Source organism: Oncorhynchus tshawytscha, linkage group LG01 (assembly GCF_018296145.1).
Source record: "Oncorhynchus tshawytscha isolate Ot180627B linkage group LG01, Otsh_v2.0, whole genome shotgun sequence".
In the NCBI taxonomy this organism is placed as follows: Eukaryota; Metazoa; Chordata; class Actinopteri; order Salmoniformes; family Salmonidae; genus Oncorhynchus; species Oncorhynchus tshawytscha.
The window spans coordinates 56359527-56647884 of NC_056429.1; the positions used below are offsets into that span (position 1 = coordinate 56359527).

Sequence of the window (288358 nt, forward strand, 5' to 3'; positions counted from 1 at the left end):
ATAATACATTTCACACCTCAGAATGGTGGGTCACCATGTAGGACAGTTTCCCTTTCCCAAAACAGTATATGGATGCCACTGCCCACTGAGTTGCCAGTAAAACATAAACAAGCATACAAGATCTGACAAACAGGATTTCATGATTGAGCGCCAATGCAATTGCCAAGGAGTAATTTTATGGGCAATCAAGGGTATATTTACTCTGATGTATCAATCAGCAGGAAGTGTTTTTCCCACTTCCTGGGGACAAGGCTCAGTGGAAAACATCCTGTATCTCACTGAGGTACAGGGTGTTTTATCTGCTCATGCAGGCAGATAAATTGCAAACACTGGGGGGGTCATTTTCTGTTCGCATTCGAACATTCCAAATTGGAAAACAAAACAAACACCTCTTGCACTTCGCTCAATATTTTATGTTTTATGTTTATGAGCTATTATAGACTATGGTGAAATCTTTCATATTCTATAATATCATTATAGTCACATGTATTATAGTTGTGCTCTGTATTGAAACTCACTACAGACCCATTTTAGTGTAAGCTATTTAACAGCTGAGGTATAATCAACAATAATATCCCTTTTGCCCACCCATACAAGCACAGGTAAAATTGGATCCATCATCTGTTATTTCAACTGTTCCATTAGAGCAATTAGCTCCATAATGAATTGTCTGATACCGATTCTCGCATGAATTACAATCACAAAGACCCCCGCGGTACAGAAATATAAATACGTATGATTATCTTACTGTGGAAATCTTTTTAAAATATTGAAAATGTTGGAATTCAATACTTACTGGTAATAAATGTAGCTTCTTACAAAGCAAATTCAATTTTACACTGCGTTATTACAAGCATAATCTAAAAAGCAGGAGACCAAAATAAATAGGAGACCAGACACTCAACAGATGCACATGGACTGTTTACCTGTACATATGAATACTACTTCTTGTGTTCTCATTACAAGTGTTATCAATCACTCTCAACCATTGTGTCCTTTAGCCTGTCAGTCTATTTGGTTCCATCAAAACACAGTAGTATCAGTTAACACTAGTCTGGTGATTGAAGTCAGAGGAACAGATGAGAAACTGAGGCTGGAATTCAAATCCGCCATAGATAATGTTATTGCAGTGTCTTTGTTTACCAACTAAGCTACTGCCCATGGACCAACCACTTCTTATTCTGTAAACTGGACGCATCTACAATAGTTAAAACCATTCAGTGATTTTATTTGTCTGTGGGGAAAAGAGCTATACTGCGTGAATACAGCAATAGAATACTGTATTACCATCCAGAAGGAATTTGTCTTGCTCAATCAAATTGCAGGTTCTATCGAATTCAGCCCTGAGTGGTGGATTTATTGTGCAGCGTCCTACACATTCTAATGCTCAAGACATTTAAGGCCAGGGTATTGATTGAAGTCCTTAATGTGGGTCCAGGCTGTAGTCAGCCCAGATCCTGTCACACAGGCCATGGGCCTCGAGAAAGAATCTGGGCTGACTACAGCCTAGACCCACATTAAGGACTTCAATCAATACCCTGGACCAGTGGTTCTCCAACCTCTCCCCGGGGAACACCAGACTCTTCACAATTTTGTGGTAACCCTGAACTACTGTAACTCACCAGATTCACATAGTCAAGGGCTTGATGATTAATGTACTATTTGAATCAGGTGTGCAAGCTGTGGAATAGTTAAATTACATTGAACAGCTGGGGGTCCCCGGTGAGAGGTTTGAGAACCCCTGCCCTAGACAGCCTGACATTTCCAGCATCTCCCAGCTAAGATAGATCCCTCAGATAGCTATTTCCAGCTCAGCCTCTTTTAGTCATATCTGCATTACTTCACACAATAGTTCTACTTAATCGGTTTCAGCCTTTAGCAGATCTTAGATGAGGGGACCTGGGCTAGGGGAAATGTTTGAAATGGGTTTGAAACAGTTGGGCTGCTGTCTGATTTTACAGACGTCCTTACGATTGCAGCTCACTCAAGAGGACAAGGTGAAAGCTTAGCAGACAACACAACCAATCCCATTTCTGTAATTTGTCTGGTACCCATCCCCCCGCCTCCGTGTTGATGGCGGAGTACATTGATTTAGTTTTATGGTACTTTTCCCTGACATTTTGCAATGTGGTGTAGAGAACAGTATGTTGAGACCTGAAATTAGTTCCTGGTTCGGGGGCCCCATGGCGGCTGGATCCCCAAAGCGACCGCTTATGTCGCATGCTTGGAGCCGGCCCTGGTTTTACCACATTAACAAAGCAACAAAACAAAACCTTTTCACTAAAGAACGTACAGCAAGAGTATTCACATGGGGGTTAACTTGACTTGTAGAAAAGTTTCATGTTGAGTACAGACCCTGGCATTTATTATAATTTATCATGTACTGTGGTTGTGATCAGATGAGTGGTGTAGAGGCATCACTGGAAAGTGTTGACCTCTGCTGGACACTCTCCTGTGGCTCCTTAATAACAGACCCCACATCTATACTGCCATTGGATGGCCTTGTACGGGAACCACGGGAACTGGCCCTAAGGACAGGTAAGAAAGGGCTGGTCTCGGAGGTGATGACGATGCTGGGAATCTGGCCAATCATTCCTCTCGTTACGATGGCTTCTGACGAATCACCAGCCTGTCGAAGTCAAACAAAAGGTGAGATGAGAAACAATGAACATAAAATGCCAAATGATAGATTTTTGCACCCAATTATCTATGCAACATGGCAATTTGGATTCCTGGTTTCATATTATTTTCCCTAAAAGATGGTCTTGTATCCTTCGAAGCAAATCTCAAAGATATCTTTTCCTTTGTCTCCAGCAAAGTCATGTTTTTGGGGTATGGGAGAAAAGAGACAAAAGATAGAGCTAGAAACACCATATTTTATGACAAACAATTTATATACAGTATGTCCTCTACTATTAGCAACTGTAATTTCCTTTCTAGGGTAAATTAGTTGAAATTAAATAAACAGAACAGAACGAACGGAACATTACTTTTGTGCCTGACGGCGGGGCGGGTATTAAAGGCGCTACATGGTCAACCCGGTATTTGCATTGGCCAAGCAGCATTTACGGTGATACAGCCTCTACAGAAGTCAGGGCATTCAGACTTATGGCGCTTCGCGGCGCAGCGCAGAGCTGTCGAGTAGAACTGTTGTCAAGGGAGTGAGTTCGTATTTATATAGTGCCACCCACCCCCACCTATAGTCAACCAATCATGTCAATGGAGCCCTCGGCATTGTTACAACATTTGTGAGGCGCACAGGGATACAGTACCGAGTTCAATATTGCCTCTGCATGCCTCCAGACTCCTCAATTGCGTCACACCTTCTATAAGGAGCGTCAGACCACAATCCAGATCAAGCATAAATTGGCTTTAACACAGCTTTGGGACGGAAGTAACAGCTGGCAAGAAGTGCACAATATCTGTCTTATCGCCATGTTTATGGTTTGTAATGCTCATTACTTTAAACAAATGTACTATTAGAAATAATTTCATGTTTGTGTCGATTTGAATAATTCATGCTGTAGGTTAGACATTTTAATTTAAAATAAACCATGAGTCAACATCGCCTTACAATATTAATTGGACTAAAATTAATCACATCATCTCACTTCAATGGGAATGTAGTAAGAGATGTTTTTCACCATTTTCAATTACTATTCATACTTAGTCCTACCAACTAGGTGCCCTCCAGCTGTCCTTGCCATGCGCATTACTCATGTCTTGATAGAATAAACGTTTTTATACTTTTCACAAACGGCAAACTCATCATGCTCATCACATTTCTATGGTTTGGCCACCAGAATCATAATGATATATATATATATATATAAAAAGTGTTACTTTCACCAGCCTTACTTTCATTCCGACTCTCCTCCACCTACAATCTGTATATGTAACAATGCTCTGGTTACTTAAAGGGATACTTTGGCAATGAAGCCCTTTATCTACTTCCCCAGAGTCAAATGAACACATAGATACTATTTGTATGTCTCTGCATCCAGTTTGAAGGAAGTTAGAGGTAGTTTGATGAGCCAATGCTAACTGGAAGCCAGTCATTGTGCTAACAGTATTTAGCAATTGCGTAACACTAGTTAGCAACTTCCTTTTTTAATGAAATGTAACCCGTATTTTACCAGGTAAGTTGATTGAGAACACATTCTCATTTACAGCAACGACCTGGGGAATAGTTACAGGGATGAATGAACCAATTGTAAGCTGGGGATGATTAGGTGACCATGATGGTAGGTAGGTCAGATTGGGAATTTAACCAGGACACCAGGGTTAACACCCCTAGTCTTACAATAAGTACCATGGGATTTTTAGTGACCACAGAAAGTCAGGACACCCGTTTTAACATCCCATCTGAAAAACAGCACCCTATACAGGGAAATATTCCCAATCACTGCCCTGGGGAATTGGGATATTATTATTATTAGTATTAGCATCCGGTCTCCCATCCAGGACCAACCCTGCTTAGCTTCATAAGCAAGCCAGCAGTGGGATGCAGGGTGGTATGCTTCTGGTAAAGCAGAAACCAAAAATGAGTTCATCTGACTCTGGGGAAGTAGGAAAAGGGCTTCATTGTCAAAATCCCGAAGTATCCCTGTCAGACAAGAAGGTTACAGAAACAACAGTAGGGAGGTTTGTTGGGGAGAATGGGTGGGCACATAACCCAAACTTCTAGCAATCCAAAGGTTGCATATTCGAATTGTGTCAGGGACAACTTAAGTATCTTAGCTAATTAACAACTTTAGCTAACCACAGCCATAACTATTTGCAACTACTTAGCATGTTAGCTAACCCTTACCCCTAACCTAGCTAACATTAGCCACAAATGCTAACGGCAACCAGACTGTATGACCACTAAGACGCATGATACTGTAAGACTACTTCTCCACCACCGGACCATTCGTAACATATCATCAAATTGGAGGAAGTACTGTAATATATCATCAGAAATGGAGGGACTCAAGAAAAGTAATATAATGTGAATGAGTGTGAGAAAGTATTGTTGTCTCTGCAGCTCAGAGTGAAAGTCTGTCTCACGTCATTACAATCTGCCACTGCCGTTCCTGCTCTGACATTATCAGCACTGACTACAAATTAAAGAGCAAGTGGCAATATTTCTCCCCCTGTAGGCCTAGCCTGCCATGAGGCATGTCACAGAACAGTTAATTATGTCTCTCATTGATAAGGATGGTTAATCTGCTGTGACATTTGAGATTAAACTGCAGTGATTTAATAAGGCCGTGTCATCCACATGCCTGCTGTCTGCTCATGGCCAAACCCTGCCAGACCTCACAGGAATGCATTAGCATCCGTCAACACTAAACACACTGAGGCTAGGGCGGAAATAAAAATGATGAATCGTCTTTGGCCAAAGAAGACACTATGGGAACCCATCACCTAGCTGGGCTAAAAAAACAGGGAAGACATGTAATGTTATATTGCAGACTCAGCCAAGGTTTAGTAGTGCTGCTTTTTTGTCTATTGGAGGTAGGTAATGGCCACACTGGTCGATACAAAACAAGCAGAATTGACTGACACTTTTGACTCATTATGAGTACTTACAGCTAGAGGCAAGCTGCAGTCCCTGTGGCCTATACCTGTCATGGAAATGTCATTCAGAGCTCTAGAAGATACACAATTCAGGACTTTGAGGTTGGTTCCTGCTATCATAATGAGTGACATATTGTAATTATGCTGTGAGTCACTTCAATGTTACACTCAATTAAATACCAGTCACATGTAAGTAAAGTGTTTCTAACACAATTTAGCCTTCATCAAATATTTTATCTTGAATGGGCGGATGGCGACCACAATAATCAGTCCATGTGACACAGTATTACGCATCTCCAAACATCAAATCAAATCAAATCAAATTTTATTTGTCACATACACATGGTTAGCAGATGTTAATGCGAGTGTAGCGAAATGCTTGTGCTTCTAGTTCCGACAATGCAGTAATAACCAACAAGTAATCTAACTAACAATTCCAAAACTACTGTCTTATACACAGTGTAAGGGGATAAAGAATATGTACATAAGGATATATCAATGAGTGATGGTACAGAGCAGCATAGGCAAGATACAGTAGATGGTATCGAGTACAGTATATACATATGAGATGAGTATGTAAACAGAGTGGCATTGTTAAAGTGGCTGCATCTATCAAGTCACACCACAGATCAAGTCACACCACAGATCACTTGTTACCAAGGCCCAAAGCTTTTAGTCCATCTAAAACACTCAGGTTTAACTCAACCATTAAATTAAGAGGCAAAGAGGATTTTCTAATTCAACCTGAAAGATGTCCCTAAAATGTCCCTAAAAACCAACTAATCCCTTTGAAAATGGCCTATGTGGCATCAATATGAGTCAGAAACATTTATTCTAGTGTAAATATGGACTACAAAGTGTACTGTAAAAAGGATCATTTTGGTCATAGACATTCTCGCCTAAAACAGAGTTTGGAACGAGTAAATGAAGGTTGGGTTTGGATTACAATTATGTCAACAAATCATGCCCCCTTTTGCCAAGCTCCACATGCAAATCGCCTCTTCACTTCCCTTCATTGAATTGGGCTCCGTTGATTCATCGCCCCCAACATGTTCAAAGGATCATGGCCATTTTAGACTGAAAAGCCCTACACCGAATGACCATGAAATGCAGGATTTTGATTATCATTATCATTATCATCGCTAGCATAGCTGAAGTTCACTAGCTAGCTGGCTAATGTTAGCCTAACTCAATACAACTCAGATTTTGCTTGGAAACATGATAACATTTCAAAATAATATTTTTTTGTCATGATTGTGATGTGGCCAGATTGACTTTAGATGCACTATAACTTTAGACAGCTAACTAAGATTGAGGGAACCACTGTATCTTAGCTAGCTAACATTAGTATTGCTAGCTATTTTTGACTAACTTTGCTAGTAACAGTAATGGCAAAGTTGTTTCCTACTAATTTGCCTACTTTAGCAATATCATTGTATTTCCATGTCACTAAGTTAGTGTAATTTAGACGAAACAGTCACATTAGCCACCGAGGTGCAACCCATGTGAAGGGCAGAAATAAATATTGGATGTAGCCATGTTGCCACTAGCTAGCTCTTTTCTGACTACAACAGTTGACTAACTAGCAGCAACAAACTCAAACCAACCCAGGGCCATAGCAAGATATGTCACAGTTGGTTGCATAGTGAAACGGCTTCACCGGCCTCAATCTAATCCAACGGAGCCAGTCAGTCTACATCTGGAAAGCATTAAATCAGCTTCCAAACAAGATTATGTTATTTCTCAAGTTGTCTTATAATTGAGGGAGGATGACAATTGTTGACCCTGTTTTTCTGTTGTGCAAAGTGCAGAGTTGGGTGCCAGACTGATCTCCTGGTCCTGAACATTTTCTACCAGAAGGAGACCTACCAGAAGGAGTAAGGTGGGTATCATAACATGTCCGTCAATGTGATTGCAACGGTTTACCGACCTCCGAAAATCATTTCATTCACTGTTTCACTCGCTATTTTCACAACTTGTCAGACAAGACCTCAGAATAAAAGTGTGTCATGCGACACAAGTACCCTTGTGACACCTCCTCTGTTGTCTCGTTCGACTTATGAAAAGGACACGCCACTATGAGGCCTCTGATAGTGACTCCAACAAGGGCTGGTCATTTGTCTTGTGTAAAACGTTGTATTAAAAAATACCTGGCTTGATAAACTAGTAGGTTCATTCCCCAGCCAAGCAGATACAACTAGTAGAATACTTTTGGCTGTGAAATGTATTTGCAAAAAGCGTTGTCCTTTCTAAAGAACAAAATACAATTTACCACTTGGCTGTCTATTTTATCACCCTATCATAGGTACTCCCAGTCAACACCACCTTATACAATTGTCTTCTGCAGTTGTTCGAGAGATGTCCAGTTTGCAGCCGAACATGCAGCATAGAGAAGACCAGCAAGGGGGCACTCATTAGCATCATGCAGACACCCTCTCTGTGAGCGTTCCTATGAATGGAACAGTAGCCACATGTTGGCAAGTATCCAGCCAGCAACATTCACCTGTCAGCGGCAACAGCTTTCACATGGTCATCATTTGTACACATACAGATGGTAACCCACTTAATTTCTTTGATACATTTGATAACCCAATTGTGAAACATAATTTCATCTAAAAAGACACTATTCGTTGCTTATTTTTTAACTTTTTAGATGCATATAATGTCCAGGGCATAACCTAGTCTGGTGGAACCAGCCTGATTGTCTGAAGTGAAATAGAAAGGTAAACACAGTGATCAGGTTGGTTCCACCAGGTTATTCAAAACCACCTTTGATAATGTGATCAGTGCTCTGTATGTGTGTGTGTGTCATCTATCCCTAACTGCCATTGGTAATAGAACAGTGACTGTGTTCACAGATGCATGAGATGCAGCGAGACCTGGCACTGAACACATCCACAATGAGATGATCACAAATGTCCAGTAATAGCAACTCCCTTTTTTGTGCATCACTGCTGAACACTGCCTCAACTCTGCCTATTTCTACAGATTGGCTGGAGATGCTCAGTTGTTTGATGGGGAGACCATAATTGAATAGGTTTAATCTGTTTTTGCAATATGTTTGTGTGTCAGATATCACATATCCCTAACTGCCATTGGTAATAGAATAGTGACCGTGTATGTGTCAGTGGAGGCTGGTGACTTAAAAGAACAGGAGGATGGGAGACCCACGCTATAATCTAGGACCGCACGGAGACGACAAAGCATGTTTCAAAAATTGTGAAAGACTCATTATTTTAACCTAAAGCATTTAATAAAGACATTTATAGTACCATATTATGGGGAATAGGAATGAGAGGGCTACTTACATTTAGTTGGGAAGGGATCACAGCAGTGATTGTATGAGGGTATGAGGCATGAGTTGAGGTGTTCAGAGGTGTGATTTCAGTGCAGGACAGGGTTTGAGGTGACTAAAAGTATGTGTACACCTGCTTGTAAAACATCTCATTCCAAAATCATGTGCATTAATATGGAGTTGCTGCTATAACAGCCTGCACTCTTCTGGGAAGGCTTTCCACTAGATGTTGGAACATTGCTACGGGGACTTGCTTCCATTCAGCCATAAGAGCATTAGTGAGGTTGGGCACTTATGTTGGGTGATTAAGCCTGGCTCGCAGTCAGCGTTCCAATTCATCTCGAAGGTGTTCAATGGGTTTGAGGTCAGGGCTCTGTGCAGGCCAGTCAAGTTCTTCCATACAGACCTCGACAAACCGTCTAAAATGTCATTGTATGCTGTAGCATTAAGATTTCCCTTCATTGGAACGAAGGGGCCTAGCCCAAACCATGAAAAACAGCCCCAGACCACTATTCCTCTACCAAAACTTTACAGTTGGCACTATGCAATCGGGCAGTTAGCGTTCTCCTGGCATCCGCCAAACCCAGATTCGTCCGGCAGACTGCCAGATGGTAAAGCGTGATTCATCACTTAAGAGAACACGTTTCCACTGCTCCAGGGTCCAATAATACCCCTCTTGCCGATGCTTGACATTGCGCATTGTGATCTTAGGCTTGTGTGCGGCTGCTCGGCCATGGAAACCCATTTCATGACGCTCCCGTTATTGTGCTGACGTTGCTTCCAGAGGCAGTTTGAAACTTGGTAATGAGTGTTGCAACCAAGGACAGACGATTTTTACACGCTACGCACTTCAGCGCTTGGCAGTCCCATTCTGTTAGCTTGTGTGGCCTACCACCACGCGGCTGAGTCGTTGTTGCTCCTAGATGTTTCCACTCCCCCATAACAGCACTTACAGTTGACCGGAGAAGCTCTAGCATGGCTGTGTGCTCAATTTTATACACTCGTCAGCAACGGCTGTGGAAATAGCAGAGTCCACTAATTTGAAGAGGTATCCACATACTTTTGTGTATATAGTGATAGGCTACAAAAGCTATGGGACATTTATTTAAAAAATAAGTTTTATACTAGACCTAATAGCCTATTCGGGGAAAGAAGCAGGCTTGCTCTTGCCAATTGCTGAATGTAAAACAAGCCTACAGCAGCATAGAAAATGCATGTCGGGGAAAGTTGAGGAGAGAAAGTGCATTGTTGTGATAACGTTGTACCGATGCATTGCAAATAGTTGCACAGGACATACAGAGATGAGCACAGTGAAAAAGAAGACCCAAAGGAATTGACAAGCTTTAGAAAAATGGAAATCACTTATACCACTTAAGCAATGATGCAATGACATGCTGTGAAAGATGCAGGATAAATGGCAATTTTTGCTTTTGAATTGTTACATTTATATAAGAGTTACTATATTATTTTTCATTAAGCCTAGATGTACATGCATCCTACTGCATTGAAGTATTATTTGCAGTTGTCACTACGACAATGAACACTGAAAGCACTGAATGGTCACTCTGAACCAGTATCTGTGCGCTACATGCTGACTAGACGGGGGCCGCACATGTGTCCGTGTGCAGCATCCACACCAGTCGCAATCAGGACATGCAGGTTGTAATATCAAAACGAACTCTGAACCAACTATATTCATTTGGGGACAGGTCGAAACACATTAAACATTCATGAACATTTAGCTAGCTAGCTTGCTGTTGCTAGCTAATTTGTCCTGGGATATAAACATTGGGTTGTTCTTTTACCTGAAATGCACAAGGTCCTTTTTTTCTGTATCTTTGTAGAATTTTTACCCATTGAGTCAACACAAAATCATGTGTTCTCTACTCTGACAATTAATCTACAGATAAAGGGGAAACCTAGTTAGTTTCTAGTAATCTCTTCTTCTTCTGTGGACTTTATATGGCGGTTGGCAAGCACTACCAACTGGACTGGAGTGTGGACCTCAGTACATATTTCAATCACCCACGTGGGTATATGCTCCTAAAAACCAATGAGGAAATGGCAGAGATGGGACTTGCAGCACGTCATGCATCAAAAATAGAACCAAATTCTATTTTAGTGCCTGGCTACGCATACGCACACGAGCAGTTTGGATGAAATTATTGAATAACATGTATGTATACATTTATTTTGCAATGCTCGCACACGCAACGTGTTAGAGACCTCGTGAATTTCTTGTGGTACCTTCCTTATAGGCAGAGGCAAGTAGGATGCATTGATCAGTTGATTGACAGGTGCAGGACTCTAAAAGGATAAACGTTCCTCTAGTATGGATGCTCACCAATGTTATATAGTTATGTAGCCTATAGTTTATCATTATAGTTATTGTTACAGTTATTGGCTTGCTGGATGGCCTGGGCCTTAAAGAACTCTACCACAACACAAGTAACGTTATTATCATAACGGAACTAGCCTACTAGTAGGTCTGTCTAGCTAACGATAGTGAGCTTGAATTAAATAAATATAAAATGACACTTATACACTTGTTTACCTGACTTTTATACTTTATAAATGGACTCTTTCAAATAATTTAATCTGGAAAGTTTGCCACCAGCACACTGCAGTAGGGAAGTAAAGTGGAAGTCGAATCCATAATTTCAATTGTTTTGCTGTGCACATAGCACATACAGTAGGATCTGAGGGCCCATGCTGAATCTTTTTAGCCTCAAAAGGCGGAAGGGGCATTGTCGTGACCTCTTCACGACTGTGTTGATGTGTGTAGACCATGATAGCTCCTTAGTGATGTGGACAAAGAGGAACTTGAAGCTCTGGACCTGTTCCACAACAGCCCCGTCGGTGTGGATGGGGGCGTGCTCGGCCCTCCATTTCCTGAAGTCCACGATCAGCTCCTTTGCCTTCCTGATGATGTGGAAGAAGTTGTTGGTGTTTAATCTCAGGGTCCATATTTTAGTGATGAGCTTGGAAGGTACAATGGTGTTGAACAATGAACAGCATTCTCACATAAGTGTTTGTACAGGTGGGAAAGGGCAGTGTGGAGTGCAATAGAGATTGTGTCGTCTGTGGATCGGTTGGGGCGGTATGCGAAGTGGAGTGGGTCCAGAGTGTCTGGGATGATGGCGTTGATGTGAGCCATCACCAGCCTTTCAAAGCATTTCATGGCTACAGATGCGAGTGCTATGGGGTGATAGTCATTTAGACAGGTTACCTTGGTGTTTTTGGGCACAGGGACTATGGCGTTCTGCTTGAAACATGTAGGCATTACAGACGGTCAGAGAGAGGTTGAAAATGTCAGTGAAGACACTGGTCAGCGAGTACATATCCTGGTAATCCGTCTCGGCTCTGTGGCCTTGTTAATGTTAACCTGTTTAACTTTTTACTGCAATGGGCTAAATCAGGGTCACACAGAGTATTTCTTGGTCGTCTTAAACAAATCTATTTTGAAACAAACGAAAACACCTCAGACATATGGTTATGGGCTATAAAAAAAGAAGACACCTGTACCAGATATAGAGTTGAAATGTATTACATTTTGAGTTTACATCCCAATAATACACTTCATATACATCTCAGAAGACTGAAATATAACAAAACCGTTTCACATTGAAACACCGGATTTTCAGCAGCTTTTTTGAGAGAATGTTTATTAATTATGAAATATATTAATAATGTTTCACCCATGAGGCCACTAGGTAATTTGACTGCAGAAAATGGCTTCGGAGACTGTGATCACACAGTAGTCCGGAAAAGCTGGTGCTCTAATGCATTTCAGATAGAGCATAAACCAGCATTGGCCGACCCCTACCCCATTAGAAGTTCAAATCGGAGATAGAAAGTGTAGGCTCTATCGATGATAGAAATAATGACATTCTAATGCATGTTGTCGTGTGAATTTGGATGGGGGGGGGGTTATAGCCTATAGCCTATCAGTCTAATCAAAGTGTAGACAATAGAACATCACGTATTTGAGTGTTTGAGTGTATAATGTCGGCTGTGGCTTCGTTACCTTGTCATGGACACTGCATCCAATGGCAGTGTCTGCGATATGGTAACGCAAGGAGCTGCTTGTGACGGCTCTAACACGGCTCCACCTCCAGATCAACTGATATGTGGATGTCGGCTAGCACGGATCTGATAGAATCTAGTACCTTGGGGGGGTCAAACCTCTGAATACTGTAATACTGCAGCTCCAACCCAGATGAAAGGCTTTTCAGAGTGAGTGAACAAGGGCAAATGCACCAAAGGGGGACAGTTAATGAACAGTGAGATCGAATCTCTGTCAATAATTGTATCATCATTTTATAACAATATGTTGTAAAGACATTTCCTGGAGTGATTTTCAGTTGATCCGTTGTAACATCCTGTCTGTAATGAGGTGCCAGATTAGTTTAGGAGTCATGCGATTGGCTCACACAAATCCAGGGTTGCATTCCAAGCCAAAATAAGGTTTAATTAACCCCCTAAAATCTATTAACGGACCGGTGTGTCAATGTAAGAAACATTATAAAAGATCCCATCAAAATCCATCAGTTTAAGTTAGATAGCTGTTTTTTTGCATGGGCTGCGTCTCAATCCACCACATCCTCCTGTGTCGCCCTTCCGCAATCTGATGTGGAAAATGACAGAGCTACAGAGCTGTGTGTCAGCCCAGAAGACATCCCGAAAATCTGTATTCGCGCGAAAACATCTGTAGCATCTGAGCGGTTTGGCCTAATAATATGACCACTCCATTGAAAGGGGAGACTCTCACAAATATGGTGGTGTTCACCGTTTTGTTCTACGATCCCCACAAGCCCTACAGGACTCGTCTGAAGTCGGTAACGCTGATGTGCCAACTTTTGTCTGTAGCATCCAAAACATTTGGGCTACAAACTAAAGGTAACCCATACAAATGAATGGAAGTATGGAAATAGTTTTGTGCCAAAAAGAAAAAAGGGTTCAATATTTCGTGGGCTTTATTATATCTCCTAGATATAGGACATACACTTCAAAACTGTATTACTTACGATTTATTTTCTTTTTCTATTTTATGAATGTGTTATTTCACACTTTTCTATGGGCTATAGTAGTAAAGGCCAAATTCAATATTTTATAAAGGCCAACGGCTTAGCATTTAGATTTGTGGCAGATTAGAGAGAAATCCTTTCTGATGGAAATTTGGACTTAGTTCTTGCCTAGTCTTATTGCATTACAGTAAAGACAGATTGGTGAAGCTGTTTTCAAGTGTGTTACTGTTTGATTAGGTGTTTCTCAGGTAGAGGCACTGAATATTAGGTACCATTGGTGAGATTAACGTGTATTGATGTTAGGAGTAGAGCATGTGATAGAATTAAAAGTGTCTCAATAATAACTAAATAATAATACAGAATCATAATGTATACCAGTAAGTAATATGCTATTCATTAATCTAAATGTTGATAATATGATCTGTGTGCTCTATTGTCTGATATCTGATCTGAGTTTGATTGGTTATACCTAGGAATTCATATAGGGGCGCATGGGGCTTCCCAGGTCACTCATTACAAGTGACTTGAAGCCGAAGCTACATCTCTGTGTGATGTATTTCTATACTTCAGGATTATAACACATAAGTGCAAGTGAGGTGAGATTTTTTTTTAAAACTTGATGTTGACTCTTACTGACCTCTACTGTGTTAGACAACCATTCACACTGTTCTGCCTTTAGAGCCCAAAATATCCTCTGCGCATTCAGAACATTGTCAAACATGTGGAAGGGAACAGAGAGTAGGCTTGCCGCTTGACTTGACCTTGCCCTGATGTGTTAGTTACCTTCTCAAAAATGCCAGAGTCGTTGCTCTTCATCTTGGAGTTGAAGCTGGAGGAGCTGTAAGGCTTGAGGGCTGGTAGCTCGGTTGTGTCCTTGCTGATATCACAGGACACCTGGCGGCTAGCCGGCCTGGAGCCCATACTGGAGAGGTCAGCCTCAGTATCTGTCCAGCCCTGGGAGAAGGACCATTACATAACCGTCAGATAGACACCTGGACAGACAGACAAACAGACACATACATGTATCGGGACATATTTATCCGTACCGATTCGCTGTCGGAGGCGGAGGAGAGGTGGGACTTGACGGTGCTGGTGCGGCGTAAGCGATCGCTGATGTCGGAGGTCTGGCTGGTGACAGTAGAGCGTCTGGTGGACATGAAGCTGCTGTCGGTGGAGCGCAGGTCACGTCTATGTACACACAGCAACACACCCAGACATGGGATGTACTTGGCTATGGCCATCCTGAAGACAGAAGGGAGCGGGGAAAATAAGGAGATGTACCCACATGAAAAAATACTACAGTTTACTATCGAATACCACAGTACTTAGTATCCCTTGATCATGTGTAGTACTTTTATTATAGAATGTCAGTTTCCCAACCCTGGTCCGCAAGTACCCCCAACAGTTCACGTTTTTGTTGTAGCCCTTGACAAACACACCTCCTTAAGCTCATTGAGTGCTTGATGAGTAATTGACAAGTTGAATCAGGTGTCCTTGTCCATGGTTGCAATAAAAACAAATGTGCTGTTGGGGGTACTCGACGACCGGGGTTTGGAAACACTCCTGTAGAATACTACAGTAAATACTACTGTATTATCCACACAAAAAACACTGTAGTAAATACTACAGTAATGGCCGCAAAAACAGTACACTTTTTAAACTATAGTAAATACTGCAATATTGCATTTGCAAATATCACAATTTATGCCACCCATAAGTGAGAAACTTACATGCCAATATGAGGTATTGTAAGTAGACACAGTATGTACATGAAGGTAAAGTGACTAGGCATCAGGATTAGGGCTGTTGCGGTGACCATATTACTGCCACACCTGCAGTCATGAGTCATGACCGCAGTACAATTCCACGTGACCGATGAGTCACTGTAATATCCTCTTATGCACTCTGGACATGCTTTTTTAGTGCCCAACTTGCTGACTACCATCAGGTCCTAATAGGCTGGAACTCAGTTTTCTATTGTCCCTCTAACCACTCTGACATCAATGCAAATGCCGTCGAAAATCACATCAAACACACATCAACAAAACAGTAGGCCTACAGTACTTTTAAAACTCACCTCACTGAAGGCTAATCAATTTGAAGAAAGAACTTCAACAGCAGGTTGAAACTGAGTGTAAAACATATTGTTTCAAAGCCTAACAACGAAATGGACAGTGCTTTCTAAGATGATGATTCATTCAAAACAACCATATGCATATTAGAGCTTATGCACATGATCAGGATAGATATTAATAAGAGTAAAATAAAGGACAGAGTAGCAGCAGCAGCAGCAAATGATGAGTGTAAAAATGTGTGTGTAATATGAGTGTTTGTCTTGTGTCAGTCTGAGTGTGTGTGTTATGTGTGTGTGGGCATATGTAGCGTATGTGTGTGGGTTTTGTGTGGGAGTGTCAATGTAGTGTGTGTGAGTGTGTATATGGTTTGTATATATAGTCTAGTGAGTGTGCGTAGGGTCAGTGACTAGCCAGGGGCCTGATGTATCATGTCAGAGGAAATTATGACTAACACTGAAAACCTCTGGACATTCAGTACTTCAGTGGCCTTCCATTCTAACCCCCTCTCACCGGCTGTGTATTCATGTTACCTGATGAAATTGCTATACAATATAATCTTGTTGACATCTGATGCACAGTCAAATGTCATCAAAAAAAATCAACACAGCAAAGCTCTCCCTCTCTGCCATGCCCAAATTTTATTGCTGCTGATGATATCTGGAAATTTGCATGTACACCCTGGCCTGTCTACTGTTGCTAGACCCAATTCTGATTTGTTCTCAGATCTCGGGCTTCACAGATTTCTGCCCTCGGAAAACCTTGGGTTTTCTTCAAGTTAACACTAGAAGCTTATTACCTGAAATGGATCAATTGAAAGTCTGGGTTCACAGCTCCAATCCAGATGTGTTGGTCATTACTGAGACATGATTAAGAATGAGTGTTCTAAAACACTGATTTGAATATTTCTGGTTATAACCTTCTTCTGCAAGACAGATCTTCCAAAGGTGGTGGAGTGGCAATCTTTACCAAGGAACACCTTCAGTGCTCGGTTGTCTCCACCAAGTCTGTCCCCAAACAATCTGATTTGCTGGTTTTAAGCATTCATCTTTCAAATAGCTCTTTGTTGACTGTTGCTGGGTTTTCAAATCAAATCAAATTGTATTGGTCACATACACGTGATTAGCAGATGGTATTGCTCTGAGCTCATCAACTTTGTTATCCAAAGACTGAACATTAGCAAATAATATACACGGAAGCGGTGGGTGGTGTGCACACCTACTAAGAATCAGCTTGATTCCCTTTGTCGAAGATGCTTGGACCTTCTTTTTTTATACTTTCAGTGGTTTTGTTAACTAGTATGCCCCCATAAAGAAAATTAGAATTAAAAACAGGTTCAGATTTTTGTTCAACACAATTTGGCGAAAGGCTCAGCACACAAATACTTAGGCTGACTGGCAAATGGGAAATAAGTTCAGGCAAATAGGAAATAAGTGCACTCAGGCTATCCGGAAGGCCAAAGTCAGTTGCTGTACTTTAAGGAGCAGTTCTCTCTCTGTGGGTCTAACCCCAAAAAGTTCTGGAAAATGGTGAAAGACCTAGAGAATTAACCCTCCTCTTCACAGCTGCCCATGTCCCTTAATGTTGATGATGTGGTTGTTACTGACAAGGAGCGTATGTCCCTTAATGTTGATGATGTGGTTGTTACTGACAAGGAGCACATGTCCCTTAATGTTGATGATGTGGTTGTTACTGACAAGGAGCGTATGGCTGAGCTCTTTAATCGTCACTTCAAGTCAGGATTCCTATTTGACTCAGCCATGCCTCCTTGCCCGTCCAACACTTCCTCTTCTCCCATTCCTTCTAATGCCCTGATGCACAGCTTCTCCCTGCAGGCAGTCACTGAGTCTGAGGTGCTAAAAGAGCTCCATAAACCTGACCCAAAAAACATATGGGTTAGATGGTTTAGAACTTTTATTCTTTAAGGTTGTAGCCCCTACCATTGCTGAGCCTCTCTCTCACATTTTTTACCTGTCTCTCCTATCTGGGGAGGCTCCCAGTGCTTGGAAGGCAGCCACGGTGGGTCCTTTATTTAAAGGGGGAGATCAAGCTGATCGTAACAGTTATAGGCCAATTTCTATCTTGCCTTGTTTATCAAAAGTGTTGGAAAAATGTGTCAATTATCAACGGACTGGCTCAGCCACTGCCTGTCACCAAGGGAGTACCCCAAGGCTAGATCCTAGGCCCCACACTCTTCTCAATTTACATCAACAACATAGCTCAGACAGTAGGAAGCTCTCAACAAAGCTTTTTTAGTGTCCAACAAATTTTCTTTGCCCTTAACCTTGTTCTGAACACCTACAAAACAAAGGTTACGTGATTCAGTAAGAAGAATACCCACTACCAGTGTAATTACTACCTCTGAGGGTTCAGAGCTTGAGGTAGTCACCTCACACAAGTACTTGGGAGTATGGCTAAATGGTACACTGTCCTTCCGTCAGCATATATCCAAGCTGCAGGCTAAGGTTACATCTAGACTTGGTTTCCTCTATCATACCTCCTTCACCCCAGCTGCCAAACTAACCCTGATTCAGATTACTTATCCTACCCATGCTACATTACGGAGATGTAATTTATAGATTGGCAGGTAAGGGTGCTTTCGAGTGGCTAGATGTTCTTTACCATTCGGCCATCAGATTATCCACCAATGCTCCTTATAGGATACATCTCTGCACTCTATACTAAACTGGCCATCTCTGAATACCCGACGCAAGACCCACTGGTTGATGCTTATTTATAAAACCTTCTTAGGCCTCATGCCCCCCTATCTGAGATACCTACTACAACCCTCATCCTCCATTATACAACACCCGTTCAGCCAGTCGCATTCTGTTAAATGTCCCCAAAGTACACATGTCCCTGGGTCATTCCTCTTTTCAGTTCGCTGCAGCTAGTGACTGGAACGAGCTGCAAAAAAACACTCAAACTGGACAGTTTTATCTCCATCTCTACATTCAAAGACTCAATCATAGACCCTTTTACTGACACTTGTGGCTGCACCTCGTGATTATTGTCGTCTCTACCTTTTTGCCCTTGTGCTGTTATCTGTGCCTAACAATGTTTGTACCATGTTTGTGCTGCTACCATGTTGTGCTGCTGCCATGTTGTGTTGCTTCCGTATTGTTGTCATGTTGTGTTGCTACCATGCTGTGTTGTCATGGGTTGCTGCCATGCTCTGTTGTTGTCTTAGGACTCTCTTTATGTAGTGTTGTGGTGTTGCTCTTGTCGTGATGTGTGTTTTGTCCTACATTTTTATTTGTAATCCCCCGTCCCTGCAGGAGGCCTTTCGCCTCTTGGTAGGCAGTCATTGTATGTAAGAATTTGTTCTTAATTGACTTGCCTAGTAAATCAAAGTTTAATAAAAATACTGCATGTTCACTACCAGTCAGAAATGGGGCGGCAGGGTAGCCTAGTGGTTAGAGTGTTGGACTAGTAAACAAAAACGCAAGTTCAAATGCAAGTTAACCCACTATTCCTAGGCCGTCATTGAAAATAAGAATTTGTTCTTAACTGACTTGCCTAGTTAAATAAAGGTAAAAAATAAAATAAAATAAAAAAGCCTTAGAACACCTACTCATTAAAGGGTTTTTCTTAATTTTTTGTTATTTTCTACATTGTAGAATAATAGTGAAGACATCAAAACCATGAAATAACACATATGGAATCATGTAGTAACCAAAAAAGTGTTAACCTCTTGATCCTACTTGAGACGCAGACGTCCCAACTAGAGCTCTGGAAATGCAAATGTGCTACGCTAAACGCTAATAGTATTAGTTAAAACGCAAACGTTCATTAAAATACACATGCTTGGTATTGAAATAAAGCTACACTCGTTGTGAATCCAGGCACCGAGTCAGATTTTTAAAATGCTTTTCGGCGAAAGCATGAGAAGCTATTATCTGATAGCATGTAACACCCCAAAAGACCCGTAGGGGATGTAAACAAAAGAATTAGCATAGTCGGCGCTACACAAACCGCACAATAAAATATAAAACATTCATTACCTTTGACCATCTTCTTTCTTGGCACTCCTTGATGTCCCATAATCAATACTGGGTCTTTTTTTGGATTAAATCGGTCCATATATAGCCTAGATATCGATCTATGAAGACTGTGTGATAAACGGAAAAAAATAGCGTTTCATAACGTAACGTCATTTTTTAAAAGTTAAAAAGTCGACAATAAACTTTCACAAAACACTTCGAAATACCTTTCTAATGCAACTTTAGGTATTACTACACGTTAATAAGCTATAAAAATCATCAGGAGGCGATGTAAATTCGATAGCTGGTCGTGTGGAAAAAATGTCCGGAAAAACACAGAGACGATGCATCAAGTTGGTGGTCGGAGGGAATCGGTTCCCTTTGGTCGAATCTACCAAGAATCAAATCAGAATCAAATGAGAAGACTCTATACATCCTGTGGAAGCTGTAGGTACTGCAACCTCGGCCTCATTTAATACGGTTCACCTTTAACAATGGGTTTTAGAAACGTCTGAGTGTTTTCTATCCACACATACTAATCATATGCATATACTATATTCCTGGCATGAGTAGCAGGACGCCAAAATGTTGCGCGATTTTTAACAGAATTTTCGAAAAAGTAGGGGGGAGGCTTAAGAGGTTTTAAACAACTCAAAATATATTGTATATTTGAGATTCTTTAAATAGCCACCCTTTGCCTTGATGACAGCTTTGGACACTCTTGGCATTCTCTCAACCAGCTTCACCCTGAATGCTTTTCCAACCGTCTTTAAGGAGTTCCCACATATGCTGAGCACTTGTTGGCTGCTTTTCCTTCACTCCGCTGTCCAACTCATCCTAAACCATCTCAATTTTGTTGAGGTCTGGATATTGTGTAGGCCAGGTCATCTGATGCAGCACTCCATCACTCCCCTTCTTAGTAAAATAGCCCTTACACAGCCTGGAGGTGTATTGGGTCATTGTCTTGTTGAAAAACAAATGATAGTCCCACTAAGCTCAAACCAGATGGGATGGTGTATCGCTGCAGAATGCTGTGGTTGCCATGCTGGTTAAGTGTGCCTGAATTCTAAATAAATCACTGACAGTGTCACCAGCAAAGCACTTCTACACAATAACACCTCCTCCTCCATGCCTTACGGTGGGGAAATACACATGCAGAGATCATCCGGTTACCCAAACCTCATCTCACAAAGACATGGCGGTTGGAACCAAAAATCTCCAATTTGGACTCCAGACCAAAAGACACATTTCCACCGGTCTAATGTCCATTGCTCGTGTTTCTTGGCCACTAGCAAGTCTCTTTTTCTTATTGGTGTCCTTTAGTAGTGGTTTCTTTGCAGCAATTCAACAATGAAGGCCTGATTCACACAGTCTCCTCTGAACAGTTGATGTTGAGATGTGTCTGTTACTTGAACTCTGTGAAGCATTTCTTTGGGCTGCAATTTCTGAAGCTGGTAGCTCTAATGAACTGAGTCTTCCATTACTATGGCGGTCCTCATGAGAGCCAGTTTCATCATCACGCTTGATGGATTTTGCGACTGCACTTGAAGAAACTTTCAAAGCTCTTGAAATATTCCGTATTGACTGACCTTCATGTCTTAAAGTAATGATGGACATTCGTTTCTCTTTGCTTATTTGAACTGTTCTTGCCATAATGTGGATTTAGTATTTTACCAAATAGGGCTATCTTCTGTATGCCCCCCTACCTTGTCACAACACAACTGATTGGCTCAAATGCATTAAAGGAGGAAAGAAATTCCACAAATTAACAAGTCACACCTGTTAATTGAAATGCATTCCAGGTGACTACCTCATAAAGCTGGTTGAGAGAATGCCAGCTGTCATCAACGCAAAGGAAAGGCTATTTGAAGAATCTCAAATCTATTGATTGATTTGTTTAAGACTTTTTTTCATATGATTCCATATGTGTTATTTCATCGTTTCGATGTCTTCACTATTATTCTACAATGTAGAAAATTGTAAAAAAGAAGGAACCCCTTTGAATGAGTAGGTTTTCTAAACCTTTTGACCAGTAGTGTACATCCAACACATAAGCAATAATTTACCTTGAGCTGTGAACCTTAATTACTAAAAACCAAAAAGTACACAGTGGTAAAGAATCTAGGTCCCCTATATATTCATTTAGAATCCTTCCTGTGTGGTGAGAATATTATAATGATGTCCAGTTGAGTTAATATCCAGGTTTTTGAGTGATTGTAGAGTGGAGAGTTTAGTCTGATCGCTAGCTAACAGAGGCTATACCCTTTCTGTCTCTCAGATTTGATAGATTCTCATGGGATGGAATGGTTCACTGGGGTAGTATCACATTAGTGTAATAAAAAACAAAAAAATAGCTCTGACTTTTGTTGCTCAACGGAATTCCCAAATGGGGTTCGGCTGCGTAAGAAGATTTGACTCATAATGCAACAATAGAAAGAATAGAAACCAATAGGTTTGATCTTTAATCTTTGCGACAGCAAGACTGCAGTACCTGTACTTGGGGTGGGTGATGGCATAGATGATGGGGTTGTGAATGGCTGAAGCCTTGGCGATCACAGCAGGAACTGAGTTCATGTATGGGGTCAGAAAATCTGCATACCTACAGGAGACATGGAGAAGACAGGAAGAGAAGGCTGGTAAGCTGTGAGGCAGAATAATACAATATATAAAGTACCTGAATGGTCAAGGTTTGAAAATGTCGCTGCGGCATTGTAGTATTTGTATAGAAAGAAGTGATTTTATAAGGGTGTATACAGATTTAATTTTCTACAGCATGAAAACACTCCTGCAGCAATAGGAAATTATTCATTATAATCCACATAATAATTTACAACACATTTTTAGAGGTTACTACATTTTTCATAATGGAAAATCAAGTCAGAAATTTCAAAGTGGAAATACTTCAGAAGCCTTTTTAAACCTCAAATACACTACAAGTTGTACATTTCCTGTGTCTTTGCACTGTGACAGGGGAGCTCACGGACATACAGACACTATACAGATGTAAGATCTTAATTTCATCACCATGTTGCAGGAGAACTTTCCTGCAACACATTACATTTTTACCCTGAAGTGCATTTGAGGTTTAAAAAAGCTTCTGAAGTTTGTAATTTCCTCTTTGATATTTCTGACTTGAATTTCCCTTACGAAAAATGTAGTAATCCCTACAAAAATGTTTATGAATTATAATCCACATAATAATTCACATTTCCTATTGCTGCAGGATTGTTTTCATGCTGTGTAAAACTGCCTCAAATTCAGATCCTACGTCTCGGTGGAGCAAGAGCTCTGGTCGGCCAATATTCAAGATGACCCCATCCTAGGGTTGGATTTCCTCAGTCAAGTGGGAGCATGTCTAGATGTTGGAATGCTTAAACCCCAGATGAAAGACCCCGTTATGGGACTGCAGAGCAGTGGAAAGAGGCAACGGCAGCCGCAGGTGACTCGGCAGGAATTTGTGGCAGACAGCCCCACAAAGATCCTTCCCCAGATGAGAAGGAGCAGCTAAAGAGGTTGTGTGTGCCCCAGCAGGTGACCAGTTGCACGATGGACGTACCTTCGGAAGCTACCCAACAAGCTGTGCAGGAACTATGGAAGAGGTGTTCGGAAGTGCTGGAGTCTGAGCAGGGCGATAAGGTGGAAGCACTGCTTGCATAGTTGGTGGATGTCTTTGCACCACGAGACAAAGAATGCCAGAGAACCAGTCTAGTCCACCACTCTATCGATACTGGCAACAATCCGTTTGCGGCCCCATCACGTGCCACTGGCGAAAAGAGAGATAGCGAAGCAGAAGATCCGGGAGATGGCTGAGACAGGGTTCATCAAGCCATCCAACAGCCCTTGGGCAGCCCCTGTAGTTCTTGTCATTGAAGAAGGACGGCTCATGGTGCTTCTGTGCAGACTACAGGCAGCTGAACCATGTGACCAGGAAGGATTCCTATCCCCTCCCGGCCCCTGAAGCCAGGCCGAAGACCACCTTCTCAATTGGACAAGGACTGTGGCAGTTCACCGTGATGCCCTTCGGGCTCTGCAACGCTCCACCAACCTTCGAGCGTCTTACGGAGCAAGTGCCGGTCACAATCCCCTGCAACAGGTGTGTGGTCTACCTGAATAACCTCCTTGTGCATGCCGTATGGATCTCTGGCAAATCTGAGTGAGGAACTACTTTCCATTCAGCACGCAATATTCAAGCTCCACCCCAAGAAGTGTTATCGGGGCAGACTGAGTTGCAACTGATCCAGCCAAGTTGGTGGCAGTTCAGCACTGGCCGAACCATTAGGATCTCTCTGAATTAAGAAGCTGTGTTGGCCTAGCTTCTTACTACCAGAGGTTCATCAAGGACTTTGCAACAGTAGCCAGCCCTCTACACCGCATTACAAACAAGGATCAGCGGTTCGACTGGCATGATGACTGCGTGGCAGTATTCGTAAACTGCGTCAGGCCCTTTTCAATTCTCCAGTTCTGGCATACCCCAAACCCCAGCACCCATTTATTGTGGACACAGATGCCCGCAATGTGGGCATTGGGGCCATTCTTTTGCTGGCCGGATGGGGAACGGGTGGTGGCCTTCTACAGTCAAAGCCTCAACCATACTGAGCGCAACAACTGTGTCACACGGCGAGAGTTGTTGGCTGTGGTCAATGCACCATAATTTCCAATCCTACCTCTACGGGACCCAGTTCCTCCTCTGTACGGACCATGCCTCACTCACCTGGCTCTTCAACTTCTGAGAACCACAGGCGAGGTGGCTCACTGGTTAGAAGAGGCACAGGAGTATGACTACCAGATGCAGCACCGGGCTGGTCGTATCCACACAAACACTAATGCGTTGTCTCGCCGGTCATGTGAAGAGCAAGACTGCAAGCACTGCCCACACTTGGAACAAAGGAGGGTTTCCTGCCCGCAGCGGTGGCAATTCAAGAAGCAGACTGAAGCTCAGCACCCTTGGAGGGCTGGAATGACCAAGACCTGAAGAGGGAGCAGGAAGGTGTCCAGGTGTCCAGGTGTTAGCAACTGTCCAGGGCTGGTTGGTGCTCAGCCAGCAGCCTGCCTGGAACAGAGTCTTACCCCTGTCGCCCGAAACCATGGCCTACTACTCCCAGTGGGACAACATTGCCATTCACAAAGGGGTGTTGTTTTCGAAGATGAATGGAACAAACACACAACACAACTCTGTGGTGTGGCAGTTGCTGGTGCCTTATTCCATGTGTGCCCATGACCTCAGAGCTGTTCACTGGATTGGTGTGGGGAGGCTACTTCGGGTACACAAAGACCCTCTAACTCCTCCAAAGGAAAGTCTACTGGGCTGGCTGCCGCCAAGACACGGAACAGTATGTGCATGTCTATGACACCTGTATGCGCATATGCCCTGTTGCAGCAAAATCAGGTGGGGGGCCCCCATGGGGCAGGTTGGTGTGGAATCCTGGGTCCTTTTCCCGTGGCAGAGGCAGGCAATCGATACGTACTTGTGTCCGTTGACTATTTTACCAAGTGGCCAGAGGCCTACGCGCCCCCCGACCAGGGCACCACAACCACTGCCAACAAGCTGGTGGAGGAGATGTTCTGCCAGTATGGAGTACCGCAAGAACTCCACAGTGATCTGGGATGGCATTTTGAAGCTAAGGTGTTGGCGATATGGACTTTGGTGATACAGCTGGCCACTCTCACCTTCAATGACCAGAAAGACTGGGACCGACATCTGCCATTGGTCTTGTGGGCCTATCATTCAGCAGTGCAGGTGTTCACTGGATGCACCCCAGCAGTTCTGATGTTTGACTGAAAACTACGAACTCCAGTAGATTAGCCCTTTGGAAGACCCCCTTGAGTACCTCCACCACCTTCAGCAGCGCCTGGAAACAGCCCACGACTTTGCACGGCATCGCTTGACAGAAGCAGGGGTAAAGCAGAAGAAGGTATACAACACCCTCTGTCGAGGTCAGCCTTTCCAGACTGCCCAAAAAGTGTGGGTATACAGCCCCCGGCGCAAGCGTGGTCTGAGCCCAAAACAAATGAGTCACTGGGAAGGCCCATGCATGGTTCCGGAGCGACTTTCTGACATGGTGTATCGCAGCCAGCTTTGAACTCATGGACGAGTGATGGTCCTCTATCAGGATCGTCTGGCGCCTTACCAACCTCATACACCTCATGAAGTGGAAAGAGACGGTGAGATGTCGGTTACTCCTCACAGCCCTGGACCATTGGACAACGCAGCGGTTTCCTCACATGAGGGGCAAGGTCAGAATGGGACACCCCTTCGGCCACCAGGGTGCTGCTGCCGCAGGCTCCCGTCTCAAGGTCAGGATGGCAACCCCACGGCAATCACAACGCAGCCACTGAAGACCCTTTGTCCAGGTTTCAGGACTTTGTGTTGGATTTCGGGGTTGTCAGGGATGACTAACCCTTAGGAGGGGGAAATGTAGCGGCAGCAGCCTATTAGACTGCAGCTAGCGACAGTAACGAGCTGCAAAAAACACTCAAACTGGACAGTTTTCTCTCCATCTCGTCATTCAAAGACCAATCATTGACACACTTACTCTTACTGACGTGATGTATTGTTGTTTCTATCTTCTTGCCCTTTGTGCTGTTGTCTGTGCCCAATCATGTCTGTACCATGTTTTGTGCTGCTATAATGTTGTGCTGCTGCCATGTCGTGTTGCTACCGTGTTGTTGTCATGTTCTGTTGCTACCATGTTGTGTTGTTATGTGTTGCTGCCATGCTGTGATGTTGTCTTGAGTCTCACTTTATGTAGTGTTGCGGTGTCTCTCTTGTCGTGATGTGTGTTTTGTCCTACATTTTATTTTAAATGATCCCAGCCCCTGTCCCCAAAAGAGGCCTTTTGGTAGGCCATCATTATAAATAGGAATTTGTTATTAACTGACTTGCCTAGTTAATTTAAAAAAAAGAGGATCTGGAGGTGTGGCTTGTTGGAGGCGTGGCCTTGGGTTAGCTCTCTTTGGACAAACCGTGGGTGAAAGTGTCATTCTAGTTAATTGATTATGTTGTACTCTCTTACTAAGCACTAAGCTTTTATGCTGTCAGTTCTGTAGATGCAATATGACTGATATACAGTGGGGCAAAAAAGTATTTAGTCAGCCACCAATTGTGCAAGTTCTCCCACTTAAAAAGATGAGAGAGGCCTGTAAAATCACATTGTAGGATTTTTAATGAATTTATTTGCAAATTATGGTGGAAAATAAGTATTTGGTCAATAACATAAGTTTAAGGTTTTCACACACTGTTGCTGGTATTTTGGCCCATTCCTCCATGCAGATCTCCTCTAGAGCAGTGATGTTTTGGGGCTGTTGCTGGGCAACACAGACTTTCAACTCCCTCCAAAGATGTTCTATGGGGTTGAGATCTGGAGACTGGCTAGGCCACTCCAGGACCTTGAAATGCTTCTTACGAAGCCACTCCTTCGTTGCCCGGGCGGTGTGTTTGGGATCATTGTCATGCTGAAAGACCCAGCCACGTTTCATCTTCAATGCCCTTGCTGATGGTAGGCTTTGTTACTTTGGTCCCAGCTCTCTGCAGGTCATTCACTAGGTCCCCTGTGTGATTCTGGGATTTTTGCTCACCGTTCTTGTGATCATTTTGACCCCACGGGGTGAGAACTTGCGTGGAGCCCCAGATCGAGGGAGATTATCAGTGGTCTTGTATGTCTTCCATTTCCTAATAATTGCGCCCACCGTTGATTTCTTCAAACCAAGCTGCTTACCTATTGCAGATTCAGTCTTCCCAGCCTGGTGCAGGTCTACAATTTTGTTTCTGGTGTCCTTTGACTGCTCTTTGGTCTTGGCCATAGTGGAGTTTGGAATGTGACAGTATGAGGTTCTGGACAGGTGTCTTTTAGACTGATAACAAGGTCAAACAGGTGCCATTAATACAGGTAACGAGTGGAGGACAGAGGAGCCTCTTAAAGACGAAGTTACAGGTCTGTGAGAGCCAGAGATATTGCTTGTTTGTAGGTGACCAAATAGTTATTTCCCACCATCATTTGCAAATAAAATACATAAAAAATCCTACAATGTGATTTTCTGGATTTTTTTTTCTAATTTTGTCTGTCATAGTTGAAGTGATGAAACCTATGATGAAAATTACAGGCCTCTCTCATCTTTTTAAGTGGGAGAACTTGCACAATTGGTGGCTGACTAAATACTTTTTTGCCCCACTGTAAGTGCATGTGATACCAAATAGCTTTCTAGATTTCCATTAAGACAGTCCCTGTTTTGTTAAAATACAGTACCTCTCAAAAGCACTCACCCTGCAAATGCAGTCAGGGCCACAACAGAGTATGGGGACCAAGAGATTACATAGAGGAGGATGACTATCAGAGCAATCTTAGCCATCTTCCACTCATTCTTCAGCCGACGGAAACTCTTAATTGAGTCTCTGGTGCTCCCATTGCAATTGATCTTGGTTACAGCCCTATGAGACAACCACACACACATAAAAATAAATGTGAAATGTGAGAAATTGGAAATGTTTCAGAGAATCCAATTTCAGTAACTTACAACACACTTTCTTAATTCAATTTAATTTAATTGGACACACGTTCAGTGTTATCTCTAGAGCAGCTCTCTTGTATCCAATCCACTTACCTGTTAGTTGTACGTATGGCTCTGAAGATGAAGAAGTAGCAGTACATGATGACGATGAGGGGGATGAAGAAGACAAAGGTGAAGAGCAGCATGGTGTAGGCACGCACTGATGGGGTAAAGGTCACATAGTCCCATGAACAGGAGGTCAACAGGCCCTCTGGAACATAGGCGCCTGGGGGAGGTAAAGGGGGGCGGGGGGTAAGGGAGAAAGGGGTAGAGAAAGGAGGAAAAGAGAGATGGAAGAGGATGGTAAAGGGAGAGGATGGGGAAGAAGTGCGAAAGTGGTAGAGAAAGGAGGAAAAGAGAGATGGGACATAGAAAGGGGGAAAAGGGCAGAAAATAAGTTGTGGGATACGACATTGTCAAAACCTTTCTTCTTCAATACAACTTCTAAGTCGTCTACAAGTTGTCCTTCAAGCGTCATCTATTGAAGCCCTGCTATGGTAAAACTGTCAGAGTGCCAGGGAAAGTTAAGGATACTTACATCAATTGGAAGACGCAGGAACAACAAAGCTTGCATCAAGGAAGCACTTCTGGTGATCTAAACGCTCTGTACGATCAAAGCCTCAAAGTGAATAATGGTGCAGTTTTGTTTAGCGGAGCAATGTCTGGGGTGGCATGCTTACACGCAGACTCCAGCCACAGACGGCTGCAGGGTGTAGGCAGGCCATGATCTGCTACCTCTCTCCCCAAATCACCTCCACCCTCCACACTGTCTGAGTTAGTGTGTCGCTCTTAAGGCCCTTTCCAGCATGTCACCCATTAGCGTGCTAGACAGAATAGTGTTGTCAATTTGGAGCTCCTGGATCAATTTGTTATTTGCCAGAGATTTGCACAGTCATGGGGTGTGAGTCATTCTGAGTACAGTATACTGTAAGGCCAGGCCAATGTGAGGCTTATGAGGGGCCCATTCCAGCCAGTTCGCCCGCTATTTTCATTCTCTTTCTTCTCACTGAGAGATCTCAGGCAGCTCAGCATATCTGATCCAATGCCCAAATCCTCATGCTTAAACTAAGCTACTGCAGACTGGAGTTCAAAGAGAGAACACAGAGCCAGGGGTAGCACTCTCTCCTGCTGTCTTTCTCTCTCTCCTGCTGTCTTTCTCGCTCTCCTGCAGTTCTTTCTCTCTCTCCTGCTGTCTTTCTCTCTCTCCTGCGGTTCTTTCTCTCTCTCCTGCTGTCTTTCTCTCTCTCCTGCGGTTCTTTCTCTCTCTCCTGCTGTCTTTCTCTCTCTCATGCGGTTCTCTCTCTCTCCTGCTGTCTTTCTCTCTCTCGCCATCTTTCTCTCTCTCCTGCTGTCTTTCTCTTTCTCCTGCTGTCTTTCTCTTTCTCCTGCTGTCTTTCTCTCTCTCTCGCCATCTTTCTCTCTCCTGCTGTCTTTCTCTCTCTCCTGCTGTCTTTCTCTTTCTCCTGCTGTCTTTCTCTTTCTCCTGCTGTCTTTCTCTCTCTCGCCATCTTTCTCTCTCTCCTGCTGTCTTTCTCTTTCGCCTGCTGTCTTTCTCTCTCTCCTGCTGTCTTTCTCTCTCTCTCTTTCTCTCTCTCGCCGTCTTTCTCTCTCTCGCCGTCTTTCTCTCTCTCGCCATCTTTCTCTCTCTCCTGCTGTCTTTCTCTCTCTACTACCGTCATTCTCTTTCTCTCTGTCCTGCGGCCTTTCTCTCTCTGCTGCTGTCTTTCTCTCTCTCTCTTATGCTGTCTTTCTCTCTCTCTTATGCTGTCTTTCTCTCTCTCCTGATGTCTTTCTCTCTCTGCTGCAGTCTTTCTCTCTCTCCGGCAGTCTTTCTCTCTCTCCTGCCGTCTTTCTCTCTCTCTTTCTCTGCCGTCTTTGTCTTTGTCTCCTGCTGTCTTTCTCTCTCTCATGCGGTTCTCTCTCTCTCCTGCTGTCTTTCTCTCTCCTGCCGTCTTTCTCTCTCTCCTCCGTCTTTCTCTCTCTCCTGCCGACTTTCTCTCTCTCCTGCCGTCTTTCTCTCTCTGCTGCCGTCTTTCTCTCTCTGCTGCCGTCTTTCTCGCTCTCCTGCTGTCTTTCTCGCTCTCCTGCGGTCTCTCTCTCTCTCCTGCTGTCTTTCTCTCTCCTGCCGTCTTTCTCTCTCTCCTGCCGTCTTTCTCTCTCTGCTGCCGTCTTTCTCTCTCTCCTGGCGTCTTTCTCTCTCTCCTGCCGTCTCTCTCTCTCCTGCCGTCTTTCTCTCTCTCCTGCCGTCTTTCTCTCTCTCCTGCCGTCTCTCTCTCTCCTGCGGTCTTTCTCTCTCTCTTTGTCTTTCTCTGTCTCTTACTGTCTCTCTCTCTTGCTGTCTTTCTCTCTCTTGCTGTCTTTCTCCCTCTCCTGCTGTCTTTCTCTCTCTGCTGCTGTCTTTCTCTCTCTGCTGCTGTCTTTCTCTCTCTGCTGCTGTCTTTCTCTCTCTGCTGCTTTCTCTCTCTGCTGTCTTTCTCTCTCTCTGCTGCTGTCTTTCTCTCTCTGCTGCTGTCTTTCTCTCTCTCTTTCTCTCTCTCCTGCTGATGTCTTTCTCTCTCTCTTCTGCTGTCTTTCTCTCTCTCCTGCTGTCTTTCTCTCTCTCTGCCGTTTTCTCTCTCTCCTGCCAGTCTTTCTCTCTCTCCTGCCGTCTTTCTCTCTCTCCTGCCGTCTTTCTCTCTCTCCTGCTTTCTCTCTCTGTCTTTCTCTCTCTCCTTTCCGTCTTTCTCTCTCTGCTGCTGTCTTTTCTCCTTCTCTGCTGTCTGTCTTTCTCTCTCTCTGCTGCTGTCTTTCTCTCTCTGCTGATGTCTTTCTCTCTCTCCTGCTGTCTTTCTCTCTCTCCTGTCTTTCTCTCTCTCTGCTGTCTTTCTCTCTCTCCTGCTGTCTTTCTCTCTCTCCTGCTGTCTTTCTCTCTCTCCTGCTGTCTTTCTCTCTCTGCTGCTATTTTCTCTCTCTCTGCTGCTGTCTCTCTCTCTCTCTCTGCTGTCTTTCTCTCTCTCTCTCTCCTGCTCTCTTTCTCTCTCTCCTGCTGTCTTTCTCTTTCTTTCTCTGCTGTCTTTCTCTCTCTCTTGCTGTCGTTTTCTCTCTCTCTTGCTTTCTCTCTCTACTCCATCATTCTCTTTCTCTCTGTCTTTCTCTCTCCTGCCGTCTTTCTCTCTCTCCTGCCGTCTTTCTCTCTCTCCTGCCGTCTTTCTCTCTCTGCTGCCGTCTTTCTCTCTCTGCTCTTTGCTCTCTCTCCTGCTGTCTTTCTCTCTCCTGCTCTCCTGCTGTCTTTCTCTCTCTCTGAGCCGTCTTTCTCTCTCTCTCTGCCGTCTTTCTCTCTCTCCTGCCGTCTTTCTCTCTCTCTCTCCTGCGTCTTTCTCTCTCTCCTGCCGTCTTTCTCTCTCTCCTGCCGTCTTTCTCTCTCTGCCTTTCTCTCTCTCCTCTTTCTCTCTCTCCTGTCTTTCTCTCTCCTGGTCTTTCTCTCTCTCCTGCCGTCTTTCTCTCTCTCCTGTCTTTCTCTCTCTCCTGTCTTTCTCTCTCTCCTGCCGTCTTTCTCTCTCTCCTGCCGTCTTTCTCTCTCTCCTCTTTCCGTCTTTCTCTCTCTCCTGCCGTCTTTCTCTCTCTCCTGCTGCCTCTCTCTCCTGTCTCTCTCTCTCTGCTGCTTCTTTCTCTCTCTTGCCGTCTTTCTCTGCTCTCTTCTCTCTCTGCTGCTGTCTTTCTCTCTCTGCTGTCTTTCTCCTCTCCTGTCTTTCTCTCTCTGCTGCTGTCTTTCTCTCTCTCCTGCTGTCTTCTCTTTCTCTCTCTGCTATCTTTTGCTGTCTCTTTCTCTGCTGCTGTCTCTCTCTCTTTTCTCTCTCTCCTGCTGTCTTTCTCTGCTGCTGTCTCTCTCTCTCTCTCTCCTGCTCTTTCTCTCTCTGTCTTTCTCTCTCTCCTGCTGTCTTTCTCTTTCTGCTGCTGTCTTTCTCTTCTCTCTGCTCTTTCTGTCTTTCTCTCTCTCTGCCGTCTTTCTCTCTCCTGCCGTCTTTCTCTCTCTCCTGCCGTCTTTCTCTCTCTCTCTGCTGCCGTCTTTCTCTCTCTGCTGCCGTCTTTCTCTCTCCTGCTGTCTTTCTCGCTCTCCTGTCTTTCTTTCTCTCTCCTGCTGCTGTCTTTCTCTCTCTCTCTTTCTCTCTCTGCTGTCTTTCTCTCTCTCTTTTCTCTCTCCCTGCCGTCTTTCTTCTCTCCTGCCGTCTTTCTCTCTCTCCTCTTTCTCTCTCTCATGCCGTCTTTCTCTCTCTCTTTCTCTCTCTGCTGTCTTTCTCTCTCCTCTCTGCCTGGTCTTTCTCTCTCTCCTGCTGTCTTTCTCTCTCTCTGCTGTCTTTCTCTCTCTCTTGCTGTTTTTCTCTCTCTGCTGCTGTCTGTCTCTCTCTCCTGCTGTTTTTCTCTCTCCCCTGTTGTCTTTCTTTCTTTCCTACTGTCTTTCTCTCTCTCCTGCGGTCATACTCTCTCTCCTGCTGTCTTTCTCTCTCTCCTGCCGTCTTTCTCTCTCTGCTACCGTCTTTCTCTCTCTGCTGCCGTCTTTATCTCTCTGCTGCAGTCTTTCTCTCTCTCCTGCTGTCTTTCTCTCTCTCTTTGTCTTTCTCTGTCTCTTACTGTCTCTCTCTCTTGCTGTCTTTCTCTCTCTTGCTGTCTTTCTCTCTCTTGCTGTCTTTCTCCCTCTCCTGCTGTCTTTCTCTCTCTGCTGCTGTCTTTCTCTCTCTGCTGCTGTTTTTCTCTCTCTGCTGCTGTCTTTCTCTCTCTGCTGCTGTCTTTCTCTCTCTGCTTTTCTTTCTGTCTTTCTCTCTCTGCTGTCTGTCTTTCTCTCTCTGCTGCTGTCTTTCTCTCTCTCTGCTGTCTTTCTCTCTGCTGCTGTCTCCTCTCCTGCTGTCTTTCTCTCTCTCCTGTCTTTCTCTCTCTCCTGCTGTCTTTCTCTCTCTCTCCTGCCTCTCCTGTCTTTCTCTGTCTCCTCTCTCTGCTGTCTTTCTCTCTCTTTCTCTGCTCTCTTTCTCTCTCTCCTGCTGTCTTTCTCTCTCTGCTGCTGTTTTCTCTCTGCTGCTGTCTTTCTCTCTCTCTCTCTCCTGCTGTCTTTCTCTCTCTCTCTGCTCTCTTTCTCTCTCTCCTGCTGTCTTTCTCTTTCTCCTGCTGTCTTTCTCTCTCTCTTGCTGTCGTTCTCTCTCTCCTGCCGTTTTTCTCTCTCTCCTGCTGTCTTTCTCTCTCTCCTGCCGTCTTTCTCTCTCTCCTGCCGTCTTTCTCTCTCTCCTGCCGTCTTTCTCTCTCTCCTCCTGCCGTCTTTCTCTCTCTCTGCCGTCTTTCTCTCTCTCCTGCCTTTCTCTCTCTCCTGTCTTTCTCTCTCTCCTGCCGCCTCTCTCTCTCCTGCCGTCTTTCTCTCTCTCTCCTGCGGTATTTCTCTCTCTTGCTGTCTTTCTCTGCTGCTCTTCTTCTCTCTCTGCTGCTGTCTTTCTCTCTCTGCTGATGTCTTTCTTTCTCTGCTGCTGTCTTTCTCTCTCTCTTGCTGTTTTTCTCCCTCTGCTGCTGTCTGTCTCTCTCTCCTGCTGTTTTTCTCTCTCCCCTGTTATCTTTCTCTCTTTCCTACTGTCTTTCTCGCTCTGCTGCTATCTTTCTCTCTCTCCTGCCGTTTTTCTCACTCTGCTGCTGTCTTTCTCTCTCTGCTGCTGTCTTTCTCTCTCTCTCTCTCTTGCTGTCTTTCTCTCTCTCTCTTGCTGTCTTTCTCTCTCTCTCTCTTGCTGTCTTTCTCTCTCTCTCTTGCTGTCTTTCTCTCGCATATATAGCACATGGGGATGTATGAAACGTACTCCTCATCCTGAAATGTTCCCACTTGCGCCAGCGAACAGCTAGCTTTTCACATGGTGCCCACTGGTAAGACGCTTCAGGAGGGTGGTCACTTGTTCTAGCAAGGCAGAGGTTGTGAGTTTGCGCCAGGTATGGGCCGTATCATCCTTTACACACATACTGACACAATCACGACTCTTCCATACAGTGTATACAGCCCTGGCATCCTACAACCTCATCCCAAGCTTGGCTCATGACCCAGGATTATTCTCCCTCTCCCTCTCCCTCTCCCTCCGTTTGTGGACTTACTCCAGCCAAAGAAAGGGGGCAGGCTCCATCCCAACGAGTAGACCCAGGCAGCCATGAGGACGAGCTGGGCTCGTTTCTTGGACAGCACCCCGATGGAGGCCAGTGGACGTGTAATCACAAAGTAGCGGTCCACTGCTATCACCATCAGAGTGATCATAGAGCAGATCCCAAATAGAGCCCCACAGAACGCATATAGCTCACAGCCTAGAGGACACAGAGACAGCACAGTTAATTACTGAGGTACGAGAGAGTCAGAGTACAGTTAATGACTGAGAGAAAAATAGAAAGGGTGGGTGAAAGAGGGTGAAAGAGAAACAGCATGTCGGTTGGTGTGTTGTAATGCCCCCTGTGGGTGATAGTCCACTCCATAGCCTGGATAATGATCCAGAACCAGGTCAAACAGAAGGACTGCCTGCAGAGACAGTGGGAGCTGCAGGGGGTAATACTGACCTTATCTCAGATTCACACCCAACACCCACCCTGCTGTGACACCCACCCACCTCCACTTTGCACAGAGCTGAACATATACCGCAAACAAAGCCCCAATGTCTCACAGAATATAGACATTGTGCAACATACTGTATATATGTATAGAACTATAGACCACCCCACAGCTGTATTAATACAAATCATACACGCCATAGGTCATGCCTTCCCTTACCTTGTGCTGTATGGCAGTAGCTTAGGCTGTTGTTACACACCTTCCCTGGGGTTATGCCTTGTGCTGTATGGCAGTAGCTTAGGCTGTTGTTACACACCTTCCCTGGGGTTATACCTTGTGCTGTATGGCAGTAGCTTAGGCTGTTGTTACACACCTTCCCTGGGGTTATACCTTGTGCTGTATGGCAGTAGCTTAGGCTGTTGTTACACACCTTCCCTGGGGTTATACCTTGTGCTGTATGGCAGTAGCTTAGGCTGTTGTTACACACCTTCCCTGGGGTTATGCCTTGTGCTGTATGGCAGTAGCTTAGGCTGTTGTTACTCACCTTCACTGGTGAGTTATGCCAGGGAAGATATAGACGGCTGAATTTACTGGGCTGTATAGGGTTTAACAATGGCAGAAGTGGGAACACATGATAAGTACAGCTCTGGTTCTGGCTTTACCAGGGTGATTTTGCAACTATGGGAACTTTTCGCATGTCTTATTTTGGAGAAAAAAATGTTTTTCTTGAAAAATACTTTTATCAACATAAATACTTTTGTCTTTTTATCAGGAACCATAAATGTGGTATTGGCTGTGAAAATGTTATTCAATAATACATGTAATTGACTCCCTTTCCCCCAATACACCTTCTGCAGGTGTCATTACCATCATATAATAAAACATTCCATTTTAGTTTGAAACTTAATCACAAACACAATGGGATTTGGGATAATTTGGTTTGTCTGCCTATAGGATTTGGTAATACAACATTTGGAAATAATTATTTGAATTCCTTATTGCATGAATATTCAATTTCTTGTTGAACAATGCAATTACCTGTTGAAAATGGTATGTATGTCAACATTTTAAGTAGTTATATGGAGAACAAGTAAGTGCTTTACACCTGAAGAAGACACAAGTGTGATATCTAGACCGTCATTGTAAATAATAATTTGTTCTTAACGGACTTGCCTAATAAAATAAAAATTCAACATAAAAATGAAAAATAAAATAATTGAATGTAATGGAAACAAATATGCAATTATTGTGGTGGTAATGACTGTGTGGCGGTAATGACTAGGTAATGGTAAAATGCATTACTTGTTAATAATAACTGGGTAAAAAAATCACAACATTTCCTTAAAATTAACCTTACAAATAGCAGTATTGGGTGATTTGGAATGCCATAGTGTCACGCCCCGACCTTAGAATTCTTTGTTTTCTTTTTTATTTTGGTTAGGTCAGGGTGTGACATGGGTGATTATATGTTTTTTGTCCTGTCTAGGGTTTTTGTATGTTTATGGGGTTGTCACCAGTCTAGGGGTTTTGTATGTCTATAGCGGCCAAGATTGGTAACCATAGAGTATTTTGTGGGTGATTATCTATGTCTATGTGTTAGTTGCCTGTGTCAGCACTATATTTAGCTTCACATTCGTTTTTGTAGTTTGTTCAAGTGTTTCTTCGTCTTCATTAAAATAAGATGTATTCATCTCACGCTGCGCTTTGGTCTCCTCCATTCAACGAACGTGACACATAGTCAGTCAATACATGATATAATAATACTGGTAGGAAAAGTTTTCATCTTTAGCTCACAATCTGTGGATACTATACGATTAGAAAGGTTCAAAACGTATGTAAAACATCACAGCACAATTGAAATATATATGGCACATGGAAACCAAACGAGGGTGGTCTATGGTGATAGCAGGGATGGGCTGAGAGTGGCTGAGGGTTGGGATTAAAGAGTTTATGTTTGGTAAAGTATTATTGTTATGTGATTGCTTTATATAAAAATACCATGTATGTCAAATGTGTATGTAAAATGCGTGTATATGTAGCAGGAAAGCTGTAAAAAATAAAATAAAACAGAAGATATTGGGTGAATGGGTTAAAAAAAATATATACAGTGCCTTGCGAAAGTATTCGGCCCCCTTGAACTTTGCGACCTTTTGCCACATTTCAGGCTTCAAACATAAAGATATAAAACTGTATTTTTTTGTGAAGAATCAACAACAAGTGGGACACAATCATGAAGTGGAACGACATTTATTGGATATTTCAAACTTTTTTAACAAATCAAAAACTGAAAAATTGGGTGTGCAAAATTATTCAGCCCCCTTAAGTTAATACTTTGTAGCGCCACCTTTTGCTGCGATTACAGCTGTAAGTCGCTTGGGGTATGTCTCTATCAGTTTTGCACATCGAGAGACTGACATTTTTTACCATTCCTCCTTGCAAAACAGCTCGAGCTCAGTGAGGTTGGATGGAGAGCATTTGTGAACAGCAGTTTTCAGTTCTTTCCACAGATTCTCGATTGGATTCAGGTCTGGACTTTGACTTGGCAATTCTAACACCTGGATATGTTTATTTTTGAACCATTCCATTGTAGATTTTGCTTTATGTTTTGGATCATTGTCTTGTTGGAAGACAAATCTCCATCCCAGTCTCAGGTCTTTTGCAGACTCCATCAGGTTTTCTTCCAGAATGGTCCTGTATTTGGCTCCATCCATCTTCCCATCAATTTTAACCATCTTCCCTGTCCCTGCTGAAGAAAAGCAGGCCCAAACCATGATGCTGCCACCACCATGTTTGACAGTGGGGATGGTGTGTTCAGGGTGATGAGCTGTGTTGCTTCTACGCCAAACATAACGTTTTGCATTGTTGCCAAAAAGTTCAATTTTGGTTTCATCTGACCAGAGCACCTTCTTCCACATGTTTGGTGTGTCTCCCAGGTGGCTTGTGGCAAACTTTAAACAACACTTTTTATGGATATCTTTAAGAAATGGCTTTCTTCTTGCCACTCTTCCATAAAGGCCAGATTTGTGCAATATACGACTGATTGTTGTCCTATGGACAGAGTCTCCCACCTCAGCTGTAGATCTCTGCAGTTCATCCAGAGTGATCATGGGCCTCTTGGCTGCATCTCTGATCAGTCTTCTCCTTGTATGAGCTGAAAGTTTAGAGGGACGGCCAGGTCTTGGTAGATTGACAGTGGTCTGATACTCCTTCCATTTCAATATTATCACTTGCACAGTGCTCCTTGGGATGTTTAAAGCTTGGGAAATCTTTTTGTATCCAAATCCGGCTTTAAACTTCTTCACAACAGTATCTCGGACCTGCCTGGTGTGTTCCTTGTTCTTCATGATGCTCTCTGCGCTTTTAATGGACCTGTGAGACTATCACAGTGCAGGTGCATTTATACGGAGACTTGATTACACACAGGTGGATTGTATTTATCATCATTAGTCATTTAGGTCAACATTGGATCATTCAGAGATCCTCACTGAACTTCTGGAGAGAGTTTGCTGCTGTCACGCCCTGGTCTAAGTATTTTGTGTTTTTCTTCATGTATTGGGTCAGGCCAGGGTGTGGCATGGGGTTTTTGTATTGTGGTGTGTTTTGTCTTGGGGTTTTGGTGTGTATGTATTGGGATTGTAGCTAGTGGTGTTATCTAGCAAGGTCTATGGCTGTCTGGAGTGGTTCTCAATCAGAGGCAGGTGTTTATCGTTGTCTCTGATTGGGAACCATATTTAGGCAGCCATATTCTTTGAGTTTGTCGTGGGTGATTGTCCTTAGTGTCCTTGTTCCTGTCTATGTGTTAGGTTACACAAGTATAGGCTGTTTCGGTTTTCGTTACGTTTATTGTTTTTGTAGTGTTTGTTATTTGATTCGTGTTTTACGTTCGTTATTAAATATGGATCGCAATCTACACGCTGCAGTTTGGTCCGACTCTCCTTCACACCTAGAAAACCGTAACAGCTGCACTGAAAGTAAAGGGGCTGAATAATTTTGCATGCCCAATTTTTCAGTTTTTGATTTGTTAAAAAAGTTTGAAATATCCAATAAATGTCGTTCCACTTCATGATTGTGTCCCACTTGTCGTTGATTCTTCACAAAAAAATACAGTTTTATATCTTTATGTTTGAAGCCTGAAATGTGGCAAAAGGTCGCAAAGTTCAAGGGGGCCGAATACTTTCGCAAGGCACTGTATATATAATAACTGGGTAGACATGTATGATTGATTTCTACCAAGACAGTGAAATATTAAGTGATAAGCAGTATTGAGCAGGGGTATACCCTTCTTATGCAATGGTTCTACAAAATGTTGTTACTTGTGATGGTAATGACAGTGATGGTGATGATAATTTGTTACTTTTTTGGATTTAACTGCAAGGCCAAAAGGTTTATTTAGTTAATATGATCAGTTATCATTTGATAAACTCCACAATCACAACAGAATGAGATGTATTTTTTCAAATAGAGAACAATATAGGTGAGTTATGCTGTTACGGTAATGACACAGTTTTTGTGTCTTGATGTGTAAAGTGTTGAAAAAGCACTATAATTGATCACTTTGATTGGTGTGATGGTAATTACGCAATACTGTGAGACAACGGTACTTCATAGAAAATAATATATTTAATGTTAGATCAGATCCCATCCAATATGCCCCTTTTTGTTACGTTACAGCCTTATTCTAGAAGTTTTTTTCTCCCTCATCAATCATAATTTTGCTATGAGACTCAGGTGCATCCTGTTTCCATTGATCATCCTTGAGATGTTTCTACAACTTGATGGAGTCCACCTGTGGTAAATTCAATTGATTGGACATGATTTGGAAAGACACACACCTGTCTATATAAGGTCCCGCAGTTGACAGTGCATGTCAGAGCAAAAACCAAGCCATGAGGTCGATGGAAATGGCCGTAGAGCTCCGAGACAGGATTGTGTCGAAGCACAGATCTGGGGAAGGTTACCAAAACATTTCTGCAGCATTGAAGTTCCCGAAGAACACAGTGTCCTCCATCATTCTTAAATGGAAGTAGTTTGGAACCATCAAGACTCTTCCTAGAGCTGGCTGCCTGGCCAAACGGACCAATCGGGGGAGAAGGGCCTTGGTCAGGGATGTGAACAAGAACCTGATGGTCACTCTGACAGAGCTATAGAGTTCCTCTGTGGAGATGGGATAAACTTCCAGAAGGACAACCATCTCTGCAGCACTTCACCAATCAGGCCTTTATGGTAGAGTGGCGGAAGCCGCTCCTCAGTAAAAGGCACATGACAGCCCGCTTGAAGTTTGCCAAAAGGCACCTAAAGGATTCTCAGACCATGAGAAACAAGATTCTCTGGTCAGGGAGAGGGGAAAATGAATGGACAACAATCCTTGATGACAACCTGCTCCATAGCGCTCAGCACCTCAGACTGGGGCGAAGGTTCACATTCCAACAGGACAATGACTCTAAGCACACATCCAAGACAACTAAGGAGTGGCTTCGGGACAAGTCTTGACTGGCACCAGCCAGAGCCCGGACTTGAACCTGATCGAACATCTCTGGAGAGACCTGAAAAAGCTGTGCAGCGACGCTCCCCATCTAACCTGACAGAGCTTGAGAGGATCTGCAGACAAGAATGGGAGAAACTCCCCAAATACAGGTGTGCCAAGCTTGTAGCGTCATACCCAAGAAGACTCGAGGCTGTAATCACTACCAAAGAGTCTTCAACAAAGTACTGAGTAAACAGTCTGAATTTTGCAAAAATGTCTAAACCTGTTTTTGCTTTGTCATTATTGTCACACCCTGATCTGTTTCACCTGTCTTCGTGCTTTTCTTCACCCCCCTCCAGGTGTCGCCCATCTTCCCAATTATCCCCTGGGTACTTATGCCTGTGTACTGTTTGTCTGTTTCCAGTTCATCTTGTTTGTCAAGTCAACCAGTGTTTTCACAGCTCCTGCTTTTCCACAGTCTCTCTTTTTCTCGCCCTACTGGTTTTGACCTTTGCCTGTCCTGACTCTGAGCCCGCCTGCCTGACCACTCTGTCTGACCTGAGCCTGCCTTCCTGTACCTTTTGTCCCACTACTCTCGATTATTGACCCTTGCCTGCCTTGACCTGTCGTTTGCCTGCCCCTGTTGCTGTTATAAACATTGTTATTTCAACACAGTCTGCATGTGGGTCTTACCTGAAACGTGATAATTATGGGGTGTGTAGATTGAGTGGGAAAAAACAATTGAATCCCTTTTATAATAAGGCTGTAACAAAATGTGGACATTTTTCAATCTCTTACCAGATTGATCAACCACACATTTAATTACAGGCAGCGATATTAACTGCATTTTTGGATCCTTATATGGATAGGCTTCCTGTTCGCCCCACCCCTTCACTGAATTCCTCCACTGTGTTGCATTATTTAATTGGAACAATGAAACGTGTTGATGTTTGGAGATTACAACACCCTACGGGAATAAGGATGATTATTTCTTCTCACATGTGCATAAATCATGAACAGACTCTAAAGTCACCTCTAACAAGTAACGTTACCATAATATCATTTATGATCACAGTTCCGTTTCATTATAAAAAATGGATTTTGGCAGAACAAAGCCTCAATTCAGTTTGTGATTTAATGAACAATTTCACCAACAAACAGCCAATTTAATTACAGACTATATGTCCCAGAATGACAGTGCTGATGTATCCTACTCCACTTTGTGAGAGGCATTTAATGCGTGGGCATATAATATCATGAGGCTACCATGAAAAAATGTAGGCAGAGAAGATTATTAGAAAGCGAGGAACTGCTCCCGGTGCTTGATAGAGTTTATATGGAAGCGCCCTTATCTTCCAAGTTGAATTACTTAATAAAACTCCAATATGAATACAATAATATTCTCTCTAATCAATTAAACACAACGCAATTAAAGATGAGACAAAAACACTTGACGGTGACAAGCCGGATAAACTACTGGCGTGCCAGCTGAGAGGTATTCGGGCCAAATCTAGTACAGGAGCTGTTACTACGGACCCAAAATAAATAAATGCATGTTTCACAAAGTTTTATCAAGACCTCTACACGTAAGACTACTGTAGATACCACGCAAATGTCTGATTTCCTCCGTTCCCTACCTAAATTACTCGCTGCTGCTCAACGGGAATGAAATGCAGAGAGAACTTTAGAAGAGGTTGTCTCCACAGTAGTTCCTTCCCTAAAGGTGAAGTGCATGGCTTTGATGGATTTGGTTTAAGAGTTTTACAAAGCACATTCAGAAAAGGTTACTCTTATGTTGAGGTTATTTAAATACTCTATTGAAACTCGCAGACTCCCATAGTCTTTATTCTCTGCCAATACAGTGCCTTGCAAAAGTATTCATCCCCCTTGGCGTTTTTCCTATTTTGTGGCATTACAACCTGTAATTTAAATGGATTTTTATTTGGATTTCATGTAATGGACATATACAAAATAGTCAAAATTGGTGAAGTGAAATAAAAATAAAAATAAACTTGTTTACATTTTTTAAATTTAAATTCAACAGAAAAGTGGTGCATGCATACAGTATGTATTCACCCCCTTTGCTATGAAGCCCCTAAATAAGATCTGGTGCAACCAATTACCTTCAGAAGTCACATAATTAGTTAAATAAAGTCCACCTGTGTGAAATCTAAGTGTCACAGATCTGTCACATGATCTCAGTATATATACACCTGTTCTGAAAGGCCCCATTGTCACGCCTTGGTCTTAGTATTTTGTGTTGTCTTTAATTATTTGTTCAGGCCAGGGTGTGACATGGGTTTATTGTGTTGTTGTATTGGGGTTTTTGTAGGCATTGGGATTGTGGCTGATTAGGGGTGTGTCTAGCATAGGCTTGGTTGCCTGAGGCGGTTCTCAATCAGAGTCAGGTGATTCTCGTTGTCTCTGATTGGGAACCATATTTAGGTAGCCTGGGTTTCACTGTGTGTTTGTGGGTGATTGTTCCTGTCTCTGTGTAGTGTTCCCCAGATAGGCTGTAATTAGGTTTTCACGTTTCGTTTGTTGTTTTTGTATTTATTTAGTTATTTCATGTATTGCTATTTTTTAATTAAAGAACATGAGTAACCACCACGCTGCATTTCGGTCCGACTCTCCTTCAACAGACAAACGCCGTTACAGAATCACCCACCACACCCGGACCAAGTGGCGTGGTAACAGGCAGCGACAGCAGAATCAGCGAAAGGAGGAATGGACATGGGAAGACGTTTTGGATGGCAAAGGTTGTTACACTTGGGAGGAGATACTGGCTGGAAGAGATCGCCTCCCATGGGAACAGGTGGAGGCACTTAGGAGAGCAGAGGCAGCCGGAGATAAGAGCCGACGATACGAGGGAACACGGTTGGCAAGGAAGCCCGAAAAGCAGCCCCAAAATTTATTGGGGGGCTCAGGGAGAGAGTGGCAGAGTCAGGAGTCAGACCTGAGCTAACTCTCCCTGTTAATCGTGAGGAGCAGCGATCAAAGGACTTCTGGACTTGGGAAGAGATATTGGACGGAAAAGGACCATGGGCACAGCCTGGTGAATATCGACGCCCCAAAGAAGAACTGGAGGCGGCGAGAGCGGAGAGGCGCTGGTATTAAGAGGCAGCACGGCGACGCGGATGGAAGCCTGAGAGTCACCTCCAAAAATGTATTGGGGGGGCTCACAGGGAGTATGGCGATGCCAGGTAGGAGACCTGCGCAAACTCCCTGTGCTTACCGGGGGGCTAGAAAGACCGGGCAGGCACCGTGTTATGCTATGGAGCACACGGTGTCTCCAGTGCGGGTGCATAGCCCGGTGCGGTACATACCAGCTCTTCGTATTGGCCGGGCTAGAGTGGGCATCGAGCCAGGTAAAGTTGGGCAGGCTCGGTGCTCAAGAGCTCCAGTGCGCCTGCACGGTCCGGTCTATCCAGAGCCACCTCCACACACCAGTCCTCCGGTGGCAGCTCCCCGCACCAGGCTTCCTGTGCATGTCCTCTACCCAGTGCCAGCACCACGCACCAGGCCTTCAGTGCGCCTGTTCAGCGCAGCCAGAGCCTTCCTCCTCTACAGTGCTGCCGGAGCCTCCCGCCTGTTCAGCGCAGCCAGAGCCTTCCTCCTCTACAGCGCTGCCGGAGCCTCCCGCCTGTTCAGCGCTGCCAGAGCCTTTCTCCTCTCCAGCGCTGCCGGAGTCTCCCGCCTGTCTAGCGCTATCAGAGCCTTTCTCCTTTCTAGCGCTGCAGGAGCCTCCCGCCTGTTCAGCGCAGCCAGAGCCTTTCTCCTCTACAGCGCTGCCGGAGCCTCCCGCCTGTTCAGCACAGCCAGAGCCTTCCTCCTCTACAGCGCTGCCGGAGCCTCCCGCCTGTTCAGCGCAGCCAGATCCTTCCTCCTTTACAGCGCTGTTGGAGTCTCCTGCCTGTTCAGCGCAGCCAGAGCTGCCAGCCTGCATGGAGCAGCCAGAGCTGCCAGTCTGCATGGAGCAGCCAGAGCTGCCAGTCTGCATGGAGCAGCCAGAGCTGCCAGTCAGCCAGACTCTTCCAGATCTGCCAGTCAACCAGACTCTTCCAGATCTGCCAGTCAACCAGACTCTTCCAGATCTGCCAGTCAACCAGACTCTTCCAGATCTGCCAGTCAACCAGACTCTTCCAGATCTGCCAGTCAACCAGACTCTTCCAGATCTGCCAGTCAACCAGACTCTTCCAGATCTGCCAGTCAACCAGACTCTTCCAGATCCGCCAGCCAGCCAGGATCTGCCGGAGCAAACTACCTGCCTGAGCTTCCTCTCAGTCCCGAGCTGCCCCTCAGTCCCGAGCTGCCCCTCAGTCCCGAGCTGCCCCTCAGTCCCGAGCTTCCCTTCCCTCAGTCCCGAGCTTCCCTCAGTCCCGAGCTTCTACCTCAGTCCCGAGCTGCCCCTCAGTCCAGTGGGGTCCTTGGTGAGGGTTATTAGGCCTAGGTCGGCGGCGAGGGTCGCCAATCAAAGGACGCGTTACAGGGGGACTAAGACTTGGTTGGAGTGGGGTCCACGTCCCCGAGCCGGAGCCGCCACCATGGACAGACGCCCACCCGGACCCTCCCTATGGTTTTGAGGTGCGTCCGGGAGTCCGCACCTTGGGGGGTTCTGTCACGCCTTGGTCTTAGTATTTTGTGTTTTCTTTAATTATTTGTTCAGGCCAGGGTGTGACATGGGTTTATTGTGTTGTTGTATTGGGGTTTTTGTAGGCATTGGGATTGTGGCTGATTAGGGGTGTGTCTAGCATAGGCTTGGTTGCCTGAGGCGGTTCTCAATCAGAGTCAGGTGATTCTCGTTGTCTCTGATTGGGAACCATATTTAGGTAGCCTGGGTTTCACTGTGTGTTTGTGGGTGATTGTTCCTGTCTCTGTGTAGTGTTCCCCAGATAGGCTGTAATTAGGTTTTCACGTTTCGTTTGTTGTTTTTGTATTTATTTAGTTATTTCATGTATTGCTATTTTTTAATTAAAGAACATGAGTAACCACCACGCTGCATTTCGGTCCGACTCTCCTTCAACAGACAAACGCCGTTACAGAATCACCCACCACACCCGGACCAAGTGGCGTGGTAACAGGCAGCGACAGCAGAATCAGCGAAAGGAGGAATGGACATGGGAAGACGTTTTGGATGGCAAGGTTGTTACACTTGGGAGGAGATACTGGCTGGAAGAGATCGCCTCCCATGGGAACAGGTGGAGGCACTTAGGAGAGCAGAGGCAGCCGGAGATAAGAGCCGACGATACGAGGGAACACGGTTGGCAAGGAAGCCCGAAAAGCAGCCCCAAAATTTATTGGGGGGCTCAGGGAGAGAGTGGCAGAGTCAGGAGTCAGACCTGAGCTAACTCTCCCTGTTAATCGTGAGGAGCAGCGATCAAAGGACTTCTGGACTTGGGAAGAGATATTGGACGGAAAAGGACCATGGGCACAGCCTGGTGAATATCGACGCCCCAAAGAAGAACTGGAGGCGGCGAGAGCGGAGAGGCGCTGGTATTAAGAGGCAGCACGGCGACGCGGATGGAAGCCTGAGAGTCACCTCCAAAAATGTATTGGGGGGGCTCACAGGGAGTATGGCGATGCCAGGTAGGAGACCTGCGCAAACTCCCTGTGCTTACCGGGGGGCTAGAAAGACCGGGCAGGCACCGTGTTATGCTATGGAGCACACGGTGTCTCCAGTGCGGGTGCATAGCCCGGTGCGGTACATACCAGCTCTTCGTATTGGCCGGGCTAGAGTGGGCATCGAGCCAGGTAAAGTTGGGCAGGCTCGGTGCTCAAGAGCTCCAGTGCGCCTGCACGGTCCGGTCTATCCAGAGCCACCTCCACACACCAGTCCTCCGGTGGCAGCTCCCCGCACCAGGCTTCCTGTGCATGTCCTCTACCCAGTGCCAGCACCACGCACCAGGCCTTCAGTGCGCCTGTTCAGCGCAGCCAGAGCCTTCCTCCTCTACAGTGCTGCCGGAGCCTCCCGCCTGTTCAGCGCAGCCAGAGCCTTCCTCCTCTACAGCGCTGCCGGAGCCTCCCGCCTGTTCAGCGCTGCCAGAGCCTTTCTCCTCTCCAGCGCTGCCGGAGTCTCCCGCCTGTCTAGCGCTATCAGAGCCTTTCTCCTTTCTAGGGCTGCCGGAGCCTCCCGCCTGTTCAGCGCAGCCAGAGCCTTTCTCCTCTACAGCGCTGCCGGAGCCTCCCGCCTGTTCAGCACAGCCAGAGCCTTCCTCCTCTACAGCGCTGCCGGAGCCTCCCGCCTGTTCAGCGCAGCCAGAGCCTTCCTCCTTTACAGCGCTGTTGGAGTCTCCTGCCTGTTCAGCGCAGCCAGAGCTGCCAGCCTGCATGGAGCAGCCAGAGCTGCCAGTCTGCATGGAGCAGCCAGAGCTGCCAGTCAGCCAGACTCTTCCAGATCTGCCAGTCAGCCAGACTCTTCCAGATCTGCCAGTCAACCAGACTCTTCCAGATCTGCCAGTCAACCAGACTCTTCCAGATCTGCCAGTCAACCAGACTCTTCCAGATCTGCCAGTCAACCAGACTCTTCCAGATCTGCCAGTCAACCAGTCTCTTCCAGATCTGCCAGTCAACCAGACTCTTCCAGATCTGCCAGTCAACCAGACTCTTCCAGATCCGCCAGCCAGCCAGGATCTGCCGGAGCAAACTACCTGCCTGAGCTTCCTCTCAGTCCCGAGCTGCCCCTCAGTCCCGAGCTGCCCCTCAGTCCCGAGCTGCCCCTCAGTCCCGAGCTTCCCCTCAGTCCCGAGCTTCCCCTCAGTCCCGAGCTTCTACCTCAGTCCCGAGCTGCCCCTCAGTCCAGTGGGGTCCTTGGTGAGGGTTATTAGGCCTAGGTCGGCGGCGAGGGTCGCCAATCAAAGGACGCGTTACAGGGGACTAAGACTTGGTTGGAGTGGGGTCCACGTCCCGAGCCGGAGCCGCCACCATGGACAGACGCCCACCCGGACCCTCCCTATGGTTTTGAGGTGCGTCCGGGAGTCCGCACCTTGGGGGTTCTGTCACGCCTTGGTCTTAGTATTTTGTGTTTTCTTTAATTATTTGTTCAGGCCAGGGTGTGACATGGGTTTATTGTGTTGTTGTATTGGGGTTTTTGTAGGCATTGGGATTGTGGCTGATTAGGGGTGTGTCTAGCATAGGCTTGGCTGCCTGAGGCGGTTCTCAATCAGAGTCAGGTGATTCTCGTTGTCTCTGATTGGGAACCATATTTAGGTAGCCTGGGTTTCACTGTGTGTTTGTGGGTGATTGTTCCTGTCTCTGTGTAGTGTTCCCCAGATAGGCTGTAATTAGGTTTTCATGTTTCGTTTGTTGTTTTTGTATTTATTTAGTTATTTCATGTATTGCTATTTTTAATTAAAGAACATGAGTAACCACCACGCTGCATTTCGGTCCGACTCTCCTTCAACAGACAAACGCCGTTACAGAATCACCCACCACACCCGGACCAAGTGGCGTGGTAACAGGCAGCGACAGCAGAATCAGCGAAAGGAGGAATGGACATGGGAAGACGTTTTGGATGGCAAAGGTTGTTACACTTGGGAGGAGATACTGGCTGGAAGAGATCGCCTCCCATGGGAACAGGTGGAGGCACTTAGGAGAGCAGAGGCAGCCGGAGATAAGAGCCGACGATACGAGGGAACACGGTTGGCAAGGAAGCCCGAAAAGCAGCCCCAAAAATGTATTGGGGGCTCAGGGAGAGAGTGGCAGAGTCAGGAGTCAGACCTGAGCTAACTCTCCCTGTTAATCGTGAGGAGCAGCGATCAAAGGACTTCTGGACTTGGGAAGAGATATTGGACGGAAAGGACCATGGGCACAGCCTGGTGAATATCGACGCCCCAAAGAAGAACTGGAGGCGGCGAGAGCGGAGAGGCGCTGGTATTAAGAGGCAGCACGGCGACGCGGATGGAAGCCTGAGAGTCACCTCCAAAAATGTATTGGGGGGGCTCACAGGGAGTATGGCGATGCCAGGTAGGAGACCTGCGCAAACTCCCTGTGCTTACCGGGGGGCTAGAAAGACCGGGCAGGCACCGTGTTATGCTATGGAGCACACGGTGTCTCCAGTGCGGGTGCATAGCCCGGTGCGGTACATACCAGCTCTTCGTATTGGCCGGGCTAGAGTGGGCATCGAGCCAGGTAAAGTTGGGCAGGCTCGGTGCTCAAGAGCTCCAGTGCGCCTGCACGGTCCGGTCTATCCAGAGCCACCTCCACACACCAGTCCTCCGGTGGCAGCTCCCCGCACCAGGCTTCCTGTGCATGTCCTCTACCCAGTGCCAGCACCACGCACCAGGCCTTCAGTGCGCCTGTTCAGCGCAGCCAGAGCCTTCCTCCTCTACAGTGCTGCCGGAGCCTCCCGCCTGTTCAGCGCAGCCAGAGCCTTCCTCCTCTACAGCGCTGCCGGAGCCTCCCGCCTGTTCAGCGCTGCCAGAGCCTTTCTCCTCTCCAGCGCTGCCGGAGTCTCCCGCCTGTCTAGCGCTATCAGAGCCTTTCTCCTTTCTAGGGCTGCCGGAGCCTCCCGCCTGTTCAGCGCAGCCAGAGCCTTTCTCCTCTACAGCGCTGCCGGAGCCTCCCGCCTGTTCAGCACAGCCAGAGCCTTCCTCCTCTACAGCGCTGCCGGAGCCTCCCGCCTGTTCAGCGCAGCCAGATCCTTCCTCCTTTACAGCGCTGTTGGAGTCTCCTGCCTGTTCAGCGCAGCCAGAGCTGCCAGCCTGCATGGAGCAGCCTGAGCTGCCAGTCTGCATGGAGCAGCCAGAGCTGCCAGTCAGCATGGAGCAGCCAGATCTGCCAGTCAGCCAGACTCTTCCAGATCTGCCAGTCAGCCAGACTCTTCCAGATCTGCCAGTCAGCCAGACTCTTCCAGATCTGCCAGTCAACCAGACTCTTCCAGATCTGCCAGTCAACCAGACTCTTCCAGATCTGCCAGTCAACCAGACTCTTCCAGATCTGCCAGTCAACCAGACTCTTCCAGATCTGCCAGTCAACCAGACTCTTCCAGATCCGCCAGCCAGCCAGGATCTGCCGGAGCAAACTACCTGCCTGAGCTTCCTCTCAGTCCCGAGCTGCCCCTCAGTCCCGAGCTGCCCCTCAGTCCCGAGCTGCCCCTCAGTCCCGAGCTTCCCCTCAGTCCCGAGCTTCCCCTCAGTCCCGAGCTTCTACCTCAGTCCCGAGCTGCCCCTCAGTCCAGTGGGGTCCTTGGTGAGGGTTATTAGGCCTAGGTCGGCGGCGAGGGTCGCCAATCAAAGGACGCGTTACAGGGGGACTAAGACTTGGTTGGAGTGGGGTCCACGTCCCGAGCCGGAGCCGCCACCATGGACAGACGCCCACCCGGACCATCCCTATGGTTTTGAGGTGCGTCCGGGAGTCCGCACCTTGGGGGTTCTGTCACGCCTTGGTCTTAGTATTTTGTGTTTTCTTTAATTATTTGTTCAGGCCAGGGTGTGACATGGGTTTATTGTGTTGTTGTATTGGGGTTTTTGTAGGCATTGGGATTGTGGCTGATTAGGGGTGTGTCTAGCATAGGCTTGGTTGCCTGAGGCGGTTCTCAATCAGAGTCAGGTGATTCTCGTTGTCTCTGATTGGGAACCATATTTAGGTAGCCTGGGTTTCACTGTGTGTTTGTGGGTGATTGTTCCTGTCTCTGTGTAGTGTTCCCCAGATAGGCTGTAATTAGGTTTTCACGTTTCGTTTGTTGTTTTTGTATTTATTTAGTTATTTCATGTATTGCTATTTTTTAATTAAAGAACATGAGTAACCACCACGCTGCATTTCGGTCCGACTCTCCTTCAACAGACAAACGCCGTTACAGAATCACCCACCACACCCGGACCAAGTGGCGTGGTAACAGGCAGCGACAGCAGAATCAGCGAAAGGAGGAATGGACATGGGAAGACGTTTTGGATGGCAAAGGTTGTTACACTTGGGAGGAGATACTGGCTGGAAGAGATCGCCTCCCATGGGAACAGGTGGAGGCATTTAGGAGAGCAGAGGCAGCCGGAGATAAGAGCCGATGATACGAGGGAACACGGTTGGCAAGGAAGCCCGAAAAGCAGCCCCAAAAATGTATTGGGGGGGGGCTCAGGGAGAGAGTGGCAGAGTCAGGAGTCAGACCTGAGCTAACTCTCCCTGTTAATCGTGAGGAGCAGCGATCAAAGGACTTCTGGACTTGGGAAGAGATATTGGACGGAAAAGGACCATGGGCACAGCCTGGTGAATATCGACGCCCCAAAGAAGAACTGGAGGCGGCGAGAGCGGAGAGGCGCTGGTATTAAGAGGCAGCACGGCGACGCGGATGGAAGCCTGAGAGTCACCTCCAAAAATGTATTGGGGGCTCACAGGGAGTATGGCGATGCCAGGTAGGAGACCTGCGCAAACTCCCTGTGCTTACTGGGGGCTAGAAAGACCGGGCAGGCACCGTGTTATGCTATGGAGCACACGGTGTCTCCAGTGCGGGTGCATAGCCCGGTGCGGTACATACCAGCTCTTCGTATTGGCCGGGCTAGAGTGGGCATCGAGCCAGGTAAAGTTGGGCAGGCTCGGTGCTCAAGAGCTCCAGTGCGCCTGCACGGTCCGGTCTATCCAGAGCCACCTCCACACACCAGTCCTCCGGTGGCAGCTCCCCGCACCAGGCTTCCTGTGCATGTCCTCTACCCAGTGCCAGCACCACGCACCAGGCCTTCAGTGCGCCTGTTCAGCGCAGCCAGAGCCTTCCTCCTCTACAGTGCTGCCGGAGCCTCCCGCCTGTTCAGCGCAGCCAGAGCCTTCCTCCTCTACAGCGCTGCCGGAGCCTCCCGCCTGTTCAGCGCTGCCAGAGCCTTTCTCCTCTCCAGCGCTGCCGGAGTCTCCCGCCTGTCTAGCGCTATCAGAGCCTTTCTCCTTTCTAGCGCTGCCGGAGCCTCCCGCCTGTTCAGCGCAGCCAGAGCCTTTCTCCTCTACAGCGCTGCCGGAGCCTCCCGCCTGTTCAGCACAGCCAGAGCCTTCCTCCTCTACAGCGCTGCCGGAGCCTCCCGCCTGTTCAGCGCAGCCAGATCCTTCCTCCTTTACAGCGCTGTTGGAGTCTCCTGCCTGTTCAGCGCAGCCAGAGCTGCCAGCCTGCATGGAGCAGCCAGAGCTGCCAGTCTGCATGGAGCAGCCAGAGCTGCCAGTCTGCATGGAGCAGCCAGAGCTGCCAGTCAGCCAGACTCTTCCAGATCTGCCAGTCAGCCAGACTCTTCCAGATCTGCCAGTCAGCCAGACTCTTCCAGATCTGCCAGTCAGCCAGACTCTTCCAGATCTGCCAGTCAACCAGACTCTTCCAGATCTGCCAGTCAACCAGACTCTTCCAGATCTGCCAGTCAACCAGACTCTTCCAGATCTGCCAGTCAACCAGACTCTTCCAGATCCGCCAGCCAGCCAGGATCTGCCGGAGCAAACTACCTGCCTGAGCTTCCTCTCAGTGCTGAGTCCCGAGCTGCCCCTCAGTCCCGAGCTGCCCCTGCCCCTCAGTCCCGAGCTGCCCCTCAGTCCCGAGCTTCCCCTCAGTCCCGAGCTTCCCCTCAGTCCCGAGCTTCTACCTCAGTCCCGAGCTGCCCCTCAGTCCAGTGGGGTCCTTGGTGAGGGTTATTAGGCCTAGGTCGGCGGCGAGGGTCACCAATCAAAGGACGCGTTACAGGGGGACTAAGACTTGGTTGGAGTGGGGTCCACGTCCCGAGCCGGAGCCGCCACCATGGACAGACGCCCACCCGGACCATCCCTATGGTTTTGAGGTGCGTCCGGGAGTCCGCACCTTGGGGGGGGGGGTTCTGTCACGCCTTGGTCTTAGTATTTTGTGTTTTCTTTAATTATTTGTTCAGGCCAGGGTGTGACATGGGTTTATTGTGTTGTCGTATTGGGGTTTTTGTAGGCATTGGGATTGTGGCTGATTAGGGGTGTGTCTAGCATAGGCTTGGCTGCTTGAGGCGGTTCTCAATCAGAGTCAGGTGATTCTCGTTGTCTCTGATTGGGAACCATATTTAGGTAGCCTGGGTTTCACTGTGTGTTTGTGGGTGATTGTTCCTGTCTCTGTGTAGTGTTCACCAGATAGGCTGTAATTAGGTTTTCACGTTTCGTTTGTTGTTTTTGTATTTATTTAGTTATTTCATGTATCGCTATTTTTTCATTAAAGAACATGAGTAACCACCACGCTGCATTTCGGTCCGACTCTCCTTCAACAGACGAACGCCGTTACACCCATAGTCTGCACCACAACTAAGCAAGGGGCACCACCAAGCAAGTGGCACCATGAAGACCAATGAACTCTCCAAACTGGTCAGGGAAAATGTTGTGCAGAAGTACAGATCAGGGTTGGGTTATAAAAGAATATCCAAAACTTTGAACATCCCACAGAGCACCATTAAATCCATAATTAAAAATAGGAAAGGTTATGGCACCACAACAAACCAGCCAAGAGAGGGTCGCCCACCAAAACTCACAGACCAGGCAAGGAGGGCATTAATCAGAGAGGCAACAAAGAGACCAAAGATAAACCTGAAGGAGCTGCAAAGCTCCACAGCGGAGATTGGAGTATCTGTCCATAGGAGAGTATCTGCCCATTGCCGTACACTCCACAGAGCTGGGCTTTACGGCAGAGTGGCCAGAAAAAAGCCATTGCTTAAAGAAAGAAATAAGAAAACATGTGGGAGACTCCCCAAACATATGGAAGAAGGTACTCTGGTCAAAGACTAAAATGTAGCTTTTTGGCCATCTAGGAAAACGCTATGTCTGGCGCAAACCCAAAACCTCCCATTACCCCGAGATCACCATCCCCAGTGAAGCATGGGGGTGGCAGCATCATGCTGTGGGGATGTTTTTCATTGGCAGGGACTGGGAAACTGGTCAGAATTGAAGGAATGATGAATGGCGCTAAATACAGGCAAATTCTTGAGGGAAAACTGGTTCAGTCTTCCAGAGATTTGAGACTGGGATGGAGGTTCACCTTTTTGTGACAATTAGGTACTTTTTCCACCACTGTCTAGGTATACCATAAACTGGGAGAAAAGTAAATGAATGCCAATACTTTTCTATTATGGAAGAGAAAGGGCATTACTATTGCAGACCTTTACATCAATAATTATTTTGCCACATTCGCACAGTTGAGGGAAGTGTTCAACTCCCTGCATCTAATTTATTCTGATATCTTCAGATAAGAAATTACGCCCGCTTAAATATACCAAATTTTGAGGCAATCACACCTGCCCGCAAACTGTATATTTTCATGAACCACGCCCCCGACTCCAAGAGTTTTAGCTCCAGATTTGTAGATCACTTTACAGCATATTACTCTGTATCCACACAACATTTGAAGGAGACCGGGGAGGAACAGTTGACCTGATTGCCTTCGAGATATTAACTTCACAGACTACACTATTCATGTACCAAATTACACTCATTTTACCCCTCGGTCTTGCCGATATGCCCTAAGTGCAAGTCTGCCGAGGGTACCCTAGGTCACCTCTTCTGGTCATGCCCCAAACTGCACACACACTGGCAGGATATTTTGAAGTGCTACTCAGAAGTATACAGCTGTAACCTCATACCAGCATCGGACGCTGCTGTTTTAGGTAGGTCACATCTCCTAACGACTTTAACCCATTGGGAACAGAAGACTGTACAAAATGTGAGAGGAGGAGAGTGCATAGAGGATAGAAGGAATACAACGTGACTGCTAAGAAAGTGAACTGTGTTTATGTGGGATCAGGGGTGTATTCATTCCACCGATTCTGTTGAAAAGCGTTTCGTAAACGGAAGCAAACAAAACGGGGATAAAAATACTTGAATTTATCCAATAGAAACTCTCATTTGCAACTGTTGGACTAATGATTACACCCTAGATAAGCTAGATGCAGGCAAGACTGTGCAAGGCGGTTTTGAATGTGTCACTGTCTGTCCATGTGTCACTGTCTGTCATCTCAAATTTCTCTCGACCTTTGTGCACCTACGTTGTAAACTTTCATTCATAGGCTTGGTTGTAGCAACATCATGACGGGTATAGGGACAATTTGAGGATCATGTAGTCGCCTAAACCTGTCGATGTTACATTGAACTGGGTGAATGGAATATGAATTACAGTCGTCCAACATGCTGTGATAGAAATAAGGCCATGCTCATGAAAAAAATTGTCCTCCCTCATCATTTAAAAAAAAAGTTTATTTAATCCGATAGGCCAGTTGAGAACAAGTTCTCATTTACAACTGTGGCCTGGCCAAGATAAAGCAAAGCAGTGCGACAAAAACAACAATGCAGTGTTACACATAAACAAACATATAGTCAATAACACAATAGAAAAATCTATGTACAGTGAGTGCAAATGTAGAAGAGTAAGAAGGTAGGCAATAAATGGGCTATAGAGAAAAAATAATTACAATTTAGCATTAACACAGGAGTGATAGATGTGCAGATGATGATGTGCAAGTAGAGATACTGGGGTGCAATAGAGCAAGCGGGTAAGTAATAATATGGGGATGAGGCAGTTGGGTGTGCTATTTACAGATTGGCTGTGTACAGGTACAGTGATCGGTAAGCTGCTCTGACAGCTGATGCTTAAAGTTACAGAGGGAGATATAAGACTCCAGCTTCAGTGATTTTCGTTCCAGTCATTGGCAGCAGAGAACTGGAAGGAAAGACGGCTATGGTGTTGGCTATGGGGATGACCAGTGAAAAATACCTGCTGGAGCTCGTACTATGGGTGTGTGTTGCTATGGTGACCAGTGAGCTGAGATAAGGCAAGGCTTTACCTAGCAAGGACTTATAGATGACCTGGAGCCAGTGGGTTTGGCGATGAATATGTAGTGAGGGCCAGCCAACAAGAGCGTACAGGTCGCAGTGGTGGGTGGTATACTGTATGGGGCTTTGGTGACAAAACGTATGGCACTGTGATAGACTACATCCAGTTTGCTGAGAAGAGTGTTGGGGGCTATTTTGTAAATTACATTGCCGAAGTCAAGGATCGGTAGGATAGTCAGTTTTACAAGGGTATGTTTGGCAGCATGAGTGAAGGAGGCTTTGTTGTGAAATTGGAAGCCAATTCTAGATTTAATTTTGGATTGGAGAGTCTGGAAGGAGAGTTCACAGTCTAACCAGACACCTAGGTATTTGTAGTTGCCCCAATATTCTAGGTCAGAACCTTCCAGAGTAGTGATGCTAGTCGGGCGGCAGGGTGAGAGCAGCAATCGGTTGAAGAGCATGCATTTAGTTTTACTAGCATTTAAAAGCAGTTGGAGGCCACAGAAGGAGTGTTGTATGGCGTTGAAGCTCGTTTGGAGGATTGTTAACAGTGTCCAAAGAAGGGCCAGATGTATACAGAATGGTGTCGTCTGCGTAGAGGTAGATCAGAAAATAAACAGCAGCAAGAGCGACATTATTGATATATACAGAGAAAATAGTCGGCCCGAGAATTGAACCCTGTGGCATCCCCATAGAGACTGCCAGAGGTCCAGACAACAGGCCCTCCGATTTGACACACTGAACTATCTGAGAAGTAGTTGGGGAACCAGGTGAGGCAGTCATTTGAGAAGCCAAGGCTATTGAGTCTACCGATAAGAATGCGGTGATTGACAGAGTCGAAAGCCTTGGCCAGGTCAATGAAGGCGGCTGCACAGTACTGTCTTTTATCGATGGCGGTTATGATATTGTTTTGGACCTTGAGTGTGGCTGAGGTGCACCAATGACCAGCTCTGAAACCAGATTGCATAGTGGAGAAGGTACGGTGGGATTCGAAATTTTCAGTGATCGGTTTGTTAACTTGGCTTTCGAAGATTTTAGAACGGCAGGGCAGGATGGATATAGGTCTATAACAGTTTTGGTCTAGAGTGTCTCCCACTTTGAAGGGGGGGAATGACTGCAGCAGCTTTCCAATCTTTGGGAATCTCAGATGATACGAAAGAGAGGTTGAATAGGCTAGTAATAGGGGTTGCAACAATTTTGGCGGATAATTTTAGAAAGAGAGGGTCCAGAATCTCTAGCCCAGCTGATTTGTAGGGATCCAGATTTTGCAGCTCTTTCAGAACATCAGCTGTCTGGATTTTGTTGAAGAAGAAGTTGGGAGGGGCTTGGGAAGCTCCTGCAGGGGGTGCTGAGATGTTGGCCGGGGTAGAGGTAGCCAGGTGGAAGGCATGGCCAGCAGGAAAAAAATGCTTCTTGAAATGATTGATTATCGTAGATTTATCAGTGGTGACAGTGTTTCCTATCCTCAGTGCAGCGGGCAGCTGGGAGGAGGTGCTCTTATTCTCCATGGACTTGTCCCAAAACTCTTTGGAATTAGTGCTACAGGAAGCAAATTTCTGTTTGAAAAAGCTAGCCTTAGCTTTCCTAACTGACTGAGTATATTGGTTCCTGACTTCCCTGAAAAGTTGCGTAACGGCACTGACCACCACTGAAGGCAACACTTTTTAGCGTATCTTTCGCGTGATGATGGGCAACATGCAACCTGCAACCCACCTTGATCCAAAGTTATTATTTTCAATGCCGAGCATAATCCTTATACAGTGTGTCAAATATCAATGAAGCAAGGTGCCAATTCTTTGTGTTCTGTTTTTTCTTTCTGTTTTTCTTTTTCTGTCTTCTGTTGAGGGTTGGGGGTATTCTCGAAGTATTAGTTGCTGTCATTTATTGATTGATTTATTTGACCTTTATTTAACTAAGCAAGTCAGTTAAGAACAAATTCTTATTTTCAATGACGGCCTGGGAACAGTGTGTTAACTGCCTGTTCAGGGGCGGAACGACAGATTTGTACCTTGTCAGCTCGGGGGTTTGAACTTGCAACCGGTTACTAGTCCAACACTCTAACCACTAGGCTACCCTGCCGCTCATTATCTGTCTGTTTGTAAAACTGAAAATTCATCAATAAAATCTATATATAAAAAATAAACTCAGACATTTCGCTCAAATCACAGGGATGTCTGTTGGCACGGGACTAATATAATCAGAGGACATTGGAGTTTATGGACTAGACGAAATGTACACAATCATTACCAGGAGGAAAATTGGGGAGGGTCATGCTTTTTCAATTTCAGTCAGGGGGAGAGTTTCATCTTTTTTTGTTTAGTCCAGGGGAGGGTCATGTAATTTGTAAATGATTAATAAACCTAATGCAATGGTACAATTACCATACAATTGGTTTAATAAAATGTATCGAAAAACAAGCAATTTGTTGGTTGTTTTCAACAACAATAAATACATGTAAAATGTAATGATATCATAAAATCGCCAGGACACAACGCAAAAAGACACAATGCATTGCTGTTGAACCAGCCTTCATTATAGTAGGCCTAGGGTAAGGGTAGCCTATGGAGAGATTTGTGTTTTAAAGATGTGAAATGATGGGAAACAAGTCATTGTTACAGGAAAATAACTTCTAAATATGAGGTTTACCGGTATTCACAGAGGTTTTCATCTCTCATTTCATGATGGGCATGGACACGTAGCCTACATCATGGAGGGGGTTTTACGCACCTCCAAAGCATGGCTAAAATAATGAAGGCCTGCCTACAGTACGTAGATAAAAATGGAATGTCAGCTCACTGTTTCGCTCCTCTCAAATTTGATATTTTAATAAAGCTTTGGTGATTTAGATTTAGTTCCAAGCAGTCTCACGAGACAAACCCTTTATAAACGGTTTTGACTCTCATCTGATCACAAGCAAGCTGATATAAGACAGGTAAATTACCCATCCTTCCGCAACAGTTTGAAAATAGCAGAGCGCTGGCTTTAACAGGTTGAAATTGCAAACTAACGGGTGTTTGACACTAGTGCTATCTTAAGGTCAGGCAAAAATAGTGCCGTGATGTCATCTTGCTCAGTGTTTGAGAATTAGTTGCTTATTATATGCTGCCCCTTATCCCTGATTCTTTACTGGGTGTGCAATATCAAGAGTCCCTAGTGTGGTCCCAATCAAATGATCCATAGCCTATACTCTTAGCTATAGGCCTAGGCTATTTATTTACATTTTACCTTTACTTAACCAGGCAAGTCAGTTAAGAACAAATTCTTATTTTCAATGACGGCCTAGGAACAGTGGGTTAACTGCCTGTTCAGGGGCAGAATGACAGATTTGTACCTTGTCAGCTCGGGGGTTTGAACTTGCAACCTTCCAGTTCCAACGCTCTAACCACTAGGCTACCCTGCCGCCCCAAACACTATACGAAGAGCATGCTCGGAGAAGCACAGGGCTAAGTTGTATTTCTAAGAAAATGCACTTACACACTGCAATGGAAACACTATGCCAATCATGAGCCCTGGCGAAAAAATGCAATATCTGTGTGTACAGACCAGGCCTACTGATGTCCTGTTCAGCTTCAGAGGGATAGCGCAAAGATGAGAAGGAGGACTGGAGCTAGACTTGCTACTGTTATAATTGATTTGAATTAAAACAATATGTTTCGTTGCCCATAATGATATTTAGCAGAATAATTGACCTCGCAAGAAGCCATATTCAAGTCAATTACATAACTTACATTAGTTTTAAGCGGCAGCAACGGAGATGGACAGCGCATGGGTGCTGAAAGTAGGCTACTTCTAGAAGTACTAATTCATATAAACAGTCTTTGGGCCTCCCGAGTGGCACAGAGGTCTTAATCGCAGTGCTCGAGGTGTCAATACAGACCAGGGTTTGATCCCAGTCTGTGTCGCAGCCAGCCGCGACAGGGAGACCCATTAGGCGGTGCACAATTGGCTTAGCGTTGTCCAGGTTAGGGAAAGGTTTAGCCGACCAGGATGTCCTTGTCCCATCGCGCTCTAGCAACTCCTTGTGGCAGGCTGGGCACATGCATGCTGACTTCGGTCACCAGTTGTACAACGTTTCCTCTGACACATTGGTGCAGCTGGCTTCCAGGTTAAGTGAGCAGTGTGTCAAGAAGTAGTGCGGCTTGGCAGGGTTGTGTTCGGAGGATGCATGACTCACTCTCCCGAGTTTGTACGGGAGTTGCAGTGATGGGACAAGACTGTAACTACCAATTGGGGAGAAAAGGGGGAGGAAAAAAATCTTCATTTTACTTTGACTTTAGGCTACTAACAACAAGAGGGCTTTGTGTTGGAGTTTATTTCTTCCGATTCAAGAAATAAGAGGTAGGCGTATCTGTTTGACAGACACAATTCTAGTCTACTATCCATAGATTTTATCAGCCAATTCCTTCAGTCACCATGCACTCCTTAAATATCTATGTTAGTGAGTGAAGGGCTTGGTGTGTTAAGTTAAAACTAGGGCTAGAAACAAGATGTAGAATTCTGGGAAAAGACATGACTTTGATGCATATGGGATATCGTTGGTTTGCCTATGGAATTCAGAGGCTGCGCTACAACCTCCTATAGCCGAGAAGACCAAAAATAGACTTCGCTTGGAAAGTCATGTGTGATTCTGTTGCTATCAATTGACGTTCAACATTTCAACCATCTATTAAACAACATACTAACTCTAAATCAGTCAAGAGCAAGCAAAGTCGCTTAGAAAGGACCAAAAATGCGTTATTTAAGCTATATTATTATAATTTCATGGCTATAGCCTGCCATTTTAAGAAATCCATCGTGAAGCATTTGTGACACGCCAGAGGCTGGCAGGAGCACTCAGCATTTCAACAACACATCAATGACAGCACTTCAACAACATGCCTATACATTCTGCATTAAGGGTTTCTAAAATTCAATTAAAAAATATAATTGCTTAGAATTAAATAATAATTAAACAAAAAAATACCTTATTACGCTATACAGTCATTCTACAGTGCCTTTGAATTCACTTTTTTATTTTTTTTATTTTGACTTTTAGAAACTAGTTTGGCCAGTCTTTGGTTTGAGGATCATGCGGTGAGCTATGCATTCCTAGTTTGTTAATTTAGCCTACCAGATGCTCTTATAAGTTAGAAGATGATCGTTCCCGAATGAAAAAATATAGGCCTACCTGATGATTTGCAGCTGCTGTATTATGAAACAAATGGCTTTTTCTCAAATTATTTGATTATCAGATACTTCAGTTGTAACTGGTTCAGTTGCACAACATTTTTACAGTTTATAGACTGTACCAAACTTAGACTATCCTTTTTTTAACAATAGCCTGTATAGAAATCAAAACCTCTCTGGTGCTGCAGCATGCGCTCATTCATTGGCATGCCCTGTTGTGATATTAAAGGATTCTGCTTGTCTCCAGTCATGTAAAATAACGTAGAATTGCATGACATGCATTTATAAAAGGCATTCTCAGACCCCAAATAAGATGACAGATTCAATTCATGCAGTGCTTTTAATTATAATGGAGGTCTTTTCCCCCTTACCCTTGTCCGCAGTAGAATGTGAATCCACAACCTTCTGCCTACTTTGCCATGTAGGCTAATGCTTACAAAACGAAGAACAAAACTGCATATCTAAAGGCTCTGGTCTGTCCTAGGAGTGAGGGTAATGGGTTCGCTGCTATTTCATTTACATGTTTTAATTATTATTTTGGTTATAAGGGAGTGTCATGACGTTGGCCTCTTTGGGTATAGCAAGCCCATCCCCCTCTCCCCGCCTCCCCCTTTCCTCCTTCAACTAGGTTGCTGTGGTCAGAGAGACGTCATAATTCCTGAGAGGATCTCCTCATGGACACATAGTAGAGAGAGAGTAAACTTTCATAGAGGACAAAGGAAATCCTTCCACCTCACAGAACTTGAGGTACGAACAAATTTCATGTTCCGGAGAAAGTATAAAAGATCGGGGAAGAATCCAGCTACGAACTGGTCCGTTTGTCACAACTTGGGAAAGCTCATGGGAGACGGTGTGGCCACATTACCATAACGCTGTTTGTATAATAGCCTCAGATATTAGGTTTACATCTAATTGTTGTATACGATGAATGAGTGAGTATGATACTGTTTGTATAATTGTGTAATATGATTTTGGACTGTTTAATGAAGAAAAATACAATTCCCTTTTGATTTGAACTAAATCAGAGGACCGCCCCTGAGCCCAGTTAGGGTCAGACATCCTGGGACAGCTTTTTCTGCCATTCCAAATAAAAACCCCACTCGGGTTTTTGATCAGCAGACCAAGCTTACCTCAATTACGAGATGGCTAAAGGTTGCAGACCATGTTTTTCTACATTAGGAGGACAAAGGTTGTAGAACATTGCTGAATCTTTTAACCATACCACGTGGTTAAACTCTTAGACTATCGATACCGACAGAATAAGAACAAGTCTTTGATACTAATTACTAGTCTGCAGCTAGGAATTCGGTATCATTGAACGCGAAGAACGACAACCGCCGAAACATCCATTCGATAACGAATGTCACTTTGAACTATCCCCTCTAACCGAGACAGAGAGAGAGAGAGGGAGAGAGACAGACAATTCTACGAAAGACACAAACGTTTCACCAGCGATCAAGACGACACATTGAGCGTAAATATATATATTGATTGCAATTGTTCCCGAATGAGTGAGCGTTCATGTGTAAAGGATTAGCATTTCAATTGTTATAATTATCACTCTGTAGTGACTTCTTAGTCGACCCCCACATCCCCTTTTGTCTAACAAGCCGCCATGCCGGTTCAGCCCACTAGGGCACATTCTCATTTCATGTAACCACATTTACCTTGTTTGTTTGTTTGTTTATCCATTTCTGTGAATTACTTAGTTAGTAATAAATAAATGATTTAAGACAATTGATGTATGGATGACTCATAGTGAAGACTGGGTTCGTGCAGATAACCAACAATTTACGATGTTTGGAATGAGACTAACGTGAGGTAAAGTAAATAATTCATTAATTCGAAGACTAATTTGATCAGATAAAATATGTGAAAATTTATTTTAGGAAATGATAACTTTGTAATCTGAATATTTTTCCTTGGTGCCCCGACTTCCTAGTTAATTAGTTACGTGATTAATCAGTTGATCGCGTAATAACTAATTACAGAGAATCTTTGATAAAAACTATCAGTCTTCAGTTAATGATAGTAAAGACACGACAGGAGGGACACCCTTTTTCAAGCATTCAGGGAGTGTCGGGTAAAAATATATTTTACTGAAAGAGAGGGCCATCCATTTTCATTTCAGAGAGATCTGTTTTTCTCCAGGTATCCCCCATAATAAATAATGTACAGTCACTTAGTTGAAAAACAGTAGGTGGGATTATTACTCTCCTGCTATGCAAAAATGACCGACATGGCAGATTGGGATGGGATTTAAATTACAGATGTTGTGATTTGTGCACATAATTACATAAAAACCTATCTCCCCCAGTAAAATGAATCCCCTGCGAGTAGGGCTTTAGTGTTCATCCAAAGCTGTCTTTGATTGAAATGGATGCAGATAAAAAGCCTCAAGGTCTGCCTCATTGTTTGTATCTCTAGGCAACAACTCATTAACTAGGCTTCCATTCAACTTTGAAAGACAGGAAGCCGAGTTATCAAGTATTTGCAGAAAAAGGCATGCACATTGTAATGGGTTGGCCTGTTTCCATTAAACTGGCATGTTGCGGTTGAAAAGCTGTGCATCCTGAAGTAGTGCAAATAAAAAGCACTTTATCGCATAAGTTTCCATGAAGTTAATAATAAACAGAAGCTCAATGTGTTCCCATCACATTTTGTGGTCGCAAAAGAGTGTATGTTACATGTTGAGATAAGAGCAAGATCATTTTTATTTGATAATTGGCAGCCAAGCACCGATCATCATGTCACCAGCATACAAATAACGCCTTTGATGTGTATTGGACATTTGCATCAGGCTGGTCAACGTACACTTAACCACCATATGTGTGTTCATCACAACTTATTCCATCTGCCTAATAAACTCTTCATTGCTTTTTTCACGTTGTGGTGGGAGGACAACATATCATTGTGACTTTGACATGATGGTAATTATATCAATGTTTGCACGTAAAAGCATTTTCCACCGCAATTGTCACAATACATTTCACAGACAAAGAAATGATCCTCCCTTGTGTAGCGTATTTTGTGTTGTCGACATTAGGACGTTTTTACAAAAACATGTGCTGTTTCCATCAGGCCTGTCATGAGTTTTTTATGCTTCAGTTAATTCCTCTGCATAAAATGGTTGGAAGGAAACATGGTTTACGGTAAACAAAAAAAAAAACATTCTCCTCTTTCTCTCTTATCATAGACTTCTACCTCTTGCCATTCCCCAGCTATTCTGTTCAACTTAATTACCTTGGAATCAATTCCTTCATTCCACCTCCTTCCAGTCAATAATAAGAAAGAAGCTAGGTTTCCATCCAAGTGTGCGTCCACAATTTTCTGTTTTTTCTTTCAAGTAATGTATAGATTTTTTCAGTTTTTCTCAGAAAAGTCTGATTGGAAAATAATTGACCTCAGGTGAGTTAGAAGGTAGTGTGGGGTACCTTTCTCCCCAAAGATCCATCTTTTATGCATGGAGGTGGTGAAGAAGATGGGTGCCTGTGTGAGGCACATCAGAAGGTCAGTGATGGCCAGGTTAATGATAAACATGTTGGCCGGAGTCCTCAGTGACCTGCTCCTGTAGAACACAGCACATACAGCACAGGGAAAGGAAGGATACAGTATTCAGATTCAATTTGACACACACACACACACACACACACACACACACACACACACACACACACCACACACACACATAAACCCCAGCATAATGCTGTAACATTCCCACAAATGGTAGGTCAGTGTAATCAAAGTGTTATTGTACTGAAATTACATAGTTCCTCTCTGTCTGGTGAATAAGTTATTTTTAACAACTATTTATCTATGGAAAGAGCTTGTGCCATCAATTTGTCCAACATGTACCACTTACAGTATATCTGCAAATGATTGTGTGTGTGTGTGTGTGTGTGTGTGTGCATGCATCTGTGCGTGTCTATATACACAATGAGTCATCATGGTGGGAGAGAAATGGCATCTCCACACAAAGCATTGAAAGTGAAGCGCGTTACACACAACCCAGAACAATGTAATGTCAAGCCAAATAGTGTGTTTGGGATGAAGGTAAGACAACTACGAATGTGAAAACACTTGCAATTGCAGCTTGTGTGACAGGTTCTATAATTTTACACAATGCGGATCAACTGAGACACACTGTTAAACAACTGAGACGACAGAGCCACATATGACAGATGGAGGGATAGTGAGACAGTGAGACGGCAAAACCTCAGCATCAACTCCACATTCTCTTGCTGCAAGAAACTGCCACAGAATTTCTAATTGATCAAATTATAGGTGTGTGTGTGTGTGAGAGAGAGAGAGAGAGAGAGAGAGAGAGAGAGAGAGAGAGAGAGATGTATAGTTATGGTACAATGGGAAGCTCCTGTCCCTTACCTGCTGAAGGCATAGATAACCAGGAAGTTGCCCACCATGCCGGTGATGCCGATAGCCAGAATGACTACCCCTATAGTGTAATGGACATGGTCAGGTACATCCACAGTTGGGAAGGGGTGGCGAGAGGCTTCCTGCACCATCGCCATCTACAGGTAAAACAAAATAACGGTATTTAAACAGGAGAATGGTGGCATAACAAAACTGTGAGAAATGAACCATATCCACTTATTAATCATGTAGGAAGAGGAATGCATAGTATAACCCAAAAATGCTGGTAGGTTGTAAGTAAATCTATTTCTTAACAATGTTTTCAAATTACTGTACTGTACTGAAATATACACTACCGGTCAAAGGTTTAAGAACACCTACTCATTCATGGGTTTTCTTTATTTGTACTATTTTCAACATTGTAGAATAATAGTGAAGACATCAAAACTATGAAATAACACATATGGAATCTTGTAATAAACCAAAAAGTGTTAAACAGATTCTTCAAATAGCCACCCTTTGCCTTGATGACAGTTTTGCACACTCTTGGCATTCTCTCAACCAGCTTCACCTGGAATGCTTTTCCAACAGTCTTGAAGGAGTTCCCACATACGCTGAGCACTTGTCTGCTTTTCCTTCACTCTGCGGTCAGACTCATCCCAAACCATCTCAATTGGGTTGAGGTCGGGGAATTGTGGAGGCCACGTCATCTGATGAAGCACTCCATCACTCTCCTTCTTGGTAAAAAAGCTCTTACACGGCCTGGAGGTGTGTTGGGTCATTGTCCTGTTGAAAAACAAATGATAGTCCCACTAAGCCCAAACCAGATGGGATGGCGTATTGCTGCAGAATGCTGTGGTAGCCATGCTGGTTAAGTGTGCCTTGAATTCTAAATAAATCACTGACAGTGTCACCAGCAAAGCATCCCCACCCCATCACACCTGCTCCTCCATGCTTTTCGGTGGGAAAAACAAATGCAGAGATCCTCCATTCACCCACACAGCAAAGAAATCTCCAATTTGGACTCCAGACCAAAGGACAAATTTCCACCGGTCCAATGTCCATTGCTCTTGTTTCTTGGCCCAAGCAAGTCTCTTCTTATTGGTGTCCTTTAGTAGTGGTTTCTTGCAGCAATTCGACCATGAAGGCCTGATTCACTCAGCCTCCTCTGAACAATTGATGTTGAGATGTGTCTGTTACTTGAACTCTGAAGCATTTATTGGGCTGCAATTTCTGAGACTGGTAACTCTAATGAACTTATCCTCTGCAGCAGAAGTAACTCTGGGTCTTCCATTCCTGTGGTGGTCCTTATGAGAGCCTGTTTCATCATAGCGCTTGATGGTTTTGGCGACTGCACTTGAAACTTTCAAAGTTCTTGAAATGTTCCATATTGACTGACCTTCAAGTCTTAAAGTAATGATAGACTGTTGTTTCTTTGCTTATTTGAGATGTTGCCATAATATGGACTTGGTCTTTTACCAAATAGGGCTATCTTCTGTATACCACCCCTACCTTGTCACAATACAAATATCAGGAATCAAGGTAAGACCCAGATGCAGACTGTAGAAGTAACAATGTTTATTGTAGCAACAGAGGCAGGCAAAGACAGGTCAAGGCAGGCAGGGGTTGATAAACCACGGTAAGGCAAAGGTACCGGACGGCAGGCAGGCTCAGGCCAGACGGGCTAGTACAGGGTCCGGACAGGCAAAGGTCAAAAACCAGGAGGACGTGACAAGAGAGGCTGGGAACAGCTAGGCGCTGACAGGAAAACCTCTGGTAAGCTTGACCAAACAAGACGAACTAGCAAAAAACAGACAGAGAACACAGGTACAAATACACAGAGGATAATTGGGAAGATGGGCGACACCTGGAGGGGGGTGGAGACAAGCACAAGGACAGGTGAAACAGATCAGGGCGTGACAACAAATGATTGGCTCAAACGCATTAAGAAGGAAAGACATTCCATAAATGTACTTTTATAAAGGCACACCTGCTAATTGAAATGCATTCCAGGTGACTACCTCAGGAAGCTGGATGAGAGAATACCAAGAGTTTTGCAAAGCTGTCATCAAAGCAAAGGGTGGCTTTTTGAAGAATCTCAAATATAAGATATATTTTGATTTGTTTAAAACTTTTTTTTGGTTACTACATGATTCCATATGTGTTGTTTCATAGTTTTGATGTCTTAACTATTAATCTACAATGTAGAAAATAATAAAAATAAAGAAAAACCCTTGAATGAGTAGGTGTGACCAAACTTTTGGCTGGTGCTGTTTGTTGGCAAAAACCTCCAGAGAACTTATTTAGCATGTTTTGGCGTTCGAGTTAGGCGAACATTCCCTTAATATCAAACAGAACTTACCCAGAATGTAGTTACCATGTTCTCTGAATATCCAATATTAATGTTCTAGACACATTTCATGGGACGTTGCAACAACATTCATGTCCAGTTTTCTGAAGGGTTAGGGGAATATTCCATCAACATTCACAACAAACATACACAGAACATGGTTGCCATGTTCTCAGAATATAAGATATGAATGTTCTAGACACGTTTCATGGGAACATTACAAGAGCATTCATGTGTCAAGTTTTCTGAGGGTAAGGGACAGGTCGCAATCTACTGGGGGAGGGGTGGTTCAAAATAGGGGAGGGTTGACAAACCTTTTTATTGGGCACAGTGGAGGGTAGTGCATTTTATTCCTTGGTTTACTATATAATTTCTTCCATCCTTGCCAAATTTACTCATCTGCTTGCGTGCTCCTCCCCTATATCAAGGTGTTTTGGTACTTTCCGTGTGCTAACTTTTACTATACCACAGGTCAGTATAGTCTACCAGTCTAACGGTCCATCCTGCCCTCTGTCCACCATTCATAGTGACAATAGTGCAAGGTGGATCGTTTGTGCAGATCTGCAATAGGCTAATTAGCAATCATACCACACATAAAAGCATTACATGTTTTGTTGTTGCAATTTCCAATATGAATCCACAAGTACAAATAGGAATAGCTGATAGGTAGCGGAGAGGCCATGTGCGCATTAAATAACAGTAAAGACATGACACATGTCCCTATTGATCTTGTTTAAGGACAATACAATTATCCTACCTGGACTAGCCTACAACACCACAATGCAATGAATATATATGTATATGGGGTGGCAGGTAGCCTAGTGGTTAGAGCATTGCACTAGTACCCGGAAGGTTGCAAGCTCAAATCCCTGAGCTGACTAGGTAAAAATCTATCATTCTACCCCTGAACAAGGCAGTTAACCCACTGTTCCTAGGCTGTCATTGAAAATAAGAGTTTGTTCTTAACTGACTTGCCAAGTTAAGTAAAGATTATAAAAAATATCTCTCTGGGGCTAAGCTTCTCTTCCTTTATTTACGCTATATACTCTATACTATTGTTTTATATTAACATCATACATTGGACACCTAAGCCTATAGGCCTATGCATGCAATGCTCTGATCCGTGTAGTGCTCAAATCTCTGACAGCTGAATCTTGAGGTGGACAATTGTTGCTTTATGAAAGTTGCCTAAAACCACCCCCCCAAAAAATAGGCTATAAACGTTGACATAAGCTACACATGGAAACCCAAAGAACAGAGTTAACATTTTTAATATTCACAGTCACTTTGTCCTAAAGGAAACTCTGAAATGCACACATGGTTTCTATGCAGATTTTAGAATATTCACATGAAAATCTGTCACCAATTGGAAGGAAACCTAGCTATAGACACGCACAAGACTCTGGCAAGTGCGCTAGTCCAGTGTCACATTGATTATGCCGGTACATCATGGTTCCCACCACCAGTCCCAAACATCTAAAGAATAAGCTACAGACCAGCCAAGCAAGCTTGTAAGATTTGTACTCCCCCCTCATACTCATCTTGAGGTTGAGCATGTTTTTGTCTGTGTCTCTGTATCTATGTAATTGTATAGGGAAACTGAGCAAAAAAAGAAACGTCCTATCACTGTCAACTGTGTTTAATTTCAGAAAACGTGTAAATATTTGTTTGAACATAAGATTCAACAACCGATTGTCACGCCCTGGTCAAAGTATTTTGTGTTTATCTTTATGTATTTGGTCAGGCCAGGGTGTGGCATGGGGTTTTTGTAATTGTGGTGTGTTTGTCTTGGGGTTTTGGTGGTGGTATTGGGATTGTAGCTTAGTGGGTTATCTAGCAAAGTCTATGGCTGTCTGGAATGGTTCTCAATCAGAGGCAGGTGCTTATCGTTGTCTCTGATTGGGAACCATATTTAGGCAGTCATATTCTTTGAGTTTGTCGTGGGTGATTGTCCTTAGTGTCCTATGTGTACTCTCAGTTAGTTTGCACTAGATAGGCTGTTTCGGTTTTGATTACGTTTATTGTTTTGTGTAGTGTTCATGTTTCTTTATTTGATTAAACATGAATCTCAATCGACACGCTGCAGTTTGGTCCGACTCTCCTTCATCACCACTAGAAAACCGTAACAGAATCACCCACCACCAACGGACCAAGCAGCGTGTTAACAGGCAGCAGCAGCAGGAGCGGCAGCAGCTGCAGTGGGAGAGGCTGCACCACCTGGAGAGATGGACATGGGAGGAAGAACTGGACGGTAAAGGACCCTGGGCTCAGCCTGGAGAATATCGCCGCCCCAAGGAAGAACTGGAGGCGGCGAAAGCTGAGAGGCGCAGATATGAGGAGGCAGCACGGCGTAGCGGATGGAAGCCTGAGAATCAGCCCCAAAAATTTCTTGGGGGGGCTCAGGGAGAGTGTGGCAGAGTCAGGAGTCAGACCTGAGCCAACTCTCCCTGTTTATCGTGAGGAGCCAAGGAGGAGACCAGAACCAGAGCCGGTGTTGGAGGTGAGCGAAACAGAGACTGTGAAGGAGTTAATGGGGAAATTGGAGGAGAGAGAAATGAGGGAGTTGCTGTGTTGGTGCTTTTTGCATGGAATTCGCCCGACGGAACGTGTTGGGGATTTGATGGCACCTGGGTTAGCGCTCCATACTCGCCTGAGGTGCGTGTTAGTCGGCTGGTGAAGTTGGTGCCAGCCTCACGCACCAGGCCTCCTGTGCACATCCCTAGCCTTGCACGTCCTGTGCCAACACTGCTCTCAAGATCTCCAGTACGCCTTCACGGTCTAGCCCATCCTGTGCCACCTCCACACTCCAGTCCTCCGGTAGCAGCTCCCCGCACCAGGCTTCCTGTGCGTGTCCTCGATCCAGTACCACCAGTTCCAGCACCACGCACCAGGCCTTCAGTGTGCCTCGCCTGTTCAGCGCAGCCAGCGCTTTTCTCCTCTCCTGCGCTGCTGGAGTCTCCCGCCTGTTTAGCGCAGCCAGAGCCTTTCTCCTCTACAGCGCTGCCGGAGTCTCCCGCCTGTTCAGCGCAGCCAGAGCTGCCAGTCCGCATGGATGGAGCAGCCAGAGCTGTCAGTCTACATGGAGCAGCCAGAGCTGTCAGTCTGCATGGAGCAGCCAGAGCTGTCAGTCTGGAGCAGCATGGAGGAGCAGCCAGAGCTGTCAGTCTGCATGGAGCAGCCAGAGCTGTCAGTCTGCATGGAGCAGCCAGAGCTGTCTGCATGGAGCAGCCAGAGATCTCTGCATGGAGCAGCCAGAGCTGTCAGTCTGCATGGAGCAGCCAGAGCTGTCAGTCTGCATGGAGCAGCCAGAGCTGTCAGTCTGCATGGAGCAGCCAGTCTGCATGGAGCAGCCAGAGCTGTCAGTCTGCATGGAGCAGCCAGAGCTGCCAGTCTGCAAGGAGCTGCCAGTCTGTAAGGAGCAGCCAGTCTGCACGGAGCCGCCAGAGCTGTCAGTCTGTAAGAAGCCGCCAGAGCTGTCAGCCTACATGGAGCAGCCAGAGCTGTCAGTCTGCATGAAGCAGCCAGAGATGTCAGTCTGCATAGAGCAGCCAGTCTGCATAGAGCAGCCAGTCTGCAAGGAGCTGTCAGTCTGCAAGGAGCTGTCAGTCTGCAAGGAGCTGTCAGTCTGCAAGGAGCTGTCAGTCTGCACGGAGCTGTCAGTCTGCAAAGAGCTGTCAGTCTGCAAGGAGCTGCCAGGCTGCAAGGAGCAGCCAGTCAGCACGGAGCCGCCAGAGCTGTCAGTCTGTAAGAAGCCGCCAGAGCTGTCAGCCTATATGGAGCAGCTAGTGCCGCCAGTTTGCCCAGCGCCGCCAGTGCCCCCAGTCTGCCCAGCGTCACCAGTCTGCCCAGCGCCGCTGCCCAGCATCTGCCCAGCGTCGCCAGTCTGCCCAGCGTCGCCAGTCTGCCCAGCGTCGCCAGTCTGCCCAGCCAGTCTGCCCAGCCCAGGCTGCCCAGCCCGCCAGGCTGCCCAGCGCCGCCAGGCTGCCCAGCGCCGCCAGACTCTTCCAGATCTGCTGTCAACCAGACTCTTCCAGATCTGCCAGTCAACCAGACTCTTCCAGATCTGCCAGTCAACCAGACTCTTCCAGATCTGCCAGTCAACCAGACTCTTCCAGATCTGCCAGTCAACCAGACTCTTCCAGATCTGCCAGTCAACCAGACTCTTCCAGATCTGCCAGTCAACCAGACTCTTCCAGATCTGCCAGTCAGCCAGGATCTGCCAGAACTGCCAGTCAACCAGGATCTGCCAGTCGGCCAGGATCCGCCAGTCGGCCAGGATCCGCCAGAACTGCCAGTCGGCCAGGATCTGCCAGAACTGCCAGTCTGCCAGGACCCGCCAGTCTGCCAGGATCCGACAGAACTGCCAGTCAGCCAGGATCTGCCAGTCGGCCAGGATCTGCCAGTCGGCCAGGATCTGCCAGTCGGCCAGGATCCGCCAGTCTGCCAGGATCAGTTAGATCCGCCATTCAGCCAGGATCCGCCAGTCTGCCAGGATCCGCCAGTCAGCCAGGATCCGCCAGTCAGCCAGGATCCGCCAGTCAGCCAGGATCCGCCAGAAGTGCCAGTCTGCCAGGATCCGCCAGTCTGCCAGGATCCGCCAGTCTGCCAGGATCCACCAGTCAGCCAGGATCCGCCAGAACTGCCAGTCGGCCAGGATCCGCCAGTCTGCCAGGATCCGCCAGTCTGCCAGGATCAGTTAGATCCGCCATTCAGCCAGGATCCGCCAGTCTGCCAGGATCCACCAGTCAGCCAGGATCCGCCAGAACTGCCAGTCGGCCAGGATCTGCCAGTCAGCCAGGATCCGCCAGTCTGCCAGGATCAGTTAGATCCGCCATTCAGCCAGGATCCGCCAGTCAGCCAGGATCCACCAGTCAGCCAGGATCCGCCAGTCTGCCAGGATCCACCAGTCAGCCAGGATCCGCCAGTCTGCCAGGATCCACCAGTCAGCCAGGATCCGCCAGAAGTGCCAGTCAGCCAGGATCTGCCGGAACCAGCCAGCCAGGATCTGGTAGATCCATCAACCTGCCTGAGCTTCCTCTCACTCCTGAGCTTCCTCTCACTCCTGAGCTTCCTCTCACTCCTGAGCTTCCCCTCGGTCCCGAGCTTCCCCTCGGTCCCGAGCTTCCCCTCTGTCCCGAGCTTCCCCTCGGTCCCGAGCTACCTCAGTCCAGTGGGGCCCGTTGTTAGGTTTCCTAGGCCAAGGTTAGCGGCGAGGGTCGCCACTCAAGGGACACTAAGGAGGTGGACTAAGACAATTATGGAGTGGGGTCCACGTCCAGCACCAGAGCCGCCACCGCGGACTGATGCCCACCCAGACCCTCCCCTACAGGTTTAGGTTGTGCGTTCGGGAGTCCGCACCTTAGGGGGTTCTGTCACGCCCTGGTCAAAGTATTTTGTGTTTATCTTTATGTATTTGGTCAGGCCAGGGTGTGGCATGGGGTTTTTGTGTTGTGTGTGTTTGTCTTGGGGTTTTGGTGGTGGTATTGGGATTGTAGCTTAGTGGGTTATCTAGCAAAGTCTATGGCTGTCTGGAATGGTTCTCAATCAGAGGCAGGTGCTTATCGTTGTCTCTGATTGGGAACCATATTTAGGCAGTCATATTCTTTGAGTTTGTCGTGGGTGATTGTCCTTAGTGTCCTATGTGTACTCTCGGTTAGTTTGCACTTAGATAGGCTGTTTCGGTTTTGATTACGTTTATTGTTTTGTGTAGTGTTTGTGTTTCTTTATTTGATTAAACATGAATCTCAATCGACACGCTGCAGTTTGGTCCGACTCTCCTTCATCACCACTAGAAAACCGTAACACGATACATAAACTGAACAAGTTCCACAGACATGTGACTAACAAAAATTGAATAATGTGTCCCTGAACAAAGGGGGGGGGGGTCAAAATAAAAAGTAACAGTCAGTATCTGGTGTGGCCACCAGCTGCATTAAGTACTGCAGTCCATCTCCTCCTCATGGATTGCACAGATTTGCCAGTTCTTGCTGTGAGATGTTACCCCACTCTTCCACCAAGGCACCTGTAAGTTTCCAGACATTTCTGGGGGGAATGGCCCTAGCCCTCACCCTCCGATCCAACAGGTCCCAGAAGTGCTCAATGGGATTGAGATCCGGGCTCTTCGCTGGCCATGGCAGAACACTGACATTACTGTCTTGCAGGAAATCACACACAGAACGAGCAGAATGGCTGTTGGCATTGTCATGTTGGAGGGTCATGTCAGGATGAGCCTGCAGGAAGGGTACCACATGAGGGAGGAGGATGTCTTCCCTGTAACACAGCGTTGAAATTGCCTGCAATGACAACAAGCTCAGTCTGATGATGCTGTGACACACCGCCCCAGACCATGACGGATCCTCCACCTCCAAATCAATCCCGCTCCAGCCCTCGGTGTAATGCTCATTCCTTCGACAATAAACGCGAATCCGACCATCACCCCTGGTGAGATAAAACTGCGACTCGTCAGTGAAGAGCACTTTTTACCAGTCCTGTCTGGTCCAGCGACGGTGGGTTTGTGCCCATAGGCGACGTTGTTGCCGGTGATGTCTGGTGAGGACCTGCCTTACAACAGGCCAACAACAGGCCAACCGATCCTGTGCAGGTGTTGTTACACATGGTCTGCCACTGCGAGGCGATCAGCTGTCCGTCATGTCTCACTGTAGCGCTGTCTTAGGCGTCTCACAGTACGGACATTGCAATTTATTGCCCTGGCCATGACTGCAGTCCTCATGCCTCCTTGCAGCATACCCTAATGGACCTCAGGTTGGGACACACTAGACACCACTGGAGCCACTGCCCCTCCTGACCACAATGGGGACAGAGCCCCAACTGTCTCCGAAGGTGTCACTCGGCCACAGGGAGGTGTGTGGCCCCTACCTTCATGGGTTCAGGCTCTGACTCAGAACGGTCAACGAAGGAGAAAGAAAGGCGATGGGGCTACCGACACCCCCGAAGCAGGTTATCCAGATGGATGGCCATCGTGATGAGGGCATCCAAGGATAGGTTGTCGTCTCGGCACGCCAACTCCGTCTGGACCTCTTCGCACAATTCTGATTTGGGTGAGAAGCCCCGGCTCATTTAATCCGCTGGACGCTGCCACTGTCCGAAAGGTGAGCGCGTACTCCATCACGGTCGGGCCATCCTGCCGTAGTTGGAGTAGGCGCTCACATCCCTCTCTGCCCTCTGGTGAATGGTCGAAGAGGCCCTGAATAGAGCCATGAACCACTCATAGGAACCCAGCTCCTCTCCTCTCTCCCAGACGGCCGTGGCCCACAAAGATTTATAAATGTGACCGGGATTGCACAATAAAGTCAGGGACTTATTTCCATTTTGGTCCCTATTTTTTACATAAATAAACTCAGCAAAAAAAGAAACGGCCCTTTTTCAGGACCCTGTCGTTCAAAGATAATTCGTAAAAATCTAAATAACTTCACAGATCTTCATTGTAAAGGGTTTAAACACTGTTTCCCATGCTTGTTCAATGAACCATAAACAATTCATGAACATGCACTTGTGGAACGGTAGGCAATTAAGGTCACAGTTATGAAAGCTTAGGACACTAAAGGGGCCTTTGACTCTGAAAAGCACCAAAAGAAAGATGCCCAGGGTCCCTGCTCATCTGTGGGACTTCTTGTCTCAGGCTTCTTGTCCACGACGAAGAAACTAGTCGACGCAGGAAAAGTGAACGTGCGGATGAAACCTTGTTGGAGTGCCTCTTGGATGTAATCCTCCATGGCCTGGGTCTCAACTACCGACAGAGGGTAGATGCGTCTGCATGGAGGCGCAGACCCTGCCAGCAGGTCACTGGCACAGTCCCAGCGGCGATGAGGGGGAAGACAGGTGGTGCGGATCTTGGAGAATACCTCCCGCAGGTCCTGGTATACCTCCGGGATGTTAGGCTGAAGGGCAAGCACAGGACTCTCAACCGACGTGGAACCACAGGGGATGGGGAAGCAGGTCCTCCGGCATTTGGGTGACCAGTCTGTGATTCTCATCCTCGACCATGAACTGGTGGAATTATGGAGTTGAAGCCAAGAGAGGCCGAGGATGATCTTGTGATGAATGGGCTCCACAGTGAGGGTGAGTGGTTGGGTGATGTGTGTGATGGTTCCGGATACTAGTAGCCGATTATCAAGGGCTTGAACCGGGAAAGGAGAGGAGAGTGGGTATGAGATGATGATAAGAGAGGAGGCAAGGGTCTGGTCAATAAAGTTCCCCGCGGCACATGAATCCACTAACGCTGTAGACATAGTACATGAGCGACAGTCAACTAGTGTGATGGACACCAAAAAGAGTTTAGCAGAAAGTGATGGAAGATGGAATACTCACTCCTGCCCTATGAGGTGGAAGATCACATGACCGTCCCTCTGCTCTTGTGGAGCCCCTATTAGGAAGTTCCGGACACTGCTGGAACCGGTGCCCCCCTTGACCACAATACAGACAGAACCCCATCTGTCTCCGTCTGCATCATTCCGCCGCGGGGAGTCGGGAGACCCCTACCTCCATGGGTTCAGGCTCTGATCCAGAGTGTTCCCTGAGGGAGGGAGAGAAGTGATAAGTATCGACGCTCCCGTAGTAGGTTATCCAGACAGATGGCCATTGCAATGAGTGCGTCCAAAGAGAGGTTGTCATCTCGACAGGCCAATTCTGTCTGGAACCTCCTTGCGTAGACCTCTTCGGAATAGCGTGCAAAGCGCCAGCTCGTTCCATCCGCTGGATGCTGCTACTGTCCGGAAGGTGAGCGCGTCTGGCAGCCGTCTGGTCCCCCTGCAGTAATTGGAGTAAGCGCTCACCCCCCTCTCTGCCCTTTGGGGGATGATCGAAGATGCATTTGAACAGAGCCATGAACCCCTCATATGAAGCTAGCTCCTCCTCTCCCAGACGGCCATGGCCCATTCCAAAGCATACCCAGTCAGCAGAGAAATAACCTTGGTAACCTTGGATCTCTCATGTTGGGGGCTCCTCTCTGGTGCGTAAAGTAGAGGGAGCACTGAAATAGGAAGCCACGGCATATAGATGGGGTGCCGCCATATTTATCCGGGAGGGACAAACGGGCATCGCTGACCTGAGCGGGTTGCTGAATGGGCTGTTGTGCTGGCTTGCTGGCTCGACTGGTTGTAGTGTATCCTCCGCTAGTTGACGGCAACGCCTCCCGGATATGTTCAAGACATTGCGAAGAACCTCTCCCTAGCTGGTCCTGGTGTTGATGTAGAAGGTATCCCTGCTCATTGACCATCTGGGAGATATTTTGTTCTCCTGCTGCTTCCATGGTTTGAGTCAGTATTCTGTAACGAAGAGGCTGTGAGTTGAGAAGCAGGTGAAACGTTTAACAACAAACATGGAAGGAGACAACATAACAGTAGCATCTTTGCATGAACACAGGATCAATACTTACTAGGGAGGAACCTAAGGGAGTGCCAGATATAGGGGAGGTAATACGTGTGGTAATGGAGTCCTGGTGTGCCTCATGATGACGTACAGGTGCGTGTAATAATGGATCCCAGGACCGGTGGTTAGTATACAGGCGACGTCGAACGCCAGAGGGGAGGAGCGGGAGAAGGCATAACACTACATTAATGTGGATGCTATCATGATTACAGATAATCCTGAATGAATCGTGAATCATGATGAGTGACAAAGTTAGACGCACAAGTATCAATATCCGTAATCATGGTAGCATCCACATTAATGTAGAAGTGTTTAGAAACAGTATATTCTTATTTACAATACAGGTGATTCCAAAATGACACAATATATTATTTACCGTTAATTTCTATTGGGCACAAAATTTGTAGAGTCACAAGCTTGATGTAATCATTGCGTGCTAGGAATATGGGACTATGTACAAAAAGGGCTGTAATTTCTAAACGGTTCACTTGTTATGGATGAAAATACCCTCGAATTAAAGCTGACAATGTGCACTTCATCCTCATAGTCATTTTATAATTTCAAATCCAAAGTGCTGAAGTACAGAGCCAAAACAAAAAAATGCCATGTCCCAATACTTTTGGGGCTCGTTGTATGTAATTGGAAAACACTGTATGTTAAAAGCAGTGTTTCTGTGTGTCCCTAATCTTGTTAGAGACAAAGAGCTGTGAATGGATCAGTGGTTCACCAATCGGGGCCTTGATGGGCTCGGCAACAGTAACAAGGGGTGGTGTGTAAACACATTTTTGGGGGGAGAACGTTTCTTTAAGACCATCAGGCGACGTCCTAAAAACGTCTTTAGGGATGACCCTGGAACAAGCTTTGAACTAGACAAAAACCACCAGGGGACCATGACAGAACGTCCTATGTTTTAAATGTCATTGGACACATGAATGTTCTTGCATGGTTCCCATTAAAAAGTTTCTAGGACATTAATATCTTATATTCAGAGAACATGGCAACCACATTCTGGGCAAGTTCTATATGACATCAAGGGAATGGTCTCCTGAAAACAGTCCTTGCACATCACTGGAACATTCCTATAAAGATCTTAGGTAATGAACAAATGAGACTCTTAAGGAAACGTCTCTAAAGTTGTGGGAGTGTTTGTTGTTAGCTGGGTAGTGCATCCTGGTTTCGCTCTTGCCATTTTAATCAGTGGCTAATTTAGACTTGGGCAGTCAGTGACATTAATTCATCAACTAGGCTCCAGGGGAAAACAAAAACTAGCAGGACTGTGATTGTAGACCACTGGAGAGTTATACCCCCCGATTTAGACCATGACACTGTTTTCAACCTTTTCCTTTTCTCTACAAGGCTGAAAAAAGATAAAAGATAATAATAATTATTATTAAGTGATTATCCAGCCTTAAAGCACTAAGCAGACTAACTCTGCATATAATCATCTGGATTCGTTTTCCTTAACTGTGAATAATTACTGTCACATTCACTGGCCATCTGAGAAATGAACTTCTCTGAGCTTCAATACGAATGAAGAGCCGTTTGGATTCAAAAACTTGAATGACAGTTTCCTTATTCACTCTCACAAATTAAAATCAATACGCAAACATCACAGTTTTTTAATCCTTCTCCATCCGGAGGGTCTCCGGAATGGTTTTAAGAGAGCATTTGGTTGAGTTAGTAGCACAGGGTACGCAGGGTCAACTTCCTGCTCGACTGCTCTGAAGCCGCCGCGAGAGGACACACATCAACAGGGATAAATGTCCCCACCAACACAGGCGTGATGGAATAAATAAGACCAGGCGAAATCTCCCTGTCATTTCAAGTCTCAGTCACTTCAGACTGAGTGGAATGCACGCATATGTATGGTGGTCTCACACTACCCCACTCTCACAGAGTCTAACAGGGAGAAGGAGGAGATGGAAGAAGAGGAAGAGGACAATCGTTATGACGAGGAGGAGTAGGACAATTATGAGGACAACAATGATGATAATGGCCCACACACAAATACACCCGAACAAATAGTCCAAGGCCACTATCTCTGTAGACAAAGACCTTGAATTCCTTTGATAAATTCAGATGAACCACACCTGTCTGCGATGCATCCCCCAGGTGGCAGTGTTTGACAACCACTAGGAGAAGTGTTTGAACTGGGTTTAGATAAAAAGCCCCCAAACTTTGCCTGTCCACAGATCAAACAGGAAGAAGAGTCAGAGGTGCTACATCAGACAGTCAGACAGGGTGGTATAATGGAAAAGATATGTCCTGGACAGAATACCAGCATATGTCAGGGGTTATAAGGGAGATATGTCTGGGATATTGTGGGCTTCTCCAGCGAACTTACACAACTTGCAAAGAAAACAATGGGTTCCACATTGAACTCTCGGAGCCAATGTTAAGCTGAAGATCTCAACTTTTATGGCAGTCAATAATCTTACTTACTCTGTCATCATCACACCACTATTTTGATCCACTGACACCTTGGATATGTCCACTGGAATGATTTTACCAGGAGTGATTACTAGGGGTATTACAACTTGTTTTCTATTTTGACTATGCACTGTAAAAAACTAATAGCTGTTTCAACTAAATATTATTAAGCAATTGGTTTCACAGACTTTTTTTAGTTTATTCAACTTTTTGGTCAAAATGTTACCTGAAGTTAGAATGTTTAGTTCTCCCAAACATAGCTCCAAGATGAGAAAACTTGTGCAAAAATGATCTCAACTTAAAATGATGTGTTTGCTCAAATTGTCTCATATGTTCATTCAACATTTTTATTTTATTTGGGCATCTTACCTATAACTAGTTGCACAGTGAGTGCTTTTAACATACAATGTTTTCAACTTACATATTTGACACACATGATGAATGTTCATTTATACAGTAATTAATCTTCAACATCCTCCCCTAGGGATTTGAACTCCAAACCTGTAAGTTCACAACACATAAATCTTCCTGCTGCTCCACCATGTCTGTGCTGAAATTGAGTTAATCTGTATTGCCACACCTTGGACTTCAAAGTAAACCTCAACTCTTAACAGTACACTCAAGAAAAACAATGTTATTTATCATAGTGATTAAGGAGTAACATTAAAATAGAGTAATATGCCCCACTAACATTAGATAATTAGGTATCATAAACAAAAAATGCTTAAATAAGTAATTCAAATCAATTATGAGAGAATATTCAGATTAACTGATAACTGACATAGACATGGTGGCGTAGCAGGAATATCAGAATGCCATGCATCAAGAGGTAGAGTTAAAATCACAGGTGAGGACATGTTGAATAATAATTACTGTATAAATGAATATAAACAATGGGTTGAAAACATTGTATGTGAAAAACACTGTGTGTGTGTAACCAGTTGCACACATGAAAACCAGGTGTGTGGGAGAACAAGACAAAACAAATGGAAAATTAAAAATGGATCGGCGATGGCTAGAAGACCGGTGACGTCGACTGCCGAACACCGCCCGAACAAGGAGAGGAACTGACATCAGCAGAAGTCGTGAGAGTACCCCCCCTTGATGCATGGTACCAGCAGCGCACCGTCACCGGCCCCGGGGACGAACCGGAGGGTGAGGAGCAGGGCGATCCGGAGACGGTGAAACTCCCGCAGCATTGAAGGGTCCAACACGTCCTCCACCGGAACACGGCATCTCTCCTCCGTACCATACCTCTCCCAGTCCAGGAGGTACTGAAGGCCTCTCGCCCGACGCCTCGAATCCAGTATGGAACGAACGGAGCACGCCGGGGCCCCCTCGATGTCCAGAGGGGGTGGAGGAACCTCCCGCACCTCAGACTCATGGAGCGGGCCAGCATCCACCGGCCTGAGGAGAGACACATGGAACGAGGGGTTAATACGGTAATCGGGGGGAAGCTGTAACCTGTAACTTACCTCGTTCAGTCTCCTCAGGACTTTAAATGGCCCCACAAACCGCGGACCCAGCTTTCGGCAGGGCAGGCGGATGGGCAGGTTTTGGGTCGAGGGCCAGACCCGGTCCCCCGGTGCAAACACCGGGGCCTCAGTACAGTGACGGTCTGCGCCGGCTTTCTGGCGCAGCACGGCGCGCTGAAGATGAACATGGGCGGTGTCCAATGTTTCCTCCACTCGCCGGAACCAGTTGTCCACCGCAGGAGCCTCGGTCTGACTCTGATGCCAAGGAGACCGAACCGGCTGATACAGTACGCACTGGAAGGGGGAGAGGTTAGTGGAGGAGTGGCGGAGCGAGTTCTGGGCCATCTCTGCCCAGGGCACGAACACTGCCCACTCCCCCGGCCGGTCCTGGCAATAAGACCTCGAAAACATACCCACATCCTGGTTTACTCTCTCCACCTGCCCATTAATCTCGGGGTGAAAACCCGAGGTAAGGCTGATCGAGACCCCCAGACGTTCCATGAACGCCCTCCAGACCCTCAAAGTGAACTGAGGAACCAGAACAGACACTATGTCCTCAGGCACCCCGTAGTGCCGGAAGACGTGAGTAAACAAGGACTCCGCAGTCTGTAGGGCCGTAAGGAGACTGGGCAGAGGGAGGAGACGGCAGGACTTAGAGAAACGATCCACAACAGCCAGGATTGTGGTGTTTCCCTGTGATGGTGGGAGATCGGTCAGAAAATCGATCGACAGGTGTGACCATGGCCACTGTGGAACGGGTAAGGGGTGTAGCTTACCTCTGGGCAGGTGCCTAGGAGCCTTACACTGGGCGCACACAGAGAAGGAGGAAACATAAACCCTCGAGTCCTTAGCCAAAGTGGGCCACCAGTACTTCCCGCTCAGACAGCGCACCATCCGACCGATGCCTGGATGACCAGAGGAGGACCCAATAGATCAGCCGGTCTTGGACAGCAGATGGAACATACAGACGCCCAGCAGGACACTGGAGGGGAGCGGGCTCTGCACACAACGTCTGCTCAATGTCCGCGTCCAGCTCCCACACTACCGGCGCCACCAGGCAGGAGGCCCGGAAGTATGGGGGTGGGATCCATGAGCCGCTCCTCTGTATCATACAGCCGGGACAGTGCGTCTGCCTTCACGTTCTGGGAACCTGGTCTGTAAGAAAGGGTGAAAACACAACGGGTGAAAAACATGACACACCTTGCCTGGCGAGGGTTCAGTCTCCTCGCTGCCCGGATGTACTCCAGATTGCGGTGGTCAGTCCAGATGAGAAAAGGGTGTTTAGCCCCCTCAAGCCAATGTCTCCATGCCTTCAAAGCCTTGACGACAGCCAACAGCTCCCGGTCCCCCACATCATAGTTTTGCTCCGCCGGGCTGAGCTTCCTCGAGAAGAAGGCACAGGGGAGGAGCTTTGGTGGCGTACCCGAGCGCTGAGAGAGAGCACGGCTCCTATCCCAGCCTCGGACGCGTCCACCTCCACTATGAATGCCAAAGAGGGATCCGGATGGGCCAGCATGGGAGCCGAGGTAAACAGAGCCCTCAGGTGATCAAAGGCCCTGTCCCCCTCAGGAATCGGGAGTCGGGCTTCGGTAGAAGTCGTGACAGAGAGGTTGGCAGCCAATAAGATACTTAATTCCAAAAAATACATTTCAACAATACCTATAATTTTTTAATTCGACTCTTGCTTTCAAAAGCAGCTCAAACTTAGAACATGTAAGAATGAACTATAGCCATTGAATTCTACCATGCAAATATACTGTTTATTATAGGGAAATAATGCACGCTTTATAATGCCCATCAAGCCAATTATAAACAAGTATTCAACAATGCCATGGTATAAATAGGAAACATATATTTTTTAAATGCACATCTGGACAGCACTTTATTTCTCCATTTCCTTTTATTTCACTTAGCCGAGACAGTTTCCATCATTCATATTATTATTGTCACGCCTTGACCTTAGTTATCTTTGTTTTCTTTATTATTTTGGTTAGATCAGAGTGTGACATGGGTGGGTTTGTTAGTTTTATATTGTCTAGGGGGTTTTGTATATCTAGGGGTTTGTATGTCTATGGTGGCCTGAATTGGTTCCCAATCAGAGGCAGCTGGTTATCTTTGTCTCTGATTGGGGACCATATTTAGGTAGCCATTTTATCTAGGTTATTTGTGGGTTCTTATTCTATGTTTAGTTACCTGTCTGCACTACTCATATTTGCTTCACGGTTCATTTTGTTCAGTATTCTTTCTTTATTAAAGAAGAATGTACGCTTACCACGCTGCGCCTTGGTCTCCTCCATACAACGAATGTGACAATTATATGCGACAGATGACTCATGATATTAACTGTCTCTGGCTACACATTTCAAAAAAAAGTTTTTCTTTGGAAGACAACCTGATTTTGTTTTGTTCAGCCAGGAGGTTCAGTCAATGTGCGTATTCTTCCGCATGATCTCAAAGTGCGCTGGATCACAGGAAGGGCTGAACAAAAAAACATAAAAGCTTTGCCCTTTCAATGAACAAATAAGCAGTGATACATCAAGCGTGAAAAAAATAAACTTTGAAGAAAATACCCAACATGGTTTTTGAAAAGGCACCTGTTTAGATCTTTGCTTTCTGAGCTGTAAAATTCTCTCTGCCCATATTTAGGTGCATGCAGGTCAGCTATGAGACCATTAGGTACTAATAAACAGTGCAATACTGATCATAATCTGATGCTAATGGTTTGAAAAGAGATCGGAGCACTGGTCATTATCCCCAACACCGGGCTGCCATTTCCGAACATAAAGGTACAGCACTCTAATGACAGTAAGAAATCTCAAAAGCTTTTTAAACATTCTGGCTAATGAACATGCTTCAGATTGCTTGCTTACTACATATAGCCCAGGAGGAGGACTTCTGTCATAGTGCCACTAAAGACCAACTGAGATCTGTCTGGCTGACTAAAGAGTTCCTTCCTGGCACCACTATTCTGGAGAGGTTCATTAAAATGTTTTGTTGAGTTTGATCATATCTGAATAGTTTTGCTTATTAAAAAGCATCCCTCTATAAGGGGATGAAAATACTCCTGTTGTAAAGTTGAGATCCTCAGGGACTCTTTTCTCTTTTCATTAGAGAAGCAGCAGCCGTGGTTTCTTCCCACACGAGATCAGACTACACTGCTGCCTCACACACAGAGTAACGGGAGTTTTTGTTGTGTGATTGTGTGTGCCTGCGCGCGCACGCGTGTGTGTGTGTGTGTTTTTGTGTGTGTGTGTGTGCGTGCGTGCGTGTGTATCTGTGTGTGTGTGTGTGCGTGTGTGTGTGTGCGTGCTAAAGGCAGTCAACCCTTGAGTCTTACAAAATACATCAGGGTATACAGTATTTAGGTCATTGTGTCTCTATAGTTGAATCTTTTCTAACAGCATCAATTACATCATGGAATCATTCTCGTTTCATCCTTTAATACACCTGTACAGTCTAATTGTCAGTTCTAATGTACAATACTGTCATCAAGGCAAAGGGTGGCTACTTTGAAGAATCTAAAATCTAAAATATATTTTGATTTGTTTAACACTTTTTTTCTACAATGTCATAGTCATAATAAAAATAAAAAACTTGAATGAGTAGATGTGTCCAAACTCTCTTTCTGTCTAGCTTGTGGAGGATATAGTTGTGCTCTTGTGCTCTCTGACTTAATAATTGTCCCTGAGGGAAATAATAAAGCAATATCGATTTTAACTGATTCAGTGCTGACTCTAATGCTACGTTCAAAAACCTGCTGATGCCAACCATATCTGATTACCTTTTGCATGAATTGACAGCTTGAACGCTACTGAAGCCCTGCCATCCTCATACACGAGGTCAATTCATTTAATTCGGCATGAATTAGGAGCAGAGACAGTTCAGGTCTCCCTCTTTAGAATAGTAATTACAAGTTGTCGCTATCAGAGCCAGCGGTCAGTGCCGTGGTGGGTGGTAATGAGTGGGGGAGGCATGTGAGAGTCAGTGGGAGACTGTTTTCAAGGCCACCTATTCCAGAAAGGTAACAGATTGTTTAATAACGGTCCAATCTTCCCCCAACTCCTCCTCCTCCACTCGTGAATTCCAAGTCTTACTACAGTAGCCAGCTCCAAATCACGAGGGAGGTATGGGAACAATTCTCTATCACACCTCTCTTCTTGTTTTTCTGAAGGCCTAATTATTATCAACGTAAATCAAGTGAGTGATTTGTAATGACCAAGGCAAGGCAGTAATTGTTTTCTCTTTAGTTGAGTTTTGCCTCTTGCGTGATAAAACAGCGGCCCTAACCCATCAGACAGTCTAACCCAGTTCGTATTACGCAGCTATTAAACAGTTATTACATCATCGCACAGCGTGGTTAGGATTTCTATCAGCTTCATATGAAAGGCACCTTCAAAAAGCAATTTCTAAACACTGAGATACATACAGAAGGATGACCGTTGCTGTAGAGTCACGATGCATTTATGTGTGGACACGTTTGCCTATCTGCCTCACTGTCCAACCAGCATCTGAGCCTCTATCCTCTCTCCTCTTTCAGTGCTGTACAAACACACTCTGATAGAGATAAGACATACAGGTATACAGTTTAATTCGGAAGTTCACATACACTTAGGTTGGTGTCATTAAAACTCATTTTTCAACCACTCCACAAATTTCTTGTTAACAAACTATATTTTTGGCAAGTTGGTTAGGACATCTACTTTGTGCATGACACAAGTAATTTTTCCAACAATTGTTTACAGACAGATTATTTCACTTAAAATTCACTGTATAACATTTCCAGTGGGTCAGAAGTTCACATACACTAAATTGACTGTGCCTTTAAACAGCTTAGAAAATTCCAGAAAATGATGTCATGCCTTTAGAAGCTTCTGATAGGCTAATTGACATCATTTGAGTCAATTGGAGGTTTACCTGTGGATGTATTTCAAGGCCTACCTTCAAACCCAGTGCCTCTTTGCTTGACATCATCAGAAAAAAAGATAGACCTCCACAAGTCTGGTTCATCCTTGGGAGCTATTTACAAACACCTGAAGGTACCACGTTCGACAAACAATAGTATGTACCACGTTCGACAAACAATAGTATGCAAGTATAAACACCATGGGACCACGCAGCCATCATACCACTCAGGAAGGAGACACGTTCAGTCTCCTAGAGATGAACGTACTTTGGTGCAAAAAGTGCAAATCAATCCCAGAACAACAGCAAAGGACCCCGTGAAGATGCTGGAGGAAACATGTACAAAAGTATCTATATCCACAGTAAAACGAGTCCTATATCGCTCTGCAAGGAAGAAGCCACTGCTCCAAACCCGCCATAAAAAAGACAGACTACGGTTTGCAACTGCACATGGGGACAAAGATCGTACTTTTTGGAGAAATGTCTGATGAAACAGGAAATGTCTGGTCTGATGAAACAGAAATAGAACAGTTTGGCCATAATGACCATCATTATGTTTGGAGGAAAAAGGGGGAGACTTGCAAGCTGAAGAACACCATCCCAACCGTGAAGTACGGGAGTGGTAGCATCATGTTGTGAGGTGCTTTGCTGCGGGAGGGACTGGTGCACTTCACAAAATAGATGGCATCATGAGGGAAGGAAAATTATGTGCATATATTGAAGCAACATCTCAAGACATCAGTCAGGAAATTAAAGGTTGGTTGCAAATGGCTCTTCCAAATGGACAATGACCCCAAGCATAATTCCAGTTGTGGCAAAATGGCTTAAGGACAACAAAGTCAAGGTATTGGAGTGGCCATCACAAAGCCCTGACCTCAATCCTATAGAACATTTGTGGGCAGAACTGAAAAAGCGTGTGCAAGCAAGGAGGCCTACAAACCGGCCTCAGTTACACCAGCTCTGTCAGGAGGAATGGGCCAAAATTCACCCAACTTATTGTGGGAAGCTTGTGGAAGGCTATCAGAAACATTTGACACAAGTTAAACAATTTAAAGGCAAAGCTACCAAATGCTAATTGAGTGTATGTATACTTCTGACCCACTAGGAATGTGATGAAAGAAATGAAAGCTTAAATAAATAATTCTCTCTACTATTATTCTGACATTTCACAGTCTGACAGGCTAATCATCTGTTATCGGAGGAGGACACTTTGTGGACACAGTCTGTTAGGCTAATTATCTGTTATCGGAGGAGGACACTTTGTGGACACAGTCTGACAGGTTAATCATCTGTTATCGGAGGAGGACACTTTGTGGACACAGTCTGACAGGCTAATCATCTGTTATCGGAGGAGGACACTTTGTGGACACAGTCTGACAGGCTAATCATCTGTTATCGGAGGAGGACACTTTGTGGACACAGTCTGACAGGCTAATCATCTGTTATCGGAGGAGGGACACTTTGTGGACACAGTCTGACAGGCTAATCATCTGTTATCGGAGGAGGACACTTTGTGGACACAGTCTGACAGGCTAATCATCTGTTATCGGAGGAGGACACTTTGTGGACACAGTCTGACAGGCTAATCATCTGTTATCGGAGGAGGACACTTTGTGGACACAGTCTGACAGGCTAATCATCTGTTATCGGAGGTGGATACTTTGTGGACACAGTCTGACAGGCTAATCATCTGTTATCTGGAGGAGGACACTTTGTGGACACAGTCTGACAGGCTAATCATCTGTTATCGGAGGAGGACACTTTGTGGACACAGTCTGACAGGCTAATCATCTGTTATCGGAGGAGGATCACTTTGTGGACACAGTCTGACAGGCTAATCATCTGTTATCGGAGGAGGACACTTTGTGGACACAGTCTGACAGGCTAATCATCTGTTATCGGAGGTGGATACTTTGTGGACACAGTCTGTTAGGCTAATTATCTGTTATCGGAGGAGGACACTTTGTGGACACAGTCTGACAGGTTAATCATCTGTTATCGGAGGAGGACACTTTGTGGACACAGTCTGACAGGCTAATCATCTGTTATCGGAGGAGGACACTTTGTGGACACAGTCTGACAGGCTAATCATCTGTTATCGGAGGTGGATACTTTGTGGACACAGTGTCCGTATGTAGATCTCCACAATCCCATTTCTCGATGGACCTCCATGCTTCTAATCAGGGAGATTTGAATTGGAAAGCCACCATTTGAAGTGGTTGTGCGTGGTGTAGAAATAAGAATCTCAGTGAGCCAGAGCCTGACTAGCTTTGCTTGCCAGGCTTATAGTATAACAGGCTACAACATGGCTGTGGATGAGATGAACATGACTTTTGTGAACTTTTTTCCCTTTGTTTCTGAATTGATCTTTCACCTCCGATACATATTTAATGATTGATGGTTCAACTTGGGGTTTTCTGAATTGATCTCCCCCCCACCCCCACCCTCTGTCATGCTGAAGGCCTCTGGCTGGATTACCTGGGCGATTGGTTTTTCTGTCATGTGCGTGTACAGCTCAGTGGAGGATAATCGATTGAGACAGTTTGCCTGCATGTAAACACAACGCCCCCGGCATCAGAGTTATTGATGTGCTGGAGACAGTCACGGTGCCTCCTCTGTGGGAACATCTGTTGATATGGGGATTTAATTAAGGCCGTTTTCTGGACCGCTCCTCGCGTTATCATGGTCTTTCAAATGTAAAGGCTTAAATACCACACAACAACCGGGCGGGGTTTTGGGTCATGCTTAAATTAATTACTAAATGGAACAGATAACTGAGTATTTAGAGTGTGAAGAAGGCACGTGAGGCTGATATTAAGAGCCAATACCGGTATAGCGTTACAAGGACAATGTCGGCCGATAATATCGGTAAACCAATATATCGGTTGGGTATAGTAATCACCTGTCAACTCTTCAGATAGATATGATATTGGGGATTAAGCGAGGAGTTTTGGGGAAAGGCCACAGGACTACATGTCAAGTGGCGCAGCGGTCTAAGGCACTTCTTGGCTGTGATCGGGAGTCCCATAGGGCGGCTCGCAATTGTCCTAGCATCGTCCAGGTTTGGCCGGGTTATAAATAAGAATTTGTTCTTAACTGACTTGCCTAGTTAAATAAATATAAAACATATCTGAAGGTCAGTGACCATCAGCCATTAGCAGGAGGCAGTGTGCCACCTGCTGCTCCAGCTGTGTCATTACAGCACTGTAACACAAGCTGACTAAAAGGATTGGGTCATTGCATTCCAGAGGTTGGCCTTACACTGGCTTAGTTTCATCTCTGGAAGGCCTGTTTTATGAATCAACAACCCTAGTCACTCTGGTGTAAGTGGATTCAGATTTTTTTTATGTATGTTTTTATGAATCACACACACAATAGACAGTGCCACTAACCGATTTTCCAACAGCCTCTGGCAATCTCATTATGTCTGGCTACAGATGCAGAAGTGCCACGAGAAATCAGACATGTCAAGTGCCTATGGGACATACGGATACGCATTTCTGTCTATTAATATACATTTCATGTTTTTTTGTACTGCATAAATTGTCAACCTTCTGCAGTGCCTCGTTTCCTTCAGGAATGAAGATGGATGGGTGCATTTTCCCAAGTGCACGTCTAATCACAAACTGACAGTCCTGCTATTGTTCCACAATATCAATGAAGTGCTCTTTCTATGCAAAACCCAACAACGTATTGCAATGATCGAGCCACTCGGCGTCTGTCTGTGTATGCCCGTGGAGACTTCTGTCTCGAAAGTTGATGGCGGTGGTTTGAGAGCGTGTGGAAAAAACCCCAAATTAACAGACCAACAAACAATATCTGGAAATGCAGGGGTGTGCATTTTTTGAATTTTGTGAAGGGATTTGATGCAATTCTGTATGTTGAGCTAAGATAGGGATAGGGGAGGGAAAGCAGGAGGGAGCAGCTAAAATGAGTCAGCTATCACTGAACGAAAACATTCACATCAAAATCCAGCATGAAAGTAGAATAAAAATATTCAGGATTTTTTAAATGATTATTTTGAATTAGACTCCGTTTGTTTCAAACCTTTCTATACTGACAGGATGGTTCTGATTGAAGTTGTGCGGTCTAATTGTGATACTCAGACACCCCTTATCTGAATGCAATCCCTCACAGCTGTGTCAACTCATGGACAGGGACAGACACAGGGAAATGCCATCAGAATGTACAGAAAGACATCCTGATATTTAATCAAAGGTGGCAGGTGATATTTACCCACCAAAAGGCCTCTGCACCTCATTTACCCGTTGATTTTTAAAAAAGCTCAGCATTAGTATTTACACTGTGAGTAACATTCTTTAAGAACAATTTAGTAAGACAGACGAGAATGCAAGCTAGACAGTTACATTAAATACCTCACAAATAACTATGAAACACACAAACACAGAGACAGACAGACAGACAGACAGACGAGAGAGAGAGAGAGACAGGCAGAAAGAGAGAGAGCAAAAGCTAGGAACAGGGACATGGGCCATCAATAAAGGTTTTCAAATAGGTGACAAATCGATAGCCTTGGGGAGGCACTATACAGTACAGACAAAGAGTGAGGCTGAAGTATGCGAGTCCATTCTGAATCATTGCTGTAAGTTATTATTGATCGACAGTCTAACCAAACCATGAATGTTTGATGCACATGATCCTATTTGACTATAAGTGTAATGAACATCTTGCTTACTTTTCATTCTCTAGTCAGATCTGCTCTGTAGAACATAACACTTTAGTACAGTGTGAATGGATAAGCATGTTTTTTTTATGTCAAATCTGCACCCAGAGAAGAATGGTATTCATGCGTTTCATAACAGCTGTCAAGATAGCTTTTTTGCTGAGAGTAGATTTCTAGGCCTAATGTGCCTATCATGCAAAAAATGTCCATCTGAATTGTTGATCTACTTAGATAAATATTTCTGAACAAGACAATGCAATAACATTCAGAAATTATAGCTGCATCAGTCATTTAAATAAATGATTTGACTTGAGGAACATGTACAATCATAGCAAATTCTTACAACCATACTCAAAACAAACCACTCTACTCAAACCTATGTCCTGCATGAATGATCAGGCTACTTCGACTATTTATTCCATTTCCCTGGGACAGAATACACAGGTGAAACACTTACAGAGGTGACAGAAGGCAGATCCACCAGCCGGTACTCATTGACCACGGTGTCATTCCAGGAGGAAAGCGTCTCCACGTTGCGCGTGCAGTTTGGGTCCTGGAACCGACATGAGATGCCCTTCCGAACCGAGCGCAGGGTGCCGTTCATAGCTCCTCCTGTGCCCTCCAGGACGGACCGGTCACTCGACATGGGTTGTAGGTGGGAAAATAGAAAATAGCCCGGAGTACTGAGACAATCCGACAGCTGTTCGGTCCGTGTTCCAGCAATAGGCAAATACACTCAGGAAATTAGAACTTCTCGTTGACTCCACAGTGGGAATCTGTTTTGGGAAGTTATCAATTCCGGATGTGAATTTTGACTAACAGTTTACGTTGGTTATGGTCTTGATATTGGTAGTCGTTGAGACACAGTGGTATAAAACAGTTTGACAATCGCAGAAGAGGATGGAGCGGCATACGCGGTTGCGCGCGAGTCACGCAACCCTAATAGCACATTTTTGTACATGGATATATTTACGTAAGTGAGAAAGCCGCACATGCTCTCTCTTTTATCCATGTGCTCGCTCTGAGTTGCCACTCTCCACCCCTGAACTGTAATGATGGCACGCGTTCTCATAATGTAGGGCAATAGAGCACTCTGCACTAACATTAGTCATTATGTTGAAAGCTGCTTTTAAAGCTAGTGATCGGTGTGCCAGACCAGTTGGGAGAGTTAATAGGCTACACATTGGAGAGTACATGTACAAAAGCTGAAGAACATATTCACATCTAGGTACTTTTTTGCAGGTGCTGGACACTGGCGAACTCCTGAAAAATAAAAATGCAGCACACTGCTGTTCATGCTCCTAGGTGATTGTATTGATACATTCTGACCCTTTTGCCTTCACTGCCTGACGAATCAAATCAAAGTTTATTTGTCACGTGCGCTGAATACAACAACCTTACAGTGAAATGATTACTTACAGGCTCTAACCAATAGTGCGAAAATAAGGTATGTGGGTGTGTGTGTAGGTAAGTAAAGAAATAAAACAGTAAAAAGGCATTTGAAAATAACAGTAGCAAGGCTATATACAGACACCAGATAGTCAGGCTTATTGAGGTAGTATGTACATGTAGATATGGTTAAAGTGACTATGCATATATGATGAACAGAGAGTAGCAGTAGCTAAAAAGAAGGGTTACCGGGTGGTTGGACACAATGCAGATAGCTGGTTGGTCGGGTCAATTGTGGTAGAATGTACCTGAATGTATAGTTAAAGTGACTATGCATATATGATAAACAGAGAGTAGCAGCAGCATAAAAGAGGGGTTGGGGGGAGGCACACAATGCAAATAGTCTGGGTAACCATTTGGTTACCTGTTCAGGAGTCTTATGGCTTGTGGGTAAAAACTGTTGAGAAGCCTTTTTGTCCTAGACTTGGCACTCCGGTACTGCTTGCCATGCCGAAGACCTAAGGGCCAACACGTATCAATAAAATCACCTGGGAGCATGAACAGCAGAGTACAGAGAGTATTCACACCTGCAGTCTCTTCTCACTGCCTGGGGAGAAAATTGGTCCTCACCTGGCCTGATCCTCTGATAGCTGCAGACCAGGAAAGTGGCCAGAGGCACTGAAACACACATCCCGTGTCAACAACTGTACCTGTCACACTGCAACAGCTAGTTCTATCAGGTTTAAGTTAAGACCCAAGTACAGACTGTTGAAGTAACAATGTTTATTGCAACAGGAGCAGGTAAACGACAGGTCGGGGCAGGCAGGGGGTGGATAATCCAGAGTAGTAGCAAAGGCACAAGATGGCAGGTTCAGAGTCAGGACAGGCAAGGGTCAAAACCAGGAGGGCAAGAAAGAGACTGGGGAAAAGCAGGAGCTGAGAGAAAACTCTGATTCACTTGAACAAACAGGACGAACTGGCACAGTGTCACGCCCTGACCATAGAGAGCCCTCGGGGTTCTCTATGGTGTGTTAGGTCAGGGTGTGACTAGGGGGGGATCTAGTCAATATATTTCTATGTTTGGTTTGAGTGTGGTTCCCAATTAGAGGCAGCTGATTATCGTTGTCTCTAATTGGGGATCATACTTAAGGTGTCCCTGTTCCCACCTGCATTTGTGGGATATTGTTTGTGCTTATTGCACCAGGTAAGTCATGTTTCGTTGCTTGTTTATTCTTTTGTTGAGAAGTTTTCACTTAACTTCTTACGGTATAGGGGGCAGCATTTTCACTTTTGGATAAATAGCATGCTCAATTTCAACTTCCTGCTACTCATGCCAGGAATATAAGATATGCATATTATTAGTAGATTTGGATAGAAAACACTCTGAAGTTTCTAAAACTATTTGAATCATGTCTGTGAGTATAACAGAACATATGTAGCAGGCAAAACCCCGAGGACTAACCGTTAAGATTTTTTTTGTCTGTTCACTGAGTTTCAATTGGCAAATTATATTTCTTAGGAACCTGTTTTCAGTTCCTACCACTTCCATTGGATGTCACCAGTCTTTGGAATTTGGTTGAGGTTATTAATTTGTGTAATGAAGTAGGCCATCTAGGAACTGGGTAACACTGTTGAGAGTTGCACAAGACGTGAAAAGTAGCAGGGTTTGTTATCTTCCTGTATTGAACACAGATAGACCCGTCTTTAATTTGATCGATTATTAACATTTAAAAATACCTAAAGTTGTATTACAAAAGTAGTTTGAAATATTTTGGCAAAGTTTATAGGCAACTTTTGAAATATTTTGTAGTGACGTTGCGTTTTTTGGAAGCTGTTTATTTCTGGATCAAACGTGTCAAATAAATGGACATTTGGATATGTGTGGACGGAATTAATCAAACAAAAGGACCAATTGTGATATATATAGGACATATTGGAGGGCCAACCAAAGAAGCTCGTCAAAGGTAATGCATGTTTTATATTTTATTTCTGTGTTTTGTGTAGCGCCTGCAGGATTGAAATATGCTACCCTCTTTGTTTGGGCTATCATCAGATAATGGCTTCTTATGCTTTTGCCGAAAAGACTTTTAAAAATCTGAAATGTTGGCTGGATTCACAACGAGTGTAGCTTTAATTGAGTATCTTACATGTGTGATTTAAGGAAAGTTTGATTTTTATATCTTTAAAAAAAAAATTGCCGGCTGTATTTTCCGTTTTTTGCCCAAGTGGGACGCAACCGTCCCCTATACCATAAGAAGTTAATAAAATGATGTGGAACTCAAATCACGCTGCACCTTGGTCCGTCCATTTATCACGACCGTGACATAATATCCCACCAATCAAGAACCAAGCAGCGTGCTCAGGAGGATAAAGTGAGTTGGACCTGGGAGGAAATCCGGGGAGGATGCGAGACCCTTCCTTGGAGAGAATCGCAGAAAGATCAGGACGATCAGCGTCGGGGTCCGCGGCAACAGAAACCCCATGGGGTGGTCGACTGAGCAGCGGGGACTGCCAGAGCCCGTTTGGGGGTTGGTGGAGGAATTCAATGAAAGATACCGGAGAGTGATGGTAGGGAGGAGTATGCAACAGCGCAGGCATGCTGAAGAGCGTGACATCAATCCGGTGCTATCTCTGCCTGCTCCATGCACCAGGTCTCCAGTGCGCCTCCCCAGTCCAGTGCCATCTGTGCCAGTTGCTCGCATTCACCCTGAAGAGCCAGAGACCATCAGGGAGGAGATGGACACGTTGGGAGAGAGAGAGAGGAGAGAGATGTTGGTCAGGTGTGTTCTGCACGGCATTTGTGCTGAAGAGCGTGACATCAGTCCGGTGCCACCTGTGCTGGCTCTACGCACTAGGCCTCCAGTGCGCCTCCCCAGTCCGGTACGTCCTGTGCCGGCTCCATGCACCAGGCCTCCATTGCGCCTCCCCAGTCTAGTACGCCCTGTGCCGGCTCCACTGGAGGCCTGGTGCGTGGAGCTGGCACAGGTGACACCGGACTGATGACACGCTCTTCAGGGCAAGTGCGAGGAACCGGCACAGGACGTACTGGGCTGGGAAGGTGCACTGGAGGCCTGGTGCGTCCTATGCCTTCCTCTGACACCGCCTGGTGAAGAGGTCCTGGATAGCAGGCAGCTTCGACCCAGTGATGTACTGGGCCATACACACAACCCTCTGAAGTGCCTTGCGGTCGGAGGCCGAGCAATTGCTGTACCGGGCTGTGATGCAACCGGTCAGGATGCTCTCGATGTTGATACTTAAGTATATTTTAGCAATTACATTTACTTTGATACTTAATTCAGTATATTTAAAACCAAATAGTTTTAGACTTTTACTCAAGTAGTATTTTACTGGCTGACTTTCACTTTTACTTGAGCCATTTTCTATTATGGTATGTTTACTTTGACTGAAATATGACAATCGGGTACTATTCCACAACTGACATGCCTTTCATTTTCCATGTGGACCAATTTATCGACGAATTCTGAAATGTTATACAACGATTGTTCCATAACGTTGTATTTTTAGGAAATCATTTTTGTTCTCGTAGAATGTTTCATTTTCATCCGTATTGTTATAGTGTTCTTAACTCTGAAGTTGTTCATGTTCTTAGCTTTATCCTTTGAAAATAGACACGTAAAAATATTCTGGGGATGAGCATGCGCATCTTCAGTATGTACCCATTGCTCCTCTTTAATGCATTTAACTATATGCCACAAGTAAAAGCCCTGGGTAGCAAGGTGATACAATTCCAAGTCTGGAAGGTTAAAACCACCCTCAGACTAAGGAAGATGTAAAACTTTCCTTTTTATTCTATACATTTTATTTTCCCATATAAAGTCTGTTGTGACCGAGTATACTTTTTCAAAGAATATCTTCGGTGGGGTAATTGGTATTAACGAAGATACATTTTTAAAATGTTAGCATCCATGCCATTTAAGAGGTTTATTCTACCTGTGATATTTATGGGATGATTAGAAAATGCCATTCAAGACAGTCAAAAGCCTTTTTGTCATCAACAGCCATTATTGCTAAATCTTATTCTTGTTTTTTTGAGTATTGTATTAAACTGAAACATGTTCTTCTACTTGTTTGTAAGTGTTTATTTTTAACACACCTTGTTTGATTGATATGTATTAAGTCTGGTAAGACTACCATTCTATTACTCATAAGTTTTGTTATTATTTTATTGTTACAATTTAAGTTTTAAGATATCCTAATTCTGTTTATTTTGATATGCAAGACAAACAATTGACTACTTGTATTCCATATTTTAGCAATATCACAGCTTGCAATTTTGGATTACATGAGCGTATGGCCCACCCCCCATCCAGTCATGCATTATTCTGAACTACTTGAGTTAATTAACAGTCTATTGATGTGTTAAATCAAAGTAATAAAACACAAAAATCCCCACAAAATGTGTTGTTTAAGCTAGAGATATATATATTTTTTACATGTCTCAATCAACCACCTTACAGACATGGCTATGCTTTGTTATACCTCGGGTAGGGGTATCCCAAAAACTAAAGCACTTTTACGCAAACCAGATGGGATTGCGCATCACTGCATAATGCTGTGATAGTCATGCAGGTTAAGTGTGCCTTAAATTCCAAATAAATCACTGGCAGTGTCACCAGCAAAGCACACCACACCATCACACCTCCTCCTCCATGCTTCACGGTGGGAACCACTCATGAAGAAATCCTCCGTTCACCTACTCTGCGTCGCACAAAGACACGGCGATTGGAACCAAAAATCTTACATTTGGATTCATCAGACCAAAGGACAATGTCCATTGCTTGTGTTTCTTGGCCCAAGCAAGTCTCTTCTTATTATTGGTGTCCATTAGAAGTGGTTTCTTTGCAGGAATTTGATCATGAACGCCTGATTCACGCAGTCTCCTCTGAACTGTTGATGTTGAGATGTGTCTGTTACTTGAACTCTGTGAAGCATTTATTTGGGCTGCAATTTCTGAGGCTTGTAACTCTAATGAACTTATCCTCTGCAGCAGAGGTAACTCTGGGTCTTCCTTTCCTGTGGTGGGCCTCATGAGAGCCAGTTTCATCATAGCGCTTAATGGTTTTTGCAACTGCACTTGAAGAAACTTAAAAAGTTCCTGAAATGTTCTGGCTTTAGATGATTCTGATAGGCTAATTGACATCATTTGAGTCAATTGGAGGTGTACCTGTGGATGTATTTCAAGGCCTACCTTCAAACTCACTGCCTCTTTGCTTGACATCATGGGAAAATCAAAAGAAATCAGCCAGGACCTCATAAAAAAATAGTGGACCTCCACAAGTCTGGTTCATCCTTGGGAGCCATTTCCAAACGCCTGAAGGTACCATGTTCATCTGTACAAACAATAGTACGCAAGCATAAACACCATGGGATCATGCAGCCGTCATATCGCTTAGGAAGGAGACGTGTTTTGTCTCCTAGAGATGAATGTACTTTGGTGCAAATAGTGCAAATCAATCCCAGGACAACAGTAAAGGACCTTGTGAAGATGCTGGAGGAAACAGGTACAAAAGTATCTATATCCACAGTAAAACGAGTCCTATATCGACATAACCTGAAAGGCCGCTCAGCAAGGAAGAAGCCACTGCTCCAAACCCGCCATAAAAAAGCCAGACTACGGTTTGCAACTGCACATGGGGACAAAGATCGTACTTTTTGGAGAAATGTCCCCTGGTCTGATGAAACAAAAATATAACTGTTTGACCATCGTTATGTTTGGAGGAAAAAGGGGGATGGATGTTTGCAAGCTATAAGATCCAAGATGGCGTAGCAGTCAGACGTCTTGTCGTGTCGTGTCCCTTGTATATATAGTTGTTTTTTTTTAACATATTTTTCTTCGCATATCTTTTAAAACATTTTGCTAAACCTCAACTTCTAAATACTCTTCTGCAACCCGCCCCACCCAATGTAGCTATTTTTTCTAAAGTATTTATATTTACTTCGGATCCGGAACCCCTCTACTGAAGCTAGCCAGCTAACTACCAGCTATCAGTCAGCAAACCATTGCTAGCGGTCTTCAGCTAACCGGTTATCAGCTAACCTTTAGCTCGGAAAGCTCTCGCCAGTTCGAGAGTTACGCGACTCTAACCAGAGCATAACGGACCTATTATTATTTTTTATCCCCGGATTCCCACCGGATTCCCACCGCAAACGGAACATTTTCAGCTGGATCTTCACAACTAGCTAACTAGCTAACCGCAACCCCGGATGATTACTCCTGGCTAGCGTTTCCACCCACTTAGCTTGAAGCTAGCCCGGCCAGAGCTCCTGTGCTACCACCGAAGCATACTCCTGGGCTACAATATCCGGACCCACGACCGGTCTATCGATGTCACCGCATGAAGAGGCATAAACAGACTCACCCCATCGCGACGCCCCCCCAAAGTCTAACTTTCTAGCCCTTGCTATCTCCTTGCTTGCTAATTCGGCCTGCTAACTACTAGCTTGTTTAGCCCCGGTCCGCTAACTGCTACCTTGTTTAGCCCCGGTCCGCTAACAGCTACCTTGTTTAGCCCCGGCCTACTAACTGTTAGCTTGTTAGCACAGGCCTGCTAACCGTCTGAATCGCCGCGTCCCAAACACTCACTGGACCCATATTTACTTTCAATCTCTTTTCGATTTTTTATTTGTTTATACCTTCCGGTAACCTGCCTCACCCAATGTGATACGGAATCGCTATTATTTTTCATTTTTAGAACACACTCAAGAACCTCCGGAAGCTAACCAGCTAACCAGCTACAAGCTATTTAGTCATTGTTAGCCACTGCTAGCGGCTTTTACCTTTTACCTTCTGCACAGCCAGCCAGTTTTTTTTTAACCTGGATAATACTCGCCAGTCCAGCTTCCCTGCCCCATCCACCGCTGCCCCCTGGACACTGATCACTTGGCTACATAGCTGATGCATGCTGGACTGTCCATTAATCACGGTACTCCATTCTGCTTGTTTATGTTTTATCTGTCGGCCCCAGCCGCACTCAGGCTCTGTGTGTAGTTAATCCGACCCTCCCTGCCTAGTCAAGATAGAACTGCCAAAGGGGGAGGAGTTAGCCTGCAAAGTAATGTCATACTTTCCAGGTCCATACCCAAACAGTTCGAACTACTAATTTTGAAAATTACTCTCTCCAGAAATAAGGCTCTCACTGTTGCCGCCTGCTACCGACCCCCCTCAGCTCCCAGCTGTGCCCTGGACACCATTTGTGAATTGATCGCCCCCCATCTAGCTTCAGAGTTTGTTCTGTTAGGTGACCTAAACTGGGATATGTTTAACACCCCGGCAGTCCTACAATCTAAGCTAGATGCCCTCAATCTCACACAAATCATCAAGGAACCCACCAGGTACAACCCTAAATCTGTAAACAAGGGCACCCTCATAGACGTCATCCTGACCAACTGGCCCTCCAAATACACCTCCGCTGACTTCAACCAGGATCTCAGCGATCACTGCCTCATTGCCTGTATCCGCTATGGAGCCGCAGTCAAACGACCACCCCTCATCACTGTCAAACGCTCCCTAAAACACTTCTGTGAGCAGGCCTTTCTAATCGACCTGGCCCGGGTATCCTGGAAGGACATTGACCTCATCCCGTCAGTTGAGGATGCCTGGTCATTCTTTACAAGTAACTTCCTCACCATTTTAGATAAGCATGCTCCGTTCAAAAAATGCAGAACTAAGAACAGATATAGCCCTTGGTTCACTCCAGACCTGACTGCCCTCGACCAGCACAAAAACATCCTGTGGCGGACTGCAATAGCATCGAATAGTCCCAGCGATATGCAACTGTTCAGGGAAGTCAGGAACCAATACACGCAGTCAGTCAGGAAAGCTAAGGCCAGCTTCTTCAGGCAGAAGTTTGCATCCTGTAGCTCCAACTCCAAAAAGTTCTGGGACACTGTGAAGTCCATGGTGAACAAGAGCACCTCCTCCCAGCTGCCCACTGCACTGAGGCTAGGTAACACGATCACCACCGATAAACCCATGATTATCGAAAACTTCAACAAGTATTTCTCAACGGCTGGCCATGCCTTCCGCCTGGCTACTCCAACCTCGGCCAACAGCTCCGCCCCCCCGCAGCTACTCGCCCAAGCCTCTCCAGGTTCTCCTTTAACCAAATCCAGATAGCAGATGTTCTGAAAGAACTGCAAAACCTGGACCCGTACAAATCAGCTGGGCTTGACAATCTGGACCCTCTATTTCTGAAACTATCCGCCGCCATTGTCGCAACCCCTATTACCAGCCTGTTCAACCTCTCTTTCATATCGTCTGAGATCCCCAAGGATTGGAAAGCTGCCGCAGTCATCCCCCTCTTCAAACGGGGAGACACCCTGGAACCAAACTGTTACAGACCTATATCCATCCTGCCCTGCCTATCTAAGGTCTTCGAAAGCCAAGTCAACAAACAGGTCACTGACCATCTCGAATTCCACCGTACCTTCTCCGCTGTGCAATCTGGTTTCCGAGCCGGTCACGGGTGCACCTCAGCCACGCTCAAGGTACTAAATGATATCATAACCGCCATCGATAAAAGACAGTACTGTGCAGCCGTCTTCATCGACCTTGCCAAGGCTTTCGACTCTGTCAATCACCATATTCTTATCGGCAGACTCAGTAGCCTCGGTTTTTCGGATGACTGCCTTGCCTGGTTCACCAATTACTTTGCAGACAGAGTTCAGTGTGTCAAATCGGAGGGCATGCTGTCCGGTCCTCTGGCAGTCTCTATGGGGTGCCACAGGGTTCAATCCTCGGGCCGACTCTTTTCTCTGTATATATCAATGATGTTGCTCTTGCTGCGGGCGATTCCCTGATCCACCTCTACGCAGACGACACCATTCTATATACTTCCGGCCCGTCCTTGGACACTGTGCTATCTAACCTCCAAACGAGCTTCAATGCCATACAACACTCCTTCCGTGGCCTCCAACTGCTCTTAAACGCTAGTAAAACCAAATGCATGCTTTTCAACCGTTCCCTGCCTGCACCCGCACGCCTGACCAGCATCACCACCCTGGATGGTTCCGACCTTGAATATGTGGACATCTATAAGTACCTAGGTGTCTGGCTAGACTGTAAACTCTCCTTCCAGACTCATATCAAACATCTCCAATCGAAAATCAAATCAAGAGTTGGCTTTCTATTCCGCAACAAAGCCTCCTTCACTCACGCTGCCAAACTTACCCTAGTAAAACTGACTATTCTACCGATCCTCGACTTCGGCGATGTCATCTACAAAATTGCTTCCAACACTCTACTCAGCAAACTGGATGCAGTTTATCACAGTGCCATCCGTTTTGTCACTAAAGCACCTTATACCACCCACCACTGCGACTTGTATGTTTTAGTCGGCTGGCCCTCGCTACATATTCGTCGCCAGACCTACTGGCTCCAGGTCATCTACAAGTCCATGCTAGGTAAAGCTCCGCCTTATCTCAGTTCACTGGTCACGATGGCAACACCCATCCGTAGCACGCGCTCCAGCAGGTGTATCTCACTTATTATCCCTAAAGCCAAAACCTCATTTGGCCGCCTTTCGTTCCAGTTCTCTGCTGCCTGTGACTGGAACGAATTGCAAAAATCGCTGAAGTTGGAGACTTATCTCCCTCACCAACTTCAAACATCTGCTATCTGAGCAGCTAACCGATCGCTGCAGCTGTACATAGTCTATTGGTAAATAGCCCACCCATTTTTACCTACCTCATCCCCATACTGTTTTTATTTATTTACTTTTCTGCTCTTTTGCACACCAATATCTCTACCTGTACATGACCATCTGATCATTTATCACTCCAGTGTTAATCTGCAAAATTGTAATTATTCGCCTACCTCCTCATGCCTTTTGCACACAATGTATATAGACTCCCCTTTTTTTCTACTGTGTTATTGACTTGTTAATTGTTTACTCCATGTGTAACTCTGTGTTGTCTGTTTACACTGCTATGCTTTATCTTGGCCAGGTCGCAGTTGCAAATGAGAACTTGTTCTCAACTAGCCTACCTGGTTAAATAAAGGTGAAATAAAAAAACTAAACATTTAAAAAGCCGAAGGACACCATCCCAACCGTGAAGTACGGGGGTGGCAGCATCATGTTGTGAGGGTGCTTTGCTGCAGGAGGGACTGGTGCACTTCACAAAATAGATGGCATCATGAGGAAGGAATATAATGTGTATATATTGAAGCATCATCTGAAGACATCAGTCAGGAAGTTAAAGCTTGGTCGCAAATGGGTCTTCCAAATGGACAATGACCCCAAGCATACTTCCAAAATTGTGGCAAAATGGCTTAAGGACAACAAAATCAAGGTATTGGAGTGGCCATCACAAAGCCCTGACCTCATTCCTATAGAAAATGTGTGGGCTGTCACGTCCGTTGTTAGAAGGAGACCAAGGTGCAGCATGGTAGGCGCACATTTTCCTTTATTAAATGAACACCGAACAAAAACAACAAAATACCAAAAGAACCGTGAAGCTAAATAATAGTGCTGACATGCAACTATCAATAGACAAGATCCCAATATCACAATGGGGAAATGGCTACCTAAATATGATAAGATAAACAGCTGCCTCTGATTGGGAACCAGATCAGGCCACCATAGAAATACAATTCACCTAGATGACCCACCCAAGTCACTATCAAGCCCCAAACAACATAGAGAATTAACAGCTGACTATGGTCAGGGCTTGACATGGGCAGAACATGAACAAGTGTTTGTGAGCATGGAGGCTTATCCACCTGACTGTTCACCAGCTCTGTCAGGAGGAATGGGCCAAAATTCACCCAACTTATTGTGGGAAGCTTGTGAAAGGCTACACGAAACATTTGACCAAGTTAAACAATTTAAAGGCAATGCTACCAAATACTAATTGAGTAAACTTCTGACCCACTGGGAATGTGATGAAAGAAATAAAAGCTGAAATAAATCACTCTCTCTACTATTATTCTGACATTTCACATTCTTAAAATAATGTGGTGATCCTAACTGACCTAAAACAGGGAATGTTTTACTAGGATTAAATGTCAGGAATTGTGAAAAACTGAGCTTAAATGTATTTGGCTAAGGTGTATGTAAACTTCCAACTTCAACTCTATATATATATTCAACTATATACAACTAGCATTGAATGTTCATTTCTCTACCATAAACTGCCTCCAACGTCGTTTTAGAGAATTTGGCAGTGCACCCAACCAGCCTCACAACTGCAGACCACATGTTACCACGCCAGCCTGGCGCCTGGCTCTCCAGTGGGTGCGCCTGGCTGCTATGTCGGTGGGCCTATTGCACCCCTGCCTAGTCATGTGAAATCCGTAGATTAAAGCCTAATTTATTTATTTATGTCGACTGATTTCCCTATATGGACTGTAACTCAGTAAAATCTTTGAAAATGTTGCATGTTGCATTTACATTTTTGTTCAGTATAAAAAAAAACAAGACCAAACATGACTACACATTTTTAATTAAAGCCACTGAACAACTGCTGATTATCATGGATTGGTTATATTTACCTTTGAAGAGGAGTGTGCAGGCTTACAGTCCCTGGGGCCACAGGCAGGATGTGCTTACCATAAGATATTTCATTCTGTGATGTAACAGTGGTGTAATAGGGTGAGGTTAGAAAGAGGTGTAGCCACAATTATTGTCAGCACATGTCTTACCACATCAAATAATACGTGCTGTACATCACTAATGACAGCATCATAATCAAGCATTAATAACAGTATCATCATGCACTTTTAACAGAATCATCATCATCATGCACAAATAAAAGCATCATCATCATGCACTAATAACAGCATCATCATCATCATCATGCACTAATAACAGCATCATCATCATGCATTAATAACAGCAGCAGCCTCCAACCCTCAACTCGCAAACTGGATGTAGTCTATCACAGTGCCATCCGTTTTGTCACCAAAGCCCCATATACCACCCACCACTGCGACCTGTATGCTCTCATCAGTTGGCCCTCGCTACATATTCATCGCCAGGCCCACTGGCTCCAGGTCATCTATAAGTCTTTGCTAGGTAAAGCTCCGCTTTATCTCAGCTCACTGGTCACCATAACAACACCCACCCGTAGCACGCACTCCAGCAGGTATATGTCACTGGTCATCCCCAAAGCAAACACCTCGTTTGGCCACCTTTCCTTCCAGTTCTCTGCTGCCAGTGACCGGAACAAATTGCAAAAATCACTGAAGTTGGAGACTTATATCTCCCTCACTAACTTTAAGCATCAGCTATCTGAGCAGCTCACTGATTGCTGCCCATCCAACTACCTACCTCATCCCCATATTGTTTTTATCTACTTTTTTGCTCTTTTGCACACCAGTATTTCTACTTGCACATCATCATCTGCACATCTATCACTCCAGTATTAATTTGCTAAATTCTAATTACTTTGCTACTTTGGCCTATTTATTGCCTTACCTCCTTACTCCATTTGCAAACACTGAATATAGTTTTTTCTATTGTTATTGACTGTACATTTGTTTATCTCATGTGTAACTCTGTGATGTTGTTTTGTGGTCGCACTGCTTTGCTTTATCTTGGCCAGGTCGCAGTTGTAAATGAGAACTTGTTCTCAACTGGCCTACCTTGTCACGACTTCCGCCTTGTTCGGGCGGTGTTTGGCGGTCGACGTTCAAGCCATCACTGATCCATTTTTCATTTTCCGTTGGTTTTGTCTTGTCTTCCTTCACACCTGGTTCCAATCTCATCAATTACATGTTGTCTTTTCAACCCTTTGTTTCCTATCATGTCCTTGTCAGAGATTGTTTGTTTTTTATGTTTGTGTATTATGTATTGGTGCACGACGGGTTCTTGTACCCACTTTTATTTATTATGTAACTTTGGTTTTGGAGTTTTGTTAAGTCTATTGAACTACTCCATGTATACTAAGTTCGATTCTCCTGCGCCTGACTTCCCTGCCACCTACACACACGACATTACATACCTGGTTAAATAAAGATGATTTAAAAAAAGTAATAAAATAAAAATCATCATCATGCATTAATAACATAATCATCATCATCATCATCATGCACTAATAACAGCATCATCATCATGCACTAATAACAGCATCATCATCATGGACAAATAACAGCATCATCATCAGCATGCACTAATAACATCATCATCATCATGCACTAATAACAGCATTATCATGCACTAATAACATCATCATCATCATCATGCACTAATAACAGCATCATCATCATGCACAAATATAAGCATAATCATCATCAAGCACTAATAACAGCATCATCATCACCATGCACTAATAACAGCATCATCATCATCATCATCATGCATTAATAACAGCAGCAGCATCATCATGCACTAATAACAGCATCATCATCATCATGCACTAATGACAGCATCATCATCATCATGCACTAATAACAGCATCATCATCATCAAGCACTAATAACAGCATCATCATCATGCACTAATAACAGCACCATCATCATCATCATGCACTAATAACAGCATCATCATCATTATCACTATTTTCTCTGTATATATCAATGATGTCGCTCTTGCTGTGGGCGATTCCTTGATCCACCACTACGCAGACAACACCATTCTGTATACATCTGGCCCTTCTTTGGACACTGTGTTAACAAACCTCCAAACAAGCTTCAATGCCATACAACACTCCTTCCGTGGCCCCCAACTGCTCTTAAACGCTAGTAAAACTAAATGCATGCTCTTCAACCGATCGCTGCCCGCACCCGCCCACCCAACTCTCATCATTGGACGGTTCTGACTTAGAATATGTGCATGTCATCATGCACTAATAACATCATCATTATCATCATAATCATGCACTAATAACAGTGGCAGCATCATCAGCATGCACTAATAACAGCATCATCATCATGCACTAATAACAGCAGCAGCATCATCATCATCATGCCCTAATAACAGCATCATCATCAATTACTAATAACAGCAGCAGCATCATCATCATCATGCACTGATAACAGCATCATCATCATGCACTGATAACAGCATCATCATCATCATGCACTAATAACAGCGGCAGCATCATCAGCATGCACTAATAACATCATCATCATCATCATGCACTAATAACAGCATCATCATCAGCATGCACTAATAACAGCATCATCATCAAGTACTAATAACAGCAGCAGCATCATCATCATCATGCACTAATAACAGCATCATCATCAAGTACTAATAACAGCAGCAGCATCATCATCATCATGCACTGATAACAGCATCATCATCATGCACTGATAACAGCATCATCATCATGCACTAATAACAGCATCATCATCATGCACTAATAACAGCAGCATCATCATCATCATCATGCACTAATAACAGCGGCAGAATCATCAGCATGCACTAATAACATCATCATCATCATCATCATGCACTAATAACAGCATCATCATCAAGTACTAATAACAGCAGCAGCATCATCATCATCATGCACTAATAACAGCTTCATCATCATGGACAAATAACAGCATCATCATCAGCATGCACTAATAACATCATCATCATCATGCACTAATAACAGCATTATCATGCACTAATAACATCATCATCATCATCATGCACTAATAACAGCATCATCATCATGCACATATAAGCATAATCATCATCATGCACTAATAACAGCATCATCATCATCATGCACTAATAACAGCATCATCATCATCATCATGCATTAATAACAGCAGCAGCATCATCATGCACTAATAACAGCATCATCATCATCATCATCATGCACTAATAACAGCATCATCATCATCATCATGCACTAATAACAGCATCATCATCATCAAGCACTAATAACAGCATCATCATCATGCACTAATAACAGCATCATCATCATCATGCACTAATAACAGCATCATCATCATTATCACTATTTTCTCTGTATATATCAATGATGTCGCTCTTGCTGTGGGCATCCATCAACACCATTCTGTATACATCTGCACAATGTGTTAATAAACAGCATCATCATCATCCCCCATGCACTAATAACAGCATCATCTTCATCACCCGCCCACCCAACTCTCATCATTGGACGGTTCTGACTTAGAATATGTGCATGTCATCATGCACTAATAACATCATCATTATCATCATAATCATGCACTAATAACAGTGACAGCATCATCATCATGCACTAATAACAGCAGCAGCATCATCATCATCATGCACTAATAACAGCATCATCATCAAGTACTAATAACAGCAGCAGCATCATCATCATCATGCACTGATAACAGCATCATCATCATCATGCACTAATAACAGCGGCAGCATCATCAGCATGCACTAATAACATCATCATCATCATCATGCACCTAATAACAGCATCATCATCAAGTACTAATAACAGCAGCAGCATCATCATCATCATGCACTGATAACAGCATCATCATCATGCACTGATAACAGCATCATCATCATGCACTAATAACAGCAGCATCATCATCATCATCATGCACTAATAACAGCATCATCATCAGCATGCACTGATAACAGCATCATCATCATCATTATGCACTGATAACAGCATCATCATCATGCATTAATAACAGCATCATCATCATCATGCACTAATAGCAGCATCATCATCATCATCATGCACTAATAACAACATCATCATCATGCACTAATAACAGCATCATCATCATGCACTGATAACAGCATCATCATCATCATCATGCACTAATAACGGGATCATCATCATGCACCAATAACAGCATCATGATCATGCACTAATAACATCATAATCATCATCATGCACTAAAACAGCATCATCATCATGCACTAATAACAGCATCATCATCATCATGCACTAATAACATCATCATCATCATCATGCATTAATAACAGCATCATCATCATGCACTGATAACAGCATCATCATCATCATGCACTAATAACAACATCATCATCCACTAATAAGAGTATCATCATCATGCACTAATAACAGCAGCATCATCATGCACTAACAATAGCATCATCAGGTGGTACTGATCCTCCTTCTCAATGGGACCCCCTCCACCCCAGTGGACTCAGGGCTTCAGCATGACTGGCATCTGACACAAACACCACGAGGGAGGCTGACTGTATCCTGACCCACTTGCCCCAGAACTGTTGGTGCACAGCTCTATTGGCCAATAAGCCTCACTGGGAGAGGGGAACATACTGTATCCCTAGAGTAACCTGCTTTTACACATCTTCAAAAGCAAAATGGGAGAGATGAAAGGGGCGATTCGGCATTTGGAAAAGCAACAAAGTGGTCACCCCACTCCACCAGCTAAGAAATGGTTCTGGAGAAATAAAACCCCTCTCAAATTCATAGACAGAGCTGTGAAGATGGATGTACCAATGGAGGTACCAATCCTGATTTGACGACTGTTTTTGACTGGGTGTCACACCCTGACCTTAGTATTCTTTGTTTTCCTTGTTATTTTGGTTAGGTCAGGGTGTGACATGGGTGATGTATGTGTTTTTTGTCTTCTCTATGGGTTTTTGTATTTTTGGGGCTGTTTCCTTTCTAGGTATATTGTATGTCTATGGTTGCCTAGATTGGTTCTCAATTAGAGGCAGCTGTCTATCGTTGTCTCTGATTGGGAACCATATTTAGGCAGCCATATTCTGTAGGTACTTTGTGGGTGATTGTTTCCGTGTCTGTTTCACCACACGGTACTGTTTCGGTTATTCAAGGTCCGTTTAGTGTTTCGTGGTGTTTCGGGTTTATTCATTAAAAACAACTATGGACACTTACCACGCTGCATTTTGGTCCGATCCCTGCTACACCTCCTCTTCAGACAAAGAGGAGGAAATCAGCCGTGACACTGGGCTACTACAGATGACTGAAACATGGCTTAAGCCTGATGAATTTACTGTGTTAAATGAGGCCTCACCTCCTGGCTACACTAGTGATCATATCCCCCATGCATCCTGCAAAGGCGGAGGGGTTGCTAACATTTACGATAGCAAATTTCAATTTACAAAAAAAAAAAGACGTCTAGCCGACTAGAGCATACAAGTCGCAGTGGTGGGTGGTATAAGGTGCTTTAGTGACAAAACGGATGGCACTGTGATAAACTGCATCCAGTTTGCTGAGTAGAGTGTTGGAAGCAATTTTGTAGATGACAGCGCCGAAGTCGAGGATCGGTAGGATAGTCAGTTTTACTAGGGTAAGTTTGGCGGCGTGAGTGAAGGAGCCTTTGTTGCGGAATAGAAAGCCGACTCTTGATTTGATTTTCGATTGGAGATGTTTGATATGAGTCTGGAAGGAGAGTTTACAGTCTAGCCAGACACCTAGGTACTTATAGATGTCCACATATTCAAGGTCGGAACCATCCAGGGTGGTGATGCTGGTCAGGCGTGCGGGTGCAGGCAGTGAACGGTTGAAAAGCATGCATTTGGTTTTACTAGCGTTTAAGAGCAGTTGGAGGCCACGGAAGGAGTGTTGTATGGCATTGAAGCTCGCTTGGAGGTTAGATAGCACAGTGTCCAAGGACGGGCCGGAAGTATATAAAATGGTGTCGTCTGTGTAGAGGTGGATAAGGGAATCACCCGCAGCAAGAGCAACATCATTGATATATACAGAGAAAAGAGTCGGCCCGAGGATTGAACCCTGTGGCACCCCCATAGAGACTGCCAGAGGACCGGACAGCATGCCCTCCGATTTGACACACTGAACTCTGTCTGTAAAGTAATTGGTGAACCAGGCAAGGCAGTCATCCGAAAAACCGAGGCTACTGAGTCTGCCGATAAGAATATGGTGATTGACAGAGTCGAAAGCCTTGGCAAGGTCGATGAAGACGGCTGCACAGTACTGTCTTTTATCAATGGCGGTTATGATATCGTTTAGTACCTTGAGCGTGGCTGAGGTGCACCCGTGACCGGCTCGGAAACCAGATTGCACAGCGGAGAAGGTACGGTGGGATTCGAGATGGTCAGTGACCTGTTTGTTGACTTGGCTTTCGAAGACCTTAGATAGGCAGGGCAGGATGGATATAGGTCTGTAACAGTTTGGGTCCAGGGTGTCTCCCCCTTTGAAGAAGGGGATGACTGCGGCAGCTTTCCAATCCTTGGGGATCTCAGACGATATGAAAGAGAGGTTGAACAGGCTGGTAATAGGGGTTGCGACAATGGCGGCGGATAGTTTCAGAAATAGAGGGTCCAGATTGTCAAGCCCAGCTGATTTGTACGGGTCCAGGTTTTGCAGCTCTTTCAGAACATCTGCTATCTGGATTTGGGTAAAGGAGAACCTGGAGAGGCTTGGGCGAGTAGCTGCAGGGGGGGCGGAGCTGTTGGCCGAGGTTGGAGTAGCCAGGCGGAAGGCATGGCCAGCCGTTGAGAAATGCTTGTTGAAGTTTTCGATAATCATGGATTTATCGGTGGTGACCGTGTTACCTAGCCTCAGTGCAGTGGGCAGCTGGGAGGAGGTGCTCTTGTTCTCCAAGGACTTCACAGTGTCCCAGAACTTTTTGGAATTGGAGCTACAGGATGCAAACTTCTGCCTGAAGAAGCTGGCCTTAGCTTTGACTGACTGCACTGACTGCGTGTATTGGTTCCTGACTTCCCTGAACAGTTGCATATCGCGGGGACTATTCGATGCTATTGCAGTCCGCCACGGGATATTTTTGTGCTGGTCGAGGGCAGTCAGGTCTGGAGTGAACCAAGGGCTATATCTGTTCTTAGTTCTGCATTTTTTGAACGGAGCATGCTTATCTAAAATGGTGAGGAAGTTACTTGTAAAGAATGACCAGGCATCCTCAACTGACGGGGTGAGGTCAATGTCCTTCCAGGATACCCGGGCCAGGTCGATTAGAAAGGCCTGCTCACAGAAGTGTTTTAGGGAGCGTTTGACAGTGATGAGGGGTGGTCGTTTGACTGCGCCTCTGTAGCGGATACAGGCAATGAGGCAGTGATCGCTGAGATCCTGGTTGAAGACAGCGGAGGTGTATTTGGAGGGCCAGTTGGTCAGAATGACGTCTATGAGGGTGCCCTTGTTTACAGATTTAGGGTTGTACCTGGTGGGTTCCTTGATGATTTGTGTGAGATTGAGGGCATCTAGCTTAGATTGTAGGACTGCCGGAGTGTTAAGCATATCCCAGTTTAGGTCACCTAACAGAACAAACTCTGAAGCTAGATGGGGGGCGATCAATTCACAAATGGTGTCCAGGGCACAGCTGGGAGCTGAGGGGGGTCGGTAGCAGGCGGCAACAGTGAGAGACTTATTTCTGGAGAGAGTAATTTTCAAAATTAGTAGTTTGAACTGTTTGGGTATGGACCTGGAAAGTATGACATTACTTTGCAGGCTATCTCTGCAGTAAACTGCAACTCCTCCCCCTTTGGCCGTTCTATCTTGACGGAAAATGTTATAGTTGGGTATGGAAATCTCAGAACTTTTGGTGGCCTTCCTGAGCCAGGATTCAGACACAGCAAGGACATCAGGGTTAGCAGAGTGTGCTAAAGCAGTGAGTAAAACAAACTTAGGGCGGAGGCTTCTGATGTCGACATGCATGAAACCAAGGCTTTTTCGATCACAGAAGTCAACAAATGAGGGTGCCTGGGGACATGCAGGGCCTGGGTTTACCTCCATATCACCCGCGGAACAGAGGAGGAGTAGAATGAGGGTGCGGCTAAAGGCTATCAAAACTGGTCGCATAGAGCGTTGGGGACAGAGAATAAAAGGAGCAGATTTCTGGGCATGGTAGAATATATTCAGGGCATAATGCGCAGACAGGGTTATGGTGGGGTGCGGGTACAGCGGAGGTAAGCCCAGGCACTGGGTGATGATGAGAGAGGTTGTATCACTGGACATGCTGGTTGTAATGGGTGAGGTCACCGCATGTGTGGGAGGTGGGACAAAGGAGGTATCAGGGGTATGAAGAGTGGAACTAGGGGCTCCATTGTAAACTAAAACAATGATAACTAACCTGAACAACAGTATACAAGGCATATTGACATTTGAGAGAGACATACAGCGAGGCATACAGTAATCACAGGTGTTGAATTGGGAGAGCTAGCTAAAACAGTAGCTAAAACAGTAGGTAAGACAACAACAGCTCATCAGCTAGCACAACAACAGCAGGTAAAATGGCATTGACTAGGCAGGGAGGGTCGGATTAACTACACACAGAGCCTGAGTGCGGCTGGGGCCGACAGATAAAACATAAACAAGCAGAATGGAGTACCGTGATTAATGGACAGTCCAGCATGCATCAGCTATGTAGACAAGTGATCAGTGTCCAGGGGGCAGCGGTGGATGGGGCAGGGAAGCTGGACTGGCGAGTATTATCCAGGTTTAAAAATAAAAAAAACTGGCTGGCTGTGCAGAAGGTAAAAGGTAAAAGCCGCTAGCAGTGGCTAACAATGACTAAATAGCTTGTAGCTAGTTAGCTGGTTAGCTTCTGGACGTTCTTGAGCGTGTTCTAAAAATTAAAAATAATAGCGATTCCGTATCACATTGGGTGAGGCAGGTTACCGGAAGCTATAAACAAATAAAAAATCGAAAAGAGATTGAAAGTAAATATGGGTCCACTGAGCGTTTGGGACGCGGCGATTCAGAAGGTTAGCAGGCCTGTGCTAACAAGCTAACAGTTAGTAGGCCGGGGCTAAACAAGGTAGCAGTTAGCGGACCGGGGCTAAACAAGGTAGCAGTTAGCGGACCGGGGCTAAACAAGCTAGCAGTTAGCAGGCCGAATTAGCAAGCAAGGAGATAGCAAGGGTTAGAAAGTTAGACTTTGGGGGGGGGCGTCGCGATGGGGTGAGCCTGTTTATGCCTCTTCATGCGGTGACATCGATAGACCGGTCGTGGGTCCAGATATTGTAGCCCAGGAGTACGCTTCGGTGGTAGCACAGGAGCTCTGGCCGGGCTAGCTTCAAGCTAAGTGGGTGGAAACACTAGCCAGGAGTAATCATCCGGGGTTGCGGTTAGCTAGTTAGCTAGTTGTGAAGATCCAGCTGAAAATGTTTTGAGCTTCTAGTGATGAAATCTATGCAGCCTACTCAATCACTTTTTATAGCTACTGTTTACAGGCCTCCTAGGCCATATACAGCGTTCCTCACTGAGTTCCCTGAATTCCTATCGGACCTTGTAGTCATAGCAGATAATATTCTGCATACCACTGCTGGCTTGCTTCTGAAGCTAAGCAGGGTTGGTCCTGGTCAGTTCCTGGATGGGAGACCAGATGCTGCTGGAAGTGGTGTTGGAGGGCCAGTAGGAGGCACTCTTTCCTCTGGTCTAAAATAAATATCCAAATTCCCCAGGGCAGTGACACTGGAGTCATCATGTCAGGTAGTCCTGGGGCATGGTCCTAGGGCTCAGGTCCTCCAAGAGAGAGAAAAAAAGAGAGAATTAGAGAGAGCATATGTGGGGTGGCCAGTCCTCTTCTGGCTGTGCCGGGTGGAGATTATAACAGAACATGGCCAAGATGTTCAAATGTTCATAAATGATCAGCATGTTCGAATAATAAGAAGGCAGAACAGTTGAAAGATTCCTTGATGTCCTTCCAGACTCCCTATGCCTACCCAAGGAAACCAGAGGACAAAAATCAGTTAACCACCTAACCGAGGAACTCAATTTAACCTTACGCAATACCCTAGATGCAGTTGCACCCCTAAAAACTAAAAACATTTCTCATAAGAAACTAGCCCTCTGGTACACAGAAAATACCCGAGCTCTGAAGCAAGCTTCCAGAAAATTGGAACGGAAATGGCGCCACACCAAACTGGAAGTCTTCCAACTAGCTTGGAAAGACAGTACCGTGCAGTACCGAAGAGCCCTTACTGCTGCTCGGTCATCCTATTTTTCTAACTTAATTGAGGAAAATAAGAACAATCCAAAATTCCTTTTTGATACTGTCGCAAAGCTAACTAAAAAGCAGCATTTCCCAAGAGAGGATGACTTTCACTTTAGCAGTGATAAATTCATGAACTTCTTTGAGGAAAAGATTATGATTATTAGAAAGCAAATTACGGACTCCTCTTTAAATCTGCGTATTCCTTCAAAGCTCAGTTGTCCTGAGTCTGCACAACTCTGCCAGGACCTAGGATCAAGAGAGACGCTCAAGTGTTTTAGTACTATATCTCTTGACACAATGATGAAAATAATCATGGCCTCTAAACCTTCAAGCTGCATACTGGACCCTATTCCAACTAAACTACAGAAAGAGCTGCTTCCTGTGCTTGGCCCTCCTATGTTGAACATAATAAACGGCTCTCTATCCACCGGATGTGTACCAAAATCACTAAAAGTGGCAGTAATAAAGCCTCTCTTGAAAAAGCCAAACCTTGACCCAGAAAATATAAAAAACTATCGGCCTATATCGAATCTTCCATTCCTCTCAAACATTTTAGAAAAGGCTGTTGCGCAGCAACTCACTGCCTTCCTGAAGACAAACAATGTATACAAAATGCTTCAGTCTGGTTTTAGACCCCATCATAGCACTGAGATGGCACTTGTGAAGGTGGTAAATGACATTTTAATGGTATCGGACCGAGGCTCTGCATCTGTCCTCGTGCTCCTAGACCTTAGTGCTGCTTTTGATACCATCGATCACCACATTCTTTTGGAGAGATTGGAAACCCAAATTGGTCTACACGGACAAGTTCTGGCCTGGTTTAGATCTTATCTGTCGGAAAGATATCAGTTTGTCTCTGTGAATGGTTTGTCCTCTGACAAATCAACTGTAAATTTCGGTGTTCCTCAAGGTTCCGTTTTGGGACCACTATTGTTTTCACTATATATTTTGCCTCTTGGAGATGTTATTCGAAAACATAATGTTAACTTTCACTGCTATGCGGATGACACACAGCTGTACATTTCAATGAAACATGGTGAAGCCCCAAAATTGCCCTTGCTAGAAGCATGTGTTTCAGACATAAGGAAGTGGATGGCTGCAAACTTTCTACTTTTAAACTCGGACAAAACAGAGATGCTTGTTCTAGGTCCCAAGAAACAAAGAGATCTTCTGTTGAATCTGACAATTAATCTTAATGGTTGTATAGTCGTCTCAAATAAAACTGTGAAGGACCTCGGCGTTACTCTGGACCCTGATCTCTCTTTTGAAGAACATATCAAGACCATTTCAAGGACAGCTTTTTTCCATCTACCTAACATTGCAAAAATCAGAAACTTTCTGTCCAAAAATGATGCAGAAAAATTAATCCATGCTTTTGTCACTTCTAGGTTAGACTACTGCAATGCTCTACTTTCCGGCTACCCGGATAAAGCACTAAATAAACTTCAGTTAGTGCTAAATACGTCTGCTAGAATCCTGACTAGAACCAAAAAATGTGTCCATATTACTCCAGTGCTAGCCTTTCTACACTGGATTCCTGTCAAAGCAAGGGCTGATTTCAAGGTTTTACTGCTAACCTACAAAGCATTACATGGGCTTGCTCCTACCTATCTCTCTGATTTTGTCCTGCCGTACATACCTACACGTACGCTGCCGTCACAAGACGCAGGCCTCCTAATTGTCCCTAGAATTTCTAAGCAAACAGCTGGAGGCAGGGCTTTCTCCTATAGAGCTCCATTTTTATGGAACGGTCTGCCTACCCATGTCAGAGACGCAAACTCGGTCTCAACCTTAAAGTCTTTACTGAAGACTCATCTCTTCAGTGGGTCATATGATTGAGTGTAGTCTGGCCCAGGAGTGGGAAGGTGAACGGAAAGGCTCTGGAGCAACGAACCGCCCTTGCTGTCTCTGCCTGGCCGGTTTCCCTCTTTCCACTGGGATTCTCTGCCTCTAACCCTATTACAGGGGCTGAGTCACTGGCTTACTGGGGCTCTCTCATGCCGTCCCTGGAAGGGGTGCGTCACCTGAGTGGGTTGATTCACTGATGTGGTCATCCTGTCTGGGTTGGCGCCCCCCCTTGGGTTGTGCCATGGCGGAGATCTTTGTGGGCTATACTCAGCCTTGTCTCAGGATGGTAAGTTGGTGGTTGAAGATATCCCTCTAGTGGTGTGGGGGCTGTGCTTTGGCAAAGTGGGTGGGGTTATATCCTTCCTGTTTGGCCCTGTCCGGGGGTGTCCTCAGATGGGGCCACAGTGTCTCCTGACCCCTCCTGTCTCAGCCTCCAGTATTTATGCTGCAGTAGTTTATGTGTCGGGGGGCTAGGGTCAGTTTGTTATATCTGGAGTACTTCTCCTGTCCTATTCGGTGTCCTGTGTGAATTTAAGTGTGCGTTCTCTAATTCTCTCCTTCTCTCTTTCTTTCTCTCTCTCGGAGGACCTGAGCCCTAGGACCATGCCCCAGGACTACCTGACATGATGACTCCTTGCTGTCCCCAGTCCACCTGGCCGTGCTGCTGCTCCAGTTTCAACTGTTCTGCCTTATTATTATACGACCATGCTGGTCATTTATGAACATTTGAACATCTTGGCCATGTTCTGTTATAATCTCCACCCGGCACAGCCAGAAGAGGACTGGCCACCACACATAGCCTGGTTCCTCTCTAGGTTTCTTCCTAGGTTTTGGCCTTTCTAGGGAGTTTTTCCTAGCCACCGTGCTTCTACACCTGCATTGCTTGCTGTTTGGGGTTTTAGGCTGGGTTTCTGTACAGCACTTTGAGATATCAGCTGATGTACATAGGGCTATATAAATACATTTGATTTGACCTCTCTTTAACCTTTTTTATTTTACATGTGAACTTGCATTTATAGGGTTATTATTTACAATGAAAATAAACTTTATCATTGAGGGTCTTTCTTTCATCTAATACCCCTGCTTCATCTGCCACCTTGCCTCAACTTAGACAATGGCTGATTAGCTGTGGAGGAGAACTTCTCTTAAATAGGTATGAAGAACTGATTTCAAGGAAATAGTGTTACCCGTATAGACAAGGTAAAAGGACAGGGTCACCATGGAGTCGAGCAAGAGAAGAAGGCCCCAGAGTGCAATCTGCAATGGCTCCCAAACGCCCATGTGGACCAACCAGTATTTACCAGGTGACCCTGGCATTTCAGGAGAGAAATGGCCCCCTTCAAGAAGATTACAGTTCAGCCTGAGAACCAACCCTCTCTATCATCCAGCTGACCCTAAATGAGTTATTCAAGGACACGTGGAGTTTTTCCCGCCATAAAGTAGCTCAGTCACACTTCTATACGAGAGCATGGTGGAGCAAATTCTTAATGAGGGAGGTCCTCCTCGAGTATCTAAACACGTTTCTAGATGTCTAGCCACAAGCTTGAGGACTATGGTAGGACTACGGTATTATGAGGACTATGGTAGGACTACGGTATTATGAGGACTACGGCAGGAGCTTTAGTGCAGCAGATGTGCTCAAGACAATGCTGCTGATGAACCTGGAGGAAGGAGGAGAGCAGAGGTGTGAGGACAAGGAACTGCCAAAGCTCTCCGAGCCAAATGTTGCAGTCATGCAAAAACTGCCATTCACACATGGACTGTTATCCGAGGTACCAGTCAGCTAGCGCTCAGTTTTTCCTCCTATTGACCTTTTCCAAAATTCTCAAATTGGGGGTGCTTTAGGGGTTTTTACAAAGGGAGGAAGCAGGATGTTGTTGTACATTCCTTATCACCCTTACTGGCCACAAGCAGAAGCTGAAAATAATTTGAACACTGACTTATGGTCAGTGAGTGTCTGGGAAGAACTCTTGGGTTTAGTTGTAAACGTAACGTTTAGTTGTAACTGCCTTAAATTAAAATGTTTAGTGCAAGGGATTAGAGCAGCATAGCAAAGTCACAAATAAACAGACAATCTTCATACTGTGCTCCTGTTTGGAGCAATTTATAACAACTTTATTGCAAAAATACAAGTTCCATCTGCTAGCACAGCATTTACAAACAAAGTCCAAAAATGGAAATCTGTCAACCCTTCCTTTATACTACTAAGAAAACCCATCGTCTTAAAATTTAAGGTCGAAGGCTATCATTATCTGTACACACAGTTACACTGTTCGGCTTTTGCAGTCTCTGTTGATTAGCATGTTAAAAAAATAAAAATGGACACATCAGTTACCTTCTGTTCCACTGACAATCCACAAGGGGGAAGTGTTGCTTAATGTACACAAACGAAGGAGTCATTCCTTTTCATTAAAATGAGTCTCACTAAAGTGGCACTCTTTGGTTAAGTGTTTAACATTTCAGTTTCAGAGACTTGTTTGCCCTAAAGAAGAACACCACCACTCACACCTGATGGATTGCACAGCAGTTGTGCATCCTAAATTCTGCATTAACTATATGATTTTAGCAGTTTTTTTATTTTTATCTTAACACTCAAAACCTTTCTTCCATAAGCTCCATTCTGTTCATATTCCCTCAGTCATATCTACAGTGTAGAAAAATAAGTGTAAAAATATTCCAAAACAAATCAGCAATATCGTAGAGAGCAACAAAACATAATTTAGTAATTTCCTTCATTTCAGATTGTAGATAACCTTAAGTGTATTTTCTAAGGCTGTAGCTTTCTTTTCCTCACAAGTCAAAAAAAGCAACTTCACTCTAATTGGGACTAATGATCCGCAAGTTTACATCATCAGATCTAAAAGTCTGCCTCAAAAAACGAGGCAAAGTTGGCTTTTGTTGTATTCCAGAGCTATAAATCAGCATCTTAGTAATGTCTGGGTTGAGATTTGAATTAGGAACATGAAACTAACCATCTCCAGCCATCGTGCATCACAAAAATAAAAGATCAAGAAAAATGGCTCTAGCATCAAGATTCAACTCGTAAGATTTGTTAAAAGCCATTGAATTGACCGTTCCTATTGAATTGACCGTTCCTAGTTCCTATTTTGTTCTCTGTAAAATATAGATGTGTACACTGTCATTACGTTTTCTCTAAGAGCGTAAACCTCTGCACTGTACCTCCTTAGCACTCAGGATCCCCATCGAACTTACACAAGTACAAAAATAGGCTAACATTGAGAGTATCCCGTAACAACGGGAGAAATGGCAATAGAATTAAAACAGCAACCGATACAATTATCTTAACACTTCTGAAGTGCACTAAACGTGTGTTAAACGCAGTTAAGTAAATTCACTGCACTTAATCTCATATATACTTAATATATTGTACACTAAGCTCCGGGGTGACTCCCTCAGTCATAGATCTGCTGAACAACCATGCATAGCTGCAGGGCTGTGAAAAGCCTCAAGAGAAAAGTCTAGGGTCTTTAGCCCACACACAGGCCCATTCTGCAAGAGGGCTCTAGTCACCAGACAGTGCTAGCTAGTTGAGAGAATGTAAAGTACAGCAGGTCTATGGCAGAGTATATACAGGCTAGGCCTGTAGATTAGTTTGATCATCTAGACACTACTTACCCAGAGCGTGCTAAAAATTATAAATAGAGTAATACAGTAAGTAAATAGCATCAGTATCCATTGAGGAGAGGGTGTCGTCTCTTTCTGTGCAGACAGAGATGGGTTGGTGTGAGAAAGCAGCCTTATGACACATCCATTTCACTCTCACACCTGTTAAAGGAGTTTTCATGACTGACAATAAAACGTGTACAACTTCCAACTGTACCTCTCACTCCGCCTTGGCCCTCATCCCCACCATGTAACTCAACTTCCATCTTCATTCTCCCGTCTGTAACAGGCTTCCTCAAACAATGGGTTCATTTGTGACCCCTGGGAACATCAGTGTAACCCTAAACTCCAGCTGTGTTGGGTGCCGATGTGTTTATGGGGTGTCCTAACCTCCCAGAAGCACAGTGCCTTAATGGCCATGTACTCTTATAATCTCCACCGGCACAGCCAGAAGAGGATTGGCCACCCCTCAGAGCCTGGTTCCACTTAAGTTCTTCCTAGGTTCCTACCTCTCTAGGGAGTTTTTCTTTCCTTCTCACAACGTACTTCTACATCTGCATTGCTTGCTCTTTGGGGTATTAGGGTGGGTTTCTGTAGAAGCACTTTGTGACACTCTGCTGATGTAAAAGGGTTTTATAAATACACTTGATTGACTGATTGAGTGCCTCTTGCCATCCACCTCAGTGGACACTACACAGCCCTACTTCTACCCAGCCTGGACTCTGTGACCTTCCAATGCTGGATCACATCATTTTTAAATAACCTTAGATGACGAGCAGCCATAAAGACTAAATATAAACTCTATAGAAATATACCAGGTTAATGACCAGATATAGTGGTTGGACTGTCTGGTTAAAGAGGGTTGGGTTGGGATGGGGGCTGGGGTTATACTATAGACATCAATTGATGGGAAACTAAAGGGCCACAATCTGCTAGAACAATGTGTCCCAAGATTGCTGTGAGCCTCCTTAACTGCATTCTACAACAGCAGAGTCTGACATCTATAGCCCAATGGGGAACAGAGAGAGAAAGAGGGTGTGTGTGTGTTGGGAGTAAACTGGGTCCATTTGCAAGGTGACGGTGAGCTGGATCAGCTGGCAGGTCGGAAACGGGCCATGTAAACCCCACAGGACTGGCAGTAGTGACGGAATGGCTCGGTGGGCAGCTGTTGGCACAGGGAACAGAGCTGGGCACTACCGGGGCCACGGGACGATGCCATCATACGGGGGTGGTCATGCCTCTGGGTGGGCTGATGGAGGGGGTGGGCATGCCGCATTGGCATGGACAGCGGTACAATCCTGTAGTCGGGGGTCCTCCAGTCATCATCCGGGGGTATGTCCAGGCGGAGGGGCTGGTTGGAGGTCTCGCTGGAAAGCCGGTGGTGGACTGGGTGGTGTTGTGGTTGTAGACGGGAAGGTAGGGTTCCATTGGTCCTGCTGGATTGAGGAGGCTGCCTGTAGCCATTGATGGCGCCACTAGGGGGGGCAGAGCGGTGGGGGTGGGAGAGGGTGGCATAGCCCATGTCTGGGTGGCTGTAGTACCCAGGTCCCGGGTTGGGTCCTTCCCTGGGCCGGGGGAGAGAGGAGGACCAGGAAGGAGGTGTCCTGGGAGGTGCCCGCGGCAGCGTGCCGTAGCTCAGTGCAACACTGTGGTAGTTTTCACGGGAGAAAGCTTCACCCCGGTCAAACACAGCCAGAAACTGGTTTCCCTTCTGGTGATCTCCTGTGGGGGCAGAAAATCGTTAGAAGAGGACGACCACAGTAGAGGCACACCGAGAAACTCACTGGACAATCAAAGTTCTGCTAATGTGTTCTTATCCCCCGTCGCATTGTTTTGTGCCATATTCTACTGTTCTACCCCTACAAAACAAATATACTTCATTATTGCTAATGGCACATAAACCCAGTAGTATGACCAGACATACAGAGACATCGGGAGGTAGAACAGTCAAAGTGACTGTTATGTGATCCACTTCCCATGGCTGGTAGGGCCAGCATGGTACTGTGTTTAATGGTCTGATGACTGGAGGTGGTGGAGGTCAAGGAGGCTGATGGTTACCTGAGCGTCCCAGATAGGGCCCCGCGGAGGGGGGCCGTGCTGCCTGCTGAGGGGGGTGCTGGGGCAGTGCTGGGGGGCTGTAGTGGTGGTGGTTGTTGTGGAGGTATTGGTGTTGGGGTTCGGGTGGAGAGAGGTGGGTGGAGGAGGGAGGGGGTGCAGGGAGGACGTGCTAGGATGACGTGGGGGACTCGGGAATCCGCATGCTTTGGCATCCTGGTAACTGGGGGCTCCTTTTTATTTTGTAAAAGTCCAGGGAGAGAGAGAGAGAGAGAGAGAGAGAGAGAGTGAGAGAGAGAGAGTGAGAGAGTTTGAGAGTGAGAGAGAGAGTGTGAGAGAGAGAGTGTGAGAGAGTTTGAGAGTGAGAGAGTTTGAGAGTGAGAGAGAGAGTGTGAGAGAGAGAGTGTGAGAGAGAGAGAGTGTGAGAGAGAGTGAGTGTGAGAGAGAGTGAGTGTGAGAGAGAGAGTGTGAGAGAGAGAGAGTGTGAGAGATCCACCACAAGGTGAGAATACCCAGCAGTTGTGAGGCAGGAGGGAGATGGGGATAAGAGGAAGACAGATGAGTTAAAACAGGTTGACAAGGGACCGCTGACCCACACTTCAGTGAAAACAACAAAAAAACAATAGTCAGGAGTTCAATGGCAGTACAAACCTCACCATCTATTCATATAATGCAACAGTGCCATGTCTAGTGCTGTTTTTTGTTCTTCAGCCAAAGAATGTAAGCTGAACACAAGGTTAAAAGCTTATTGGATTAACTAAATTAACAAAATCACCTTCGAGCATTTTGCAGAGTGAAGATCACGCCACTAGGGGCTCTATCACAGCACAACATGGCAGTTGCATTATGTGAACACCAGATGGCGTTATGACATTATGAAACCATCACATTCACTGGGAGGGAGGTGTGATGATGATGATGAGGTACATTGATGGTACATGACATGATGATGTAATGATGTGCTCACCCAAGGTAACACAGACAGCACTGAGTGGGATTGACAGCTGTGGCCTTTCCCAGTCAGGAACTGAGGCTCACGTGTGAGGCTCTGTGTTTGTGTGTATGACATATGCACACTGTGTGTGTGTCTGTGTGTGTGTCTGTGTGTGTGAGAGAGAAAGTGTGTGTGTGTGTGTGTGTGTGTGTGTGTGTGTGTGTGTGTGTGTGTGTGTGTGTGTATGTGTGACTCACAAAGCTGCGGGAGGGGGTGAGGAGTTCGGGTCGGCCCCCTATGACGGTGCCACTCAGACTGCGGGCAATGCGGCGGAGGTTCTCAGCACTGTAGTTCTTGTCATCTCCCAGTGGTCGCTCACATGACCCAGGCTACAGGGACACAATAAACACATTGTGTCAAACACACTCCTACACACACACATGCACAACAGGGCTCAACATTCAGGGCTGCCCGCTGGCCTGGCATGTTCTGCTGAGCTCATCGGGCCAGTTAATCAAGCTTTCATATGGCTCGCTTGGGCAAGTACATTTTCAAACTACAAAACAGACAAATAATATTGTATATTTCATCCTTGACAATCTTCCCGACGTCAGACACTCCACACTTGCTTTCAATCAGCATTCGGTTTCCAGGCATGAATGTCAAACTCTCCCTCTCGAGTGACCTAGGCTACGTCCAGGCTACTCGAGCCAGACCAATTTCAGCAGAGGCAGGAAGCCCGTCAATTCAGTCCTTAACCTGCTTTTCAGTCTTTGATAATATAAGGCATCCCACACAGCAATGTCACTATTAGCAAAGAAAGGTTTACGTTGGCCTAGGACTACACTATGGAGCTGCTTGTCATGGCATGACAATTATTTACACAGCTCACTTGTTGGCTAGATACAGGAAGAAATAACAGTGTATTAGGCATAAATAAATAAAATATAGGTGTGGGTTCAAAACATTCAAATTTGTGTCAAACAGCATACATATCCGATAAATAGCCCATTAAGAAATAGATGTGGGATTCAGATCTGAATCAGAGCGTGCCAATCATGGTCCGTGCTATACGGGATCCTGCCCCAAGTGGTGATGGAAAGGGTTAAAGTTAGGGCTATGATTTGGGTCATGGTTAGGGTAAGGGTTAAGGGTTTGTCAGATGACATTGGGAAAAAATGTAAGCGTACAAACTAGGCTACGAGTGAAAGGGCGAACATTAAATAATTATGATAGTAATTATTATAGTAGAAAATAGAGAGGGAGAGAGAGACCGAAACAATGTTTCTTATCCGTGACAAGTGCCTGGTAAAAAAAGAGAAAAGCAGGACGATGGAGGATGAGCTAAAAGGAAAATGACAGGGAGAAAAAAAAGAGTGAGGAAATTTCAGCCTTTAACCACGTTTCCATCCACAGTTTTTCTGGGTGTAAAGTCATACCATATTTACGACAGCTGTAATGGAAACGGGAAGTTTCGGTACGATTTCATGAATGCCTAATGATCATTTGTTTGTTCGACATGACGGGGACCTATTTGTTTGTGCAGTAAAAATATTTCATGCCGAAAAATGGCAATGCCTTTATATGTAAATATTTATATAATAGGTCTAACCATCTTATTGACATAAGCTTGGATGATATGGTGTGTGGTCCTTCCACTATGACTCGGGAAACCATGCACTTTATTAGGCTACAGATTAAATAAATTATGATGAACCTCACATGGTGCTCCTTTCCAATAACTACCGAGGGTCTTATTCTGGAAACATGATGACTGATGCTTGGTAGAGTTGAAAATGCGAAACAATTAATTTTGGATTTTTATTTGGTACATGAAAATGTGCGCGAAAAAGTACAATGTGTGCACGATCACGCACTGATTTTTGTCCATTTGTTGGAAACACACCACTAGCTAGGTTTCCATACAATTTGAGACAGATTTTCATCTACACACACAGTGTGCATAAACAATATCCACATTTTCCCACCAGAGATGTTTTCATCAAACTGACTTATTGTGGATCAAATTCTGTGCGTAATGACGTAGTGCACATCAAAATACCTTTTGCGGTTAAATTTCTATGTTCTGAATGAAAAACACAACTTAAATTCCATCACATTTTCTACGCTACTGATAGTCTGTCACAAAAACTGTTGTGTTATCGGTGGCGTGTATTCATGGATACCAAGGGAAACAAGCAAAAAGTTGACCAATAAAAAAATACATAAACATAAAATAACTGATATTTTGTCTCTCTGTGTTTCATAATTTTCCTTCAATTCGCAAGAGGCTGAATGTATCTCACCGGAGAAAGCATCCAAGCCAGTGAAACAGCGTCCCTCTGTCTTTCTATGTGTAGGCCATCTATCTGATGTTGTCTGGTCCAAACGAGTATGACATTGTTGTTGCCCGTAGCATTGAATGGAATGCAAGGGAAACCGGCGAGCATTTGGACTCCCTTGATAAAAAAGTATTCCAAATTTGCCCATCAGCGTTGAGCTAAACTGAGCGAGCTCAACTAAATGATCCTGACGCAGCAAAAAAAAGTGTCAAGGGAAGCCAGCTTGGATTTTGAAGTCACTCCTATAATATCGCATTGAGAGCATACATCATTGACAGAAACAACTTGAATTGTTGCATCTCATTGTGTTGTCCTCTGGTGTCTAGCTAGCTAGCTAGTTATCCCTTTCCTAAATTAGCCATGGATGGAGATAGGGATTTGGACTTGTGGTTTTACTTAATTCTCCATAATGCATTACTTAATTCTCCGTAATACATGAATTCTCCATTAATTAATACATCGCTGTGCCCCTGGTCTGAGAGGATGGAAGTTCAATATGTAGAATGCTAATGTTAACTAGCTAACGTTGCCCATGAATGGAAGTTAGGCTAGTGAGCAAGTATTTTAGCCAGTTAGCCTAGGACAACAAAAAAATAAAACGTGTACTGTATGACAGAGTGATAGACTGTTTCATCAACATTGAAGAGAGGAGGATGGCATTGGCGTTTCTCTACATGTAGGGTCAGTCAACATAAGTTTCTACTTGCACAAACGTGCACACACACACACACACACACAAATCAGAAGCATGGACAGCCACATTATATTTAGCTTACGTTGATTGGGGCTCAATTGTTTTTGGTATCTTTTAGTTGTCAATGTAATAGACTAAGCAGAGGTGATTTGATGATGTTGAAATGTTGAAGTTGAAATGGTGCTGGAATAGTTGAGGCAGACCATTATTTATTGGTGATCCTGTCACTGTTAACATGCCCAATTGTGACCACAATGTACCGAAATCATGAATTTCTCCAAATGCATACTGAGAATCAGTATATATTGTTACATTTTCTCCTTCCGTCAACCTACAAGCCTCGGCCAATGCATGTAACTCCGCCTCCTGGGCTGACACCGAGGCTGACAGTGGGCCAGCCTTCGCTATTCCTCTGTCATCACACACAGCGTACCCCATTACTCTCTTCCCTTCTGTGGTCATGTAACTAGAGCCATCTGGATACAATACTTTTCCCCATTCCAATGCTGTCTCTTGCAAATCAGGCCTAGGTTTTGGAGTAATCTGATCTGGGATACATGTGTGCCATTCACCCTCCTCAGGCAACGGCATTACCGACACAGGATTCAAAGCACCAATCTTATGAAATTGTAGATGTTCCCCAGTTAACGTTAACTCCCATTTTGTCCATCTGTGGTTCTAAATAAATAGTTGTTGCAAAATAATCCTGTTTTTACTTTGCCATTTTGGGGTATTGTGTGAAGATTGATGAGGGGGAAAAAACAATTTAATCATTTTTAGAATAAGGCTGGAACGTAACAAAATGTGGACAAAGTCAGGGGGTCTGAATACTTTCCGAAGGCACTGTACACTATTTATGATGGTGTATATCAACATCATCATCCCGGACACCCTAGACCCACTCCAATTCGCATACCACCCCAACAGATCCACAGATGACGCAATCTCAATCGCACTCCACACCTGGACGAAAGGAACACCTATGTGAGAATGCTGTTCATTGACTAGAGCTCAGCGTTCAACACCATAGTGCCCATTAAGTTCATCACTAAGCTAAGGACCCTGGGACTAAACACCTCTCTCTGCAACTGAATACTGGAATTCCTGACGGGCCGCCCACAGGTGGTTAGGGTAGGCAACAACACATCTGCCATGCTGATCCTCAACACGGGGGCTCCTCAAGGGTGCGTGCTTATTCCTCGCCTTTACTCCCTGTTCACCCACGGCTGCTTGGCCAAGCACGACTCCATAAAGTTTGCTGACGACACAACGGTGGTAGGCCTGATCACCGACAACGATGAGACAGCCTATAGGGAGGAGGTCAGAGACCTGGCAGTGTGGTGCCAGGACAATAACCTCTCCCTCAACATGAGCAAGACAAAGGAGATCATTGTGGACTACAGGAAAAGGAGGGCCAAACATGCCCCCATTCATATCGATGGGGCTGTAGTGGAGTGGGTCGAGTTTCAAGTTCCTTGGTATTTTTTAAATATTTATTTATTACCTTTATTTAACTAGGCAAGTCAGTTAAGAACAAATTCTTATTTTCAATGACGGCCTAGGAACTGTGGATTAACTGCCTGTTCAGGGGCAGAATGACAGATTTGTACATTGTCAGGTCGGGATTTGCAACCTTTCGGTTACTAGTCCAATGCTCTAACCACTAGGCTACCCTCCTGCCCCAGGTATCCACATCACAACAAACTATCATGGTCCAAACACACCAAGAAAGTCGTTTAGAGGGCACGACAATGCCTTTTCCCCCTCAGGACACTGAAAAGATTTGTCATGGGTCCCCAGATGGAGAGCATCCTGACCGATTGCATCGCCGCCTGGTATAACTGCTCGGCATCCGACCGTAAGGCACTACAGAGGGTAGTGCGTACAGCCCAGTAAATCACTATGGCCAAGCTTCCATTCAGGACCTATATACTAGTCTCAGAGGAAGGACCCACAAATTGTCAAAGACTCCAGTCATAGACTGTTCTCTCTGCTACCATGCAGCAAGCGGTACCAAAGCACCAAGTCTAGGTCCAAAAGGCTCCTCAACAGCTTCTACCCCCAAGCCATATGACTGCTGAACAATTAATCAAATTGCCACCCACACTATTTACATTGACCCCCCCTGTTTTACACCGCTGCTACTAGCTGTTTATTATCTATGCATAGTCCCTTTACCCCCACCTACATGTACAAATTACCTTGACTAACCTGTACCCAGCACATTGACTCGGTATCGGTAACCCCTGTATATAGCCTCGTTATTGTTATTTTATTGTGTAACATTTTATTATATTTTTTACTTATGTTTATTTTGTAAATATTTTCTTAACTCTATTTCTTGAACTGCATTGTTGGTTAAAGGCTTGTAAGTAAGCATTTTACGGTAATTCCTGTTGTATTCGGCACATGTGACAAATAAAATATGATTTGATTTTATAAAAGTCACCTAGTCGGGCCTCCCGAGTGGCGTAGTTGTCTAAGCCACTGCATCGCAGTGCTAGCTGTGCCACTAGAGATTCTGGGTTCGAGTCCAGGCTCTGTCGCAGCTAGCCATGACCGGGAGACCCATGGGGCGGCGCACAATTGGCCTAGCGTCATCCGGGTTTGGCCGGCAGGGGTGTCCTTGTCCATTCGTGCACTAGCGACTCCTGTGGTGGGCCCGGGTGCAGTGCACGTTGTGCAGTGCACGTTGTGCAGTGCACGTTGTGCAGTGCACGTTGTGCAGTGCACGTTGTGCAGTGCACGTTGTGCAGTGCACGTTGTGCAGTGCACGTTGTGCAGTGCACGTTGTGCAGTGCACGTTGTGCAGTGCACGTTGTGCAGTGCACGTTGTGCAGTGCACGTTGTGCAGTGCACGTTGTGCAGTGCACGTTGTGCAGTGCACGTTGTGCAGTGCACGTTGTGCAGTGCACGTTGTGCAGTGCACGTTGTGCAGTGCACGTTGTGCAGTGCAGACTGCAACTACCAATTGGACACCACGAAATTGGAGAGAAAGAGGTATAAAAAAATACATATAAATATATTTTTTGAAGTCACCAGTTTCCCCATTAGCTCAGTAATCTCACAATGGCCATCAGCACAGCTGTCTGCGAAAGGGGATTGTCCTGCAAGTCAAGTATCGCAACCGACTGGAGTTCCTCTCTGGCGACAACTCAGCTCAGCCGCATCATCACAATTGAGGGACTAGACCTTGATGAATTCAACGCAGAGCAAGTTGTTCTGAGGTGGTAGGGGTCTGGGTCTGCCAGCTAGATGCCCAGGGTTCACTGCTTGGGGAGGAAGATAGAACTAGCCAACAGAAGAGGCTCTGGAGAGAGAGCTTGAGGAGTTTGAGACGAATGGGGGGAGGAAAGTAAGAATGGGGGGGGCCTATCAAATTCACACAATGACATGCTTTTCACGAATATATTCCTTTTAACAAAATGTTATTACAGTGTCTTTTATCACAGGGCATCATGTTGAGTCCGGGTCATCCTCTGACAAAACAAGACTGCAGTCTGACCTCCATTGATAATCAGAGCCCAGCACCCAATCAAAACAGTTATGAATATGCGTTTTTGTTATGCTGCATCACCACACCAATACAATATGGGCCAGTGGTTACAATGTTGGAGCCAGTAACCTTGAAAAGCCACTGACCCGGTGTGCCACTGGCAAATTTACCTGAATGTCAAGCCCTGCAAAAAAACATGCATGTACAGACACAGGGACTGATGCAAACACACGCCAGTCCGCCTACACACGTCACTCAGATACAACCTTCACACATCAGCACCAAATCACCAAGCAGCCTCAACACACACAGCTTGGAACACTCATCACCACACACAGCCCTGAAACTCAATCAGCCACATGTAGGACAATACACACACACACCACACACACACACACACACACACACACACACACTGTGGATGCCAACCTTGTTGTGTTGTGTGGGGCTGCTGGTGTAGCCTGGCGTTCTGTAAGCATGTCTCTCTAACTCGGCTGTGGGAGTCTTGGAGCGGCCAGGTGCAGTCAGCCCAGACAACAGCTTTCTAGCTGCTGCAGATACAACACAGAGACACAGTATTAGTCACGGACAGCTCTCACCCACTTACATTTTTATCCCTCATCATATCGAGCTTGTTTCTATTTTTATTTTTTACAGTTGTACCATACATCACTGGTCAGTGAGTATACTTACGTTGCTTGTTGGCAGTGGGCTGGGGGCTAACTCCGCTTGGGGCCCGGGGCAGGCTGGTGGCCTGAAGGCTCGCCTGGTACAGAGAGTCTAGCTCCGACAGCTCCTCACAGGGTGACCCAACCACCGCCTGGGAGTTGTAGTAGCGGGTCACATTCTCTGCCCAGCGCTCCACTGGCATGGCGGCACCTGGCCTGTAGTTCCCAGACGCTGGGGAAGGGGTCCACCCTGGTCTGATGGGGGTGGAAGGTGGGCAGTGGGAGTCTGTAGGAGGGGCGTAGAAGGGGGAGTCGAAGGCGGCCGGCTGGTCCAGGCTCCAGCCGGACCAGTTACGGGTGGGAGGGGGAGGAGGAGGGCCGAGCCTAGAGGTGTTGGAGGAGATGGGGACAGGGGAGCTGTGGTTCTGATGGGCTGGAGGAGGCTGAGAGGGGCCCAGGGCTGGCCGTCTGGAATAGGCATCCTCCATGTTGGTGTCGCCCCTTTCCTCTGAGGTGTGGCTGACTGGAGAGGGTGTCCTGGAGTGCGGGCGTGGGGTGGGCAGAGTCTGGGTTGGGGGGTTACTGTTCCAGTGTGAGGGTGCAGCTGGCTGGTGGTTGGGCAGGGCTGGAGTCTGGTCATGGCCTCCCTCAGTAAAGCTCTCGTCCCGGCCACTCACACACAGGGCAGGCAGGGACACGGTAGCGTGCATGTGGAGGGGTCTCACATGAGTACAAGAGTTATCTAGCACGCCTGACATCTCCAGTCCTTCCCGGCGCCCCCACACCTCCGCCATGAACCCCCCCGTGGGTGACCCTGTGTGAGGGCTCGGGGGCATAGTGACAGGGGGGTGGCTCAGGGGCTCAGGGAGTGAGTTTGTGCTGGATGGGAGGGGCTTAACGTAGAGAGGAGAAGGCGTGTTTCTGGTGGCTTCCGGGACTGCTTGTGGTTGGTCCTCCTGGGCGTCTGTCAACAGTATTTGGATTGGGACAGGCTGTTCACTAGGAAGGAGGAGGAAAGAGGCTCATGTTATGGGCTGGTTAGTGATTGATGACGAGGCATCTCTCCCATGTCTTTGCTCTGAAACAGAGGAGGATTTTGTATTGTTTACAATACATTACTAAATACTACTTTTTATACTATACACATGTTCTAGGTCTAAAATGTTAGTTGGTGTGTGTGTGTGCGCATGTCAGTGTGTCCATGGGAGTCCGTGTGTGCGGGTATGTGAGTTGACTGTGCATGCGTGCGAGTTAGTGTGTGTGTGTGTGATGTTCCTGTAACAGATGGACATTTTCGAGCTTCGGCACAGGTGAGCCACGGGGGTGGCTCAGAACCGGACCCCTGGAAGAGGCACTCGTGTCTGTGGACCCCCAAGGACCAGGACTCACAGCAACCTCCACAATAACTAAAGAGTAAACACCCGCACACACAACCCTCCAAACAACACAGCAGCACGAGCTACACTGAATAAGAGACGGCATTAGCAAATATTTGAAAACCTTAAAACACCAGGGTAAAATTGTGTGTTTGGAAAAAATGATGCTGTATTAATGGTTAGATGTAGGAATCAGATTAGCACACATAGACCTACTGTAAAGAACCTAGGTTAAAGAAAACAAAACAGCATTTCTCCCTTTGTCTGTAGGCACATTGAACACATACTTACAAATCAATGGTGTCTTTCCTATACTACCTGCAAAGCATGTTGCATGTTAAAGAATAAACCAGGACTGTGTGATCCCTTGTTCCACTCCTTCCAGAGTCACATGAGGAGCTCAGCCACAGGTGAGGTCAGGTGGGGGATGGGAGTCACAGGACACAGACAGGAGACAGTGCTGGTACCTGGGGGGGCCCTGGGGAGAGGGACAGGGCTGATCCTGCTTCTCTGTCTGCTCCTGATCCTGTTGCTGGGGTCTGTCTTCCTGCTGCTGCATGCGCTGCTGCAGGCCCCGCGCTCTCCTCATGCACTTTTGCAGCCGGGCCTCAGCCACTGTCCTGCTATGGGTGTTAGCGCCACCCTCATGCATGGGAAGCCTGAGTTTAGCTACAGGGTGAAAAAAAGGGAAGGAAAGCAGAAAAGAAAAAAATATAGAAAAATGCAGAAAATAAAGAGCTGCGTTATGGGGATGCATGCAAAAACACTTGGCACAAAATCAAATCATAGGATTAGACTGTTGAAATAATGACGTGGGTTTTGGGGTGGGGGAGGACACAAACAGGCACCACGCTTGGTGAGTAAAATGGATGTGTGTGTGTTGTAAATTAAAATGGGCACAGGCTGATGATACACACGGGGGAAATTAAGATCCACAGTGACTCCTTACAAAATATTCTGTTCATTCGGCAAATGGTTAAATCATATAGAATAACGTTAAATTAATCAAATCAAAGTGAACTGTGTTAAGGAAAAACAATTCAATTGATAGTTTTAAGCTGAGCCCTTCCCTAGGCGCAATATAGCCAAGAAGACTGAGAATAAAATAATGGCGGTTCCTCGGTATTTCGACTCATATCACGGCGGCTGAACGGAGAAATATAGCGGCTATTTTTAAAACACTTTGCCTTGGTTAGCGGGCGAAATATCTTTAGTTCAGACGTTTTTAGTAATCGACTTGACTTGCTGTAGATCTTAAAGGGAGAAATGGAGGAATGGGCTTTATGTGACGAGGGGATAGTGGGGTGCCAGACAAGGGTAATTGTGTGTGTGTGTGTGTGTGTGTGTGTGTGTGTGTGTGTGTGTGTGTGTGTGCATTCCTCAGTGGACGAGTCAGGAGATTCAAACACACATTCAAGACGCTCACGACAGAGACAGTGAAACTGTGAAAGTCACATCGAAACACAGAGACATTAGGAAACGAGGACAAACACAGACAGAGAGACCACACTAACAACAGACTCACTGCCATGTTGACATAACAGACCCAGGCCACATTGTCCTAAATGAGCCCTGGGAAGACTTGGTTGTCATAGAGCTGGGTTCCCCACCCTGACCCCTCCCACTCTGTGCTACCAGGCAGGATAATAACCACGGTGATGGGTAAACATCCCTCGTTTCATTATCAGACAGGGATGGTTGGTAGGCAGAGGCCTGCTGACCTTATCAGCCGTCCCAAACTTGTGTTTAGACAGACTAAATTGTCTCTTCCCCTAGTCATTACTCATTCAAGACTGCTCCTGCTCATGTTTGCGGGGGGGTTCAGGACTCTAGTTCTAAGTCTGACTGGACAGAAAGCACAAATGTCAAGATATTTGGATAAAACAAGAGCTATAGTTGCGGGCACTAAAAGGGTTTTGCTAGGAGACGATAGAGCACCGTGTTGCACGCGCATTGCAGCAAGTATTCTGCCAATACCATAAAGTGGCACTCCAGTCTCATTTTCACCTCATTTACTTAACAAAAGGCACATCTCAACAGGTGGTCCAGGTAGGTTATGACATAGCACAAGTGGTGGGGTGGGCCTTCCCTCTATTGTTCTCTATTGCTCCTCAAGCAAAGGGCGAGGCCGGTGAAATCACAACTTCCCATCAGACCAACTCCTTGAATGCCCTACTCCTTGAACTTTGCAGTCTTGTCTACCCTTTAGAGTGTGTACTTTACTGTATTTATACTTGGGATATCGCTTTTCAACAGTAAAAAACATTTGTTTAATTGCTGGAGGTCATCTTTAGTCTTTTGGGTATAGATAGTCAGATGGCTGGTTCAAACCAAGTGACTCTGTGGCCTGAAAGTGGGTCTTTGTCATATAGGACCCTCCAGTCCACACCAAAGGTCAAATGACCACACCCTTCTTGCAGCATAGCTGTCTTATGCACAATAGTGGTAAGGACTACAGGTGAAGCCAACAGAGACACACATGGACAGACACACAGGTAGGTAGGTAGTGGTATGGAGTTCTAGCTGGTCGGCTGGGCTGGCAGCAGGCACAGGGAGGCAGGTCAGGGCTACTTACATACAGCTTCATTAACCACAGACAGAGCGGCGGCCACCTCGCCAGCCTGCTCCAGTCGCAGAGACTGGTCTAGCAGTAGCTCAGCGTCCGACACGCAGCGTTCATAGCCGTCCCCTTTGCCTAAGAAACACAGATATGCACAGACACCAAAAGTAAAGCTCTTTAAACACACCCAGAAAGATATTTAAAACAAAAAAGGCACACCATGGGGGGGTGGGGGTTGAGTTAATGATATGTCTTTGCAACCCTTTGAAGATGGAGGACTTATTGTTCACTTCAGAATCGCAGCAGGATCGCCTGACCTAAATCCGTGTACAAGCCCCACTAGTTCAATCCGATTTCTCTCCACTACAAAATGCAGCAAACATTCAAACTCGCTTTTTAACCCTTCTACGCTGTGACTGGGCCACTGGCCAGGCACACATTCTAACCATCTGAATGAGGAAACTTCCAATTGTGTGGGTGAGGGAACAATGCTCTTTTTTGTTAGACAACAGCAGTGCCATTAGTCAGCCCACTCAGGGTGCTTTCAACATGGAGCACTCAGACACCTGCTACATAAAGAGACACACACCCAAACCCAGGCGGTGTGGGGCAGGGCTGCCTCCGGAGAACAACTGATACAGCTCCCTGTTCTCTTCTGATTTTCACATGCTGTACTACAGTGGTCACCAACCCTGTTACTCATGGACTTCAGAGTGGAACTCCTCTAGCTGAGCAACCATGCTGGGGTTGGGTCTGGGGCCTTACCCTGGTTCTGTAGCTCGTCCAGGTCCATGAACTTGCTGGGTCTGGGGTTGAACCCCAAGGCGGCCTCCTTTTCCTTCTCCTTCCTCCTCTGTAACTCCTGCTCCCTCGCTCGCCTGGCCACCTCCTCCTGCAGCTCGTCCAGTTCGCTGCGGCCTTCTCCCACTGTGTGACAAACACACACGTTAATATCGTAGCTTTCTATAATGGTCCCTGTTCAATAGCCTGACAAGACAAGGCAGGGGGAAGAGGAGTGAGTGTGTACACTTTGAGCACACAAGAGATACAGAGATGAATTAACATAAACCATCTGCTCAGAGTTCATAATGAATATACAGTGAATTCGGAAAATATTCAGACCCCTTGACTTTTACCACATTTTGTTACGTTACAGCCTTACTCTAAAATTGATTAAATGTTTTTCCCCCCACATCAATCAACACACAATACCCCATAATGACAAAGCAAAAACAGGTTTTTAGAAATGGACAAATTTAATAAAAAACACAGAAATCTTACATATTACAATTACTCAGTACTTTGTTGAAGCACGATAGGCAGCGATTACAGCCTGGAGTCTTCTTGGGTATGACGATACAAGCTTGGCACACATGTATTTGGGGAGTTTCTCTCCTTTTATCTCTGCAGATCCTCTCAAGCTCTGTCAGGTTGGATGGGGAGCGTCGCAGTACAGCTATTGTCAGGTCTCTCTAGAGATATTCGACCGGGTTCAATTCCAGGCTCTAGCTGGGCCACTCAAGGACATTCAGAGACTTGTTCCGAAGCCACTCCGGCATTGTCTTGGCTGTGTGCTTAGGGTCGTTGTCCTGTTGGAAGATGAACCTTCAACCCCAGTCTGAGGTCCTGAGCGCTCTGGAGCAGGTTTTCATCAAAGATCTCGCTGTACTTTACTCTGTTCATCTTTCCCTTGATCCTGACTAGTCTCCCAGTACCTGCAGCTGAAAAACAATCCCCACAGCATGATGCTTCACTGTAGGGATGGTGCCAGGTTTCCTCCAGATGTGACGCTTGGCATTCAGACCAAAGAGTTCCATCTTGATTTCATCAGACCAGAGAATCTTGTTTCTCATGGTCTGAGTCCTTTAGGTGCCTTTTGGCAAACTCCAAGTGGGCTGTCATGTGCCTTTTACTGAGGAATGGCTTTTGTCTGGCCACTGTACCATAAAGGACTGATTGGTGGAGTACTGCAGGGATGGTTGTCCTTCTGGAAGGTTCTCCCATCTCCACAGAGAAACTCTGGAGCTCTGTCAGAGCTCATGGCTTGGATTTTCCTCTGCAATGGACTGTCAACTGTGGGACATTGTCTATACAGACAGGTGTGTGCCTTTCCAAATCATGTCCAATCAATTGAATTTACCACAGGTGGACTCCAATCAAGATGTAGAAGCATCTCAAGGATGATCAATGGAAACAGGATGCACCTGAGCTCAATTTCATAGCAAAAGGTCTGAAAACGTATGTAAATAAGGAATTTCTGCTTTATATTTGTAATAAATGAGCAAACATTTCTAAAAACCTGTATTATGTGTCGATTGATGAGGGAAAAAAATAATTTAATCCATTTTAGAATGAGGCTGTATCAAACGTGGAAAAAGAGAAGTGCGAATGCACTGTATACACCCCAAAACAGACACAACACCTAAAAAGACACTTTCCCACACACATTGTGGGAAACTCACTCACACACGGACTCAGACCTACCCAGGCTTATGTGGCTGTTGCCCCTGCATGAAGCCTTGACGTCCTGCAGGAGAGCACTGCTGCTCTTAGACTTGGGCACGGTGCGCCATGATGGACCTGAGCTGGAGCTGGAAGGCTTCTTCAGACCGGTGTCCCTGAGAGAGACAGACAGAGAAGTCAGTCATACAATACACAGTTCATCATGTAGCTGTCCGTATTTGTGAGTCTAGCCTTTTCGGATATGTGAGTTACTATCATCTAGAATCTTTCCTAGCAGTTTGTATATACTCTACTGTACCTATGTGTATTAGCAGCATTGGGTCCCTCGCTGAGAGGCATGTCCAGGCTAACAGGACTGTTACTGTTCCTCTCGCTGCTCTCATAGCCACTCTCCATCCTCTGGATGAGCCTGGGGGGCTGCTGCTCCATGTTATGGCCCCTGGGGTTCGGCAGGGTCCAGGAGGAGGCCATATTACCAAAGGGCCCCTGTCCTTGTCCAGTGACTGACCCTGTGGGGCCCTCGGCTGGGGCCCCACTGTCTTCAGGCAGAGTGGCCCCTAGGGGACTATACCCAGCCTGTCTACGTCTCTCCCTACTGAAGATACTGTCTATATTGAGGGCCTCTCTCCGGGGCCTCCAAGCCGGTCTGTATCGTCCGCCGGAGGAGCTGGACTTGGACTCACTGCTGGTGCTGTCGGCCTCCCAGTCTCTGGCCTTGGTGGTGGCCCCTGACTCGGCCCCTAGACCCCCAAGGGCCCCGGAGCCCGAAGAGGAGGCAGAGAGGGGGCGACTGTGGATGATGTTGCTCATGGTCTCCTTGAAATCCCTCAGTCGACTGGAGGAGGAGGACTTGGGTGCGGTGCGAGGTGCTTGTTGCTCCTTCAGAGTCTCCCCTATAGAAGCCAGGGAGACAGGAGAGAGGAGGGAGATGGAGGGAGGGAGACAGATAGAGAGTGGGAGATAAATACATTAGTGGTGTGATGTCATGTGTAGATGGGGAGGGGTGGAAAAAGCAAAAAAATAATAGGATGAAAGTGCAACGCGAGTGACAACATTGGTGATAACGGCTAACTGGACAGGACAAGAGAAAAATGGTAAGATACAAGATACCCTACTCCTGTACCTGTACCTGATCTTCTTGTTAAATATGTAAAACCCAAATACTATGAACTACCTGCGAAAGACTAGAGGCACTGATTCTGATGAGCTCTAAGCTGCTAGATACAGTATAGTCTCCTGAGTCATCATGCTCTTCTGTCATAGGTCACTTGTTCCCTGGCTCTGCCGTGTGATTGGTCCCTAGTCTCTTGGCTCTGCCGTGTGATTGGTTCCTTCGTACCCTCGCTGTGGTAACCAGCCGACGAGGCTTTGTCAGTCTTAGAGCCCCGGCTCCTCTCCTCAAGTCGCCTCGGACGACTAGAGCTCCGCTTCCTGTCACTGGCCCCGCCCTTCCTGTCCACTGTTCCGCCTTTCCTCAGAGAGTGGCACTGCACTGGCCCACTGTCCGTCACTTGGCCTTAGGGAGGAGATTTTTTTTATGACCGTTTACATGGTTACGACATGTGAAAAATGATGACACATAATTCATGATGAACATGATTGGGTAATGGCTGCGGCTTTAACCCTCTGTACAGTACATACAAATCTGTCTAGAGTATGTTTGGGTGAGCAATACATGCTTAAACCTAAGTAGTTGCACGTGTGCATACATTCAAGGTAAAAGCATGAATTAATACACAGTTTAGTCTGTGTATATAAGAGGAGGCTGGTGGGAGGAGCTATAGGAGGACGGGCTCATTGTAATGGCTGGAATGGATTCAATGGAACGTGGTTTCCATGTGTTTGATACCGTTCCAATCTACCACTCCAGTCTTTACAATGAGCCCATCCTCCTACAGCTCCTCCCACCAGCCTCTTTTGGTGCATAGGCTTGGGAGTATACTCTCTGTGTGTGTGTCAGTGTGTGTGTATGCGTGCAAGCATGCGCCTGCGTGCATGTATGTGACTGTGTGTGTCTGTGCATACTTATGTGTTTGAGTGAGCTACAGACCATATTCATGTTTGTTTGTGCATATATATCTACCCTGTCTGTGTGTGTGCATATATATCTTCCCTGTCTGTGTGTGTGCATATATATCTACCCTGTCTGTGTGTGTGCATTATATCTACCCTGTCTGTGTGTGTGCATATATATCTACCCCGTCTGTGTGTGTGCATATATCTACACCGTCTGTGTGTGTGCATATATCTACCCCGTCTGTGTGTGTGCATTATATCTACCCTGTCTGTGTGTGTGCATATATCTACCCTGTCTGTGTGTGTGCATATATCTACCCTGACTGTGTGTGTGCATATATATCTACCCCGTCTCTGTGTGTGCATATATATCTACCCCAACTGTGTGTGTGCATATATATCTACCCTGTCTGTGTGTGCATATATATCTACCCTTGTGTGTGTGCATATATATCTACCCTGTCTGTGTGTGTGCATTATATCTACCCTGTCAGTGTGTGTGCATATATATCTACATTGTCTGTGTGTGTGTGTGCATTATATCTACCCTGTCTGTGTGTGTGCATATATATCTACCCTGTCTGTGTGTGTGTGCATTATATCTACCCTGTCTGTTTGTGTGCATATATATCTACCCTGTCAGAGTGTGTGCATATATATCTACATTGTCTGTGTGTGTGTGTGCATTATATCTACCCTGTCTGTGTGTGTGCATATATATCTACCCTGTCTGTGTGTGTGTGCATTATATCTACCCTGTCTGTTTGTGTGCATATATATCTACCCTGTCAGAGTGTGTGCATATATATCTACCCTGTCTTTGTGTGTGCATATATATCTACCATGTCTGTGTGTGTGCATATATATCTACCCTGTCTGTGTGTGTGTGCATTATATCTACCCTGTCAGTGTATTTGCATATATATCTACCCTGTCAGTGTGTTTGCATATATATCTACCCTCTCTGTGTGTGTGTGCATTATATATACCCTGTCTGTGTGTGTGCATATATATCTACCCTGTCTGTGTGTGTGCATATATATCTACCCTGTCTGTGTGTGTGCATGCTATTCCTGAACTCCTCCTCCTACTACCTGTGGTCTCCAGGCTGCTGCGGGAGGCTGTGTCGTTGTCTGGGTTACAGATGACGGTTCCCTGGGAATCGGAGGAGAAGTGGCTGGCCATGGACTCATGGTGAGAGTGGGAGTGGGAATGCTTGTAGGAGTAACTGTCTGTCGACGAGTCGGTGCGCGTGTCACTGGAGATGGACGGCTCGCGGCCTGAAGACCACAGCATGACAGCGGAACAGATGCAGACAGCCATCAGAGATAATAACGAGAAGCAAGAGAACACACAAGCCCTTAATCAGAACAGTACAGAGAGCAGGAAACAACCGCTTCAAGAAGGAGAAACACGTGGTGTATAAATTGCATTTGTTTTACTTTAACTACTAGTTCCATTTGAAAGAAGAAGGAAAAAAATACTATTTGAACACAGGTGTGGTAATGCAACAGCCATTCTGTGCGTGTAGCAAGTGATCTTGTGTGACGCGAGGCGTCTCGTACCCGAGTCCTCGCTGTCGTAGTAGGACCTGTTGAAGTGGTGCAGGTCCAGGCGGGAGGGCAGGTCCTGCACTGACACGGGCGTCCCCCGGGGGTCAGCGTAGAGCAGTAGCAGGGGCTGGTAGTGGCCCTTGATGCACCGAAACACCACGTCCTTCCACTTGGGCCCGATCTGCCGGGAAGAGAGGAAACTATGTCACGACTTTCCAGGAAACTCAAAAAAGGGGGTTAGACCTGCGCATTCAGGCCCATCCCTGAAGTGAAATCTCAAACTGTTCAGGAAGAGTCAAACAGACACCCAGAAAAGTACACACAGAGCGAAGCGAGTGAGCTCACAAAAGAATGCGAGTTAGTCAAGACCACAGTTACAGTACAATAGCTACGGCTAACATTAACACGACTCTGTAAGCGCCAGAGGGGCCATTTTCCAACCCCTCTTACCCCAACCTGGTTTTCCCGAATGCACAACGAACGCTCTGCCCTCGCTCAGCACAGGAATCTGTGACAGGAAGTCCCGATAGCCCTATCATATCAGAAAAGTGTGTGTGTGTGTGTGTGTGTATGCGTATAAGCGTATGTGTGTGTGTTTGAAAGCGCAAATGTGTGTGTGGGTCTACAGAGGTGGACGCTTTGCTCTAGCTCTCTATTGGCCACGCCCTCCTGTCCAGCTGGCCAGATAAACAATAGAGGGATATCCTTGTTTTCAGGCCACTTTTGTCCAAACCCTTACTGGCTCACGTGCTGGCTTTACACACACACAGACAGAGAGAGACAGAGAGAGAGAGAGAGAGAGAGAGAGAAAGAGAGAAAAGCTGCTTTGTATGCCACTGCCCAGGAGTGAACGTACAGCACAGACATTTATGTGACTAAAGCCATGATAGGAGAGGGGAGAGGGGAAATGAGCGAGAGAGGAGAGAGAGAGAAAGGAAAGGGGAGAAAAGGGAGAGAAGAAAAGGATAGAGGAGTGGGAAGAGGAAAGGGGAGACATTTTTAAAGAAAGTGGATGGACGGAAGGTGAAAGAGCCATGTCACTGGGGGGGGTGGACTAGGTAGAGAGATAGAGAGGAAAAGAGAGAGACGGGGATAGGTGCGAGCCAGAGCAGTGAGAGAAGGCCCGGTGCCCACAGAGCTGTGTGTCATTTCCTTCCCTCCGCCCGCTCCCAGGAGAGGTGGCGAGAGACACACACCACAGTTGGGCCAGCAGGCCAGGCATGTGGAACTAACTAACTAACGCCTCTGCTCAATGCTCCCACACCTCGTCACACAGAGAGGGGGACCTGACCTGGAACTAAAGGAGAAGCCAATCAGAACTCGCACCCATGACTGGCCACAACACTGCCGCAGTGTGAACCACCAATCAGAGTTCATCCAGATGACCTCATGTGACAGGCTTTGGGTTCCTCAGCAACTCTGCAGACCTCTCATTGTCCATGATAAGGACTGTGGCAGGTTACATGTGTCTCTCCATGAATTTTTGTACATAAATGTTGATTGTTGTTTTTGATGTAAATTTTGTCTGGCCTAAATATCCCCAGTAGGATAATAAAGTGAAGTAAACTATTCCTATGACAACTAATCCTCCTTGGGCTGTGATGACAACGCAGTCTGTGTCATCGATTAAAAATTGAGCAAAAACAACCCCAGCTCGCCAGTGAGTCAACGAGCGGGTGAATAATGTAAACTAATGGCGCTGGGGTGAAATTAGCGACAAACAGAGAGCGAGAGAGGGGGCTTTGAATAGAGCCCGACGGGCCACGCTTCTGTTTAGCAATGAAAGAAAACATCAGGTAATTCGCTGTTAAAAGATGAATGTCCTCTCCCACTTGACACAGCAACGGGAGAGAGAGACGGAGACAAAGACAATAAGCCGTAAAAGTGGAGGACTCTCAACTGAGAGGAGTCCAAAAACACTTGTATGGCTCAATGGTCTTTCTCACAGTAACATCACCCAAGTGAGGAGCAATGTATAGCCAAACATGGCCTGTAGGAAGAATAAAACACAGCAAACTACACAGTAAAAACAAATGGTTCATGTTCATGGTCAGGATTAGGGGTAAAGGAATCCCATCCTACATTAGTGAATAAGGTCAACTTCTCTAACCATTCACCCGGATGGATTGATTTATTTCATTTTTTTTTTTTTTTTTACCTCTTTGACATGTGCGTCGTCAAAGTACATCCACTTGCGTATCTTGGTCTGGAAGAAGAAGGTGGAGTAGTGTTTGCCGTAGTAACACACCATGCCCACCAGGTAGAGCTCTGCCTGCTTGGCCTTATCATCTGTTACTCTGTAGAAGAGCTGAGGGGGACAGCGGAGAGGACTCATGTTCAGCCCCATAGGGAAACAAAAAATACACTGTCCTGCAATATTGTATAGCTAAGTCATATCCCTACCCCCAGGGTACCCAAACAGACATCGGGAATATTGGTATCAGATCATAACACAACTCGCAGAAGTACCACTTCAGAAACGCTCCAGAGGTTCTCAAAGGTTAGCTCGCTTTTACAGCAGGTAAACACCTTGAAAAATTCATTAGTGTGGGAGATGGTGCCTGACTGTGTGTGTTGTGTCAGAGTATAGAGACATCAGACTGCTTTCTATCCACTCTGGTAGTCGGTGGCTAGAAACATTACAGCACACACAACCCAGTATGGCATAACTTAGTGGCATCTTCTGAAGAAAACTGTAAGAGTGAGTGTGTGTCTCCGTGTGTGTGTGTGTGTGTGTGTGTGTGTGTGTGTGTGTGTGTGTGTGTGTGTGTGTGTGTGTGTGTGCGTCTTACATCCCCCAGGCGCAGGCAAGTGCCCAGGCTGTGGATGACGTCCTCTGCCAGGTCTGAGTGGTCAGAGTCCCACACCAGACCTATGGTGATGATCTCTGGAGAATTCATAAGTACCCGACGAATACGCAGCTTCTCCCCACAGTTACTCTGAGGTAGGGAGAGAGAGAGAGAGAGAGAGAGAGAGAGAGAGAGAGAGAGAGAGAGAGAGAGAGAGAGAGAGAGAGAGAGAGAGAGAGAGAGAGAGAGAGAGACAGAGAGAGAGAGAGAGAGAGAGAGAGAGAGAGAGAGAGAGAGAGAGAGAGAGAGAGAGAGAGAGAGAGAGAGAGAGAGAGAGAGAGAGAGAGAGAGAGAGACAGAGAGACAGAGAGACAGAGAGAGAGAAAGAGACAGAGAGAGAGAGAGAGAGAGAGAGAGAGAGAGAGAGAGAGAGACAAGCAGAAAGAAAGAAGAGAGAGACAGAGTGAAGAGGAGGGGAGAAGAAAGGTAGGGGGAGAGAAGAGAAGGAGCAGAAAGAAAGAAGAGAGAAGAGGAGGGGGAGAAGGGGGGGGCAAGTGAAAGAGGGGGAAGTGAAAGAGGGGGACAAAAAGGAGACGCAAATTGAGCGTAATAAATCACAAATATAAACCCAAAATCCTCAAACAAACTAAAAAAAACTAAAACAAAGTCTACCATGACTCATTACGTTCCGAGTTGACAGTGATCTTCATCCATTTAGCTTTTTCAGTGTTGACTACAGTTCAATTCAGAGCACCCCTCATAGTGAGCTGTGTCTGAAAAGGTCAGCTGGCTGTAGGCCAATGACAACCCCCAATTCAAGTGTCACTTCTATGCCCATCACAGAGAGACAGCCTTCCTTTAGACAGAAACTCTACCCACACACTGGGCCCAGCAGCATGTGGGGTTCCTTCATAGAAGGTTACCACAGGACTCCTTTCACAGAGCTGATTTGGGCCAGAGCGGTACAGCGTGTGTGTTTTTGTTTGTTTGTTTGTATGTGTGTGTTTGCGAGGGAGAAGGACGCATGTCACCACATGCACCTGCCATCTTGACCTCCTTTGCCGGAGAGGGGCAAAATTCCCCCTTCTTTTGTGCGTTTCCCAGAAGTGAGGCTGGAAACAAGCGGGCGGCAGGCCCCCGGAAGGGCAACAATTGTGCACGCGCCAAATTTGACATAAACAGAGGAGACTTTCTCACAGCACAGGCGAGCACTGGGGTTTCTCACACACAGACCAGCGGGAGAAGCATCAAAGTCAGCCTATACTTAGCGAATAAAAACATATTTCTGGAAAAGGCCTGTAATTGTACAATACTGGGGCAGCTCGTTATGATTATGTCGACTCTGGAGTTGACCGTTAGAATGACCAGAGGCTTTAATGTTTGATAAAGATAAAGCTGGGAGGGAGTATCAGAATTATAAGAGTCATGTTTGACCTGGAGATTTCACATTTTAAAATGCTAATACTTTGAGCTGCTCATGTTGATCCATCCTGGTCCTTTCAGTTCCATTTCTAACCCAGAGATATTACAGTCGAAGCACTGAGGACTCCGTGGTGAGTTTGGCTGACCTCAGAATGGTGTTTACTGCCCATGTGATGCCATCAAGTCCCTCTGAACCGGTCCGCCCACACTCAACACAAGCCTCGGAGTTAGATTGTGTGTGTGTGTGTGTGTGTGTGTGTGTGTGCGCGTACGCAAGCGTGAAAGTCATAATATATTTCTTGACTAAAGAATCCTACAGGACATGAATATTTAACTTTTTTTTCACCATCATAAGTAAGAATATTTCTGGTGGGAGTGTAATATCTATTGTGGCTGTAATATAGTGTAATATAGTGGCTATCACAGTTCTCGTAGAGTCCATGGTGTGGAACAAGCTTTCTCCTAACAGCATGACAGCGGAGTCCCTGTTCATCGTCCAAAAAACGGCAGAAACTCTACCTCTTCAAAGAGTATCTTAAATAAACCCCACGGCACCCCCACGCAAAAATACTTTTTTTTTACCTGCACTTGTCTTTTCCTACTAGTACTGACTTTGTTGATAACTACTTTATTGTAGGGAAAATGTCCTTACTACGACGGTGATATCTGGTTGTCCCACCAAGCTATCTTAAGATGACTGCACTAATTGTAAGTCGCTCTGGATAAGAACGCCGGCTAAATGAGAATAATGTAAATGTACATTAATGGTACGGTGTGGTAAAGGGTTCTTGTATACCAACTCACCGGACAGTTGCGTAGGTCTCCCATAGTGCTGGCGTTGCGGAGCAGCTCTCCAAACATGTCTGGTGTGGGCTTGTCTTTACACTCCAGCATCCTCACCGCCTGGTTACTGTAACATGGGGAATACACAGACAACACACACTCAGACATCTACAGTGTGTGACAACACACACTCAGACATCTACAGTGTGTGACAACACACACTCAGACATCTACAGTGTGAGACAACACACAACTCAGACATCTACAGTGTGAGACAACACACACTCAGACATCTACAGTGTGAGACAACACACACTCAGACATCTACAGTGTGAGACAACACACACTCAGACATCTACAGTGTGAGAAAACACACACTCAGACATCTAGTGTGAGAAAACACACACTCAGACATCTACAGTGTGAGAAAACACACACTCAGACATCTACAGTGTGAGACAACACACACTCAGACATCTACAGTGTGTGACAACACACACTCAGACATCTACAGTGTGAGACAACACACAACTCAGACATCTACAGTGTGAGACAACACACACTCAGACATCTACAGTGTGAGAAAACACACACTCAGACATCTACAGTGTGAGAAAACACACACTCAGACATCTACAGTGTGAGAAAACACACACTCAGACATCTACAGTGTGACAACACACAACTCAGACATCTACAGTGTGAGACAACACACACTCAGACATCTACAAACACACACTCAGACATCTACAGTGTGAGACAACACACACAGGTTTTATGGGGAGCATCTACAGTGTGAGACAACACACAACTCAGACATCTACAGTGTGAGACAACACACACTCAGACATCTACAGTGTGAGACAACACACAACTCAGACATCTACAGTGTGAGACAACACACACTCAGACATCTACAGCTGTCCCTGATGAAGACAGCTTGTCTGTCGAAACGTTGGATATTAGGTTATTAAATTATTGCATCTGAGCTCCTAGAGTGTGCGGCTCTCCTTTCATTTGTAAAGAGTTCAATCAGACCAGAGAATCACTCAGAGAGTCCTTTAGGTGCCTTTTGGCAAACTCCAAGCAGGATGTCATGTTCCTTTTACTGAGGAGTGGCTCCTGTCTGATCACTACCATAAAGGCCTGATGGGTAGAGTGCTGCAGAGACGGGAGAACATTCCAGAAGGACAACCATCTCCACAGAGGAACTCTAGAGCTCTGTCAGAGTGACCATCGGGTTCTTGTTCACCTCCCTGACCAAGGCCCTTCTCCCCCGACTGCTCAGTTTGGCGGGGCAGCCAACTCGAGGAAGAGTCTTGGTGGTTCCAAACTACTTCCATTTAAGAATGATGGAGGCCACTGTGTTCTTGGGGACCTTCAATGCCACAGACATTTTTTGGTACCCTTCCCCAGATCTGTGCCTTGACACAACCCTGTCTCGGCATTCTATGGCTCTATTCAACCTTATGGCTTGGTTTTTGCTCTTGACATGCACTGTCAACTATGGGACCTTATATAGACATGTGTGTGCCTTTCCAAATCATGTCCAATCAATTGAATTTACCACAGATGGACTCCAATCAAGTTGTAGAAACATCTCAAGGATGATGAATGGAAACAGGATGCACCTGAGTTTAGTTTTGAGTCTCATAGGGTTTGAATACTTATGTAAATAAGGTATCTTATATATATATATATTACTAGCTAAATGTATAAAAAATTGTTTTCACTTTTGTCATTATGGGGTATTGCGTGTAGATTGATGAGGATTTTTATTTATTTAATATTTTTCAGAATAAGTCTGTAAAGTAACAAAGTGTGTAAAAAGTCAGGGGTTCTGAATACTTTCCGAATGCACTGTATATTGACAACAACAAAAATGATGAACAAGAACCTGTGCGAAAGAGAGGCTATGATATTGTAGCAGAGGCACACAATGTCTTATAACATGGAGTCTGAGCTTGGACATGGAGTCTGAGCATATCCAGATTTTTGCGGCCCAGTTTCATGGGCCTATTAGCCTCAAATGCATGAATTGGCACATCGAAACAACATCCCTGTCCCATACAACTGGTTGAGAAATGGAAGGGGAAGAGATATTGAACAGAGAGATCGACATGTATATCTGAATGTAGGCATACATTTAAGATATACAATATACCACACCTCCCAGTCCATGAATTCAACTTTGACCTACCAGCACCACCAACCCCTGTCACAGGACACTATCACCCACTTACCCCAAGGTGGCTCAAATGTAGATATCTTTTGTTAGAAATAACACTATATTTCCCTTGACGTAGTGATGCTGAATGGAAAAAATGGCTCAACTTAACCCACTCCACTCTACAGACTGTGTTAAATGTAAGCATCTTTCAGATAAAAACATCCTTCTAAAATAGAGAGCACTACAGCTACAGCCTTAACACTGGTGCTACTGATCATGTGACTGCAGGGCCTTAGACCAGTCTTTTGTCTACAAGGTGACTCTTTGTTCCGTTCCCATTCTCTCCAGGTCTCTCTGGGGCTCTGTCAAAGACACTCCAGGGTTATACTGTAACTCTGTGCTCTGGTGCAGGAGAGAGGCCTGTTATTGGCATATAAACCGTTGTCAGGATACAACATACTCCTCTGAGGGTTGTGGGGGGAGTGGGTGCGTGTGTGTGTGTGTGTGTGTGTGTGTGCGCGCGTGTGTGTCTGTGTGGGTGTGTCTCTAACAGATAGAGAGGGGCTGGTGTTGGGGATGTTGGGCTCATATCAGGGCCAAATAGCGTTGAGGAATTAGACAGAGCCCACACAGTACACCAAACAGACTAATCACATGGAAAATTATTGTAGACACTTCATCACTTTTGCATAAGAAGTTTGCTCATAACATAACAAGCACTCTGGGCTGACTGGCTGGCTGCTACAGCAGACGAAGAGACTGAGACTGGTGTTGGGCTCTCCTGAGGGCTTCGCTGCAGACATCGCCACAGCTGGAGACGCAGGCAGGCAGCCCCTGGCTCACTACAGCTAGTCCGCAGCCTAACGGAGGGAATGCAGGTGATTCATCCCTCCTTCCTCCTCCCACAGCCCAGAGAGGTTTGGTGGACAGCTCATACTGCCACAAAGAAGAAAGCTATTACCCGTTCCTAGGCGACCTGATATCTAACCTAGCGGGTTACTTCTCTTTAGAGGAGGAGAGAGAAAGCACATTCGGTCACCATTGTGTCTCTAGGCCGAGAGAGCGTTGATTTCTTTTGTTGCTCTGCTCCGTGGAAAAGAGACCGGAAAAGCTTTTCATTCTATCATCTGTTTGTGGAGTGAATGGAGCAAAATTCAATTGGAGAGCAGTGCCCATCAATTTTCACTTTCGTATAAAATGTGCAGTTAGTCAACTAGTCCGAACTGGTCAGAAGGAACCCCCTCGGAACTAGTCTGAACCAGTCAGAACATCAGTCAGATCTAGGCAGAACCAGTCAGCTCAAATGCTGTTTTCCCAAGTCAAAGGATTTACTCACCAGAGGGAGGTGGTGGAGATGTAGTGCACCATTTGAATGAATGGCAGTGGGTCAGAGGAGGCCCCACAGCTGCTACACACACACTGCAAACATACAAATAGTTACACCACTAAGGTAAGCACAGCTGCTACACACACACTGCAAACACACAAAGAGTTACACCACTAAGGTAAGCACAGCTGCTACACACACACTGCAAACATACAAAGAGTTACACCACTAAGATAAGCACAGCTGGCTTGACTTCAGTTAATGACATAGAAATGGATGGGGGGGTCAATTCTGAGATAAAAAGAAAATGGATTGACTGATCATCTAAATAAGTTACTGAGGCTCGTGTTTGTACTGAGGCTTATGTTTGTGCTGACCTGTTCGAAAAGCGTCATTGCAAACTTCTGGTGTGGGATGCAGTGCTTGGCTGTGCAGATGTCCTCTTTGGTCTCGTCTGAGATGTGGAAATGAATCCGCATTAGGATGTTCTCCTGTGGGGGCAACAGTTAGAGACAGTCATGTTGGCTTTATTCCTGTTTGTGTTTGTGTGTGTAAGTAAGTGTGTATGCGCTTGCCTACATGTGTTGTTAACTGAATCACATTACTACGTCATGACAAAACCAACACACAAAGAAAATATCCTCGAGAAAATCTTGAGAAAACTTATATTGCTTAAAGGAATAATCCACTTAAAAACTATCTTTTGATATTAAAAAAAATAAAAAATCTACTGTTGATTCAGTCTCAAAATGTTTTGCACGTCAGCAATCATGTCTTCAAGACATAGGACTTTCAAAATGCAAATTGTAACTTGCCACATCATCATGATGATGCATCTACAATTCGATTTTTGAAAGTCCTATATCTTGAAAACTTGATCACTGACATGGAAAACATTTTGGGATTGCATCAACAGTGGACTAATAAACACAAATATAGTTTTTGAGTGGATTACTGTTTTAAACTCAGTGAAGCAGCAAGGTGCTGCACTGCAAAACACACAGAGGCTCTGGTTGGCCATCCTGAGCTAATTTACTGGGTGATTTATCACTCTAACTGCAGGCAGGAGCCCTCAGAGCGGTGGGAGTTCTGTAGCACTGCAGAGAGAGGGTCACCACGGGGAGGTTCCAATGTACACTTAGCATCTGCCTCAGCCTACCATCCCACCGCCTCCGGAATGCAGCCGCAGCCAAATACCCAGAATAATACTAATAAAATAAAAATAAAAAAAGTTGCAGTTTCCGTATGTTCTCGCTTGTCAGCAGAACATAAAGAGAAGTGGAGAGAGAGGTTGAGAGGAGAGAATAGGCCCAGAGAGGGTACAGGGTATGGAACAATCCTCTGGCTGGCTGCCTAGCTGCGTTGCTTATAAAATGAGCTAGTCAGGGGGGAAAAATGGCAAAGTTTCTTTCTTTGTGGTAGTGTGGTAGAGGCTGGATGGACTGCTTACTGTCACTGGGATCAGGGTAAAAGCCTTGTAGAGAGCTCTGCACTGCAACTTCCCAGAGACAAAAACACTTCCCACACTTTTCCTTTGTTCTCCCAAAGTAAATAGTGTCCCCAACCATTGTTTTCTAAATGTTACGGCACTGCAAAAGTCAGATTTTTAAACATGGAACATTTTGTTATGAGATCACGTTTAGCTGATCTCTTAGCTCTGTTCTGTTTGCTAAGCGTGTAGGTGTATTAGAAGAGAGAGAGCAGGAGTGGAAGAATGAAGGGTAATGGACGTCGTAGGGAAGTGAGGGATGAGGTAAGTAATGGAGGAATAAGTGAGCTGAGAGAGTAATAGTGAGGGGGTAAAGTAGGAAGAAGCGGAGGAGCAAAGGGAGGGTTGTCTCTTACGAAGCACTCTGCAGCGTCGTCCATGATGCCCAGCTGGAAGCGCTGTTCGTCCTGGAAGGTCTTGGCCAGGGCGCTGCGGAGCGCGTCAGATGGCAGCACCTTCTCACTGCTAAACTGGAACTGAGCAAAGATACTCTAGAAACAACAAGAGACACAGTAACACAGCGGGGTCAACAACAGCGTAACACTCTCTGGAATAACAAGAATGGACTCAACAGAAAATATTCATGGATTGTACAACGAAATGATACATTCACAGGGTTCACATAGGGTTCATCGCAACTGGAAGGGGGTCAATATCCTTTATATCAAGTTAACACTAATTTCACCTCTTCACTGTTGACGTCGAGACTGGTGTTTTGCGGATACTATTTAATGAAGCTGCCAGTTGAGGACTTGTGAGGCGTCTGTTTCTCAAACTAGACACTCTAATGTACTTGTCCTCTTGCTCAGTTGTGCACTGGGGCCTCTTACTCCTCATTCTATTCTGGTTAGAGCCAGTTTGCACTGTTCTGTGAAGGGAGTAGTACACAGTGTTGTAAGAGATCTTCAGTTTCTTGGCAATTTCTCACATGGAATAGCTGTAATTTCTCAGAACAAGAACAGACTGATGAGTTTCAGAAGAAAGTTATTTGTTTCTGGCCATTTTGAGCCTGTAATCGAACCCACAAATGCTGATGCTCCAGATGCTCAACTAGTTTAAAGAATGCCAGTTTTATTGCTTCTTTAAATCAGACAGCAGATTTCAGCTGTGCTAACATAATTGTAAAAGTTTTTTTTAAATGATCAATTAGCCTTTTAAAATGATAAACCTGGATTAGCTAACACAATGTGTCACTGGAACACAGGAGTGATGGTTGTTGATAATGGGCCTATGTAGATATACCATAAAAAATCTGCTGTTTCCAGCTACACTAGTCATTTACAACATTAACAATGTCTACACTGTATTTCTGATCAATTTGATGTTATTTTAATGGACAAAAATGTTGCTTTTCTTTCAAAAACAAGGACATTTCTAAGTGACCCCAAACTTTTCAACGGTAGTGTATACTGTTGAAGTCGGAAGTTTACATACACCTTAGCCAAATACATTTAAACATTTAAAGTTTTTCACAATTCCTGACATTTAATCCTAGTAAAAATTCCTTGTCTTGGGTCAGTTAGGATCACCACTTTATTTTAATAATGTGAAATGTCTGAATAATAGTAGAGAGAATGATTTATTTCAGCTTTTATTTCTTTCATCACATTCCCAGTGGGTCAGAAGTTTACATACACTCAATTAGTATTTGGTAGCTTTGCCTTTAAATTGTTTAACTTGGCTCAAACGTTTCGGGTAGCCTTCTACAAGCTTCCCACAATAGGTTGGTGAATTTTGGCTCATTCCTCCTGACAGAGCTGGTGTAACTGAGTCAGGTTTGTAGGCCTCCTTGCTTGCACACGCTTTTTCAGTTCTGCCCACACATTTTCTATGGGATTGAGGTCAGGGCTTTGTGATGGCCACTCCAGTACCTTGACTTTGTTGTCCTTAAGCCATTTTGCCACAACTTTGGAAGTATGCTTGGGGTCATTGTCCATTTGGAAGACCCATTTGCGACCAAACGTCAATATTTTCCATCCTCATGATGCCATCTATTTTGTGAAGTGCACCAGTCCCTCCTGCAGCAAAGCACCCCCACAACATGATTCTGCCACCCCTGTGGTTCACGGTTGGGATGGTGTTCTTTGGCTTGCAAGCCTCCTCCTTTTCCCTCCAAACATAACAATGGTTATTATGGCCAAACGGTTCTATTTTTGATTCATCAGACCAGAGGACATTTCTCCAAAAAGTACGATCTTTGTCCCCATGTGCAGTTGCAAACTGTAGTCTGTCTTTTTTATGGCGGTTTTGGAGCAGTGGCTTCTTACTTTCTGAGCGGCCTTTCAGGTTATGTTGATATAGGACTCGTTTTACAGTGGATATAGATACTTTTGTTCCTGTTTCCTCCAGCATCCTCACAAGGTCCTTTGCTGTTGTTCTGGGATTGATTTGTACTTTTCGCACCAAAATACGTTCATCTCTAGGAGACAGAACGCATCTCCTTCCTGCCCGGTCCCATGGGGTTTACATGTCCTAACCGGCTTGCCAAAACTATAGTTTGTTAACAAGAAATTTGTGGAGTGGTTGAAAAATGAGTTTTAATGACTCCAACCTAAGTGTATGCAAACTTCTGACTTCAACTGTATACACACACACACACACACACACACACACACACACACACATTTTGGGTATAATGTCTATATTTATGTTGCAGGGCGCATTTGAAAAAGAGACCTAGGTCTCAATATGTCTTCCCTGTTTTAAATCATGTATTTCCATTTACTCAGACAAGAACACCCTGAACAAGCGGACATAAACACACATAAAGGCACACAAACATGTGCGCACGCACACACGCACACACATCTGCCCTGCCGCTGCACCTCAACTTATCTTGCATACGGAAGAGAGAGAGAGAGAGAGAGAGAGAGAGAGAGAGAGAAAAGAGGTGGATGAGGTGAGCTGAGGGAGAGAGAACAGGAGAGGCAGAAAAGGAGGCGGGGAGAGGATAAATGATCATAGCCTTATAATTCTGCTCAAATTAAATGCCTGGCCGAAATGCCCTGTAATCAACCCTTCAAATGAGCCCTGGTGAATTCTGATAAGGCTGAGACATCAAGGGAGAGAGGGAGAGAAAGAGAGAAGGAGAGAGAAAGACCAGAAGCAGGAAGGGAGGGAGGGAGAGGAAGAGAGAAGGAGAGAGAAAGACCAGAAGCAGGAAGGGAGGGAGGGAGAGGAAGACGGAGGCAAGGGGAAAGAGCACAGGGAGAGATGGAGAGAGCAGAGGGGAGAGTGAATGGGAGGGAGAGAGAGATGGAGGGAGAGAATGAAAGAGCAGAGAGAGCGAGAGAGATGGAGTGAAAGAGAGAGAGCAAGGGCAGAGGGAGCAACAGAAGTACACTTAGACCTACATTTCTGACCATGACTCTGAGGTAGACACTGGTGTGAAATCAAATAACCTGTCACAGTCAAAAGGACCAGACCTAGTCAGTCGGTAGCTAAAAGGATGGCCTCGTTAAATTCACAGGGCTCTGTCGCTCTCCAAGTCCAGTCTGCTAGCCAGATCCAGCTGCTCTTAGCTATGCCTGCCACGCAGACCGTGTGTGAAACAGAGGAACCAGACATGCCTTCAAATATCACCATCGAACCCCTGCGATGGGCCATGCAGCCCTAAGCATATCATCAAACCACTCAGTTTCAGAAGAGCCCATTTAAATCTGCATTTGGCTGTGAAAATTGCACACGGCTGAGTGCCACTCAGCCACTCAAAAGGCATTTCCGCACCCTCGACTGTCTCCTCTGGTACGTATGAGAGCGTGAAACTTGCCTCTTCATTAAGATGGAATCAATGACTCAAACCAGGAAAAACAAACCTGCTGGCCCACAGGATGAGTCTTGTGGTGTAATGGAAGTAAGCTTAGTGGCAAAGCTAGTCTGGTTCTGCCAGCCAGCCAAAGAGACAGACAATCAGAAATTGATTTGGAATGAATAACAGAGAGTCAGTTACACAGTAAGACTAAAGTTAGAGAGACCACCCTCACACAGACAGGAAGACAGACAGACAGACAGACAGATGGTCGCGGTGAGACATATAGAGATGGTCATTGGTCACTAGGGGTGGCCCGGTTTTGCTATTTGAACGATCATTATGATTACCGCAGTCATTTGGCAAATAACAGAGAGAGAGAGAGAGAGAGAGAGTGGGGGGGAGGGGGCTAAAGCCAATGATCTACATTCAGCGGCCTGTCCAGCTCAAATCAAATGTATTCAAATCTAATTTGATTGGTCACATAGCAGATGTTATTGCAAAATGCTTGATCAGAGAGAGATCAATGGTCCATAATAATCCATAACCACTGGCCAGACATCCAACCACTGTCTATCCACACCAGGGGAGATGGCTTAATTACTGACATGTTAAGACACAAATATTCACATCCCAGAACTCCCATTCAAAATCATGGTCATCTCTCAGGGGGCACAGCTATGTTTAAGAACTAAATTCACAGAAGTAACTTGAAAAAAATGACGTATTTGATCAATTTACTGTTGAAAATAAAATACAATAGTCCAATACCAAAAGAACCATCCTCTATCTGCATTCTTTGGTAGGCATTACATGGAAAGGATTCATTAATAAGTGAACCACCTGTTCTCCACCCCCAGGCCTCCCTCTCATCTCCACCCACAGGTCTAGCCTCTTACCTTCAGGGCACAGAATATACACGAGTCCTCCATGCACTTGTGTGTGGTCAGCTGCCGGAAGCTCCGCCGAAAGATGTCCAGGTGCCACAGGACCTGTGGAAAAGGCGAGAAGAAAGAGTGAGACAAAATGACATAGAAATGCTCCTCAAGTCGGACCTCACAACTCCGGATCACCTGATTTCTAAATGGAATCTCCTGAGCAAACAACAGAAAGCTGCTGTAAAAGGAAACGCTACGGGAGCGTGTGACAAGCATTTGCTTCTCTGCGTCGCCTGCTGTTGACTTTCCCACCCTCCATAAGTGCCAACGCTTTGCTCCAAAAGTCTAAGCTTTTCACAGATTCAAAACCCTTAGAGAGAGCACGGCATGTCTATCTGTGGAAATCTAAAGTTCTCTAAAGCCAGTGGAATTCCCTCGCTAACTCGTACCTGATGCTAAAGGATGTCCCTCCCTGAATTTGAGGTTTGTTACACAACCGCAATGGAGCCCACTGCTGTCCTGTCCAATCCCCTGTTGGCTCTGAGAGCCCACCACTGCTGCACTAGCCCAAGCCCGTCCAATAGGAACAAGAGCAGGTCCTGTCCAATCAGATCCCTGATGCCTCCCAGACTCTTAATCCCCTCAGCAGGGGAGGAATCCTGCACGCCTCACCGGGGGTTACGGGAAGAAGATGAAGAAAGAAAGAGAGAGGGGGAAGCGAGACGGACAGAGAGGGAGCCAGAGAAAAAGAGTATGTGATAGACCGTGGGATAAGGGAGAGAAGGTGGGATAGAGACAGAGAGCGACAGAGAGAGAGAGAGAGAGATAGAAAGAAAGAGAGAGAGTGTGTGTGTGTGAGAGAGCACCAGGCCCATCACTTTGAGGAATGTACGCTTGCCCAGGTCGGGCTGAGATGCTGGGTGTCAGCGGAACAAACGCGGCCCTTGCAGTTTCCCGTCGGGAGGCTCCCTGGCATACCATCTTCCATCTGGCACCCTGCCTGAGCAGCCCAAGGGGAACGGAGGTCCAGGGCCCAACCCCACCTGTTCAGTGTCCAACTCGGCCTCACAGCGCCCACGCCATGGTCCTGCTGCCACGTCCACACACCACCGAGCTGAATTATAGACAGGCCTGTCAGTCTCTGTTAACCTGAACTTCCATCTTCTCTCTCTGTTCCCCCTGTCCCAGACACTACCTATGTGCAGTATCCCTTTACCTAAAAATGCCTCTCATCGACTCGCCTATCATTCCACCAAACAATGCTTGACAATCTTCCCACCAATCACAATCCACCCAAAATAGTCACCCTATACCTTACAGTACTTCATTAGTTTCTACAGTCGTGGAAAAGCTATTTAAACTTTTCCATAAGAATTTCAAACTAAAACACGGTTTCAATCAATTGAAACATCAATCATGATCCACCCAATTGTCACCCTATACTGTGCACCGATACATTTCTGCAGCGATAGAAACAGCTATCCAAACTTTCCCATGGGTATTGAAACTAAAACATGGCTTCAATTTAAACTCAAACAATATTAGTAGAGATATAGTGAGCGTGGTCAGGCATGTGTCATGTCTCAGCGAGCAGCAAGTCTGGAGCATCTGTTTCAGCACTAGTACGCAGCGAAGCAGCTTAATAGCAATCAAACAGCATTGATCGTGACTCCAAATGTCAATATAACTGACCTCTGACCGTTTCTGCAAGGCAAAGGACTCCTCCAGGACTCCTCCAGCACAGTGAGAACCAATGACTCTAACCGGTGTAGGCCTCCTCGGGCATCAATATACAATCTGTCAAGGTGTGTGACAAAACCCTATCATGGTCACAACATTTTAAAGTTTAGTTTGTTTTTATTACAGCTGGTGTATAAGATGGTTGCCGGGAGAAGTAGTAAAAAGTGCTCAGGCGGTTTGAAGACAATGTTCTGACACTGCTGCCTGAGATTTCAGAAGTACAAAAGCTGTGAGGTTGAACTATAAAACGAATAGATGCGCCGTGATTCACAATTGCCAACAACAATCACAACCTGACTGTAAAAAAGGCAATGTGTCAAATACATGATTTAAGCGGCCCAAAAAGGTTTTGAATTGGCCTATAAATTCAGATTGATTACTAGGCTACATTCCCAAAATGGTAACCTTCCAGAGCTTTGTCACTATGGACACTATGGACAAACATTTTGGCTGGGGGTTGGAAAATACCTGAATTGAGATCAAAATATCCCAAAGAGAGGAGGATGCCATCTTGAGAAGAATCTTAAGATGAGAAGTTGCTAGTAATGCTCCTCATGACAACCATAAGGAGGCTGTCAGCCACACACACACATTAAAACCTCCAGATTTCAAAAAGTCCTGACTGAGGCAGAAAGAAGCCAGAGGTTTCATAACACCAGACCATCTGCACTGCAGCAGCTTTACAGGAAGTGAAAGGATGGCACCTGGATGAGGGGTAAATCCATTATAACTCCATCACTTATTGACAGAACCCCTTTTGGGTCTGAATGCCAAAACATTAAAAGATAAAGTTGCTCCAAATCGATCTATTGATCATACCCCACCAGACCATGAGACAGACATCCATGTGTCTACATCAATGGTAAAAACATACAGTTGAGAATAATATCATTTAAAATCTTAAATTATATAGTTATTTTTTTACAATTTATTCAGGAAAACATACAACAAATATTAGGGTTGACCCCAATTAGTCGGCTGGTCGATTGTTTGGTCGTTAGGCTGTTGGTCAACCTTCATTGTTTTAGTCGAGCAGTAACACATACATACAGTTGAAGTCGGAAGTTACATACACTTAGGTTGGAGTCATGAAAACTCATTTTTCAACCACTCTTGTTGTTAACAAACTATAGTTTTGGCAAGTCGGTTAGGACATCTACTTTGTGCATGACACAAGTCATTTTTCCAACGATTGTTTACAGACAGATTATTTCACTTATTCACTGTATCACAATTCCAGCAGGTCAAAAGTTTACATACACTAAGTTGACTTTGAGGCTATTTGCGCAAGGGATAAGAAGCAATGCTTAACTTGGGCAGGAGCTCATTGAGCTCTTGTTCCTCTTATAGAATATTAGCTCAAAAGTATTGTGGAGCTCCTGCTCCTAAATATAAAGAGTACTAGCACACAAAATGAGTACCACAATCTATTTCAGTCCAAGGCAGTCCAAATTAGCCTATCAGAAGCTTCTAAAGCCATGACATAATTTTCTGGAATTTTCCAAGCTGTTTAAAGGCACAGTCAACTTAGTGTATGTAAACTGTGGAAAGCTACCCGAAACGTTTGATCCAAGTTAAACAATTTAGAAATGTCCTTGTTTTTGAAAGAAAAGCAACATTTTTGTCCATTAAAATAACATCAAATTGATCAGAAATACAGTGTAGACATGGTTAATGTTGTAAATGACTATTGTAGCTGGAAACTGCAAAAAATGTTATGGAATATCTACAGTGGGACAAAAAAAGTATTTAGTCAGCCACCAATTGTGCAAGTTCTCCCACTTAAAAAGATGAGAGAGGCCTGTAATTTTCATCATATGTACACTTCAACTATGACAGACAAAATGAGAGAAAAAATCCAGAAAATCACATTGTAGGATTTTTAATGAATTTATTTGCAAATTATGGTGGAAAATAAAAATGTTCTTTGCAACTCTGCCTAGAAGGCCATGATCCCGGAGTCACCTCTTCACTATTGACGTTGAGACGGGTGTTTTGCAGGTACTATTTAATGAAGCTGCCAGTTGAGGACTTGTGAGGCATCTGAAGTCAAATCTAGCTCTGTATCACATCGGAATGCACCTCCCAAATGTTTTAACAATACTGAGGGCTTTGTATAGTTCCGCATTGACATGATTGGTTGACGGTACGTGGGGGCGGTACATCCTGTATAAACATAAACTCACTTCCATGACAACATCTATGCATTGCTCTGTGAAGTGCAAGAAGTATGAATGCCCTCACTTCTGCTGAGGCCATATCACCGTAAATGCTGCAGGGCCAATGCAGATGTCAGATTGACTAGATGCACAATGCACTTCTCTCTCCAAAATGCGCTCTCTCCCACCAATTTGTGCACATACATTGTTTCATAACTTCATTGTGTGAATTGTTTGCCTTTGAATGTTAGTGTCTATCAATTCCCCATTACATATATCACCAGTAGTACATTTACTGTTAATTCCTATAATTTCTAATCTACAATGTTTGTTACTTTGGTTACGGTCATTTTTTAAAAATGCATTCAATATTATTCCAGTCTTCTTCTTCTCATTGTCGGAGTGGACACATTGTTTGCAGAATGCAGAACCTGTGCTACACTTGTGAGAAACAAGTTTTGGTTTATTTAATTCCATTTACGAGTTGTGTCAATTTATTCATTGTCTTTAGTTTGGAGCGCTCCTTTCAATGTTGAGTCTATAGGCTACCTGGCCTGCATGCAAATGTAGTCATATAAATGTGCCCATTTGGGGGCCTGAAATATTTCTGATTGCCTTAACACACCACCAGTTATGACCTGTGGAGATTCTCAAAGTAATCTTTTCTTCACCTAAAACAGCAAGCAAACAGTATATTTTTTTCATCCATTGAGAATTACGATAGTTCCTCAATGTATAAGAGGAACAAGAGCTCAAGCAGTAGAAAATTTGAGGTGCCGGTACTCAACTCCAGTGAGCTCCTGCCCAAGTTAAGCACGGCTTCTTATCCCTTGCGCAAATAGCCTACAGCTGTGTCTGCATTAAGCTCACTGGCGCTGGAAACTGAGGCACCAGAATATTTTATACGTTGCAAGTTCGCAAGCTTTGGGCCGGACCCAAGTTAATAGTTGCAGACAGGCCATGTGTAGCCAATGTCATTTATAGCATATCTACTTAGTACCAGTATCTTCAGGACAGTAATGGCAGAATATGCAAAAGCCAGCAGGAGTGGGAGGAGAATAGTTGGATCAGGTCAAGTTTATTTTCTTCTGGTTATCTAGATCTCTGGCACCCTCTTGAGGCATCAAACCGTAAGCTTAAAGCATCAGACAAACTCAATGCACAAAGTTGATTTTATTAAAACACATGTCTTTATATATATAAAAATACACGTTAAATCATTTCCAGCAATCGATTGGTTGAAAGAACAGATGACTTGCAATCAACCAAGATTTTTTGGGGGGAAGGGGGGGCAGCCCTAAAAATGATGTGTCGTGCCCGCCATCGGTTGAGTCACAACATGCTCCTGAATACAGGGTGGGGTTCATGTTTTGGCTGATGAATGTACTAAAATGGGAATCAAATGGACATTTTGACTGTTAAATGATACCACAAAGATGGTTGGAAGTCCACACATCAGAGAATGTTTACTTGAATGGGAATATCTGTTTAAAAAAATACTGTCAATCCTCCATAGGAAACCATAGAAATACAGAAAATAGAATATATAAGTAATTAGAAAAAGTAAAAATGTCAATTCAATTTAAATGGCGTACCAGCTAAACTGCAGTGGTCTGAAGGGGTAGGTCAATTTTATGATTTCAATTTCTACCCACCCTGTATTCAAAAGCATGTTGTGTTTCAATCGATGACGGACACAACACAACACGTTTGAAGATAATTGACGCTAAAGGTTGAAAAACAACTTTTATTAAAAAATAAAAAATATTTCAAGAAATTATTAAATAGGTTGTCAACCCTGTTTGTAAGCTTTTAAATTATATTAAACTCAACTGTTTATCTTTTCCAGTGATGAAGACATGGATGTCTCATAGTTTGGTGGGTTATGCAAAATGGGTCAACTTTGAGCACCTCTATCTGATGAATATTTTGCTATTCAGGTCCACCTGGACTAAAAGAGCTGTGAGTTGGGGTTCAATGTCCGTCAGAGAGACAAAAAAAGTACTACCCATAAATCTATATGCCAGAACATTCTAGCATTGCACAAAACATTCGAAACATCAGCAACGTAAAAAACTAGAAATGGTACTGTGTGTGTGAAATACCCCGAACCTTATTTTTCCTGAATTGTTGGAATGTATGATCAGTTTATTTATAAGCCCTCCCTGCTGTGTTGCCACTCTGCGTGACCCTGTCCCTGATAAGGCCTTCAATCTGTCAATCATACCAGCCATCACTTGTGATAAAAAGGGTTCCAAGGAACTGATCCAAGAGCGAGAGGCAGGAAAGCGTGATGAAAGGCAGAGATAAGCTGACTGGAAGAGAAGGGAATCGATGATATAACAAAATGAGCACAATTCCAGCCTTAACGCTGCCATGATGACAGCACTCAAGGCAGGATTAGGGAAATTCCACGATAACGGAATTATGCTGAGACTCCGATTCTTCAAATTATATTAAAAAAATATATATACGCCAAACAAAAAACATTGATTTCTAAGTTAAACAAACCATAGACACCTTGAGTTTGAAAAAAAAATCTATTTTGGTTATTGAACTACAGTGAGTGAAGTGGACTTACACCCAATAACAGAATTACGGTAACAGAATTACATCAAGGGTCCCTGATCTGTACTACATCATCATTATGGATATGAATGTCATTTTCTTCATGGTGATGTATCCTGAATTTGTCCACAAATGTAGAACTGCGCAATATCATTATTTGCACGTATGGGTATTATACACTGGCTAATATTGTAATGAACTTCACCCCAAAACAAGGCCAAATCTGAACCAATCATCGACGTCTATGTTTCACAAGTTTGGACATCACAGTACAGAACAGTAGAGCACAGCACATCACAGAAGAGTACAGTATAGTACATTATACTGTACTCTACTCTAGTGTGCTCTACTGTACTGAACTCTAATTTACTCAAATGTACTGTACTGAACTATACTCTACTCTACTTTTCTTTACTGTACTGTACTCTATGTGCTTCACTGTACTATGTACTATGCTGTTCAAACTTGTGAAACATAAACAATGATTGGTTCAGATTTTGTCCAAGGCCGGTCCGAACTTGGGGGGGGTTGTCCAGACTGTTTTCACACTCCCGCTTTGACCACCAGATGACAAGATGACAGAAAGAAAAGCTGAACATAACAGTATGCCAGTGGAAGGGAGGACAATAGCAGGTGACCCAACTGTGGCCTGTGACTACTATGATTTCCCATTGCAGCCAATTGAATTGAAGTCATTCCGGGACTGATTTTTCTGTAATTCTGTTACCGATTTGGAACCTGGAAGCAAAAAGGATTCTTCAAAGGGACCTCCTATGGGGAAGCGGAAGAACCCTTTTGGATTCTATACTGAACAAAAATATAAATGCATCATGCAACAATTTCAACGATTTTACTGAGTTACAGTTCATATAAGGAAATCAGTCAATTGAAATAAATTCATTAGGCCCTAATCTATGGATTCCACATGACTGGGCAGGGGTGCAGCTATGGGTGGGCCTGGAGGGCATAGGCCCACCCACTTGGGAGCCAGGCGCAGCCAAGCAGAATAATTTTTGATTACAGACAGAAATACTCCTCAGTTTCATCAGCTGTCTTGGTGGCTGGTCTCAGTCGATCCCGCGTTGCAGAAGCCGGATGTGGAGGTCCTGGGCTGGAGTGGTTACTGCGGTTATGAGGCCGGTTGGACGCACTGTCAAATTCTCTAAAACAACGTTGGAGATGGCTTATGGTAGAGAATTTAACATTCAATTCTCTGGCAGCAACTTTGGTAGACATTCCTGCAGTCAGCATGTCATTTTATTTATTTTTAAATATTTCACCTTTATTTAACCAGGTAGGCAAGTTGAGAACAAGTTCTCATTTACAATTGCGACCTGGCCAAGATAAAGCAAAGCAGTTTGACAAATACAACAATACAGAGTTACACATGGAATAAAACAAACATAGAGTCAATAATACAGTAGAAAAATAAGTCTATATACAATGTGAGCAAATGAGGTGAGATAAGGGAGGTAAAGGCAAAAAAAAGCCCATGGTGGTGAAGTAAATACAATATAGCAAGTAAAACACTGGAATGGTAGATTTGCAGTGGAAGAATGTGCAAAGTATAGATAGAAATAATGGGGTGCAAAGGAGCAAAATAAATAAATAAATAAATACAGTAGGGGAGAGGTAGTTCTTTGGGCTAAATTATAGATGGGCTATGTTTAGGTGTAGTAATCTGTGAGCTGCTCTGACAGCTGGTGTTTAAAGCTAGTGAGGGAGATAAGTGTTTCCAGTTTCAGAGATTTTTGTAGTTCGTTCCAGTCATTGGCAGCAGAGAACTGGAAGGAGAGGCGGCCAAAGGAAGAATTGGTTTTGGGGGTGACCAGAGAGATATACCTGCTGGAGCACGTGCTACAGGTGGGTGCTGCTATGGTGACCAGCGAGCTGAGATAAGGGGGGACTTTACCTAGCAGGGTCTTGTAGATGACCTGGAGCCAGTGGGTTTGGCGACGAGTATGAAGCAAGGGCCAGCCAACGAGAGCGTACAGGTCACAGTGGTGGGTAGTATATGGGGCTTTGGTGACAAAACGGATGGCACTGTGATAGACTGCAACCAATTTATTGAGTAGGGTATTGGAGGTTATTTTGTAAATGACATCGCCGAAGTCGAGGATCGGTAAGCTAGTCAGTTTTACAAGGGTATGTTTGGCAGCATGAGTGAAGGATGCTTTGTTGCGAAATTGGAAGCAAATTTGAGATTTAAATTTTGATTGGAGATGTTTGATGTGAGTCTGGAAGGAGAGTTTACAGTCTAGCCAGACACCTAAGTATTTGTAGTTGTTCACATATTCTAAGTCAGAACCGTCCAGAGTAGTGATGTTGGACGGGCGGGCAGGTTCAGGCAGCGATCGGTTGAAGAGCATGCATTTAGTTTTACTTGTATTTAAGAGCAATTGGAGGCCGCGGGAGGAGAGTTGTATGGCATTGAAGCTCGTCTGGAGGGTTGTTAACACAGTGTCCAAAGAAGGACCAGAAGTTTACAGAATGGTGTTGTCTGCGTAGAGGTGGATCAGAGACTCACCAGCAGCAAGAGCGACATCATTGACGTATACAGAGAATAGAGTCGGTCCAAGAATTGAACCCTGTGGCACCCCCATAGAGACTGCCAGAGGCACGGACAACAGGCCCTCCGATTTGACACACTGAACTCTATCTGAGAAGTAGTTGGTGAACCAGGCGAGGCAATTATTTGAGAAACCAAGGCTATCGAGTCTGCCGATGAGGATGTGGTGATTGACAGAGTTGAAAGCCTTGGCAAGGTCAATGAATACGGCTGCACAGTATTATTTCTTATCGATGGCGGTTAAGATATCGTTTAGGACCATGAGCGTAGCTGAGGTGCACCCATGGCCAGCTCTGAAACCAGATTGCATAGCGGAGAAGGTATGGTGGGATTCGAAATTGTCGGTAATCTGTTTGTTGACTTGGCTTTAGAATACCTTAGAAAGGTAGGGTAGGATAGATATAGGTCTGTAGCAGTTTGGATCAAGAGTGTCCCCCCCTTTGAAGAGGGGGATGACCGCAGCTGCTTTCCAATCTTTGGGAATCTCAGACGACACGAAAGAGAGGTTGAACAGGCTAGTATAGGGGATGCAACAACTTAGGCAGATAATTTTAGAAAGAAAGGGTCCAGATTGTCTAGCCTGGCTGATTTGTAGTGGTCCAGATTTTGCAGTTCTTTCAGAACATCAGCTGACTGGATTTGGGAGAAGGAGAAATGCGGAAGGCTCGGGCGAGTTGCTGTGGGGGGTGTCGTGCTGTTGACACGGGTAGGGGTAGGCAGGTGGAAAGCATGGCCAGCCGTAGAAAAATGCTTATTGAAATTCTCAATGATTATTTATTGGTGGTGACAGTGTTTCCTATCCTCAGTGCAGAGGGCAGCTGGGAGGAGGTGTTCTTATTCTCCATGGACTTTACAGTGTCCCAGAACTTTTTTGAGTTTGTGTTGCAGGAAGCAAATTTCTGCTTGAAAAAGCTAGCCTTGGCTTTTCTAACTGCCTGTGTATATTGGTTCCTAGCTTCCCTGAAAAGTTGCATATCACGGGGGCTGTTCGATGCTAATGCAGAACGCCATAGGATGTTTTTGTTAAGGGCAGTCAGGTCTGGAGAGAACCAAGGGCTATATCTGTTCCTGGTTCTAAATTTCTTGAATGGGGCATGCTTATTTAAGATGGTGAGGAAGGCATTTAAAAAAATAACCAGGCATCCTCTACTGACGGGATGAGATCAATATCCTTCCAGGATACCCCGGCCAGGTCGATTAGACATCTGTGGCACTGTGTTGTGTGACAAAACTGCACATTTTAGAGTGGCTTTTTATTGTCCCCAGCACAAGGTGCACCATTGTAATGATCATGCTGTTTAATCAGCTTCTTGATATGCCATACCTGTCAGATAGATGGATTATCATGGAGAAATGCTCACTAACAGGGATGTAAACAAATTTGTGCACAAAATATGAGAGAAATAAGGATATTTTATTTCAGCTCGTGTCACATGGGTCCAACACTTTACATGTTGGGTTGACATTTTGGACAACACCTTTTATTTTTTAGGTGTGTGAGTGTACCTTTACTTGTTACTTCTGTGAGCTTTCATTATCCTGAGGGAGATAAATGAGAAAATATCTTAAAGATTGTCACGGATCCCTCTGGAACTTTCATTGCGCACACCTGGCCCCTATTCCCACAGATTGTATTTGTATATATGTTCCCTTTGTGCATCATGGTGCGGTCGATTAATGTTACAATGTCCGCTGGTGCGTGTGAGTACCTGTGCTGTGTGTTTTGGGCTTTCGTGCCATTGTGGATTGCGCAGATGTTTACGGGTCTCGTCCCGTGTGTTAATCATTGTGCACGTGTGTATTTATTCGAGGTACTCCTCGCTCTTTTATTTGGGTTTCAACCCTGTGTTTTTGTTACGTGTCTGTTTGGTCTTCATCCCCGTGCCCTTACACGGCACACCGTAATTTCGGGTGTAATAAAATAAACCTATGCGCATTCCTGCGCCTGTCTCCCGAATCATTGTTACCAACGTGACAAAGATATGTGGGTCTTTGGTAATGGAATTACAAGGCACAAGGCAATGTTTTGTAAACTTACAGAAGGCAAATAATTGATCCAAAATGAAATATAAGTGTTGATATTAGTTAGTGGTCTTTACTTCAACATGATAGTGTTTTGATATATTTCTAATACCTTTTAAGACTTATTCTGGTAGATGTTTTCTAAGACCCCTTCTATCTGTTTGACCAGAAATCAAAGCCATTAACCTATGCTTAAAATTGAGAATTTTTTAAAAAATGGTTGAAAAATGTATCTACGCCTTCATTTCCCCAAAATATAGACTCTTAGTTTTCATTTGATACCCAATTTGTCCTTTTACACGAAAATGACCATTAGCAGATTACACTGAAGCAGAGAAAGGGAGGTGGCAGGGGAGGGGGAAAACAGACAACTTCTAAACCTATCTAGCCTGCCTCTATGCAGCATACAACACTCTGCAATCAATCACACCCCAGAGACCCAACAGCACTGACAGTCGGAGAAGGGTTGACGCCACAACATCCAGGGAACCAACTCATTCCAGGCCTACCCCTCAGCCAAGATTTAGGACCAAACATGTGGCATGGCAGATTTTATACCGAGGGTGGAGGTTTGACTGCACAACTTTTTTAGCCCATGACGGATAGGTGCCTGCCTTACTGGTTTGGTATTGTGTCTGTGTCTGTGTGCAAGTAGTATGTGTTACTGCAGTTATTTTTAGAGGGCTAAGTTAAGAATAACAGAAAATATAGCTTTTGAGTGTATTTTGCCTAAAGAGAGAATGGGATCATATGTGCATACTAAGCAATCAGGTAGGCTAGCAGAGCCGACTAGGTGAAAAATCTGTCGACGTACCCTTGAGCGAAGCACTTAACCCGTAATTGCTCCTGTAAGTCACTCTGGATAAGAGAATCTGCTAAATGACTGAAAATGTAAAATATGTACTATTTATAGTACATTTCCTGGTTAGCGTTTTCCTTCTTGTCCTTTGCCCCAGGTCCAATAAGTTGCTTGTTCTCCCGCTGCAGAGTGCAAAGCAAGACCATGGCATTTTCACCGACGCACACAGACACATCCTTCCCAGGTATGTGAACCCTTCTCACTTGGTGGTGGTCTTTTTGTTTTACAGGCCACTGGCCAGGATGGAAATAGTGTCCAGTCCACAGCTGTCCTGCACAATGCAGAGTGCCGATAATGAAGATATAGTACCTACCTTCTCCACATGGGATTGATAAGAGGGCCAAAGGAAGACAGGTGTCTGTCTGTATGATAACATGGGGCAGAGCTGCTTGTTGCTGCAATGTTTCAGGCCGCTCCCTCATCTGGTTCAGATGTCAGAACAACACGACAACTCTACTCCTCATCTGAGCACAGGCCCAACAACTACAATTCACAAACGTGCCATTTCTTTTGGCCCTGAGGTATTCCAAGCATACATCGTCTTGATCACTTTTGGTCACAATTATACAACACTTGCATGCCATTGTAAACAGGGTCAGTTAAGCTCAACAAATTCGTTCGCAGGTTTGCATGTCCTTGTTGGACTGTGGAGCGGGTTGATAGGGAGGCACACGGCACAGATGCTGCTCTCCTATTGGCCTCTCCGGTCCTGGTTCTGTACATTCTATGGAAATGAGAGAGGCAGGAGAGCATGACAAAGTCATCCCAACTGGACAGCTCTGGAGAAAAGTGATATCCCAGCAGAAAAAAAGAGCCGCTGTCATTTCTGAATTGTCATGAAGTGCATGTGAAAAAGCGATGGCAGAAAGGAGAGAGGGACTGATGGAAGGAAAGCGGGAGGGAGGGAGGGAAGAGGGAGAGAGGCAGAAGGGCTCTGTTGAACCCCAGGACATCTGTTTCCTGAGATGGGATGTCAGGTGATATATTACTCATGTTTGGTAACACTTTATTTGCTCTATAGACCATCTACAGACTATCAGTAACATTTCAACTTACTATCTACCTAACTCTAGCTCTAACCATGACCTACCCTTATCCTAACCCTAAACGTAACCCTTACGCTAACCCTTATTCTAAACCTAAGCCTAACTGTAACCTTAGCAAGCAGTTGCTTATCAACAGATTGTTTGCTGAAAGTACGACCATCTGTAGAGAAACTACAGATGGAAAATCCAGACCATCCAAATAAAGTGTGACCCTCGTGTTTTCCCAACACTTAATCAGAACTACAGACAGTCTGTCCATCGTTAAGAATAAGGTGTGCTGCTCAAAGCAACTTTAGGCTGGAAACATGGCGAAATCAGAAAGAGACATATTGTGCAAGTAATTACTGTAATCAAAACAAGCACCACGAGGCAATTGTGAACAGCAGACAAATGCTCAACTCAAGGGATGATTAGGTCACAGGAAGTACTGAGCTGCCACCAGGAAGTAGGCATGCTTTGCTTTGTTTGCTTCAGTCGTGAATCGTGACGGGAAATGGGTTAAGTAATAGTTGTTTTTTTCCCTTCCATCTCAAGCCCTAGAACCCATGAAAGACAGATGGCCAAATACCCAACACACAGGACCATTAGATTGGACAGATTTCCATCTGATGAGGTTTTCAATTTTGAAAAACAATCAGACAGAGGGAAGCCATGGGCTACTTCTTTTCCGATATGGAATATCAGAGAGTATTGTGGAGCTGTCCTTTGGCAAATGGAATTTCCTATTTCAAAAGGAACTGGGTCCTTCAGGGCTAAATTTGGACAGCTTATGATGTGACATGATTTACCCCTGGGATTTATGGGATATTCAATGAGCCGTTCAACGCAGTGTGACTTACATGCTCCCATGTCCCTTTCTTTTCCCAACATTGCTTTAATAGGAGCTACTCAATTCATCTCTTACAACCAATTATTTGTGCAGACAGTCACAGAGCAAACCATTTACTGTGATAGTCAGCCAACGCATGTGATCAGTCTGGATGGGAGCGAGGGAGAAATGAACACAGAAAACTGAGTGGCAAATCTTTTTGTAGAACACATTAACATATTCAAATGAATGAATAAATCCTTGCAAACTGCGGTCTCAACTGTACATAATAGGTTGTGAATTAAATACAGTGCCTTCAAAAACCATTGATATTACTTATTCCACATTTTGTTGTGTTACAGCCTGAATTCAAAATGGATTCAATATTTTTCTCTCTCACCCATCTACACACAATAACCCAGAATGACAAAGTGAAAACATGTTTAGATATTTTTTGCAAATGTATAGAAAATTAAATACAGCAAATGTTTTCTGCCCATTATTCTTTTCAAATTTCTTCAATCTCTGTCAAATTGGTTGTTGGTGAGGTCTTTCAGGTCTTGCGGTCTACTTTAGTGACTTGTTGCAAACAGGATGCATGTTTTCGAATATTTGTTATTCTGTACCGACTTCCTTATTTTCCCTCTGTCAATTAGGTTAGTATTGTGGAGTAACTACAATGTTGTTGATCCATCCTCGGGTTTTTTCCTATCACAGCCATTAAACACTGTAACTGTTTTAAAGTCACCTTTGGCCTCATGGTGAAATCCCTGAGCGGTTTCCTTCCTCTCCGGCAACTGAGTTAGGAAGGACGCCTGTATCTTTGTCGTGACTGGGAGTATTGCCACACCATCCAAAGTGTAATTAATAACTTCACCACGCTCAAAGGGATATTTAATGTTTATTTTTTATATATTTTTTTTACCCATCTACCAATAGGTGCCCTTCTTTGTGAGGCATTGGAAAACCTCCCGGGTCTTTGCGGTTGAATCTGTGTTTGACTGGGGGACCTTTCAGATGATTGTATGTGTGGGGTATAGAGATGAGAGAGTCATTTAAAAATCATGTTAAACACTTGTGTTGAACACTGAGTGAGTTCATGCAACTTATTATGTGACTTGTTAAGCACATTTGTACTCCTGAACCTATTTAGACTTGCCATAACAAAGGGGTTGAATGCGTATTGACTCAAGACATTTCAGCTTTTCATTTTTTAATTGATTTGGAAAAATGTGGAAAAACATAATTCCACTGACATTACGGGGTACTGTGTGTCGGCTATATTTAATCCATTTTAAATTCAGGCTATAACACAACAACATGTGGAAGACGTCAAGGGGTGTCATTACTTTCTGAAGGCACTGTAGATGTTCAATGCCGGGTGTTCGGAAACGAGACACTAGAAGGCTGCAATCAATCTAAAGATACTTTAGACATGTTTCCATTATATCCTGTTTAAAGAGTACATATCAGTCTTGACATTCGTTTTGGATTCCATTCGTATGATAGGAATGGGTGTGAGTTACACTCAGATAGGTGTTTACAAACACAGGGGGTCAGTCTCTAGACGCTACATTTCTCCTCCTCTAATGTTTTCCCGTCTCCCATTTCGTACAACTCGACTGGTTCTTATTATGGGCCTTGGTATGCAGGTTTCACTTTCAAACATTTGAGCGAGATATGGGCTCCCTGGGGGAATCGGCTTTCAGCTTGGCCGCCCCCCCACCCCCCCACCCCCCAGCCTCTGGAATGCACTCCCGGACCACCTGAAGGCACCACAGGCTTTGGGCTACTTTAAAATGAGCCTAAAAGACCTTTCTCTTTAGGAAGGCTTTCTGTTGATAGCTGTGTTCTTTGGTGTCCACGCCACATGTAGTGTCAGCGGGGATCTTCGTGTCAGTTGCCCTGTCTAGTTGTGTCCATTTTCTTTCTTCTAGTTGTTTTTTATTTACATTTTTTATTTTATGCACTTTGAGATGATTCTGTAATAATGAAAAGCTCTTTACAAATGTAATAAATCATTCATTATTATTATCATCTGTGGGGACTGATGGAAAAGGTGAACTCAAAGACAATGGCCGTTTGTGTGTCCCTGCATTGCATGCCTCAAAAACCCAAAAGACCATGATGAGATAAAATTGTAACAGTGATGTTAGAGAGGTGTAAAGCTAAATATATTTGTTCGGTCAGGCAGGTATTCACACTGTAGTGCTGAGTGATTAGGTTCGGTTTCTGTTTGATTATTTTCTTTTTTTTACATAAACATTATATGCACTATATATTATGTGGGTTGAATGCTGTGGCAACACAGACTAAAACAATTAATACAAGTCCCATGGTGGAAGTGACTGCCCATTACTGCTTATCACTTATCATAATTTATTCACATGAATTTACTTGAATAAAATATTTCAATTGTGTATATTACATTTGTTTTATTTGATGACTTATTATTTACTAATTCCAAGTCATTGCATCTCTATAGAGCTGCTGGCTATGCTGTCTGACAAAATCACAATTGTAGTAGTTCTTCAAAGTAAATAAGGCATACTTTTATGACTGCCGAATACCAACTATCATTCACTTAGATCATGTATTTTCAGGTAGAAATACCTCGCAAAGCAACTGCTTTCTATCCCTCGCGATTGCACATTCTTATGCCTCTTTTACGTCGCAGGCGGATTATGGTCAGGGTAGTTAATTACCAAGTTTTCTGAGCTAAACTATGTTGAATATTGGCCTGTTAGAAACTTCATCTCCCTACCAGATTGCACTGATTTATCTCTAGAGAAACTGTGCATTGTGCGAATTGAGCTCACAGAAAAAAAGAAAGAAATGGAATTCAAATAATTGAACTGATGTTGGTCAATTTGTTGTTTAAAAAATTATCTACGTTTTGGTTTATCGCTCAGCATTATCACACTGCCAACCAGGGTGGGGTAATAGCTGATAACATGTAATCGTTACATGTAATCTGATAATTAAACAAACGTTTAGCTATAAGCAGTTATGTAACCAGCAAAATGATTGTAATCAGATTACAGATACATTTGAAAAACTAAATGACTACTTCTTGGATTACTTTTAAATTCAGAAAGGATATTGGATACTCTTTGTTTGACTTGAACGAATCTGACCACAACTCAGAGACCACTAGGATGACAGACCAAATGTGTTTGATGGATCCATTTTGTCTTCTTCAAGAAGTGTGTGTGTTGTGTGTGTGTGTGTGTGTGTGTGTGTGTGTGTGTGTGTGTGTGTGTGTGTGTGTGTGTGTGTGTGTGTGTGTGTGTGTGTGTGTGTGTGTGTGTGTGAAAGTGAGAGAAGGCGAGAGATACAGAGATAGAGGAAGAGACCTTGTATCACCCCTTCCTCTATCCAAAGCTTGTGTCAAATTCTATCTGCCAGTGTGTGGGGAGCACAGAGCTTCTAACAGGAGGGCAGGAAGCACTCCCCTCCTCCTACAACTGAAAGGCAACATGGCAGACCCTCTTATCTAAGGCACCATGGTAGACCCTCTTATCTAAGGCAACATGGTAGACCCTCTTATCTAAGGCAACATGGTAGACCCTCTTATCTAAGGCACCATGGTAGACCATCTTATCTAAGGCAACATGGCAGACCCTGTTATCTAAGGCAACATGGCAGACCCTCTTATCTAAGGCAACATGGCAGACCCTCTTATCTAAGGCAACATGGCAGACCTTCTTATCTAAGGCAACATGGCAGACCCTCTTATCTAAGGCAACATGGTAGACCCTCTTATCTAAGGCAACATGGCAGACCCTCTTATCTAAGGCAACATGGTAGACCCTCTTATCTAAGGCAACATGGTAGACCCTCTTATCTAAGAAAACATGGTAGACCCTCTTATCTAAGGCAGTATGGCAGGTAGGTCGGTACTTCAGCTTTCAATAAACCCTTCCTCCCAGGGACGGGGATTTAGGGCTTTTAAATTAAACCCAGAGTACCACAGCTACCAGAAGTGGTTTCTGGGCTGAACTTTAAATGTTAAGATGGTGGGTAAGTGTTTTGAGCTGCATCAAATTAACATTACGATACAGTACAATAGGCTAAATCATACTTAACAAGTATAAATAGACTGAAATCATCCATTCTAATACCATACAGTCATATGCACATTTCTAGATTGCCCATTGAAATGCACAGTGGGTTGCAAACCTTCTGACATACAGTAGGCTTGCGCCCAACTCGGAATTTAACTTATTTCCTAGAATCCTTTCTATATATCCATATTCAAACTTTGTTGAAAAAATGATTACTTTTTCAACAAAGTTATGCCTGTTAAGCCATGTGTAGGCAAAAAAGAGAGACAATACTAGAGAAGAACTTAATGAAGCCTAGTTAAAGCACAACATTTAATTTCAGACAAAAAAACAAAAATGAATCTTTTCGCCCCCGGGCTCTCGATGTGCTGTCTCTGCATATTGTTATGGCTTCCAGCAGCAGACAATACAATATCAGCTCCCCCCCATCTGTCTCCTGACTCATAACTGACACTAATATGTAGCTTTGGAGGTATTATCAGTCAGCTAAGCCACATTATTTCTATATGGTTGATTATATGGTAATCCAAAAATAGAGTGAAAACTAAATGACAGGTTGTTTGGCTGGGTAATTATGGTGTGTGGCAGCATCTGTTTGACAGTTGTTTACGAGGTCTAAAAGCTTGGCTTAAGTCACAGGCGAGTGAGGCGACTGACTGCCTGGCAGGCACCATATTAAGCTGAGGAAATGCCTTTCCCATTTTCTCAGAAGTACGGTGTGAGTGGGTCCTCCCAGTCAAGCTATCAATGACTGGGCAGCAGTTGCCATGGAAGGCAATGGTAAGCATTTTCTCAAGCCACTTGTGTGCTTGTTCAAGTTGAATCCTTCTGGATGAGAGAGTGGATGAGAGCCTCCCACCCACTATGTCAAGTAAAGGGTCTATGAGTACACTAATGAGAAGGCATTTCATGAGACTCTAGCCTACTTCGCCAGTCATTTACTTAACGTCCTTGTTGGTGTGGTGAATTTTAAGACAACTAAATAATGGATAGTTTTACTGTAGAACTAATTCATTGTTGTTATTGTTGTATGAGACTTAGGGATGAAACGGTTACCGGTTTCACGATAAACCTCTGTAAAATTCCCGACGATTAGTTTTACCATTTCAAATTTGAAATAACATTAACGATTACCACGGTTTGAAAAACACGGTAAATTACTGTCCAGCATCAACCAAAGTTAGCAACTGTCTGACGCAGGTGCAGCATGCAACTTGGGTTTTGTTTTGTGTGAAAACATAGCGGAAGGCAGTGGCAGCGCTCGGGAGATTTTTCAGCCTTCTAAGAGGACTAAATCTGAAGTGTGGTCGTATTTTGGGTTTTACCAGAGTGCTGAGGGAAACTTAATCGAAGACGGTCACTCTGTCTGCAGAACAGGCACAAAATAAATTGCTGCGAAAGGGGGCAACATTTCAAATCTCTTGAGTCACCTTCGTGACCACCACCCACTACTTTATAGCGAATGCAAGTTAAGTTAACTTTTAGCTCGATGCATGATGTGGGGACTTCGGAATGGGGGAAAATGTCATGTTTTGTCTGTCTAACTTGCTAATAGCTTGCCAATAATGTAAAATGACGTTTTCAGTGTCACCTACTGTTGTAAAAACACTACACGTTGTTCTGCTGCTGTATGTGTCGTATGTCTGCAGATTCTATTCGCCCATTGCACAGGATAACACGTTATGTAGTTTAATCACCAACCAACATATTTTGTTCATTTAAAATCCGGCAGAAGTCGACTTGTTTGTAAAAGTGAGAAATACTATAGACTCCTATACAAGACTCCTGTATTTATGCAAATTGTTGGGCTCATTGCAATTACTATCACTGTCTTCTTAAGACTAATTTATATTTACGTCAATTGTGCATGGGGTCATTGCATATACTCAAATTCAACACAGAAGATTGTGTGTGTAAGTGAATACTAATAATAATAATTATTATAATGTAACAACACCAATAATAATAATAATACATGTGTTATTCCCTTGTTTACAGAGTGGGCGTGCAGCAGACAAACCCAGTGATGCTACTGGTCCCTCCTCATCTACAGTTGTGACACAGACACTCCAGCATTTAAAAAAGGCAGGCTGCTTAGGCACCCACATCAAAAAAATGTTCAAGACCTCACTGTACCCCTTTTATATTACATTGCAAAAGGACATGATGCCATTTCAAATTGTTGAGAGGCCTGGCTTTCTGCGGCTGATGAAGGTTGCCGTGCCTCACTACAATGTGAGTGCTGCTAATTTTATTCAGGTTTTATTTTTCATTTGATTTGCTTACTTGAGGTTGTGTTCATTTAAACCTGCACTAGGGAAACGTTTACCTCTCATGGCCACACGGTGCCATCTTTAATGTTATTATTTTAATGTATATGCACACAAAGTGCATAGTGCTGCTAATTTGATTTGTTTGTTGGTTTTCAATATAAAACTCGATGATATGATTTCAGTGCACGTATCAAAACCTTTTGAACATTTCCAGCACAATTGAACAATACCGCGATAATACTGATAACCGTGATCATTTTGGTCACTATAGTCGTGATGTGACATTTTCCTACCGTTTCATCTCTAAATTGGGTCGAAATGAATATTTATAATTACGGTAATGCATCAGTAGAGGGATTAGTCTAGAACAAAGGCTGATTATAATGAGATCTATCAAATAGTTTTATATCGCTGACAGCTTGGAAATTGGACTATAACCCTGTGAAAATGACCCTGAGAATGTGGGTATGAGAAGACAAAAATATGGGAAGCAGACTGAGTGGAAAACATTACCACACTGAAATATTTAAAAGATACACTTAGAGCATGAAGATCTGGGGACATACTCGGTGTGTATATCATGCTACATTAAAGTTATTGCTTCCCCCTCTGTCATGTCAAGTGAGGATAGCGAGAGAGCGAGAGAGAGAGAGTGAGAGAGAGAGAGGTAGAGAGAGAGAGAGAGAGGACGAGAGGAAGTTGTGTTGCACTATAGTTTCCTTAGGGTGCCACACAGGACTTGTCTATTACTGTCAATTGATGTCAGTAATCACTGCTCCTCCCCTGAAAACTCACAGCAGTCTGTGACTCTATGCAGAGTGATGAGATCAACCTCCACTCTACCACACTGAATACCTGTTGTCAACAGACACATCCCACCCTGCAGCCCACACATAACAAGACCAACACGAACACTTCAGACCTAAGCGGGAAAAAACGAATAAGAAAAAAATATACATTTTTGTGTGTACGTGTGTGCCCCTACCTGCAGTGCGCTGTTGAGGAAGCAGCTGTTCTGGCCCGGCTCGTTGCTGAGTCCTTTACTGGGGGCGATGGACGTCATAGTGCGTGGGGTAAATATCCCCTGCAGCCCGCCGCTTCCGGACGCAAAGTAGTTCCTCTTCCAAGACATGGTCCTGGCTGTGAGTCACCTCTCCCCCCGGATCAACACTCAACAGTCCGCCCCCGTGACAAAACACACAGGGCCATCTTTTCAGAGTGGCAGAACAAAAAACGGAGAGTGAAAACCAGTGGGTGTGTAAAAAAGGGTAGTGGGACAGTTTTCAAATGGTTTGCTTTGTCTGATGGAGTCCAGAGACTCTAATGTCCCTATCGTAATATCAGGCAGCTTGTGTCCAGTCTTCAACACTCCTCTGCCTTTCACACTCCCAGACGTTTGACAATAGGGGGCCCTGGTGACAGTAGTAGTTGTTGTTTCTGCTGCATGTGTGTCAACCTTCACTGGTGTATCCTGCACAGCCAAGTACAGCCGGGTCCTAGCTCCTCAACGACAGAAGCTCTCTACAGATGGGGGAGAGAAGTGAAAGGTCAGGGTTATCTTCCCTCCCGCTCTCCTGAATGTCTGAATGGAGCGGAGCTTCCCAGTTCTGCAGCAAATCTGAAGGGGGACAAGAAAAGAGAAGTTTATGAGTGGGCTCCCCCCGTCGCCTCTTCCAACCACCTCCCCTCACTGGCTTTGTCACCCTTCTGCACTAAAGTCACAATATAATGAGATACAGTCAGGTCCAAAATGATTGTCACCCTTGATAAAGATGACTCGATAAAAAAGACTCTATAAAGTATATTTTTTTAAACGGGTCAAAATGATTGGCATCCCTGTTTTTAATACTCTAGCACCCTCCCCTTGAGAGGATAAAAACACAGAGCCTTTTTCTCAAATGTTTTATGAGATTGGAGAACACTTTGGGAAGGACAATCTTTCCAGATCCTTTATATTTCGTCTGCGCTCATGGACTGCCCTTTTCAATTCAAACCACAGGTTTTCAATGGGGTTCAAGTCCAGAGACTGAGATGGCCATTGCAAAGTGTAGATTTTGTGGTCAACTACCAATTTCATTGTGGATTTTGATGTGTACTTGGGGTTATTGTCTTGCTGGAAGATCCACCTGCGGCCAGGTTTCAGCTTCCTGGCAGAGGCAACCGGGTTTTTTGTCCTGGTACTTAGTAAAACTCACGATGCTGATGACCTTAACAAGGGCCCCTGGACCAGTGGAAGCCAAACAGCCCCATAACATCAAAGATCCACCACCATATTTTACAGTGGGTATGAGGTATCTGTTTTTCGACACCAAACCCACCACTTACGTTGTATCACGTTAAACAGAATGTCTTTATATGTGCGATTGTATTAGTAGAAAATAATATAATTCAACTTTGTTTTTGTGCATACAATACAGCTCAGTGTTTGTGTAATTTATTTCATACAGTATGCTCATCTTTATCAACGGTGCTGATAATTTTGGACCTGATTGTATATTTACGATCACGTCCCTCTCTCCAAGTCAGAGACCCATTTTTCGTCCAGTGCTGTCTTTGCCCTGCCTCTGTATTCACCCCCTCAATGTCCACAGGCCGTATGCAGATGTCTCCCCTGTCCCCATGGTGGAAGGGTAGTAGATTTCCTGACAGTCATCCCATTTGTGGAGAGTTAAAGTGGGAGAATAGGAACAGCTCAGTCAAAGCCCACTGGGGATCCGCACGCTGTCTGCACATGTGCCTGGGACACCCATCCCCTTTTCACACACACACACACACACACCCGTACGGCTAATGCCTTGCGGAGACGTGGTAGTGTGACGTCCATCTGCACTCTTATCAGACTTCCACAGACAGGCTAAAGACAGCTGTGCGCCGTCTGCGCGGTGGAAGGCCGCACGCGTGAAAGTGATGGTGAGGATGACAACGTAGAGAGTAACTGTGGTAATTCCACAGTGGTTGCAAAAAAAGCCTTGCTATCATTGTCATACAGGTGAATATGATACATCTCAGCTTAAGTCCCATTGTCCTCGATGAGATGGAAGACAAGTTAGGGTGCTTTACATTAGGTGATCTTATTCAGCCATCCATTCAAATGCATTCAAACACTTCAGTAACACTGTATGAAAACACCCACACTTTGAGCAGCCACATAAAAGGTGGTGATAATAATAGGATTTTAGCACGCTGCATAAGATGTTATGAAACCCTAATGCCCATGGTAACATTTATGATACTATGCAACATTTATGAGGTTCGGTGGCTGAAATTCTGAGCTCTTGGTGGTTTTTACAGATGTAGGATCTTCATTTCATCACCCTGTTGTTGCAGAAAATGTCCGGCACAGCAGGAAACACAAACTAGTAGTGTATTCCAGGTTAAAAAAAAAAGACTTCCAAAGTTTGTAATTTCCACTTTAAAATGTCTCTTGATTTGCCAAAAAATGGACCAGCCCCTACAAAAATCTCCATTAATTATAATCCACAAAATAATTAACATTTCCTGTTACTGCAGGATTATTGTCCGGGTGTGAGAAACTGGTCAAATTAACATCCTATATCTGTAATTAGGCTCTTTCTCACAAGTCCTTCCATATCCACCATCATCACAATGTGCTTTTAATGCTCCGACTTGAGGCCAGAGCATTGAGTGAAATAAATGGGAGAGGGATAAAGAAGGAGTGAGAGAACAATGAAAGAGGTAATAAGGCTGAGGTACAGAGGAGTGCAAGAGTCAGTACGTTCCTTTCCAATCACTTTGTCTTTGTTGCTGTGATGAACCGAGCCTCCTCTTCTGCTCTTCCGGGTGTGTTTACCCAGCACTCAGTCACAGGCTGACCTGTACTCGTGATGTCACCAGACCACAGTCTGTCTGTGTTTGCTCTTTACAGCCCGGACCCGAGGCACTGACTGGCAGGATCAACCAACCTGTGGTGTACAGACTATCTGACTCTCACAGACAAAGTTTAAAGTTTTGTATTTACAGAGAAACATCAATATTCACGAATGAGTCATTCATAAACTATTACTGTTAAATGTGGGAGGAAATGTCCGCCTTCCACACACTAAATGAATATGCTTTTCCGACACATTTTTTTGTGTGACTGTGCCAGCAAGTAAAGATAAAATCACCATTGCTCATTCAAAAAGGATAGACTTGGTGATCTTAAGGAAATCCTGAGAGCAAGACTAAGGCATGCGTATGTGTCTCACAGGAGATTGGTGGCACCTTAATTGGGGAGGACGGGTTCGTGGTAATGGCTGGAGTGGAATCAGTGGAATGGTGTCAAACGCATCAAACACATGGTTTCCAAGTGTTTGATGCCATTCCCTTTACTCTGTTCCAGCCATTATTATGGTGTGTTTCTACTCTGCACATCCATGCCTGCGTAAGAAGTGCTTGTTTACTACAAGGAGGAGGATCAACAACCCATACACCCCTCCTGTCCTCTCTATCCCACAAGCCAAGTAAATGCTGCTGAAAGAGTCCAAAACAGTTCCTCCGCCAGACAAAAACAACACTTTCAGCGCTTGTGGTGGGAGTAAGTGTAGGCCAGAGCTGAAGGTCAGACAGACACACAGACTGTCTGGCTGGGCTGAGGGCTTGTGTAGGCGTTTCCCAATAGGTGGGCGGTTGTGCAGCAGCCTAATCACCAGCGCAGGGAGGAGAGGGTTCAAAGGGAGGCTTAGCCATTTCCTGTAATCAGGTGGCTTGTTATCAGCAATGCTGGGTGCGAGTGTGTAGGACGGCTGGGGGTGCTCTAATAGGTGGAGTGTTGTGTCGTTATCGTCCCAGCTGGGAGGTTAAGGGGGTTCGTAGCATGCTATACAGCTAACTACCGTTTTGTCTGCAGGGTGGGCGAGAGAGTTCAGTTAAGAGGCAGGTCATGCGGGTGGATTAGCCTGATCAGACAATGCGTAGGATTAGTCTGTCCCGTTGTTCAGGGATCTGTCTGGTCCTGGGAGGGAAGAAGACCTGACTAGCCTAGCTGCTATGCTGACATGAAGCCCATATTAGCTTCACCACAGACACATGTCTGCTGGGCTGTAGGAGGCTCCCTCAGCCTCCTACACTGTTTCTGCAGTGGTACACAACACCTCATGGCCAGGGACAGCCCCAGGGAGCCAGTAAACATGCAGCTAGTCTCAGATACTCATGGAATAAAATCAGATTCCCTCCGTCCATGCTGCCTGCACATGAGCTCATTACAGACCGCTCAGATAAAATGTTCTCAAAAAGCCAAGTGACCACAAGAGCTAAATGATTCCTAACCAGTAGGCTAATTGGGACACTAGATTGGGATATGTAGTGTATATTGTGAAACTACACTGCAAGCATAGCCCTAGCAGTCCATAGGTGTGATTCCTCATGAAACCAGGGGGGGGAAATACCATTATTTGGGGGATTTTCACAACATTTAACCCATAGAATGGTCCTTTGGATAAAGGATTGTTGACAGATATTTGACATTTGTAGGTACTGAATACAAATATAAAAGCAGCATGTAAAGTGTTAGTCCCATGTTTCATGAGCTGAAATAAAAGATTCCAGAAATGTTACAAACGCACAAAAAGCTTATTTCTCAAAAATGTTGTGCACAAATTTGTTTCCATCCCTGTTAGTGAGCATTTCTCCTTTGACAAGATAATCTGTTCCCCTGACAGGTGTGGCATATCAAGAAGCAGATTAAACAGCATGACCAACTGGCCTCACAACCGCAGACCATGTGTAACCACGCCAGCCCAGGACCTGCACATCCGGCTTCTTCACCTGCAGGATCGATTGAGACCAGCCACCCAGACAGCTGATGAAACTGAGGAGTATTTCTGTCTGTAATAAAGCCCATTTGTGGGAGGAAAATCATTCTGATTGGCTGGGCCTGGCTCCCCAGTGGGTTGGCCTATGCCTTCCAAGGCCCACCCATGGCTGCTCCCCTGCCCAGTCATGTGAAATCCATAGATTATCGCCTAATTCATTTATTTCAACTGACTGATTTCCTTATATGAACTGTAACTCAGAAAAATTGTTGAAATTGTTTCATGTTGCGTTTATATTTTTGTTCAGTATAAAGCATAATTGAGAAATAATTCATTAAAATGAGCATATTTATGATATTTTGGCCTTACCCATGCCTCATTTAAGACTCCATAATGTTTCATATGTAGGTGCTACAATGGAAAAATTGGTGTCATATGAAGTGTTACCGCTTCCTCCGAAATATGAGTGGTATTTTGATTTCCCCTCCCCCAAAGAAATATTTGGGAAATGTTTGAATATTTTGTTGAACATAATATACGCTGGCAAATCAAAGTCCCAGAGTGGGATCTCTGTAGTCAAGAGTAAGATTAGCCTACATGCCTTTGAGTAGGCCTACATACGAACGATTAGGAGAATCAAAAGTAGAAAAGGGAATCAATACCCATAAATCTGCATAAAAATTAATCATGGTCCTTCATAAGAAAGATCCATTCTAATGCAAACCACACAGGATGAAGCTGGACATTTGTGGCAGTGTGACACTGACTTGGCAGTGCACACAGTGTGATCCGCCAATTTTGATGAATTTAAATGAACTCCGTGAGGCAAAATGACTGAGCTGAGTTCTAGAGAGACAGAATACCACCTGAAGACATTAAATGGACCATTCAACAGTCATTTCATCCATTCTGTCTACCATACATCACACACATAAAGCGGGAAAAGACTTCTTCAAAGATTCCCCATGAAATGAAAACAGCTTTATGTCCCAGGGAAAGACCATTTGGGTGCTTGAAAAGTTTCAACAAGAGTAAAAAGCTGGTTAAAGCTTAAATAGCGTTACACTTCCTCGAACCCTATACTGCCTAGGATTAAGAAAATGTAGCCTGAGGAGACACTTTGTTGCAATTCAAGCTTAAAAGGGCAGTGCAGTCAAACACGTAATTTTACTGATTTTTAAATGATATTTCCACACTATGAGGTCAAAATAACACTAAGAAATTGTGAACATTATGATAATACCCTTTTAGTACAAGAGCTTAAAATATATAAACTCAGCAAAAAAAAGAAACGTCCTCTCACTGTCAACTGCGTTGATTTTCAGCAAACTTAACATGTGCAAATATTTGTATGAACATAACAAGATTCAACAACTGAGACGTAAACTGAACAAGTAGGGGGTCAAAATCAAAAGTAACAGTCAGTATCTGGAGTGGCCACCAGCTGCATTAAGTACCGCAGTGCATCTCCTCCTCATGGACTGCACCAGATTTGCCAGTTCTTACTGTGAGATGTTACCCCACTCTTCCACCAAGGCACCTGCAAGTTCCTGGACATTTCTGGGGGGGAATGGCCCTAGACCTCACCCTCCGATACAACAGGTCCCAGACGTGCTCAATGGGATTGAGATCCGGGCTCTTCGCTGGCCATGGCAGAACACTGACATTCCTGTCTTGCAGGAAATCACGCACAGAACGAGCTGTATGGCTGATGGCATTGTCATGCTGGAGGGTCATGTCAGGATGAGCCTGCAGGAAGGGTACCACATGAGGGAGGAGGATGTCTTCCCTCTAACGCACAGCGTTGAGATTGCCTGCAATGACAACAAGCTCAGTCCGATGATGCTGTGACACACCGCCCCAGACCATGACGGACCCTGCACCTCCAAATCGATCCCGCTCCAGAGTACAGGCCTCAGTGTAACGCTGATTCCTTCGAGGATAAATGTGAATCCGTCCATCACCCCTGGTGAGACAAAATCACGACTCGTCAGTGAAGAGCACTTTTTGCTAGTCCTGTCTGGTCCACGTTGTTGCCGGCGATGTCTGGTGAGGACCTGCCTTACAACAGGCCTATAAGCCATCAGTCCAGCCTCTCTCAGCCTATTGCAGACAATCAGAGCACTAATGGAGGGATTGTGCCTTCCTGGTGTAACTCGGGCAGTTGTTGTTGCCATCCTGCACCTGTCCTGTAGGTGTGATGTTCAGATGTACTGATCCTGTGCAGGTGTTGCTACACGTGGTCTGCCACTGCAAGGACGATCAGCCGTCCGTCCTGTCTCCATGTAGCGCTGTCTTAGGCGTCTCACAGTATGGACATTGCAATTTACTGCTCTGGCCACATCTGCAGTCCTCATGCCTCCTTGCAGCATGCCTAAGGCACATTCACGCAGATGAGCAGGGACCCTGGGCATCTTTCTTTTGGTGTTTTTCAGAGTCAGTAGAAAGGCTGCTTTAGTGTCCAAAGTTTCCATAACTGTAACTTTAATTGCCTACTATCTGAAAGCTGTTAGTGTCTCAACGACCATTCCATAGGTACATGTTCATTATTTTTTTATGGTTCATTAAACAAGCATGGAAAACACGGTTTAAACCCTTCACAATGAAGATCTGTGAAGTTATTTGGATTTTTACGAATTATCTTTGAAAGACAGGGTCCTAAAAAAGGGACGTTTCTTTTTTGCTGAGTTTATATACAAAACACCTGGAATTTCAGCCTGTTCAGATGGGATGGAGTTTTTGGCCCACAGCATGACATCACAAATTTATCTGAATATTCTGACCAATGACCAGTCATGTTTTATGTATATATGTATCCTCCTACTTCGATGGGGTAAGGCTCTAGAGTCCAGACCAGAGTTCCCCAACTGTGTATATATATACACACACATATATATACATATATACATATATATGTATACATATATACATATATATATATATATATATATACATATACAGTGCCTTGCGAAAGTATTCGGCCCCCTTGAACTTTGCGACCTTTTGCCACATTTCAGGCTTCAAACATAAAGATATAAAACTGTATTTTTTTGTGAAGAATCAACAACAAGTGGGACACAATCATGAAGTGGAACGACATTTATTGGATATTTCAAACTTTTTTAACAAATCAAAAACTGAAAAATTGGGCGTGCAAAATTACATTTATATGTGTGTATATATATATATATATATACACATATATATACACGCACATATATACACATATATACATACATATATATACATATATATACATATATATACATGTATATATGTATATATATATATATATATACTGAACAAAAATATAAGCGCAACATGTACACTGTTGGCCCCATGTTTCATGAGCTGGAATAAAAGATCCCAGAAATGTTCCTTACACACAAAAATCGTATTTCTCTCAAATGTTGTGCACAAACTAGTCTACATCCCTGTTAGTGAGCATGTCTCCTTTCCCAAGATAATCCATCCACCTACCTGACAGGTGTGGCATATCAAGAAGCTGATTAAACAGCATGATCATTACACAGGTGCACCACTCTAAAATGTGCAGTTTTGTCACACAACACAATGCCACAGAAGTCTCAAGTTTTGAGGGAGCGTGCAATTGGTATGCTGACTGCAGGAATGTCCACTAGAGCTGTTGCCAGATAATTTAATGTTAATTTCTCTACCATAAGCCAATGTCGTTTTAGAGAATTTGGCGGTACTTACAAAAAGCCTCATAACTCAGTAAAATCAATGAAATTGTTGCGTTTATATTGATGTTCAGTAAATATATATACTGCACCAGTCAAAGGTTTGGACACACCTACTCATTCAAGGGTTTTTCTCAATTTTTACTATTTTCTACATTGTAGAATAATAGTGAATACATCAAAACTATAAAACAACACATGGAATCATGTAGTAACCATAACACCTTGGGTTGAAGTCAGGTGATTGTGGAGGCCAGGTCATCTGATGCAGCACTCCATCACGCTCCTGCTTGGTAAATAGCCCTTACACAGCCTGGAGGTGTGTTTGGGGTCATTGTCCTGTTGAAAAACAAATGATAGTGGGGCTAAGTGCAAGCCAGATGGGACTGCGTGTCACTGCAGAATGCGGTGGTAGCCATGCTGGTTAAGTGTGCCTTGAATTCTAAATAAATCACTGGTAGTGTCACCAGAAAAGCACCCCCACACACCATCACACCTCCTCCTCCATGCTTCACGGTGGGAACCACACATGCAGAGATCATCCGTTAACCCACTCTGCGTCTCACGGATACGGCAGTTGGAACCAAATATCTCAAATTTGGACTCATCAGACCAAAGGACAGATTTCCACCAGTCTAATGTCCACTGCTCGTGTTTCTTGGCCCAATCAAGTCTCTTCTTATTATTGGTGTCCTTTAGTAGTGGTTTCTTTGCAGTAAATCGGTATCTGTTACTGTGAAGCATTTATTTGGGCTGCAATCTGAGGTGCAGTTAACTCTAATGACCTTATCTTCTGCAGCAGAGGTAACTCTGCGTCTTCCTTTCCTGCGGCAGCCCTCATGAGAGCCAGTTTCATCATAGGCTTGATGGTTTTTGCAACTGCACTTGAAGAAACTTTAAAAGTTCCTGAAATGTTCTAGATTGACTGACCTTCATGTCTTAAAGTAATGATGGACTGTCATTTCTCTTTGCTTATTTGAGCTATTCTTGCTATAATATGGACTTGGTCTTTTACCAAATAGGGCTATCTTCTGTATACCACCCCTACCTCGTCACAACACAACTGATTGGCTCAAATTCCACAAATTAACTTTTAACAAGGTACACCTGTTAATTGAAATGCATTCCAGGTGACTACCTCATGAAGCTGGTTGAATGAATGCCAGGAGTGTGCAAAGCTGTCATCAAGGCAAAGGGTGGCTACTTTGAAGAACATAAATGATAAATATATTTTGATTTGTTTAACACTTTTTTGGTTACTACATGATTCCATATGTGTTATTTCATGGTGTTGATGTCTTCACTATTATTCAATAATGTATGAAATAGTAAAAATAAAGAAAAACCCTGGAATGAGTTGGTGTGTCCAAACTTTTGAAAGGTACTGTATATATATATATGTCTTATTGTTATAATAAAAAAATACATAAAAGGCTGTAAAAACACAACTCCAAGTGATTTTAATTTTGGAAATAGAGAGATACAGTACCAGTCAAAAGTTTGGACACACCTACCCATTCAAGGGTTTTTGAGGCATATATATATTTAAAAAAATGTTCCATCCTAAAAATTAGGAATAAGTAAAGGCTTTGATTTCTGGTCAAACAGATGGAAAAGGGGTCTTAGACAACATCTATTAGCGAAAGGATGAACATTTATTAGAAATGCATCAAAACCAATATTGTTGAAGTAAAGAACCCTGCCAACTAATATCCAACACTTATATTTAGTTTGATACATTATCTGCCTTCTGTAAGTTTAAGAAACATTGTGCCTTGTAATTACGTAACCAAAAACTCACATATTTTCAAGGTATTTTCAAATGTATCTCCTTCATGAGGAGGGAGGATAATGAAGGTTCACAGAAGTAACAAGTAAAGGTAGCCCTACCAATGTTTTTACTGATTTCAAGTTTGTTTATGAATTATTAAAACTAATAACGCTGTTACTAAATTGGCAACAGAATTACTGCAACTGAATTGGTTACAATGGGAAATCATAGTTGTCACAAACCACAGTTGGGTCACCTGCTACTGTCCTCCCTTCCACCGGTATACTGTTATGTTCAGCTCATAACTGTTCTTTCTCTTTCTGTCGTCTGCACAACCCCTCCCTTTCTGCCTCTCTTTCTCTCTCTCTATCCATTTAATGCCACCTCTCCAGGCTCTTACTGACACCTACCATGACAACTTCCACCTACCCTCTTCCCATTTACTGTAACAAGCATCCTCACTCACCGAGCACCGACTGACACCGGACGTTCCATGGACGTTGAAAAGTAGTTGAAATTTGGTCAGTCCGCCCTTGCCAGACCAAAGCTGAACCAATCAGACGTCTATGTTTCACAAGTTTGGACAGCCCAGTACAGTACAGTAGAGCACAGTACAGTAAAGTACAGTACAGTAAAGTAGAATATACTAGAGTACAGTACCATGTACTGTATTGTACTATACTGAACTCAACTGTGCTGTACCGTGATGCCCAAACTTGTGAACCACAGACGTCTATGATTGGTTCAGATTTGGTCTGGCCGGAACAACCGAATGTGGTCTTGTTACGGGGCGGAGCGCATTCAAATAATAGCCTGTGTGTAGAATAATATCCAAATATGTGAAATAAGGATATTACATATTGCTACCTTCATATACCTATTCAGGATACATCACCATGAAGAGTATGAAATGCAGCCTTACAATGTATTAAAAATCCAAACATATAGCCCAACGTTTGTAGAACAACTAAAGTTAGATTAATAACTCTAAATTAAGCATATTGGAATACATATTTCTTTGTTAACCACTCAACACAGAATAGACGCATGTGCGCACTCCCTCAAATCGTTTGGTGAAAATATCCTTTCTATTTTGTTCAGCTTTGTTCCAATTGTATTCTTTATATTATAAAATAATGCCACGAAATTCTAAGCAAATCTTGTCTGCTAAATGAACTGGTGTAGCCCACAGCCATCAGGACCTAACATAAGGACAACTCATATATGGTATTCTGTTCTTCTGAAACAGACTACATTTTCTTCCTATTGGGCTTCTTAGACCTGTCTAAAATAAATAATGGATTTATTGTGAAGGTGTAGGCTATATTACATGGATTTATTAGACTTTTTAAAACGTATATGTTCCAAAGGCCTGCATCATGTGTGGAAGCCAGGAGATGCTAAATGTGTTTATATTAATTAACGGTCAATCAGCATGAGACTGACAGCTATTTCCTTGACAATCACTGGCTGACAAAATTTAATGACCGCAACAGTCCTAGTCTGAACACCAGAAACGGTTTATGCCTTAGGAAACTCTTCCAATGTGAAATTGCTATTGGCATGCCATGATGTTGTTTCACTTTCATTAGAGACAAGTGAGGAGGACAGTTTGGCCATGCTGGCGTTGACATTCTATCCTTAATGAAGACCGTAAGCAGTCTCACCGTCGAGCAAACTCGCACCCTAGTCTGACAGTAACGTCATCAGCTACTGGTGATTTTATCACAGCCTACTACTGCCAAGCAGTCCTTTTTTAGGAACGAACAGTGTGACACGTGAAAACAAGAGCCCTGCTGGTGAGAATCAAACCACCATTAAACCAAGAGCCAAGGCTCTGGAAGATTCTGGCTTTGACTACTGAGAATCAGTCAAAAGGCAAATCAATGCATGAACAGTTTGAGGGGACTCAATGTGGGATAGTATGCCAATGAAACGTTGGTTGCACAATGAAGATAAGGGTCACTTGAAGTAGAGAAAAACTATTCCAGCAGCCTAACCTGAATAACTGGCCTCTGACCTGCCAAATGATAAAACATCTGTCCCCGGCTCTCATTGCCGGTAAATCTGGGCTGTTTGGTCATTTAATCTGCCCTCATAAATGTTTTAATGTGGAATTACTGTATTTATGTAATCAGCCACGTCAGTGCTTAATTTGTAAATCAAGAGGTGCAAAAAGTGAGGGGTGACCTGGGGAGTCGAGGTATTGTAACGCATGAAAAAAAAGAAGCTTTCTAATAAAACATATCACATTTGCGTATTTTCACCAAACGTATGTAGAGGCACTTCTAGAAGTTGCACACATGGGAGAAGAAAAATTGTAGCCTAGGGTCCGGTAAAATGTTGGCCTTTTATAAACGCTGTCATGCAATTCTTACGTCATTTTACATGACTGGAGACTTTGGCAGAAACTTGATTTAATACCGCACAAATGATGGAAATGGCAGGCTTCTTTGACACAGACAAACTGAGAATCTGAGATCAATAAAAACCTGTCTTGAATCTATCAATAGCCTAGGCCTAGGTGTGTGGAGACATATTGTAGGCTACAATATGAGGAGGAAATTATAGTCCTAAAAATGTTTTCCAGTGTCACTGACTCACCCAATCACTCGCTGTTGATGGCCGAGACGCACGTACCAAAAGCCTCTCTCTCTCTCTCTCTCTCTTTTGTAAAACAATATAAGGAAGTTGATCAAATATTTGGTAGTCTACAGCATAGTCTGCTTTCCAACCTGCGTTTTCCCTCGATTGTATTTGAAATATTGCGAAAAGCCTTTTTTCTCTGTGCTGTTTTTTCACTGACATATTTACCCCACGTTCCCGACTGTAGGTTGTTCCTTGTTATTGGGCTTCAATCCACAACTATTGGGCCTCTGTCTCTAAATTATAGGCATTCTCGTGGTGTAGTAGGCTATTCAGAATGATTTAATTTATTTTCTGAACAGACAGCAGTAATTCTATAACTTTGGCTAATGTATTTCAATTACAAAAACAGTTCGTGCAGAACCCTTCGCGTGGCTATGAATCTATAAAGAAATAAATGATGAAGTGCAACGCTGGAGAGATGAGAGTTGCATGTCTATCAGAGTAGAGAGATCATAGAAAGTGAATCTCATTCTAGTTATGTGAGAGATGCTGGCATGCTTCTCACACAGCCACCGCCACCCGTTGGTCTCAAACATTGGTTACAATGTTGCGCAAACCATAAACTCAGCAGGCCCAACTCAAATAAACTTTTAGAATATTAGGCTGAAAATCAACTTTTTCACATGTATTTTTTCATGGGGGCAGGAGAATTACCTAAGAGGCAACTCGAATGAACTTTGATTCCTTTTATTGGAATTTTTACATTGCAAAAAGTGAAAATGATATTCATGCCATGAGAGGTACCTGATCCGGCCAAATAGGTAATGGAATAAAACAGTCCAAAACGGAGAGGTGCAGGATCCGTCTCAAATTAAACACTGGCCACTGAACCATTTCAAATGACCTGGCCTGGAAGATAGTTCTAACATGGGAGGAGAGGGGGAGAACGAGACATGCAAAATGTATCTTGAAATAACCTTGCATAATTAATGGGTCTGGTTTATTGTTAAAATCTTAAAGGGGAATTTCACCCTGGCTCTGCCACGGCATATAGTCATTACTATATTAACTACATTGAGTTTTTATCATAAACATCACAATTGTCCAAACCACAAGCTACAACTGCTCATAGTGAACCACAAAGTCCGGCATTCATAGCGGAAGCTGATACCGCCCACTAGGTAAAAGGGGCGTGCCCACAAATGTGAATAATATCGTTGTTTACTTTCGAACGACCAACAAGGTATTCTAAGAACTTCTCTAGGCAAGTTATTTCTTTGAACGTTTGGTTTTCATTGTTTGTCATCATGCCGGTGCAGTGTTCTGTGCCTGGCTATGCTAAGGGGTGGCAGGGGAGCCTAGTGGTTAGAGCGTTGGACTAGTAACCGGAAGGTTGCAAGTTCAAGTCCCCGAGCTGACAAGGTACAAATCTGTCATTCTGCCCCTGAACAGGCAGTTAACCCACTGTTCCTAGGCCGTCATTGAAAATAAGAATTTGTTCTTAACTGACTTGACTAGTTAAATAAAGGTAAAATTACAAACAAGAGCAAAAATATTTTACTGTTCTACCTACCAGAGATTCCCCCCGATTCTGCTTGTGGCTTGCAGCTATCAAGAATGATGCGGTGACCAAAGATTATCAGAGGGATTTTCAGGCTACATGTTTGTTTGTTCCATCTTTGACTGACGTTAGCTACCGTAAACTATTTCAAGCTACTCTTATTTGGTATCTCAATTTGGTAGCCATCTATTCCACCCGTGTCTGGAAAACACTCCATAACTAAAAATAGAAGTGTCGATATAGCTAACTCACTCTGTGTGTGTTGGAGGCAATGATGAATGTGTATACATCATCTATGGTTGGTTCTCAGCCAGTCTCAGATGGCTAGCAGTCCCGCTGCCAATTTAGTGACACTAGTTAACTAACAGCAAGCTGACAATATTGAAATGTCCATGTTAAGTATTCTTAGCTAGCCAGTCTAATAGAGATCAATACAATTAGTAGGGTGGTTAAATTGTGTATTGTTCTGTATTTTGTTGTAGGTAGAACAGAATCTCATTCCACCAAAATGCGCTTCCAACCCTAGCTCTGGAAAAGGTGAAGGTAAGTTGGCCAAAATATTTACAAGCTGATGGCTAACATAGCTCAATTTACAGTAAGCATGGTATAAATGTAACAGTATAACTTTAGTCCGTCCCCTCACACCGACCTGGACGCGAAACAGGGACGCTCTGCACAAGTCAACAGTCACCCTCGAAGCATCGTTACCCATCGCTCCACAAAAGCCACGGCACTGTGCAGAGCAAGGGGAGCCACTACTTCAAGGTCAGTGTGACGTCATCGATTGAAACGCTACCAGCGCGCACCACCACTAACTAGCTAGCCATTTCGCATCGGCTACATACACATGAATTGGGTAGTGTTTGTATGGTTTGTGTTATGGGGTTGCAATTAAAAGGTAGCCTGAGGACCGAAGCGTACCTTCCAGACCATGTAATGAATTTAGTCTACAACTCTTCTCTTTTTACCTTTTCTTTTTGTAAAACCCAGGTTATCTGGAGTCATTCCACAGTGCCCTGCTGAAAGGGCCATTTGGGTACACAAGCATGAGGGAGCAGACACACCTTGCGGTTATGGAACACAACAAGATTATGGGACAGAAACCAGCAAGGGACACTGAAATGTATAAAATCAAAACTACAACTGTATTGACACAACCACCTCATTCTTCTCGCTGCAGATTCTCAAAGCACAATACACAGAGCATGCGCAGACCAGCTGGCTGGTGTGTTTACGGACATATTCAATCACTCCCTATCCCAGTCTGCTGTCCCCACATGCTTCAAGATGGCTACCATTGTTCCTGTACCCAAGAAGGCAAAGATAACTGAACTAAATGACTACTGCCCGTAGCACTCACTTCTGTCATTATGAAGTGCTTTGAGAGGCTAGTCAAGGATCATATCACTGCCACCTTACCTGCCACCCTAGACCCACTTCAGTTTGCATACCGCCCCAACAGGTCCACAGATGACGCAATTGCCATCACACTGCCCTATCCCATCTGGACAAAAATAATACATATGTAAGAATGCTGTTCATTGACTACAGCTCAGCATTCAACACCATAGTACCCTCCAAGCTCATCATCAAGCTGAAGGCCCTGGGTCTCAACCCCACCCTGTGCAACTGGGTCCTGGACTTTCTGACGGGCCGCCCCCAGGTGGTGAAGGTAGGAAATAACATATCCACTTCGCTGACCCTCAACACTGGGGCCCCACAAGGGTACGTGCTCAGCCCTCTCCTGTACTCCCTGTTCACCCACGACTGCATAGCCATGCCTGCTAACAACTCAATCATCAAGTTTGCAGACGACACAACAGTAATGTGCTTGATCACCAATAACGACGAGACGGCCTACAGGGAGGAGGTGAGGGCACTCTGAGTGTGATGTCAGGAAAACGATCATCAAGTACAACCACCACCTGAGCCACTGCCTGTTCATACTGCCTGCCTATCATCCAGAAGGCGAGGTCAGTACAGGTGCATCAAAGCTGGGACCGAGAGACTGAAAAACAGCTTCTATCTCAAGGCCATCAGACTGTTAAATAGCAATCACTAAGTCCGAGAGGCCGATGCCTACATTGAGACCCAATCACTGGCCACTTTAATAAATGGATCACTAGTCACTTTAAACAATGCCACTTTAAATAATGCCACTTTAATAATGTTTACATATCTTACATTACTCATATCACATGTATACATTGTATTTTATACCATCTAGTGTATCTTGCCTATGTCGCTGGCCATCGCTCATCCATATACTTATATGTACATATTCTCATGCACCCGTTTAGATTTGTGTGTATTAGGTAGTTGTTGGGGAATTGTTAGATATTACTGCACTGTCGGAACTAGAAGCACAAGCACTGCTACACTCGCATTACCATGTGTATGTAACCAATAAAATATGATTTGATTTTGAAGACATGTCTACAAAATTCCCCTGCAAAGGGCTACTACTGACAAGAATGATCTGTTGAAGTCAATTGGCTGGGGGAGATTTACAGACAGTACTTTGAGATGAGGAAGGGGGTTTTGATGTGCAGGGTTCTGCTTAGACAGAAAATGAATTGTTGCGTGTGTGAGAGCGATTGAGTTGCCATTTCTCCCATACACAACACTTCATACTGCGTAAGAACCGCCTTCCTACTTCTCACACCTTCTTTAGCCCCTAGGCCATTCACTTTGTTGGCTGAATTTTCCTCTCAAAAGCAACTCCCAATGTCCCCTTATTGTCCCTAAACAATACACTAGCCAGTCCCATTCGGTTGATACAGTACCTTTACCAATGTGTCACCCTTACCAGCGTTTTGCCCTACGTTGCTCCTAAATCTTCTGGAAGAGGACCAAACAGTTGGTGTTTAAGAAGCCCTACACCATTTTCAGCAGAGTCTTATCCGGTTGGCCATTTACCGCAGACAGGACAAGCCCATCGCCATAAGCACAAACAGTCTCAGCTTCCCCAGCCCACCATGTTGAACATAATTGCTAGTGTACCGAAGTTGGGCAAAGGACTATGGCTGCGTTTACACAGGCAGCCCAATTTTGACCAGTTCTGAAAAAGATCTGATGTGATAAGATCAATTACTAGAAAAACTATCAGAATTGGGCTGCCTGTGTAAACGCAGCCAGTGTGGCTCAGTATAAGACAATGTCGAACACACAGGAGGCTGCTGAGGGGAGGATGGCTCAAAATAATGACCGGAGGGAATGGAATGGCATCAAACACATAGAAATCTGCATGAACAGGGTTGGAGAGTCCTGATTTAAAACCACCATAAAATAAATATGGACATTTTCTATCAATCTTTGAAATGTGTCTTCCCTGGTGGATTTACAGGAGATATTTATATAAGCTGTATAGGGCACTGTAGCATCAAACAGATGCTAGACATTCAGATATCCAAAGAATGTTTGTTTATTTGTCAAATTCTAAAATACAGTGGAGAATACACTCTTTAATGCTAACTCAAGAGAACTAGGTATTACAACAAGAATGTTATAACCTGTAAGCCTTTGCAAAATGCCACAAAGCAGGACGACATTCATTTTTAGACCCCCCCCACCGGAAGAGCCATCATAGAGTGTATCATTCAGTGCTCACAGCCCTGACCTGCCTTCCTCCTGGGCAATTATGTGTGAAACACATTTCACTGTCCTAGAACTGCCTCAGACTATGAAAACAAACCCAGATTCCCCCCAGAGGGAAATTCCCCCTTTTATGGCTGACACCTGATTCTCTCAGTCATTCACACACACTTGTGATTTAGAATTGAGATGACTTGCTAGATGGGTACAGGTGGGGAGACGCTGGAGAAATTATAAGCATCCTGTGGGGTGATGTGAGGACACACAACACAAGTGTGCAGTGTGCACATTGAAACACCCCCCTTCTTGGCTGCTTTTCTGCACACTAGCAGAGCTCTGGCAGACAGCAGGGGGTAGGGGTAGCCTGCGAACGTAGGAAAAGGGGTGATTCAGTACATTTCTGCGCCCAAAGAAAACAGGGCAGATAAAGATGTAGTCCGTTGCCATGGAAACAGGCTGAGGTATTTTTTGGGGTGATGAGGGAGAGGGTGTGGATATGTGGGGTGGATGGTCAAACACACAAGACATGACGACACATGCCATGGGGACACACTGGTCAGTACCAACATCCCTTTCCCTCTGTCCCTTCCAACCTCTGTCTACCTCTTTATCAATATTTCCAAGAAAATAAATGTGCGAGAGGAGAGCAGTGGGAAACAGTGAGAGAACACTCAATAGTTTCAAGTGACAGTAAGAGAGAGGTAGGTGACATAGGCCTAGCTATGTAGCAAGAAGATATGAGATACAAGATATAAGAGAGAGAGAGAGAAAGCAGGGCAGTGATGAGAGGGATGAGCAGAGGGAATGGCAGCAATCACTCTGGCCAGATCAGTGGAGACGAGTTGGGCTGCAACCAGAGAGAGGGGTTCTGCCTCTCTCTCTCCAGCAGGCATCCAACACTCCGTGTCACTTTGTCCTGGCTCCCTGGCCTGTTTATTCATCTTACCATCTGCATGATAAAGGGTCACCTGAACCCGGGCCAAGCAGCCATGTGAACTAAACTCTCAGCACAGCAGGGGGTAGGATGGATTGATGGGACAACACAACATTGGATCAGCTCAATAAAACAACAGTGGTATGGTCAACAGAAACACAACAGCCCAAACACAGGGGCTAACACACACTTCCAAGGCAGCCCTACAGCACTTTTTCCATTGGGAGCCACACTTCAAAAGGAGCTTAATGATGATGAATGTGTAAATACATTGTTTTTGTAGTTTTTTTTATACCTCTTTATTTGTATATAGGCCTAAGTGATGGATTCACAGTTGTAATTCTTTTACATTTGCTTCGCTACCCTAAACCATTTCTGAACCCGCATAGGGCATATAAAATGCAGTGGAGGATAACATAAATTAAGTTGAAAATTGACGTCTTCTGTGTTTACAGCTAGCCCCTGCTTTTTCGCCTGGATTAACAAACACAACATAAGAAATACCAAAAAAATGGTCATTGCTTGCATCACAAAAAGCAACAAATACTTTGTGTGGAAGTAATCTTCCCGTTGTGACCAATAGGATGGCTATTAGCCTATACAGTGCGATAAACCACCAATAACAATAATCCTTGGGAAATCCCACATTAACCTTGTCAGTCATAAAATGGTAGGCCTATATTATGTCCTTCAAATGATCAGCATTATATAAAAGGAGGGTGAAAACTGGGTGAGGAATAGAATAGTTGAGATAGAGAGATGCCGTGATGTTGGCACCCAGAACTCTAACTGCTTTGGTCATGAAAAGGCCAAAACCCACAGACACGTCTTGCCTCAGGGACAAATTCTTAATTCTTGAGCAATATGGCAGAAATTCTACCCAGCCTTTCAGATGACCTGGTGACGTCATCATATGGGTCAACCAAATGCCTTCTATCATCCTGAGACAATAATCCAGACACTTGATGCAACAGTTGCACTGTCAGATGATAAAGTTGAGTTGAGCGGGTTTAAAGTTTATGAAAGCTTATGGAAAAAAAAGTCAGCCTAGAGTTCATCAAAGGGAACTCTGTACACACCATGACTATGTAATTACATCACTATTCTACTCGGACACACAGACCATCACCCCACTAGAACGGAGGGGTGGGCCAGAGTGCAGCCTGTTAATCCACACATTTAGGTCTGGTGTGATGAAGAACCATCGTGTGATGGTGAAATCAGTTCATGTAACTGATGTGCTGATGTTGAGGTGACAGCTTTTAGAACATCTCACCCACTGATAGTGACCCTCAATCTGTATCTATGAACAGTATTTGTAAAGAGATGACTGGTCAACATTTATAGCAATAGCCTAATAAAATAAGAATCATGGTTCAAGATCACACTGTTATCTACAAGATCCTAATCATCGCATTATTATCACACTATTTTGAATGAACTTCACAAACATTTCTGTCAAATGTTACGTGAGTACACTGTACAATGCAGCATCCAGGGGACTCGGTATAATATCAAATAAAATGAATGAAAACAAACAAAATAAATGTTGTCCTCATTCCGATCACTAAATATAATTGAAGTTAAGAGCAGGTGCATGAAAACATGAGAGGATGGCGAACTCAATTCAGCCACGTCTGCTATTGTGTTATTTCGAAGGTAAACGTTTACATTACCAGTATAATAACTGTGTGAGAGGCAAATCAAGTGTAGCCTACCAGAAGTCTCCACTCATTCAGAGCGAATAACTTACTTCAACGTTATCTTGTTGTGAATCGCACCGATATATTGTAACATTTCGCGATGTGCACATGGATGGATTCATGAACGGATACATGTAATAGTTCTGCGAAACATTCCTCGCGAGTGGTTTAAAGCGGCTTGACTGTCAACTCATCTCCCAGAGAACAATGAACAGACTCCGAGCAATGCAGAATCCCGGGCCTCACTTCCAAAGCTCTAATAGCCTACCGTTATTCAGAGACAATGCAAGGGCTAAAATTTATATTCAGTGTTTCCGCTTCCTCTCATTGGAGCTCCACCGATAAAAACCGGAGATAATTATTCCTAGAAACTTCAAAGACTGTAACGTTGTATGAAAGTAACGGTCATGTGTAATAACAACTTGCCCAAATGTATTTCAATTCCTTTTTGAAAACAACAAATCAAACACACTCTAAAATAGTAGCACGAACAATTTACCTTTTCTTTCAAAGTGAAATTTTATCCGGATTGCCTACGGTATTTCCCAATTTAGACCCCCATGCTAACCTTAGCTTCAGCTGCAGGACCCTCTAAAATTCCGCATACCAATTTCAGCAGGCATTGAACTAATAATGTGCTCTGAGTCTCTGCTGAGTTGGAAGCTGTGCGGGGGGGAGGATGGCGCCATTACCTGCAGTCTGAAACAATGACAGGTCGCCTCCCTAAAATCAGAGTGGAGGGGGCGAGTCTACACTTTTTTTGCATGTTTGATGACACTCGACCTCGCAGACCGCAGTGCAAGATATGTACTGAACAAATATTACTCAGTTTAGTAGTGTTCTGCTATATGTTTCGTATTTTGTAGCCTAATAATGAATATGCGATTTTGATAGTTGGAGGAAGGCGTAACGATACAGTTTGTAGCCTTATCGACCTTGAAATAGGCTATTGAACAATTTTACATGAAATAATATTAGTAAACCTGGAATAGAGTAACTAAAATAAAAACATTTGAACATGGTTGATCACTCAAATACTATGAGTCTCACCATACCCATCTGAATTTGTCTGGATAGTGACATTAACCAGCCACAGGCCTAATGTGTATTCAGTGGAGAGTATGGAGGGAACTCTATAGATTTCTTTAATGATTAGAGGCAGCACATGTTAAAATCAATAGATGGCAACCAACTGGCCCCTGATTCATTCCATGAAAAGAGTGCCTTTTGTGTCCCTTTGATATTGTAAGTATAGAAATTGTGCACCAATACGGAACTTTAAAAGCCTGTTATATTAAAATTAAGTGCCCTTCAATATAGACTACATGTATGGAGAATTCAATACATCTGTTTCATTTTATATGAATAATGACTTGCTATTCAGCATTTTTGACATGTCCCTCTGTGCACCCTCTGTGACTTCTAGGACTAGCTCTTAGAGAACTTTGCTTACAAGCATTTCACTACACCCGCAATAACATCTGCTAAACACGTGTATGTGACCAATACAATTTGATTACAATGATGTTAACCCACGTAATCCCAACATTTCACAATCCTTGTAAAGCCCTAGATATTTTGTTGCTTTGACAAAGTCATTTCTGAAGATTATTATTTATTTACCGTGACTAGTGATTAATTTACGTCTGCCCATTGAAAATGGCAGATTTGGGAACTAATAAGCACCTAAATTTGAACATAGTTGCTGGACAGTAGTCAAAGCTCTGTCTCTGTGCTTCACAGCGCTGTATGGGTTTTGACTGACAGCCATTCTGAACTTGAGCACTGCGCACGACAACAAGTGGCCCCCATCTCCCCCTCTTAGCGAAATGCTGTAGATTAAGATGACTCAATATATTCTGAAAGATGAGACGTTGAGGATTATAATAAATACCGCTTTGATATCATACAAGCAGCCAAACACCCGTGAGTCCAAACGTGCACTTCACACTTCCAAATCATAAAATTCATGTAATATACTGTGTCAATGTTTATGATCACTATCTTGGATGTACAGTTACAAGATGAACTGGTATAATACCCTGGGTTGTTTTGAACAGAATGAGCCGGTTTGTTTATTGTGAAGAAAATTTGCTGTGGCACACGCACTTGAATGGACTCATGACTCCTTTCTATGTGCAATAGAACAAGCTTTCAAATTATGCCCAACTGACCCAGATTGCAATTTATAATGGACCGTTTTTGTGTGATGGTGGGGATGCAGCATTGTGTCCCAAACAAGTGTGCTTGCTCTAGTTACTCAACAGCACAGCAAGGAGAGCTGAGTCATAACAGTGCATTGAAATAGCTTAGGAACTGTGCACACTTTGGAGAGGTGTGTGTGGCCACTTGGAGACACCAGTTAGTCCTCTCACTCAAACCCATGTACAGTGGGGCAAAAAAAGTATTTAGTCAGCCACCAATTGTGCAAGTTCACCCGCTTAAAAAGATGAGAGAGGCCTGTAATTGTCATCATATGTACACTTCAACTATGACAGACAAAATGAAGGAAAAAAATCCAGAAAATCACCTTGTAGGATTTTTTATGAATTTATTTGCAAATTATGGTGGAAAATAAGTATTTGGTCAATAACAAAGGTTTATCTCAATACTTTGTTATATACCCTTTGTTGGCAATGACAGAGGTCAAACGTTTTCTGTAAGTCTTCACAAGGTTTTCACACAGTGTTGCTGGTATTTTGGCCCATTCCTCTATGCAGATCTCCTCTAGAGCAGTGATGTTTTGGGGCTGTTGCTGGGCAACATGGACTTTCAACTCCCTCCAAAGATTTTCTATGGGGTTGAGATCTGGAGACTGGCTAGGCCACTCCAGGACCTTGAAATGCCTCTTACGAAGCCACTCCTTCGTTGCCCGGGCGGTGTGTTTGGGATCATTGTCATGCTGAAAGACCCAGCCACGTTTCATCTTCAATGCCCTTGCTGATGGAAGGAGGTTTTCACTCAAAATCTCACGATACATGGCCCCATTCATTCTTTCCTTTACACGCATCAGTCGTCCTGGTCCCTTTGCAGAAAAACAGCCCCAAAGCATGATGTTTCCACCCCCATGCTTCACAGTAGGTATGGTGTTCTTTGGATGCAACTCAGCATTCTTTGTCCTCCAAACATGACGAGTTGAGTTTTTACCAAAACGTTATATTTTGGTTTCATCTGACCATATGACATACTCCCAATCTTCTGCTGGATCATCCAAATGCTCTCTAGCAAACTTCAGACGGGCCTGGACATGTACTGGCTTAAGCAGGGGGACACGTCTGGGACTGCAGGATTTGAGTCCCTGGCGGCGTAGTGTGTTACTGATGGTAGGCTTTGTTACTTTGGTCCCAGCTCTCTGCAGGTCATTCACTAGGTCCCCCCGTGTGGTTCTGGGATTTTTGCTCACCGTCCTTGTGATCATTTAGACCCCACGGGGTGAGATCTTGAGTGGAGCCCCAGATCGAAGAAGATTATCAGTGGTCTTGTATGTCTTCCATTTCCTAATAATTGCTCCCACAGTTGATTTCTTCAAACCAAGCTGCTTACCTATTGCAGATTCAGTCTTCCCAGCCTGGTGCAGGTCTACAATTTTGTTTCTGGTGTCCTTTGACAGCTCTTTGGTCTTGGCCATAGTGGAGTTTGGAGTGTGACTGTTTGAGATTGTGGACAGGTGCCTTTTACACTGATAACAAGTTCAAACAGGTGCCATTAATACAGGTAACGAGTGGAGGACAGATGAGCCTCTTAAAGAGGTCTGTGAGAGCCAGAAATCTTGCTTGTTTGTAGGTGACCAAATACTTATTTGCCACCATAATTTGCAAATAAATTCATTCAAAATCCTACAATGTGATTTTCTGGATTTTTTTTTTAAATTTTGTCTGTCATAGTTGAAGTGTACCTATGATGAAAATTACAGGCCTCTCATCTTTTTAAGTGGGAGAACTTGCACAATTGGTGGCTGACTAAATACTTTTTTGCCCCACTGTAATTATTTGGTCTTATGTTGCACCTACCCCACATTTTTCAGGAATAGCCTTATCATGTTACTGAATGTATTTTCAGATTTTGACATCAACAATCCATATAGGCCAATTCCCATGAGTGTAAATGAAACATTGAATACATCTAATAGTCAAATCATAGTGTAAAAGCAGGTGGCCTAGATCTACTCTTTTGGGCCATTTTCTGGTGTTTGGTGATAGAAAACTGAGCGGGTCGAGCATATCCATAGATAGAGAGGCTAGAAATGTTTTAACAATAGTTTATTTTTTATGAAGCTTACATTCAATTGCCACTTCCTGTTGCACTCAACAAGCTTCCATACACCCTGTCACAATGGGATTCATAGCTGATTTAAGATTAAATCAGAAACCTTGTTGTGATCAATCCTGTTACTTTATTTGGCACTTAATAGCCACTTACTATAGTATTTTTTAAATGTAACCTCGAGTGCAGTGTCCTTAGCTAGCTAGCTATCTATGTTGTGCTAGCTACTGAATATTCTAACGTTAGCTACCTAAACATTTGGCTCTGGGCTGGCACTGGCAGTATGGAAATATGGAGAGTAAATTCAATTGTTTCTTTGTCATCTTGGTAGGTAGTTACCTAGCTGTGGCCATCTGGTTAATAAAAACAAGGGCTTTCTACAAAATAGCAACATCAGCCCAACTAGCTTGGAATTTAGACCATAAGCAACACACACAGACATGCATTGCCAAACAATGCTACTGCCACCTGGTTTGGAATATTTTAACAAGGCTGAGTGGCTGAAGATTATTATTGTACTTAACATTTTCTGTGTGTCCCTGATATCACTTTCCACCCTTTTAGTTTGTAGTAATTCTAATTTAAGAAAACAGCCTCTTCCCACAATGACATCCAGGAAGTGGGTGGGGAAACAATGGTGCAAAGCTAAATAAATATATACACTCGGGTTTCATCTATTTTCCATGTTTAATGATGCTTGTCTATCTCACTTGGTTTCATCTATTTTCCATGTTTAATGATGCTTGTCTATCTCACTCGGTTTCATCTATTTTCCATCTTTAATGATGCTAGTCTAGCTCACTTGGTTTCATCTATTTTCCATGTTTAATGATGCTAGTCTAGCTCACTCGGTTTCATCTATTTTCCATGTTTAATGATGCTAGTCTAGCTCACTTGGTTTCATCTATTTTCCATGTTTAATGATGCTAGTCTAGCTCACTCATACATTTCCAGCATTTTAGGCACAATTATAGAGAAAATGAATTTATTTAAAAAAATTTAAATACATTTCATGTAAAGGTTAAAATGATCTTCAAGTGTTTACCATTATACTAGCTTAATCTCAATCACCCACAGCAAATTTAGGCTCCAAATTTTGACCCTGTTAGCTCCTAAACCTGTTAGGATTATGCAACGACTGTATGGGATTATGAACCTAACGGGGATTTAAGTGCCTGAGTTTAACCAATATGTTTTTCTGAAAGTCACACCTGCCCTTTTTCTGATAACAAATAAAATAAATAAAAATAATAATTTCTCCCCAAAAGTTACGAGGTCCCAAAAGGCACCAGATAATAGGAATGACCCTAGGCGTCTATGCACCACATAGCCCTCCTCCACCCATAGATGATTAACAGGGCTATGTTATAGCTTAAGCTGGAGTGCTGCCAGACAGGGAACTCTGAAAAAAAGGTGGCTGCGCCATATGAGTACTCTAAACTCTTGGAAACAAAGGTAAGGTTAGGATACAGTATTGTTCCCTGGGGTACAAAAATATACAAATATACATAATGTACCTTCAGAGGTACACATAATGATCTCACATGGTGTTGTTCAGTACCTTTTAGGGTACTGATAAAGAGTATAATTGTAAAAAAAAAATCTAAATATTTTGAATACAAAAAGGTACAATAATCTCACTCTCACTCTCAAAAAAAGAGGTGTGAAGGAACATTTCTGTTTTTCTGTGGCAAAAAAACATATTTTTTGCCACCTTAAAGGAATTAACGGCGTTGGGGTGGTACCCTAAAAAGGCACATATGTACCATAATCATTATCATTATCATATTTCCCAGTATTCTATACTGGAGGTTGTGTTTTAAGAATTGTTTTTAATATCTGTATTTTTGCATGTACATTAATTGATTGATTGATTGATTAATTCAACAACCATGTCTGTATTAACAAATACGTTAGGGCTGGAAACTACAATTCACTCGAAAAGGCAAAGCACACTGGGAGGTAATATTGGAGGCATGGTTTAGTGGGGGTGTGGCTATCAGTTTGTTATTTTTGGCCACCCGTGAGTAGAAGTGTTGTACCATTTTATGTGGCCATGGTAGAGGTACATTTTTGTCACTTACTAGAAACATATGGCTTTGTCAGTGTGGTGATTCCCTATAAAGACAAATTGTATCCTTTCTAAAAGCATGTTTTTTATTTACCTTAAAAAAGGTACTATCTGAGGTAGGAACTGGGGTGCAACTATGTACCTATAACTGAAAAGTATAAAGGATGACCTTACAGGATTCCACCCCAGTGACAAGCGGTTGTACCCCTTTAAGAACAAATCTAAACCTTTATTTCTGAGAGTCGCCTTTCTCGATATAAATAGTATGAAGTGGTGCTCATTAGAAATGAATTAACACTGCAGTTTCTCTGTTTTGGATTAAAGCCATCACAGTGCCCGTGTGTCACTGATGCGATAACACAGTCACATGGCTCAATCGGAGTTTGAGCAATGTCCTTCGAAAGAAGGACCCCAAAGTGGTTGTTTTTAAAGGTGGTAAATGTCCAACCGAGAGAGAAACCATAACAAGATGTTGACCTTTGAGAGGAGTCAGTGATGAAAGCGTGAGTTGATTCACACAACATGACAGAAAACAAATTTCACCCGAAACTGTGCATGACTAAAAAGGTGGAGGATGATTTTCTGTAAATTCCACAGAGGAAGGAAGGGAGGAGAGAGACCGGCCAACATTAAACTTTAAATTGCCGGATTAATAGTTGTGGGAACCCTCAGGGTGTGAGGCTTTACTTAAAACGTTTTAATAAAGGGATGAAAGTTCCACTGCACCGCAATTGAAACAGAAATCGCAAGGGACATTTGCAAAACTTCACAAAGAGACTTGAAAAGCTCTAATATTCTATGCTTTACACTTACAGAGACTTGAAAAGCTCTAATATTCTATGCTTTACACTTACAGAGACTTGAAAAGCTCTAATATTCTATGCTTTACACTTACAGAGACTTGAAAAGCTCTAATATTCTATGCTTTACACTTACAGAGACTTGAAAAGCTCTAATATTCTATGCTTTACACTTACAGAGACTTGAAAAGCTCTAATATTCTATGCTTTACACTTACAGAGACTTGAAAAGCTCTAATATTCTATGCTTTACACTTACAGAGACTTGAAAAGCTCTAATATTCTATGCTTTACACTTACAGAGACTTGAAAAGCTCTAATATTCTATGCTTTACACTTACAGAGACTTGAAAAGCTCTAATATTCTATGCTTTACACTTACAGAGACTTAGCTGACTGACACTATGGATATACAACGTCACGATCGGACTGTGTGTCCTTGACCTTGTTTTGTACTGCCTATGCACACTCACAAGACTCTACACTGACTCTCACACAAACCCACACAGACACACACACACACACACACACACACACACCATTAGCTTTTTATACAGTTGAAGTCGGAAGTTTACATACACTTAAGTTGGAGTCAATAAAACGTGTTTTTCAACCACTCCACAAATTTCTCGTTAACAAACTATAGTTTTGGAAAGTCAGATAGGACATCTACTTTGTGCATGACACAAGTAATTTTTCCAACAGTTGCTTACAGATAGATTATTTCACTGTATCACAATTCCAGTGGGTCAGAAGTTTACATACACTAAATTGGCTGTGCCTTTAAACAGCTTGGAAAATTCCAGTAAATGATGTTATGGCATAAAAAGCTTCTGATAAGCTAAATGACATAATTTGAGTCCATTGGAGGTGTACCTGTGAATGTATTTCAAGGCCTACCTTAAAACTCAGTGCCTCTTTGGTTGACATCATGGGAAAATCAAAAGAAATCAGCCAAAATTGTAGACCTCCACAAGTCTGGTTCATCCTTGGGAGCAATTTACAAACGCCTGAAGATACCACATTCATCTGTACAAACAACAGTACCCAAGTATAAACACCATGGGACCACGCAGCTGTCAGCCGTCATACTGCTCAGGGAGGAGATTCTGTCTCCTAGAGATGAACGTACTTTGGTGCGAAAAGTGCAAATCAATCCCAGAACAACCAGCAAAGGACCTTGTGAAGATGCTGGAGGAAACAGGTACAAAAGTATCTATATCCACAGTAAAACGAGTCCTAAATCAACATAACCTGAAAGGCCGCTCAGCAAGGAAAAAGCCACTGTTCCAAAACCACCATAAAAAAGCCAGACTACAGTTTGCAACTGCACATGGGGACAAAGATCATACTTTTTGGAGAAATGTCCTCTGGTCTGATGAAACAAAAATAGAACTGTTTGGTCATAATGACCATCGTTATGTTTGGAGGAAAAAGGGGGAGGCTTGCAAGCCGAAGACCACCATCCCAACCGTGAAGCAAGGGGTGGCAGCATCATGTTGTGGGGGTGCATTGCTGCAGGAGGGACTGGTGCACTTCACAAAATAGATGGCATCATGAGGGAAGGAAAATTATGAGGGTATATTGAAGCAATATCTCAAGACGTCAGTCAGGAAGTTAAAGCTTGGTCTCAAATGGGTCTTCCAAATGGACAATGACTCCAAGCATACTTCCAAAGTTGTGGCAAAATGGCTTAAGGACAACAAAGTCAAGGTATTGGAGTGGCCATAACAAAGCCCTGACCTCGATCCTATAGAAAATGTGTGGACAGAACTGAAAAAGCGGGTGCGAGCAAGGAGGCCTACAAACCTGACTCAGTTACACCAGCTCTGTCAGGAGGAATGGGCCAAAAATCATCCAATTTATTACGGGAAGCTTGTGTAAGGCTACCCGAAAAGTTTGAGCCAAATTAAACAATTTAAGGGCAATGCTACCAAATACTAATTGAGTGTATGTAAACTTCTGACCCACTGGGAATGTGATGAAAGAAATACAAGCTGAAATAAATAATTCTCTCTACTATTATTCTAACATTTTACATTCTTAAAATAAAGTGGTGATCCTAACTGACCTAAGACAGGGAATTTTTACTTGGATTAAATGTCAGAAATTGTGAAAAACTGAGTTTAGATGTATTTGGAAACTGAGTTTAAATATATTTGGCTAAGGTGTATGTGAACTTCAGACTTTAACTGTATGTACATCAGCGTTGATTGGGAAACTGTTCCATTATGAAAACTGTCTAACAAATCGCTTATGCTCCCGTAATTGGATTACAACAGCAGGGTGCTCCCACTGGTGAGATTTGGAAGACAAGACCATACGCACGCCTGAGCACACAAACACATCACACACGCACACACGCACACACACACACACACACACACACACACACACACACACACACACACACACACACACACACACACACACACACACACACACACACACACACACACACACACACACACACACACACACACACAGTGCAGACTAAGTGACCTATATAAATTAACACAAATATACATTGGCACCAGTGGAGGCTGGTGGGAGGAGCTATAGGAGGGCGGGCTCATTGTAAAGGCTGGAATTTAATTAATGGAACGGTATCAAACACATCAAACATATGGAATCCATTCCATTTATTCCATCCAAGCCATTACAATGAGCCTGTCCTCCTATAGCTCCTCCCACCAGCCTCCACTGATGTACATATCTACCTCAATTACCTCCTACCCCTGCACATTGATATGGTACTGGTACTCCCTGTATATAGCTTCTTGTGTATTTTTATTCCTATTGTGTTATTTATTTATTTGTCTGTTTTTTACTCTGCATCATTGGGAAAGGGCTTGTAAAGTAAGCATTTCACTGTAATGTCTACGCCTATTGTATTTGGCGCATGTGACAAATACAATTTGATTTGATTTTGATTGGTTAAAGGCAGTAATCTTGTTAAATCAACAAATACTACACTCTCCTTGCTACAATTCCCTAGCACCAGAGTATAGAAAGCGTTATATGTGGTGTGAAAGGAGGCCAAAATATTTCTAACTATTGAGAAAACACATGGAGTTAATGCTAGGAAGTCAGTGTTCGCACTAGGAACATGGTCACTATTCATCAACATAATCTGATCCATGATAAGTCACATTAGGCTACTTTGTGTGTAACATTTCTCATAGTTCTCTGAGAACAACAATAGTATGATTGAAAAAGCCACACTTGTGTGAAAAAAGGCCTATTCGACTCTGTTCTAAGCTTTCATCACAGACAGAACAATGATACAGATATTTCACAAGATGCATAAATGTGAAGCATCCGCTTGGCGTTGACACTCACTACCAAATATGGTAGTGAGAAGAAGCCAAGTGCCCGGCAGTGGGAGAAGACAGAAAGAGATGGATTTTGGCCAACACTCTACACATTTTCTCATCGATGAAACATTTGATCTCAATACAGTTTTCTGTCCCAAAACTAAAATCGATTACAAACAAAGTGGACTAAGTTTTGTAGACATAGCCCTTTGGAGAAGTTTTTAAAAATTGCCTTGTTTAGAAGGAGTGCAAAGGCAAATTGAGTAATTGAACACGTGCACTCTACAGAGTAGGTGTTCCCCAACAGAAATATGCAAATCTGTGCTAAAACACACTAATAGGATCTTGCTAGCTAGTGCTTGGCTCTGCCCACCTCCTTGCTTGTTCTGCCCACTCTGACTCATTTGTTCCCGTTTGAAACAACAGGCTGTGGTCCATCTTGGTTTAGTTTAAAAATCTTTGCTTTCATCCTTTGTTGGGGGCTTGTACTTTGAGAAGATTGGTCGACTTTTGATCCCTTTCCAGCTCATTTACAGAGCAGCAGGTGCCTGCTCCAACTCTTTATCTGCATCCATCACTAGGATCAAATATACACTTTTGAAGGCTGCAACACAGCCTCTAATCTGCACATTTATGAAATAAAGCCCAGAGAACATCACACGCACAACCCAGAAAACAACGTGTACCGTGTGAACACTACTATGTGTCCTGTGAGAACTGTTACAGAGAAGAGTCCCCTATTCCAAGAAAGGCATTGGTTACTTCAAATAAAGATTAAAAGGGACTCTGAAAGCAAGCTTTGATTTGGGAATTAGAACACTTTCCAACAACAGGCCATTCATTCAGAAGACAATGGCTGTTATTTGAAAACAAAGCATTATGCCCCGTAACAATGCACTGGCTTTCTGTACAAACATGAGCTTCCTCTTCACCAAAGGCCCCCACTCGGCTAGCTAACAAAGGGGGGTCCACATCCAGACCAATGAATAAGGAAATTCCCTCAGGACAAATATGTGTTTGTGTGCGTGTGTATGTGTGTGGGAGAGAGGATGGATGTTGGTTGTTTTTATGCTGTACAAGTTTGTTCCAGTTAACTTAGAAAAGCATACTTGAAATGCCCATATGCCGCTATGTAATAACAGAAACACAGAACCCTTTGTGTCATAAAAATCCAATACTCGGACATTCAAAATTATTAATAGTAACAACAGTGTGAGGAAACAAAAATGAGGGTATTTTTACTACACAAAAGTTGCAAGTAAGTGGACTGTAATTTCACAGTAAAATGTCATAAAAAATACTAACTCATCTCTGACTCATCCTAGTTCTGCTTTTGGAAAAAATAAATGAGCAGGTTAACTTCTCTCAAGCGTTGCAAACAGTGATATGTGTCATATGACTCTGTGAAAGGACCTATGATACCGTAGACCTACAGTACAGTACCTTATTTTACTGTGTCCACAGACTCCACTTCCTGAATGACATCATGCTACCTAGCTCTTAGTTAGCCACCGTGGCTGAAACACTGTTAACTCCTCGTGTCATATGATGGTATCTAAACACACACTCTGGGTCTGTTCTCAGTCACTCAATACCACCCTGCTCCATAACAATTATAAGCTAAATGACAGACAACAAACCTATTATTTCTATTTAAATAAACTTTTATTTAACCAGGCAAGTCAGTTAAGAACAAATTCTTATTTACAATGACGGCCTACCCCGGCTAAAACCTAACCCGGACGACGCTGGGCCAATTGTACACCGCCCTATGGGACTCCCAATCTCAGCCGGTTGTGGTTACAGCCTGGAATTGAACCAGGGTCTGTAGTGACACCTCTAGCACTGAGACACAGTGCCTTAGACCGCTGCGCCAAAGGCCTTACTATTAGGCCTAACTAAAACACTTGCCCTTCTGGCAGGTACCTTATCATTCAGAGCAAACACAGAAGACTATAGTGGAGTTTTCCTCTGACTCTTTTGCATAACAAATTTTCTCAGTCATTTGAGTTACACAGACATAGAGACTCTTTCAAGGTTTCCCATGAGGCACTTTTTCAAGGGGAAGTTGCCTAGTGTCCTAGTTTCCTCTCTGTATGTAAATGTAAGGAAACAATATTACCATATTCATCACAATAATGGAACAATAGACTCAGCAGGTGTCTCTCAACAAAGAGTTTTCAACATTGAGATTGGGGAAGAAATTCCTTGGCTTCCACGTTTTCATACATTTACTAATATGCAATTAATCAGATCTTGGATGAAGCCCAGTACAGTGAGCTGGGAGCATTGTGTGGGTACTGCAGCTGGCCCATGTACTCCTCTACTTCAGGTTACTATTTTAAGGGGCATAAATAACATTAAGTCTGAAAATAATATTTTTGAATAAGGTTGAACACTCACATTTGCATTCAGTTACTTATTCAGGAGACAGCTGTAGTCATCCCACCTATACTTATGACTAAAATATGCTTTCCCCAAAAATACGTTATTCACGCCCCACAAGCGATTACTGGAAGAGAAACATACTGTCAGGCTATCCCGGGTGTAAGACAACCCCTTACCTTGAAAAATGTGCAGTTTCAATTAACAGGCAACACTTTATTTTACTTACTTATATCAACATGCTGCCTGGGAGGCATCTGCACTCTGGTCTCTCTACCAGCTGTGAGCTGTGATAATGGATCCGCTACAATGTAGGTCTTCCCAGGTGACACTGAAACAAGGACATCATCCCTGTCAGCACACACCTGTTTCCTCAGGAAGCCCCTCCCACCTCCCCTTCCCTCCCACCTCCCCTTCCCTCCCTACACTTATTAAAGAGACAGACACTCAGCGGGGCTCCCAGGAAAAAAGGAAACACACTGAACTTGACAGGGCTCGCCATACAATGAGTCTGTTTACATTGCCTCTACAAGCGCTGAGATACACAAAGCATTACGTAAGGTGAAGAATTCACTCTGTGCTTCAGTATAAAGGGAACTGTGGAAAACAGAAACTTCTAAGACCCAGTTTTAACATTAACATGTATGTTTCAAACCATATCAAATGAAACTTTATTTGTCACACGCACCAAATACAACAAGTGTAGACTTTACCGTGAAATGCTTGCCCTACAAGCCCTTAACTTCTTCGATATAGGGGGCGCTCTTTTAATTTTTGGATAAAAAAAGGTTCCCGTTTTAAACAAGATATTTTGTCACGAAAAGATGCTCGACTATGCATATAGTTGACAGCTTTGGAAAGAAAACACTCTGACATTTCCAAAACTGCAAAGATATTATCTGTGAGTGCCACAGAACTGATGCTACAGGCGAAACCAAGATGAAATTTCAAACAGGAAATGCCCCAGATTTTGAAGGCGCTGTGTTCCAATGTCTCCTTATATGGCTGTGAATGCGCCAGGAATGAGCCTACACTTTCTGTCGTTTCCCCAAGGTGTCTGCAGCATTGTGACGTATTTGTAGGCATATCATTGGAAGATTGACCATAAGAGACTACATTTACCAGGTGCTCGCTTGGTGTCCTCCGTCGAAATTATTGCGTAATCTCCAGGTGTATTTTTCCATTTGCTTCAGAGGAGAAACCCAACTGCCACGAATGATTTATCATCGAATAGATATGTGAAAAACACCTTGAGGATTGATTCTAAACAACGTTTGCCATGTTTCTGATATTATGGAGTTAATTTGGAAAAAAGTTTGGCGTTGTAATGACTGAATTTTCGGGGTTTTTTCTTAGCCAAACGTGATGGACAAAACGGAGCGATTTCTCCTACACAAATAATCTTTTGGGAAAAACTGAACATTTGCTATCTAACTGAGAGTCTCCTCATTGAAAACATCCGAAGTTCTTCAAAGGTAAATGATTTTATTTGAATGCTTTTCTTGTTTTTGTGAAAATGTTGCCTGCTGAATGCTAGGCTTAATGCTATGCTAGCTATCAATACTCTTTCACAAATGCTTGTGTGGCTATGGTTGAAAAGCATATTTTGAAAATCTGAGATGACAGTGTTGTTAACAAAAGGCTAAGCTTGTGAGTGAATATATTTCTTTCATTTCATTTGCGATTTTCATGAATAGTTAACGTTGCGTTATGGTAATGAGCTTGAGGCTATGATTACGCTCCCGGATACGGGCTTGCTCGACGCAAGAAGTTAGCCCTTAACCAAAAGTGCAGTTCAAGAAGTTGTTAAGAAAATATTTACCATGGAGACTAAAATAAAAAGTATTAATAAAAAGTAACACAATAGGAATAACAATAACAAGGCTATGTAGAGGGAGCACCAGTACCGAGTCAGTGTGCGGGGGTGCAGGTTAGTTGATGTAATTTGTACATGTAGGTGGGGGTGAAGTGACTATGCATAGATAATAAACAGCGAGTAGCAGCAGTGTAAAAAGGGAGGTGAGGTCAATGTAAATTGTCCAGTGGAGATATTACTAATTGTTCAGCAGTCTTATTGTCACACCCTGACCATAGTTTGCTTTGTATGTTCTATGTTTTGTTTGGTCAGGATGTGATCTGAGTGGGCATTCTATGTTGTGTGTCTAGTTTGTCTGTTTCTGTGTTTGGCCTGATATGGTTCTCAATCAGAGGCAGGTGTTAGTCATTGTCTCTGATTGGGAACCATATTTAGGTAGCCTGTTTGGTGTTGGGTTTTGTGGGTGATTGTCTCCTGTGTCAGTGTTTGTACCACACGTGACTGGTTTCGGGTTTTCACATTTATTGTTTTGTAGTTTGTTCATGTATAGTTTTTCTTATTAAAAAACCATGAACTTCAACCACGCTGCATATTGGTCCGCCTCTCCTTCAATGGAAGAATCCCGTGACACTTATGGCTTGGGGGTAAAAGCTGTTGAGGAGCCTTTTGGTTCTAGACTTGGCGCTCCGGTACCGCTTGCCGTGCAGTAGCAGAGAAAACAGTCTATAACTTGGGTGACTCCAGTCACTCCAATCTCTGACAATTTTATGGGCTTTCCTCTGACACCGCCTATTGTATGGGTCCTGGATGGGTCCAGCTTGGCCCCAAGCTGTACTGGGCCGTTCGCACTACCCTCTATAACACCTTACGGTCAGATGCCGAGCAGTTGCCACACTGCGAGTGTGAGTAACCTCACACTCAACGTCAACAAAACTAAGGAGATGATTGTGGACTTCAGGAAACAGCAGAGGGAACACCCCCCCATCCACATCGATGGAACAGTAGTGGAGAGGGTAGCAAGTTTTAAGTTCCTCGGCATACACATCACAGATAAACTGAATTGGTCCACTCACACAGACAGCATCGTGAGGAAGGCGCAGCAGCGCCTCTTCAACCTCAGGAGGCTGAAGAAATTCTTCACAAACTTCTACAGATGCACAATCGAGAGCATCCTGGCGGGCTGTATCACCGCCTGGTATGGCAACTGCACCGCCCTCAACCGTAAGGCTAGAGGGTAGTGAGGTCCTCACCGGGGCAAACTACCTGCCCTCCAGGACACCTACACCACCCGATGCTACAGGAAGGCCATAAAGATCATCAAGGACATCAACCACCCGAGCCACTGCCTGTTCACCCCGCTGTCATCCAGAAGGCGAGGTCAGTACAGGTGCATCAAAGCTGGGACCGAGAGACTGAAAAACAGCTTCTATCTCAAGGCCATCAGACTGTTAAACAGCCACCACTAACATTGAGTGGCTACTGCCAACACACTGTCAATGACACTGACTCTACTCCAGCCACTTTAATCATGGGAATTGATGGGAAATGATGTAAATATATCACTAGCCACTTTAAACAATGCTACCTTATATAATGTTACTTACCCTACATTGTTCATCTCATATGCATACGTTGATACTGTACTCTATATCATCGACTGCATCCTTATGTAATACATGTATCACTAGCCACTTTAACTATGCCACTTGGTTTACATACTTATCTCATATGTATATACTGTTGATATCATCTACTGTATCTTGCCTATGCTGCTCTGTACCATCACTCATTCATATATCCTTATGTACATATTCTTTATCCCCTTACACTGTGTATAAGACAGTAGTTTTTTTTTGGAATTGTTAGTTAGATTACTTGCTCGTTATTACTGCATTGTCGGAACTAGAAGCACAAGCATTTCGCTACACTCGCATTAACATCTGCTAACCATGTGTATGTGACAAATAAAATTTGATTTGATTTTGATTTTGATTTGATACCAGGCAGTGATGCAACCAGTCAGGATGCTCTCGATGGTGCAGTTGTAAAACCTTTTGAAGATCTGGGAACCCATGCCAAATCTTTTCAGTCTCCTGAGGGGGAAAAGGTTTTGTCGTGCCCTCTTCATGACTGTCTTGGTATGTTTGGACCATGATAGTTCGTTGGTGATGTGGACACCAAGTAACTTGAAACTCTCGACCCGATCCACTATAGCCCTGTCGATGTTAATGGGGACCTGTTCCTTTGTCTTGCTCACATTGAGGGAGAGGTTGTTGTCCTGGCACCACACTGTCAGTTCTCTGACCTCCTCCCTATAGGCAGTCTCATTGTTGTCGGTGATCAGGCCTACCACTGTTGTGTCGTCAGCAAACTTAATGATGATGTTGGAGTCGTGTTTGGTCCCGGAGTCATGGGTGAACAGGGAATACAGGAGGGGACCAAGTACATACCCCTTAGGGCCCCAGTGTTAAGGATCAGCGTGGAAGATGTGTTGTTGCGTACTCTCACCGACTGGGGGCGGCCCATCAAGATGTCCAGAATCCAGTTACAGAGGGAGGTGTTTAGTCCCAGAGTCCTTAGTATAGTGATGAGCTTCGTGGGCACTATGGTGTTGAACGCTGATCTTTAGTCAGTAAAGCATTCTCACATAGATGTTCCTTTTGTCCAGGTGAGAAAGGGCAGTGTGGAGTGCGATTGAGATTGCTTCATCTGTGGATCTGTTGGGGTGGTATGCGTATTGGAGTGGGTCTAGGGTGTCCGGGAGGATGCTGTTGATGTGAGCCATGACCAGCCTTTCAAAGCACTTCATGGCTACCGACGTGAATGCCACGGGGCGGTAATCATTTAGGCAGCTTACCTTCGCTTCCTTGGGCACAGGGACTATGGTGGTCTGCTTGAAACATGTAGATATTACAGACTCGGTCAGGAAGAGGTTGAAAATGTCAGTGAAGACACTTGACAGTTGGTCCGCGTATGCTTTGAGTACACGTCCTGGTAATCCGTCTGACCCAGCGGCTTTGTGAATGTCGACCTGTTTAAAGGTTTTGTTCACATTGGCTACCGAGAGCGTTATCACACAGTCATCCAGAACAGCTGGTGCTCTCGTGCATGCTTCATTGCTGCTTGCCTCGAAGCGAGCATAAAAGGCATTTAGCTCGTCTGATAGGCTCGCGTCACTGGGTAGCTCGCATCTGGGTTTCCCTTTGTAGTCTGTAATAGTTTTCAAGCCCTGCCACATTCAAAGAGCGTCAGAGCCGGTGTAGTAGGATACAATATTAATCCTGTATTGACGCTTTGCTTGTTTGATGGTTCGTCTGAAGGCATAGTGGGATTTCTTATAATCGTCCGGATTAGTCTCCTGCTCCTTGAAAGCGGCAGCTCTAGCATTTAGCTCGATGCAGATGTTGCCTGTATTCCATGGCTTCTGGTTGGGATATATACGTAGAGTCATTTCTCCTGAAAAGATGGCTTCTTAGGTGTTTTTCACTTTTAAATATGCAGCAAGCATTTTGTAATGCTAAATGCTATGAAAAATGTGCCCCCAACTCCCCATAGTCAGCGACACAACACTGTATAAGACTTTGAGGACAATACAGTGCCACTGACACGGCCCGCAACCAAAACATGCGGACTCTCCTTCACTGCAGCCGACGTGAGGAAAACATTTAAACGTGTTAACCCTCGCAAGGCTGCAGGCCCAGACGGCATCCCCAGCCGAGCCCTCAGAGCATGCGCAGACCAGCTGGCTGGTGTGTTTACGGACATATTCAATCAATCCCTATCCCAGTCTGCTGTTCCCACATGCTTCAAGAGGGCCACCATTGTTCCTGTTCCCAAGAAAGCTAAGGTAACTGAGCTAAACGACTACCGCCCCGTAGCACTCACTTCCATCATCATGAAGTGCTTTGAGAGACTAGTCAAGGACCATACCACCTTCACCCTACCTGACACCCTAGACCCACTCCAATTTGCTTACTGCCCAAATAGGTCCACAGACGATGCAATCTCAACCACACTGCACACTGCCCTAACCCATCTGGACAAGAGGAATACCTATGTGAGAATGCTGTTCATCGACTACAGCTCGGCATTTAACACCATAGTACCCTCCAAGCTCGTCATCAAGCTCGAGACGCTGCGTCTCGACTCCGCCCTGTGCAACTGGGTACTGGACTTCCTGACGGGCCGCCCCCAGGTGGTGAGGGTAGGCAACAACATCTCCACCCCGCTGATCCTCAACATTGGTGGGTCCCCACAAGAGTGCGTTCTGAGCCCTCTCCTGTACTCCCTGTTCACCCACGACTGCGTGGCCACGCACGCCTCCAACTCAATCAACAAGTTTGCGGACGACACAACAGTGGTAGGCTTGATTACCAACAACGACGAGACGGCCTACAGGGAGGAGGTGAGGGCCCTCGGAGTGTGGTGTCAGGAAAATAACCTCACACTCAACGTCAACAAAACTAAGGAGATGATTGTGGACTTCAGGAAACAGCAGAGGGAACACCCCCCTATCCACATCGATGGAACAGTAGTGGAGAGGGTAGTAAGTTTTAAGTTCCTCGGCGTACACATCACAAACAAACTGAATTGGTCCACCCACACAGAGCGTGGTGAAGAAGGCGCAGCAGCGCCTCTTCAACCTCAGGAGGCTGAAGAAATTTGGCTTGTCACCAAAAGCACTAACAAACCTCTACAGATGCACAATCGAGAGCATCCTGGCGGGCTGTATCACCGCCTGGTACGGCAACTGCTCCGCCCACAACCGTAAGGCTCTCCAGAGGGTAGTGAGGTCTGCACAACGCATCACCGGGGGCAAACTACCTGCCCTCCAGGACACCTACACCACCCGATGTCACAGGAAGGCCATAAAGATCATCAAGGACAACAACCACCCGAGCCACTGCCTGTTCACCCCGCTATCATCCAGAAGGCGAGGTCAGTACAGGTGCATCAAAGCTGGGACCGAGAGACTGAAAAACAGCTTCTATCTCAAGGCCATCAGACTGTTAAACAGCCACCACTAACATTGAGTGGCTGCTGCCAACACACTGACTCAACTCCAGCCACTTTAATAATGGGAATTGATGGGAAATGATGTAAAATATATCACTAGCCACTTTAAACAATGCTACCTAATATAATGTTTACATACCCTACATCATTCATCTCATATGTATACGTATATACTGCACTCTATATCATCTACTGCATCTTTATGTAATACATGTATCACTAGCCACTTTAACTATGCCACTTTGTTTACATACTCATCTCCTATGTATATACTGTACTCGATACCATCTACTGTATCTTGCCTATGCCGCTCTGTACCATCACTCATTCATATATCTTCATGTACATATTCTTTATTGTTAGCTAGATTACTTGTTGGTTATTACTGCATTGTCAGAACTAGAAGCACAAGCATTTCACTATACTCGCATTAACATCTGCTAACCATGTGTATGTATTTGAATACATATGTGATACTGCTGTTTGCTACCGGCCCCATTCAAAAATAGGTCTGACTATGGTCAGAACGTGACAGTACCCCCCAAGGTGCGGACTCCGGCCGCAAAACCTGAACCTATAGGGCAGGGTCTGGGTGGGCATCTGTCCGCGGTGGCGGCTCTGGCGCAGGACGTGGACCCCTCTCCACCATAGTCTTTGTCCGCTTTAGTCTCCTCCTAGGAACGGCGACCCTCGCTGCCGACCTAGGATTGGCAACCCAACTAAAGGACCCTACTGGACTAAACAAACTCCTCCGGACTGAGGTGCAGCTCCGGACTGAGGGGCAGCTCAGGACTGAGGGGTAGCTCAGGACTGAGGGGTAGCTCAGGACCGAGGGGTATCTCAGGACTGAGAGGTAGCTCAGGACTGAGAGATAGCTCAGGCTGGTTGACGGCTCTGGCAGCTTCTGGCTGACTGGTGGCTCTGCAGAACCTGGCTGACTGGCGGCTCCAAGCTGACTTGCGGCTCTGGCGGCTCCATGCCGACTGGCGGCTCCATGCTGACTGGCGGCTCTGGCGGCCCCATGCTGACTGGTGGCTCTGGCGGCTCATGACAGACTGCCGGCTCTGGCGGCTCATGACAGGCGGGAGACTCTAGTGGCTCTGGACAGGCGGGAGACTCTAGCGGCTCTGGACAGGCGGGAGACTCTAGCAGCTCTGGACAGACAGGGGAGACTCTAGCAGCTCATGACAGACAGGAGACTCTAGCAGCTCATGACAGACGGGAGACTCTAGCAGCTCTGGACAGGCGGGAGACTCTAGCAGCTCTGGACAGACTGGAGACTCTAGCAGCTCTGGACAGACGGGAGACTTTAGCAGCTCTGGACAGGCGGGAGACTCTAGCAGCTCTGGACAGGTGGGAGACTCTAGCAGCTCTGGACAGGCGGGAGACTCTGTAGCCAAAGGACGGAAAGACAGCCTGGTGCGGGGGCTGCCACCGGAAGGCCGGTGCGTGGATGTGGCACTGGATGGACCGGACCGTGAAGGCGTACTGGAGATCTTGAGAGCAGGGCTGGCACCATCCGCCCTGGCTGGATCTTCACCCTAGCCCGGCAGATGTGGGGAGCTGGGATGTAGCGCACCGGGCTAACCACGCGTACTGGGGACACTGTGCGTTCCACCGCATAACATGGTGCCTGACCAGTACAACGCCCGCCACGGTTAGCACGGCTAGGAGCACTGTAGCGCTGAGCTGGCACAGGACGTGCAGGGCTAGGGAGGTGCACAGGAGGCCTGGAACGTGAGTCTGGCACAGGCTTAACCAGACGGCTAGCCCGCAACTCAGGACGAGTGCCGTGCATACTGCGCCAAACCGACAGCTCTCTCTCCTCACTCTCCTCCAATTTCATCAACACCTCCTCGAATGTCTCATAATCTCCCCTCTGTTCACTCTCCACCAATTTGTCCAATAACTCCTCCACATTCCCAGACGCACACCTCAACTTCGCCGACTGCTCTGATTCCATCCTTGGCTCTTCACGGTAAACAGGGGGAGTTGGCTCAGGTCTGACTGCTTACTCTGCCACACTTTCCCTGTGCCTCCCCCCAATACATTTTTGGGGCTGCCTCTCGTGCTTCCAGCCGCTCTGCCGTGCTAGCTCCTCATAATGCAGCCTCTCTGCTTTCGCTGCCTCCAGCTCTGCTTTGGGGCGGCGATATTCCCCTGGCTCTGCCCAGGGACCCTTTCTGTCCAACTCGTCCTTCCATATCCATTCCTCCTTCTTGCGCTGCTCCTGCTGCCGCTGCCTGTTACCACGCTGCTTGGTCCTGTTGTGGTGGGTGGTTCTGTAACGGTTTTCTTCCGTTGAAGGAGAGGAGGACCAAAATGCAGCGTGGTTAGTGTTCAACATGTTTAATACTAATCCAAACTGAACACTTCAAATTACAAAACAACTGACCAACACTAAAACAAAGAAAACACAAAAGAACGATGGTCAGAACGTGACATTGTTCCCCTTGCTCTGCATGGGTAATGCTGCTTCGATGGTGGCTGTTGTTGTTGTGTTCCTGGTTCGAGCCCAGGGAGGAGCGAGGAGAGGGACGGAAGCTATACTGTTACACTGGCAATACTAAAGTGCCTATAAGAACATCCAATAGTCAAAGGATACTGAAATACAAATGGTATAGAGGGAAATAGTCCTATAATTCCTATAATAACTACAACCTAAAACTTCCTACCTGGGAATATTGAAGACTCATGTTAAAAGGAACCACCAGCTTTCATATGTTCTCATATTCTGAGCAAGGAACTTAAACATTAGCTTTCTTACATGGCACATATTGCACTTTTACTTTCTTCTCCAACACTTTGTTTTTGCATTATTTTTTACTTACATTTTTTTTAAATGTTACCCTCCTGTGATAGGTCTTTGGCTGAACACAAATTTACTATACATCTCACATTGTATGACTAAATTCAGAGCTGCTAGAAAGGCCAATGTCATGATTGATTTGTCATGTGAACTTGTGACTCATTATAAAGCTAAATCCGTATCCGGCCCGCACCATTTATCTTTCATTAGCCTACAGTCTCATAAAAATCTGGGATCTGGACACATAGTGGATGTCACTCATCTGTCACCGGCCAAGCGTTTTCAGAGCAGTGGAAGGTGATGATAATTATGATATCATTCTTAATCTGTTTCATCCTTTAATCCTGCAGTGTGAAACAGGGGGACATCCTGATCCTGTGACTAGGGAACGGTATGGTAAGCTACATCAGCCACTGAGGCACATATTGTAATAACAGTGTAATAGAAATACAGAGACTAATAGAAAATTAATACAAAAAGTACTGATTCATTTATAGACTGGTTGCTTCAATATTAAGCCCAGCTAGATGTAGGCCAGTGTTATTCTCCCCAGAAACAGCCTGGTTTCCATGCTCCCCACAATGGCAATGCAAAGGGAAATGGAAACAAGGTCCTAAAAGCTTGATAAAGGCATCCAATCAGAGAGCTCCCCTAAACAAAATAGAAGAAAACACAAGCAATGCAAAAGAAGCGATAGAGAGCCTTGAGGAAAAAATAGGATCTCTGGAAAGATAACAAAAATACGCAGTGGAACAATTAGCATAAATAGACTGTGGGATAAAAGACTGGAGTGCCATGTGTCATATTCTGGCAAGCCTTTTTCTCTCTGCTCATGCTGTTGAAGTTCACTCTGTCTTAGTTGGGAATTTTTGGCAAAAATGATCCAATTCGACGCTTAGTAACAACAGGCAGTAAATAATCTGTCCAGATATGAGAGGCTACTGTTACTGTTGTTGTTTCCCCTTCAGGAGTTTTCACAGGCACATCTATAGTGCTACTACCCAATGAATCCCAATGAGTCACAGTCTATCCAGGGGGAAAACACAATCTCAGTGTGCTCTGCTGATTATTCAACATACTTTATCAATCTGCTCTCTGCCAACAGTGTAATAGGCTAAACCAGCGCAGGTCCTCTAGCACAATAAACGATCAGTGCATTATCATAAAACCCTACGAGGCAATTTACAAGTTTAGCTCCCTTACACAAGATGAACACAATCAATTATTAAAATATGCACATTTGGAAAATGAAGGATTATGTGTGGTTTTCTTTGAGATTCGACTCATCTCAATGTGTGGCTAACGGGGGAAGTGAAATCAACACAGCTTCACTACTGCCATCTAATTAGGCTATTCAACAAAAAACAGCAAACTATCTTACTTCCCCTACAGTTTTCAGGACTTTCTCTCTTTCTAACTAATGTTTTATTAGTCTGGAACTCAGTAGTGAGTGTTGCAAGCAAGGACAGATCATTTTCACGTGCTTAAGCGCTTCAGCAGTCGCTGGTCCCGTTCTGTGACCTTGTGTGGTCTACCAATTCGCGGCTTAGCTGTTGTTGCTCCTAGACGTTTCCAAGTCACAATAACAGTAACAGCATTCCTATCAACAAAACAAAGGGGCATATTGTGGACTTCAGAAACCAGCAGAAGGAGCATGCCCCTATCCACATTGATGGGATTGCAGTGGAGAAGGTGGAAAGTGTCTGGAAAGTGTCAAGTTCCTCGGCGTACACATCACAGACAATCTGAATTGGTCCACATACACAGACAGTGTGGTGAAGAAGGTGCAACAGCGCCTCTTCAACCTCAGGAGGCTGAAGACATTTGGCTTGGCCCCTAAGACCCTCAGAAACGTTTACAGATGCACAATTGAGAGCATCCTGTCGGGCTATATCACCGCCTGGTACGGCAGCTGCACGGCCCGCAACTGCAGGGCTCTCCAGAGGGTGGTACAGTCTGCCCAACGCATCACCAGGGGCACACTGCCTGCCCTCCAGAACACCTACAGCCCCCAATGTCACAGGAAGGCCAAAAATATCATCAAGCACATCAACCACCCGAGCCACAGCCTGTTCACCCCGCTATCATCCAGGAGGCAGAAGTTGAGGTCAGTACAGGTGCATCAAAGCAGGGACCAAGAGACTGAAAAACAGCTTCTATCTCAAGGCCCTCAGACTGTTAAATAGCCATCACTAGCCGGCTACCACCCGGCTACTCAACCCTGCACCTTAGAGGCTGCTGACCTATATACAGTACATAGACATGGAATCACTGACCACTTTAAAAATGGAACACTAGTCACTTTAATAATGTTTACATACTGTTTTTTTTTTTCATCTCATATTTATATGCTGAATTCTATTCTACTGTATTTAGTCAATGCCACTCCGACATTGATCATCCTAATATTTGTATATTTCTTAATTCCATTATTTTACTTTTAGATTTGTGTATTGTTGTGAATTGTTAGATACTACTGCACTGTTGGAGCTAGGAACACAAGCATTTCGCTACACCCGCAATAACATCTGCTAAATATGTGTATGTGACCAATACATTTGATTTGACTTACAGTTGACCCGCTCTAGCAGGGCAGAAATTTGACCAACTGACTTGTTGAAAAGGTGGCATCCTATGACGGTGCCAAGTTGAAATTCGCAAGGCTCTTCATTAAGAACATTCTCCTGCCGGTGTTTGTCTATGGAGATTGCGTGGCGGTGTGCACAATTTTATACACCTGTCAGCAACAGGTGTAACTGAAATAGCCGAATCTACTCATTTGAAGGGGATGTCCACTTATTTTTGTTCATATAGTGTATCTCAACTTTTGCCACACATGGTTAGAGGCTCTATGACTGTAGCCTATTGCTGCTTTGATGACTGGCCAACATCAAGCTACACACACTACATTCCACTTTTGTGAAAAATAAGAGCAGCAGCATAAATTATAAAATGTCTCTCCCTCTCTCTACTGCAGCAGTCGTGTTTGGATCTGTACGGGCCCTTCAGGACAAGTCAGTTAAAATAATACATACCCGAGACCCGTGACAATAATATCAGTTCCGACGAGAGCTCGAGTCCCGTCTTCCTTTTTCTCCAAGTTCTGTTTCCTAGTTTTCCAGGTTCTGACTATTCTGCCTGCCCTGACCCCCACCCTGCCCGTCGTCCTGTACCTGCCTGACTCTGACCTAATTACAAACCTCTGCCTGCCCTGACCCGAGCCTGCCTTCCATGTACCTGCCTGACTCAGACTTGATCACGAACCCCGGCTTGTCCTCGACCTCCCCTTTGCCTGCCCTGTGTTTACAATAAATCATCTGAGAATTGTACTATCTGCCTCCTGTGTCTGCATCTGGGTCATATCCCGAGTCGTGATAGTACGAACTGGCCATGACTGACCAGCAGACTCAGCCCAGCCCCACAATGCTGTCTCCCAGCAAGGAGCCACCATTGGAAGACACAAGGAATTTCAGCAATGCCTTATGGAGGGACCATACCCTGGCAGAATGCCATAACCAGATGTTCGATACATTGCTGGAGCAATTCCCTACTAGGCAGCAGGCCACACCAGTAATCCCCCAGATTCTCAGCAAACCCTCCACCAGCGGCGTTTCTTCCCAGCCTACCCTAGTGTCCCGAGAACCCGCTTACCTCCTCCGGAGCACTACGCTGGAGATTCTGGAACCTCCCAGGGCTTTTCACTGCAGCCTTCTTCGTTCCCCTCCGACCACTCGAGGATAGCGTACCTAATAACGCTGATGTCCGGGAGGGCACTCGCCTGGGCTACGGCGGTGTGGGAGCAACAGTTCGTGGCGAAAGTACGGAAGGTGTTTGATTCTCCGTTGTCCGGGAGAGAGGCTGCTCGTAAGCTGCTCCAGCTTCGTCAAGACTCTCGTAGTGTGGCAGACTACACCATGGACTTTCGCACATTGGCGGCTGAGAGTGCCTGGAACTCAGAAGCATTGTTCGACATGTTCCTTCACGGATTCTCTACGGAATATTTCTTAGCTACCTGCCCTTAAAAACCCAGGCTCATCAAGTAGGTATGAGTACTCTGTTGAGCCGTACGGGGAGTTTCCTATCCTCCATTGCTCGTATCCCTCTCCATGTTACCCTGTTGGGGGTGACCGGTCAAAATCTCTTCGGGTGCTCATTGACTCTGGGGCCAACGAGAGCTTTATGGACACTTACCCTGGTGTCGGAGGTGGGAATCCCCACACAACCCCTCTCCATTCCCATGGACATCAGAGTGTTGGATGGGTGCTCTATTGGCAGAGTCACCCACACTTCGTTTCCCATTAACCTGAGAGTGTCGGGCAATCACAGTGAGAGTATGCAGTTCCTGCCCATTGAATCCCCTCGTGCACCCGTGGTTTTGGGGTTCTCCTGGCTCCAGAGACACAATCCTCTGATCGACTGGGATACTGGTTCTATTCTGGGTTGGAGACCGTTTTGCCATGCGTATTGCCTGAAGTTGGCACTGCCTGCTCTGGGACGTCTTCCTGTGGACTTGGGAGAAGCCCTGAACATCTCTGCCGTTCCGCGGAATACCTGGACCTCCGGGAGTTTATCAGCAAGGCCCGTGCCACCTCGCTTCCTCCGCATCGGCCCTATGACTGCACCATCAACCTTCTCCCGGGTACTACACCTCCTCGGGGATGACTTTATTTCCTGTTGGGTCCGGAGACCAAAGCGATAGAAGGCTATATTGAGGACTCTCTCACTGCTGGGTTTATGCATCCCTCTTCCTTCCCTGCCAGCACAGGGTTGTTCTTTGTGGAGAAGAAGGACAAGACCCTGCGTCCGTGTATCGACTATCGGGTTCTCAATGACATTACAGTTAAAAAATGTTACCCGCTACAACTCATCTTCTCAGCTTCGAGCCTCTCCAGGGGGCAACCATCTTCTCCAAGTTGGACCTTCAGGAAACAGCCTAACATCTGGTTCGGATACGGGAAGGGGATGAGTGGAAAACTGCCTTTAACACGACTAGCAGTTAACACGACTAGTGGGCACTACGAGTACCTGGTGATTCTGTTCAGACTGACCAACGCTCCTGCAGTGTTCCAGGCCCGGGTCAATGATTTGCTCAGAGACATGTTGAACCGATTTTTGTTTGTCTACCTTGACGACATCCCCATCTATGCCCATTCAGCTCAAGAGCACGTCCTCCAGCATCTCCCGGAGAACCAGCTGTTCATGAAGGCGAAGAAGTGCAAGTTCCATCACACCAGCATCTCCTTCCTAGGATGCGTCATCGCTGCAGGGAGTGTTCAGATGGACCGTGACAAGGTGAGGGCAGTGTTGGATTGGCCTCAACCCACGTCCAGAGTGTACCTGCAGCGTTTGCTGGGGTTTGCCAATTTCTACCGTCATTTCATCTGAGGTTACAGCACCCTTGATTCCCCCCTCTCTGCACTCGCCTCTCCCAAGGTGCCGTTCATATGGTCTCCAGCAGCTGTCCAGGCATTCTCTGACCTCAAGCAGCTATTCCATACAGCCCCCATCTTAATCCATCCGGACCCATCCAGTCAGTTCGTGGTGGAGGTTGACGCCTCGGACGTCGAAGTGGGGCTGTCCTGTCCCAACGCTCTGCATCCCTACGCCTTCCTTTCCCATCGCCTTAACCCTGCCGAGAGGAACTACGATGTGGGAGTACGATACCCAGCTAACCGGATTTTGTCCCAGACTCTGCCCTTGCTTCTGTTCTGGAATGGGCCCATTCCTCAAGACTCACCTGTCATCCTGGCCACGGACCTTGGATTCGGACCTTGAATTTCATCCGACAACGGTTTTGGTGGCCCACCATGGTTCCTGATGTCTCACTCGTTGCCACCTGTACTGTGTGTGCGCAGAACAAGACTCTGCGGCAAGCTACTGCTGGCCTCCTTCAACCAATTGCTGTCCCTCACCGCCCCTGGTGCCATATATCCTAGGACTGTGTCACGGGCGTCCCACCGTCGGATGGCAACACCACCATCCTTATGGTGGTGGACCAGTTTTCCAAAGCTGCCCATTTTATTCCCCTTACTAAATTGCCCCCAGCTAAGGAGACGGCCCAGCTCATGGTGCAGCATGTCTTACGGATCCATGGACTGCCAGTCGACATGGTCTCTGATCGCAGTCCCCAGTTCTCGTGTTCCCTAGGTTGTCGGCCCCAAATCTTCCCGGAGCAAGAAGCAGATTCAGCACACCTTCTTCCCAGGTGTTTATCCATTGCTGTCGCCGTACCTGGAAGAGAGCCCGGGCCGCTCTTCTCAAGACCACCTCCAGGTACCGACGACAGGCAGACCACCACCGGATCCCTGCTCCCCGCTACCGTCTTGGGAAGAGGGTATAGCTGTCCATTCGGGATCTGCCCCTCCGGGTAGAGTCCCGCAAACTGTCCCCCCATTTTATCGGCCCTTTCCCCATCTCCAAGATCCTTAGCCCTTCTGCTGTTTGTCTTCTGTTGCCCCGTATCCTCCATATACATTCCACTTTTCATGTGTCCAGAATTAAACCTATGTCTCACAGCCATTTGTATCCTACTCTACACAGACCAGTGTGGCATAACCAATCAGAGCTGCAGTAGGCCTACAGCCATATGCAAATAGACCATTGCCATAAGGATCTGTGCCATTCACTTTGATGTGGACCATGCTTACAGCATGAGCGGTCGTGAGTAGATGTGCTTGTTTTGAGAAAGCGAGAGCTACATGTAGCCATGTGTGCAGATTTGTTCATATCCTTTGCTAGTTACTGAGTTATTATCCCAGATATAGATCATTTGTAGTCACCAATGGGGGAGTGTTATTTTATTGTGTTCATTTTTATTATTTTTTACTTTAGTTTATTTGGTGAACATTTTGTTAACTCTTCTTGAACTGCACTGTTGGTTAACGGCTTGCAAGTAAGCATTTCACGGTAAGGACTACACTTGTATTCGGCGCAGGTGACAAATAAAGTTTGATTTGATTGCTTCCTACAAGAAGAGCACACATGAAAAGCGAGTGGGGTAAAAAAAAAAAATAGTCTTAAATTTTGCCTGTCATTTTGTAAATCTCAAACCTGTAATGTGTTGTGCTGTAGCCTTAATCCATTCTTCCTGTTCTAACACTGAGAGGACAGCTGACATTAGTACATGTTTAACAGCAGTGTGATTAAGGCTAATTGTATAGGTCCAAACAAAACAATCCTTCTAAACAGTGATGTGACATACGAGCCAGCCTCACTAACTATTAGCCATAAACCACCATATTCTCCGCACTTCAGGCATGTGTTAAATAAGCCTATGCGTAACTTATGTAATTATTTTACAGAAAATATTTATTAGTTTTATTACTTTTTTTATCCAAATTGTCCCATACAGCATACATGCGCCCAGCCCACCGCAAGGAGTCGCTAGAGTATGATGGGACAAAGACATGCCAGCCGGCCAAACCCTCCCCTAACCCGGACGACGCTGGGCCAATTGTGTGCCGACTCATGGGTCTCCCGGTTGCGGCCGGCTGCGACACAGCCTGGGATCAAAACCGGGTCTGTAGTGACACCTTTATCACTGTGATGCAGTGCCTTAACTTCTTGGATATAGGGGGCGCTCTTTTAATTTATGGATAAAAAAACGTGCCCGTTTTAAGCGCAATATTTTGTCACGAAAAGATGCTCGACTATGCATATAATTGACAGCTTTGGAAAGAAAACACTCTGACGTTTCCAAAACTGCAAAGATATTATCTGTGAGTGCCACAGAACTCATGCTACAGGCGAAACCAAGATGAAACTTCAAACAGGAAATGAGCAGAATTTTTGAGGCTCTGTTTTCCATTGTCTCCTTATATGGCTGTGAATGCGCCAGGACTGAGCCTGCCCTTTCTGTCGTTTCTCCAAGGTGTCTGCAGCATTGTGACGTATTTGTAGGCATATCATTGGAAGATTGGCCATAAGAGACTACATTTACCAGGGGTCCGCCCGGTGTCCTTTGTCTAAATTGGTGCGTAATCTACAAGCTGCACGCAGTCATCCAGTGATTGAGAGGAGAGAGGAGGCTTCCACGAACGATATATCATGAAGAGATATGTGAAAAACACCTTGAGGATTGATTCTAAACAACGTTTACCATGTTTCAGTCGATATTATGGAGTTAATTTGGAAAAAAGTTTGGCGTTTTGATGACTGAATTTTCGTTATTTTTTGGTAGCCAAACGTGACGCACCAAACGGAGCGATTTCTCCTAAACAAATCATCTTTCAGGAAAAACTGAGCATTTGCTATCTAACTGAGAGTCTCCTCATTGAAAACATCCGAAGTTCTTCAAAAGGTAAATGATTTATTTGAATGCTTTTCTGTTTTTTGTGAAAATGTTGCCTGCTGATGCTAACGCTAAATGCTACGCTAGCTACGCTAGCTGTTACACAAATGCTTGTTTTGCCATGGTTGAGAAGCATATTTTGAAAATCTGAGATGACAGTGTTGTTAACAAAAGGCTAAGCTTGAGAGCTAGCATATTAATTTCATTTCATTTGCGATTTTAATGAATAGTTAACGTTGCGTTATGGTAATGAGCTTGAGGCTGTATTCACGATCCCGGATCCAGGATGGCTAGAATCAAGAGGTTTTAAACCACTGCGCCACTTGGGAGGCCCCCTATTTTACTGATTTTATGTGTTGCATATCATCAAATGGTCATTATCCCCAGGGAGTCGCGGACATAATGTAATCTGGTTGATTGTTGGGGGCACTATTACTGAACCTAGGTGTAATTTTGTCTCCATTAAGATATGAGTAGAAATGACCAATGGTCCACTGATGAGATCCGGCTGGAGCTGTGTTGTAGCCTGTGAGGGCATGGTTCAGTGACCTGGAAACAGACAAAAGCCTGAGACACAAGCCCAAGTGCCTGAGGGCATCCACCCCTCCATTCCTTGTGCAAAATTGAACATTAAATGCACCCCTCCTCTCCCTCCCTCCACATACACAAAACAGCTGTGGCAAGGCATTTGGCAGAACAAGCTTCTTCTGAATCCATTTAACAGTGATGTCAGTGCTGACTCCTGTGCTCAGGTGGACTGACCTCTCAATAATGCAGATACTTAAATAATGAAAACGGAATCACTCTGCATCCCACCCAAACAAGTTACAACAACAGATCAGAAAGAGTTTAATGAACAAGTGAAAGGGTAATGGATGAGGTGGTGATACCAATGATGTGAATAAACACTGGATGGCGCTGGATTGAAGCCAATGCAGAGCCATTTTGGTACTCCCCCATTGTAAATAAGATGTTGGAAGATATGGAAATGCAAGTATATTAATCTATATAATATATTAATCTATTTTACAGACACCTTAATCCATACTTATACATTATTTTATGTTAACTGAACATTAAAATTACTTTTAAACAGTTCCTTAAAGTATATATATATTTTTTAAATATTACTGTCGTCACTTCAACAAATGTATTACTAAAATACACTGAATTTTGTCCTTGAAACATTTGATTGAAATACTGTAGAATTCCATTTCTTCCACTCCTTCTGGGGAGTACCAATGTGGCTTCAAAGCCTCTCATGTGCCAACAGCATCAGCAAACCATGGTTTATATATACATCATTGGGTGAGACTAGCTTATTACATAATGGCCAGTCTAGACTGCCTCAGCTTAACTGCTTACACACAAATTCAATGCATTAGGCATTACATGGTGACTGAGCCAGAGGCTACATCTGTATTACACTCTCCATTCCCATCTGAAAACCTGCCTGCATTACTCCTGTTTAACAACAACTCTCATTTCTGGCACTTCCCCTCTCAGAAATCATGCTTAGCCGTGTTCCATTTCTGCAGCAAAGATTACAGCTGATAGAAAACATACGGCCGCTGCTGTTGGTGAAAATAAGCAGGCCTGGGCATAGAGTGCAGGACGAGGGAGGGGAGGGAACTTGGCTCCGGGTCCATGGATGTGTCAGGCATTGGTTCGCTCCGCCACAGAGGGTCTAATGGGAGCATGACGCAGTAGGAACAGGTGATCAGTAGACTGAGCAGCAGTAGCTATAGAGAGGTGCATCGCTAGCCTCCCGCTGGGAAAGGAATTGAATTTACCCCCATTTCTACCTATCCTCACTTATCTGACAAATTGAAAAGGGTGGCCACATATTTCAGATCTGTTAGACCAAAGAATTCCAATTAAATAACTTGTGGGACTTTAATGGGAGAAATACAACAGATCCAAAACCAAAGGAGATGCTGAGTGTTCTAAGTTTCAAAAAGAGAGGCAGTACTGTTTTGCACTACTGCTTTTGCATCACTGGCCGACGTTCACAGAGATGATGCTTTTTAATCCACTGTTCTCAGGCTTGTTTGTATTATAAATAGGTGTAGATAGCACATCACAACATGGGGTGTTCTCTCCTGCTTATCTGAGTTTGCACAGAAAGCTGTCTGCCAGGACGGGCCTGCCTGATGGAAGTCACTGAGGTCCTGGTTAATAGAGGGGAGAGCATTGGAGCTGAATCTAGACACCCAAAGCTCAGTCTGAGTAGTGATCTAACTACCTAGACTGAGTGTGAAAATGTTATGAATAGCATTTTCATAATTAAAGCAAAATCTGTTTGTTTTTTCCCTCAAAAAGTAGCATGTTATAAAACAAGTAGGCACAATCCTCTAATCACAAACATAAGAGGTACCACACAGGAAAAAAATACTACAGTTTACTAAAGAATCGTACAGCACAATAGAATTCTATATTAAACTGTAGTATACTTTAGAATACTGTACTACACACTGTAATATCCCTCAATCATATGTGTACTTACTATATAATTATGTAGTATATTGTAGAAGACTACAGTAAATACTGCAGTATTATCCACAAAAAAACATTGTAGTAAATACTACAGTAATGTCTGCAAAAACACTACAGTCCACAAAAACACTACACTTTTTTAAACTATAGTAAATACTACAATATTTAATTTGCATATACCCTGCCCACTCCCCTCCCCCATGCCGCAATTTGTACCACCCATAAGTAAGAAACCTACCAGCCAAGTATAGACTATATTTTGTTCTCCACAGGTTATAGAAAAGAGCAGAAGCTCTAAACTATCCTACCTACTAAAAGTTCACGGAACATCTGCTCCTTTAGTATTTTTCCCGTAAGTTTCCCAAATGAGAAATCCTCCATGTCTATGTCAAACAAAATAATACAACAAAAATGCTATAGTAATTACTACAATGATGTCACACTAAAGTATAGTGCAATCTGCAAAAACACTATAGTATATACTATAGTTTTATTTTACTACAGTATTTATACTATAGTTAACTGTAAATAATACAGTATACTTCAGTAAATACTTGTGATGATTCACGTCCTCCTCTTCTTCTGAGGAGTAGTAAGAAGGATCGGAGGACCAATGCGCAGCGTGGTAAGTGTCCATATTGTATTTATTATATGAACACAAAACAAAAACAACGAGAACGAAACGAAACAGTCCTGAACGGTGAAATACAAAACACAGAACAGAAAATAATCACCCACGAAACACAGGTGAAAAAAGGCTACCTAAGTATGATTCTCAATCAGAGACAACTAACGACACCTGCCTCTGATTGAGAACCATACCAGGTCAAACGCAAATCACATCATAGAAAAACGAACATAGACAACCCACCCAACTCACGCCCTGACCAAAACATAATAAAAGAACTAAGGTCAGAACGTGACAATACTACCGTTAATACTACAATAAAGTCAGCAAAAACACTACAATGAATGCTATAGTATTTATAGCATAGTATATTATAGTATTTGTTCATATGGGACCTTCCTCCCCAGAGCATAGGCTTGGCCTAACCGCTCTGAATAATATTTTTTTTCAACTCCTTGAAATGAACATTATAGTCTGCCCTGGCTTTGTGTTGGCCCCTCCAGCAATAACTTTAATAAAAGTTAAACGGCTGCACCTGCAACTTTCAAGCACGCTATACCACCTACCAAAACAATCCACAAACACTCCTGCCCAACCTTTCTCTAAAAGAATGCATGGGAACACCCCATCAGTATGTTAAGTTATTCATCTCCAAATTTTACATAACAATCCATGGCCTAATTTGGCATGCAGGCCAAGACTCACATTTAATTTTCACAGCTAATCTCTGCTAGAGAAAGGGGGGGGGGGCAGAGAGAGAGAGAGCTGAAGGGGCTGGTCAGAGATATCAAAGCATGCACTAATCTAATCACCCCCTCTCTCTCCATACTTTACAGAGCTTGTGTTATTTATTTTTTAAATATTTTTTTTATGTGATGCATTATGTTACAGGTTGAGAGGAGTATTACGAAGATATGCATGTCTGCACGATTTCGTTCATTATGCTGCGTTCACATGGGATAAGCACTTAAGGCAAAGGAAGGAAAAAAACTGTCTGGTGTTTTACATTTTGGTGGGAGCATAGAAAAACTCTCTCTCCTTCTCTAGCCTAAGTCTCTCTGTGTTTGTCTAACTTCTGCAGATCTTGAGTTGTAACAGATCAGCAATTCACAACCAGTCAGCCTAGCTACTGATGTAGGAATCTTAATTTGAGCCAGTTTGCTACATCAGACAAATAATCCTGCAGCAACAGGAAATGTGAATTATTTTGTGGATTATAATTAATGGACATTTTTGTAAGGGTTGATACTTTTTTCATAAGTGAAAATCAAGTCTGAAATTTCCAAGTAGACATTTCAGAAGCCTTTTTAAACCTCAAATACACTATACGTTTCGAATTTCCTGCATAGCAGGAAAGTTCTCCTGCAACAGGGTGATCAAATTAAGATCCCACACCTGTATATCCCTCAGATCTCTCTCCAGACTGTTTATATACGTTCCCACCTATCATAGATGAAATGATAAAATCCTGTTATTTTCTCTCCCTCAGCAGAAAACACAGCAGAGTCTAGTCAGAGTGGGGGCTTAAAATAGATTTACAATCATGTTATGTAAGAAAACACTGCCTGTGCTGAATAATATAGAAAATCCAATGATTGATTATAAATGTGCCACACACATCAATTTGGGTGCTGGGGAAGAGCATGTTACTGGGGTGAATGTTCACACCCACATCACACATACAGCATCTCCCACAGTCCTACCCAGAATACATGTCATTGAAATGATATTCAATAACATGCAACTGAAAATGGATGAAACGACAGAAAAGCTGCATGTTACTGAACATACTTTCTCAATGACAGAGCTCTGTTAAGAGAAAGTGAAGAGCATGCTACAGTAGACAAGGGCAGATTATCCCCCAATAGGTGACACATAAAAGGGTCTATATTTCCCCCACCCACAGGACATTGTAGCCACACAAGTATAGGCTATATTATCTCTATTCCTCCACTTTGCAACAAGACATGATAATTTTAATATCTGTCAGTAAATGATAATATTTTTTAAATCCATAATTTTGTCAAGTGTCTACTTTTGCACCTTGCTCTAAACTTTATGCAGCCTAAACTATTCCACGGTGTAAAAACCGCTCAACTCAGCCTGATCTCATCGACTAGAGGTAACATAATAAAAGTAAATCCGAGACACTCAAATTAGGAAAGGAAAGGAAAGTTGTGCAACCTAGTCAGTTGCACAACTGAATGCATTCAACTGAATTGTGTCTTTTTGCATTTAATCCAACCTCTCTGAATCAAATTAGTATGATATGTTATGTTTGGTGTGGTTACATGACACAGAAGGTTACTGAAGACAAAAACAAAAGTAGAATGGTTTGTCGGGCGTATGACGCAAACGTCTAGTTGTTTGAATCTCATCATGGACAACTTTTGCATATTTGCTAATTAGCAACTTTGCAAATACTTACTACTTTTTAGCTACTTTGCAACGAATTAGCATGTTAGCTAACCCTTCCCTTAACCCTAAACTTTACCCTTTAACCTAACTCCTGGGGCTTCCTGAGTGGCGCAGTGGTTTAAAGCACTATAGAACCTGGTTCGAGTCCAGGCTCTGTCCTGGCCGGCCGCGACCGGGAGGCCCATGGGGCAGCGCACAATTGACCCAGCGTCATCTGGGAAGCCAGCCGCACCAGTGCTCCTGTCCCATCGCGCACTAGCGACTCCTGTGGCGGGCCAGGCGCAATGCACGCTGACACGGTTGCTAGGTGTATGGTGCTTCCTCTGACACATTGGTGCGGCTGGCTTCCGGGTTAAGCAGGCGTTGTGTCAAGAAGCAGTGCGGCTTGGCTGGGTTGTGTTTCAGAGGACACACGGCTCTCGACCTTCGCCTTTCCTGAGCCTGTACGGAAGTTGCAGCGATGGAACAGGACTGTAACTACCAATTGGATACCACGAAATTGGGGAGAAAAAGCCAGTTATTATGTTATAATTAAGTCTATGATTTGATAGAGCAGTCTGACTGAGCGATGGTAGGCACCAGCAGGCTCGTAAGCATTCATTCAAACAGCACTTTCGTGCGTCTTGCCAGCAGCTCTTCACAATGCTTCAAGCATTGCGCTGTTTATGACTTCAAGCCTATCAACTCCCAAGATTAGGTGGTGTAACCAATGTGAAATGGCTAGCTAGTTAGCGGGGTGCGCGCCAATAGCACTTCAACCGTCAATCGCTCTGCAACTTGGAGTAGTTGTTCCCCTTGCTCTGCATGAGTAACGCTGCTTCGAGGGTGGCTGTTGTCGATGTGTTCCTGGTTCGAGCCCAGGTAGGAGCGAGGAGAGGGATGGAAGCTATACTGTTACACTGGCAATACTAAAGTGCCTATAAGAACATCCAATAGTCAAAAGTTCATTAAATACAAATGGTATAGAGAGAAATATTCCTATAATTCCTATAATAACTACAACCTAAAACTTCTTACCTGGGAATATTGAAGACTCATGTTAAAAGAAACCACCAGCTTTCATATGCACTCACGTTTTGAGCAAGGAACTTAAACGTTAGCTTTCTTACATGGCACATATTGCACTTTTACTTTCTTCTCCAACACTTTTTTTTGCATTATATAAACCAAATTGAACATGTTTCATTATTTATTTGAGGCTAAATTGATTTTATTGATGTATTATATTAAGTTAAAATAAGTGTTCATTCAGTATTGTTGTAATTGTCATTATTACAAGTTTTTAAAAAGTAATCGCCCGATTAATCGGTATCAGCTTTTTTTGGTCCTCCAATAATCGGTATCGGCGTTGAAAAATCATAATCGGTCGACCTCTAGTTAATGTTAAAGATAAAACAGAATATCTCTTGAGCATGCACCATATAGGCTATCATTTTCTTCTGTCTTCAGAAGCTAACGTTATACCAGCAAGTGATTGTGACAAACAGAGGCGGGTTGGCAAGACAAGATAAACTACACTTTAAAAATTTGTGTCATGCGCAGACCAGCTGGCTGGTGTGGATGCCACCCGTTAGATAAAATACGGAAATATTCAATCAATCGTTATCCCAGTCTGCTGTACCCACATGCTTCAAGAGGGCCACCATTGTTCCTGTTCCTGAGAAAGCTAAGGTAACTGAGCTATATGACTATCGCCTCGTAGCACTCACTTCCGTCATCATGAAGTGCTTTGAGAGACTAGTCAAGGACCATATCACCTCCACCCGATTTGACACCCTAGACGCACTCCAATTTGCTTACCGCCCCAATAGGTCCACAGACGACGCAATCGCAATCACACTGCACACTGCACACTGCCCTAACCCATCTGGACAAGAGGAATACCTATGTAAGAATGCTGTTCATCGACTACAGCTCAGCATTTAACACCATAGTACCCTCCAAACTCGTCATTAAGCTCGAGACCCTGCGTCTCGACTCCGCCCTGTGCAACTGGGTACTGGACTTCCTGACGGGCCGCCCCCAGGTGGTGAGGGTAGGGAGCAACATCTCCACCCCACAAGGGTGCGTTCTCAGCCCTCTCCTGTACTCCCTGTTCACCCATGACTGCGTGGCCATGCACGCCTCCAACTCAATCATCAGGTATACAGACAACACTACAGTGGTGGGCTTGATTACCAACAACGACGAGACGGCCTACAGAGAGGAGGTGAGGGCCCTCTGAGTTTTGTGTCAGGAAAATAACCTCACACTCAATGTCAACAAAACAAAGGAGATGATCGTGGACTTCAGGAAACAGCAGAGGGAGCAGACCCCTATCCACATCGACGGGACAGTAGTGGAGAAGGTGGAAAGTTTTAAGTTCCTCGGCGTACACATCACGGTCAAACTGAAATGGTCCAACCACACAGAGCGTGGTGAAGAAGGCGCAGCGGCGCCTTTTCAACCTCAGGAGGCTGAAGAAATTTGGCTTGTCACCAAAAAACACTCACAAACTTTTACAGATGCACAATCGAGAGCATCCTGTCGGGCTGTATCACCGCCTGGTACGGCAACTGCTCCGCCCACAACCGTAAGGCTCTCCAGAGGGTAGTGAGGTCTGCACAACGCATCACCAGGGGCAAACTACCTGCCCTCCAGGACACCTACACCACCCGATGTCACAGGAAGGCCAAAAAGATCATCAAGGACAACAACCACCCGAGCCACTGCCTGTTCACCCCGCTATCATCCAGAAGGCGAGGTCAGTACAGGTGCATCAAAGCTGGGACCAAGAGACTGAAAAATAGCTTCTATCTCAAGGCCATCAGACTGTTAAACAGCCATCACTAACATTGAGTGGCTGCTGCCAACATATTGACTCATCTCTAGCCACTTTAATAATTAAACATTGGATGTAATAAATGTATCACTATTCAATTTAAACAATGCCACTTTATATAATGTTTACATACCCTACATTACTCATCTCATATGTATATACTGTACTCTATACCATCTACTGCATCTTGCCTATGCTGTTCGGCCATCGCTCATCCATATATTTTTATGTACATATTCTTATTCATTCCTTTACACTTGTGTGTATAAGGTAGTTGTTGTGAAATTGTTTGATTACTTGCTAGATATTACTACATGGTCGGAACTAGCAGCACAAGCATTTTGCTACACTCACATTAACATCTGCTAACCATGTGTATGTGACGAATTAAATTTGATTTGATTAGGGGTTCAACAAGGGTTATTCTAAGATCCTCAAAGTTCTTAGAAGAACCTTAAGGTTCTGGCACTGAAAATTTCCCACAAAAGGTTCATCCAAGAACCCCATAGGAGGTGGGGTTCATTGAGGAACCTCCTTAGTTGGTGGGGGTTCTTGCAGGAACCTAACTGCTCAACTGGAATGTTGGGATTTGAATTTGAAAGGACAGCAGGTGCAGGCACTTAACTGAAAAATGTAAAGATTTCTTTAACTTACGACAAGGTATGTATGATCTAAATTGATGTTGTTTTTTGAGGATACCATCTATCTTTTCATTTTTGTGCAAATCTAAAAGAGAAAATGGACACAATTCAATGGATATCAACAACAAAAAGGTAAGAATATGTACTGTAGGCTATAAGAATATGTTGAAGGCTAGCTGTATTGGGTGCAGATGACTGAACTGCTCACTTCTGTGTCTGCAGGTATACAGACGAGGAAGCATACAAAGGTATGTCAATTGGTATTGGTATGTTTTGCAGATCACATGTACCAACCTCCTCCCTTACCTCTTCAATGAAAATCCCATAGGCCTCTACATTATGGACAAGGTATTTTTATGAAAACCATTATCAAAACAGTTTTTTTCATTCAGATTTACCACAAAAACCAAGGTATGAATACTGCTGTGTGCAGGTTTTGTTAATAATCTGTATAACACTTTTTGGGGGGATTCACAGGAAACCTGTTCGATCACCATGCACTCTAAAATAATTCTGGCTATAGACACGGAGAACATCAACACATTAACATCAACACGCCAGAGGATATACCCGTTGGACTTGGGGCTCTGCTGGGAGTGTGCATCATTTTAGGATTGTTTTTATTCTCCTTTGTCACTAAAATCATAATAAACACTAACAACTCAAATATTGTGTTAAAATTGTTATGCGTATTATTATTATTAATAATAATAGGGGTGGGAGGTAGATCACAAATTTACCACAAAAGGTTATTCAAAAGGTTATTTGAAGATCCATTAAAAGGGGTTATTTGAAATAACTTATAGGGGTTCCCCCACAGTTTCAATTTGAAGGACCCCTAAAGGATACTCGTGGAACCTTTGTTTTTAGAGTGTGTGTATGTCCATGCATCTTGATTATTATGTGTTCATAACAGCAAGTAGCATATTGAATTGATTTTAGCTATAGCTATCTAAGTTAAAATAAATCAACATTGCTTGCAAGAAATCTAAAAGGTCCGGAATGTATCCGTGAATCACTCCTGTCCTGTTCAACTGGTAAACACCGTTGGAGATGATCCGTATCAAGGCTAGCACATCGTGCATGTAGATTGACTACTTGGTAGTAGCAAGCAATGTGGCTACAATATACAGTGTGTGGCTATGGCTATGTGCGTGCATTCCTATTCAAAAAGTGAGCCAGTTAGATAACAGAGTCGAAATCCAATGTGCTGTGGATACGGTGCAGAGCATCCTCTCTTGCTAGGGCAGCACATTGGATTCTTGCAAGGCATCCCTATGCGGTGAACGTCACTCTCAATTTATCACAGGACTAGCGTGCACTTACACGCAATTGCAGACTGTTTATGTTCATGTTAAATCGTGCGCTAAATATGTATTTTGAAGTAAATCCTTCCAGTTAATAATTTGGGCTATTTATCAAGTTTGTAGGTAGCCGACTTACCTTTTCAGTCCCGATGCTGTTTTGTGCCTTGTCCGGACTACTATTCTGCCTGCAGCACAAATGAGGGCGTCACTTTGTATGGTAATGAGGAAACCTTCAAAATAAAATCTCAAATTTCAAAACTGCAACGTTAATAACCCATACAAAAATATATTAAAATTGTAATCAAAGGCCATGTTATAGTGGTCATAAGCAAATGCATAAATGATCAGAGACTGTCTGCGCTCTTGCAAGAAGGAATTTATGTTTTTGTTTTAAAGGGCCAAATGTAAGACCACTATTGAAAAATACAATGTTCAGACTGTTTTATTTTATTTATTAGCCCTGTATATGTATCAATGCACATCAATATACGCTATACATATCAATCTACACATTCATATTCAAATGTTCACAATATTGGGCTGTAGAGAAAAATATATAATTTGTGTATTTTATGGGGGACCTAATAATATGTAGTGTTGCTAGGCTTTTAATAAACCTGTTCCATTTCCGTCAATGCAATACACTGTATATTAATTACATATTGGCTTATAGAGAAAAAAAACTATTTTTCATTCCATAAGAGGTGGGGTTGGGAGTACTCTTACACCTTGCTTGTTCGCTAGCCAACGATGGTTAACACAGTCACATCAAACAGTCCACCCAGAATAACAGAAATGTTGCTGCATTTGCTTGAGTTTAAGCTGTTTTCTAGTACCATTTACTTGGATACATCCATAACAAAGAGCAATAATGGGCGATTTTGCATCATTGGCATAGAACATTTGCTCTCATGTCACTGTCAGCAAGGTTTATGCAAATCTCTGTTGTAGAAAACAAATTGTGAGCCAAAATCAAGGGGAGATAATGTCTAGATGCTTTTTTACAAAGATCAATTTTATAAATTGCCCGGCTGGACTTGATGGGACGGTGGATTGCACAGTGAGATGGAACTGTAAGTAGGCATTTCAACATCATAGCTTTAGCCAGTGGTCATTTGTGAAATAGACATTGGCTGGAACGCAGTTTAACCTATCAGCATCCAGGACTAGATCCACCCATTGTATAAATGGTGTAATTTCATTGGGGACTGGATAATACGGAGTGTTACTGAGATTTTACTCCACCCATTCCATTGGCCACAATGCAAATCAGCAATTACAGATTGGCTTATAGAGAAAAAACATTTACTTTTCCCGACGTAAAAGTGTATTTTTAAAAGTGCTGAGATTGACATTGAAGTATGTCTTTAATTATAGCCTACACACAATAGCGTTCAACCACAGGCAGCTTGTGGCACCTTAATTGGGGAGAACAAGCTTATTGTAATGGCTGGAGTGGAATTAATGGATTGGTATCAAACAAGTGGTTTCCACATTTTAACCATTCCATTCCAGCCATTACTATGAGCCCCTCCCCAGACTTCTGTGCTTTCAGCATACCTGTACTTTTTGTAAACTTTTAAAATAAATGCTGGTATTAATAAATAAAACAACATAAAATGCTCCATTTATTTTTTTACAAGGTGGTTGCGATGCTGAGAAAAACAGTTGTACTTCACTAAAGTAAAAAAAAAAAAAAACACAAAAAAACAATAGTCACTAAGTTTAGCATGGCTTTGCATGGGGACTCTTATTTAGAAAAATACATTCGCGATCGTGCTGCTAGCATAATATCCTGCTGCCAGCATAATATCCCGCTGCTAGGAGAACGGTAATCCTATCCGGAGTGACTCGAGTCAAACGCTCTGCCGCTAAATCCCAATCAAACCTCCTCTAGCGACACCCTGTGCTGCAGCCAAGGCAACCAATACTCGCGATATTTTGTCTCGGGGTGTTGAGAGAAGGCGATAGCCAAGTGCGCAACCGGGGAGGAAAGCAAGGGGTAGACTGATGATTTTATTTAACATTTTCAAGACTGTTTGTCACAGGTAAGGATCCTTTGAAATGCATCCATGTTACTGTCTACCATCAAGTGAATTGCACTGATGGGCCCTAAAGAGGCCTCTTTAGGGCCCCACACATTCATTAAACTAACCCCATGTCACTTCCATTATTTGTTCCGATAACAATTATAGTAGCCTCCACTGGAGATACAAAGTACAACAGACATAAACTACAATTGGAAAAAGTTTATTAGGGAGAAATCTTGGGTGATGCAGTACTGTATTAGTTCATCACAATCTCTATCACGCAACAGAAATTAGCACACCTCACGCTTACTGCATGCATCCTAGGCTAGGCTGCTGGATTTGCAGGGCCACGACAAAGCTGTCAAAAGTCAAAGTGGCACAGAAACACAGAAAACAGAGAAATACAGTAAAAACCATGATGGTAGAAGGCTATAGCTAGAGGAACAACTTGTAGCTCTCCCGGATGAGCAGTGGACACAGCAACATGCTGACACAGAAAAAAAAAACGAAACAAAGTTCAACCCTTCGGTCCTGTTTATTTGTCTCTCCTCATGGACAAAATATGTTATGCTGCTGCTTCGTGACTGAGCTGGAGACTTGTGTGATTGAACAATATACTATGCCTACTAAATGAATCATAATGAGAGAAAAAAATAAGAGTACGCATAAATCACAGTTATGGTAGCCTCCTGTGTTCACTGGGAAGTTGAACACATTAGGCTCACGATTGATGTCTTTGTTCATGATTGATTTCTTTGTTGCAAACATACTAACTAATCACCCCCTCTTTCTTTCTCTCTCTCTCTCTCTCTCTCTCTCTCTCTTGCATTCTAATTTAAAGAGCCCAATATTGAGCTTTGTGGTTTGTTTTCATGAACTATTTCTTTCATGAATTGAACTCAAGGAAAAGTTGACTGGCTCACAAACCTTTCTAAAAAGTGTATGTTTTTTCTTTATGTAGATGTATATATTGTGCGCGGTCTCTGTCTGCACATCTGGGTCTGTGGGGCATGCTGTTCACAGGTCGTCAGTCTCCCCATCGAAGGGCAGGGCATCCAACTCCATGTGGATGCTGCTGGGCTCACTGCTTCCCACCCAGCCTATAGGAGTACGGTTGAAGGAGGGTCGAGCGCCAATGTCATGCTGGTATACCACAGCTGGTTCAGGCTCCTCATGGGCCACCTCATGGGTGTCTGGCAGTTGGAAGGTCATGAGCTGAGAGGCCTTATCAAAGCCCCCAAATGGTGTAGCACTCCTAAGACAGATAAAGTGATGGGCAACAAAAGAAGATCAGACTGATAAGTGAAATGGATCTTGTATGGGCAACTTCTGTCGATGTGCCTCACATACCTGGATGGACAATATAAGAGTCCGATTTTTACAGGAAATGGGTGGGCTCCACTATTTCACACTCATTTCAAAGAAATCCTTTTAAAATGCTATGGAGTCGACCAGGCAAGGCATAGAGGGGACTGTACCTGTTGAAGGACTTGTACTTGGGCAAATCAAGGTGGGCATGGGGGACTGGCATATGATATCTCATGCTGGATGTCAGCTCCTGGTTGCCCTTCATGGCCTTTTCCCACGGTGATACGTATGAGGGAACATAATCATGCCTTTTCTTGGCTTTGTCTAAGGCAACCTCTACTCCATGACTACCTGTAGGAGGAAAACAGTGAGTCCAAAAAACATATTTTCTATGAGATGATATCCAATTTTGATATATTGATTGCACTACAGGCATGGGCATCATTCACCCATTATTTTAGAGGGGGCACGAAGTACAGGTGGTCGGAGGGGGGGTGTAGGTGGAAGTTGAAGAATTTAACATATCCCAAACACCTGAAATGGCTTTTTCCTGCAATCTACAGCCATAATCATTATGCCGAATTATATATTTTTTTAAATAAAACAAATGTAATTTAAAAAAAAAAATATGCTTCTCTGCTAAAATCTAGGTTGAAAGAGATGGGTCTTTTTCAGTACATTTAGTAATTGCTAGCTTTTATAAAGCCTAGCAACCTTGCCAGCAGGCATGCCAGCTAAGATAGATAGACAAGCTACTCTAACTTGATTGATAGCCTGAAATGGCTTGGTAGCTAGTTATGAAGTTGGGAGATTGGGAACCTATAAACATATAAGGTTCAATGAACAAGCATGGGAAACAGTGTTTAAACCCTTTACAATGAAGATCTGTGAAGTTATATGGATTTTGACTAATTATCTTTGAAGAACAGGGTCCTGAAAAATGGGAGTTTCTTTTTTTGCTGAGTTTAGCTTGCTCACATCAATTTACAAACATAACTCCTGGCCATCAACAGCAGCTAAAATCATCCAGTCAGATATTTTTATGAATAATTATGATAAAACTGGGCTTAAACATTTTGTTTAGTCATTCATTTTAACGGGTCATTTGTAAAATGTCATCATCATCATATTCATCATCTCCAGCATCAACCCAACATCAACAGATGTGAAAATGGCGTGTTTCTATATTTTATAGTCCAAAAAGATAGTGATCATTAGAAACACTTATCTTCCTCTATCTTTTTGACTACAAATCATAGAAACTAGCTATTTTCCCATATGTTGCTGGTGATGATTAAGTTAAAAAACTGTCTAAAACAGGATATATCTGAGGGGGCACGTGCCTTTTTACCCCTTATGGGCATGACACCCCTGACTGCAGGTCCATAGAACTCGTTCCAAAATCACTCTGTAGTTTTTCTATGATCATGAGCTAATTTGAATGGATACTGACCATGACCATGTTCTCCTGGAGCAACATCATCATGATGTACATGTCCCTGGTATCCATGGCGCCCATGCTCATTACCATGCTCATGTCCATGCTCATGATCATGACCATGTTCATTACCATGACCATGCCCATCTTTGCCTGGTTTGGGAGGGGGTGCAGGAGGGCCTGATTGCTTGTCCACCACGTGGCCACTAGCATCCAACATCATTGTACCACCCAGGCTGGGGACCAACTTTTGGAAGTTCTCCTGAAATACACACAAGCATATAAAGAAGAAAACTCACCAGACTGATTGTCATTCTGTACAGTAGGGGGGCCGTTAATTCGCCATTCGTTTGCTTGCTGTTGGCATAGTGTGTTATAGGGACCACCCACCGGTGGGCGACTGCCGATTTCTATGTGTAGAATCGGTTTGCAGTCGATGTGCAAATTATGTCCGACACTGTTCAGAGGTGCTAAGTACTCTCGGCCCGCAATCCTACTGGTTGTTGAAATATACATTGGTAGCCTATCCATGGGATAACTTTTTTACCTCATCCGTTACCAATTTTCACTGCAATTGTTTTATGTTAAAGCTCTTTGGACAGCATTTATATTATATGAATTATACTATAACACTAACATTTAGTATTGTTAAAACAAGTTTATAATTTTGACATGGATGATTGACCATTTTCTTTTCTTTTTTTTGTGTGAATTTTACCCCGTTTTCTCCCCAATTTCGTGGTATCCAATTGTTTAGTAGCTACTATCTTGTCTCATCGCTACAACTCCCGTACGGGCTCGGGAGAGACGAAGGTTGAAAGTCATGCGTCCTCCGATACACAACCCAACCAAGCCACACTGCTTCTTAACACAGCGCGCATCCAACCCGGAAGCCAGCCGCACCAATGTGTCGGAGGAAACACCGTGCACCTGGCAACCTTGGTTAGCGCGCACTGTGCCCGGCCTGCCACAGGGGTTGCTGGTGCGTGATGAGACAAGGATTTCCCTACCGGCCAACCCCTCCCTAACCCGGATGACGCTAGGCCAATTGTGCGTCGCCCCACGGACCTCCCGGTCGCGGCCGGTTACGACAGAACCTGGGCGTGAACCCATAGTCTCTGGTGGCACAGCTGGATTTACCATTTTCTTACCATAGACTCACTGCCGAAGAGGTCAGGGTTGTTCTCATATATGAACTTCTCCACACGTTTCTGCCTCATCTTGAACATCTTGGAGCCCTTGTTGGTGAAGAGGTTCAGCTCCTCCAGCATGGTGTCCTTGGGAGTCTTGATCTTCATCCCCAAGTCAAACTCTGACGCCTCAGGGTCAAACTCTGCAGATGAGAAATTCATACATTGTCTATTGATTTCTCATATTGATTTCCTATAGTATACTGGATGCACATTCTATATAAGGCTCTATTCAATTAAACTTGGTGACCAGGTAAATGGAAAAACATCATTCTTCTGGTGCAGCAATTGTTCAAGTTTGAATTCTGGACTCAACAAGGTCTGCATTGTGATACAAAAAAGACACTCAACAATGTATCTCCCTATGCAGAAAGAATCATATTTTGACTTATTCTGTAAACCCTGGTTACCTGTTTGGTTTGAATTGGTCCCACGGTTTGCTTATCATTGTTTGAATAAATGTTACAGTACTTTATGTGCATCATTTATCCTTCACCTAGAAAATACATCTGTGTCGATGTGATGTGATCTTTACATCAGAGCAGAAATTACGCTCAGTGCAGATGATTGCGTAGGAGGGGGTTGCTCTCAGATTCTTGCTGTCATTACGGTGGAAAATTCATAAATCACTCTGCTCAAAGATGAACTGGCCATTCTTCAACAATGTGGAGAGAAGGAGAGAGAGCAGAGAACAGCTCCTCCCTAAGTCTGGGCCTGGCTGAGAATGACTAGCTTTTGACTGAAGCTTTATGAGGTAAGGCCTGAGCCATTTTCATATCTGTGTTATCTCCATTTGTTCTGTTCTCAGTGCTTATGATCCATCTGTCAGAAGTCACAGGGCATTGAAACAGAGAGGATGGGTGAAGTGAGAGAGTCTAAAATGCATAACACTGCACAGGTTCCACATCAACTCTAAAGTTGCTCTAAAGCAACTTATTACGTGACTTGTTTTAACTCATTTACCCGCGTGCCCACTGGGCACACCATGTCATTTTAACATGGAGAATTGAGTAATATTTGGTAGATACATTGAGCAATGAGATTCTAACCCAATTTTTAGCCACTCAAAAAGACAATCAAAAGTTATTTTGATTCCCATTGTGTTGTCAACTATGCTTTCAACCATCAAAAGAAGCACAACCAAATTCCATTGGAAAATCAATGTCTGATTTTTGGTTTCGTTCTCACGGTGCCTTCAACCATTTCAAAGCACACCAACGTTCAAATGGGAATATGTCAATGTCAGATATTTTGTTTATTTATACAACAACTTAATGTGTTAGCACTGTGTTTAATCTAATAGCACAACTAAATGACCTGGACTGCAATTATTTGAGATTACATGGTGCAAGTGAGCAACGCCATTTGAGATTCTGTGTAGATGATTATAGCAATTGTGAACATTTCCACAGACCTGTGACCCTGAACATGTAGGTTTTCTATGATTACATCAGAAGACATTTACTGTCACACTAACCTCAAAATGTGTCCATTGATGTGTTACTCGTTTTAAGTTTGAATGAAAAACATTACATTAGTTGTTTGTAAGGTAGCCTTAATATTAGGCAACTTTCTGTCTTACAAATGTAATAGCTTATTGAACTGTGTGTGGTTGACAACTACCAACTATCAACATTTAAAAGGACATATATCTACGGTTTGGATAGTTCCATCTGATCCACTGGCATAATCCTATTCTTTAACTTTTGATTTTTGGTTGAGATGGAGATGTGAATCGACATGTTTTCATTAACTCACAATCACTCTCTAGGCTGAGTGTACAAAGCATTAGGAACACCTTCCTAATATTGCGTTGCACCCCCTTTTGCCCTCAGAACAGCCTCAATTCATCGCGGCAAGGACTCTACAAGGTGTCAAAAAAAGTCCACAGGGATGCTGGCGCATTATTGACTCCAATTCTTCCCACAGTCGTGTCAAGTTGGCTTGACGTCCTTTGGGTGGTGGACCATTGTCGATACACATGGGAAAGCGTTGAGTGTGAGAAACCCAGCAGTGTTTCAGTTCTTGACACAAACCTGTTCTCCTGGCACCTACTACCATACCCTGTTCAAAGGCACTTCAATATTTTGTCTTGCCCTTTCACCCTCTGAATGGCACACAATACACAATCCATGTCTCAATTGCCTCAAGGCTTAAAAATCCTTCTTTAACCTTTCTCCTCCCTTTCATCTACGCTAATTGGAGTGGATTTAGCTTTGACCTGGATTCAACTGGTCAGTCTATCATGTTATGGTTGAATCTGAATTTCAACAATAGCTGTTGATGACTTTCCAAATGTTGTATAGACCTAAATAGGATCTTTGATGATATATGATTGATAAAGTATGGCTACATTTCATTTTCTCTACAGAACATACTATTTGGAATGACTTCGATAGCAACAGTGAATCTATTAAGTGTAGATTTCTCTACAATCATTCTCACGATAGCACATTGGTAATAGTCAGTGAAACATATCAAAACTATGCAGGGCTGGGCCTTGTTAAACCATGGATGGGAGACTGAAGGGATGGTCGTAGATAGATCAACTCTCCTGTTGGAGATGCTGCCCAGCCTATTGTTTTCTTATAGTGGATATCACGATGAAGATTTGACAAGGTTTGTCTATGATGAAAATTGGTTACCATGATCGCATAATCCAATGTATTTGCCACGTAGATTCCATGTCCCAATAAGTTGACAAAAAACATTGAAACAATGTTGATTTAACCAGTATGTGCCCAGTAGGTGGTGATGTCACCAGGGAGGCTAAAACTCCATCCCACTTAAACAGGCTGAAATTTTAGGGGGTCTTTTCAAACAGCCCTTACACTAAAAGGGCATTATCATCCTTTTCACAATTTCACAGTATTATAACTACCTCATAGTGTGGAAATATATACAGTACCAGTCAAAAGTTTGGACACACCTACTCATTCAAGGTTTCTTTTATTTTGTAGAATAATAGTGAAGACATCAAAACTATGAAATAACACATGAACTCATGTAGTAACCAAAAAAGTGTAAAACAAATCAAATTATATTTTAGATTAATATTCTTCAAAGTAGCCACCCTTTGCCTTGATGACAGCTTTGCACATTCCCACATATGCTGAGCACTTGTTGGCTGCTTTTCCTTCACACTGCGGTCCAACTCACCCCAAACCATCTCAATTGGGTTGAGGTCGGGTGATTGTGGAGGCCAGGTCATCTGATGCAGCATTCCATCACTCTCCTTCTTGGTCAAATAGCCCTTACACAGCCTGGAGGTGTGTTGTGTCATTGTCCAGTTGAAAAATAATGACAGTCCCACTAAGAGCGAACCAGATGGGATGGCATATCGCTGCAGAATGCTGTGGTAGCTATGCTGGTTAAATGTCCCTTGAATTCTAAATAAATCACAGACAGTGTCACCAGCAAAGCACCCCCACACCCCCTCCATGCTTTACGGTGGGAACCATATATGCAGAGATCATCCGTTCACTTACTCTGCATCTCACAAAGACACGGCGGTTGGAACCAAAAATCTAAAATTTGGACTCATCAGACCAAAGGACAGATTTCCACCAGTCTAATGTCCATTGCTCGTGTTTCTTGGCCCAAGCAAGTCTCTTCTTATTATTGGTGTCCTTTAGTAGTGGTTTCTTTGCAGCAGTTTGTCCATGAAGGCCAGATTCACACAGTCTCCTCTGAACAGTTGATGTTGAGATGTGGCTGTTACTTAAACTCTGTGAAGCATTTATTTGGGCTTCAATTTCTGAGGCTGGAAACTTTAATGAACTTATCCTCTTTCCTGTGGTGGTCCTCATGAGAGCTAGTTTCACCATAGTGCTTGATATTTTTTGCGACTGCATTGGAAGAAACTTTCAAAGTTCTTGACATTTTCCTGATTGACTGACCTTCATGTCTTAAAGTAATGATGGACTGTCATTTCTCTTTGCTTATTTGAGCTGTTCCTTCCATAATATGGACTTGGTCTTTTACCAAATAGGGCTATCTTCTGTATACCAAACCTACCTTGTCACAACACAACTGATTGACTCAAACAAATTAAAAAAGGAAAGAAATTCCACAAATTAATTTTAACACACCTGTTAATTGAAATGCATTCCAAGTGACTACTTCATGAAGCTGGTTGAGAGAATGCCAAGAATGTGCAAAGCTGTCATCAAGGCAAAGGGTGGCTATATATTTTGATTTGTTTAACACTTTTTTGGTTATTATGATTCCATATGTGTTATTTCATAGTGTTGATGTCTTCACTGTTATCCTACAATGTAGAAAATAGTCAACATAAAGAAAAACCCTTGAATTAGTAGGTGTGTCCAAACTTTTGACTGGTACTATATGAAACACAGAAAAATCACATTTTTGACTGCACTCAACCTCAATAATTTGGTAGATTTAATAATTTACCATTCCTGTTTGTTTTCATGCCAATGACATTTGCTGTTCAAAAAGGACAATACTTGTGTTTCAATAACTGTTGCTGCATTTTGTAATCCTGAACTATCCCTTTAAAATCCAACACTAGTTACGTAATTCAAAGATGATTTCTGTCTATGTAAGTTATAACAGACGTGGAGGGGAATGCGTTTGAACACTGGTCAGCTTGGAGCAGCATGCAGTGCCACATTGTGTTAAAACACAGCTTTCTGCTTAGGCCTTATTGCTATATCTGTCAGGACACTTGACACAAAAAGTGTAAGAGCAGCACAAATATCAACTTTTTTACCACTTAATGGGTAGAGGGGAAAACACCTGTCATCATTTTCATAAAAATGCATTATGCCATCGCCTGAAGTATGGATCCTGTGACTCAACAGCTGAGAGGGAGGGGAGGGTAAACCATTACTGCAATGACTGCAAAGGACAGATTGTAATTGTGCTGTGGAATCTAGGAGATACATGTTTGTGTGTGTGACAGGGCGCTAGTCATTAGGACATGTTAAGTGCAAACATGTGGAGGAGCTTCTCTGACAAGTGCACAGAGATCTTGACAAAGTCCCCAATGAACAAAATAATTAGGCTATAAATAACTTCTCTTTTCATTCTCTGTGATGTAACCCAAAAAAGCTGTCAACAGTGGATCCAGTCTCTTGGACCAGCTGCTGGCCCATAGGGAGACCAGGCCTCCCTGAGAGTTCTCACCTTCGGAAGGTGTCTTCCTGCCTGCCCTCTATGTTTACCAGTTAGTACAGTATGTTACTCTTGATAATGCCATAGGCTCATATTGATCAATGTTACTGAGCAGAGTTTAATGTATGGTACTGTATGGTCTCTCACATAGTTTTGAAGATGTCCCTATAATCTTTAATGATATGCGAGAAATATAGCAATAAGGCACGAGGGGGTGTGGTATATGGCCAATATACCACGGCTAAGGACTGTTCTCAAGCACGACACCACACGGAGTGCGTGGATACAGCCCTTAGCTGTGGTATATCGGCCATATAGCACAAACCCCAGAGGTGCCTTATTGCTATTATAAACTGGTTACCAATGTAATTAGAGCAGTAAAAATAAAGGTTTTGTCTTACCCGTGGTATGTGGTCTGATATGCCACAGCTGTCAGCCAATCAGCATTCAGTGCTCGAACTACCCAGTTTATAATTGTGTTTTTGAGCTCACATGCTTGTGCCTTACCATCTTGAGTGACATGTGACAGGTCAGTGATGATCTTAGAGGGCTTTTTCCTCTTGTTAGGTGGGGCAGGTCTTCCATGAGGCATAACTGCAGACTGAGAACACAAGTAAACAGGAAGTTAGAAAAGATCACACAACATACCAAGCTACTGTATAATATGTCCGATTTAGAATATATATATATGTAGCCACTCAATAGTTTTAAAAAACTACTTGTGGAAAGGAGACAGAGAGAGGAGATAGGAGTCCCTCTAGTGATAGTCTCTAACCATTGCACCATTTAAAGACCAACCAACCACCAACCCTGCTTGGGACCGACACTTATGAGGCCATGCAGACTAGATGCAGACTGCACCTTGCTCATTGTTCAAAGTGCACGTCAATGTCTTCAGAGTCCTAACATTCCCATAACCAACAGATGTCTGTCCAAGAGGAAACATATAGACCGCTGTAGGTTTCAGTTCTGTTTGGTCTGAACACTCAAGACATTAGATAGGTTTAACACAGTGGTGGGCCGTCAGGGCCAGCAAGGCCTTCTCTGCTGGCCTAAACATCATCAGAATATATATATTTTTAAAATATATTTTCCCACAAATATGTATTAAATTATTCCCCAGAGTAAGAGTTATACTCTTCATTTCATAGCTTTCCTCTTGGTTGCACTGCTTCCAGCCCCAGGTTGAGATTTGGAAGGCTGGTCTTTATGTTAGATCTTTTATCCAATCATATTTGCCATCATGTGTTGCCAGGGGTCTAAAATCTGCCCTCAGGCCTTCAGAATCAACAGTGCAGGCGCTTGTAGCTTAAAGTGAATGGAAATGAAAATTTAGTGTCAACCAATCAGCTTTAGAGTTGGCTATTGTACGCCTGCTGGCTGGCTCCAGTGTTACACAGGAGCCAGCTAGCAGGCGTAGTGCGTGCATGTCTTTTGATTGGATTACCAATATTGAGAGGCAGGTCTTATATGGGCAGGTCTATGCAAACCTCAGAACTAGGAAACTGAGTTTGATAAAGTAATTAATTTGCGTACTACTAAGCTGTTTTTTTTAACCAACAATGGCGGAAGGAGGATAAGATATCGATTTGGTCGAGGATATAATTATAACGCCATTCTCAAGACAAACTTTTCAAGAAAAGTTAGACATTGTCAGGAGAGGTCGCACGACGCCGACGCTACAAAGCCTGTCACAGGCGGGAAAGGGGTTCGTTCGCCACTTTCAAAGTTCCAACTACGAGTGCTATCAATGGCTCACAGGCTCCGAGAAGCACGCAAACTGTACTGCTGGGAATGCCTATTATTTGCAAGTGATAGATTTGGTGTTTGGAGCCACACTGGCATTGCAAACTTGAGTTGTCTAACCAAGGCAGCAATGAGACACAGCAATGAGACACGGCTGGGCACTTACAAGCAATGGTGCTTTTGAAAACTTTTGGGGACACCCGAGTGGATCTACAGCTCAACGAACAAGCGCGCAGGGCAACGGGAGCTGCACAATGAAAAGGTATTGTACTCTTCCCCTGCAATTCTATGAATAAAAATGTCAATTTCATGGCAAGCGCGGGGGAGCTGGCACAGCACGCACCGGGCTGTGGAGGCACACTGGAGACCAGGTGCGCTGAGCCGGCACCACCCGTCCTGGACATATGCCCACTTTCTCACAGCAAGTGCGTGGAGCTGGCACAGCACGCACCGGGCTGTGGATGCATACTGGAGACACAGTGCGTATCACCGCAAAACATGGTGCCTGCCCGGTCACACGCTCCCCACGGTGAGCACGGGGAGTTGGCTCTGGTTCAAACACCCCGTGTGACCCCCCAAAAAATATTTTGCACGCCCAATTTTTCAGTTTTTGATTTGTTAAAAAAGTTTGAAATATCCAATAAATGTCGTTCCACTTCATGATTGTGTCCCACTTGTTGTTGATTCTTCACAAAAAAATACAGTTTTATATCTTTATGTTTGAAGCCTGAAATGTGGCAAAAGGTCGCAAAGTTTAAGGGGGCCGAATACTTTCGCAAGGCACTGTAAACATAAACAATATCCCATAACCCACAGGTGGAAAAAATGCTTCTTAAGTATGATCCCCAAGTAGAGACAACGATAACCAGCTGAATCTAATCGGGAATAATACAAATCACCAACATAGAAAATCAAACCTAGAACCCCACAGAAAATATAAACTAGAACAAAAAACCCTAGTCACGCCCTGACCTACTCTATCATAGCAAATACAGGTTTTCTATGGTCAGGACGTGACAACAGTCCACAAAAACAGTCATTACTATAGTTTTTAATTAGCATATTCCCTTCCCCCATGTTCCAATTTGTGCCACTCATGAGTGAGAAACCTACATGCCAAGCATAGACCATATATTGTGATCCATATAGGTTATAGAAAAGAGCAGAAGCGCTGAAATATCTGTTCAGACCTCAGACCTACCTACCAACAGTGCCTTCCAGAAAGTATTCATACCACTTGACTTTTTACAAATGTTGTTACAGCCTTATTCTAAAATTGATTAAATAAATAATAATGCTCAGCAATCTACCCACAATACCCCATAATGACAAAGCAAAAACAGGTTTTTATATTTTTTTGCTAATTTATAACAAATTTAAAACAGCAATACCTTATTCACATATGTATTCAGACCCTTAGCTATGAGACCCGAAATTGAGCTCATGTGCATCCAGGAAGCTCCCGCGCTCAGGTCTGTTCAACGCTGGTCCGACCAATCGGATTCCATGCTTCCAGATTGCTTCGATCACGTGGACTGGGATATGTTCCGCATTGCGGCGAACAACAACATTGATGAATACGCTGATTTGGTGAGTGGATTTATTAGCAAGTGCATCGGCGATGTCGTACCCACAGTGTCTATTAAAACATTCCCAAACCAGAAACCGTGGATTGATGGCAGCATTCGAGCAAAACTGAAAGCCCGAACCACTGCTTTAAATCAGGGCAAAGTTACCAGAAAGATGACCGAATACAAACAGTGTAGCTATTCCCTCCGCAAGGCAATCAAACAAGCTAAGTGTCAGTATAGAGACGCAATTCAACGGCTCAGACACGAGAGGTATGTGGCAGGGTCTATAGTCAATCACAGACTACAAAAGGAAAACCAGCCCCATCACGGACCAGGATGTCTTGATCCCAGACAGACTAAACAACTTCTTTGCTCGCTTTGAGGACAATACAGTGCCACTGACACGGCCCGCTATCAAAACCTGCGGGCTCTCCTTCACTGCAGCCGACGTGAGCAAAACATTTAAACGTGTCAACCCTCGCAAGGCTGCAGGCCCAGACAGCATTCCCAGCCGCGTCCTCAGAGCATGCGCAGACCAGCTGTCTGGTGTGTTTACGGACATATATTCAATCAATCCTTATCCCAGTCTGCTGTCCCCACATGCTTCAAGAGGGCCACCATTGTTCCTGTTCCCAAGAAAGCTAAGGTAACTGAGCTAAATGACTACCGCCCCGTAGCACTCACTTCCGTCATCATGAAGTGCTTTGAGAAACTAGTCAAGGGCCATATCACCTCCACCCTACCTGACACCCTAGACCCACTCCAATTTGCTTACCGCCCTAACAGGTCCACAGACGACGGAAACGCAATCACACTGCACACTGCCCTAACTTATCTGGACAAGAGGAATACCTGAATGCTGTTCATCGACTACAGCTCAGCATTTAACACCATAGTATGCTCCAAACTTGTCATTAAGCTCAAGACCCTGGGTCTCAACTTTCTGACAGGCTGCCCCCAGGTGGTGAGGGTAGGAAGAAACATCTCCACCCCGCTGATCCTCAACTCTGGGGCCCCACAAGGGTGCGTGCTCAGCCCTCTCCTGTACTCCCTGTTCACCCACGACTGCGTGGCCATGCACGCCTCCAACTCAATCATCAAGTTTGCAGACGACACTACAGTGGTAGGCTTGATTACCAACAACGATGAGACGGCGTACAGAGAGGAGGTGAGAGCCCTTGGAGTGCGGTGTCAGAAAAATAACCTCACACTCAACGTCAACAAAACAAAGGAGATGATCGTGGCATTCAGGAAACAGCAGAGGGAGCATCCCCCTATCCACATCGACAGGACAGTAGTGGAGAGGGTGAAAAGTTTTAAGTTCCTCGGCGTACACATCACGGACAAACTGAAATGGTCCACCCACACCGACAGCGTGGCGAAGAAGGCGCAGCAGCGCCTCTTCAACCTCAGGAGGCTGAAGAAATTTGGCTTGTCACCAAAAACTCTAACACATTTTTACAGATGGACAATCAAGAGCATCCTGTCGGGATGCATCACTGCCTGGTACGGCAACTGCTCCGCCCACAACCGTAAGGCTCTCCAGAGGGTAGTGAGGTCTGCACAACGCATCACTGGGGGCAAACTATCTGCTTTCCAGGACACCTACACCACCCGATGTCACAGAAAGGCCAAAAAGATCATCAAGGACAACAACCACCCGAGCCACTGCCTCTTCACCCCGCTATCATCCAGAAGGCGAGGTCAGTACAGGTGCATCAAAGCTGGGACCGAGTGACTGAAAAACAGCTTCTATCTCAAGGCCATCAGACTGTTAAATAGCCATCACTAACATTGAGTGGCTGCTGCCAACATACTGACTCAACTCCAGCCACTTTAATAATGGAAAAATTTATGTAATAAATGTATCACTAGTCACTTTAAACAATGCCACTTCATATAATGCTTACATACCCTACATTACTCATCTCATATGTATATACTGTACTCTATACCATCTACTGCATCTTGCCATCTTTAAGTAATACATGTATCACTAGCCACTTTAAACTATGCCACTTTTATATGTTTACGTACCCTACATTACTCATCTCATATGTATATACTGTACTCGATACAATCTACTGCATCTTGCCTATGCCGTTCTGTACCATCACTCATTCATATATTTTTTTATGTACGTATTCTTATTCATTCCTTTACACTTGTGTGTTTATAAGGTAATTGTTGTGAAATTGTTAGGTTAGATTACTCGTTGGATATTCCTGTATTGTCGGAACTAGAAGCACAAGCATTTCGCTACACTCACATTAACATCTGCTAATCATGTGTATGTGACAAATAAAATTTGATTTGATTTGATTTCCATTGATCATCCTTGAGATGATTCTACAACTTGATTAGAGTCCACCTGTGGTAAAATTCAATTGATTGGACATGATTTGGAAAGGCACACACCTGTCTATATATGGTCTCACAGTTGAAAGACCATGTCAGAGCAAAAACCAAGCCATGAGGTCGAAAGAATTGTCCGTAGAGCTCCGAGACAGGATTGAGTCAAGGCACAGATCTGGGGAAGGGTACCAAAAAATGTCTGCAACATTGAAAGTCCCCAACAACACAGAGTTTTCCAAAAGGTACCTAAAGGACTCTCAGACCTTGAAAAGCAAGATTTTCTGGTCTGATGTAACCAAGATTGAACTCTTTGGCCTTGAGAGGATCTGCAGAGAAGAATAGGAGAAACTCCCCAAATACAGGTGTGCCAACCTTGTAGCGTCATATCCAAGAAGACTCGAGGCTGTAATCGCTGCCAAAGGTGCTTCAACAAAGTACTGATTAAGGGGTCTGAATATTTATGTAAATAAGATATTTCCGATTTTTAAAAAAAAAATACAAATGAGCAAAAAATTCAAAAAACATGTTTTTGCTTTGTCATTATGGGGTATTGTGTGTAGATTGATGAGGGGAGAAAATGATTTAATCAATTTTAGAATATGCCTGTAAGGTAACAGCATTATGAAAAAGTCAACGTGTCTGAATTCTTTCCAAAGGCACTGTACCTACAGTACCTACAGGTTATGGAAAATGAGCTCTTTGTGTATTTTGTCCAGTAGGTTTCCTCAAGGAGAAAGCCCCCACTGCTATGTCAAAGACAATAAAACAAAAACACTACAGTAAATACTACAGTATACTACAGTTTGCAAAAACACCACAGTAATGACTATAGTATGTACTCACGTTTTTTTTACTACAGTATTTATACTATAGTAAACTGTAAATACTACTGTATACTGCAGTCATGTACGGCAACACAACAGTAAATACTACAGTATTTAGTCCGCAAAAACCCTACAACAGTGAATACTACTGTAAAGTCGGCAAAAACACTACTGTGAATACTATAGTATTTATACCGTAGTATACTATAGCATTTTTTCATGTGGGTAAGCTCCATGCCACCTAGGAAGTTAATGTCTTACAGATCCCTTTCTATATGCTGTAGTTCTATACTGTAGTTCTCCTTTGAGCCATACTGTCCTGCATGTCCTGAGAGTCTGCAGCTTCTTTAAGACCCTGTCAATGGCAAACTTCGCATCACATCGACTGACTGTAACCCAATCCACCAGAGCTATTTTTAAGTGCCATTTTCAGCCAAGACCTTTTATCGACTAGTAGTGGCGTCAGTGGACTATCAGATGTGTGAGACGCAATGGGCATTCATATACAAACACATACACACTGGCGCAATTGTGAAGAGAATAATCAAATTTTCCTAAGAAGTTGAATTAAGATGTTGAGAGGTTGGGGGGGATTAGAGAAAGAATTGTGGGGGAGGACTTTACAGATGTAAAGCATCTGTAAAATTAGCACAACCTCAGGTCCCCCCCTCCCCCCTCCAGGCTTTGCACACCATATAAAATGTGCAGTTGGACAGAAGGGAGCGGTCAGCACATTCCCTCAGAGCCTGCCTGCCTGCGCCTTTAAGACATGGGTCAATTCTAAAAACAATCAAGGAACTTCAAGACCACTTCACCGTGCCTTCGTCAAAAGCACTTTATATCCCTTAAATTGAAATAATGCTTTCCTCATAGAGTCAACATCTTCAACCATGAATTCAATTTTCAAGTGCAGTTATTTGTATCCTAAGTGAATGCTATAGGTGAAGCTATTGCCGAATTTGATTGACTTTCCAGGTTGCCGTTGACGGTCAAGTCCTGCGTGCCATTGGTTAATAAAATCCAGCTGATGGAATGATCCACTCACCCAGTTTTTGTAATCCTTCTGTTCAGAGGTCTATTAATACCATTAGGAGATGAAGGCTTCAGGTTAATCTCAGTCAGAAGTTTACAAATCACAGGGTGCCTCTGACCTGTGGTTGGACTCAGATCCCAGGGAGTGCGAAATCCACCCAGAGCTTGGATGGCAGATCTTTGAGGGGGGCTGTGGGGGCAGTGGTGGCGAGGTGAGGTTGGGGGAAAAAGTCAAAGTGGAGGGTGGGGGTGGCGGCCAAAACTTCTTTGCACGGCATAAAGTGCTGATGGGGATATCAAGAGAGCAATATCATTATTGCAGATGGTCTGGGGGGCCTATATATAGAACCGGAGAAAAGTGAGGGGTGGGGGTGTCTTAACTTATAAGATAGACTCAAAGGAGGGAGGGGTGTCTGGGGGTATGTTTTGAGGGTGAGGTAATTGGTTTGCCCCTTTTCCCCTTCATTAATTAACTTCAAACTTTGAATAGATTGTCACTTTTCTGCCAGGCAGGGGCGCCCTTGCTGTTGTGTGGTATTCATGGTCATATAGCTGCCTAAACCAAAGTGGGTGCTGATTTGTTGGCTCAGACACATCCACAGCTCTCTCTATTGCTTAAAGGGATAATTCAGGATATTGGCAATGAATCCCTTTATCTACTTCCCCAGAGTCATGTGAACGTGTGGATACCATTTTTATATCTCTGCATGAAATTTGAAGGAAGTTGCTAACTAGTGTTAGTGTAATTGCTAACTAGCATTAGCGCAATGACTGGAAGTATATGGTAACTGCTAGCATGCCAGCTTCGGCATGGGAGACGCTCCCTGATGCTTCCCTTTGATGAGTTGTCATTCTGTAACAATGTACGCTGAAAGTCGGGAAGCAAGTTCAGGGAGTGAAAACATTTAATAAATGAAAGAACAAAACAAGAAACACGAACAGCGCACAGACAGAACAGAAACAGAAACAATGACGACTGGGGAAGATACCAAAGGGAGTGACATCAACTCAGCAAAAAAAAATAAACGTCTTTTCACTGTCAACTGTGTTTATTTTTAGCAAACTTAACATGTGCAAATATTTGTATGAAAATAACAGGATTCAACAACTGATACATAAACTGAACAAGATCCACATACATGTGACTAACAGCAATGGAACACATCTTTCTTTTGGTGCTTTTCAGAGTCGGTAGAAAGGCATCTTTAGTGTCCTAAGTTTTCATAACTGTGACCTTACCTTGCAGTGCTTCACTGTTATCACCAGGAGCTGGGCTAAGATTGAATGAAACTCTGGAATGGTAGTGTTGTGTTATGGGGAATTGTTGTGTTATAGGAAATGGATCCATTAATCACAAATATAAACTGCTGGCATGATATATTGTATAACGCACTCCCAGTGGATTTCCCAGGTGAGAATGGATATCCCTAATTTATTTCCCATAATTCTCATTTTTATCTTAAAACCTCGACCTCTGCATTGGACCCAGTTCTGTTTTTTTTCTGGACTCAACATTACAGTCTTGGTTTATCCGTAACAGATATTGGCTACTACTGTAATTCCACTGTTATACCATTACCATGTTTAATTGTATTCTGACTGCAATGTAAAAATGAGTGTTGAGCAGCCATAAATACTTTTCACAGCCCTATATATAAAGTGGCAGGATTACAAATGGAAAACATGCAAGCTAAATGCTCCACCAGACTGTGTGTCTGTAGCGTAGATACACAATATGGGTTTGTAGTACCCTCGAATGAGTTGTGCCCCAGTGCTGTTGGGTTTCAGAATCTGTTGAAAATATAGCCCATAGCACCATCATGTGGTGAGTGGTTGTTAGAATTTCACTGTCCTCTAGAGATTGACCCTGGGCCGGATCAACAAATCATGGCTAAATGATGAAAGTTACGCTCTCTAGTGTATTTTGAACATTGAGAGCGGGCTCCTTTGGTTGGATAAAAAAATAATAATTTAAAAAAGTAGGTCATTATTATATTCTTTTGTCTCTTGGACCCCCTACAGGCTTGGGCCCAGCCCCTGAATCACACAATTGACCAGTCACATTGATTTGTATAGTTTAAAAAAAAATCGGTTACCCAATCAAGGAAGGGTCCCCCAGTTACCCACATCGGCCCCCTCCATCCTGTTCTCTCCCCATCTGATGAATAGCAGAGTGTCATCAGCAGGCTGTCTACATTCATTGAGAGCGGGCTCCTGAGTCTTCCTATGGTTGGCAGCTGCAGTGAAAAAAGATCAAATATATACCACATATATAATATACACTGTATATATAAAATGTACAGTATAGATTTCCTTAATATATACAGTGCATCCGGAATGTATTCAGACCCATTGACTTTTTTCACATTTTGTTATGTTACAGCCTTATTCTGTAATGGATTACATTAATACAAATCCTCAGAAGTCTGCACACAATACCCCATAATGACAAAGCAAAAACAGGTTTTTGGACATTTTTGCCAATGTATTAAAAATAAAAAAACAGAAATGCCTTAATTACATAAGTATTCAGACCCTTTGCTATGAGACTCAAAATTGAGCTCCGGTGCATCCTGTTTCCAATAATCATCCTTGAGATGTTTCTACAACTTGATGGGACTCCACCTGTGGTAAATTCAATTGATTGGACATGATTTGGAAAGGCACACACCTGTCCATATGGTCCCACAGTTGATAGTGTATGTCAGAGCAAAAACCAAGCCATGAGGAAGGAATTGTCCGTAGAGCTCTGAGACAGGATTGTGTCGAGAAACAGATCTGGGGAAGGGTACCAAAACATTTCTGCAGCATTGAAAATCTCCAAGAACACAGTGGCCTCCATCATTCTTAAATGGAAGAAGACTCCCCATAAACTATCCGCCCGGCCAAACTGAGCATTTGGGGGAAAAGAGCCTTAGTCACGGAGGTGACCAAGAACCCGATGGTCACTCTGACAGACCTCTAGAGTTCCTCTGTGGAGATGGGAGAAGCTTCCAGAAGGTCAGCCATCTCTGCAGCACTCCACCAATCAGGAATGTATGGTAGAGTGGCCAGACGGAAGCCACTCCTCTGTAAAAGGCGCATGACAGCCTGCTTGGAGTTTGCAAAAAGGCACCCAAAGACTCTCATGAGAAACAGGATTCTCTGGTCTGATGAAACCAAGATTGAACTCTGAATGCCAAGCGTCACGTCAGGAGGATGCCTGGCACCATCCCTACAGTGAAGCACGCCGTTGACAGCATCGTGTTGTGGGGGTGTTTTTCAGCGGCAGGGACTGGGAGACGAGTCAAGATCGAGGCAAAGATGAACGTAGTAAAGTACAGAGAGATCCTTGATGAAAACCTGCTCCAGAGCAAAACTGGGATGAAGGTTCACCTTCCAACAAGACACTGCCCCTAAGCACACAGCCAAGACAATGCAGGAGTGGCATCGGGACAAGTCTCTGATGAATGTCCTTGAGTGGCCCAGCCAGAGCCCGGACTTGAACCTGATCGAACATCTATGGAGAGACCTGATAATTGCTGTACAGCAACTCTCCCCATCCAACCTAACAAAGCTTGAGAGGATCTGCAGAGAAGAGTGGGAGAAATACAGGTGTGCCAAGCTTGTAGCATCATACCCAAGAAGACTTGAGGGTGTAATTGCTGCAAAAGGCGCTTCAACAAAGTACTGAGTAAAGGGTCTGCATACTTATGTAAATGTGATATTTCAGTTTTTTATAGGTAATAAATTTGCAAAAATGTCTTAACCTGTTTTTTCTTTGTCATTATGGGGTATTCTGTGTAGATTGATGAGGGAAAAATCTATTTAATCAATTTTAGAATTTGGCTGTAACCTATCAAAATGTGGAAAAGGTCAAGGGGTCTGAATACATTCTGAAGGCACTGTATATATATTTTTTCATTATATATTTTTTCGATGGCTCTTGGGCCCCCCATGGGCCTGGGCACAGGGGCATCAGCCCCGGTAAGCCCATGCATTAAGCCGGCCCTGGATTGACCAGATATACAATGAACAAAAATATAAATTCAACATGCAACAATTTCAAAGATTTTACTGAGTTACAGTTCATATAAGGAAATCAGTCAATTGAAATGAATTAATTAGGCCCTAATCTATGGATTTCACATGATTGAAAATACAGATATGCATCTGTTGGTCACAGATACCTTAGAAAAAGGTAGGGGCATGGATCAGAAAACCAGTCAGTATCTGGTGTTATCACCATTTGCCTCATCTCCTTCGCATAAAGTTGATCAGGCTGTTGATTGTGGCATGTGGAATGTTGTCCCATTCCTCTTCAATGGCTGTGTGAAGTTGCTGGATATTGGCAGGAGCTGGAACACGCTGTTGTACACGTCAATCCAGAGTATTCCAAACAGGCTCAATGTGTGACATGTCTGGTGAGTATGCCAGCCATGGAAGAACTGGGATAATTTCAGCTTCCAGGAATTGTGTACAGATACTTGTGACATGTGAGTGAATTTTCATGCTGAAACATGAGATGATGGCGGCGAATGAGTGGCACGACAATGGGCCACAGGATTTCGTCATTGTATCTCTGTGCATTTAAATTGCCATCGATAAAATACGTATTGTGTTCGTTGTCCGTAGTTTATGCCTGCTCATACCATAACCCCACCGCCACCATGGGGCACTCTGTTCACAACTTTGACATCAGCAAAACGCTCACCCACACGATGCCATACACTCTGTCTGTCATCTGCCAGTGGCCATCGAAGGTGAGCGTTTGCCCGCTGAAGACGGTTATGACACCAAACTGCAGTCAGGTCAAGAACCTGGTGAGGACGATGAGCATGCAGATGAGCTTCCCTGAGACGGTTTCTGACCGTTTGTGCAGGAATTCTTCGGTTGTGCAAACCCACAGTTTCATCAGCTGTCCGGGTGGGTCATCTCAGACCGTCCTGCAGGTGAAGAAGCCGGATGTGGAGGTCCTGGGCTGGCGTGGTTACAAGTGGTCTGCGGTTGTGAGGCTGGTTGGACGTACTGCCAAATTCTCTAACACAATGTTGGAGGCGGCTTATTGTATAGAAATGAACATTCAAGTCTCTGGTAACAGTTCTGGTGGACATTAAGTGTAGGAAAGGATGAAATAGCGTATGTGCCACCAATAAGTACAGATAGTAGTATAAATCCCCTCACAAAGTCCCTACAGCCGGACAATTTTCTCATGGCTTCTGGAAGGAAATGCTGTAGGAATGCTCAATCGGTGTCGCTCATTCAGCCGACAGAAACTTTCAGCCGGTTCTCCCCATTAAAAGCAAGGAGTCGGAGTCCGAGTCCGAGTCTTCTCTGGTCTCTCCTTCACCCGTTATAGGGTCTGAGACGCCGAAGCCTCCCACCATTAGCTCTTACAAATTGAACACCCTAGTCATTTGCGACTCCATTACCTGTAGTATTAGACTTTAAAAGAATCATCCAACGATCATACGCTGTTTACCAGGGGGCAGGGCTACCGACATTAAAGCTAATCTGAAGATGGTGCTGGCTAAGGCTACACCTGGCGAGTGTAGAGGGTATAGGGATATTGCTATCCACGTTGGCACCAACGATGTTAGGATGAAACAGTCAGAGGTCAAAAAACATAGCTTCAGCGTGTAAATCAGCTAGAAAGATGTGTCGGCATCGAGTAATTGTCACTGGCCCCCTCCCAGTTAGGGGGAGTGATGAGCTCTACAGCAGAGTCTCACAACTCAATCGCTGGTTGAAAACTGTTTTCTGCCCCTCCCAAAACATAGAATTTGTAGATAATTGGCCCTTTTTCTGGGACTCACCCACCAACAGGACCAAGCCTGACCTGCTGAGGAGTGACAGACTCCATCCTAGCTGGAGGGGTGCTCTCATCTTATCTACCAACATAGACAGGGCTCTAACTCCTCTAGCTCCACAATGAGATCGGGAGCAGGCCAGGCAGCAGGCTGTTAGGCACCCTGCCAGCTTAGTGGAGTCTGCCACTAGTATAGTCAGTCGTCAGCTCAGCTATCCCCATTGAGACCGTGTCTGTGCCTCGATCTAGGATGGGCAAAACTAAACATGGCTGTGTTCGTTTTAGCAATCTCACTGGAATAAAGACCTCCTCCATTCCTGTCATTTTTGAAAGAGATTGTGATACCTCACATCTCAAAAAAGGGCTACTTAATGTTAGATCCGTCACTTCAAAGGCAGTCAATGAACTAATCACTTACTTATCATTTACTGTGTTAAATGAGGCCTCTCCTCCTGGTTACACTAGTGACCATATCTCCCGCATATCCCGCAAAGGCGGAGGTGTTGCTAACATTTACGATAGCAAATTTCAATTTACACAAAAAATGACTGCGTTTTCATCTTTTGTAACCTACTCAATCACTTTTTATAGCTACTGTTTACAGGCCTCCTGGGCCGTATACGGTGTTCCTCACTGAGTTCCCTGAATTCCTATTGGACCTTGTAGTCATGGCAGATGATATTCACATTTTTAATATTAATATTTAATATTCACATGGAAAAGCCCACAGACCCACTCCAAAAGGCTTTCGGAGCTATCATCGACTCAGTGGGTTTTGTCCAACATGTCTCCGGACCTACTCACTGCCACTGTCATACTCTGCACCGAATTTTGTCCATTGGAATAAATATTGTGGATCTTAATGTTTTTCCTCATTATCCTGGACTATCGGGCCACCATTTTATTATGTTTGCAATCGCAACAAAAGCCGTGCTATAAATTCTTGGACAACCAAAGATTCCTAGATGACCTTCTAGACTCCCTCCGCCTACCCAAGGACGTCAGAGTACAAAAATCAGTTAACCACCTAACAGAAAAGCAAAATTTAACCTTGCATAATACCCTAGATGCATACCCCTAAAAACAAAAAACATTTGTCATAAGAAACTAGCTCCCTGGCATACAGAAAATACCCGAGCCCTGAAGCAAAACACCAAACTGGAAGTCTTCTGACTAGCTTGGAAAGACAGTACCGTCCAGTATTGAAGAGCCCTCACTGCTGCTCGATCATCCTATTTTTCCAACTTAATTGAGAAGAATAAGAACAATCCAAAATGTATTTTTGATACTGTCGCAAAGCTAACTAAAAAGCAGCATTCCGCAAGAAAGGATGGCTTTCACTTCAGCAGTGATAAATTCATAAACTTCTTTGATGAAAAGATCATGATCATTAGAAAGCAAATTATGGACTCCTGTTTAAATCTGCGTATTTCTCCAAAGCTCAGTTGTCCTGAGTCTGCTCAACACTGCCAGGACCTAGGATCAAGGGAGGCACGTAAGTTTTTAAATATTATATCTCTTGACACATTAATGAAAATAGTCTTGGCCTCTAAACCTTCAAGCTGCATACTAGAACCTATTCCAACTAAACTACTGAAAGAGCTGCTTCCTGTGCTTGGTCCGCCTTTCTTGAATATAATAAATTACTCCCTATCCACTGGATGTGTACTAAACTCACTAAAAGTGGCAGTAATAAAGCCTCTCTTGAAAAAGCTAAACCTTGACCCAGAAAATATAAAAAACTATCAGCCTATATCGAATCTCCCATTCCTCTCAAAACATAAAAAAGCTGTTTCGCAGCAACTCACTGCCTTCCTGAAGACAAACAATTCATACAAAACACTTCAGTCTGGTTTTAGACCCCATCATAGCACTGAGACTGCACTCGTGAAGGTGGAAATGACCTTTTAATGGCATCAGAACAAGGCTCTGCATCTGTCCTCATGCTCCTAGACCTTAGTGCTGCTTTTGATACCATCGATCACTACATTCTTTTGGAGAGATTGGATTCCCAAATTGGTCTACATGGACAAGTTCTGGCCTGGTTTAGATCTTATCTGTCGGAACGATATCAGTTTGTCTCTGTGGATGGTTTGCCTTCTGACAAATCAACTGTAAATGTCGGTGTTCCTCAAGGTTCCGTTTTAGAACCACCATTGTTTTCACTATATATTTTACCTCTTGGTGATGTCATTCAGAAAGATAATGTTAACTTTCACTACTATGCGGGCAATACACAGCTGTACATTTCAATGAAACATGGTGAAGCCCCAAAATTGCCTTCCCTGGAAGCCTGTGTGTCAGACATAAGGAAGTGGATGGCATCAAAGTTTTACTTTTAAACTCGGACAAAACAGAGATGCCAGTTCTAGGTCCCAAGAAACAAAGAGATCTTCTGTTGGATCTGACAATTAATCTTACAGTCATCTCAAATACAACTGTGAAGGACCTCCTCGTTACTCTGGACCCTGATCTCTCTTTTGACGAACATATCAAGAATGTTTAAAGGATAGCTTTTTTCCATCTTCGTAACATTGCAAAAATCAGCAACCTTCTGTCCAAAAATGATGCAGAAATATTAATCCAAGCTTTTTTTACTTCTAGATTAGACTACTGCAATGCTCTACTTTCCGGCTACCTGGATAAAGCACTAAATAAACTTCAGTTAGTGCTAAACACGGCTGCTAGAATCTTGACTAGAACCAAAAAAATGTATCATATTACTCCATTGCTAGCCTCCATACACTGGCTTCCTGTTAAGGCTAGAGCTGATTTCAAGGTTTTACTCCTAACATACAAAGCATTACATGGCCTTGCTCCTACCTATCTTTGTAATTTGGTCCGTACATACCTGGCGTACATACCTGCACATACGCTATGGTCACAACACGCAGGCCTCCTTACTGTCCCTAGAATTTCTAAGCAAACAGCTGGGGGCAAGGCTAAATGTTTATGTAATGGTCTGCCTATCCATGTGAGAGATGCAGACTCGGTCTCAATCTTTAAGTCTTTATTGAAGACTCATCTCTTCAGTAGGTCCTATGATTGAGTGTAGTCTGGCCCAAGGGTGTGAAGGTGAACGGAAAGGCACTGGAGCGACAAACTGCCCTTGCTGTCTCTGCCTGGCCAGTTCCCCTCTCTCCACTGGGATTCTCTGCCTCTAACCCTATTACAGGGGCTGAGTCACTGGCTTACTGGTGCTCTTCCATGTCGTTCCTAGGAGGGGTGCGTCACTTGAGTGGGTTAAGTCACTGACGTGATCTTCCTGTTCGGGTTGGCGCCCCCCCCGGGTTCGTGCACCCCCCGGGTTCGTGCCGTGGGGGAGATCTTTGTGGGCTATACTCGGCCTTATCTCAGGGTAGTAGGTTGGTGGTTGAAGATATCCCTCTAGTGGTGTGGGGGCTGTGCTTTGGCAAAGTGGGTGGGGTTAGATCCTGTCTGTTTGGCCCTGTCCGGGGGTATCGTCGAACAGGGCCACAGTGTCCCCCGACACCTCCTGTCTCAGCCTCCAGTATTTATGCTGCAATCATTTGTGTCGGGGGCTAGGTTCAGTCTGTTATGTCTGGAGTATTTCTCCTGTCTTATCCGGTGTCCTGTGTGAATTTAAGTATGCTCCCTCTAATTCTCTCTCTTTTTCTCTCTTTCTCCTTCTCTCTCTCTTTCTCTCTCTCTTCTCTTGGAGGACCTGAGCCTCAGGACCATGCTTCAGGACTACCTGGCCTGATGACTCCTTGCTGTCCCCAGTCCACCTGGTCATGCTGCTGCTCCAGTTTCAAATGTTCTGCCTGCGGCTACAGAACCCTGACCTGTTCACTGGACCTGCTGTTTTGGACTCTCTCTCTCTACCGCACTTGCTGTGTCTAACTCTGAATGATCGGCTATGAAAAGCCAACTGACATTTACTCCTGAGGTGCTGACCTGTTGCACCCTCTACAACCACTGTGATTATTAATATCGGACTCTGCTGGTCATCTATGAACGTTTGAATATCTTGGCCATGTTCTGTTATAATCTCCACCCGGTACAGTCAGAAGAGGACTGGCCACACCTCAGAGCCTGGTTCCTCTCTAGGTTTCTTCCTAGGTTCCGGCCTTACTAGGGAGTTTTTCCTAGCTACCGTGCTTCTACATCTGCATTGCTTGCTGTTTGGGGTTTTAGGCTGGGTTTCTGTACAGCACTTTGTGACATCGGCTGATGTAAAAAGGGCTTTATAAATACATTTGATAGATTGATTTAACCTATTCCGCTCCAGCCAGTAGCACGAGCCCATCCTTCCCAATTAAGGTGCCACAATTCTCCTGTGGAGGGAACATACTGTGCCCCCCCATGCCTGCTCACCTCCCCCGATTGAATGAACTGCTACTATTGTTTCACCAATATGGTATAAGAATAACACAATTATTCAAATGTAATTAATAATTCGGCCTTTTACTCATCAAGAAACAGTACATACAAACAACAGTACCTTTTCTCTTCCATATTGAAATCAAGAAGAAAAATGCAATCAAGTAGAAATAAACCAGTTCACTACTGTGCAATGTCACATGCACCCATATCACTGAAGACTATTGTAGATTTTCTCAAGTTGGATCGGGAAGTATTCAAAGGGTGATTATAAGGTTGCATAAACATGAGTAGTGCTATCCCCCCACCATTTTCAAATTTGTTTTCTGAATATATAAATAAGGAAGATTAGCTGCTGCTACAGGACAAAGATCGAATCGTACTACACCGGCTCCGACGCTTGTCGGATGTGGCAGGGCTTGCAAACTATTACAGACTACAAAGGGAAACACAGAGGCGACTCTGGGATGCTGGCCTTCTAGGCAGAGTTGCAAATAAAAAGCCATATCTCAGATTGGCCAATTAAAAGAAAATATTAAGACGGGCAAAATAACACAGACAGTGGAAAGAGGAACTCTGCCTAGAAGGCCAGCATCCCGGAGTCACCTCTTTACTGTTGATGTTGAGACTGGTGTTTTGCGGGTTCTATTTAATGAAGCTGCTAGTTGAGTACTTGTGAGGCGTGTGTTTCTCAAACTAGACACTCTAATGTACTTGTTCTCTTGTTCAGTTGTGCATTGGGGCCTCCCACTCCTCAATCAATCACATTTATCATGGTATATTATTGAGGGGTCAAATTGACCTGTCTCTAATATTGGGGGGGGGGGTCATGACCTATTCAAATGTAAGTTACATGCCTACCTATATTTTGTATTTTCTAATAGTTTCAATATTATAGCGAAGTCGGGGGTAGCCCCGACCAGGATTTGAACCCAGGTCCAGCGAATTATCAAGCCAACACCTTAACTGTTATGCAAAGAGGTCCAACCCTCTTGTTGAGGTTGCTAGGTGTTGGATTAAGGTCGCTATTCTTAACCCCTTCCTTTGGGAGACCGTGTCCCCACGCTTCTCTATACCAAGTCCCTATTTTTCAAGGAAAAGTCTGATTTTGTACTGGCTTCTTGGAACTGATATTCATTTGAATTCTTATCTTAATTCTATTCAGTTGGTAGGTAGCATGTTTGTTAGGCTACCTTTTACAATTTAAAGACACATGTCTGGCTGTAGAATCTGTGTTATAATTGGGTTTACTGTAAATGTTTTGAATATCACATGGGCATTCTCTAAAACAGACAGACAGACGATAGATACTCCGATGGTGTAATTGAATTGGATAAAAATGTGTTGTTTTGGGGAAACAAGGCATTGTCTTTGCATGTCGATTTCTACCCTGTTCTAGACTGGTTTTCTGTCGTACAATAATATTGTGTATCTGATAATTGCAGTGTCGCACAGTGAACGACAGGGAGCAGTGTGGAATCAAATGATTCAGACAATTGGAGACATGTCTATGTTTTATTCCTCTAAAAATGGCTCATCTCTCAGGCAGTGAAAAGCTCTTACTGCAGCTTCATTATTAACAGACATTTTCACACTCAAATTATAAGTCTATTATTGTATTTTTACACATATGCACAACATATTGCATACTTTAAAACCCATAATGACATAAACACAACACAACCCTGTTGGGTTAAATTAGATTTATACATTTGAAAAACAACTAAAAATAACAACCATTTACCACCATCAGAAAGGTATGAGTCATGAACCCTGTCAATGAATGGGGGTTGTATCCATATCCAAAAGCCTGTATGTATTTGCAGTTTATTGCCATCAGCTGTTTTCAGGGTTAGAATAATATGAACGGTTATGATCCCATTCATGATTGGGTTCATTCTCTGTCAACTCTCCCATTTTATACACTACCTGATCACCTCCATGTTTCAGAGGCACCAATGTGATTGTCCCTCTTCTCTCTCTATCCTCCTCCCTCACTAGGCCTCAGAACCCAGGCTTTCCTAGTCACTTTCTTGTCATTTCTAACGGCTGTGGGAAATCCTTGACAAATCCAAACGAAAGATTCTCTCATTTCACACTTTGACATATCTCCCCTCCTCTAAATGCCAGTGAGGACCTTGACTCTGGGTTTATAACCAAACCCCTTTAAAACATTTGGCAGGGACCATATGTCCCTGCTGCTTCCATATCCACAGCCCCTCTCGTGTTTTTAACACTTCAGTCACCAAAAAAAAAATACACATCCATCATTAGTGTCATTTGTTTTAATGCAACTTGAGCGGTGGCATGGACATCAGACATCCAGAAAGGGCACACTAGTCTGGGAAGTGCTAGGTTAATGTGTTCATCCAGTTCGGTTCGCTGTCTGATCAGCTCTGCAAATAGGCAGTGACAGGATAGCAAGACACCTGTTGACTACGAGCCCAGCCAAAACAGATAGCGTTTCTCGCTGACCACTGGGAGCCAGGGATCTGACCACCAACACAAACACTCAGAATGCAGAGAGGTCTAACAGAACTTCTCCCTCCTCTCATCTTCCAAGGAGGGCTTAAGCGGACTGGAAGGGAGCCCCAGCCCTAGATCCATTAAATATTAGACCTAGCCATTGCCCAATGAAAAATTAGCAATGACCTATTTTGGAGAGGTCCAAATGTCAGTGGTTTCCTCTGAGTGAAGCATCATGGTGCTTGGCACTCGTCTGATGGTGCTCACATTGAATCAGCGCTGCTCTGACCCCCCCCTGTTTTCACCACTCTCTGTGTTGGCCTCACCTCTTCCTCCTCTGTCCTCTCATCAGAGAGGGAAGACACAGGAACTCAGCAATCCTCCTGTGATATTTCTTAAAATAAATCCTACATGTCAACATTTCAAGTTTCAAAGAATAATTCAGTACAGGCTTTCTCACTACCATGGCCCTTTAAACAGTATTTAGCTGACTGTGTAGAAAGATAAGCCTTACACAACCTCCTCCAGGACAGGCATACAGTGGGTAGACGACTGTGTATGTGTGACGTGACTGGACCAAATTCCTCTATTCAAATGTCCTGATAGACAATGATTCAACAGACAAACCAGACAAACACACGTCAGCAACAGCATGTGCGACAAGCAAGCTCATTAGTGACTGCAATCACATGGATGACTATAATTTAAAGTCTATCATAGTGCTTAGTTTACCTCATGCAAAAGATCAGGATGGTTCGTATGAGGCTAGTTCTTAGTGACGTTTTGATAGCCAATTACCTGCACAAACCAAAGGGTTGAAAAGAATCAAATGAATGGAAACACATTTCTGAGTTTCAGCAATCAACCATTCATTTAGTGAGGGTTTCAAATTATTACAATCCAACACACTTAATACAGTGGCATGCGAAAGTATTCACCCCACTTGGCATTTTTCCTATTTTGTTGCCTTACAACCTGGAATTAAAATAGATTTTTGGGAGGTGTGTATCATTTGATTTATACAACATGCCTACCAGTTTGAAGATGCAAAATATTTTTTAATTGTGAAACAAACAAGAAATAAGACAAAAAAACTGAAAACTTGAGTGTGCATAACTATTCGCCCCCCAAAGTTGATACTTTGTAGAGCCACCTTTTGCAGCAATTACAGCTGCAAGTTTCTTGGGATATGTCTCTATAAGATTTTTGCCCATTCTTCAAGTCAAAACTGGTCCAGCTTCTTCAAGTTGGATGGGTTCTGCTGGTGTACAGCAATCTTTAAATCATACCACAGATTCTCAATTTGATTGAGGTCTGTTCTCAATTTGATTGAGTTTTGGGCTTTGACTAGGCCATTCCAAGACATTTAAATGTTTCTCCTTAAACCACTCAAGTGTTGCTTTAGCAGTATGCTTAGGGTCATTGTCCTGCTGGAAGGTGAACCTCCATCCCGGTCTCAAATCTCTGGAAGACTAAAACAGGTTTCCCTCAAGAATTTCCCTGTATTTAGCACCATCCACCATTCCTTCAATTCTGACCAGTTTCCCAGTCCCTGCCAATGGAAAACATGCCCACAGCATGATGCTGCCACCACCATGCTTAATTGTGGGGATGGTATTCTCAGGGTGATGGGAGGTGTTGGGTTTGTGCCAGACATAGCGTTTTCCAAAAAGCTAAATTTTAGTCTCATCTGACCAGAGTACCTTCTTCCATGTGTTTTGGGAGTCTCCCACATGCCTTTTGGCGACCACCAAACGTGTTTGCTTAATTTTCCTTTAAGCAATGGCTTTTCTTCTGGCCACTCTTCTGTAAAACCTACCTCTGTGGAGTGTATGGCTTAAAGTGATCCTATGGACAGATGCTCCAATCTCCGCTGTGGAGCTTTACAGCTCCTTCAGGGTTATCTTTGGTCTCTTTGTTGCCTCTGATTAATGCCCTCCTTGCCTGGTCTGTGAGTTTTGGTGGGCGGCCCTCTCTTGGTAGGTTTGTTGTAGTGCCATATTCTTTCAATTTTTTAATAATGGATTTAATGGTGCTCCGTGGGATGATCAAAGTTTCTGTTTTTTTTATAACCCAACCCTGATCTGTACTTCTCCACAACTTTGTCCCTGACCTGTTTGGAGAGCTCCTTGGTCTTCATGGTGCCACTTGCTTGGTGGTGCCCCTTGCTTAGTGGTGTTGCAGACTATGGGGCCTTTCAGAACAGGTGTATATATACTGAGATCATGTGACAGATCATGTGACACTTAGATTGCACACAGGTGGACTTTATTTAACTAATTATGTGACTTCTGAAGGTAATTGGTTGCACCAGATCTTATTTAGGGGCTTCATAGCAAAGGGAGGGAATACATATGCAAGCAACACTTTTCCGTTTTGTAATTTTTTTTTTTCATTTCACTTCACCAATTTGGACTATTTTGTGTATGTCCATTACAAAATCCAAATAAAAATCCATTCAAATTACAGGTTGTAATGCAACAAAATAGGAAAAATGGGGGGATGAATACTTTTGCAAGACACTCGTAAAAGCACTTTTGTTAGGTACTGAACAAGCTCATTGATCAGTATTTGACCACCTTATTACTTTATTGTTTTGCAGATATTTGTTTTATGGCTGAGATGTGTCCAGTTCTTAGTGACAGACAAGGTCTCCCACTCCCACCTGATCACATGGCACCTGGTCTCCACACACACGGCTGGACGCCCACCTTGGTGGCGATGAAGCGGGGTTTTGGCGCCTGCATGACATTCGCCCTTAGGGGAGTGGGAAGGTTAGCAAGGAAACTAAGCTCAGGGGCACTCTGAAACTGCTTGGCTCCTTGGAGCCCACTGTAGGACACTCCAGGATATAGTGCTGGGATGGGGATGGGGTTGCGGACAGGGGTAACATTGATTCTGGGCAGTCTAGGCAGGTCCCCTGAATAGGTAGGAGCAAGGACGGAAGGTGAGGCAGAGACAGGAGCTGGGGCAAAGAAAGGGGCAGGGGGTGGGGAGAGAGGAGCAGGGGTTGGGGAGAACATATCGGAGCGGGTCAGGCGCTCTCCCAGCGTTGTGGCTGAGCGAGGAGCGATCACGGTGGGGGCCAGGCTCGGGGCTGACATGGGCGTGGGTGTGGAGAAGCGTTTGATCTCATACACACGGGCCGCTTTGACTGGGATCTGTCTGGGAGGGGTCATGGTGCTGCCCACCATAGTAGTGTACCCTCCCTGCTGCTGCCTCTGGTCCTGGTAGGAGGGAATCGCCGACAGCTTGGCAACACTACCCCCGAACATAGCTGAGTTGAGCTGGTAAGGCTGCCTTCTCATGAAATCCAGAGCTTTGATTCCCTCCCTCTGAAAGGTGATCCCTCCTTTGCCTCCTTTTCCCCCCCTGTCAGACCTGCTGGTGTCTCTCTGTGGCCCCACAGGACAGGAAGGGGCCAGCAGAGGGTTGTAGCCAATAGGCGGGGGGGCGCGGATGTTGGGGGATAACTTCCACTGTGAGTTGATATTGGGGTTGGGAGCATCCTGGGGCCCGACCCCTGGGTGGGAGACCTCATGCCGGTAGGCGGTCTCCTGTGGGGTGTCTACCACATACCGGTCCATGCGGCTCTGCCTGCGGGCAAACAGCTGAGCCCCCTTGCCCTCTTCCTGGGGGATCTGAGGGGCCTCGTGGATGACCCTAGGTTTGGGGGCCACCAGTGGAGGCATCCTTCCCTGGCAGACTTCAGCACCCTGGTCTTCTTCTGCACCAGACTCAAAGCCCATCACACTCTCTGAGTAGCTTCTGTAGTGGGGCCTGTCATCCAGGTTCTGCACCATGTTCAGCAGGTCAGGGTTGGGAGAGTTCTTCTTCTCAGCAGGTACTCGAAACATGGGCCTCCTGCCGCTGCGCCGACGAGCCTCCAGGAGGATGCCGGTACGACCACCAGGGGCAGGTGGGACCTTGGACATGGGGGATCTGAGTATAGGTGTTGGAGTTGTGGGGTTTGGGAGTGGGACAACTGAGACAGAAGCTTGTGGCATCTGGGCAACAGAAACTTGAGGTTGGTGTATGGGGTCAAACGACACTGGAGCTGGGGCTGATTGAGCCACTGAGACTGGGGCTTGGGGTATGGGTGCACCTGAGAATGGTGATGAGGGTGGAATTGAGGGTACATTGGCAAATGATCCTGGAGGTGAGGGTATGGGGCCACCTGAGAATTGTGCTGGGGGTGGAGGTATGGCTGTGAAGGAAGCCTGTGGAACAGAGGGCATGGGTGGTTCTGCCAGGTTCTCCACAGAGAAGGCAGGACGAGGATGAGTCGCCAGTGCTGAGGCTGAGGTGGAGAAGGGTCCTCTGGACACAGAGGACGGGGGAGAGAAGAAGGCGGGATTACCACTTGGAGGCGGCTCTGATGAGGTGGAGAAGGGAGGTCCTACAATAGACACCGAGGTCGCCGGGCGCTGGGCGCTTTTGGTGATGACGGGGCGGAACACAACAGGAGCGGTGGCAGCTCGGTTGGTCACGAACCCTGGGTTGAAGGGGCGGGCTGTTCTGTTGAGAACAGAGCTGGAGGAGAGTTCTGGCAGCGGTGTTTGGGGTGGAGGTATGTGAGTGGTTAAGATCGACACTTGGGTGGTGATTGGGTTGGGTGCCACAGTCAAGGGTGACATCACCACGCCAGCCGTGCTCACTGGAGAGTAGGCAACGTCTCCATTAGCCATGCTGTAGGCAGTAGGAGCAGCTGGGGCCGGTGCCATAGGCCCCTCTGCCACAGACCGAGCCTCCTCCTGGAAGGCTACAGGGGGCGGTGGTGCCATAGGCTGCTGAGGCTGGTACATCTGTGGTTGTGTTTTTGGCTGGGGCTGGCTCTGTACATATGGCTGAGGCTGCTCCTGGATCTGTAGTTGGTTCGGTGATTGGGTCCTTATCTGAGGTTGGGCGGCAGCCACCTTCTTGGCGTGCTCGGCCGCCCTCTTCCTCTGCTGCTCAAACAGCTGGGCGCCCTTCCCAGAGATGTCACTCAGGCCGGGACTGGGGGCATCTTCTGCCCCGTCCCCTCGCTCTCCACCTGCGGTCGCCCTCTTCTCCAGCGCATCCAGGTAGTCACTGTCCCAGGTGGTGTCGGGGGCGGCCGAGAAGCCATCCTCATCAAACTCTGACTCGCTTCCTGGGAAGAGACCATCTTCCTCTGGGGAATTGTGCTGCATGTCCTCGTCCACGCTGCCGAAGCTGGTCAACGTGTACTTCTTGGAGCGCTGCCTGCGCTTCTTGAACATCAGCACGCCCTTGGAGTTGGGGTTGGGGGCGTCTGTCAGAAGGGAGGCGATAGAGCGGCACTTGGTTCTGGCCTCCTTCACCTTTTTGTCTTGAACCGTGTCACCCCGGTTCAGTTCTGTAGGGGTCAGAGAGCATGTTTTAGGGTGGGCATGTCTGTAGAAATGCCATTACTGTTTCTATGTCATCTTGGTTAGGGTTGTTTCTGGTTTCAGTCCAGTCGCTACATTTTTTAAAAAGCTCTGGATGAAATGTATTTCCAATTCTTTAATAGGAGTTATAATTAATCTGAACTGATTAATAACTTAAATTGGAACTGAATCTAACATAATATACACAAAAAGACCACGGGATAGTCTTTTATAGGGTGGACTTTGATGCATTGATGACAGTAAAGGGGGATTTTTTTTTACTAGTGATGAACGACCAGATGTAACCTTTAAATGGAGAACTCAGCATGACACCAGGTTCTAAAAACAACAGGGAGAGTCTTCAACAAGCATCCATCTTCTAAGATGCTACCAGAGCACATTTGGTCAAATGACTGGCAAGCCACAGGCTTTTCACATTAACCAAGGTAATGGAAAAATCCCTAGTTCCCAGCTACTAACTTCACCGAATAGCATAGTGTTAACAGAAAGTCCCATCATCTAGGCAGAGGTTGTACATTTCAATTCATTTGTTATGGTTTTAATTAGCGTAGGGAGGCTAAATCTATGATCCCAATGTGCCCAACCATGTAAGGATTTGTTATATAATTTGTCACCGGCAGTGTCCCTGAACAGGACATGTGAATGTGAACCTGTAATTAGGGACACCTAGGGATTAATGGCATTTTATTTCAATAACTTCTTAAAAAAGCAACTTCTTCGAATAGTCTCAGCCCTCCCTGTCCTGAAGTTGACGACTGACAGGTGGACATGTTGTAATTATTTTCCATTTATGTACTTTGTCAGGAGTTTATTTATTGGCATAAAGTATGAAATGAAAACATACTCTACAGTAGATAACAGAGATTCTCTGTTATTGTAACAAAGCATTTTTATATATGGAATTTCCCTTTAATTTATTGAATTTCCCTTTAATTTATGGAATTTCCCTTTAATTTATGGAATTTCCCTTTAATCTGCCATTTAGTCCATCTGTCCAGGGATCGTCTTTGCTTGACAAACTCAAATGACTCCAGCTACTTATGTGATCCTGCTTTGGGTGGCTTTTCAAAATGAGTTTTAGTGGCTGATATGTTTTCTCACGCCGACATAATTGATTCATTTTACTGATCCGTTCTTGGCCTTATCTGAAAACCATACATTTCTGTGTTCCTTTGGACTAAGTGTAGCGTTTGAAACATCTGTGACGAAACGTTATCCCATAGCAAACCTCTTAAACTCTGATACACAAACATGAATTCTTCAGCTGTTAGCCCAGGTCACTGGTCCATACATCAGCTGCCTGACAGACTGATCAGAGCAGAGGGCAACCCCGCCTCACTATTATTAGCTATTGGTGTATCGGTGCCTAACCATCCGACCAAAGACACCACGTGTGTGTATTTTGTATATTCATATGTGTATGAATGGAATGTGATCATATTTTGTTTATTCACTTTTACACGTGTCTTACTTATACATGTAAATATGTATGTTTTTCTTAAACGTACCCTTGTTTTTTTATTTCAGTCTTAGCGAGATGTAGCCAGACATGAACAATGGAGGGGAATATAGTGGAGCAGAAGGACAGAAGTGATATATAAAAGTGGTCAAAGAGGGAAAGTGAGACAGGGGAGAAGGACTCTGCTATTTGATACCAGAGAGCAGCTGCATGGAAATGCTTTTCCCAGTTCATACATGCAGTGCTCAGGTTACCGGGCAACTGAACCAGGGGACAAATATAGCCCCTATTCTACGTAGAAGGGACCGCCTCAAAATGGCCCCTTGCAGACTTATGCTGCCTCATGGGGAACACTCTGCCTTTACCTGAGAGGACAATGTCATTTGTTATGCAGTGACAACCTCAACTAGCCATTACATTACTAATTATTTGTACAGTAACAAATCCCGTATCACCCCATGGGTCATGATTTGTTTACTCACTGGCTTGCTTGGCCTTGTCCATGTAGGTGACACTGAGCTCCTCGTCCAGAGGGGTGTCTATAGGCCCCACCATGGGCACCATCTGCCTACGGGAGCTCAGCTGCATGGCCTCCTTTGCCCTCTCGGGTGACACTAGTGGGACAACGTTGGATGGCTCCTGGAAGGTTCTGTCCTCCTCCATCACTCTGTCCTGCCCTGAGACCTGGTCCTCAACCGAGGAGATGATGGAGGATGTCTCTGTGGAGGTCTGGGAGGACCACATCCCTGGAGGGGGCTGGAAGATCACCTCCCTGCGGGCCACCCCTGGCAGGCCCTCCCCCCCCCCTCTGCCATCCAGTAACCCGTGGCCCAGGAGCCCTGGGTAGACCCGGGCATCTGGGGCACTGTCATAGCCGCTAAACTCTGAGGTCTCCCCTCCCTCCGGGGAGGCTCTACCGAAGGCTTTTCCGGGTAAGTTGCTGGGATTTCTGTGCTTCTGCCTCCTCTGCCTCTCGTTGGCCGCCACTTCTGCGTCACTGTCTGTCTCCCCGTAGTAGGCCTCGCTGCCTGGGGGCGAGGTGAGGCATCTGCGCACCATGGGGGATAGGATGGAGGACCTGCCATGGGGGACCTCCATGACAGTGGCTGTGTGGTGCAGTCTGGAGGAGGGGGACATGGCGCGCAGGGTGGCTCGGTACTCTTTGTCGATACGGGGTGATGGGGCACGGGTCAATAGCACCACGGACTGGAAGCCTGCCGGCGCCCTGTAGGAGCAAATTCACGGTTACTTAACTATTGTTGGTCATACTGTTCTGGCTTATCCAGGTTACTAGTCCAACGCTCTAACCACTAGGCTACCTGAGGTGGCAGGGTAGCCTAGTGGTTAGCGTGTTGGACTAGTAACCGAAAGGTTGTAAGTTCATATCCCGAGCTGACAAGGTACAAATCTGTCGTTCTGCCCCTGAACAGGCAGTTAACCCACAGTTCCTAGGCCATCATTGAAAATAAGAATTTGTTCTTAACTGACTTGCCTAGTTAAATAAAGGTAAAAAGATCCTATTTGTGTAGCACTTAATGATGGTTTAGCACTTAATGATGGAGTAAAACTTAATGTTTGATTAAAACTTAATGATGGAGTAAAACTTAATGATGGAGTAGCACTTAATGATGGAGTAAAACGTAATGATAGATTAAAATGTAATGAGTTAAGTAAAACTTAAAACCGCTTAAGGATCAGACCCTTTTTTTTCCAATTTTCGCATACCCATACCCAAATCTAACTGCCTGTAGCTCAGGCCCTGAAGTAAGGATATGCATATTCTTGGTACCATTTGAAAGGAAACTCTTTTAAGTGTGTGTAAATGTGAAAGGAATGTAGGATAATATAACACAATAGATATGGTAAAAGATAATACAACCTTTCTTTAGTCATCTTTCAAATGCAAGAGAAAGTCCATAATGTATTATTCCAGCCCAGTTGCAATTTCGATTTTGGCCACGAGATGGCAGCAGTGTATCCACAAAGGTTTAGACTGATCCAATGAACCATTGCATTTCTGTTCAAAAATGTGTGTCAAGACTGCCCAAATGTGCCTAATTTGTTTATTAATACGTTTTCATGTTCAAAGCTGTGCACTCCTCAAACAATAGCATGATATTATTTCACTGTAATAGCTACTGTAAATTGGACAGTGCAGTTAGATTAACAAGAATTTAAGCTTTCTGCCAATATCAGATATGTCTATGTCCTGGGAAATGTTCTTGTTACTTACAACCTCATGCTAATCGCATTAGCCTACGTTAGCGCAACCATTCCGTAGGGGACCCACTAATCCTGAAGTTAATGATGAAGTAGCCCTTCACGATGGAGTAAAACTTTATGATGGAGTAGCACTTTATGCTAATATAGTATGTAAAACAATGTGTTAGCAGCAGGGTTATTTGACAGACAGGTGTACCCATCAATGGTGATTGTAACTGCTCTCTGACCTCTTGACTTGGATGTGTAGTATTCCTGGGGAGCTGTCGATTATGGTCATGGCCTGGGCGTGGGACAGACCTCTACATGGCTGGTCGTTGATGGACACCAGCTCATCACCCTCCCGCAGTCCTGCTCTGCACGCCTTACTGCGCTTACGCACCTACACCAGCAGAGATGCAAAATATCACACAAAGTATTCAATATGAGACTGCCAACAGCACCCATTACGATACTCTCTCTTCATTACGATCTCTTTATCTAACGTTCACTCTCCCTCTCTAACTATTTATCTCTGTCATCTCTCCTATTATATGAAAAGTGATACTGCGTGGAGAGCATGACAAAGCCGCTCTTGATGTCTAGTCTTGATGACTTGCTCTGACAGCTTGGACGTGCTACAGACATTGCCCACAACCTGTGGCAGAAGTGAAACCCTCTTACCCACTTTATCAGGGAAATGCTAGCCAGCACCTCTACTCCCCCATGTACTCTCCCTCTATTTGTGTACAGGGTCAACCGATAGGCAGCAGCTTACCAGTCCTATGCTATTATACTGTGTACATGTAAGTTGTGTAGTACCTAGTATATTGCAGAGGAATTTATTTATCCTAGACCCCTAGAGTTTACTCTAGGATATGATACTGAAAACATCTGCATATTGAATAGGTTAGGGCTACAAATACTGTGCACGTGTTCATTGTTTGGATCTGAGGCCGGGTATACAGGGTTCAACCCAATTCATCACTATAAGAATATTCAGGGCTGACATTGTTGACCTGTAATTATATCACAGGTCCCAGTTAGCTAACCTATCAAAGTGGCCCTGACTTTGTGTTGCTACTTGAGCAAGGCGACATTGATAAGTCAATCAGTCACCTTGTGGTCTTAGCTCCTGGCTGCTGCCCCTGTATCAAAACACACACACGCACGTGCAGATTCACATGTGCACACACAAACACACACACACACACACATAACATGATTATTCCGCCTCCATTTCTGAGGTCAGGGGTCATACGCTTTTAGATTGGCCACCACAGACACAGCTGTCTGTTCAGATAAGGTGAGCTGACGTCCTAAGCTCCTGTGCAACTCACCTCCATGTTGGATTATGATCTACAATATTTGAGGAACCATTATTCTAAGGGCTCTAATAATAATATTGTTCTCTATTATGCAATTCAGGAAGTAGGGTACGGCCATCATGTTGATGCAACCAATGAGATCTCAAGAGCGTGTGCATGTTGAAGCTACATGACCTAGAACCCTCAAACACAACTCTGGACCTCTGAGCCAGTTCCACTGCATTTTTACATTGTTCCCCTCTAGCCAGGGACTGCTTTAGACCTGGGACACCAGGTGTGTGCAATTATCAGGTAGAAGATAAAACCAGCAGGCTCCGGGCCTCGTAGGGTAAGAGTTGAATACCCCTGACCTATAAGAACCTTTTACTCTGGTAGAAACTGGATACATCAGTGATTACATTGATGTGTGTGAAGATAGAGTATTTTGTCTTTATTTTGGAGCACTGGCAAAGAATACAGCCTTCACTAGGCTGAAACACACACCTTAGTGAGTCACCCCTCAACCCAGAATAGCCAGGTTGAAAAGCAAACTATTCTCAGTTAACACTCAGTAAATGTGGTTTCAGTGTGTGTGTGTGTGTGTGTACACTGTATGCACTAAAATAACCTATCTAGAAAAAGGACTTCTATTCAGATGGGCAGAGAATAGATCCAACAGAAATACTTTGATGTAAATCCTTCCTGAACTGTGAACTGATATGCTGTATGTACAGTATCTATGACAACTTTGATGAGCTGAATAACCTCTTGTGAATGTGTGTAGTGACTGACTGAGAACCAGCCACTCAGAAACAAGTGCCAATGATGACCTTCTGCAAATGATGACCCTGATCTGTCCAACATCGGCGTAATCATGCACCAAAAGCTTTATGGAAAACAGTACTTCATGTGTATTTTACAGCTAGATATTTTTTTCCCCATGTCATTAGGGCTTCATGATCAAAATCCACATAGCACTAAATGATATGTCTGCATAGAAACACACTATTTCTTACACACACAAGATCTATGACTACTGATATGAAAGGTGATTAAAGAAAAAAACATACCACATGGGAGGTTGAGAGGGGTTGCTACATACCCACATGAAAAAATACTACAGTTGACTATAGAATACTACAGTACTTACTATAGAATTCTGTAGTAAACTGTAGAATACCATACTACACACTGTAGTATCCCTCGATCATGTGTATTACTTACTATAGAATGTTGTCGTATACTGTAGAAGACTATAGTAAATACTACAGTATAATCTGCTGAAAACTCTGCAAAAACACCACTTTTTTAAACTATAGTAAATATTACAGTATTTAATTTGCATATACCCTGCCTATTCCCTCCCCCATATCCCAACACTATATTCAAAACTATAGTATATAAATATAATAATACTAAAGTATTTAGACAAGAGTAATTTGGATTTTTTTTTTTTAATGGGTACATTCCAAGCAGTAGAACTTTAAAGTTCAACAGCTCTATCAATCACTCCAATGTCTACACATGAGACCCATTCCAGAACAGACACATGAGTCATCCTCAGGCCTTTCGGTCCCTGCCCATGGTGGCAGCCAATATTCCATCCGAACCACATTCACAACCCTTCATATCCCACTAATTCTGGACTCCATACAGTATATCATAGAATGTACTGTCATCGTAAAAAACGAACCCCCACCATTTTTTTCTGCTATTATTCAGAATGGATCCTTTGTAACAGTTTTACCATCCTATCTTTCACTGAAGCCATACCTTGGCCACCTGAAGTGGTTTCTGGTGCTCCACGCCCCCCTGGAGACGAAAGCCCCATGGTGCTCCACCGGACAAGGTGATTACAACCTCTTCTGACACCATTATTGTGTGATACCTTCCCCTTTTTTGTGTTTCTGTCCGTTTGTCTGTCTTTTTTGTCTTTCTGGGGCGGGGGGGCCCTCAATGCGTTTGCTCCATAGTTGTCAGGGCCCCTCAGAGGGCTCTGTCCACTCTCCTTCAGCTATAATATCCTGGAGCTGATTTCTCTCAGCCCGTACTCTGGCACCTGGGCACACATACACACACTCTCCCCATTGACACCCACACATGCCCACACACACTCTGAGTATGAGCAATGCTGATAGGGTTGCAGGCTGGAGGAGCTGAAATAAAGAGAGAGGGGGGACAGAGAGAGGGGGAGAGGGAGAGGGAGGGAGAGAGAAAGAGAGAGAGGGGGAGAGGGAGAGGGAGGGAGAGAGAAAGAGAGAGAGAGAGGGAGAGGGAGGGAGAGAGAGAAAGGAGGGGGAGAGAGAGAGAGAGAGAGAGAGAGAGAGAGAGAGAGAGAGAGAGAGAGAGAGAAAAATAGAAAAAAAGAGAAAAAGAGAGAGGGGAGAGAGAGAGAGAGAGAGAGAGAGAGGTAGGAAAGGAGAAGATAGGATGGGGTGAGAGACCTGTGTCTGCTGACACAGAGGAATGCTGGCCTGGGTGAGTGAGGAGGGGTTCTAACTGCACACTTGTCCTGTCACTAAGACAGCAGAGTTACATTTTCTTTCTATTTAACCTACATTTTATAAAGGAGTCATACTGAGACCAAGGTCGCTTTCACAGATGAGCCCTGAATTACAAAAATTACAGAAATACACACATCAAAATATAAGTACAAATAGCAAGCACAAAGAAAACATGGTCATAAAAACCAACACATTCATCAGTAATAAGGTCCTCAATCAGCTTTCTGAATTGCCCTAGAGCCCTCAAACTCAACTCTGGACCCCAAAGCCAGTTCCACTGCATTTTTACATTGTTCCCCTCTAATCAGGGACTGATTTAGACCTGGTACACCAGGTGGGTGAATTTAAATTTAAAAAAAAAAAAATATATATATATATATATATATATATATATATAAAACCTTTATTTAACCAGGTAGGCCAGTTGAGAACAAGTTCTCATTTACAACTGCGACCTGGCCAAGATAAAGCAAAGCAGTGTGACAAACACAGAGTTACACATGGAATAAACAAACGTACAGTCAGTAACACAATAGAAAAAAAGTCTATATATAGTGTGTGCAAATGGTGTGAGGAGGTAAGGCAATAAATAGGCCATAGTAGCAAAGTAATGACAATTTAGCAAATGAACACAAATTAACATGCAGATGATGATGTGCAAGTAGAAATACTGGTGTGCAAAAGAGCAAAAAAGTAAATAAGGTAGAACAGAAGACCAGTAGGCTCCGGACCTGGTAGGGTAAGAGTTGAATAACCCTGCCCTAGAGGCTCCAAAACATCAAATTTAAGAACATATTGAAGATTGTTCCACAAACAAGGTGCAAGAAAACTAAAAGCTGATTTACGTAACTCAGTAGAGACCAAAGGATTTCCCAGAGTTATCCATCCTTGAAACTGGGTGTGGTAACTGATACAGTATGTCTAAAGGTTGGTAATGATGTTAGGTACAGTGGGAGTTTTTGTAAAGGGGCCTCGTAAATTAAAACATAGCAATATATCAACATACGTGACATCAAAGAGGGCCAACCAAGTTTCTGGTAGAGAACGCAGTAATGATTACTAAAACTGTAACTTGTATTTAATGAAGTGGCAGCTGCATTTATATCAATGATATCGGGTACTTCCGGCGCCGACAGAGATGGCCGCCTCGCTTCGCGTTCCTAGGAAACTATGCAGTTTTTTGTTTTTTTACGTGTTACTTCTTACACTAGTACCCCAGGTCATCTTAGGTTTCTTTACATACAGCCGAGAAGAACTACTGAATATAAGATCAGCGTCAACTCACCATCAGTACGACCAAGAATATGTTTTTCGCGATGCGGATCCTGTGTTCTGCCTTACAACCAGTGTAACCGAGTGGATCACATGCAGCGACCAAAAAAAAAAAAACGACTCAGAAAAAGAGGGAAACGAAGCGGTCTTCTGGTCAGACTCCGGAGACGGGCACATCGTGCACCACTCCCTAGCATTCTTCTTGCCAATGTCCAGTCTCTTGACAACAAGGTTGATGAAATCCGAGCAAGGGTAGCATTCCAGAGGGACATCAGAGACTGTAACGTTCTTTGCTTCACGGAAACATGGCTAACTGGAGAGACGCAATCCGAAGCGGTGCAGCCAGCGGGTTTCTCCACGCATCGCGCCGACAGAAACAAACATCTTTCTGGTAAGAAGACGGGCGGGGGCGTATGTCTTATGGCCAACGTGACATGGTGTGATGAAAGAAACATACAGGAACTCAAATCCTTCTGTTCACCTGATTTAGAATTCCTCACAATCAAATGTAGACCGCATTATCTACCAAGAGAATTCTCTTCGATTATAATCACAGCCGTATATATCCCCCCAAGCAGACACATCGATGGCTCTGAACGAACTTTATTTAACTCTCTGCAAACTGGAAACGATTTATCCGGAGGCTGCATTCATTGTAGCTGGGGATTTTAACAAGGCTAATCTGAAAACAAGACTCCCTAAATTTTATCAGCATATCGATTGCGCAACCAGGGGTGGAAAGACCCTGGATCATTGTTACTCTAACTTCCGCGACGCATATAAGGCCCTGCCCCGCCCCCTTTCGGAAAAGCTGACCACGACTCCATTTTGTTGATCCCTGCCTACAGACAGAAACTAAAACAAGAAGCTCCCACGCTGAGGTCTGTCCAACGCTGGTCCGACCAAGCTGACTCCACACTCCAAGACTGCTTCCATCACGTGGACTGGGAGATGTTTCGTATTGCGTCAGACAACAACATTGACGAATATGCTGATACGGTGTGCGAGTTCATTAGAACGTGCGTTGAAGATGTCGTTCCCATAGCAACGATTAAAACATTCCCTAACCAGAAACCGTGGATTGATGGCAGCATTCGTGTGAAACTGAAGGCACGAACCACTGCTTTTAATCAGGGCAAGGTGTCTGGTAACATGACTGAATACAAACAGTGCAGCTATTCCCTCCGCAAGGCTATCAAACAAGCTAAGCGCCAGTACAGAGACAAAGTAGAATCTCAATTCAACGGCTCAGACACAAGAGGTATGTGGCAGGGTCTACAGTCAATCACGGACTACAGGAAGAAACCCAGCCCAGTCACGGACCAGGATGTCTTGCTCCCAGGCAGACTAAATAACTTTTTTGCCCGCTTTGAGGACAATACAGTGCCACTGACACGGCCTGCAACGGAAACATGCGGTCTCTCCTTCACTGCAGCCGAAGTGAGTAAGACATTTAAACGTGTTAACCCTCGCAAGGCTGCAGGCCCAGACGGCATCCCCAGCCGCGCCCTCAGAGCATGCGCAGACCAGCTGGCCGGTGTGTTTACGGACATATTCAATCAATCCCTATACCAGTCTGCTGTTCCCACATGCTTCAAGAGGGCCACCATTGTTCCTGTTCCCAAGAAAGCTAAGGTAACTGAGCTAAACGACTACCGCCCCGTAGCACTCACATCCGTCATCATGAAGTGCTTTGAGAGACTAGTCAAGGACCATATCACCTCCACCCTACCTGACACCCTTGACCCACTCCAATTTGCTTACCGCCCAAATAGGTCCACAGACGATGCAATCTCAACCACACTGCACACTGCCCTAACCCATCTGGACAAGAGGAATACCTATGTGAGAATGCTGTTCATCGACTACAGCTCGGCATTCAACACCATAGTACCCTCCAAGCTCGTCATCAAGCTCGAGACCCTGGGTCTCGACCCCGCCCTGTGCAACTGGGTACTGGACTTCCTGACGGGCCGCCCCCAGGTGGTGAGGGTAGGCAACAACATCTCCTCCCCGCTGATCCTCAACACTGGGGCCCCACAAGGGTGCGTTCTGAGCCCTCTCCTGTACTCCCTGTTCACCCACGACTGCATGGCCATGCACGCCTCCAACTCAATCATCAAGTTTGCGGACGACACAACAGTGGTAGGCTTGATTACCAACAACGACGAGACGGCCTACAGGGAGGAGGTGAGGGCCCTCGGAGTGTGGTGTCAGGAAAATAACCTCACACTCAAAGTCAACAAAACTAAGGAGATGATTGTGGACTTCAGGAAACAGCAGAGGGAACACCCCCATCCACATCGATGGAACAGTAGTGGAGAGGGTAGCAAGTTTTAAGTTCCTCGGCATACACATCACAGACAAACTGAATTGGTCCACTCACACAGACAGCATCGTGAGGTAGGCGCAGCAGCGCCTCTTCAACCTCAGGAGGCTGAAGAAATTCGGCTTGTCACCAAAAGCACTCACAAACTTCTACAGATGCACAATCGAGAGCATCCTGGCGGGCTGTATCACCGCCTGGTATGGCAACTGCACCGCCCTCAACCGTAAGGCTCTCCAGAGGGTAGTGAGGTCTGCACAACGCATCACCGGGGGCAAACTACCTGCCCTCCAGGACACCTACACCACCCGATGCTACAGGAAGGCCATAAAGATCATCAAGGACATCAACCACCCGAGCCACTGCCTGTTCACCCCGCTGCCATCCAGAAGGCGAGGTCAGTACAGGTGCATCAAAGCTGGGACCGAGAGACTGAAAAACAGCTTCTATCTCAAGGCCATCAGACTGTTAAACAGCCACCACTAACATTGAGTGGCTACTGCCAACACACTGTCAATGACACTGACTCTACTCCAGCCACTTTAATCATGGGAATTGATGGGAAATGATGTAAATATATCACTAGCCACTTTAAACAATGCTACCTTATATAATGTTACTTACCCTACATTGTTCATCTCATATGCATACGTTGATACTGTACTCTATATCATCGACTGCATCCTTATGTAATACATGTATCACTAGCCACTTTAACTATGCCACTTGGTTTACATACTTATCTCATATGTATATACTGTACTCGATATCATCTACTGTATCTTGCCTATGCTGCTCTGTACCATCACTCATTCATATATCCTTATGTACATATTCTTTATCCCCTTACACTGTGTATGACAGTAGTTTTTTTTGGAATTGTTAGTTAGATTACTTGCTCGTTATTACTGCATTGTCGGAACTAGAAGCACAAGCATTTCGCTACACTCGCATTAACATCTGCTAACCATGTGTATGTGACAAATAAAATTTGATTTGATTTGATTTGGGTAAAGTCTAGGACTGGTGTAAACGTCAACTGATCATCTGCTTTCTACTATTTAGCGAGAGACATGACCTATTAACGTTCTCATCGATATGCTTTTTAAAAGACCGCTTTTTTGTCTTTTCAGATCCCCCAGATATTTGTAAGCAGAAGACCCAATCAATATGGGCACATACAAAGTCCTTAAACCGTCTGAGTCATTTTTATGTGCTCTAGAGACAACATATTCTTAGTTTTATCTGCATTTAATACACATTTCAGGTCAGTAAATGTTTTCTGTAAAACAATCAAGGCAGACTGTAGTTCTGATAGAGCCTTGTCAACTGTGGTGGCAATAACATTCACAATAGTATCATCGGCATTCCAGTGCAGGTTACACTTTTTTTTTTTACAGACAAGTCAATATTGTTAATGTAAACAGTAAAATATACAGGACCCAGAATCAACCCCTGCGGAACACCTTTTGTTATGTCCCAAAAACCTGATTTAAAGGAACACTCAGCGATATGACGTAGATGCAGAAAGTAAACAGCATAGTGGGTCAATTTCCTCAACAACTAAGAGCATTGAAGTGCAAGGCTCAACTTCTCCGCTAATTTGGTGCCCTGGCTACAACACTGTGAACAACAGGAAGCAAACCTGTGCAAAAGCACAGATACTGACTTTGTGAGACCAAAGTCCTGCATCTCACTCATCTCAATATCTATGGTGCTACTCGTGGCAACGTTATTCCGCTGAGTCTACCTCACCATCAGTGGATACACATTGAGTTCCATCTGTCAAGTAACTATTACACCAGTTAGATGCAGCCTGAAATAGGCCAATTGAGGAAAACCTCTGAATTAGCAGTGAGTAATGAACAGTATCGAAGGTCTTTGACAGGTCAATGAAAGGGCAGCACAATGTTGCCTTTTGTACATACAGTTAACCACATCATGTATAACTAGGGATGTAACAGAGATAGTGCTATGACCTGGTCTAAAACCCGACGGATGTGCATTTAGAATACAATTCATAGATAAATGAAGAGGTTGTCAAGGGGTTGTTGATGGATTGTGTATGTGTGCCATTCAGAGGGTGATTGGGCAAAACAAACGATTCAAGTACCTTTGAATGGGGTATGGTAGTAGGTGCCAGGCGCACCAGTTTGTGTCAAGAACTGAAAAGCTGCTGTTTTTTTTTACACTCAACAGTTTCCTGTGTGTATTAAGAATGGTCCACCAAAAATAGAAAAAAGATATCCAGCCAATTTAACACAACAGTGGGAAGCATAGGAGATAACATAAGCCAGCATCCCCATGGAACGAGGGGGATAAAAGTGTCTGCTAAGTATGCCATGTAGAAGACGCTTTTATCCGAAGCGACTTATAGTTATGTGTGCATACATTTTACGCACGGAAGGGCCCGGGAATCAAACACACTATCCAGAAAGTCACGCAGCAAAATGGCGAGGCAGCCCTATCAACAATGTTCTGACTTATGTATTATGGTCAGCATCCCCATGTGAAAGTGAGTGTGTGTTGATACTGTGCATGTCCATATAGCACAAAGCAGCAGAGGCCTTTATCAAATAGGAGAGAGTGGGGTAAACATTTTAAAGGGGTAAGTTGAGCAACGCTTGTTTCAGTGGTGACCCGTCATTCGGGGCAGGTGAGGCTCTGCACAGCATCAACACACACTCACATTCACATCCTTTTTGCAATTCATGTTTTTAAAATAAATAAATATGTATGTATGTACTGTATATATTTATTGATTTGGGGGGGGGGGCTTGCCTGTTCTGCATGCTATTTTGGCATTAATACTTGTCACATATCAGTTTGCAAACAATGTAAAAAAATATATATATATCATTGAGTTAATAAATCCGCATACAAACAGGCAGCTCCAAAATGCAGGTGTTTCAGCCTAGCTCAGTGCTTCTGTGGTGGTGGGGCAGGCCAGCAGAAAATAGTAACATTGCACCGTGATTGGCTCAGCACTGCACCATGATTGGCTCAGTGTTCTGTCATTCATGGGGACACTACATCACCGCCTATAGTAAGGGTAGACATCAAGAATGTGAGCCCTTTGGGTCCTGTCATAGACTTAGATTAGAAGTGCCCTTCCAAGAAGGCTCAAGGTCATTGGCTACAGATAAAATGATGTCAAATCACATTATATGTACAGTAGCTTTGATCGGACTGATCATGTCAACATCTTACTTTCAAAGTCTTAGCTAGCAGTCATCATCATTTGTCATCAAGTCGACAATCTACTAGCAAATCCTTTTTAATCCCGTCAAAAATGAAGAGAAATTATAGCTAAAACGTATCGGTTCTCATCGGCCATTGGACATAAAGATTACACAACAATTTGGAAATCGCAAATTCAACAAGGAGTCATTTGGAAAGAATCAGTGGCTAACTGCAAGCATTGCAAAGAAACCACTAACCGCCTGCTATTCAATGTAGTGGCTGTGTTTTTTCCCCCCGAATTCCCACCATAAATCCAGAGAATGCCATACTTTGGTAACAAAGTTTGATGACAAAATATGCCTACAAAAGACCGCTGCGCCACCTTCACAAGGTGAGTCCAAAAACGTTTTGTATGCTGCTGCATATATTATGTAATATGCAAGGGAGAAATGTATACTGTAGATAAGAAAGTAATATTAAATGTATGTTGTGTAGTAAGCTGTTAGTAGCCCCTGTGCTTCATCCTAATAATTTTCACCAATGTGGTATTGTAAATACATCTAGTGGTTAGAGCGTTGGGCCAGTAACCGAAAGGTTGCTGGATCGAATCCCCGAGCTGACAACGTACAAATCTGTCATTCTGCCCCTGAGCAAAGCAGTTAACCCACTGTTTCCTGGTTGTCGAAGACGTGGATGTCGATTAAGACAGCCCCCCCCATCTCTCTGATTCAGAGGGGTTGGGTTAAATGCAGAAGACACATTTCAGTTGAAGGCATTCAGTTGTACAACTGACTAGGTATCCCCCTTTCCCTTATCGTTCGTGGCCCGGTGTGTGCTTGTTTGGCTAGTGTTTAAATAAGCTTTTAATTTGTCACGTCAAATAACAGAATTCTATTACAGAATTGTGTTATTTGACGTGACAAATTAAAAGCTTATTTAATGCATCAAATACTGTTATATGACATGTATCTTTTTTGACACGCAAAGACCCAAACGGCGTTCAATAATTTGGTATATTTTCACCTCTTAATTTCGCCTACTTGTTCTAACTTGGTGGTGCACATATAGCCTATTACCTGTTTTAGAGAAATGTAATTATCAAATATTGCAAGAGCTTTCATTGTCTGTTTATATGCCCCCTTTATTTATCCTACAGTTCTGACTTATACAGAGAATGCACTGTAAGAACGGCCCATGTTCTGAATTCTGTCACCGTACATTTAAAAAGTGCTGAACAAATAGTTACATTGACTACGTCC

At 44.3% G+C, this 288358-nt stretch overlaps 4 protein-coding genes across 12 annotated transcripts; all 4 read right to left on the reverse strand.

Annotated features, from left to right (window-relative positions):
- Positions 1-1511: 1511 nt before the first annotated feature.
- Positions 1512-90940, reverse strand: LOC112250772 (melanopsin-A-like). Its single transcript, XM_024421231.2, has 10 exons — positions 90432-90940; positions 64759-64904; positions 63810-63943; positions 34577-34780; positions 28538-28709; positions 28200-28364; positions 22431-22538; positions 14931-15126; positions 14668-14838; positions 1512-2629 (listed from the first exon to the last, which is right to left on the reverse strand). Exons 1-10 carry the CDS (start codon positions 90618-90620, stop codon positions 2396-2398), a joined length of 1719 nt encoding a protein of 572 aa, XP_024276999.1. The 5' UTR covers positions 90621-90940; the 3' UTR covers positions 1512-2395.
- A 26179-nt stretch (positions 90941-117119) lies between these two features.
- LOC112253735 (inactive ubiquitin carboxyl-terminal hydrolase 54) lies at positions 117120-236440 on the reverse strand. Of its 7 annotated transcripts, none has more exons than XM_042323380.1 (22): positions 236362-236440; positions 174527-175159; positions 153452-153544; positions 149161-149295; positions 147693-147806; positions 147325-147407; positions 143840-143945; positions 141617-141763; positions 140983-141132; positions 138837-139005; positions 138366-138551; positions 136595-136771; positions 135554-136148; positions 135277-135410; positions 133558-133719; positions 132808-132927; positions 130700-130901; positions 128882-129855; positions 128618-128739; positions 121914-122045; positions 120726-120955; positions 117120-120389 (listed from the first exon to the last, which is right to left on the reverse strand). In XM_042323380.1, the coding sequence occupies exons 2-22, from the start codon at positions 174671-174673 to the stop codon at positions 120350-120352; spliced, it is 4218 nt and encodes a 1405-aa protein (XP_042179314.1). In that variant the 5' UTR covers positions 174674-175159; positions 236362-236440; the 3' UTR covers positions 117120-120349. The 7 variants fall into 7 exon arrangements, with proteins under 7 accessions (XP_042179314.1, XP_042179317.1, XP_042179313.1 ...); XM_042323383.1 differs by lacking the exon at positions 236362-236440 and adding an exon at positions 208213-208319; XM_042323379.1 differs by lacking the exon at positions 236362-236440 and adding an exon at positions 195647-195777.
- Positions 236441-238459: 2019 nt separating this feature from the next.
- Positions 238460-255056, reverse strand: LOC112253744 (myozenin-1). Of its 3 annotated transcripts, none has more exons than XM_024425733.2 (6): positions 254872-255056; positions 247838-247931; positions 242153-242334; positions 241155-241263; positions 239734-239914; positions 238460-239510 (listed from the first exon to the last, which is right to left on the reverse strand). In XM_024425733.2, the coding sequence occupies exons 2-6, from the start codon at positions 247920-247922 to the stop codon at positions 239273-239275; spliced, it is 795 nt and encodes a 264-aa protein (XP_024281501.1). In that variant the 5' UTR covers positions 247923-247931; positions 254872-255056; the 3' UTR covers positions 238460-239272. The 3 variants fall into 3 exon arrangements, with proteins under 3 accessions (XP_024281501.1, XP_024281486.1, XP_024281493.1); XM_024425718.2 differs by having other exon boundaries at positions 241017-241263; XM_024425725.2 differs by having other exon boundaries at positions 241134-241263; positions 254872-255054.
- Positions 255057-269698: 14642 nt separating this feature from the next.
- On the reverse strand, positions 269699-279980 carry LOC112253765 (synaptopodin 2-like protein). The gene is made up of 4 exons (XM_024425743.2): positions 279588-279980; positions 276759-276910; positions 274791-275533; positions 269699-272815 (listed from the first exon to the last, which is right to left on the reverse strand). Exons 1-4 carry the CDS (start codon positions 279687-279689, stop codon positions 270126-270128), a joined length of 3687 nt encoding a protein of 1228 aa, XP_024281511.2. The 5' UTR covers positions 279690-279980; the 3' UTR covers positions 269699-270125.
- Between the last annotated feature and the right edge of the window lie 8378 nt (positions 279981-288358).

Excerpts from the sequence above, each read along its gene's own strand:
- LOC112253744 (XM_024425718.2), bottom strand. The coding sequence starts at position 247,922 with ATGCCTCATGGAAGACCTGCCCCACCTAACAAGAGGAAAAAGCCCTCT. Across the intron at positions 242,335-247,837 it reads GTCACATGTCACTCAAGATG|AGTTTGACCCTGAGGCGTCA; the intron begins GTAAGGCACAAG and ends TCTCATCTGCAG. Across the intron at positions 241,264-242,152 it reads TCTTCGGCAGTGAGTCTATG|GAGAACTTCCAAAAGTTGGT; the intron begins GTAAGAAAATGG and ends TGTGTATTTCAG.
- LOC112250772 (XM_024421231.2), bottom strand. The coding sequence starts at position 90,620 with ATGTCGAGTGACCGGTCCGTCCTGGAGGGCACAGGAGGAGCTATGAAC. Across the intron at positions 15,127-22,430 it reads ATCACCCACCCCAAGTACAG|GATGGCCATAGCCAAGTACA; the intron begins GTACTGCAGTCT and ends TTCTGTCTTCAG. Across the intron at positions 2,630-14,667 it reads ACTCTGGCATTTTTGAGAAG|GCTGGTGATTCGTCAGAAGC; the intron begins GTAACTAACACA and ends TGACTTCGACAG.
- LOC112253735 (XM_042323380.1), bottom strand. The coding sequence starts at position 174,673 with ATGTCTTGGAAGAGGAACTACTTTGCGTCCGGAAGCGGCGGGCTGCAG. Across the intron at positions 147,807-149,160 it reads ACGACGCTGCAGAGTGCTTC|GAGAACATCCTAATGCGGAT; the intron begins GTAAGAGACAAC and ends TTGCCCCCACAG. Across the intron at positions 143,946-147,324 it reads ATCTCCACCACCTCCCTCTG|TAACCAGGCGGTGAGGATGC; the intron begins GTGAGTAAATCC and ends CCCATGTTACAG.
- LOC112253765 (XM_024425743.2), bottom strand. The coding sequence starts at position 279,689 with ATGGTGTCAGAAGAGGTTGTAATCACCTTGTCCGGTGGAGCACCATGG. Across the intron at positions 276,911-279,587 it reads AACCACTTCAGGTGGCCAAG|GTGCGTAAGCGCAGTAAGGC; the intron begins GTATGGCTTCAG and ends CTGCTGGTGTAG. Across the intron at positions 272,816-274,790 it reads GGACAAGGCCAAGCAAGCCA|AACTGAACCGGGGTGACACG; the intron begins GTGAGTAAACAA and ends TGACCCCTACAG.